We start from the raw sequence: 288,358 nt of genomic DNA, 5'->3' as shown, positions 1-288,358 counted from the left end.
CAGGTGTGCTTGGCTGAGTCTGTACCTAGGGTCTTAGGGAGCTGAAATCAAGGTGCTGGGCCCGGGCTGCACTCTTGTCCACAGGCTCTGGGGAAGAATCCACTTCCAAGCTCATTCTAGATGTTGGGAAAATTCAGTTCCTTGTGGTTGTGGGAATGAGGGTCCTGTTTTCTTGCTGGTTGTCAGCCAGGGGCCGCTCTGCTTCCAGGGGCAGCCTGAGTTCCCTCTCATGTGGCCCCTCCATCTTGAAAGCAGCAACAGCAAGTCATGTCCTTCTCACTCTTTGAATCATTCTAACTTCCTCTTTTGCCCCCTTCTTTTGCTTTTATTATGTGATTAGATTAGACCAACCCAGATAATCCAGGATAATCTCCTTATTTTAAAGTCAGTTGATTAGTAACTTTAATTTTATCTACAAGGTGTCTTTTGCCAGATAAGGTAATATATTCATGGATGTGATGTCTCATCATATTCACAGTCTTGAGGGAACTCTCTGGGGGCCATTTTTAGAATTCTGCCTACCATATCTAGAATGTTACACTTAGCTGCTTTTAAAATTAAGAATGCAATATATTGTGTTCAATAAACAAAAAAGCATGTATATGTTCTATGGTATGTTGTTGAAGAAAACAAAGAGGGGAAAGAGAAATTATGACTAAAAGTTAATTAGGAAACCAATATTTATTTAATTTCTCAGGGCACTCGCTTTCTTTTTTCCAAATTGAACACTGGTTTTGGTTCAGTTGAGTCCTAGTAGGAACAATATTTATAATCAGGAAGAAAACCAGTGAAAAACTATCTGACACAAAACCACTGACTACAGCAACTGAACTGACCATGTTAAGATAACTACACAACATTTGGGCTTTTATTGTTCTCTACCTCTGATAAAGTGTGACTACATGATATGGTCTGAATGTCTGTGTTCCCCCAAAATTCATATGTTGAAATCCTAATGCCCGATGTGATGCTGTTATGAGGTAGGGCCTTCTGGGAGGTGACTGGGTCTTAAGAGTGGAGCCAAAGGGATTAGTGCTTTTGTAAAACTGACCCCACAGAGCTCCCATGCCCCTTCCACCACATGAGGACCCAGCTAGAAGTTGGCAGCCTGCAGTCGGAAGAGAGCGTTCATCAGAAGCCAACCCTGCTGGCACCCTGATCTCAGACTTCCCAGCCTCCAGCACTGTGAGAAATAAATTTCTGTTGTTTATAAGCCACCCAGTCTGCAGTATTTTGTTATAGCAGCCCAAATAGACTAAGACACTACATGTGGTAAACATTTTCCCTTGAATTATTTAGCCATCCGTTTTTTGTTTTTTTTTTTATTGAGGTCATAATAGTTCATAACATTGAAAATTTATAACAATGAAATTTCAGTTGTACACTATTATTCATTAGTCACTGTATATACGTGCCCCTTTACCCCTTATGCCAATTCCCCAACCCCCTTCCCCTCTGGTAACCAGTAATCTGTTCTCTTTGTCTATGTGTTTGTTTATATTCCACGTATGAGTGAAATCATACAGTTTGTCTTTCTCTGTCTGGCTTATTTCACTTAGCATCATACCCTCAAGGTCCATCCATGTTGTTGCAAATGGGATGATTTTGTCTTTTTTATGAGTGAGTAGTATTCCATTGTGTATATATATATATATACCACATCTTCTTTATCCATTCGTCAGTTGATGGGCACCTGGGTTGCTTCTACGTCTTGGCTATTTTTAATAATGCTGCAATGAACATAGGGGTGCATAAGTCTCTTTGATTTGTTGATTTCAAGTTCTTTGAATAAATATCCAGTAGTGGGATAGCTGGGTCATATGGTATTTCTATTTTTAATTTTTTTTAACATTAGCACCAGAGATAACATCTGTTGCCAATCTTCTTTTTTTTTCTCTTCTTCCCCCCAAAGCCCCCCAGTACATAGTTGTATATTCTAGTTGTGAGTGCCTCTGGTTGTGCTATGTGGGACAGCACCTCAGCATGGCCTGATGAGCGGTGCCATGTCCACACCCAGGATCCGAACCCACAAAACCCTGGGCTGCCAAAGCAGAGCATGTGAACTTAACCACTCAACCACGGGGCCAGCCCCCTATTTTTAATTTTTTGAGGAATCTCTATACTGTTTTTTATAGTGGCTGTACAAGTTTGCATTCCCACCAGCAGTGTGTGAGGGTTCCCTTTTCGCCACAGCCTCTCCAACATTTGTTATTTTTTGTCTTGGTGATTATAGCCATTCTAATGGGTATAAGGTGATGTCTCAGTGTAGTTTTCATTGTGTTTCCTGATGATTAGTGATGTTGAACATCTTTTCATGTGCCTATTGTCCATCTGTATATCTTCTTTGGAAAAATGTCTGTTCATATGCTCTGCCTGTTTTTGGATTGGGTTGTTTGGTTTTTTGTTGTTGAGTTGTGTGAGTTCTTCATATATTTTGGAGATTAACTCCTTGTTGGATATGTGATTTGCAAATATTTCTTCCCAGTTGGTGGGTTGTCTTTTCGTTTTCTTCTTGGTTTCCTTTGCCTTGCAGAAGCTCTTTAGTCTGATGACGTCTCATTTGTTTATTTTTTCTTTTGGTTTCCTTGCCCAAGTAGACATGGTATTTGAAAATATCCTTCTAAGACCGATGTCAAAGAGTGTACTGCTGATATGTTCTTCTAGGAGTTTTATGGTTTCACAGCTTACCTTCAAGCCTTTAATATATTTTGAGTTAATTTTTGTGTATGGTGAAAGATAATGGTCTACTTTCACTCCTTTGCATGTGACTGTCCGGTTTTCCCAGCACCATTTATTGAAGAGATTTTCCTTTCTCCATTGTATGTTCTTAGCTCTTTTGTGGAAGATTAGCTGTCCGTAGAAGTGTGGTTTTATTTCTGGGCTTTCAATTCTGTCCAATTGATCTGTGCATCTGATTTTCTGCTGGTACCATGCTGTTTTGATTACTGTAGCTTTGTAGTATATTTTGAAGTCAGGGATTGTGATGCCTCCAACTTTGTTCTTTTTTCTCAGGATTGCTTTAGTTTAGCCATCCATTTTTTAAAAAAAATTCTTCTCTACTGTTTATTTACGTGAAGAGTGGTTACAATAAGACAAAGCAAGAACCAGATCCACTAGCAGCCATTCAAGAGGCCCTATATAGAGGATACTCCTGCACCGTGGCAGAATGAAAATTTTGGATAGCCAGGCTGCTTTTTGTATTAATTCCTATGTATCTATGTGCTCTTTTTTTGTAACAACTTTATTGAGGTATAATTTTCATACTATAAAATTCACCCATTTCAATGGTTTTTAGTATATTAACAGAGTTGTGTCACTATTACCATAATCTAATTTTAGAACATTTCCATTGTCCCCAAAAGACTCTTTATACCCATTACTAGTCACTCCCCATTCACTCCCTTCACTCCCTTCCCTCCCTTTCTCCCAGCCCAAAGCAACTACTAATTCATTTTTTCTCTATCTGGAGGCTCTGGCTACTTTTGTTCCAAAATGCTTATAGATGTGACTATACTTAAATAATAGTAAAACTGCTTTGGCATTTAAAGTAGAAAAACTCATCTAGCGGTTTTGAAGTGACAGTATAAAAAAGGCTAGGTTAATGCATGCATGTGATCCTCTTGAATGCTATACAAACACAACACTCCCAGATTCCGTACTTGAATCTGGGGTTCTTGAATTAGCCCTTCTTCATTTTATAGCTGGTAGAAATGAGACCTCAAGAGGTTAAATTGAATGGCTGAATGTTGGTCATCTAATTAGTGGTTGTCAAATATATTTTTATTAAATATTATGCTTAATTGACAGATACATGAGACATGGGGTTAGAGCTTTACACCTAACAGCTAAATATGCTACAATCAAGAATTCCCCATCCCAGCCCAGAGGAATACACCTGAAATACAACTTTCAAGCAATGGGTAATCAGGTAAATGTAATAGAATTGCACAGTAAGCTTCTTCATGAGATGTTACAGAAACTGTGTCCATTTTAGGCATATACAAGAATGTCTTTTGTGTATAGGAAAAAATGTGGTTAACCAGAGCTTATCTGGAGCCCTTAATACACAAGAAATTTCTTCCCTGTATTCCACCTTCATGAAAGACACAAAGGTCAAGAAAATACACTGACCTTAATTACTCATCTTTTAAATGAACTTCAAATTAAACACGGATTTAGCTTGGTGTACTATGTGTTTACATCTGTGGTGGCCTTAAGGCTCAATATGGTTCTCACTTGCCAAGAAGACAGCTATGTTTACCAGACAATGTACTAAAGCAAAAAGAAACACACTAATGTATTTTTGAAGATTTTCACAGCAGGAGTTGAAACCAAAAGAATTATCTGCCAATTCTCAGTTAGCAACAAATTAAATTAACCAGAGCAGCCTGTTCCATCCAAAGTTTGATTAATTGTGTTCTGCATAAAAGTATATGACCTACAAGAGGAAAATAGGCAATATGTAGTAATGGATAGAGACCACCTGTGCCTCAGAGCAGTATCAATCTGGTTTCTGCTTTAGGTTTTGGGGTGGTGCTGAAAAGTGTGTTTTTTGAAGATGGAGAAAGAAACTTAGGCTCAGTGGCAGTCTATATATGAACGAAACTGAAAGTTAAGCCTTGGGAGATCTTTGAGGTATTCCAGCTGGTTGTAGACTAATAACACCAGTTGGAAGTCAGCATAGTCGAAGCATTTAATCTCCACTCAATAGAAGTGAGCCAGACCCTCACCCCACTGTGGAAGCTTACCCACTTAATCTGTGGGTAATAGTATGCTTTCTTCCCCACCTCTTCAATTAAAGCCCTTTGATGCCACTATTTAGCCTGTAAGAACCAAGAGGTGGCCTGAGTGGTATACCATAGATCAGGCAAACTACTTCATGCTTCTAGGGTCACAGAGAAGAGCTCTATGCACTTTCTTCAAACTCAGTCTTCCTCCTGTTACTTGCAGTCTTCTCTGGCTGTCCCCTGTCTACTTTTGATAATCAAGTTTCATGAGTATTTCGTAAGATTGTTAACCCCGCGAAGTCATAGCTTTTCTCTCCTTCACAGACTAAGCTTTCGCTCAATGAGAGATTCTCTAAGCTGAAAGTGAGGAAAGGACCAGGATCAATTTATCAGCTCTGAAGACCAAAGAGTGCTTTCCTCTTAAAGATTTGCTGTTAACAGGGATATTGTAATGAAGTTTATTCAACTGCATATATATATTTCCATATTTGACTTTTTACTGCTTTTGTTAATATATTTTTCCTTATGTAAGCTTTAATGTGAGTAATCTGTCAAAACTAAGTGTTTACATAAAAGGAAACAAATGTTTAGCTTTGTTTGCATAAAAGAGCAGAGAGGTGGCACAAGAAGGAAGGTGACGGAGAGATTATAGGAAAACAGCTATGTTTTCAGAATTACATGCCTTTTCAAGATTAGAGAATTTGTTTCTTTGGTTGAATTTGTTCTTTGAGCTCTAGAAGCCACATATGAATCCTAAGTAGATTCTATTTCGTCAGTAGAGCAAGGCAAGACAAGTATCTTTTATGACTAAATATTCTGTGCCTCAAAAGTCAGTCAGTAAGACTGAATTCTATTCTTTAATTATTAAAATGGTAAATTTGTATCCAAGCTTTTACATTTTTTTAGGAATTTATGCTTTTACTTTTGACATGAATTTATAATAATTTTAATTTGTTTAATTTGTTTTGTCACTTTCTGTGAACATATTAAGTTAATAAAGTTTAAATACAAATGCGACTTTTTTCCTGTCCGTTGATACTTGGGGTCTGAAGTAATGATGATCTTGATACAGACACATTTTCAAAGTACAGTGATCTCAACAGTTGAGAGTGGATCTCAACTCTGTCCAGCTAAGCCTGTTGTTATAGTACACTGAAAATATTGGTTTATGATTATTTGGTGCTTCCATGTAAGGCTGGTGGTCTTTAGTCTAATTTAATAAATTCTGTCCTCACATTTAACGGTTGTTTGTGCAAGGAAAATTAAATACAGTGTAGAAATATAGGAAAAGTTGGATTCTGGTCTGGCTCATTTATACTATTGCTTTGTAATCCAAATTAACAGATGGTAAAGACTGTTACACTAATAACATTGTTTTGAAAAGTAAAACGACCATCAGTTTAATTTCAGGTCTGTATACTTTGTTGTAGCTTTGCTGCAAAGTCTTAATTTTGAATGTAAAGAATGACAATGTGCATGAAGCTTCATAATATAATTTGTATCAAGTGATTTGTAGAGAGAATGTTTCTTCTGATCACAAAAACAATACATGTTTATTGAAGAAATTTTAGAAAATACAAAATGCCAAAAAAAATCACACACATAACAGCTGTAATATCTACCTTTATATTTATTTTCTTGACACTAAGATTTTTTCCATAGTAAAGCTTTCCACAGTATTTATACAGTTTCCCATTGCTAGACATTTAGGGATATTGTAATTTGAATTTTTGTAAATTAAACTCATGATGAGCATCCACACACCTATATCTTTGCAGTATATCTCCAATTCATTCCAAATGATCATTTTTTAGAAGTGGACTTGCTAGATAAAAAAAGTACTTATTTAGAATGTTACACATATTGAAAAACTGCTGTACAGAATATGAAAAAGCTTGTTTTCTCATATCCTCATCAACAGAGAATATGGGATAAACTGTTTTCAATGTCTTGCTTGCTGATGGATAATAATGAGTAAAAAGAAATAACAAAAGTCAATGAACCTAGGAGTATTTTCCAAGCTCCAGATGGTCTCTTTTCTATATTAAACAGCAGCCATATAACTCACAACTCTACCTTGAATAACATCAAAAATGTACAGGAGCATAGACAGCCAGTTTCATCAATGCCAAGAGATAAACACTGTAGCCAATTTGTCAGTACATGAACAAAGAAACAGGCTGACTGAATTTTCAATTTGCTTCATTTGACAGCAATCATAGCACTAATTTTTGAACTAGCATCATCAACATCACCTGCAAACTCTCCAGCCTCACCCCAGACCTACTGAATCAGAAACTCTGGTTGTGGGCCCCAACCATGTGTGTCACACACAGTAAAGTCTGAGATTATATAGTGGACTACTCCTTAGTGGTAACTAACATTCCTACCCAAGACCAGGTAGGATTGTAGAGCCTACCCTGTCTCCTTCTCTTTATCTGTTTCAGTCTTTCTGGTTCGTACTTTTTTTTTTTTTAAAGATTTTATTTTTTCCTTTTTCTCCCCAAAGCCCCCCGGTACATAGTTGTGTATTCTTCGTTGTGGGTTCTTCTAGTTGTGGCATGTGGGACGCTGCCTCAGCGTGGTCTGATAAGCAGTGCCATGTCCGCGCCCAGGATTCGAACCAATGAAACACTGGGCCGCCTGCAGCGGAGCGCGCGAACTTAACCACTCGGCCACGGGGCCAGCCCCTGGTTCGTACTTTTTACACGTCGGACATCTTCCCTCTCTCCCCTCTACTGAACTTCCGCTCTGATACTCTATCCAGCATATAGTAGTGGATGTTGGGAGGACCCTCTGCTTGGCTGCATCTGCAGCACTCCATCAATGCAGCCACCCTCCTCTGATCTTAGGTCTCCTAGAGATAGGGTCTGGCATGTACCAACTGATTACACTCTATTATTGGTCAGGAGCGGGATCATGATACAACTAGAAGTGGCAGAGCTGGCATTTGAACCCAGATCTCTCAAGTTGCAGAGTCCATACTCTTAACCTCTGAAGCATTCATGTCTTTCCTTCAATGTTGTTGTCTCTTTCTGAGATGTTCTTTTGCTCCTTTGCTGTGGATTCTGCCCATCCTTCAAGCTGCAGCTCTGTTATGTTAAATGGAGGGAAACACTAAAAAGTTGTCTGTACATGATTTGGCCTCTTTGTGATTTGATCCCTGGCTATGCTCTCCTATCTTATTTCCTTCTAGTTTTCTTCTCCCATACACCTTTCCAGCCACAATAGCTTCCTTGTTATGCCTCTAACACAGTAGGCACGCTCTTGCCTCAGAACATTTGCTTCTGCCTAAGAACATTTGCACTTGCTTTTCCATCAGCCTAGAACACTTTTCCCCCTAGAAGACCCTTCCCAAGACATTTGCATGGCTTCCTCCCTCTTGTCATTCTGGTTTCTGCTCAAATGTCACTTCTTCCATCACCTCAGGGGGACCTTCCATGACCACCCTATCTAAAATAGCACTGCCGTCACTCTGTCCCTTTATCATGCTTTCTTTTTCTTCACAGCATTTATCATTATCTAACGTTTAATTGTATCTTCATTTGTTTATTGTCACCCCTACCCTTGAATGTAAACACAAGGGACAAGGAGGGACTTTCTTGATTTTTTTCTCACTTTTATCTCCAGTGCCTAGCAAAGTACCTGGTATATAGAAGGTGCTAATAAAAATATTTCTTAAATGAAAGAGTCATGAAAAAAAATGACATTTTGACTGAAAATCAGAGTATTTAAAAAAATGTATCAAATAAAGATTGGGAAAGATGCACCATCATGTTAGAATTTGGGAACTATAGGAAATTGGTGTTTTCCCATATCCACTTTTCCAGATTTTACAAATTTTCTCAAATAATAACAATTTACTTACATCAGAAAAAAAATAAATGCCTTCTTGGGTAAGATAATAAGTCATAAAAGTATTTAAATTTCTTTTTGGTTTGTACATCTGGTGCATTTAGTTGTGTGGTTTTTTCGTTTGTTTTTTGCTGTGGGTCTGGCGGAAAGATTTCCTTGCTCCAGCTGAGTGCTGCCCCTCAACCAGCAGGTGGCAGCATTCAATCTCTAAAATATAGCCTTTTACTAACCTGCAACCTCCTTAAAAGAGAGAGAAGGAAGGAAGGAAGGGAAGGAAGGAGGCAGAGGGGGTAAGAGGGAGGGAAGCAAGGAGAAGCAAAGGAGAGGGGAGGGAAGGGAGGGAAAGAGGGAAGGGAGAAAACGAGAAAGAAACCCTTATGGTTAAGCAAGTTGTGAAGTGTTTGGATACTTCCGAAAATAGACATTCGTTTGAAGCTGGAGAACATTTTATCCTTACAGCGCAGTCTCCCGGTTTAATTCAGACAGATGATCTTCAGGCTATTTAAACAACTAATCCTGAAAGTCCAGTAGTAAAGAGGAATGATGGCATAATTTTGCATTTCCCAGAGCCACACTTGGTAGTTGTACTCAAGGCCAGCCTTCTGTGGCAGCTGCCTTCAAAAAGTAACTTTAAGACCTAGGAACAATTAGTCTCCCATCCCCACAGCTCTAACTAATGCTCCCCAAGACCACTTTTCTTTGCCAGGCTTTAATGAGGTACATTAAACACTTGCTCCCTTTTAAAATTTGGTTATCCCTAGAGGAATCCGAACAGTCACCGAATTTTAATGTTATAAAGTCATAAAATCTAGGGTTTTTTCTTTCATAGGGAAAGAAATCTGAGACTAAGGGCTTAAACAGCTTTCCCATGACCATATATAGCTAGTTAGTGGCAGAGCTAAGTGAAGCAAGGCCCAGGTCCCCTACCTTCAGCCAAGTGTAAGCTTTATGTTTGTTTGTGTTTTGCTATATCATACTGCTTTTCTTTAAGAATATATACCTTGATGTCTAGGACTTGCTTTAAAATATTCCAGCAATAAACAAACAGATAAATAAGTAAAATACAATTATAATTTATAAATAAGTAATATACATTAAAATTCTATAATAAAGTTTTTTTTTAAAAAAAAGACTATACCTTATGATACGCTGGTTTGAATAAGTATACTAGACTCTCTTATTGAAGCATATCCTGATTAGAGAACTTCGGAAGGAACATAAGAAAAGGAAGAGTGGAATATGGAGAGTTGAGGATGAGGACAAACTTCTTCCAGTGACTTCCTCATCTCACCTTGGTTCTTGATTGAACCAACTATGTGATCTTAGGCAAGTCATTTCCCTTCTACAAGCTTCAGTTTCTTCATCTGGTAAGTGTGTTCTTTAGAAAAGATAGTCTTTTAGGTCCCTGGAAACAACATATCTCAGTTCTCTACAACACCCCAAAATGTTTAGATTCCTCTTTGAATTTTCTGAAAAAAATGCCAAAGGAAGCCTCAGATCAGAGCAAGCCCCATGGTCCTGACCAGATTATTTCTGACAGCTAAGCAGCCCCCACAACCCCACAGTTTCTCAGACGGCCCCAAGGCCACCAGTTCTGGAACAGGACTGAAGTTTTTGGCAAGCAGACATACTCACCATAGAGGTCTCCCCATGGCCTGGGGGTACCCAAGGAACATGGCTGCCTACCACTCCCATGGCTCCCCTAGGCTCCCCATTGAATGTAGGAGCACAGGCTGTGGTAGATCAAAGTTTAAATCCCATCTCTGCCAATTCCTAGCTGTGTGTGATCTTGGTTAGCTTATTTCTAGCCCTTAATTTTCCCATATATAAAATTGTTGTGAGAATTAAGTAAGATAATAATAAATGTGGGTAGGAAGGTAGACAGAGAGGTGATGGAATAATACATTTGAGATATTATTGAATTTTTGCCCTCCAGGCATTCACCCTCTTCCCATTCAAGTTGCTAGTCATTTCTGTACTCATTGCCTCAGTGGTGGTATGTGGCTATCGTAAGGCATAAACAGTGGGATCTTCCTCACTTTGGAGGGAGAAAGTCTTCAGGCAGTGGTATGTTGGAGCCAGCTCCAATTGGCTCTTTGTTTTTTCCCTGACGTGAACTTAATATAAAATTAACCATTTAAAAGTGAACAATTTAGTGACGTGCATCCAGTTCCAAAACATTTCCATCACTCCAAGATAAAACCTCATAGCCATTAAGCAGTTACTCCCGATTCACCTTTCCCCTAGTCACTGGCAACCACCAATCTGCTTTCTGTTTTTATGGCTTTACCTATTCTTGATATTTCATATAAATAGAATAATGTGACCTTTTGTGTTTGGCTTCTTTCACTTACCGTAATGTTTTCAAGATTCATCCATCTTGTAGTGTATATCAGTACTTCATTCTTTTTTATGGCTGAATAATATTCCATTGCATGGCTCAACCACATACCACATTTTATCTATTCATCAGTTGATGGACATTTGAGTGGTTTCCACTTTTTGGTTATTATGAATAATGCTACCATGAACACTCTTGTATAATTTTTTTTGTGTGAACATGTTCTCAATTCTCTTGGGTATGTACCTAGGAGTAGAATTGCTGGGTTATATGGTAACTCTATGTTACCAAAGTCAGGAAGAGTGCCTATAATCTGCTCACAAGAGCCAGTTGGAAATAAGCACATGAAACGATATTCGACATCATTAGCCATCAGAGAAATGCAAACACAAACCACAGTGAGATACCTCTTCACATCCACTGAGATGGGTATAATCAAAAAGACACACAATAGGAAGTGTTGATGAAGATGTGGAGAAATGGGAACCCTCATACGTTGCTGGTGGGATTGTAAAATGGCACAGATACTTTAGAAAACAATCTGGCAGTTCCTCAAATGGTTAAACATAGAGCCCTTGCATTTGTGAATGCTTCCTGGGCATGGCGGGTGTGGTCAGGGTCTGAACAGAATAACTAGTGAGGCTCCTCCCTCTCCCAGGGGTGGGATAGTCACTCATTAAACACACATCCATTCCAATAGACAGATGGATCTATGGATACAATATTCATCCCTCTGGTGTCACTTCACATCCTATCCCCAACCCTACCTCCGTGTCTCACCTCCCCAAATGGTAGGCATTCTACTGCAATAGGAATTCTTCTCCCCCAAACAACTGGTGCAGAAAAGTCCACCTGTGGTTTCTCCTTTTTCTGATAATTGAAGTATTTGGAAGAGTAAGCAGAGGCTTACCATGTAACTCATATATGCAGTTCACATTGTGTATTTTCCTGCCTCCGGATCTTATTCCCACCATTCTACCTCTGCAAATGCCTCCCTCATTCCTTTCATTCTGTCTCAATGCTCCCTATCCCATGAGATCCAGGTCAAATCTCATCCCCTCTATATCTATAAAGTCTTCCCTCAATCAAAGTCAGGATAGAAGTGCCCAGCGACTCAGTAGCGTAACTCCTGGATAGCATGGTACTCTTAACTAAACAACATAAAATGCTGCTCTATTTTAACTTAATATAGTTAAATACATCATTTTAAGGGAGATAAATTTAAGATAGAGCAAATGTGAATTAAATTTTGTGTGTAATGCATTGGTAAAAGACTTTCATTGTTTAATTTTACTTGGAACACTAATGCTTTGTAGTTGTATTGTGTGACTTCCCTTGTGTGGCCAAATAAGTGGGATGAGAAATTGGCAGATTTGGGTTCTGGTCATAGCTTTAGTTGCTAGCTAGGTATATAATTTTTGAGCTAACTTAACCCTCCCTATGAATCAACTGGAAAATGGGGATGATATACCTATTGATACCTATACCTTCTATCTTCTTTTCTCTGCACCCTTTTCTCTCCAGTATCACTTCCCTAGTTCAGGCTCTCATCATCCTTAGCCTAGGCCCTTGCTACTCAAAATAAGGTCTGAGGCCAAACAGCAGCTTGCTAGAAATGCAGAATCTCGGGCTCCACTCCAGATCTATCAAAACAGAATATGCATTTTAACAAGATCTTTAAGTGACTTATAGGTACCTTAAAATTTGAGAAGCACTGGCCCATTACAGCCTCTTAGCTGGTTTCTCTGTCTCAGCTGTGGCCCCTTCCAATCCGCCTTCTACATTTTGGCTAGCAAGATCTTTTCAATAGGCCAAGCTGGTTATATAACTTCCCTATTTAAAATCCCCCAGGGGCTCCCTATTATGGAATAGCAATAGGGGAAAAGCATGGATACTAAATTCAAATATATTAGGTTTAAGTCTTGCCTGAACCACCTACTAGTTTTGTGATTTTTGACAAGTGATTCAAACTTCTCTTGGTTTCAGTTTCTTCATTCATGAAATGGTAAAAAAAAAAAAGTCTAACCTCATAGGGGCAGGGTGAAGATTAAATGAGTCCCTATATGCTGAAATAGTTGAGAAGAAAATATGATGTCTGGGATTTAGTTCCAAATAGTTCATGGCAGTGGGGAGGATACGGACTGGGGTATGGATGCAACAAGATTGGTGTGGCAGATTGTGTTTTCCAAATATGGCTGCAACAATATGTCCCATCTCACATGCTCTTCTACAATGTGACCTTGCCACCTCCCCACTTTAAGATGAGAGCCTGAACAAACACTTCTTGAATCTTGAAAACATTATGTTAAGTGAAAGAAGTCAGACACAAAAGGTGACAAAAAATTGCACAGGAATCTTTATAGTAGCATTATTCATAATAAGCAAAAAGTGGAAAAAACTACTCAAATATTCATCAACTGATGAAGGTGGTATGTGATACATCCACGCAATGGAATATTATTCAGCCATAAAAAGGAGTGAAGGGGGCTGGCCCTGTGGCCAAGTGGTTAAGTTCACACCCTCCACTGCGGCAGCCCAGGGTTTTGCTGGTTCGGATCCTGGGCGTGGACATGGCACAGCTCATCAGACCACGTTAAGGTGGCATCCCACATGCCACAACTAGAGGCACTCACAACTAGAATATACAACCATGTGCTGGGGGGATTTGGGGGAGATAAAGCAGAAAAAAAAAGGAGTGAAGGCCTGATATATGCTACAAGATGGGTGAATCTTGAAAACATTATGGTAGGTGAAAGAAACCAGACACAAAAGGTCACATGATTCCATTTATATGAAATATCCAGAATAGGTAAAAGCATAGAAACAGAAAGCAGATTGGTTGTTAGAGGCAACATTTTAGAGATTAAATCTAATTCTGCTTCCCTTGAATCTTAGCAAGCCTTATAACTCATAACCAATGTGGCAGAAGTGACGCTGTGTGACTTCTAAGGTGAGGTCAGAAAAGGTCATGAAGCTTCCACCTAGTTTTTTTGGGACATTTGCTCATGGAGAAAACAGGAAGAAGTCTGACTACCCTGAGACTGCTGTGCCAGAGAGGCTACGTTTAGGTACTCCAGTCCACATTCTAGCCCATCTGAGCCTTCCAGGCATTCCTATCAAGCTACCAAACATAGGAGTTAAAGCAGTCTTGGACCCTCCAGGCTAGCACACCCATCAGCAGAGTACTACTGAGTGGCCTAAGTCAGTGCTATAAGGAGCAGAATCGCCCTGCCCAAATTCCTGGCCCCGGAAATCATGGGATATAATAAAATCATTGTTATTTTATACCACTAAGTTTGGATGGTAGTTTTTTTATGCAGCAATAGATAACCAGAACAATTGTCATGAGTTGATAATTGTTGAAGTTGGGTAATGGGTACATGGAAGTTCATTATATCATTCTCTCTACTTTTATATATGTGTGAAATTTTCCATAATAAAGAGGCTTTTTTTAAAGGAAATGTATGTAAAGTACTCAGCTCAAAGTTAGTAGTCAATAAATAGTAGCTATTATTATTGTAAATGGAAGTAGTGAATGGGTGGTAGCTGTTGTTATTGCGAATGGAATAAAGTTCAAATTGGGTAGTACAGCATTCAAGGTCCTCTTGCTAACCTGGCTTCTGTGTTGCTTCTTCAAGCTCATCTCTCACCAACTCACACCCTCCACTTCACTCTTACATGCTCTAGAAATTACCAAAATACCTGCAGTTCCTAGAATGCGGCACGCTGTTTTATGCCTCCAAGCTACTGTCTATGTTGCTTTCTCTTTGGGGGAGTATTTACCCATCTTTGTTCCCTTATCATCTTTTGACATTCCAGTTCAAGCGTAACCCCATCAGTGAAGCTTTTTCTGACACATAGAAATAGAATTTGTTCCTCCTGTTGTTAGGCCCCTACTCTCAACAGACTTTTTCCAAGGCAGCAGCACTAACTTATTATGTTTATGTGTATACTAGTCTGTTTCCCTTTACCAGACTGTGAACTCTTTCTCACTGTGCTATTTGTGGGGATTCAGTGGGGAATATGACAAAGTTCCAACCCTCTTGAAGCTTACAGTGCAAGTAATAAACAAATACATCTATAATTAAATTGTGATAAGTCCTATGATGGATACAAGCAGGATATGATGAGAGTGGAAGGGGGTGGAAGCGAAGTCCTCTCTGAAAAGATGTCATTTGTTGAGACTGGAAGGATGAGGAGGAGTTAATCTTATTCATATGCTTAAGCCAAGGCCCAGCACAAGGCCTGGCACATAGTAGGAGGCATTAAATACTTACTAAATGAATGTTCTGCTTAGCTCACAAGTTTCTTGTGAGGATCACATGCAATAACATCTGCAAAAGTTCTTCGGAGTGTATAAAGTGCAACAAAATGCAACTTTATTACAGACAATATCCTGAGAGGATAGGAAGCAGAATTCACTCTTTTATTGGAAGGAGCCTCAGAAAACTTCTACAGACAGGCAAGTTCTGCCCTAGCCAAGTGTATCCAGGCATACAGTCTTCTCCCCAAACATAATTTTCCCATTCTGTTTGGATCATCAACATGGCCTTTAATAAGATACAGGAGGGAGTAGACACATGGCTTGTGTGGGTGTAGTTTTGGATGAAGTCCTATGGCAGGAAGGCAGCCAGCTCTAGTGCATTGACTTGAAGATCAAACTGGATGACTTTCAAGGGTGGAAGGGGGATGCTAAAGAGAGTGGGAAGTGGAGAAGGTGATTAAGAATAATAGTATTAACTCCATGTTTGCCCCTCGATAAGATCTGATTCTGTATTTATGTGTTTGAGTTCCTTTCCTTTCCTTACCTCCCTGAGTTACGGTTGTCCAAATGTTTCCTGTTCCCAGTAAGACCAGAAGAGAATTAACTTATATTTAGTATCTGCTACATGAAAGACACTATGGAATGTCCTTTTAAAACATAAAGAACATAGGCTCTGGAGTCAGATTGTTTAGACTTGAACCCACCCGCCACCCTCCATCACTTTTATACTACTGTATTACCTTGATCAGGATGCATTCTCTCTCTGCATCTAGTTTTCTCATCAGTGATGGGGATAATAGTTCCTATCTCACAGAGTTGTAGATAGGACTCAATAACATATGTCAAGTGCTTATCCCAGATACTATAGGTGCTATATTAGATACTCAATAAATGAGTGTTGTTATGGCAGCTATTACTCCTTGATTAATCCCTGGATTGAGCCAAGGTCAGTGTCGGAAGCCACCTCCATGCACAGGTTTCTGTGTCTTTCCTTACAGGCTAGCTGCTTAGGGCCATAGGAATGATAATATATGAATAGAATGTCGTGGTCACTCCCAGTGTTTGCCAACAGTGCTGCAGTCACGGAATTGAGGTACATAATTTAGCGAGGTGATATTGTACTGGCTTCTTTAGACCTTTGCTGGTTAACTAATTAATTAGTGAATTAAATCCTCAACAAACATTTATTATTGAGTACTTACTATGTGCTAAGTCCTCGGAATCTAAGAATAAATAAGATAGTCTAGGACCTAGTTCAACTGTTGTCTCCTAAGGATTAAAGTGAGGCTCTTCTTTGGATATTATAGATGACCATAGCTTTAACCTCAAGGATCTCAATCTTGGGGGACCAGAGAGAGATGTAAACAGGAAGAACACTGTGGTAAATATAGCTGGCAACTGTTGGTTGTAAGCCTTTCTATTCTAGCGCATAGAGAATGTTGTGATCCAAGGTAGTTTTGACACTGGCCTTGGTTCCGTCCAGGAAATACAAATAGAAACTGTTAAAATTAGTTGCTTCTAGAGAATGGCACTGGGGATTGCGAAGGGAGACTTGCTTTTCATTACAAATTCTTCCACATGCCCTGATTTGTTATTGCATGCATATATTACTTTGAACTTACTTTGATAAAGTTCACAGAAAAATTAATAAAATATGAAACTGACTTCAAAAAAATGAGAACCTAACACTTTCTATTTCCATTTTGACCAGCCATTTGATATGACTAAGGTTTGGGATGAGGTAAGCCTTGGGAAAGAGGACACAGAGTGGGAAAAGACATTGGGCAAGCTTCTTGACAATATTTTATTTAAGCTGAAAAGGTTTTTGTTCGTTTGTTTATTCTTACAGCCAAAATATTTTCACGTCAAAATATCTGAATCAAAACAACCTACTTAAAGTGTATTTATCCTAATTCAGATACTTTCTGTCCAACACAGTATCCTTGCCTATCTCCTGATTGAAACGACCACTACAGAAGAAAAATATGTTGCCATATTATACGTGTGCTATGTGCTTCCTAGTCTCAGCTCTCCCTTCTATGAGTTGGACAGCACTAGGCAAGTCCCTTTCCTTCTCTGGATCTCAGGCCCCTCTGAACATGAGGGTGTGAATTATATAAGTGATTTTCAAACAGAGTTTCTGTGAGAACCTAGGGTTCCGAGCAATTGAGAACACCCACTTTTGCTTCAACCAGAGCAGATAAATCCTGCTTCCATCTCTTATTTTTATTGCTCTTTCCACTAAGATTTCTATTGAAATAAGTGCTTTATTTATAAATTTTTTTTAAAGATTTTATTTTTCCTTTTTCTCTCCAAAGCCCCCTGGTACATAGTTGTGTATTTTTAGTTGTGGGGTCCTTCCAGTTGTGGCATGTGGGACGCCGCCTCAGCATGGCTTGATGAGCAGTGCCATGGCTGCGCCCAGGATCCGAACCGGTGAAACCCTGGGCCACTGCATCAGAGCACGCGAACTTAACCACTTGGCCACGGGGCCGGCCCCTACAAAATATTTTTCTAGCCACTGAAGTAGATATCTAATACTTATTTCCATGCTACAAGTCTATGGTTTTAAAGGAATTCTGTAAGTAGTCAAATATTGAATGCAGTAATGTATTTCTAAAGGAAAATAGCTTAAAAATAACTTTACCATCATCATCTCATTTGATACTCAAAATAACCCTATGAGAGTTAAAGAATGAGAGATCAAGGGAAGGGGAAGCTCTTGCCTGAGCATCTGCAAACAGGGAATGGAAGAACCATGACTGGAATCCCAGTCTTCTGATGTTGATGGCTTATCTAGTCTCCACTTCACTATATTACAACACTTCTCAAAATTTGGTTCTAGTGCAAAACAATGAAGAGAAAAGTCCTTCAAAAGCAATGTTGGGGAGCCAGCCGGGTGGCATAGTGGTTAAATTTGCCCACTCCACTTCGGCGGCCTGGAGTTGGCCAGTTTGGATCCTGAGTGTGGACCTACACACAGCTCATAAGGTCACGCTGCAGCAGCGTCCCACACACAAAATAGAGAAACATTGGTATGGATATTAGCTCAGGGCCACTATTCCTCACCCAAAAAAAAAAAAAAAAACACCCCAACATTATGTTAGGCACTATAGACGCTGAAGTCACAAAGTTCTTTGGCATCCTGGGAAGTTCAACAAGCTCAGTTCCTGAAGGCCACACTTTTAAGTATCCATCCAGAGTTCTTCCTCTCTTCGTACAAGAGAGAACTTGTCAAGGAAAATGATGCAACTGATCATCTAATGACAGCACTCTCCATATGAGAATGACTAGAGTGTACACAAATGCCTTGTTGAATCCTTAAAGAAATACCTTAACTTAAAACTTTACATAGATGGTTACGACTGGGAGGAAACTTAGAGATCACCGAGACCAACAATATAAAATTAGGAACTCAGAACATTTTACCTATGGACATAGAGCTGGCTCAGTGGCAATTTAGGACAAAGACCTTGGAAGGCAGCATGGTATTAATGAAATGAATAGACCTCTGAGTCAGGTAGAGCTAGGCTTCAATTTGAGCTCTTGCTCTTCCACTGGTGCAGTCTGGGGGCAATTTACTTAATCTCTCTGAGCCTCGGTTTCCTCATCTGTAAAATTGGGATAGTACCTCATAAGGGGCATTCAAAAAGGGGTAAATGAGATAGTTCACATAAAGCTCCACTGCTTGCTGTAGATTCACTTAATTTCTCTGAGACTTTCTTTTCTTTTCTTTTCTTTGAGGAAGATTAGCCCTGAGCTAACTGCTGCCAGTCCTCCTCTTTTTGCTGAGGAAGACTGGCCCTGAGCTAACATCCATGCCCATCTTCCCCTACTTTACGTGTGGGTCGCCTACCATAGCATGGCTTGCCAAACAGTGCCATGTCTGGACCCGGGATCTGAACTGGCAAACTCCGGGCTGCCAAAGCGGAACATGAGCACTTAACCACTGTGCCACCGGGCTGGCCCCTCTCTGAGACTTTCTTTGAAATGTAGACCAAAATAACTACCTATTTTGTAGGCTTGGTAAGATTTTTAATGATATTTCAAGTATTTAACAACTGGTAGAGCACAGGCCCTGACCGATCAGAGCAACACCTGCTGCAAACAGTTGGTTTGACTGCATTGATGTGTACATAGTTGCTACACAGCCAAATATCAGCCTTCATGTGGAAATTAAATTAAATAACATGGAATATAATGGATATGTAATGAATTATATTGAAGTCTCTTGCCCTTCCAGCTCCTACTTTTAGTCCTCTTTCCATCATATCTGGCCACTTAAGGAGAAGAATCAAGCTCCTCTCTCATGTGAATTACATAAACTATGTTTGTCTTCCTGATTTAATCATTTTTGGGCTCCTTATTTTATAATGCTGTTTTAAAGTCTTGACATTTCAGAGTAATAAGTTTTATACTCCAATGATTCACATTTCCATGATACTGAGGTGGCCATACTAACTATCTTAAGGAACTTTGGAAGAGTAACTTAGACATCTTGAGAAATATCAGTAGAGTACAAGTGAGTTCACTTGAATGGTCTTTGAGGAAAAGGTCCCTCTGTGATGTGCACAGGTTGATGTCTCTTGGGAAAGAGCCCAGTTCAGGCCCAGAGTGTGCATTGGCTTAAAAAGAGATAAACAGAGTTGGAAATAGTAAGAAAAGATGCTTACAGATCTCTGGATTCACAACTTAGTAACTAATAGTGCCTAATACTATCGTCAAGAAGCACCTTAGGGGGGCCGGCCTGGTGGCATAGTGGTTAAGTTTGTGCACTCCCCTTCAGCAGCCCAGAGTTCACAGATTTGGATCCCAGGAGAGGACCTAGCACCGCTCATCAAGCCATGCTGTGGCAGCATCCCACGTGAAGTGGAGGAAGATTGGCGCAGATGTTAGCTCAGCAGTAATCTTTCCCAAGCAAAAAGAGGAAGATTTGCAACACATGTTAGCTCATGGCCAATCTTACTCACAAAAAAAGGAAAAAAAGAAGCACTTTAGGAAGGAAGGGGGTGGTGAGAAGGAGTGATGAATAATATGTGGTTGGGGTAGAAATGGTTTAGAAAAGGAATTACTAAGTCAACTAATTGACCAGTCCCCACAAAGTCAAAGAAAGACCCGTTGCATACCCAGCACTGAGATGGGCTGGAGTTCCAACTCCGCTTATAAAGCTGTTGCTCTCTCACAAGACCCTACTAGTCATTTCACGTTTGCCTGCTTCTTAAGTTGAGACAGGCATAAGTTCAAAAAGGGACTCCTCTTTGCTTGATTACTATATGTCTGTTTACATTAAGTATCTCCAGAACTTTCCAGGGAGAGGATTTTCTGCCTTCAGATAACTGGGCACAGCTCTGGCAAGAAATATTTAGTGGTAGACATTCTTCCATTAGAGAGATGACAAGACCTCTTAGAGCTACCTTAGTTTCTTTATTCTGACTTTATATCATTAACTTATACTGTGATATAAAATCTCGCCAGTAAGTTGTTTCTCTGAATGGATCTCCCTACCAAGGAGATACCCTACGCAGAAAACAGGCAGTTCAGGCTTGGATTTTGGTGCAGTTCACATTTGGAATGGTGTAAGCCAGTTATTGGGGCCCAGTCATTCTTGAGTAAGTTGACTCTCAAGGTTTTGGACCCACAGAGCTGAGAAGGAAGACACTTTATCTTTGAGAACCAATCTCCTCTTCTCTTATTCCATGTGGACAAGTGTGACTGTCCACAATGCCTCTGTCCAGATACGCCTCACTCTTTAAACCACTGCCAACAGGACCTGCTTATGCTGTTTCTACCACAGTCCGGCAAGCTTTACTTCGCACCCCAGATTGGTTTTTGAAAGTGACTCTTGTAGAAATCTCTCTGCCAGAATAGTCTGTTCTGTAATCTGTTGTGCCCAACAAAAAACTATTAAGAATTACAATCCAGTGGGCTGCTGCTTATAGTGACTATTCAAGTATTGTTCACTGGTTTTTACTGTTAAAATGCTGGGAACCCACTTTATAGTATTTTACTGTTCTTACATAGTAATAGAAAATGGCTCCTGCATATATTTTTGCTTCCTTCTTGAAAATTAAAAAAAGTGTTTGTTAAAGACCGTGTCTGTAGGAAGCAAGGCAAGCCTTACCAAAGGGGTTAATGTCTGTATCTTTATTTTCTCAGACGTGGTGATGATGCTAAAGATGAACGGGATGGGGGCAAGAGAATTAAAGGTCTGAGGAGGGCAAAGTTAATCAGACATCAGGAATTCTCTTGAAGCTGCTCTGAAACCACAGTAGAAATCAAGAAAGAGAAAGGAGAGAATTAATTTGGACTTTGCAGAACCACAGCCACATGCAAGGGTGTTCCTTGCCAGGACTTACATGTGCAATTCTTTAGATTCAGGCAAAAAGTCAGGTTACGATACTGCAGAGACAAGTTCTCAGTGACACATTAAATCGTTCTTTGAGAATCTATCGATTTAGATCTAGTTTCTTTTCATGCCCCAAGATGGAGCTAAAGCAATGCTGTCCTCCCCAAAATCAATGTATTTGTTGCTTGAAAAACAGGGGAGAATATGGGACCTTCTGCATGTTCACAAAGCAAGTGCAAGAGAAAGGAGGCATCACGTTTTCTTCTTCTAAAGCATGATGTTTCCCAGCTGAGGAACATGCTGGAGCATGAGAGAAGTATAGAATCACTGCAACTGTTTGGACTGGCTTCTTTTCTCAGCAAGGTCACACTATCTTTTCTGGAAAGGCAAGCCCACTTTCCATGCCAGGCCACAGGTGAAGTTTTGAGGGCCAGGGATTTCTTTTCCTCCCTTGCTATCCCTCCCACCCTGGTTTTCATCATTCAAGAGGAATACAGATGGATTGAGAGATACTGAGTAGGCCAAAAGTCTGACAAATAACCAAGCATTTTCATAAAACGAAGGAACTTTGTAATTGTCAATTTGCCCCGTTTTTGCTTCCAGCTGGTTCTCTTTCCAGCTGACTGGCCCAAGTGACTACTCAGACCATTGAAGCATCTAAGGGTTGAGGAGAGAAGAGTTCCATTCTCCATCTCCTACTCACTTGGGCAACTCTGCTTCCTCCTGAGCAATGAGCTAATGAAGACATCATCACTATTTTTTTTTAATGGAGAAAGATAATAGCTTTTCAATTTGCTTCTTGTATATAAGGACCTCTTAGCAGAGAATGAATCTTTAAAATATTATTCAGTATTTAAATAGAGCCAAGACTAGAAAAAAAACCAGATACGGGGTTTCTAGAGTCACAGAGTCTTAGGCATATTGTATGATTATTTGTCATTTATTGGGAACTTACTATGGGCCAGCCACTGCATTAAGCATTTTACATAGTTTATTAATCCTCACAACAACTCTACGAAGCTACAATTATTATCCCCACTTTACAGATGGGGAAACTGAGTCTTATGGAGGTTAGGTAACTTACCCAAGTCCAAACAGCTAGTAAGTGGTGGAACTAGGATTCAAACTCAAGATTGTCTTACTAAAAATGTGTTCGCAATCACTGCTACATACAGTGTATGTTGCCTGGAATACCTTCAGGGCCTTAATAACATTAATAGTTAACACTATTATTGAGGGCTTGTATGCTAGACTCTATTCTAAACACATATATCTACATGTATCAACTCATTGATCCTCTAAATCTCACAACCCCATAAAGAAGGTACTATTATTTTACAGAGAAGACAAGTGAGGCACGGAGAACTAGATTTCCTACATTCATAGAACTAAGTGCTATAGGTGAACTACACATTCAGACAGTCTGACGCCGAAGACCATTCTCTGAAGCACTAAGCTATACTGAAGGTAATATGTTCATTTCTGCTTGAGACAGCCCAGTCCACTTTGAGGCTCAGCTTTCTTTGTTAGAAAGTTGGGCCTGCAGCTCTAAGGAACTGTTCAGAAGCAAACAGCAGAGTTCAAGAGTCCAGCCTACAGCCGAGGCTCTTGCTCAATTCCTTCCCAAAATGCGTTTCCATTACCCTTTAACCTGCATCTTTGAACAAACTGATATATGGGGAGTTCAGCAATGGCAGATCTCAGCTGTGCCTTTAATGTCTGATGAGTCTGCTAGCACACTCTGTTTTTCATTTGATCTAAAGGAGATCTAATGAGAGATCATTTCCTGATAACACATTGTCTGCTTTCAACATCACTAGGAAAGCACTTTGCTACAAACAATCCCTATTTTGGTATAATTGCCTTTGAAAAGGGGGTACAAGAGGCAGCATGAACTCCTCAGAGTTTGGGTCTGATTTCCTGAGGTGTTCCATTTCAGAAGAGGCCCCTGACAACAGGCAGAGAATAAAAACAAGTGTGGTCTGGGGCAGACAGTGTTTTTCAAACAGTTGGCCAAATCTCTCCTGGCAGCCGGGAAGCAGCTGAATCATCAAACGCTAGGCCTCTAACGAGATGGAGGCTGGGTTGTATTGAAGTGCATTCCAGACTGACTGTGAAACCCAGAGCTGCTGCTGCTTTACCAACGCTGGCTCCCTTCCAGGGGGCCGGCCTGGCTGAACTGTTTGTCAAAGCCTGATTTCATCTCGTCCCTCTCTCTTTTTCCCTCCTCTTTGTGATTTCCCACACAGCGTTTACCTGCCTTCCGTTGGAATATTTGAATGACTTTTGGGGTCACCTCAGGTACAGCCTCTGCTCTGCAAGCTAAAGTTAATGAAATCCATTTCCTGGTCGGAAAGTCAAAATAGCAGAGAAGAAAGTCACTGAGATGGAGCACTCAGGGAATGGACAAGAATGGGCAGACATTCTTTTCCGAGAGGCAGGAATGACCTAGGCATTCAGAAATTGAAAGCCAGATGTTTGGAAAAAAATCTAGACCCAATTTGAATCTTATAAGTGTTGAAATTTTTTATGAAATCCTTTGACTAAAACTTCAGAGAGTGGAGGGTAAGGAAGGGGGCCTAAGTAGGATAATGCACCCTGAAAATAAAAGATCCCCCCATTCATATCAGAAACAAAAGAAATGTCTGGAGTCATTAAGCAAGAAAAAGGAACAATACTTTCTGTGTCTTGTAAGATGACTACCTGTGGCATGTACCATTCCTAAGTCTAATTATGAATGAGAACAAAAATATCTGTTTTGTTTCTCCAACTCTGCTAATATGTAGATAACTATTGTTTAATTACATTTGCCCCTAATAAGTAAGCAGGAAGACGCATTGTCTTACTGATTGACAGTGCCATTTTGGGCGCTGATCAGAACCTGGAGCTGACCTCAACCTGCTCAGGTAGGTTTTTCACCTACAGGAATGTTGCGGAAGAGAGGAGCCTTCTTCACTGTTAACAGTAAACGGCGAGCGCATGAAGGATTGGGGGAGGTTGTGACTTGGAAAGAACCTTGAAGTTCCACAATACTGTAACCCATTGTCTGGAGTCTGATGGGAAAAAGAAAGAAACTGGATTCTCCTCCCTTCAGTCCTTGCCAACAGCATTCCTTCTCCAGTCTGTTCTCCCTGACCCCACCCATAACAATAATAACACGTGTTATTTTTATAAAACTCTAAAGAACTTTCACACACATTTATATTTGATCTATACAACTTTGAGAGGATGGGAAGAAGAGATTTGTCCCGTTTTACAGATGAGAACACTGAGGCCCAAAGAAATTAATTGATTTGCCCAAAGTCACACAGGAAATCAGTTGTAAAGGCAGGTCCACTAGGTCATCAGTTCCTGAGGCCATTACCCTTTTTAAACAGCAAACCATGCTGGTTTGGAGTGCTGGTTCTCAAATTGTCAGGCCATCAGAATCACCTGGGAAGCATTTCACAAATGCAGATTTATAGATTCTGCCCTTAGAAATAAAGTAGGTCTGGGACAGGTGTCTGGAGTGTGCATTTTTAGCAAGGTCCCCAAATGCTTCTGATACAAGTGGTCTTTGGGCCATACCTCAAATGAAGTAGCATTTTAGGTGGCAGCACCACAGAGCAAAGAGACATTTGACCACCAAACACAATACTTTTTCTCTCCTCTTAAAAATCACTCAGTGTAATTTAATAAAAATCTGGTCAGTGTTAGTAGATAGCAAAGCACACATTCAAAACATTGGTGCAATGCTGTTACTCCTCTTTTAACTTTTCCATCTCAAGACCGCTCCACACATCACAAAGGATGATGATGATGATGGGAAAAATATCAGGGCATTGAGGCTCCTCTAAGAGTATTAGGAAGGCCTATGGTAACACAGGCCTCAGCCAACTGCACAGTATGGCATGGTGGCAGGTTAGAGAAATTATACCCAAGAGCTGTCTTCTTAGAATTTGCTCATGGGTAATATTTTGGGATTTTGGCAGGGTTTCAAAGTTGGTAGATTTATAGGAAGCACATTAGGTGTCTGGAAACCCTAGTGTGCAGGGGTGTGTATGTGTGTGTGTGAAAGAGAGAGAGAGAAAGAGAGGGAGAGAGAGAGAAGGAGGAATGAAGAGAGAGAGAGGTTGGAGGAGAGAGAAAGAGAGAAGTTGATAGAGACAGAGAGCAGCTATGTGAATGTATATTGGGAGGGAGTAGGGATTGAGGATAGAAAGCAAGAGAAGAGAATTTTGAGAAGCTGTGGTGGGAGACAGGGAGGGTCTAGCGCTGTGTCCAGAATGTCCAGAACCTCCTAGAAGCTTCTGGATCACATCATGTCTCACAGGGAAAGCAGAGTTTCCTCCCAGCCTGAGTTAGCCCACCTATCAGCAGCTTTGCTCCCTGCTGTCTGTACTGTCACTCATGCTCACAGGCACTTCTGCTTCAATGCCCCCAAGTCATTTCATGGTATATTCATCTGTACATTTGCTGCTCATGTGACTGATAGCCAGCCAGCGAGGCGTCAGAATACCAGCAAGTAGCCTAGGTTGAAGTGCAAAGGAAACACTGACAAATATAAAATACTTATATTCATAAGTGTCTGGTACCAATTACAGCCAGTTAGCACTTAAAAAATTCAAGAGGCTATGAGCAGTGCTATCAATATGGAGGTCCAAAGGCTTGTGTCTTTGATTATGTGCATATGTGCCTCTAAAGAACACACTTGCAATAGAAATCTTTCAGTAACTGGCAATTTTCATGAAAATGATGTAAGAAGGATAAGCCCATTCCTGGCTTTCTCTGTCAATAGGTTCAGTTACATAGTGCAAACTGTTCACAGATCAGACCATTTATTCCCTGATGAGTGTCTGTTTGGCCTGGACCCAAGGCCTGCTAGGCTGGAGGACGATGGCGGCTGCGGGAGCAGGTTTGGCTACTGTACTTTTAGTGCACATGCAGCTCCCACATTTTGCCCTTGGAATTGGATAGTCCCTTGCAGAATACATTGAACTTGGAGGGTTTTTTCCCATGTATTTTGCAGTCTCCACAAACACCCAAGGCTTTTCTTAAAATCACAGTTCTGTTGAACTTTGAATAGCTTTTATACAGACAAAGTTCAGTTTAATCACTTAAACAGAAGGACAGCATGACATACGTTTTCATTCTGATTATTTCGTACCTAACTGGGAGACAACCACCAAATAAAAGGCTTTCAGGATTTTTTCTACTAGACTATAAATCTCTTTAATTCTTCGACTGATGTACAGTTTGAATGAACTAAAGCCAGGGTTTATAGAAGGTCAGGAAAGAAGGCTAGAATTAATGGAAATTAATGGTTTTGCCTTTTGGAGACAAACTGGATAGTACAGGCCTATTTATCCAGAGCCAGGTTCTTAAAAACACCCAGTGAAACAGAGAGTGAAGTCATATCCTTTCACAATTCATTGTAAGAACAATTAAGTAATTGGATTTGGTGATATACACTATTGTTAAAATAATCTTCAGCAAGTTACATGTACCAGTATGGTTTGGAAAAGTAAATTATCTATGCCTTGTGTCCAGGACGTACAGTTCAGAAACCCTGATTGTATACCTCAGGCCAGTTATGAAGCTATGCACTGGCCCTGGTTTACAGATCTTCAAAAACGGTTGGTGAGGCTTGAGCTCCGGAAAGCCTTCCCTGAACTCCCCAAGTTGGGTAAAACGCCTGCTGATATGTTTCTAAGTACTTAACTGTTTAGATGTCTGTCATTCACAGTACGCTGTAAGGCCCTTGAGGGCGGAGACCATATTCTATGCGTATTGAAAACACCACTGCCAACATGCTGTATGATACAGAGTAGGTGCTAAAATAAATATTTGTTAAACTGTTGATAGAAGTCAGGCAGTGGGACAAATGAAGATTGGGCAGAGGGGTGGCCTAAAATGAACATTAAAAATATGGTCAACTCTCTACTCTGCTTTCCATGATTTGTATAAAACTCTATACTCCTCAATCTGAGCCCATCGGTATGACAAGGTCAGGTTTATATAACATGATTTAAAAGCCTGTCTTGCTGAAACTCTCTCTCCTAAACTTCATTATTTTATTCTGTCATTTTGCCTGAAATCCCAGAATAATAAGATACCTTCTGTAAAGTTGGAGAAGCCTGGAGGACCTTCCAGGTGACCAGTATTTCATATCTTAATATGAAATTATCGGATCAGGTTGCTCTACTTTTTGAGATTAGCACTGAGGAAAAAAGAGTTTTGACTAAAGAGGTGGGAGGATGAGAGATGGTGTCAAGTTAAGAGAGACGGGAGTGTTCCGGAGCATGGGGCAATGAGAGGAAATGCACTCTGGGTGTCTCATTGCAGACCCAGGTCCTGCGTGAGGCAGGGGCTGGAAGTGAAGCACGGGCGCAGGAAAGGATTTGCTGAGTGACAGAATCAAATTTAGAATCAAGTCATAGACTGTGAGAAATGGAAGGATTATTACATGTCCTTAATGCCAACAGGATGTGGAGATACAGAAAGGTTAAATGACTTTCCCAGGGTCACATGACTATTTCTTGGTTGAGCTAGAAATAAAACCAACAGACCTTTAATTTTTTTTTTTTTTGAGGAAGATTAGCCCTCAGCTAACATCTACTGCCAATCTTCCTCTTTTTGCTGAGGAAGACTGGCCCTGAGCTAACATCCGTGCCCATCTTCCTCTACTTTATATGTGGGATGCCTACCACAGCATGGCTTGCCAAGCGGTGCCATGTCCACACCCGGCATCCAAACCGGTGAACCCCGGGCCGCCGAAGCAGAACATGCGCACTCAACCGCTGCGCCACCGGGCCGGCCCCAGAACTTTAATCTTTTTACCACACCAACAATTAAATTCAGTTCAAGTACTTGTTAAGCACCTACTACATACTCAGCACTGTGCTGCACATTGCTGGGAGTTCAAGTTCCATTTACAATCTTTTACAGTCATGAAGTCTTCCATTTTCCTTTCTTTGTAATAAGGGCTTCTTATTGTGAATATCAAAATACATGAGCAATACTGCCCAATTTCTGCTGGGATATTGGAATTTAAAGATAATAAATGAAAGCCTCTGCCTTATAGCAGATTCAAACCAATCAGGGTAACATATATAATACAGTCAGTTATAAAGAGCTAATTTCTGTCTTTGGCATCAGCTTTAACATCTCCCTCTCTAGATCCATTGAGTCATCAAGTCATGTAGATTCTGGCTTCATAATCTCTCCCAGGTCTTCTCCTTTACTTATATAGCCCTTCATTCTCACCTTAGTCCGCCTTCTCATCACCTCACCTATGGATTATTACAAGAGTCTCTAAATTGGTATTTCTATACCTATTTTCTCCTGTCCTTCCATCAGTGCACACCTATGTCAAAGTAATATTCTTAAAAGATCACTGTATGTACATATATCACAAATCTGTTCAAAAGTATTTAATGCTCCCCACTGACCAAGATTAAAGGCCAATGTTTTTTTTTTTCTGAGGAAGATTTGCCCTGAGCTAACATCTGTTGCCAATCTTCTTCTTTTTTTTGTATGTGAGCTGCTGCAACAGCATGGCCACTGATAGACAAGTGGTGAAAGTCCACACCGAGGAACTGAACCCGGGCTGCTGAAGTGGAGCGTACCAAACTTAACCACTAGGCCACTGAGGCCGGCACTAAAGGCCAGTTCTCATGCTGACTTCACAGTCACCCCCTCTGTCCTCCTTTGTAGTCATCTATTTATGGACGTCTTGTTCCTGACACTAGATTATAAATTAATAATGGCAAGGACTTTAGTTTCTTGTCTTTCAATTCACATATCCTAGCATAAATTAGGCACTCAGTAAATGTTTCTTACTAATGATGATCACTTTCTATAACATAATATTAAAATATTTTCACTTAGGGGCCGGCCCGGTGGCGCAGCAGTTAAGTTCGCACGTTCCGCTTCTCGGCGGCCCAGGGTTCGCTGGTTCGGATCCCGGGTGCGGACATGGCACTGCTTGGCAGCCATGCTGTGGTAGGCGTCCCACGTATAAACTAGAGGAAGATGGGCACGGATGTTAGCTCAGAGCCAGGCTTCCTCAGCAAAAAGAGGAGGACTGGCAGTAGTTAGCTGAGGGCTAATCTTCCTCCAAAAAAAAAAAAAAAAATATTTTCACTTAATGTCCCATAATCAAGTTTGCAGAAGACATTTCTACATTTGCTAAAGGCTTATGTTATTAGTTATTTGATTTAATCTTTGTAACCATTAATTTTCATAACAATATTTCATATTATCCGTAATTTTACACACATTCACATAGAGTTAAGTCAAGATTTGGCAGAGACTGACCTATTCCTTACCATGTATCCCAAACACCTACACTGTTATGATTTGACTTGCCTCTCAGTGTTTAAGCTTAAATCTGTCTTATCGCTACTAAATATACAACCCATTCTGGCCAAGAATACTAAGAGGGAACAAATAACTCTCCCTTCTCTTTGTGCTTTGTGTTTGTTCTTTGTACTGGTTCCCACAGTGGGTATATTCCCAATGGATTCATAGGGAGTCAACAGGAGTTTTAGCTGAAGGCAAATGATGGATTACGCTCACTCAGAGAAATTCCATACTCATTTTTAACAAGCTGAGAAACAAGACTCCATGGAAAAACCATTGGCGTAGCAATCAGAATAACAGGGTTCTAGACTTGGTTTTGCCGGGAACTAGCAGTATGATCTTAGCGTCATATAAATACTCATAGTGAATCTGTTTCCACATCTGTCAAACAAAAGGGTGGTGGATTTGATTTATTCGTTTTACAAATCTCTGATGGTTGCTGAATACATGGTAGGCATGGTGCAAGACACTTTAAGGAATAGAAAGATGAACCAGACATGAGTTTCTGTCCTTGAGAAAATTATAAGTCTAGAAGGCAGAAGGTATGTACCCAAAAGACTGAAATACAAGGTAGACAGGCGTAAGAACCATGAAATAGGCACAGATAAAGTATGTAGGGATCTCACAGATCGCTCCAACTTAAACATTCTGTGATTTATAATTAATCTTTCATGGACAAAGGTCTTCTCTTCCCAAAATAGAGATATTGTAATTACTTACCAATGTGTTTTCTTCACTAGCATTGCCTCTTACATCAATGGGAAAGTTAGGAAGGTCCAATTGAATGATTTTGGCCTTAATCACAAGGAAATAGAAAAAGGACATTTTGCAGAAAAAATTAATACTCTTTAACAAGTCAACAAAAGAAAACAACAGGAGCTTTTAAAATTAGTTACATTTTTTAAAGTAACTTATCTTATTTTATTTTTTTTTAAGATTGGCCCTGAGCTAACATCTATTGCCAATCTTCTTCTTTTTTTTATCCCCAAAGCCCCAGTACATAGTTCTATATCCTCGATATAAGTCCTTTTAGTTCTTCTATGTGGGATGCTGCCACAGCACGGCCTGATGAGCAGTGTGTAGGTCCGTGCCTGAGATCCGAACCTGCGAACTCTGGGCCACTGAAGCAGAGTGGGCCAACTTAACCACTCGCCACAGGCTGGCCCCTAAAGTAGCTATTTTATAAAAGAACATTGAAAACAAAACTCAATCATACATTACTGAGTCTCTGCTGTACTTCTAGTCCTCCCCAAGAGGTTGCAGGAGTTAAAAATGAAGCTCAACATATCGTGCCTCTCCTCAATCTGATTGGCATGTAGATAGGGAGAAAAGAGCCAGCCTTGGTGGCCTAGTGATAGTAAGATTTGGCACTCTCACCACCACGGCCCAGGTTCATTTCAGGGTCAGGGAACCACACCACTCACCTGTCAGTTGTCATACGGTGGTGGCTGCATATTGTAGTGATGCTGAAAGCTATGCCACTGGTATTTCAGACCAGTAGGGTCACCCACGGTGGACAGGTTTCAGTGGAGCTTCCAAACTAAGGCAGACTGGGAAGAAGGACCTGGCCACACACTTCCAAAAAAATTGGCCATGAAAAACCTGTGAATAGCAGCAGAGCATTGTCTGATATAGCGCCAAAGGTGAGAGGATGGCACAAAAAGACCAGGCAGGGTTCCGCTCTGCTGTACACAGGGTCGCTAGGAGTTGGAATCTACTTGACGGCACTAACAACAAAGGGAGATAAGAGTAAGTGCACAGTGGATTTTTGAAAACAATTTGGTATAAAATTGCATAGTGCAAATTATGGTATCTTAGGAGGTAAGAGAAAAGAAACATTGCAATGATTATGGAAAGATCTGCCTTTAGAATTGATCAAACCTGGTTTTAAAACCTTCTCTGCCACTTATTGGTTTTGTGACCTTGGGCCTATTGCTTAACTTCCTTTAACTCAGCGTCCTCAACTGTGCATTGAGGATAATTGTAGAACCTGCTATGTAGGTTTGTTGTGAAGATTAAATGAGCTAAAGCATGTAAAGTGCCAAACACAGTGTCTGGCCCATAGAGATGCTTAATGGCTATTTGTTGATTTTGATAATCATAAGTGGGCAGGAATACCTGAAGAAGAAGTTGAGATCCAAGATGGGCATGTAAAGATGGCAGAGAAGAGGGAGTATGAAAATATATACGTGAAATCTGGTTGTAATTTTGACCTGTAAGGAAAAAAATCAAAAGAGAAGAACACACATTATCTTATACACTTCCACAATATTATGAGCAATAAACTAATGTCAGCAGCCACCAGCTAATAGCTAGTGATAATTAACAATCTAGTACTTGTCTGGTTGGCACATCTCTTCTCAACTGAGTCATTAAACTGTCTCATCAGTGAATCTTTAAATATCATAGCCCTATTGAAATTCAGTTCACGGATCATGAGAGTAAACAAGCACAATTTATTATTTGCTAAGTTCAACAAATTTTCTTTCGATCCACTAGCAGCCCAAATGAGAACAACTTTGAGAAATATTTCTAAGCAGCATAACTCTTTTTTTCAATTGAGGTAACATTGATTTATTGAGGTAACATTATATAAGTTTCAAGTATACAACACTTATAATTCAACTTCTGTATATACTACAGTGTGTGCAAAAGTCTAGTTTTCATCTGTCACCATATGATTGACCCCCTTTACCCATGTCACCCTCCCCCCACCCCCTTCCCCTCTGGTAACCATCAATCTGTCCTCTGTATCCATGTGTTTTTTGTTTTATTTGTTTGTGTGTGTTTTTTTAATACTCCACATATAAGTGAAGTAAGTCAGATGGAGGAAGTCAAATACTGGATGATCTCACTCAGAATTCTTTCGTCTATCAACTTTTCTAAAACTGTTGCAAGTGGATGAAGTATTTGACCAGTCTTGCACCTTTATTCTTTTTATACAGTTAATATTATGATGACTGGCAGACCAAAAATATTTGGTGCTTTGGGATGAAATGTGATATTAGAAACAGAATATACAAGTCATTAAAAATAAAATTTGGAAGAGAGAAGCTTATCCACTGAATTCAGTTTTCAGAGAAGAAAACCAAGCACATTATTGAGAATAAGTTGTTTTCAGAGTTTAATATGAACTATAGACATACTATTTTCTCTGAAGCATGAACAAACAACAGTCTCATGGCCTTTGACACACTAGAGTTGTTGTGGAAACATCACATCCCACTTTGATTCCTGTATTCTGGGTTAGGAAAATTAGTTTGGGAAAAAACCAAACTCCTTCTATTTAACTTTCCAATGAAATTAGACTTGCTTTGTGTGTCCCCATTACTTGACTTTGAGTGGAGGTAACCACGCTGTCTTCCTAAGGCCCTACACGATTAGAAAAACTCACAGCAGCATTTGGCCTCTAGGTTGTCTTAGGCTGACCCAAGCAATCACCCCTGGGATCCCAGTAAGGCATATTTCCAGAGGTTAGAAGAAAGCCATTTTCTGAGAAACTGATGGTATTTTGTAAAGGAGGGGGAGAGAAACTCACAAAAGCACTTGCGAAGACTGAACACTTTAGAATCAAGTTCTTTTCCGAGAGTTCATCTTTCTGTACACAGCCAGTGCTTCTAAGAAACAAATCTCACCTCTCCTACCCTCCATAACTGAAAGACTTCTCTCTGTCATTAGGAGAGATTATCCCCAGAGGCGTGTGCTTGTTGTTAGAAGATGAGACATAAGTCTAGTTATTGAAATCAATTATTTAGAATCTCTGAAGTTGGGCTGGCCCGGTGGTGTAGTGGTGAAGTTCGTGCACTACACTTTGGCAGCCTGGGATTCGCAGGCCCGGATCCCGGGCGCAGACCTAGCACCACTCATCAAGCCACGCTATGGTTGCATCCCACATAAAGTGGAAGAAGATTGGCACAGATATTAGCTCAGCGACAATCTTCCTCAAGCAAAAAGAGGAAGATTAGCTCAGGGCCAATCTTCCTCACAAAAAATAAATAAAATAAAATCTCTGAAGTTGATCAGGAATCAGGCAGCACTTTTAGAGTTTAGCAATGCAACCATCCTTTAAATAGACTTGAGGCCTGAGCCTCAACAAAGAAGTATGTTGTGATCCTGTGGGGGGCTGAGCCATTATTTCCTCCAAAAGACTTTTAAAGAAATTTTAAAAATAGTCAAGTATGTCTTAAAATAAAAATAGTGAGACACATTTTGAATAAACAGGTAATAAGATACGGGCAAACAAAAGTTGTAATAAAATTGTAATGTCCTTCCAGTGTCTAATAGATTTTTTCATAATTAAAGATTTTAAGATCCTGTCTTCCCATCTGGAGATGGTTTTAACATGAAAATATGGTAGATGAAATGGATAATTCAGGCTGCAAGTCTATGAATTTTATATTCCTTTCCAACTGCATGTTGTTTCCCTCCCAAGATACCGTCTCAGAGGTTTGCCAATTACAACAGTGTGACTATTTTGAAAGAATGTTCATTTGAGTTCCCAGCAAAAATAATTTCAAGGAGATGTTGCCATTCAAAACATTCACAAATGAACTCCATACTTCATTACCTCAATCGCAGGCACAAATATAAAGGCAATATGACTTTTTCATTCAAAATATGTTTTTGACTGAAACACACAGAAAATCATGCTCTCTGTTAGAAAAAGATGCCCAAAGAAGGGTAAAGGTAGACCATCTCTGCTGCTAATGTGACCTGGTAGTTATGTTTTGTTACTGACAATGACGTATATGTTTTTTTCCCCGTGGAGCCTATTTTACTACGTCCGACCATTTTATGACGGTTTAGGTTTGTAGGCTGTCTAATATCTGTGCCCATGGCAAACCACTGGAGATAAAATGTTCAGAGGAAAGAGAGTGTGGTTTATTGGATGCTAAACTAAACCGAAAGTCAGCAGACCTCAGTTCTATTTCTGGCTTCTCTTTGGATGAATCCTACCTTCCTTGACCTTGAGCAAGTCATTCACTATCACTCTACCCCAGGTGGTAAAATTAGGCCTCATCATAAGAAAACTTCAATACCACATTTTTCCGTAGCATAGTGTATAAAGTAGGGAACAAATGTAAAACGCATTAATTGAAGAATTGCTTATTCAAAATGCTTCAAAGCCCCGCTGCCTAATGGTGCCATCAAAAGTATAGCTAAAAACAAACTCCAGAATAGCAGTGGGGATACATGGCTCTTAGGTCCTCAGCTGAGATCCGAGGGGCAGTTATGGAGAGAAAAGGAGAAACCCAGGACAAAGATCTGCAGTTATTCTCCCTCTTTCTCTTCCTTTCTTCTATTTCTTCCTTCCTTGGTTTTATGGGAAAAGAAGTGAGAATTGCTGAATGTTGCTTGCCCTGGGCACATCCACAGTGATGATATTACACATTGACCAGAGGAAAGTTCTACCTGAACAAGGCAAGGGAACAATCATCGAGGCTTTCATAGGTGAAAGGAATGGTCCACCATCTGCACCTCTGATAATGTAATCGAAGTTTCAGAAGGGGAGACCAGCATGGCTGTCAGCAGATCTGAGATTTTTAAGTGACTAGACTAGAAACCAAGCTGCTCTTTTGGGGCCACCTTTTTCCAAGTCTGGGAACACGACCTTAAAAAGTCACGTCCCAGGAGTATTTATCCAAAGAGCTTGAAGTCAGCAATCCCAAAAGTCCTATGCACCCCAATGTTCATTGCAGCACTGTTTACAATAGCCAAGACGTGGAAGCAACCCAAGTGTCCAGCAACAGACGAATGGATAAAGAAGATGTGGTACATATATACAACGGAATACTACTCAGCTGCAAAACGGAACAAAATCATTCCATTTGCAATAACATGGATGGACCTTGAGAGAATTATGTTAAGTGAAATAAGCCAGCGAGAGAAGGATAATCTGTGTATGACTCCACTCATATGAGGAATTTAAAATTATGGACTAAGGACAGTTTAGTGGATACCAGGGGAAAGGTGGGGTGGGGGGTGGGCACAAAGGGTGAAGTGGTGCACCTACAACATGACTGACAAACATTAATGTACAACTGAAATTTCACAAGATTGTAACCTATCAATAACTCAATAAAAAATAAAAAAGTCACGTCCCAGGAATGCATCTTCAGCTATAGGAAGGAAGATAGGAGTAAAGCAGAATTCCTCTTACTCAAGGTTGCTCTCCAAAAAAAAAAAAAAATCCGGGCATGCATTTATTTTATCTAATGAAGGACGGTTAGACCAGGTGATTATTATTTCTGGTCTATTTTGTGGCATGAACTGAATTGCGTATAATAATAAAATAGAGAGTTCTGGAGCTGGAAAGAGCATTAGAAATAACCCAGTTATTTTACAGGCAAGTAAACTGAGGCACAGAAAAAGAAAGTGAATTGTCCAAGAACAACACTTAGTAAATATTGAGATTAGAAATCAAATCTTCTGAATCTCATTTCAGCAATAAATATTTCATTGCTTAGATTCGACCTTGTACGACCTGACAAGTTCCTAGAAGTAGCACCACTTGAATTTTCCTTCTTTCTATAAGAGGTCCAGCTACTAAATATAAAACCAGTTACTGAGACTCTAATTGACTTTAGTTGGATGTTCCTTAGTTTTCACTTTGTCTTTAATTTTTCCACCAGTATGGCATAAGTTATTAATTATTATGATTGTTATTATTAGTCCCAACAGAACGAAAGGAGGAGAAAAATATTAAGAGACTGAAATGTGTTGCCCTACAAGCCAGAGGATCTTCTACAGAAAAGTTTTAATAGGGAAGAAAATTAACGATGGTTTACTTTCCTGCCTAAAGGTAGCAGGCAAGATTAATTTTTCTAACGCAATCTTCTACAGGTCTATAGCATTGCCAGGGCCACTATTGGCACATACAGTGCCTCTGGCAAATTACAAAATGGCACTTCCTGTAGGCAGACGAATTGAAGGGAAAAAAAAGAGTCTCCTCTGAGCGGATCAATTACCAAATGGCACAGTTTCCAGAAGCGCCCGTGCCAGTGGGATTTCCCTACCTCCTGCCCATCCACCCAATGCCTTTGTGCAGTGTGCAGGCTGCACAACCTTAAGCAGAGACCCTAGGCATTGTTCTCTTTATTCCAAATGCTGTCACTTCTGTCTGCATCTTTTCCATAGCAATAAGTTAAAATTCAGCTGTGGAAAACACATACAGTCTAGAGTTTCCTTGGCTCGACTTCAATATCAGCAAAGACAGGAGCCCCAATCTCTGTAGTATCCTAGCAATGAGCCTGGACTTTTATGTTACCAAACACAATGACCCATTCTGGCACATTTGCAGACTGCCCTGCCCACCTCTTCTCTCCCGCCAAATCCTACTCTTTCAAGTAGTTTTTGCTGACTCATTCCAAACCTCATTGATATTTCTTCCTTACATCCCCCAAGACTTGCTGTCTCTTGAGGATTTGGCATTGATTAATATGGCATTTGGTGAGAGGACCCAGTAATGCTTAATCACCAGGCCTCACAGAGATGACAGTGGCATTCCTGCAAGAGTGGTTTCAGCACAAGGTGGAAGTCAATCTGGAGACTTTCTATCAGCTCTGTATGTGGAGTAAGGTAAAATTATAAGCAAGTAAGAAAACAAGGGCCTGGCTGCCCAATGCACCCAGTACCAGCATGTGCTGCCCAGAATTCCTACTTTCATGGCCTGTAGTACAGATGCCCACCCAGCCAGTGCTTCTAAAAACAGGGGATCAATCCCTCCACATGGCAATTGTGAACAATAATTCAAAGTATGTCTCCTAAGTAATGGAGGTGGGGCTTTTGTCATCTTCATTACTTTCAACATGAGAAATTTTTCTAGCCTGGTTAAAAATGTGAAAAAAAATCAGGAAAGCTACTAAATTAACTGTCAGAGTAATGAAGAAATTTATTTTAATAATGTAAACGATCCCATGGAACAGTTGCCAACAGATGCTCCCTTTCTTGAAATTGGTGCATGCTTGAGTTAAAGAGACATGAGCAATTTCAAGTCTACTTTTTCATCTTCAAACAGAAAAGAAAGCTGAAAAGGGAGTGGGAGAAATAATAGGAACTGATGTGATTCCCGCCGATGTCTTATCAAATATGTATGTGTAAGTGTTTATTCTTTTCTACTGGTTTGTAGTTGTGGTACTAATGACTGTTACCTTTTGAGGTTGCTTTGAGTTGTAAAGCTTGCCTTTCTGCGAGAAAACAAAACAACAGAAAAAGGCAGAGGGGGGCAAAAGGCCATTTCACTTCTCTTTCTATCCCAAAACCCATTCTAAATCTTATCACTCCAAATGAGGAAAGGTCAAACATGCCAATGAAATAATAGAAGAAAAACGCATACTCATCAGCTCCAATGCCTAGATAGGTGTGTGTGTGGGATGTGAGGTCGGTGTACAATTCCTAGATGAGAATGCCCTGTGGCTCCTCTTACCTAGCCACGTGAAACTGAACAGAGCACTGTAAGACAGATAGGCAGATGGCCCAGGTTGCTCAGAACAGCCCCTGTGCTCTTATGGAAGGGAAAGCACCCACTTCACCAGTTACTCTATTCACTAGCAGAGTGAGTGACCAGAGGTCAACATTATTTAGGAGGCATTTCATTATATTCAATGTAATACATATATTAAAACCTAGGATGGTCTCTAATTGTTTTATAAATGTTTATCTTGAATCCCCAGAAAGATTAGAAACTCAGTGAGAGCCAGGCCAATATGTATGCTGCTTCTATTTCCCAAAGGACGTAAGTGAGACACATGGTAAGTGCTCAGTCAATATTTCTATGACCAATTGTAAAAATAAATCCTTATTTTTGAAACTCAATATAACCTGGTTTTACAGATGTGAGGATAATGGTATGGCGTATTATATTCAAGAGAGGTAGAAAAGAGTTAAGAACTGGCAAAAGAGTTTAAACCATCAAGAGTAGCTCCACTGGATGAAAAAAGCATACCCTCAAACCTTCTAATTATAGACTAGGCTCTGTGAGTTAATGACATTTCTTTATAAGACATGCTATTTTTTTTCTGTCTGGAAGCAACACACATTCAGGAATTGAGACAAACATCAATAGAACAAAAGCCATAGCTCAGCTGTTTGGAGGAAATCAATTCAAACAACTCATAATTTGCTGGGTGACACATCATGAAACATTAAGCTAAGTGGCGGCACCTGGCTTCAGAAGCGTGCTCTCTAGGACAGCTACCAATTTATTCGTGCTGAAAAGGAAAGTCTCCCCCTCCCCACCCCTTTCATGTAAAGCTTATAAACCAAAATGATGATGATATCAAAGGGCTCTAAAAAAAAGAGCTTTCCAACAGACAGTTATCTCTTTGTCAGGTTATTTCGTGCAACTTTCTCAAACAAAGCAAACAATGAGCTGTACTAAGGAAATGATTTGAGAGCTACAAGGTGTGACCAGAACTTATGAGGTTCAGTATGGAAGGGAGGCATGCAGTGTGGCAGGACATCTGTATAATGGAGTCTGGTTCATAACCTGGTGAGGTTGCCAGTGAAGATGTTTTCATTAGTAACTGGGGTTAGAGAAAGGAAGCACAAGTACCTCTGTACCTTAAAAACAGCAGGCAGAGAGATGGGCACCAGTTCATCATGATCGGCTGCTTACTGTCTCAGAGAAGCCAGTGAAAGTGGAGTTCACAGAAGGAAAAAGGAGGAGAAAGCTGACCTTGAGTAGGCTGAGAAAGATGGTTACTAGGAGTACACTGTGAGTGATGAAGCAAGGTGTTAAGTCATGAAGAAGCTTTGGGGAGAATTCACCACAACATCGTTGGCCATAAGTACATGTTGAATGAAGACTTGCTATATGGCCAGTATGAGCTAGTTGAGATAGGAGATATAGAAGAAATGTAGCCACTTTCCTTAAAAAATATGTCATATAATGGAGACAAGATTAATAGTGACCACTGAGTATTTACTATGTACCCCATAGTGCTTTACGTAAGTTATCTTACAACATAATCCTCACAAGATCCTAATGAAGTGGGTACTGTTATTCCCTCTATTGTCAAAGAGAATGAAGACGAAGAGACAGAGGTCAAAAGAGTTATGTATCTTGTTCAAAATCATTCATCCAGTAAGCGACAAAGCCAAGATGTGAACTGTGGTCTTACTCTAGAGTCTATGTATTTAGTCACTAAAGTAGAGCCAACTGTAAAATGGGGATAAAAATGGTGTCAACCACAGAGTTGCTAGGAGAATAAATGAGTTAACATACGGAAACAACAAGGAGAATGTCTGGCATGGAGCCAACATTCAGAAATGGCCAGCTATCATCATCTTTAATGTCAGCGGTGTTTTCCTACATCTTAATGCATGAATCCTTTTTACAACATCCTTGACAGGTAGTTCCCAGCTGCTGATTATACATCTCCTCAGGGGCAGGAAGCTCAGTACTTGAGCCAGCAGCTTCATTGTGCAACAGCTTTGTTGTTTAGAGGGATTTCCTTTGATCAGCTGAAATAAATCTTCCTATAACTTTGCACACTGGCTCTACTTCTGCTATTGACAATAACACAGAATAAGCTGACATCCTCTTCCACTTGACAAGACAGATTAAACATGGCAAGAAATAGAGAGTCACAAAATTTTTGAGCTGGAGAACAACATAAGGAAGATATGTGTGATGAGAATAAGGAGAGCTGGGTTGGAGAGCAGCGAGAATGGAGACAGGCAGGCCAGTCAGGAGAATGTGGCAGTGATCCAGGTCATACGGACCAGGACAAGAGCAACGGCAGTGAGAATGGAGAAGCAGCACAGATAAAGGAAACCTTTCATGGTGAAATTTGACAGGGCTTGGGGACTGGCCAGATATGGGGGTGGGGAGATAAATAAAAGAAATATTATTGATGACCCTAAGTTTGCCAATCTAGCTGTTGAGAGGAGCCAAGGTTTTTGGGTTTGTTTGTTTGTTTGGAGGTCGGATACATTTGGAGGGTAGGGAGATGAAGAGTTTGAATTGACAAATAACCCCCCAAAAATCCAGCAAGTAGAGATAGGTGATTGGCAAGAGATATCTGGATAAGAGATACTAATTTTAAAGTCATTAGCCAGAAGGGTTGAATAGGTTAAATAAACTGTTGATTCAGGGCTTCAAATGGTAAGGTGAGAATCTGAATGTGGTCCAGTAGGTAGGGCTGCCCCTGTGTGAAACTTTGAAGGACCTGGGATTCTGAAGCCTCTGGCTACCTTCCCACTCTTGGCTGCCCCTTTCTTTTCTTTTGATGGTGCCTGCTCCCCTACCGCTTAGGTCTCTGATACCCTTATTTCCCTCCACTTGCCCTCCTATTAATATTGTGATGAAGTCAAAACTAATTTTAGTGGGTCAAGGTGATCCTGTGTAAGAATATAAATTAGAAGTCGAGAAGCCTGGATTCTCATCTCAACTCTCCCGCTCCTCCTTCTGAATTTCAGAAGGGCCCTAAGGGTCCCTACAGCTCAAAACACCAATGTGTGTCCAACACGTCTGTACTAAACACTGCCCAGTTCATTGGCTCAGTGCCATAAACCTGTTTCCAGATTCCCCATTCACCCTAAGGTGCAAAAGACAGAGCACAGCCTAGTGCACCCTATTATAAAGAAAGGAATAGACAATATGTTGAATGGAGAACCCAGAAACAGTAGTCTTTGGGCTTGGAATGCAGTCTGATATAGATACCCAAGCACATGCCTACTAGTCCAACCACTCATTCACCCCCTCCTGAACTCAGCTGGATGTTCACTGCTGGAGCTGGGGGAGAAAGCAGTTGCACTGAATAGACTTCTCTTATGGAAAACCTGGAGTTATCTGTTTGTTGTTTATAGCTCATGTGCAAATGTATGCATAAGTATAAACAGGGCTGGAGGGCTATATATGGAAGCAGAGAGCCTCCTTAACCTTCTCCCACCATTTGGCAAGCAAGCAAGAAAGATGTGGCTGGTGTGAGTCCATTGCAGAGCTGGGGAGTTCTTTAGTGTGGTAGCGCCAGTGCCCGGCTCCCCTAGATCTGGCACATTTTAGAAGCTGCTGACGTGTTGATGCCTGCTAAAACATGATGTGGGAAGAAGAATGAATGTGGGCAAGCTCGGCTAGCCGCTAAGAGGGAAATGATCTCATTTCTCCTGCTGGGCAACCCCCAGTTGATGGTAAATGGAATAAGACAGGGTAGCATTTAAATTCCATCATTATAGTTTTTTTCGTGAAAGCCACAAGTTTACAGATGATGACTTCTATTGTCTCTTGAGCTCTTTATCATAGCTGTAGCCAGAAAAGGAGAAAGATTCAGAAACACTGCCTTGGCCAGAATTTCATTCTCCTGCTTCTCTTTGGGGATATTTCCATTATTTTTTCAAATGTACAGGGGTGGCCTTTGGCACTTGTTATGGTCTTACGTGCTGGCTGGTTGGAAGTCATGAATATTGGAGCCTTTAATCCATAATCTCTCCCAGTGCAATTTGTCTATGAGATTCCTTTCCTGTCCTGCCAGAGGGTAGTAGAGCTATAATTCATGATCCTGTGATCTTCAACATGGCTTCTGGCATAGTGAGTAAGTTCTTTGTTCTTTTAGGACAGAACTGTCACTCATCACTAAACAGCCCTTCATTTTTTTCCTGAACACTGACTCATAGAATCATAGATTCTCAGGGATGGAAGGAAGCCGAGAGGTCGTCTAATCCAACCCCTTACTAGTTGACTCCAGGCAGTGCCTAGGCATGGCGAATTACTTCATGCCCCAAATAAGTAATATTTAGTGAAAGAAAAGGGGTGATTTGTGTGGGTCAGAGATGAAATACCTCCAAAAGGACTCTAAAGAGATGTGTCTTTTAAAAGGTATGATGTAGGAAAAGGGCATATTTAATAACATCTTTGTTTCTGTGAGAATTTGTCAGGTACAAACCCAAATCAAAACTGAGAACCTAATTATATGATAATAGTGATAATAATGATAATAATAATTAAGTAAGAGCAGTTAAAATCAACTAAGATTTTTCTGAACCCTTGCTATGTGTCTGGCATGGAGCTAAGTTATTCATGTGAATTATATATCATCAAATCACTCCTATGGGTCTGATATTATCTTCCATTTTACAGATGAGGAAACTGGAGCTTTACAAAGGTTGGAGTAGTTTGCCCAAGGTCATATACCTGTCAAGTGGCAGAAGTCATACTGGAACCCAGGACCAAGTCTTTACGATCAGGCCCTACTAGTGTATTATCCTCAAAAGAAGACAGTTACTGTAGAAAATAGTTATCTCCCAGATTTGTCCTCAGCTTCAGGGCTAGTGAGGGGATATGCTTGATAATCTTTTCCCTGGACCCCCTGAGATCCTTCTCAGTTTATAAGCCCTCATTTGAACCGAAGCAGAAATATTTCTTGCTCCTATCCCTTCACACAAAGGATGTTTTGGTTTCATCCAAGAGCAAGAGAAATGCTTCTCTGAGCTTTGGTTATCCTACCAGTGCACTGGAAGCAGGTGATAGATTTAAAGCGAAAATAATAGCCTATGGTCTTGGACAGCTGGTTTGGGAGGAATTTAAACCCTACTCTGATCCAAAGAATAAGGATTTTTCATACAAACTCTCTGCCCAGCTAGTCAAAATCCATAAACTCACCAAACAGAGTGAAGTTTTTGTCTTAAAATGTCTCAAGGATAAGTTTTCCTATTAAGTGCATCTTCCTTTGAATACTGCATTTAAAAAAGCTGAGTTGCTGTGCTGTGAGTAAACAGCAAAAGGGGGTGAGGAAGCCACAGAAATAAACAATGAGAAGAACATGTAACAAAGGACCCATGCTTTTGTCTCACATTCATACTTTACCAAACGCTCTCCCATACTTTATTTGGTCGTCACAACAACCCTGTGAAGTAGGTAAGACATATTTTATTTCCTAATTTGGTAAGAAAGAAAACTGAGACACAGAGTTTAAGAGGATCACTCAAAGTTATGTGATGAAATGACAAAAAAGACAGAATTAGGACCAGGGAATCTTTTTATCTTGTTCTATCCACACTGAATAGCTCTCTACTGATGGATATCATGTTTACAGTTTTTTAATCTATGAAATATCTCTAACAATTTTATTACCCTCCTTTGGTCTTAAAGATCTTGGTGTTAACAGTGTTCTTGTTCTTTAATCTTCATGGGAAATTAGTGTATGTCAAAGCGTTAGTATATTATGCCTGTGCTGGAATTTCCTGAATCTAATATTTGAGAATTCATTATATGGTCATTGTCCTCCCTAAAAATTAGCACAGCAATAATCTTTAATGAGTTTGTAAATGTGATTGGTTGTACATTTGGAAAGAAGATGGGAAAATAATACTAATCGAATATTGACTACATGCTGGATACTTTATGTGTATTATCTCATTTAATGCTCTTAATACCAAAAAAGGAAAATATCACTATTGTCTTACTTTACGTCTAAGAAATTGACTTGTAGAGATGTCAAATAACATGACCAAGTTCCCAGAGATAACACATGGTGAAGCTAGGACTCAAACTGGTATAGTCTGACTCCAAATCTTCGTTTTTAACAATTGTGCACACTGCTTCCAACTAGCTGAAGCTAAATAAATACTAACAGCTTATCTTGAGTGTTTATTATCTACCAACCACTGTGCTAATGACTTTGCCTTCCTTATCCCACTAATTGTTAAAACCAAATAGGAGGGGCCACCAGTGGCACAGCTGTTGTGTTTGCACGTTCCGCTTCAGGGGGGTGGGGGTCTGCCAGTTCGGATCCCGGGTGCGGACATGGCACCACTTGTCAAGCCGTGCTGTGGCAGGTGTCCCATATATAAAAAAGTGGAGGAGGATAGGCGCGGATGTTGGCTTGGGCTGGTCAACCTCAGCAAAAGGAGGAGGATTGGCAGCGGATGTTAGCTCAGAGCTAATCTTCCTCAAAAAAAAAAAAAACCTATAAAGGAGGTACAAATATTATCTCCATTTTAAAGATGAGGAAACCAAGACTAATAATGTTAAGTAATTTAAGTCACACAGCTAATAAGGAAAGGAACCAGAGTAATTACTATACATCTCTGATTTTCTCTGTGCCTTTTAGACAACACACCCCAAAAGTATGAAAAAGAAGAATCACCTTGCAGCAATAATTTGAGTTGCCACGTATATGCACGAAGTCACACAGCAAAAACTCAAGGCCCATGAGAAACATTACTCTTTTGTTCTCAAGGTTACTGACCAGTTATGGGGTGTGGGGGCATTTTTGATATGTTAAGAAGCCCTTAGTGAAGACAGAAGCCATTAAACAAATCAGTAAGGTTAAGAACAGAAGTGTCAACTGGGGCACAGTTTATTAATTTCTTGGCTGTGATGACATTAGCCAGTTCATGAACGTGAGCCCAGACATATATAATCTTTTATCTTGTACTTGTTTGGGAAATTTTATAGATGAAAAACATTAAAATAATGATGCAATGAATTGCTGTGTAATGACACATGAACTATGTTGTCAAAATATATAAAAGATTAAGTATAAACAGACTGACAGGGATCAGTTGGAATCCCAACTCTGCTGCTACCTAGCTGTGTGATCCTGGTCAAGATACTCGACTTCTTTGAGCTTTAGTCCACTTGTCTTTAAAATGGGCTAATCGTACCTACCTCACAGAGTTGTTGTGGTCCTCTAATGAGCTTAAATATGCAAAGCACCTAGTCCTGTGTTTGGCCAAACAGTAACTCTCTCTCTATATATATATATCAGTGCCCTTTGCCTTTCCCTTGAGAATCATTATTTAATATTAATCTCCATACAGCAAGGACCTTTTAAGATTTGAAAAATAAATATTTTCACATATATTTATTAGTAGTAGTAGTTTCATATTCTTTTACCCTTTCTACTTTGTTAGGCAGTTGTGGCTACCCCAGATCCTGTGCTTCTTAATAGTGTATGTAGAAACTGACTCACACAAGATGGTTTTCTTTGTGGCTGACTTAAGAAGATTTGCACAGGGGGCCAGCCCCATGGCCGAGTGGTTAAGTTCACGTGCTCTGCCTTTGGTGGCCCAGGGTTTCACCGGTTCGGATCCTGGGCGCGGACATGGCACCACTCATCAGGCCGCATTGAGGCAGCGTCCCACATGCCACAACTAGGAGGACCCACAACTAAAAATATACAACTATGTACTGGGGGGATTGGGGAATAAAAAGCAGGGGGAAAAAAAAGAAGATTGGCAACAGTTGTTAGCTCAGGTGCCAATCTTTAAAAAAAAAAAAGAAGAAGAAGATTTGCACAACATTATTGCTACATTTTAATTTGTTCACCTTTTTTTGTTTTCATATCGCTTGGCAGAATTGTCTAAATGGCACTTCGAAAACCAGAAATACATGGGAAAGTAAGTAAGTTATCCAAGCACACACACTCTGATAACGCTGCAGAGTTAAAGGAGCAACTGTATGGGCCTCCATGCAGCTGTCTGGTTTGCTAATGCTTGTTCCTAAAATAAAAATTAAAAAAAGAACCACACACATACTAATTGTCTTTTTCTTTCCAACAATCCAGCTACTCAGCCCTTCTTCTTGAAGACCATTTTCGTAAACAGTGTTGACCAAGAAGCGTCTGCAGATGGGAGGATGGAGAAAGCTTGTATTGTTTACTGAATATCAGAAGACATTTCCTTCAAGGGACCTAAGGCATGTGTGAGTGCTATCATAAGAGCCACATTTCAAAGGGGTGAAGTCATCGCATACGCCGCCTTAGAAGAATATGCTGGTGCCAAAGACTATCCTCAACAGCATTTCCAGATCTGCTTTTTCAAAAATCCAGAGTTTTTTTTTAAATCACATAAATCAAAAGCGAACAAGGCAAAGTTTCAGCAGTTCACTTCCATGCCTTGTTACCTTCATTGTGGAACTCAGTTTCCTAGCTAGGTTGCCTTTGGGGGCTAAAAGAAGGGAAAACAGAGATGCGAGAGACAGACAGGACCAAGAATCCAATAAAGAGATGAGCTGCATGAAGGTATAATAATCAGTAATCCTAAGCAAGAGAAAGCAGAAGGGAAGGAAAGTTACTCAAAATCAGAGAAAGCAGGGGCTGGCCTGGTGGTATGGTGATTAAGTTCACACGCTCTGCTTTGGTGGCCCGAGTTCACGGGTTTGGATCCTGGGTGCGGACCTACACACCGCTCATCAAGCAATGCTATGGCGGCATCCCACATACAAAATGGAGGAAGACTGGCACAGACATTAGCTCAGTGACAATCTCCCTCAAGCAAAAAGAGGAAAGTTGGCAACAGATGTTAGCTCAGGGCCAATCTTCCTCACTAAAGAAAAAAAATTGGAGAAAGCAGAGAGGGAGAAAAAGTTACCTAAAACTAGTATACAGCAAAAATAATTGTAACTTCCATTTTATTGATGAATGTCCTTTAGTCTGGAATTACATATATAAAGTCAAACAAAAAGCCAAAGTTAATTTCCTGGGAGACTCCAATTTCAACTTAGATTGGCTTTAACAATAAAAACAAATTCTGCAAATTCAGAAAGCAGCACACAAAAAATTAAAGAATGCAAAATCCTCTCCTAGACGAGCATGTAGCATTGCAAAGAGGGAAAATGAAAATCTTTTCATGCAATTGCCCTTTACTCCAAAATTCTACTAATCCTGACCTTTCATATTTTGTAAAACATCAAATGCAGGTTAAATGAAAACAAAATCACTGGGCATTGGATTTTAGAGAAAGGAAAGGCTAACCAGGAATGCTTTTTAGTGGCATGAATTGTTCAGGTGACTATGGTGCCTAGTAATTGTTCAGACAAGAAAGTTGGGATAAGCTCTCTCTGCTACCATGAGGCTGTGTGCACATTTTGTTCTCTGGGAAAAAGAATCTGTACATAGTGAAAAAAGGAGAGGTACTTACATTGGACTTAGTGCGAATAGAGGCTGATAGAGGTCTGTTCCTTTCTGAGAATAAGACCAATTCCCAGTGTGGAAAGTACACACATAGGGCATCATGCCGAGTCTCTCTCCTGGCCTGCACCTTTTGTCTCCAAACCTAAGAGACCACACACCATTTTTCTTTCATAGCCCCCTGTTTGACACTCTTAGGCATTTTAGATTTATCCTGGCAAAGCCCATATTTAATATTTTAGATTAAAATCAGAGAATGTTATGGGGCCGGCCCCGTGGCCGAGTGGTTAAGTTCAAGCGCTCTGCTTCGGTGGCCCAGGGTTTCACTGGTTCGGATCCTGGGTGCAAACATGGCACCGCTCATCAAGCCATGTTGAGGTGGCGTCCCACATGCCACAACTAGAAGGACCCACAACTAAAGTATACAACTATGTATTGGGGGAATTGGGGGAGAAAAGGGAAAAATAAAATCTTTAAAAAATAAGTAAATAAAATCAGAGAATGTTAGACCTGAAAGTTACGTCTACATAGTTCAATCAGTCAGCTATTTGGCTGAAACCACTTATGCCTCCAGTCCCCCAAAGCCCCATCCTTTAGATAGGCAACATTGACACAAGTAAAACAGTGTAATTGGCAAATCAAATTTCCTTCCTCTTTTCAGAAAAAAAAATCTATTATGTAAAGTGAGATTGGACTCTACACAGTATTTGTGCCTTAGCTATCATCTAGCCAATTCATTTTAGTAATCATTCATGAAAATATATCTTAATTTGTCCCCCCTCTATTTCTTATGATCCTCTCTATTTCCCATACATATATACCTGAGAAAGAGAAAGGGAAAATCAGAAAGAAAAGAAAAATAGATGTTAGGAGAGGCTGAAGATGGCAATCTATGAAATATCAAAAGAAAAACCAAACCGTGAGAAAGAAAACAAAAGTCCTACCTCCCAGAGATAATCACTATTAACGTCTCAGTCTATATCCTTCCAAACGCTTTTCCTCTGGCTATATTGCATAGTGCAGCAGGGTCAAACCCAAGGTCCAAGTAACTTTGCTCTTGCCAGGGGCCTCATCTACAGTTTCCCTGACTCAACATCCCTTAGGAACCCTGAGAAACAGACTTCAAATGAAAGAGCTGGACTGGAGATAACAGTTTGGGAGTCACCAGCTCAAGGTGCTAGCAGAGGCAGTAGGAAGCAAGACTAGCTACCCTTTATCAACAGCTTGCTGTGTCCGGTGCTGTGCTAAAGTTACATTACATACATTGCCTCTAATCCTCGCAAGAACCTTTTGAATCTGTATTATCTCCATTTTAAAAGGGGGAAACTGAAATTCAGGAAAAAAACAGATGATGTGTTAGTTTTCTAACGCTGCCTTTAAAAATTACCACAAACTTGGTGGCCTAAAAGGTCACAAACGTATTAGCTCACAGTTTTGTAGGTTGGAAGTCCGGGCACAGCATAGTTCACCTGGTTCTCTGCTTAAGAGTCTCACAAGGCCGAAGTTAAGGTGTTGGCTGGGCTGCGTTCCTGTCTTAGAGGCCACGGGGCTGAATCTGCTTCCGAGCTCATTCAGGATGTGGGCAAAATTTCGTTCCTTCTGATGGTCTGAGGTCCCATTGGCTTGGCTGTTCTCAACTTCTAAAGGCCGCCCTTCCTCCATTTTCAAAGGCAGCAATGGCGGGTGGAGCCCTTCTCATAGTTTGGATCTGTCTGACCTCCCCTCTGCCTTAACCCTTCTCTGCTTTCCTCCTTCTTTAAACCAGTTAACTGAGGTATGATTGACATACAGAATGCTGTACATATTTAATGCATACAACTTGATGAGTTCGGGTATAAGTATTCACCCATGAAACCATCACCACCACCAAGGCCATAGACACATCCATCACCTCTCAAAGTTTCCTCCAGATAGTCCTATTTTAAGCTCAGCTGATTAGCAACTTTAGTTACATCTGCACAGTCCCTACACAGCTGTACCGAGATTAGCATTTGTTAAATAACCAGGGAATGGGAATCTTGGGGAAACATCTTTAGAATTTTTCCTCCCATTGCTGATTTTTCCCAACGTCACACAACTAATCAAGCAGTGGACCTGGGATTAGAATGCAGGCTCTCTGGATTCAAAAGAGTTTGCTATGCATAACTCCTAATTCTTATTATTAAATTAATTAATAAAAAGGAAGCTGGATGACATTTCAAGATAGACTATGTAGAGAAAGTGCAAAGGGCCAGGGCCCGGGCCAAAGAGGTTGGTACACCTGGCAGAAGGCTTTGCAGAAGTAAGTTCAAAAAATATTTGTTGAGTAAGTTATTTTCCTCAGCCATACATCACATATTGGAGCCGCTCCTCTCGGCCATCACCCCTAAGTGTTTTGTTGAAACCAGGATAGTTTTGGAATAAAAAAAGGCTGGTCAGAGAAACAGAGAGTGGAATGGTGGTTGCCAGGGGTTAGGGGGGTGTGGGAAAATTGGGAGATGTTGGTCAAAGGGTACAAGCTTCCAGTTAGAAGATGAATAAGTTTTGGGGATCCAATGTACAGCATGGTGACTATAGTTAACAGTACTGTATTATATGCTTCAAAGTTGCTAATAGAGTAGATCTTAAATGTTTTCACCACAAAAAAGAAATAGTAATCAGGTGACGTGATGGACATGTTAGCTAATGCTATGGTGGCAATCACTTTGTGATATATACATGTACCAAATCAACATGTTGTAAATCTTAAACTTACACAGTGTATGTATCAATTATATTTCAATAAACCTGGAAAAAAAAGAAAATAATCCTGAATATTCTTGGCCATTTACACTTCCCAATAAAATTGAGTCAATTTACCAATTAAAAAAGACAGGGTAATTTTAAATCATAATATTCTACGAGCCATCAGCATGAAAGCTAGCTTTAAAAATAAAATCATTCTATTTTTTAAATTAAAAGAATTTTTTTTATTTATGATGTTATTTTTCCTTTTTCTCCCTAAAGCCCCCAGGTACATAGTTGTATATTTCAGTTGTGGATCCTTCTAGTTGTGGCATGTGGGGCGCTGCCTCAGCATGACCTGATAAGCAGTGCCATGTCTGTGCCCAGGATCCGAATTGGCAAAACCCTGGGCCACGGAAGCACAGCACGCGAACTTAACCACTCGGCCACGGGGCCGGGCCCCAAATCATTCTAAATTATTGATCTTATACATGCATATAAGTCAGTCAGGCATGTTTCTGTCCTTGCAGTCTCCCAAGCAACAACAAATGATTCTGTCAGCACCTGGGACAAGCAGGGTGTCACTGTTGCATCTCCCTCCACTCTCGGGCTGTGGGAGCTATCTATGGTGGTGAGGAGCCTGCTCTGCCTCCATCTGGCTTTGGGGAAAAGCTTGTCACTTTTGATCAGATTAAGATTTCATCAAGTGCCTAGGTGTTTGTGAGATATGCTTTGGGTTAGCCTTTTGACCTCTGACTTGGGATGTATTGGAATCTGACTCAAGCCTGTAGATGGTGAACAAAGGGCAAGGTGAAGGCCAGCAGATACCATGGGAAAAAGAGAGTCAAGAGCTGGAGGTGGGAGATTCGCATGGGCTCAGAGAAAATGGAGGATTTTTCTTACTTTGGAATAAAGAAAAACAATCAAAACTCCTCTAATACATTCAATGTCATCCTTTGCCTCCTTTATGCCACCTGCTTCCCAAATCTCAACTCTACCTGCAACATGTTCATACACACATATGTACACAAAACAACGCAGGGCTAAACTCACTGAGAGGAAGAAAACAGAGAAGTTTAGAGCTAAAATGTTGTTGAAGACCCTTTGAGGGCCCCTGAGACAAGCCCTAAAAGCTGCCTAGTAGGCAGTGGAACCATGTCCAGTCCCTTTCATCCAGGAGAAATGACTGAGTGCCATAGGGTTTTTGTTTTCAGGTCAAAGTCTGTGCATGCCCATAACCTGGTGACTTTAATACGGCCATTTGCTCAGTTCCATAAATCCTTTATTTCCCTAAGAAATTCTATCAGTTATAAAGTCAAAATGCCTGGCCTTTATTAGATCCAGACCTTCATCTATATTTTCAAGGACCTGTCTACACTTTTGGGTTTAGTTTGCTAAGACCTGGTCTGACTTCAAATAGGAATAAAAGGGATATAAATATGGGAACCAGTTCATTTGTTTATATTCTGCTTCTGTTTATAGGGGCATAACATATAGGGATGGGGATAACTACATAGCACAATTTTTTAAAGCGATTGATTCTCTAAGACGTGTGAATCCAATTATAGCTCTTTTCTCATCTCTGGGAAACTTATATTACAGGACAATGGACCCAGTGTTCATAGGATGCCTGGCACAGTGTCCCCACATCTATCATGGTGTCTCAAAAGTAGGTGCTCAATTATTGTTTGCATCAAGCTGCTGTTAGCTAATTTCATCAGTCCAAAAGACAGATGATTAGAAAATGTCTTCATTTCTCTGAGGGGTTTAGAAAAGAATCAAGATTCATTCCCATAAATGGGTATATCTGCTAATCAGGGTTCTGGAGTGAAAAAAAGTGTTGGAGCTTAGGCTGGATTAAGAAATCCCTGGAGCTTGTTTTACTTCCCTTGATTATCTAGTGTTAGTCTTATGCTGTCCCCGCCTCCCACCTTTAGTGCATGAGGAACAACAGCATTAATGCACTCCTCTCTACCAAGCTGGATGTGTGGGGCAATAGACAAAAAATCATGAAAATTGAAACTCAGTAATTGATTCATAATAGGTGACCCTGGCCTCCTTGGAAGGGTTTTCTTTGGGAGAAGGCTTGTAAATGTGTCATAGATAGGAAAGGTGCCACCAGAATCTTCTCAGAAAGACTTGAGTCCTCCTTCCTCAAGGTCTGTCACAAGCAAGGGTGACTGGAAGGTGACAACTGAAAAACTGTAATCCTTTCAACTGCATTGAACTTTCCCTGGCATGACACAGGGTCATATAAATATAAATATAAAATTTAAATGGGAATAAAAAACTAGGAATGAAAAAAGGGGGGGGAAATGGGAATAATTTGTCAGTTTTCAGAGAGGAGTGGGCTCTGGCCCTTTCTATGAGTTGGAGAGAAAATGGCCCCACAGTAGAGAAGGATATTCGTCTAGCTCTGCTTATTTGATGAAAATAAAACTACAGAACTCAAAACACCCCCTCTCTTTGTTCCAACTCTATACCCACCAAGCAATCTTCCCGTCTATAATTTGGTTCTCTGAGTGACACGCCGATCCACAGGGAAAGCCCTGCGCAAATAACAAATCCTCATTATCCCACTAGATCCAGCTGTAAATTAATAAATGACGCTCTGGTTTATGTCAGTCCTTTGCAAGTGTAGTTAGTGTAAAGCAGTCCCCCAGGACTTGTCTGCTTTGGGTGCACTAAATAAACCGAGTTTCTGGATCTGCACAGCTGAGGATCTGAGCTTGAACACATGAGGAATTTGCGATCAGCCTGCCTACTGAGCTTTGATAGTTTTGGCATATTAAGCATACTGGTTGCTATTCTCTAGCTCTCACATGGCTTGCAGGTCAGATTTACTTCTGCTAGAAATATGCAAAAAACCCCAATAAAGTGGAAGGAAAGTAACGTAAGCAGGAAGAGAAAGGACTTTAATGTCATTAAGACCTGAATTTGGACAAGATACCCACGTTCCTACTCTCAATTTTCTCATTTGAAAATAGGGTTAATAATACCTACTTCTGGAAGGTTTCTTGTGTAATACCTACTTCTGGAAGATTTCTTGTGAGATTATATGTATATAAAGTGTCTGGCAAATGGAGGGTGTTCAATAAGATATAAGTTGTGTCACTACCATCCCAGGCTGAATTTGTATTTTAAACGTACTTTAGACTTAACCCAAAGTCATAAATGTCTTGGGGAGTCATTTCAGACCCCCGCCGGGAAGTAAGGCAGCAAAAGAATGTGGGGAAGTCGGGCCCTGTCAGGATCTTTGGAAATTACACTCCAGCAGCCCCCAAAGCTAGATTTTCTAGATGTCTACTGGATTCAATCCAGGTCAGTGATTCCAAAACCCACTCTACTACCTGCAATATTGGCTTGACCATTTATCTCAGGTGACCTACTCAATGTTTGTAAGGTACATCTGTTAAACTGAAATAATGAGTCCCACTCTCACCGAAACACAACATTGTGAATTCCTCATTTTGACCCTGAGAATGATGAAGTCCTAAACAGAGACCGGTCCTTGGGTAGTCCTGGAATATCTAATTTTGTAATTCCTCATGGACTAAATAACAAATAAATATAAAATTTTTCTATTTTTATCCAATTCATAATAAATATTATTGGTAAGAAGCTGCACAAAATAAAGCTGAAAAAGGTGATAACGGTATTTTATTAGAATTATTATAGATGAAAAACTAAGAATATCTTCTCAGCAGGAAAACTGCAAAAATTGACCTGATAAATTAGAATTGGTACAACTTATCAAGACAAAGGCAACAAAATGGAAAATGGGTAAAAACACACTAAGAAAAATATGTCATTAACTGCAAATAGAATAGGGAATGAAATCTTGCAAAATATAAATCTATAAAATATGAATTGGACTATGTAGAAATAATGGCCATAAAAGTAAAACTATACATAAATAAATTTCATTATAACCTTTATGAATATATTAATTGATCCTGATAAAAATAATTTAAGCAAATTAAAAGTGAAAATGGAAAAATTTTGCATATTTTACATTCAGTGCAATGAAAAATTGATAAAAGAAATAAATGGGCTTAGTGGTGTTCTCTCCAGAAAATACTATAACAAAGAAAATTCGTCAATGTTGTTATAATTAAGAATCATTACCGGGGCCGGCCCAGTGGCACAGCGGTTAAGTGTGCACGTTCCGCTTCAGTGGCCCAGGGTTCACCGGTTCAGATCCCGGGTGCGGACATGGCACTGCTCGGCAAGCCATGCTGTGGTAGGTGTCCCACATATAAAGTAGAGGAAGATGGGCACGGATGTGAGCTCAGGGCCAGTCTTCCTCAGCACAAAAAAGAGGAGGATTAGTGGCAGATGTTAGTTCAGGGCTAATCTTCCTCAAAAAAAAAGAATCATTATAGCAAAATGTTTTAAAAAGTGTGGGCTCTGGAGCCAGACTACCTGGGTTCGAATTCCAGCTCCATCACTTACTTAACTATAATCTTCAGTCAGTAGCGTAACCTCTCTGTACCCCAATGACCTTATCTATGGGATAAAAATAGTATTCATCTCATTAGGGTCTTGTGAGGGGTAAAGAAGATAGTACATATAAAACACCTGAATCAGTGCCAAGCACATAGTAAATGCTGTATAAGCATTAGCTACATGTAAATCTTTCCTTTCTCATTGATCAATTCCAGGGCCCTGTGTTGATTAATATTGGGTCATAATCATTGCATGTCAAGGTGCCACAGAGTCATGCTTTGCCTGCAGTTGAAAGAACTAATGTGTTGCCATCAATGACCAAAAGTCCCAGGCTTGATAAGCAAGTTTCAGGTTGCTTCAATTGCCAGAACTACATTGTTTTGCAATGATTATAGAAAAATAAGTTGGTAGTTTTTCAAAAGAGTTTCCCGCATTGCTTAAATGTAGACTATTTTGTTTTGTTCTCTATTTTGGCGGAGGTGTGTGGATAGTGTTTGTAGATAGGAATTGGTCTTCATAAAAAAATGTATGTGATTTAGACACGTGAATTCAGGCTAAAAAGCTGCCCTTTGATTCAAAGATGCTGAGTCTGGACAAATTCGTATTAGGTATTTCTGTATTCTGCTCATCTTTATCCCTCTGTTCTAGATAAAAAGTATGTGTTTCCCTCAATAATGCATTCTGGTGTTTAACACTAATTACATAGCGATGTTAAGGCCTGGGTGTGGTGGAAGGGAGAAAATCCAGGAAAAAAGTGGGCTGGAGAACATCTTCTCTTCACCACCAATTTTTTTTTTATAATCCCATAATGAAAAATTTCAGATTTTTCCATTTTTCCCATCCCAGAACTTTTTTTTTGCCTTTCATATGCCTGTCACCCTCACTTTCTCCCTTTCCCTCTTTCCTGCCCAGTTTTCAGGCTCAGTTATTTTCCATCTCCTCCCTCCTTCACGAATCAAGATGCTCTCTTCTCTGAATTCACATTGCATTCCTGATCATGACCATGGAACTTTAGACCTCATTATTTGTATTGGTCTATGTGTCATGCGTTCTTTTCATCCAGTGTTCTCAACCACAGCTGCCCACTGCAATTATCTGGGGAACTTTAAATGCTGATACCTGGGCCCCACCCCAGAAATTCTTATTTAGTTGGTCTTAGCTGCAGGCTGGAGATGGAGATTTTTGAAAGCTCCCTGGGAGATCCTAATGTGCAGCCAGGTTTGAGACCCACAATTTTAGCCCCTCGTGAAGCTCCTTTGCCACAGAGAATGTTTTCCATTAGTAGCCCTCAAACTCATTCAGATGCTGGTATACCTGCAAGTTATGGTGCTCTTTGAAGAACGCTATAAAATATGGATGGTTTTGATTGACTCATATAAATGAAGAACAATTTTAGTGACAAAGAAACTACTGTGCTTTGAGTATAAAATATAAAAGCACAGCCCTGAGCACATGTAACCAAAACAAGCTTTTCACCTAAACATGATTGGCTGGTTCCCAGCTTCCCCCCAATATTCTTTGGCTTCTTGTTCTGTCATCTGTTAGTGTTCACTAACAGCCTAGCAGTAACAGGACTCAAAATTTTAAACAAAAGTTATGAGCCAAAAAAAAAAGTGGTTGAATTCCATCTTTTTGCTTTCTTTTTCTTGCAAAGCGAGAAAAACCTACTGTTACTAGATTTTTAGTCCTGGAATACTTCCATTCAGGTTGCAGAACACCCAACGCAATAATAATTGCTGACATTTATTAAACTCTTATTACATAGCAGATGCTCTGCTTTACGTGTTATTTATAACTTACATACTTTATATATTTTTAAAGCATATAAATTACGATTTTGTAATAATAGCTTTTGTTGAAAAGGGATGAATGCTATACAAAAGGTATTTTATCTAGAAATAACTTGTCTGAAGCAGGCCCCTTAGATCTCTTTAAGAAATGAATTTGCATTTTATTAATAAAAATGGCATGTACATGAATTTGTAAATGGTAGTAGTTATACATGTAAGTTATTATTTATTTAAATACAATTTTGAAGCCCTAGAAATAACTCCACAGTTGGTTAGCAATCTGAGGCCTACAGGTTGTAAACTAAATGTTGAACTGCAAATTTGGAGTCTGCAGTAGGCTGGATATCAGCCCCTAAAATATCCAGGTTCTAATGATTGTAACCTGTGGTTACCTTATATGGCATAAGAGACTGTGCAGGTGTGGCTAAATTAAGGCTCTTGAGATGGGGAGATTAGCCTGGATTATCCAGATGGACCCTATATACAATCACTTGTATTCTTACAAAAGATAAACAAAAGGAGATTTGACACAGCAAAAAAAAAAAGGGCAATGTGACAACCTTAGCAGAGGAGGCGGGGAGAAGAGAAGGGAAGTGGGAGAGAAGGATGGAGAGAGAGAGAGAGAGAGAGAAAGTTGAAGATGCTATGCTACAGTCATTCTAGGTGGAGGAAGAGAACACAAGCCAAGGAATGCAGCTCTAGAAGCTGGAAAAGGCAAGAAAACAGATTCTCCTCCTAGAGTTTCCAGGGAGCATGGCCCTGCCAATGCCTTAATTTCAGCCCAGTGAAACTGATTTTGGATTTCTGGTTTCCAAAACTGTAAAATAATAAATGCACATTGTTTTAAGCCACCAAGTTTGTGATAATTTGTTACAGCTGCCATGGGAAACTAATACAGGGTTGTTCCCCACTTAGATATTGTCAGCTAAAATGAAGGCCATGATTTTAGGTGTAGGCCATTACTACACTTAAACAAAAATAGAGGGGGGCTGGCCTGGTGGTGTAATGGTTGAGTTCACGAGCTCCGCTTTGGTGTCCTGGGTTTGTGGATTCAGATCCTGAGTGTGGACCTACATACCGCTTGTCAAGCCGTGCTGTGGCAGCATCCCACATACACAAAATAGAGGAAGATTGGCACAGATGTTAGCTCAGGGACAATCTTCCTCAAGCAAAAAGAGCAAGATTGGCAACAGATATTAGCTCAGAGCCAATCTTCCTCGCCAGAAAAAAAGAAAGAAAGAAAAAAATAGAGGGATACTTCAAAACCAAGGAAATATTAACTGAACCTATTGCTTTGTTTTCAAATTGATGTGATACGCAATGGAAAACTGGGCTTATTGCTAATATATAAACCACTTTAATTGAACAGTCTTTGAAGAAATTTGGCTCTATTTTTGGATAGTGTCCACTCAACCTGAGATTTGCCAAAACAATCCCATCTGTGTGGTTTACATCAGGAAGTGTATTTTTTTTAAAGGATGTTTTGGGAAACGATGACTAAAATCCTTACATGGTAGTTAAATTTTGACTTGAAATTCTTTATAAAAATTAGAAAGCAATAAATGATATATGGATTATCAGTTGTGTTAAATTAACTAAACAAGGAGGCCATTAGACTGAGGTGGTTCTAATACCTTAGCAGCCAACGTAAGCAAATCAAAACCTAAGCCTGTAAATGACTCGAGGTTAAGAAATCAAAACCTAAGGACAACCAATCACAAAAGCCACCTAGGCTTTTCCAACTAAGGCAAAGCTTAAGCTGTAGCCAGTCAAATCACTTCCTTGCTTTGCTTCCGCCTTTTCTCTATAGAAGCCTTTCCTCTGGCTCCTGTCTGGGGAGCACTCCTAACCACTTGCGGTTTGGCACTGCCCAATTCAAATCAATTTTTGCTCAAATAAACTCCTAAAATTTTTTATAAGCTTCACTTTATCTTTTAACAGTCCTTTGTTTATAAATATGTTTCTGGATCAGATAAGTTATCAACAATTTAATGACGTAGCATGTCATCAGATTAACTATTCCATTAAGAATTTGGAATTTTTCCCATTAAAGATACTATACAGACAGCTAAAAGAGTGCATTCACCTCCTGGTAATGACAGGATGGCATGCTTATCACATATTCAGCTTAGCTTAAATTTTCTGGAAGATAATCTCACTTTAGACGTCAACATGGATGTTGGTGGGTCATTAGTAATTTTTTAAAAGGGGGAGTCCAAATTAAGAATACAAAAATAAAACATCTTTTAATGAAACAGGTGTTCCCTTGGAAAGGGCTGTGGGGGTTGGGCTGGGGAGTGAAACTTTATTCCTCAAACCGCTTGGGTAATTCGAAAATGACTGACCCCATTAAGGGTCAGTTTAATGGCCACTATGGAAGGCTAATAAAAATAAACAACTATCTCCACAAGTACCAAGCCATAAATTCTCTATTGGTAAGTCTATGTTTTGCAAAAGAAGAAAAAAACATCTGTGGATTTTTGTTTTGGAAGTTTTTTGTTTTTGTTTTTTCAACAACAACAATATGCACCCTGGAGACTAATTATCTGCCTTTCATTTCCTGGTCACAAATTACTTCTAAGCTTCATCTTTGTTTTAATATCCGCTTTGTTGCATTTATTTCTGTCTTTTAGCCATGAATATAAATATTAAGGCTATGTTAGCATCATATGAGCAGTAAGGATGTAAAGCGATTTGCTACACATGCAGCCAATGTTTAAGTCATTTCAAGCCACTACAGCTTATAAAAGCAAATTATTTGCCCTTTCCAGGTTCACAAAATATTACTTTCACCAAAGTGATCTTAGAGTAGCATAGTTACTGAATTAGATACTGCTGAATTAGTAAGTTTATACTCCCCCAAAGAGTATTTAGTAACTCAGCACATCTACAATTTCCAAATTACTGCTCTCATAAACAAAGACAGAGATAACTGGAGGCTAGAACCTAATGGGTCTCTAGACAGTTGTTATTCCAGTTCAGCACTCGGTGATATCTTTATAGGGATTTCTTTATATCATGTAACTTGATATAGGAATGAAAAGGTGACAGTGGCAGAAGGTAGTAGCAAGGTCTCTGGCTTGTGTGACAGGAAGCTTGGACTCTGTGTCTCTAGTGAGGACCCCTGAACCACAGCTCTAGTCTCAGAAAATCTGGATCATCAGTGTTGATAACCAGGAATCCTATTCAAATTAGTACCCATGAGGCCTTTGTGAATAAAACAGAAGATGACTTTTTGACTGACAGTAGGTTCCTGTGACACAGAGATTAAGACCCTTAAACAAAGGAATAGGACAATAGTTGCTCCTACCTCAGGGAAAGTGGAGAGTGGTACCGAGAATGACCAAGGAGCCCCAAAGTAGAATAGGGTTGAGGAGCCTTGCCACAGACGTTGGGTCTTGTTTGCAGGGATAAATGTTTTCCAGTGAAACCCAGGTGGCTATCACTCAAATGCCTATGGAGGGGTTGGGAAGCTTTTTCTGTAAATGGCCAGATAGTAAATATTTAAGGTTTGGGGCACCACGAGGTAAAACCAAGGATATCATGTAGGTGTTTAGATAACAAGAGAGAGAACAAATTTCCACACATTCAGTGTTCAATAATGACTGGGGGTGGATCTTTGTATTTAGAAAAATTCCACTCTTGGCCCTGACCTCAAAAAATCTCAATAAAATTTTAACACTGCTAAGCCACTGAACTTCAGTTTCTATTTTTGAAAAAAAAACTCAGAGAACTGTCAATGGCTGAGTCCAGGAGAGTGTATGAAGTTTACCACAGACACTACTGCTGCCACAGCACGGGATAGACTCAAATATTTTCTGCAAAGTACCTGCTGATGAAGAATGCAATGAATAACCATAGGCTATAAACACCTTACATTTTCACAAGTTTGGTAAATTTGTTCAACTAAGTCTTTTTCTGTTCCACACATATTTTTACCATTAGTTGTAACACATCTTAGCACATTTTACTTCAAGTTGTACTGAATTAGTGTTTTCTCAATTTCTTTGAAAATACTCTCTCCTGTAGCTGTTCCACACAGACTATTCATAAGGGCTAAACCTTCAGTCACTTGAAACTTAGCATTGCTTCCTCAAGTAAACAAGCAGTATTGATAACATCTGTCAACTCATCAAGAGCCAAGGAAAACCACTCAAAATCATTTGCTTGCTTTTTAATTGCCTATTGGTGTTGCTCCCACTGTCCTCAACACTTGGAGCAACTGTTCTCACCCAAAGGCTAATTGTTTTAAACAAGTTTGTTTTCTCTGGATGTATTTCTTTAGCTGCTGCAATCAAACATGATTTAATTAACCCACCATCAGTAAATGGCTTTCTTTGCTTGGCTAGGAAATAAGCCACTTGGACACTTAGTTTGGTGGCAGCCTCATTTTCATTTTCTAAATTTTTGTGAGGAAATTCTGCTCTGATGAGATATTCCATTTTAAATGTTCCAATTTTTCTGACGATTGCTTTCCTGTGAGTTGGGAACATCGTGATGAGTGCTTAGCCTGGTAATGTTGACATATGGCGTATTCTTTTAGCACAGCTATAGTGTCAATGCATAATAAACACAATACTTTGCTATCTGCTGTGGACTGTATTGTGTTGCCCTGCAATGCATATGTTGGAGCTTTAACCCCTAACGTGATTGTATTTAGAGATAGGGCTTTGTGGAGGCAATTAAGGTTAAAGGAAGTTATAAAGGTGAGGTGCTAATTATATAGGATTGGCAGCCTTATAAGAGGAAGAGAGAGCTTGACTCCTCTCTCCCCACAGGCACACGCAGAGGAGAGGCCACATGAGGACACAGCGAGAAGGCGGCCATCCGCAACCCGGAGAGAGAGCTCACACCAGACACTGACCCTGCTGGCACCTTGATCTTGGACTTTCCAGCCTCGAGAACTGTGAGAAATTAATTTCTGTCGTTTAATCCACACAGTCTGTGGTGTCTTGTTATGGCAGCTTGAGCTAATATAACATCTAATTAGACAACTAAATAATCCATACTGCAGTGTACCTGAAAAGCACAACAGTCAAAGTCTACTTTCCTTTTCTTGTTCTGACATGATGGGTATGCACTGGTAATTTTTTTTAAAAAGGTGCAGTATGGAGATATGCATGACACTTCAAATGCTGTGTAGAGTCATAAATGCGCCACTGTGATTTATAGTGCACTAATCAGCAATGTGAAGAGATGAGAGAACCACATTCGGCCTCTGTTGCAACTACTCAACTCCGCTGTTATAGATCTAAAGAAGCCACGGATGATATATAAATGAATGAGTGGCTGTGTTCTAATAAAACTTTATTTCTGGACATTGAAATTTGATATTCATATAATTTTCAAATGTCAGGAACTACTTTTCTTCTTTTGATTTCTTTCAACCATTCAAAAATATTAAAAACCTTACTAGAAGAAAACATTGAGGGAACACTTCATGACCTTGAAGTTGACAATGATTCCTTGGATATGACACCCAAAGTGCAGGCAGCAAAAGAAAAAATAGACAAATGTGACTACACCAAACTAAAAAGTCTCTGTGCATCAAAGGACACACTCAATGGAGTGAAAAGGCAACCTCTGGAATGGGAGAAAATGTTTGTAAATTACATATCTGATAAGGGGTTAGTATCCAGAATATGTAAAGAACTCTGACAACTCAATAACAAAAAAACAACCCAATTAAAAACGGGCAAAATTCTTAAGTAGACATTTCTCCAAAGATGATATACAAATGGCCAACAAGCATATGAAAAGATGCACATCATCACTAGCCATTGAATAAATGCAAATCAAAACCACAATGAGCTATCATCTCACACCCATTAGGATGGCTAGTATCCAAAAAACAGAAAATAACAAATGTTGACGAGAATGTGGAGAAATTGGAACCCTTCTACACTGTTGATCAGGTTGTAAAATGGTACAACCACTGTGGAAAACAGTATGGTGGTTCCTCAAAAAATTAAAAATAGAACTACCATATGATCCAGCAATCTCACTTCTGGCTATATACACAAAAGAATTGAAAGCAGAGTCTCAAAGAGATAGTTGCACACCCATGTCCCTAGCAGCATTATTCATAATAGCCAAGTGGTGGAAGCAACTCAAATGTCCATGGATGGTTGAATGGATAAATAAAGTGTGGTATACACCTTCAATGGAATATTATTCAGCCTTAAAAAGGAAGGAGATCCTGTCACATGCTACAACATGGATGAACCTTGAGGACAGTATGCCAAGTGAAATAAACCAGTCACAAAAAGGCAGTTTATGATTCCACTTATATGATGTATGCAAAGTAGTCAAATTCATGCAAACAGAAAGTAAAATGGTGGTTACCAGGAGCTGGGGGAAGCCGAAATGGAAAGTTGTTGTTTATTGAGTATAGAGTTCAGTTTTTCAAGATGAAAACATTCTGGAGATCTGTTACACAATGATATACTTAACACTATTGAACTGTACACTTAAAAATGGTTAGGATGGTAAATTTTATGCCATATGTTTTTTACCACAAAAAAATAAAAAAAGAAAACATTCTTTGATTGTGTGCTACACAAAAACAGACAGCAAACCAGACTTGGCCTGCAACTTGTAGATTGCCAACACTTCCTCTTTGGCCTAGCCTCAGGAAAGTTCTCCCAGGTTCCATGACTGAGGGAGCTATAAGAATTATAGAATTATAGAATTAATAGAAAAATTGACGGTGGGTACAGTGGTGGAAAGGCGAGCAGCATTGGAAAGGGAAATATTAAGAAGAGACCAGATAGTGGGTGGGAGAGTGGTGTGGGCAACTATAGCGAAAGAGAAGGTGTGAATGGTGAGGAATCTGAGAGCTTGTTTGAGGAAGAAAGGGAGTGTGGACGGTGGCAATCCATTGCTCACCTTATCTTCAGGATGGCTGGTTTAGGTGAGTAGGAGGTAATCCATTCATTCACTGTGTAAACTTAGGCAAGTCGATTCCCCTTATCTGTAAAAGAGGAGGGTTGGACAAGATCTGTAGTGCCCCTCCCAGCTCTAAAAACTGTGAAACTCACCAAGCTGATAAAGTGCCAATGACTTTATCCCTTCATTTGAACAGCTTTAAAGACAGGAGACCATCTATGGCTCCTATTAGGTTGATATTTATTTGTTTAGTAAGTAGGGGTAAAAAACTAATTACAGTCTACGGAGTCCTGACCAAGTCCATTTCCACAGCTGGGTCTTCTCTTGATACTCTTGATACCTCAAGCTCTTCTTCCCCTGGGAACCTTAGGAAATAGTGCAGACAGGGAAGGGAATTGGGAGCTGTTGTTAACTCCTGTCTCTTAGTCCCGTAGCAGCTATCTCCTCCTCTTAAAAATCTCTGAAGTTTCTTCCAGTCCTTTAACAAGAATGGTTGGGGAATGGGTCTTGTTTATGAAAAGAATGTAAATCTCAGTGTTCATTTTGAAAAATACTCATCATTTGTGACAGCCTTGTCAAAAACAACACCAGCAAAATTCTTTCAGCTTTTTAAAAAATTCCTCTCCTCCTTAATCAGCGACTACTCAGGGAAAAGCAGGCGTTGGAAGGGAGTCATAAAAAGAGCTTCCTCCTTCCAGTTGTTCACCAGGCACTGTTTTCCAAAAAGGAAGAGGCTTCCTCAGCTTTGGCCTCTAGGGTGTTTGGGGGGAGGGCCTTATTAGTCGGGCTACTCCAGTAGCCGTCTCATTTGCTTTCCAGTTTGCCGCTGTCCCGTGATATGTTTATTTGAGTATCAGCCCCAGAACTGACTGGCCTTTGTTTCTGGCCCAAGGAAGCTCTAGTCAGAACGGGAAAGTTCAGCCACACCGTTCAAGTTAAACACATTACAGTGAGGAAACATGAACTTCAAGACTCTGGGACCAGGTTAGATTTGTCAAAGTAAATGCCTTTCCCCGTGTGGTGCTTTTGTTGACTTCCAGGACTGGTTGTTGTGTTAACCTCATGTTTGCTTAGCAGTTTTCCTGGGGTGATTTAATTACCATGATGTCTTCTCCAAGAAAAAGGAAATTGAAAACCCATAGACTCCCTTTGTGCATTCATTGCCATGTTACACTTAGGACTTTAATAAACAATAACAATAAATTATTAATGATATGCTAACAAATAATACCTTGCAGGTCTGAGGTGTGATTGGTTATACACTTGCACATGCGTGTTCTTCTTTAACATAACAAGCCCTGTGAGGCAGACAGAGTAAGAGTTTTATCCCCATTTTACCAATGATGAAACCGAGGCTCAAAGAAGTTCAGCGACTTGCCCAAGTCAGTGGTTAAGCCAAGACTTAACAGCTTTTTGCAGAGCATCACACTGCTAAGCTTTTTTCGGAAAAGCAGAGATGTTGCTTACGACAGGGCTTAGATTCAGCTTGTAGGCAAACATAGTTGTTAAAAGCATGAAGACTTATGCACTGGTTGGTAAAGAGCTGCTGCCTTGAGCCCTTCCAATGGTTTCCCAGGTTGCACCAGCATGGGGGAGACCCTCTGGGATGTGGCTGTCCTGATGCCTGCCAGCTCCCTTGTGCAGGCTCCCATCCATATGCATCCAGATGACCAGAGTTGAGATAGCACCGGCTGGAGAGGAAACACCACGCCTAGCAACAGTACCGGCACCTTAGAGTGCAAATGAGTGGTTCTCAGCTGAGCCCTCCCTGCCAGCACAGCTGCCCACTGCTGGCTGGCATGCCCCTCGAGTGCCTTCAGTTAGCCACTGATGAGGACTTCAGCCTCTCCAACATATCACACCACTTCTTAAATATTTTTAACATCATTCGGACTTATAATCAACACAAACCAACAGCAAAACTGGGAAGTAGATCCCTATCACTTGTCTTTTCCCCACAGGGGGTGCTCTGCTCCCTCAATAGGTGTCTTGTTCCTCCACCCCTCCCCCACAGTTGGCTTCACTTCCCTTCACTTCAGGGTGATATCTGGGCTAGAGCTCCTCAGGTGTTTCCTCCCTTCCTTCTACCATACCCACCTATCTAAGCTGTCAGAGCCTGACTTTTTTTTTTTTTTTGGTGGGGAAGAGTGTCCCTGAGCTAACACCTGTTGCCGATCTTCCTCTTTTTGCTTGAGGAAGAGTGTCCCTGAGCTAACATTGGTGCCAATCTTCCTCTGTTTTATGTGGGACGCTGCCACAGCATGGCTTGATGAGTAGTGTAGGTCCACACCTGGGATCCGAACCTGCAAACCCAGACCACCGAAGCAGAGAACACAGACTTAACCACTATACCCCTTGGCCGGTCCCCCGAGAGCCTAACTTTTGAAAGTGTTAGGGACTGGTGAGGGTTACTTATGATGCATAAGGACACTAGGTCTTAGGGACATCTTTACTGATAGAACTGCAGACCTTGTAAGGAGTGGGATGGGAGATATTTTTTGAGAGCTGGCTTTTCTGCCCTCAAGCCATATTATTTAATAAATATCTACCAAAAAAAAGTGGTTTTTTGATTGTTCAGTATTTCCAGTGAATATTGAAACTTTTGTAAGATCCATTTTTAATGTTTGATTACCTTCAATTCTACAAGGAAAATAGGAAGTCATATTTAAAGACAAGAAATATATTTGGGAGGAGGGCATTCCCTCCAAATTACTCTTAAGATGGACATAAGATGCTATATTATGTGGTTAACAGCATAGGCATTCAATTTCTTATTACAAATGGCAAGGAAAAAAGAGAGGAGAAATCTATAGATTAAAAGAGACTTAAGAGCCATATTAACCAAATGCCATTATATGATACAGACCTTGTTGGATCATGATTCAAATAACCTGTTGTGGAAAAAAAAGAAAAAAAATTATAGGACAATTGGGGAAATATGAACACGGACTGGACATTTGATGATACTAAGAAATGATTCAGGGCCCGGCCCCGTGGCCGAGTGGTTAAGTTCAAGCACTCTGCTTCGGCAGGCCAGGGTTTCGCCAGTTCGAATCCTGGGCCCAGACATGGCACTGCTCGTCAAGCCATGCTGAGGCGGCATCCCACATGCCACAACTAGAAGGACCCACAACTAAAAATGCACAACTATGTACCAGGGGGCTTTGGGGAGAAAAAGAAAAAATAAATTTTTTTTAAAAAAAGAAATGATTCATTGTTACAGGTGTTGTTATGTTTTACAAAAAGAGTCCATTTCTTTTGAAGCTACATATTGAAATATTTACAAATGAAAAGATGAAATTCTGTGTGTGTGTGTTGAATGGGGACTGGGTGAGGTATGGATGAAACAAGATTGGCCATGAGGTGGTGATTGTTGAGGCTGAGTGATGGACACGCGGGGATTCATTATACTACCTTATCTACTTTTGTTTATGTCTGAACATTTTTAATAATAGCAAAGGCTAAAAACATAGAGCATGAGGTTGAAGTGATGCCCTAAGAGAAGTCACCTCTCTGAGCCTAAATGTCCTCATCTGTAAAGCGGTGCTAATGTGAAGATTGAATGAAATAATATAAAGAACTTAGCACAGAGTATGGTACATAGTAAACAGACAATAAGTAGTAGATCTTATTATAGTCCAATTATTTTTGTCCAACTTTCTGAACCTATAATTGCAAATACTAGGAGATTTTATGCCCTAAGAAGTTCTTACTGCTAAAGTAGAATACTTGTGCAATACATAGATGTCTACTGCTGTTTTCCAGATGGGGAGCATGTCTGGGAAAGACAGGCTGTGCAAGCATCACAAATGGAAACAATGGCAAAGAATCAGACAATTAGTCCTAAGGAATAAGAAAGCCTCGCTGTGCAGCTCTGAGCCTTTAAAAGCATCCTTGAGAACACACAGCATCTGATATTTTGTTCTGTTTCCCCCCTTTCCTCTGCCACACACTGCCCAATAGTGAATGTTGATTGACTAATCAATTAATTCTCCTCAGGGTTCTTCAGAACACAGAAGGAGAAAGCCTGGTTGCTGCTGAAGCAGGAATAGGGGTCCATTCCTGACACAGTCCTTATGCCTCACATAGGACTGAAGAACTATGTAATAGAACTTGCTTTAATTCTTTTAACAAATATTTACCAAATGCTTACTGTGTGCTAGGACTCTGTTAGACACTTGACACACATTATCTCAACATCTGGCCCAACTCCATTTTAGACTGAGGTTTGGAGAGATTCTGTGGCTTGCCCAGGGTTACACAGCTAGGAAGTAGCAAAGCTGTTATTCTGAATGCAGAGCCATCAGACTCAGAAACCATGTTCCCTTAATTAGCTTGATTGTAATAAGTATTTCACTATGTATATGTATACCAAAACATCATGTTGTATACCATATATATATATACATACAGCTTTTATTAAAAAATAATAATAAAGAAACCATGTCCTTTACTTCTAAGTCTTTACTGTAACTTCATACCCATTATCAGAATGAGAGGTGAGAACAAGGGGATTCTAGATAATACATTTTTTCTCGCTGGGCCTCATTAATATCTCAAAGACTTCTTCCCAGTATGGTTTATTTTTGTTGCCAAAGCTTTGATGTGCAAATAGAAAGGCCGCCTTGGACATGCAGTGTTACATTGGTTTCCATATTGTTTTCATGAACTTTAAAGATACACAGAACCAAAGCCTTGTATTGCTGTCAGGTCATCAATGCTTCCTAAAGCCACGTGGTCTTTGTAGAGGAGAGAGTTGTAGAACAAAGAGGCCCTTCGTGTTCCGGCTCAATACCGAGTCCATGTTGCACAGGCAAGTCCAGGGTAAGGCAGGAACGCGGCATCTGTTGAGCTCAGCTGTAAGGGAGAGGTGGGCTGCCAGACAAGATCCTTGCCAGCTCTGAGTGATTACAGGCTTCCTGGGCCCAGCCAATTTACCTGCTTCTCAATAAGATCTTTATTTGTCCTTCTATTCTTGTCAAAAGCTGTTGTCATTTCCTTTTCTGTCTGGAGACACTGGGAGCTGCCTCCAGGCAGTATGACAATGCGGGCCCCTTGTGCAACCCCCAACTCACCAAGATGAAAAATATCTTAAAACTCCCCTTATTTGGCTGTTTCTTCCTTATTGGGCAGAAAGCATCATATTTCTCACATTTCTAGAGCTTCAACTATTCACATTTTTTATTGGATCAGCAAGCAGCTGGGGTTTTGGGGTAAATGAAAAGTGCTGATCCAGCAGCTCTGGTATCATTATGAAATGGTTGCGTTGGGAGACATATGGATTCATAGGATCAGAACCTCTTAGATCTGTAAAGCCCTCAGAAACTGAAGAACTGGGGGCCAGACTGGAATGACTACAACTTGACTGTTAAAGGTTCATTTGTTCATTCATTCCTCCCTTTATTCTTTTATTTAAGAAACACTTAAGTGCCTACTAGATATCAGTGCCTTGGCCCCGCCCTCAGGAAGCGCTCCTCTTGAGAGGGGGCGGATGGACAAGTTAACAGTCAGTCGTAATACAGTGTGACCAGCTCAGCGAAGGAGAGAAATAGTGGTGGTTCAGATAGTGGTTTAGAAAGTACACTTTAAAATCAGACAGTCCTGGTTTAAACCCCAGCTTTGGCAATTATTTCTTGTGTGGCCTTGGGTAAGTTGTGAAACCTCCTAAGTTAACTCCGGAGCACAGGGATATGGAATGGACACAGGTACATAGCACTAGAGGAGCACAGATTGCTAGCAGAACATCTATATCTGACTATTGGGGTTCCAGAAAGCCAGGAAGTTGTGATAAGCTAACAAGGTAGAGTTTTATCCTTAGAAATATCCTATCGTGAGGGCAGGCAACAGGCAGGTGAACAGCTGGGGTAAGGGACATTTGCCCATTGCATTAAGGAGCTAGCCATGGAGGCTCCGGTTCAGGGTCAGATTCCTAATCCATAAAAGGACTTGGAGAGCAAAGCAGACCCCAGTCCCAGAGGAAATACATGGCCGAGTTTACAGAGGAAGGGTATAAAGTAGGACTTAGAGATAGGGATTGGGGAAAAAACAGTATGTAGCGATACTACCTATATTCTAGGTAGTAACTAAAATACGGGGAAGATAGGAAGCAGGACAGTAGCCCTGCTGACTATGATGGCATTGGCAGGCACGGCAGCCATAAGAGTGTGCCTCTCAGATCTCTGACTGCGGCTACACTCTGACGTCATCACTGCATTTGCATCAACTCACATTTCCTACGAGCAGTGTCTGGTCAGTGAATGAGCACAGCAGGGAGCCTAGACTGGCCTGTTTGTGGGAGACACTGGACTCCTTTGACTGCTGACGTTGTCTCCAGGACTCCCTGATGGCCCTGCCAAACTTCCTCAGAACTGCACACAGGCTAAGACGCCTCCTTCTGACATTCCTTCCTTCTTTCCTTCCTTTCTTCCTTCCTTCCTTTCTTCCTTCTTCCCTTCCTTCCTTCCTTCCCTCTCTCCTTCCCTCAGGGTCAGCCTTACATTGCATTGCAGTGCATACTGGTGGCTCTTCCAGACTCTCCTGGCTCTCTCTCCATTTTCTATCACCAGGGTTACCTCTAACAAATTTCTTATGTTTTTAATTCTATACTTTTTTCTGCTTCTTGAAGGACCTAGACTAACACAGGGGGTCATCTACATGTGTGCTTTAAGGGACCTCAACTTAAAGGATAGAGAACTGCAGTGACAAAGATTTCTTTGAACATTTAGTCCAATGGTTTTCACGTTTCATTCCACGAAGAACATAGATTCATTGGGTAGGCCTCAGGGGCCAGGCACAGTGCTAGGCTCTAGGACCATAGCAATGAACAAGATGAACAAGATGCCCTTAGGAAATTTATTGGGAAAAGCAGAGATTAAGCAAGTAATGGAGAAAATATTTTTGTTGCTCTTTTTTTTAATTTAAAAGCTAATGATACAATCCAAACCCCTTACCATGATTTATAAGTTTTCATGATCTGGCTCCTACCCATCTCTCCATCCACTTTTATCACCATATCCATATTGCACTCTGCACCAGTTGGCATGAAATGCTTGCAATTCCCAGAAATCTTCATCTTCTTACCTCTGGGCCTTTGCCCAAGCTACCCTTCACCCACTAGCTTTAGACCATATCTATCTACCAGGCTCGGTTCAGTCTTCCCTGAGCAACTGAGGAAGATGTCTCTCCTCTGTGTCCTCATAGCACCCTCTGCCCTTATCATTGATTTCATTACAGGCAAGTAAGTGGAAAACTATAGAAAAGCAAAAATGATGCTGGGCACAAGAAATATATGTTCCTTCTTTCCAAGTCAATTGGCTCATATTTAAGAAATGATATCTCCATTCGTTGTGCTCAAGCCAAACTTGACTTCTGTTTTGTTGTAGTGACTGCTAACTGCCTACCCAATATCTGTTCTCCCCTGCCTCTTCACCGTAATAATGTGCCCAACTAAAAATATCTATGCTTCGTAGTCTCTTGCAAATAAAGGTGGACAATGAAATACAAGCAGAAATCAGGGGGTGGGGCTTCTGGGAAGCCTATTTGCCTTTGACCCTCCCTTCTACCCACTGCCTGGTATTTGAATGTGGTGCTTAAAGTTCCAGCAGACGTCTTGGGGCTATGAGAGAAAGGTCAAGAGAATTACAAACAGCCCTGACATTCTTGAGCTCCTAACCCAACACCAGCAACCGCCTACCTTTGGACTTCTCATTACATGAGACAAATAAACCCTAATGTGTTTCAGCCACTGTGATCAAAATTTTTTTTAATTACAGTTAATGCAATTCTGAACTGATCCACTTCAACAAGTTCTGTTCCCTTCTCATTCGCTGTGCTCATGCCTGGCATGACTCTCTTCCTCCCCACCATCCTTTCCCCTAAATCTCTGCCTACAAAATCTTATCCATCATTGAAGACCCAATTCAAAGAACATCCACATTATGGGATTTTATTTATCCCCTCCCAATCTAGATGTACTATTTCTCTCTTTAGACTCATCCCTATTGCACTTTATCTGGTCCTCTTTTGTGGAATATATGTAAATATAATATTCTACCTGTTGATAAGTATTGATACTCTTATTTGTGTTGTATGTTTCTTGGTATTTTCTGAAATAAATAGCAAAGACACTCGCATATAGTAAACATTCAGTAAATCCTTGTTTAATTAAATATAAATGTGCAATAAGTACATTAACTTCTCTTTACACACACATACAGACACACACACAGACACTTAACCATTGACTATAGTATTTTTTGGAATGAAGTTGGGCAGAACACAAGCAACCAAATAGATAAAATGATATCTTTTTAAATAGATTTGGAAAATGAAATTATTCACATGACAATGGAGGATTGCCTTCTGTTTAATTTTATATTGAGCACTCTTTCATTTCAACTCTTATTTATAGAATGTCTCCACCATGAAGTCACAGTGCTGTGAACAGTGTTGTAGTAAGACGAATAAGGGTTTGAGCTGGAAATATCATAATCAGAGATGAAATATGGAGACTATAAAGAACCCATGTGAAAAAAAAGGACCCAGGTAAATGCGATGAGATCCTGAACTAAGCTGAGTTCAGGGAGAACAGAAAGGAGAAACAAGCCTGTGCTATTTGGGCCAGACTCTGAGAACAGGTAGGTAAATGTTATTTAAAGTTCTGCCATTCATGCTCATACCAGATATTGGAATTTCCTTGAATATTACATGGCCAAAATGATATAAATAGGGAGAAGGAGCTGACAATCTGTGTTTAAAGGGGATAGTCTGATGAAAGAGAAATGTTTATTCGGAATTCTAAAAAAAAACCGACCATGAGATAAACAGCTGAGGAGAGCTCATTAGGAAGAAAGATCATCACACAGGAAGAAACTCCTTCCCTCTGCTCACCCAGCCCTTTGCTCAAGTCTATTACAGCTAGAGTCATGCTGGATCGTAACCTTTTGTTTACCTTTCTCCCCTAATTTTGAGTACAAGGATCACGTTACTCATCTTTCCGTCCACCTAGCACTATGCCTGACATACAGTAGACACTCAGTAAAGGATTCCTGATTGTCACCTTACTCTACTTGTCTGCAACATTTAGAATTATTCACCATGGGTTTCTTGAAACACACTCCTGTTTGCTTTCTTGATGCTGGATTCTCTTTGTTCTTCTGTCTCCTCCCTAATAAGTCATTTTCAATTTTCTTTGCTGATTCCTCTTCCCTCCAACTGTCCTTTCAGTTCTTCAAGGTACTGTTCTTTTTTCCCCTCTCTTTTCATCTTTTTTTAAATCTCAAAAAATTATTAGCACTTTATCTTTTTGAATATACCACTCCTCTAACATTCTTTCTACTTTTGCCTACTCGCACAGCTTTAAGATGTACTTCAGACCTTCTTATGCCATCCTCAATGTCTCAACCTCCTTCTGACTTTTTTCATATCTTTGTCGCTTTATGCTTCTCACTGGGTAATATGATTTGATCTGTTTTCCAATTCACAAATTCTCTTTGGCTCTCTGCGTAATCCATCAAGGGTGGTTTTATTTTATACTTAAACTACCATATTTTTCATTTCTCAGAGTTCCATTTGATTCTTTTTTTCAAATCTTCCACTCAGTTTTCATAGTTTATTTCTTAAACATCTTTAAATTCCTTTTTTTCTTTCTTTTAGCATATCAAACACACTGATTTTATAGGCAATATCTGATCATTTTTATATCTTCAGCCATTGTGAGTCTGTTTCTGCAGACTCCCAGTCATAATGGCTTGTTTTTTTGTAGGTTTGGTGATTGTTTTTTCATTGTGAGCTCATGCTCCTTGGAATTTTATCTGTGGGAATTCTTTGAGGCCACTTTTAAATTCTTCCAGAGAAAATTTTCATTTACTACTGCACTGTGCCTAGAGGCACTATCCACCAAGGACCAGTATAAACCAACATTTCTGTTTGGTGGTTTTGAAGACACAGACATAGTATTCTGCTCCCAAAAATGCTTGAGTGTGGGCTTGTGGTTAGGAATGCTCAGGGGAAATAACTTTCTTCCAAACCCTCCTGCCTAATCCTTAGGTAGGTAAGTATCTTTATGTAGAGGGGGGCATTTTCTAGCTCACTCACTGAGGTAGTCACTCACAGAGGATTTTAGCTTTATGACAGGGTCTCCAGGCAGCCCAACTACCTTGCTTGGGTCTCAGGCTCTATCTCCTGTCTTCAGTCCTAACACACAGTTTTCTAATACCGACTCTAGGCCACCAAGGATAAGGAGATACTCCCAAGACAAACTCTGGCTTCATTATCTCTAGGAAATCAGGCTTTATTGTTTCCTCTGATTGTTCCTTTTACTTAACTTTAGTTCAGCCTCACTTGAAAAACAGCATGTAAAATATTTTATCCAGAGTTTTAGGCACTCTTTTTTGGGAGGGATTTCTCCACGCGCTTATCCTATTGCTGGAAACAGAAATTGTTCTCTTATTTAGTAATATTCTCCCTGGGTAGTCTCACCGTGTCTTTAGACTATATTTCTCTCTCAGTGACTCTCATATCTATATTCTTGCCCTTTCCCTGAGCTTCAGATATGACTAAGAACCACCTGCTGTATAGTCCCATAAGAATCAACTAATTCATGGTCTCCTCTCCCTCCAAATTTACTCTGTCCTGTGCCCTGTCTTAGTCAGGGGCACAATAAGCCGCCTAGTCAATCAGGCTAGAAATGTTGGTATCCTCTTCGAATCATCCCTCTCCCTCATACTCAGTCAGTTATCAATTCCCGTGATTACCAGCTGTGTTTTGGGTTGGCTGCTGCTACCCCATTCTCCCTGAAAATGCCCTGGTCCAGGCTCTTATCCACCCCTCACCTAGACAATGTCTCTAGTCACATGACTGGTCTTTGGCCTCTAATCCATGTGATACCCCTTCCATTATTGAAGCTACCGCCAAAACTCTCTTTCCAAATCACAGATCTGATTATATCACTTGCCTGTGCACAATCCAATACTGACTTTCCATTGCCTATTATGGAAAGAATAAAATCCTAATCTTGACTTGGTGTTCAAGGTACATGACAATGGGATGCCAATCTTTACAGTCTTTTAGTTGTGACACTTTATTCTGTGATGTATGGAAAGCTCCAGTTACACACTGTACTTGTCATTCTATTATTTAACTCCTTTACCTGAAATACCTTTTCCTCATCTCCACCTACACAAATCCTACTTTTCATTTAAGGCCCAGTTCAATTTTTGCTCCCTCCATAAAGTCTTCCCAGAAATTAATTGCTCCTGAAATCTGTACTTTCATAGCAGTTTGCTTATGTCTTTTGTAACACTTATTATATTGTGCCTTTTATTAGAGGTCATTGTATATGTTTCTGCCCCTTACCAGATGCTAAGTCCTTGAAGGCACTAGAGCGTAGTGGTTACTCACACTGGCTTTGGAGTCAGATAGACCAGACCTTGATCCTATCATTAGCTGTGTGACTTTGGGCTTTACTCTTTGAATCTCAGTTTACTCATCTATAAAAAGGAGTATACAGTAGTCTTTTAAAGTTTAATTATCTAATTCATGTATAGCCATTAGCACGGTGTCTCGCACAGAGTAACTATTCAATAAATATTAACTATTATTATTATTAAAGGCCAATGCTATAGGCTGTTCATCTTTTTATTTCTCCAACACTTCTTCTAGCCTCTCCTTTTCCCTCCTCCCTCCTTCCTGTTCCCAGGCTTAGCCCAGTACCTTGCACAGACTGAATATTCAATAAATTCTTTGAGTGAATGCTGAAAACATCACACAATTTTTATATAAAACATTTAATTCAGTCTGGGTAGAAACAGTTGACATTTGTATGAGACACCAACAGACGAATGCTTATGGGCTGTCCCAGCGAGATATATCAATGGAACATCCTGTCTGAGCACCAAAGAGCAGCCCCTTTCAGTATTGTCCGAACAAGCTGGCTTTACGAGGAGTGGTGAAAGAGAAAGGGGAGGTTTCATATCCTAGGGAAGTGTTTGGAACTTAATGAGAAGTGTAGGCTGAGAAAATGACCCTGTTCTTTGAAAACCGAATGCAGCTACTGAATGTGAAGCTTACACACAGCCTAGGCCAAGCATGAGCAACAGGGGCCAGAGTTTTGCAAAATCTTTTTCCTGGCCTGTGGCAAATTTTGAATCAAACCCACTCAGCATTTTACTCTCTATAGACACAGCACATTTTTTCTCTAAATCCTCACTCTCAGCACGCTTACTGACCGACATTCCTGATAAAACCAATGAAACCAAATGAAGTATTTGGGGCTAGATATGAAGTCGTCTTCCCCCTTTCTCTTCTTCCAGCACCAAAAATGTTTATGCTATTACTTTACATTCCTTAAAACTATCAATATTCCAAAATGATCACTGTTTACTTGGATTTCATATTTTTTCTGTTCTATTTTAAAGATAAACGCACCATATTTTATGGCATACCTGTTCTAATATTATCAGTAAGATTCTCACAAAGATGAAATGTTTTAAAGTCCAATTTTTGTTTTTTAACTCTTTCTGAATTATGTCTTACATAGCAGCAAATCCATCAAAATGCTCAAATGATGCTATATGTGTTTCCAGTTTTATTTGTTTTATGAATTTGAGAAAGATTTAGACTTTTGCTGCTTTAAGCTATTTCAGGAATGTCGAGCTTTATCATTCAGAGATGATAAAAATGGAATTTTTCTTTAGTTTAACAGCACAGACAACTCAATGGTATTTCTGAGATCTGATTATTGCCCCTTGGGTAAAGAGGCATGGAACAGCTCAATTACATGACACGCTTCAGGTGACCCCCACCCCCAACACACACAAGAAATTCAATTTAAAGACTTTGTTGTTGAAACCAAAGGTTATACACGGCTGCCCAACTGATCTTTATTTGTATATGTAACCCTTGATTCCTAACCTGTCTCTTCCACTGGAACAATCAGTAGTCCAGGATACAGTCAATGTTATTCAGTTCCATCCACTAAATAGTTTTTCTTTCATAGTATCTCCTCGCTCCTCCTTAATAACTATCTTGCTCTCAGCTAGCTGTCAAGTAATCACTGGCAAGGTCTTGGCTGATAAGGCTTAAAGTAGGGGTTTCCAGCAGGTTTTTTTGTGTGAGCATGTGTGTGTGTGAGAGAGAGAGAGAGAGAGAGAGAGAGAGAAGAGAGAGAGAGGGAAAGGGGAAGGAGAGACCCAGGAAGGGAAGTGAGAATCTAGAAAGTGGAAACTAGTGAGGCATGGCTGAGGTGACCATCCCTAAAGACCTAGAAAATGAAGCCAGGATGTTGTTTTCCGGCTAGGAATTCCTAGCCTAAGGTGTTACCTTAGTTAACAAGAACTTCTTTAACACCAACCAGTTTTCAAAACTTGAAGGAATGTGTTTCTCAGGGCAGGATTCCACGCACCTTGACAACTGTTGGGGAAGTTAGTTGGGGGATGGCTTTATAAGGCAGCGTGACCATCTCAGTGGAGTCATCTGCAAGGTGCCAAGCACAATCCGTGGCTCCAATCACTACTCGGACCTTATTGAACCTGAGAGGCAGAGTGGGAAACTGTTTCTGGAAGTATCTTATGATCCAGACAAGTCAATATGGGCTCAATTTGCTTCAAGGGATGAATTTTTTGGAGCCCTCCTTTTTCTATTCCAGTTCTGACTCTAAGGTTATTGAAGCGGTAGAACATGAGGCGAATACAAACCCAGTTTTATACTCTCAGAGAGGCCACCTAGGAGAAATTGGCCATACAAACCCCTCTGCAAAAACAGCTGGATCTTTTAGATCATGTTTATGGCCTGACCTCACTTCTAAGTCTCATCTTTTAATCAACCTTGTGACATCCGTGAGGCTTTTGGTTGCTCCCCTCTTGTCTTCTCATGCAATACCAATCTTCCTCTTGACTCTCTCAACTCCAAGTTCCTAATTCTCTTGGGGCCTTGGTCTGACCCAACCCACTATAAAAGCACCTTTACTTTAGCTATTAAGCCTGCCCATAGTAACACTTTGTAATTTACAATGCTCTTCCTTATATAGTCTTTCATCTTATGAGACACAAATATAAGGGTAGCCGAGCCTTTCCAAACAGTTGAATCAGGGCCTCTTGAAGACAGAAAGTCCTTCAAAAACTTAATAGTTACTGTTTTCTGCTCCTGCCTGCTTTTTCTATTATGTCTGCAGAGGAAGATTGTTGGTCTTCAATGGTGGCATTTTGGATAATGTAACATGTGGTGGAGAGGGAGAGGCGGCAGAGACCCTCTTAGGATCCTTCAACCATACAACATAGGCAGCTAATAGCTCCATCTCCTCAGAAGTCCAGCCACATTCACAATGAAGAAAAGGGAAGCATCACGCTACAGCAGTGGTTCTCAGCCTTGCCTGTATATTGTAATCATTGGAGGTACTTTAAAAACACTGATGCCCGGTCCTACCCAAAGAGATTCTGGTTGAATTGATCTCATGTGTAGCCTGGGGAGCTAGATTTTTTTTTCTGGTGAGGAAGATTGGCCCTGAGCTAATATCTGTTGCCAGTCTTCCTCTTTTTGCTTGAGGAAGATTGTTGCTGAGCTAACATCTGTGCCAATCTTCTTCTATTTTGTATGTGGGACACTGCCACCGCATGGCTTGACGAGTGGTGTGTAGGTCCGCGCCCGGGATCCAAACCCCAAAACCCCAGGGCACCACAGTGGAGCACACGAACTTAACCACTACACCACCTGGAGCCAGATATTTTTTATTGAGTTCATAATAGTTTACAACATTGTGAAATTTCAGTTGTATGTTACTACTTGTCTGTCACCATATAGGTTGGAGCCAGATTTTTTTAATCCCCTCCCTAAGTGATTTTAATAGGCAGTCAGAATTGACAACTGTGTTACAATGTGATGTTCTTTGCTTGCTGACAAATAGCACCCTATGAGGGATCCCACCAGCAACCTATTGATATAATATCAGGGTTTTATTGAATTTCCCTCTTTCAAAAATCATCTTTGAGGGGCCGGCCCATTGGCATTGTGGTTAAGTTTTTGTGCTCTGCTTCAGCAGCCCAGTGTTCACAGGTTCAGATCCCTGGTGCAGACCTAGCACTGCTCGTCAAGCCATGCTGTGGTGGCACCCAACATAAAACAGAGGAAGATTGGCACAGATGTTAGCTCAGTGACAATCTTCCTCAAGCAAAAACAGGAAGATTGGCAACAGGTGTTAGCTCAGGGCCAATCTTCCTCACCAAAAAGAAAAAATCTTTGATAAAATAGGTGAGCCCAAAATGTTGAGTAATATTCACCAAGCTGAATCCTGATACTAAACCTTCTTCTGATTGAACTTTAATAGTATTAGTAATATTAGCTTTTATTCTCTAGCATTAATTACTAAACCTTGGATATATCTAGGGTGGCCAACATCACTATTGCCTGAGACTGAAGGGATTCCCAGGGTATGGGATTTCAGCTTTAAAACCAGGAAGTACTGGGAAAATTGGGATAAGTAGGTCACCCTAGATACACACGAAAAGAGGACATGAACCATACAATTATTTGCACATTGATATTCTAAGAAACACAAATTGGGAGGCTGCTCAACATGGAGGCCAAACTGTTTGCAAAAATCTGCCCCTTTCTAGCGAGAATTGAACTTACTCTGTTTTATTTAGTTGTCACAGTCCTACAAAAAGAAGTTCACTGTTACAATGGCTCAAAAGTAGCACAAACAAAACAAAAACAAACAAACCAAAAAGACAATCAAACTCCACCGTCACTAAGGACTTCTTAACCTGGACTTGTGTACCTTGGTTGGAGTTTGGCTCCTGCCTAGTGATTGTCAAGAGGCACTTGGGTAGTTTGCACGATGGATGGTATCAGCACAGAATTCCAATTGCAATCCAGAGCCCAGAAGGAATCCATTTGATCAAGTGGATGTTGAATAGAATTTGAGAATGGATCTCCAACTGGCTATCATATGAAAGCTCTTTTCAATAAGAAGATACCCACAAGTGGCAAAACATGTCATGTTGGTTGTACAAGTCTGATGCGCCTGATTCAAGTCTGTTTTCTCTAGGACAAAGCTGTCCTCTTATTCTCAGGTGGAAAAGGTTACACTTGAGGGATGGGCCCTTAGTAAAATTAGAAGGAATGCAGATTTTAGTGAACTAATAAATGCATTTCTAGAAAAAATTACTTGTAAGGGATATAAAGGTTTTGGAGTAGTCTGTGTATCTTGAATACAAAGTGGTAAGGTATATAATGGTTAAAAAATTGACTTTGGAATCAGACAGGTGGGTTTACAATCTAGTTATGCTCCTTAGCATCTTGTGATGTAATCTTGGGCAAGTTACTTCATCTCCTCACTTCTCCATTTTATTATCTACATATTGAGAGAATTCTACCTCCCTTGTTGGATTGTCGTGAGGATTACATGACATAATAGATATAAAGCAGGGTTTCTCAACCTCAGTTCTATTGACATTTTGGGTGGCATAATGCTTTGTCGTGGGAGCGTGTCCTGTGCATTGTAGGATACGTGGCGGCATCGCGGGCCTCTGTCCACAGCTACCCCTCCAAGGTGTGACAACCAAAAATGTCTCCAGACTTTGCCAAAAGTTCCTAGGGGAGAGGAGGAAGAACACATGCCCCTGGTTGAAAATCACTGGATATAAAGTGATGAGTGTCAGACCTGGAATACGGTAGGCACTCCTTAAGTGGTAGCTATTATAATTGTTAATACCACCTCACAGTTAGAGGTCTTATTATTGATGCTGAACCTTAAAGATGTGTCAGTATATTTAATTCCATTTAAGAATAGCCTCTCAGGCTTATTCTCTTAGGCTGTATAAACCAGTCTTATTTTGCTAAGAAAAATATCATAAAATATCACTTTCCTGCCTCGCATCTCCTGCACCCACTAGTCCTGCAAATCTAAAATCTTTTAGACTTACTAATGTGTTATTCAACCATTTAAATATTCACACACTACTTAAAAATTGCTAAATTATAAGTGAATATTTCTCAGGAATGGTGTAATTTGCAACTTTTAGGCATTTAAGGCAGAATCTTTTCTTCCATCTAATTTATTTCTTCTCTCCTGACATGCATGCTTTGCAGAAACCTCAACTCCTACTCACTGATAAAATTATGGCAATCCAGTATGAGCTTCCTCTGCTACCAACACCTCATCTCCTTTCTCAACTCTTTCTCCTCTCATTCTTTTTCTCATTAAAGGAAGAAAGGTCTCTCCTCTATTAGTCTTCGCTCCTCTGTCACCCTGTTTCCAGAAAGACCTTGCTCTAGCGTTTAACCATTCCTTAGCGACGTTTTCACTTTATTCCTGCTATCAGCTCCTTTTTCCTCTATTGTCAATTAAGATAGGTTTCCTCTATCTAGAAAAGCCCATTACTACTGACTTCTGCCAAAAGAAACAGAGAAGTATGTGGGGAGCTGAGCAAAGATGCAAGACTGCAATTTCAGAAGTCAGTGTTCTGTCCTCAGACATCTCTTCCCACTCAACACCAACCTGCCCTACCCTCACCCAGGGAGATCTCATTTTCTCTCATGGATTCAATTACTAACTGCTTGTTGTCTCCAAAATCTCCATCTCTGAATTAAATCCCTTTTCTGAACTTGAGATACATTTAGCCACCTGCATCTCTGGCTCCCTCATTACTTTATACCATGTACGCAATCAGCCAGCAAATATACAATTTCCTTCGAAATGCGTCTCATGTATTGATTCCTTTCTCTCTTTTCCCCCTTCCATTATTCTGCCCTCATCTCTTGACCCTTAGATTGCCATAGTTGACCTCCTTGACCAAAATATCACCCACTTTCAGATCTGTTTTGTATACTGCTGCCAGACTAATCACTTGTACACACTCCTTTCATAGTCTAGGGCTTTCATATAGTAGATTCAATAAATATGAGAACACCGATCCACTCTCTCCTCAAGAACTTACAGTGGACACGAATCATCTGCTAAGTCCAAATTTCTCTTTCTGACTTTTTTACTTCCCTCTGGCCCTAACCACCTTTTTCAGCTTTAACACAACTCTATACTGTTCTTCTATGCATCTTACTTTCCTGACTTGCTGAATTTCTTGCCTTTCCCAAAACACATCCTACTTCATTCCATTGCCCCTGTGGGTTCCTCTACCTTGAGCAAACACACTCCCCTATCAGTGCTAAAGGCCTAATATTTTTAATATCAAATGAAAATGTCACTTTTTCTCTTACCCTGGCAGAATTAACGCTCATTCTGTGTCCCCTTTGTTCTTTGTTTGTACTTAAAACATACATTATTTTCTTACTGGTATAATTGTAATGTGCATGTCTGAACTGTAAACTCCATGAGATCAGGGACTCTTACTTGTTCATCCTTACAACCTCTGAAGCATCAAACCAGTGCCCGGAATGCACATAATAGGCACTTGGTAGTTATTCTTGGAATTGACTTGGCCAAGTTCCTTACCCACTCTATTCCCTATATCCCCACTCTTGGTCTCTACTTTAATGGTCAGTAAGGCAGCTCTCTTTGAATAAAATCCAGCTGCACACACCCAGCTCTGGTGAGACACTCCCAGTTTCGGCAGGAGCAGCTTCTGGATGTCTGCCTAATTTCTAAGACTCACAATAATCAAGCCATCCAACTTATATAGCCTTGCTTCTCATTTGTTTCTAAACATGTGTCCTCCATTTCACATTACATTAAATCTCTCAGCTCAGTCTTTGTTCACACTATTGCCCTTTCTAGAGGTAATGGTCCCTTACTGTGATCAAATCCTCCCCAAACTTCAGACCCAGCTTAAGTCTTACTTTATCCATGATGTCATCTTTAACTGTTTGAGCCCACGTTTATCTCTCTGTGTCTGAATTCCTTTGGCAGAGATAGTATAATATATCGTGGTATTCTTGAATTCCTTCACACATATGTCTTGCTTTCCTCAGAAAGAATATCAGCTCTTTTGGGCAAGGATCATGTCTTAATCTCCTTTGGTATCATACTGTTGATTATTAGATTGACAAATCAACAGAGCTATTTTCTTCCTTATTACTAATTTCTCATAAATTGAAAAAACTTAGATTCCCAACAGCCTACTTTTGACTATAAAAGAACTATATAACCAAGTTTGTGAGAAAACCTAAAGGTTGGTAAATATTACTCAAACTGATAGATTTTTTAAATCAATTTTTTTTGACAACTAAATCAGAGTTTGTTTGTGGTTAATCTAGCTGGCTGTCTTGCGAAAGGTTAAGGCAGCTGGGAGAAAGAGTGAATTAAAAGTGGTTGATATTTGTGACTACTTATGAAACATGGTGAGCAAAGCCTCAATAAATCAAAAAATTCATTATCATGTTTTTTTTCAATTATATGAGAATTAATAAAGTCTAAGTTCTTGGTGATTAGATCAGTCTAGGACTAAGATCTATGTGGATGATATTTGCACTTTCATTGTAGATTTAGTCCATTCATGCATTTAAGAGGCTTTTTAAAAGGTTGAAGAGCCAGCCCTGATGGCCTAACAGTTAAGTTCAGCACACTCTGCTTCAGTAGCTCGGGTTTGGTTCCTGGGTGTGGAACCACACAACGTCTGTCAGTAGCCATGCTGTGGCAGCAGCTCACATAGAAGAACCAGAAGAACTTACGACTATACACAACTATGTACTGGGGCTTTGTTGGGGGCGGGGAAGGAGGAAGATTGGCAACAGATGTTAGCTTAGGGTGAATCTTCCCTTGCAAAATAAATAAAGAAATCAAATTAAAAAATAAAAAGTTGACTAACTAGGCCTGGTTTGACCCAGAGGGGTGTGCATAAGTTCCACGTATGACACGAGAAAGAGCTGAAGGACAGAGTTGAACAAAAGGCACAGTGTAGCTTAGGCTGTGTGTAAATTGTATGCTGTATGTTCAGGATGTGCAGGGAGAAAAAAATAGCATTTCTCCTCTTCTTTTATTTCTTTACTTTTAGGTTCATTTCTTATTCTAAGGACTGAGTTTTCTCTTAATTTCCTCTTATTTTATATCAAAATATTTTGATATTTTTCTAATACAATGAAATGGTTAAGTTTGAATTTTCCTGCTATTGCTTTAAAACCGCTCTAAGAAACTATGCTGTTGACCCTGTCAGAAGGCAGATGAGATCAGATGGTTTATGGAGGTCTTGTTTGCTTCTTAACAGGAACTCATTTCTATATTTTTTATATTCATGAGGATTAAAAGTTGTATTCTTTCTTTGGTCTCTATTTTGTCTTTTCCAGCTGTCACAGAATGTGAACTATTCTATCATCAAAGTTCCTCTGAAAGCCTTTAACCCTCACCAGTCACTGGCCAATGCTTTACTGGGTCACTCCTGTCATCATTTTTTTATGGCCCACCAATAGCTAGGTACAAGAGTAGTTGACTAGAAATGTTCCCTCAATTTAATAAAGTTTTCTAGTTTGAAAAATAAAACACTTAGAAACAATGTCCATACAGAAACTTGGACATGAATGTTCATAGCAGCATTATTCATAACGGTCAAAAAATGGAAACAATTCAGGGGTTGTCCAGGTGGCATAGTGGTTGGGTTCACATGCTCTGCTTCAGTGGCCTGGGATTCACAGGTTTGGATCCCAGGCATGGACCTACAAACTGCTCATCAAGCCATGCTGTGGCAGCATCCCACATACAAAATAGAAGAAGATTGGCACAGATGTTAGCTCAGGGACAATCTTCCTCACCAAAAAAAAAAAAAAAAGGAAACAATCCACATGTCCATCAACTGATAAATGGATAAATAAAATATGGTATATCCACACAATAGAATATTGTTTGGCACTGAAAAGAATGAAGTGCTGATAGATGCTACAACATGGATAAACCTTGAAAACTTTATGCTAAGTGAAAGAAGCCAGACACAAAGGACACATATTATATGATCCCATTTATGTGAAATGTCAAGAATAGGGAAGTCTATAGACACAGAAAGTAGATTAATGTTTGCCAGCACCTAGGGGAAGGGGTGAAAAGAGTGACTACGAACAGGTATGATGGGTATTCTTTGGGGGTGATGAAAATTTTCTAAATCAAATTGCAATGATGGTTATATAACTCTGTGAATACACTAAAATACTTTGAATTGTACATTTTAAATGGGTGAATTTTTATCGTATATGAATTATGTCTCCATTTTCAAGAACCTTGGAAATGGCCTTTTGAGGACAGAGCTAGATCCCAATTTCAAATACTGGTTTTGCATGAGAATCTCCAGCGGTAGGGACCTGGAATCTGCATTATAACAAATTCCTGGTGATTATTATGCACAACTAAAGTCTGAGGATCTCTGAATTAAAAGATACAAACCTTGCACTGTCTCCATGAGCTACAACTGCAAATGTCTCCACTCAGGAAGAGGTTGTAGTTACTGTCAAGTGAGTAATACTCAATCTCTTTGTTTCTTGTGTTGTTGTTGTAGTTTGGGTATTTAAGCTTTTGGTGGGTCTTTCTTTGTGTATCCACTTTCAATGTTCAGATCAAGTTTCTTTTAGTCCTCTGGGAGAAATGGTGAAAACACAGGAATCACTAATACTCTGTTCCCTACTAATTAAATTCAAAGTTGTTATCACTTTCACTTCTGAAGGCATTAGTAGAAAAATATTTCAAATTTTCCTTCCTTCTACAGTTAAGGGGAGTCTCAACAAGATTCAGCATCATACAGTAAGTTAGAACTGCAAATGAAGTTAGAACTTCTAATTCTCTGTCTTGAATGGCTTTTGCTCAACTGTCATCAAAGTTTTAAATTGTACACCAGTCTGTGGTATTGATTTCCTAAAAGAAATGGAAAGATAATCATATACCACATCCGAGCTCCGTAAAGCACAATCTCTTCTTCCTAAATCACCTTAAGAATTAAAGCTCACCCTCATATTATTCCTACCCAAAAGGAAGAACAAAAACAAATCCTGTATAATCTCCAAAGCAGTGGAGCCATGAGGACTATTAAGATTTAGGGGGTGAATGAATGCTTTAAATATCATTATGGAAAAATCCTTTCTAGTGAGCAATTCCAGCTCATCTTGGTGATCTTATTATCAGAAGTAACTGAACAAATTGGATTGACATTTGACAGGCGACTGACAATGGGAACCAATTTAGGGAAGTGTTGAGTAAATGTAGCACAAATTTATAATATCCTGTATGTGTTAGCTATCTAATAATTCACATGGTAAAAATGTTAGGTCACTTCTTTATCATAATTGCTTTTCAAATAAAAAATGATACCTGCAGAGCATAGTTTAGGATGTTTTACTTATATATGAGAAAACCATATATTTTCTTATTTCCTGAAAATCTAAACTCAACATATGAAATTTAAATGAACAAAAGATAGGGCTTAATGAAGTGTAATTACCTGAAATCTGATTTGTACATGTGAATGATTAGAAGCAGTTAATGTTCATATAGTCAACAAAATTTAATAAATTCAATAAATATTCACTGATCACCTCCAGTGATGCCAGGAAGTAGGCTAGGTAGGCATTATTTAGTAGATGAAAAAACATGGCTCCTGATCTTGAGGAGCTCAAGAGAGGAAATAAGCAGCTTTACTTATTCATAAACTGTATCTGTGATAATAGACCATGGCTTCTAGGTACTGAAAAAAATACCTGGAAATGAAATATTAGGTTAGGTATTTGAGCTTCACAAAATGCAAAGCTAAAAATCTTATCTTTCATAAAAGTCACAATGATGTATAGGCCATGAAAATGGCCTGAAATTCCAAATGCTTTGTGGTAAATAGTGTTGATTCTTGGATAAAACTATTTCCTATCATTTTAATAGTTGGACATACAGCTTGGAACATACAGACCTGTTACTCTTAGAGAGTTCTGCACATCTCTTGCATTGTCATTGGTTTAAATTTATAATCTTAGCACTTTGTTATTGCAGTGCTTGACATTTAATTACCGAAGCCTGAAAAGAGAAAAAATAATGAAAATACCAGCAAAAGTTAAAAGTCCTCAATAACGTTCATATTTCAGTAATTCAAGAAGTGTCTGCTGAAAAACAGGATTGGTTGAGAGATTTTTCATAGCCTTGAGTCTATTATTGGTGCATTGGAAATAATTTTTGTGGATCATTCTGCTCTTTGTTTTGTGAATGGAATTTTGGATATGGCAGATAGTACTGACCATCCTTCCCAGGAAGTCTGGCAGGCTGCAGACTGACGTTTTTTTCACCAGCACTTTTTTCTTCCCTTCCTGCATCACAGAAATTCTTAGATCCTTATACTGAATTTAAGTGAATTTGTTTTTTGAGGAAGATTAGCCCTGAACTAACATCTGCCGCCAATCCTCCTCTTTTTGCTGAGGAAGACTGGCCCTGAGCTAACATCCATGCCCATTTTCCTCTACTTTTTACGTGGGACGCCTGCCACAGCATGGCTTGCCAAGCGGTGCCATGTCTGCACCCGGGATCCGAACCGATGAACCCCGGGCCTCCAAAGCGGAACGTGTGCACTTAACTGCTGTGCTACTGGGCCGGCCCCTGAATTTAAGTGAATTTATAATTGCTCTCATGTACATTGTGAAAAACAGTCTACTGGCAGCTCCTTTTCAACTCTCCATTGCTAGTAGTAAAGGAGGAAAATCACAAGTAAGTTTTCCTGAATCTGCTCTAAAGCTCAATTTCAGAAGCCTATCATGGGATCAGGCCCTGAGCTGGGGAAAACATACATTTGAGAGTACCACAAGTGCAATTTGAAATTAGTCTTAATTAAGGTGGCTAATGGAAGTAATTTCCTTTAGAAAAAAAACTACATGGGGAAAGAAAAGTTAAACAAATAAAATATGTCACATGACATTTGTCATTTTGAAGCATAAAGTAAATCTTACAGTATAAGTCTTAAGTTTCTTCCAAAATATTTTAGAATAAAGACAACCTGACCAGTTTTTGAAAACCACAATTCTATTTCCAGCTACTCATCTACTTTTTTAAAAAGTAGACTTTATTTTTAGAGGATTTCTAGGTTCAGAGCAAAACTGAGCAGAAAGTACAGAGAGTTCCCATACAGCCCCTGCCTACATGCCCACATAGCCTCCCCTCCTCTCAACATCCTGCACCATTTGCTTGTTACAGTTAACGGAACTGCATTGACACATCTTTATCACCCAAGTCCATAGTTTACATTAGGATTCACTGTTAGCGTTGCACATTCTATGGGTTTTGACAAATGTATAATGACATGTATTCACCATTAGAATATCATACAGAACAGTTTCACTACCCTAAAAGTCCTCTGTGTTCTACCTATTCATCTCTTTTTATCTACTTTTAAGAAGCCAAATGGTTGCGTATTTCTTATTTGCCTAATCCAGGGTTTCTCAACCTTGGACTCAACATTTTGAATCAGATAATTCCTTTTTTTTTTAAGGGGATATCTTGTGCATTATAGGATGCTTAGCAGCATCCCTGGCCTCTACCCAATAGATGCCAGAAGCACTGCCACTATCAGTTGTGACAGCCCAAAATGACTCCAGACGTTGCCAAATGTCCCCTCGGAGCAGGTGGCAAAATCACTCCCTGTTAATAGCTGGATCTAAGGCATACTCTACTTTCAAGACAATGTCTGTATTATTCTATTACAACTCATACAGTTAGTCATTAAATGCCAGTCAACAAATACTTATTCTGCCTACTATGTGCTTGGCTATAGCCAGCTATGAGCTATTAAAATTCTCATATATTAGAAGTGTTAGGGCAGAACATGAGCTGCTACAATGCATGTAAAAAATATATATCTATGTATGATAGCTACATTGAACATTGAGGCATGATTAATCCAATCAGTTCAGCTATCTTCATGATCTTGTGACCGTTCACAGCAGCATGAACCCTGAGGGAAAGTGCATCCATTGATCTTTAAGATTGCTTAACTGATTGGACCTGCTATGCTGTGGTCTGGTTCAGCAGTCACACACAAGACAGGAACTCTGCCTCTGCAGGGTAATAGTTGTGAATAATTAGCCAGGGGAGGTCGATTCTATACAAATCTCCACTCCCACTCCACCTCCACTGCCACTTTCTCGTGATAGCAGGGGGGTTTTGCCTGATTTCCATGGGCAACTGCCATAAATGCCTCAGTTCTCCTTTAATTTAACCTCTGTAGATAGAGGCAGGGCTGATGATAAACTGGAATCCCTTCTGATTTGGTCAGTACCTGTGCTGTTCTGGTGGGTAAATTGGAACATAACTGGGCAAGTACAATCTGAGATTTTATTTGGAGATTTTCCTGGTAAAGATTTAAGCATTTAGAGCAGTCGTTTAGTTCACGAGACAACCGACAGAAATGGAGAAGGGAATTGGAGCCATAGGCTATGGGACATCTTAGCAACACTAATCCTATTTGCATATGGCCTCAAATTATGGGTTTCCTCCTTCTCTTTCTCCTCCTTTCTTTTGGATAGCCTTATTACAGTCATTGTGATTTCTCTTCACTTTTGTTTATTTGGCTTTTTCATGATGGACCAAAAATAAATACATTTAGAACTGACTTATTGAAGACAGTTTACTACATTTTTTTTAAAAAGATTTTTTATTTTTCCTTTATCTCCCCAAAGCCCCCGGTACGTAGTGGCATATGTTTTTTTTAGTTGTGGGTTCTTCTGGTTGTGGCATGTGGGATGCTGCCTCAGCATGGCTTGATGAGTGGTGCTATGCCTGAGCCCAGGATCCGAACCAGTGATACCCCGGGCCGCCAAAGCGGAGCGTGGGAACCTAACCACTGGGCCACGGGGCCAGCCTCTACTACATTTTTAATTTAGTTTTTATTTCCAAGGCATGTCTTGGAGGATATGGGGCTACTTATTCCTTAGTTCTTAGACTGGATTAATATGCATATTCCCCTTTGTGGACCTCCTAATTGGTCTTCTCATCTATAAGTAACTTGTAAGATTCCTTCCAGCTCTAACTGTCTATGATCCATTGGCTACTATAATTAATATAGACTAGACCATGACGCATGCTGGGACCTCAGCAGAAGGAAGAAGAGAAAAAGGTTCGACAGAATCTTGGAAAGGGCCAAAGTGAAATTTCATAGACTAACTCGGTAGTAGACTATACCTTTGAGACTGTGTTTAGCACATCAAACCAGAGTCCAAAGAATGAGACAAACTTGGGCTTTATTCAAGAGATGATCAGGTCCTGGAGTTGGGGTAAGGGAAAGCAGCAGGACTAACCATTTGATGGCAAGACCTGGGATCGGTTGGTCTATTGGGAATAGAGAAGGAGCCAGCTAAAAGAGGAAGCCATGCAGAGCAGGATCCAGCTGCAATGGGAGCAGAAGGGATTTCTTAGATAATCAGGACCGGAGCCAATCAAGCTGGAACTCAGGGGAAGATCTAGCTTGAAGGCGAGAATTATAGCCTTACTCAGAAAACCAAGGCAAAAAGCCCATCACAGTGCTTAGCCTAACTCTGTTGCATCAGGGAAGAGGAGGCAGTTTAATGAGTGCACACCAGACATAGAGGACCTTGGGCAGCAATGTCTAGTCTATCACTCCTACTGGCAGGATGGAATGCCTAACATCCTGTTTGTCTTGGTCAGGATTTGGCTCATTAGATGTAGGAGGTAGAACATTCCTAGCCTCTGTCAGAGCAAGACTAGGAAAGGCAAGGATTAACAGAAGGCCACTTCATATACTTTGTTTCATTCAACTCCTCTATTTGCCAAGGCTTCTATAATCAGAAAAACATCCTATTCATTGATTGCTAACTTGTCTCTGCTATGACTTTTACTTCTACCAGAATCGAGTGAAACTTCTTAAAGAATTAAACATGATCAGCTCCTAATTATTGTGGTATGAGATTTCTGCATATCAGTGGACTTTAAACACTAAACCAGTGTTGGCAAACTTTTTCTGTAAAGGTCCCGGTAGTAAATATTTGAGGCTTTGCAGGCCATATGGTATCTGTCATGAGGACTCAACTCTGTCACTATAGCATGAAAGCAGTCACAGACAATATGTAAACAAATGGGTGTGGCTCTGTTCCAATAAATCTTTATTTATAGACCTTGGAATTTGAAGTTCATAAATTTTCATGTGTCTTTAAAACGTTATTCTTCCTCTGATTTTTTTCAACAACTTGAAAATGTAAAAATCATTCTTAGCTCATGGGCCATACAAAAACAGGCAACAGGCCATCGTCTGCAACTTCTGTACTAAAACAAATGACTTATTTAGTGAGCAATGATTTACTAATTCTGCCTAGTAAGCTTCCAACACCACAACCAGAGCCACATAATTCTACTGATAGGATTAACCTTGCTCCAAGCCCTGGTAAAAATCAGGCCACAGACAGGGAGAACACAAAACTCTACCTAGTATCCATTCGTAAAGTCTGTTTGTTTGATGGTCTTGTTCTATTTTTACATTTTGTTCTGGTAATAGGGCTCTGATATGGTTGTTATTGATAAAGCCACTTGAGTTGCACTCCAGTTCCTATGAATAGACTTTCTTGTATGTCTGAGCTTTTGCTTGGCACCCAGTTCCTACAGGCTTGCCATGACTCCCAACACAAAGTGCTCCTGGAGATAGGAGTGTTGTATATTAACCTTAGTGCCCATGGCTGGGTTCCTGTGATCTTCCTGATGTCGACTCTCTACCTGCCTGAATCATCCTTTTGTGGTTGGTCCAGTTCTAGGCCTTGCTGACCTGGCTAGTCTCACCAAGCCTGACTGAGGCAGTTAGTATCATACGAACAGAGAGGCGTGTGGGAAAAGAAGATGGAAAATAATAAACATCTAAAGGATATCTTTAAATAGCTTTGATTATAACCCCAAACCAAGCTGGGTGCAATCTCTTTGTCTTGTTCTGTCCTTTAGCAAGCACAAGTGTTGAAAACTGAATTTCTTTCTGCCACAATGGCTGTTCCACACTGAAGTAAAAAATATACACAGGTAAAACTCTTAGTAACTGCATCAAGGCACAATAAAAAGTATTTAGTCTTGGCATTTACAATCCCAACTTTCAAGTTTCTGAGTTCATTTTTCATGGTTTTGCCTCATTTTTGACTAATCCAAACTGTTCCAGAATTTTATGGACTATGCAAAGTGACTCAGTCACATAGTTTTAGTATTTGTTTTATAATTCTCTTTCACGTGTACTGAATTCTATGCTATGATAGATAGTTACCCTCATTTGACAATGTATGAACTACCTCTTGCGGATGAACCTATACATTATAATGTAGATGATGCTGCATTGCAACTTTTCTTCAATATATCATACATCCTTTGCAAAGGCAATTGGGAAAAAACTGTGTTGATAGCTCCTCATTTTGAGTTCATGTATTTTCTGGGGTGAAATCTGGAAATATGTATTTCTGACCTAAAGTTTTGTACTTGACCTTTCATCAAGAGGAAAATAGCTCATCTGCTCTGTGCCAAGACTTTCAAATGTGGTTAATTATGAAAAATATGCATTGCCTGCAATTCAGTGACACTTGAGAATGGAGATAGCATGACATAAGAATTTAGAGTGTTCATTATTAAAATAAAGACCTAACTTGGATATAATTCTAAAAATCAAATATCTAGCATAGCCCATACTTTTGATTTCCAAGTAGGAGTATGGATTTAGAGTCACCTGTTATTCTCGGCAACCAGGACATGCCTACATGTTACCATCAAATTGGCTCTTTTGGATTACTTTGATTATGTTTATTCGGCTATCTTATTTGGCACAGACTAACAGACTGACACTTTGGGAACCACTCCAGATTTTTTATTGTACAAATATTACATCAGAGCAAAATGTATAAACTCCTAAGTGAAAATATTTATCACGTAGGAAAATGGGTCTCATTATTTTATATTCTCATGAACCACACAATTGTTAATGACAGGGCAAAGGAAAGATACCTTGAGCCACAAAAGAAATATGGGAAAATGCAGAAGAGACCAAGGATAGTGCTAATCTAGCTAGCTTCACCTTCAAACTTTGACACTGCTTTCATTGGTTTTAAATCATATACATAGTTCTTTGAGGTTAATAAGATTTTTTTTTTTTGGTGAGGATGATTAGCCCTGAGCTAACATCTGTGCCAATCTTCCTCCACTTTATATATGGGTCGCTACCACAGCACGGCTGATGAGTGGTGTAGGTCCATGCTGGAGATCTGAACCTGTGAACCTGGACCACTGAAGCAGACCGCACCAAACTTAACCACTACGCCACGGGACCGGCCCCTTGATGGTTCTTTGTTCACTGCTTGGAGCTTGGAACTACAATGAAGAAATAGGAAGTCTTTCCTTTCTTCAGTTCTTCAGTTTGGATAAGAACTTTTTACTCTAACATTCAAACTTAAGACAACAAGGTTTTTACTTAACCTCATTTCTTAGATTTATCTTACATCGGTACCTTCTTTCTCCCATCATGAACATTCCAGTGATATAGAAGAGGCATGGAGGGTCCTGACAGTATTTATTAAGATGGGAGAAACTGAAGCCTCTTTAAATGGCAATGAGAATGAGCCAGAAGATCACAGGAAATTGAAGATAAAGGAGGAAAGGAGATAATAATGTAAGATTCCTAATAACGTGGGAATAGGAACACTTCATCCATAATATCACTAGGCAACAAGTAGGATACGGGTGCAGGAATCATGCAAAGTCTTTGTCATTTGGATGGCTCCCTTCCCTGGATCCTGTGGGAATGTAGGTTTTTCCTTATTTTGATCCTGTCATGGTCATTTTGGCTTAGGAGGGAGCATCATATGTTGGTTGTCTGCTATGCATGACAGTGGCAGACTTAGAAATAGAATTGGCTTGGATTCCTAGGCCAATGACCTTTCCACACACCATATTGTGGTTGCTGAAAACAGAGTTGTTTTTAAAAATTACTCTCATTATTTTTTGATTGCTGATTAAGAATTTTCTCTGCGCTTCAGTACATTCTGTCTGTTTGATTTGGAGCTGGTTCTGCATATGAAATTAATCTGAAGGACAGGATCTTCCCTACTTAGGTGTCTAGAGGAGCCCTCCTGCTCCCACTGCCCCCTCATGTCCCTTTTGGCACCACTAACTCAGGAAAATATAGAGGAAACTCGGGAAAATGTTAATATAACCAGCTTCACCTCCCAACTTTCACACTGCTTTCATTGGGACCAGTGGCTTAAAATCATTTCTATGGTGCCTTGTTCACTGCTTGGAACTATGACTGAAGAACAGGCAATCTTTTCCTTTATTATACATATTTACATTTATAAATTTCCCATGAGCAAACTCAATAATAAGCCCACAGGGAGTATTTATAAATTTCTTATTAAGCCAATACTCTGCAGTACTCATTGTTATCCTTTGACTATTTCATTTACCATTTTTCTAGGATGTGAGTTATTCATTCAGTTGCTCAACTCTTTTCATCCCTCAAGTTGTGATTTTGTTTTGTCCTTGATCCTCATAACTTCACTCTGTTTTAATATAACCCCATAAACTCTTTAAGGTTATTAACTTGCTCTTTATTTTTTTCTCTCATAATATTGGCTGCAAAGTTCCTGTGTGACATTTTCTGAGCCTTTGTTGCTACACAGACTGAGGAAGTTGGAAGCTGGCCTCCACTTATTGCCTTTTTTTTCTTAAACTTGAAGCACTAAAACTCAGAAGTATCAAATAATTCTGCATTGATCATGTCCAACCTTTCTCTGGTGACAACCTACCTTCTGACTGTAATTCCTGAGGGTCATGCCAAAGGTCCCCACTGGCGGGCCTAATTGTGAAGGAAGCCATGTAGTGAACGGGGAACTGGTACCAAAACTTTCTTGACCGTTCTTACGATTTCTTAGTGAAAAACTCCCCAAACTCCAGATGGTTCTTTTATTTTCTCATGTCTTTATTTCCATGAACCAATGTCTTTTAGCATCATCTTCCTCCACAAGCAATAGTCAAGGACTCTGGCTCTCCTTCTACCTTTTCATCTTGCACAGAGACACTTCTCACTTGAGCCACCAGGTTTATAGCTTTATGCCTTGTTTCGCCAATGTTGGCTCCTGGCTCTTAAGCCTTCTCTTTATGTATTTTGAATGCTGCCTTTCTTCTGTTGCTCTTGCCAATATGATATCACCCATCAGCTGTGACTGGTGTGATTGGCCATGGCTGGACATGACTAAAAGAGGCCACAGTGAGGACCAAAATGGAAAACTCCTAGATCCTGTAGTATAGGCACAGAAAAGCAGAGATTGCCCCAGTGGTGGCACAGCAAGAACTTCAAGGCTCCAGTAGAGAAATTGGGCCTGGGTAATATGACTTTCTGAATAGAACGATTCTTGCCTTCTGTAGCAACTGTTGTCTCTGTGTGCCAAATACAGGGGCAGGGAGGGTGTAAAATATAGCAAGCCCAAAGCTCACACCTCCTCAAATCTGGTGGGTCTTTCCCTCTGTGTGGGGTGCCTGGTCTACAGAACTTAGGGCTCACTTCTGAGAGATGCAAGGGAGGCCAGGGGTAGCCAAGTCAACTCTGGTGTCTTTATCTCATTTGTATCCTTTGAGTGCTGATTTACTTTGAGAGTAACCAAAGTAAAAGTGACCTTAAATGTGGACCAGACACCCTGATTTCACCTCGTGTAACTGGAAATCAATTGTTCCTTTTTGTATTTCCACTGAGCTGCAGCCCCGATCAGCAGGCTCCAGGAACACATAGAGATGAAGGTGCTCTGTGGGAGGCTTTGCCTCACTCCTCCCTTCACATTCATTTCTCTTCCTCACTCCCTTTATTCGAACTTCTCCTTCCATTGATCCTGGGCATGTGACTGCGCTGACGCTGAATAAAATCAAATATTCTTTCAAGAAATACTTTTGGAGCATCTACAATATACCAGGCACTGTTTTGAGCACTGAGGATATAGAGCTGAACAATTAAGGTAAAAACCCTGCCCTCTTGGAGCTGACATTTGACAGTATGTTACATGGTAAAAAGTGATATGGAGAAAATAATGGAAGCAAGAAAGTGGAGTAAGGAGTACTGGGGGCTAATTTAAATAGGGTGATTAGGGAAAACATCAGTGAAAAAGTGACATTTTACCTGAAAGAACTGAGGGCACAAGTCACACACTATCTCTCAGAGAGAAGATAGTTCCCAGTGGAGAGAATAGCAGGTGAATACACCCTGAGGTGGGAGCAGGCTTGGAAACAATACAAATTTCCATCAACAGATGACTGGATAAACAAAATGTGGTATATTCATATAATGGAATATTATTCAGCTGTGAAAAGGAATGAAGTACTGATACCTGCTACAACATGGATGAACCTCCAAAGTATGCTAATAAAAGCAGCCAGGCACAAAATGCCACATATTGCATGGTTCCATTTATATGAAATGTCTAGAATAGGCGAATCCATAGAGACAGATAGCAGACTAGTGGCTGCCTGGGGCTGGGGGTGGGAAAGCAGATTAACTATAAATGGGCATGAATGATTTTATTGGGACAGTGAAAATGTTCTAAAACTGGAAATATGGTGATAGTTACACAATTCTATAAATATACTAAAAACTCATCAAACTATACATTTAAAATAGATGAATTCTATGGTATATAAATTATACCTGAATGAAGCTGTTAAAAAAAAAAAGCCTGGCTGAGTGGTATTCTAGAACTTTACTAGATTGGGATAACTCAGGATATGATGCAAGTGAATATGATCCAGGAACAAAACTGGAACATTCTGAGAGGTGAGAGAGAGAGAGAAAGAAGGAAGGGTAACAGGCCAGACATCAGTGTTCCTCCCCCCCACCCCCTCAACCATCATAAAGGTGGAACCTGAAGGGGTGAGTGAAGGTTTGACAAACATTTTCCAATCAAGTTTAGGGGTAAAATTGAAAACAAGGTGGAATTATGCCGAATTCAATCTTTGGAACGAACCCTGAGACACTACCTTTCTGAGTGACCTCTCACTAACAAGGGGTGATCATAACAGAACAGAAATGGATACAAGGCACAGCTAGGCAGAGAAAGAGAATTATGTCTCACTCAGCGCCTACCTGGCATAGACTGATCCAAAAGTTTCCACGTGTTCCTAGTGGAGGACATGGAAAATAGCTGAATGTTGAGAGTCAGCAGGCCTGCCATGGAGCCACTGCCATGAGAAGCAAAGTGACCCTATGGCAGAGGTTTCAGGAGGGCAACCTCATCCAGGGGCTGGATGGAGAATGTGGCTGAGATTCAGAAGATCTGAAAGGCAAACAGTGGGAGGAATGGGGCCGAGTCAGCAGGGTGGTAAAGAACCCTGGGCCTAGATGAGCTAAGAGCATAGACTCTATATTCGCAAGCCCTGAATTTCATCATTAGATGCCAGTACCCAATGTTGAGGGGGAGAATGCTGAGGACATTACTGTAGAGGTCGATGAAGAATCACACAAGGATGCCCATGTCAACTGGCTGCTCCTTCTCTGTTGCCATCTTGGGGAGGAATGATGTAGAGGTGGGGAGTTGAAACTCTGAAACACTGAGAATTATCCAAAAGGACTAAGTTAATCCAGAAGATACTATGTTTTTCATTGAAATATATTTGATATATAACATTGTGTAAATTTAAGGTGTACAACAAGTTGATTTGATAAATTTATATATTGTAATATGATCACCATTGTAGTGATAGTTAACACCTCTATCACATCACATAATTATCATTTCCTTTTTTTGGTAGGAATAATTAAGACCTAGTCTTTTAGCAAGTTTGATGATTATAATACAATATTGTTGTTTATATTCACTATACTGTGCATTAAACTTCCAGGACTTATTTTTAATAAGAAAAGACTGAGTTTCCTTCACGCTTTAGTATAGTAATAAAAAAAATTTACTTAGTTCCCAGTTGAACACAGTGGATCGAGGCCTGTCCCTGGTTGTTCATTTACAGCGGCGTGAAGGGCTGTAGCAGAGCCTGGGGAACCAGGCTGAGCTCTGCAGAGTTCTATATGAGCTACCACTATGTCCAACATTGAAGATTTGATCAAGATTTTCATAATGAATCTAAAAGCAGGAAGATCTGAGGCTGGATTATATAGTTCTTCAAAAACTAAAACTTTGTCTCTATTAACCACTATTATAGATTTAAAAAACAAGTAGAAATGCCAAATGCCCAAATCAACTTCATACATGGAGATCTGGTTCCCACTAAGCCAGGGGTCCCCAATCTTGGGTCCATGGATGGACTGTAAATAGCATATGAGTGCCTTGAATGTTGAGTGTGAAATTCAAAGGATATATGGGTGTGTTTCTGGATAGAGGTTTTATAACTTTCATGAGTTTCCCAAATGGGGAGAGAAAAGGTTAACCACTTATGGAGAGGGCAGTTGAATCTTGAGGAATGGGCGAGCCACCCAGAGAAAGCGGGGACAGAGGAAAGTCCCAAGCAGAACAATAGGAAATCAACCAACTGTAAGATAAGTTGGATATTTTAGCAAAATGATTCTCAGATCAGTGTCACATGAAATGCAGATGGTGTGACCTAATTTCATGATGAGGAGGTCTTTATTGCAGACTACTGACCCGGGGCTTCTGAGCGCACTTTATGAGATGCATAAACTCTGTGAAATGGGATGTGAAATGTCCTGTATATTTATTTATACACTAGCATATTTCTGGGGAGAGGAGCTATAATCTATAACTTCCACAGAATCTTAGAGAGGGTCCTTTACCCCCAATAGGTTATAAATCATTCATTTAAACTTCTGGCAATGACAGTGATTCAAGTTCCTTCCTATGTTGACTCCCACTTTCTCATCTTCATATAACCTGTTCTCTCTTTCTCTGACAAAACAGTGCAGAATGATGCAGTCCAGTCTGAATATGAGAGAGGAGAAAGCTCAGAGGTGATCCTGAGCAGATTAATAACCCTTCTGAAGTGAGGTCTAGCAGGTCTACTCAGCACTTGAGTCCTGAACAGCCAAGCAGGAGAAAGAAGACTTGGCCTGAAAAGGCGTGGACAGGAAGGCTTGGGCTGACAACATAATTAGTATCAAATTTACATACAAAATGAAGTATTTACTCTTTGATTGTATAAGACAATATAAATGAGGTAGGCCATCGCCTGAAGGAGCACTTCATGGGCTATTTATCATTATAAAGCAGGCAGAAGGAATTGAATCAGAATTCTAAGCAATGACCTCATTACATTATAATTCAGTGAACAAGATTTAGACAGCACCTGTCTTCATTAGCAATATAAACATTTCTTTAAAACAACATTTTGGAATTAAAAACAAAATAAGATTAAGTTTCTTCACTTGCTGAACTTCTAGGGATTGATTTTTACCTAGTCGTGTGTGTGAGACAGCCTCCATCGTTCCCAAGAACCATTCATGAGGCCTGAGTTACTGTGTGACAATTCTCTCCTTGCCAGGACTTCTGTCTTCCTTAAAAGAAGCTGTCCTTAGCACTAGTGGGAAGTCTCCAGGAACAGACTGACTCTCCGACAGGACTGCCTCAGAATAATCTGGTCTTTAAATGGTGCATATTTAGCACTTTGCTAAATATTTTTCACTTATTTGATTCTCACAAAACATTTATGATGTAACTATTACCTCCATTTTATCAGATGATGAAATAGTCTTAGAGATGATAAACAAGTAGCCCATGTGAACCCTTGTATGCTGTTGGTCGGAATGTAAATTGGTGCAGCCATTATGGAAAACAGTATGGAGATTCCTCAAAAATTAAAAATAGAATTTCCACATGATCCAGCAATCCCACTTCTGGGTATATATCTAAAGGAAATAAAATCAAAATCTCGAAGAGATAATCTGCACCTCTATATTCACTGCAGCATTACTCACAATAGCCAAGACATGGAAGCAACTTAACTGTCCATCAATGGATGAATGGATAAAGAAAATGTGGCATATGTGTACAATAGAATATTATTCAGCCTTTAGAAAGAAGGAAATCCAGTCATTTGCAATGCCTGAACCTGGAGGAAATTATGCTAAGTGAAATAAGCTACACACAGAAAGAAAAATATTGCATGATCTCACTTATATATGGAATCTAAAGGGAAAAAAAGCCACACTCATAGTAACAGAAAGTCGAATGGTGGTTACCAGAGGCTGGAGAGAAGGAGTCATGAGAATTAATGTTTAATAGGTACAGAGTTTCAGTTTTGCAAGATGAAAAGAGTTCTAGAGACGGATGGTGGTGATGGTTGCATAACAATACGAATGTACTTAGTACGACTGCACTATACACTTAAAATGGTTAAGATAGTAAATTTTATGTTATGTGTATTTTATCACAATAAGAAAGTTGGAAAGAAAACCTGAAAAAAGAAGTAGCCTATACTTATACATCTGTTTAAGAGGTGAAATCAATAACCGAAGTCAGGTATGTCTGATACAATAGCCATGTTCTTTCCACAAAACCACATAACTATTACCATCAAATAATGTGACTGAATTTATTTATAAACATAACAACCTTTCAAAGGAGTCATTTTGGCCAACTCGATTGTACTCTTATTTCAAAATTTTATGGGACTTGTCTTCAAGAATGTCTTCACAGTCGATAGATCATTGTTTTGATAGATATCAATGGTGATAAATTTTAGTTCTTTTAGAGAGGATTGCGTTTTGGAAACTGGCAAAAGTCATTTATTGATTTAAATGTGATTAAGCTGGGTAATAAAATTTGAATAGAAATAAGTTGCATTTTTTAACATAACAAGTTATTTTCTTGCCTGATTCATACACTGACTCAGTCCCTAAAGATTTCATGAATTAATGAGTAGACCGGTAAACAAATCTCCCAAGAGAAATCACACTTTGACTTTGAAGGTCAACACCCATTAGAAAGTATAGCTTCAAAAATATGTTTTGTTCAGATTTTTGAGTTACTTAGTCACACTATATCCCTTAGCAAGAGTCCACAAAGATCAGCTGGATTAACTCAAAAGTAACACAGGTGGTCCTCTCAATAGTAAGTTTCAATTTTATGTCTCATAATTCAGTCTCAGTCTGGCATCCTCCCTAGAGATAAAACTTTTTTAGAACAGACTAACCATCAACCTGAAAGATTCATGACAGCAATGTGCACAGTGAATACATAAGAAAAAATACAATTTAGGAGGAGTTCCTCGTTTTATCTGAAGAAGATAAGAACCTCTGATTCTTTGCCCATTTTTATAATCTAATCTCTTTTTGTAAGAGAAAAACTTTTGGATGCATCTGTTGGGCAATAAATTTCTTTTTTCATTTTTTAACCAAATGCTTGACCTGTAGTCATGTTACTTCTTGCTAATTTTAGAATCATATGATTTTTAGAGAAGAGAGGAATCTGTAGTTAGGCTACAAAAGACTCAGTACAAATGATTTTTTATAAATACTATGTACAGAATGAGATAGAGAATAGCCTAACTGCTACAAAACAAATATTTATAGTATTCGAGTATAGGTATATTGAAAGAATCCAACTGAAACACACATTTGATTACAGCTGAGTGTTTGGTTTTATTGACAGCAGGCCTTTCTTTCTCAGTGTGCAGGTTGTACTGATTATCCACCTCTAACCACTTAACTCCAAGTCAACATTTCCCAGGCATCCTCCTTCCCAAATACTAGACTCATATCCAGTTGTCTTTTGGAAATTTCCACCTGGATGTCCAGAGTCAAGACTGTTGTATATGGCTGTGCAGACCGAGTACTATACAACTTCCGAAGTGAGGGGAGTCATTTACATAGACTACCGCATAAATATTGCCTCTTAGAGTTGTACAATGCAGCTACCATGTCCACAGAGAAAACTCATCCAAAATTAAACTTACCAAGCCCTTCCACCAAACTGAGCTTATCTTGCTGAGTTCCCATTTCCCTCGAACTAATAGCATTGCCTTTTCTCTGTCACTGAGCTTTGAAGTCTGGAAGTCTTTTGACAACTCGTCTTATGCTCTGCATTCAATCAGTGGCTGAGCCAAATAGATTCTTGCCTTCAAGGTTTCTATCAGATCCATCTTCTGTGTTCTTTTCCCACTGAAGAAAAAAAATCTGACCAGTCCCTCATTGTTTAGAACAACAGAATTGCATACTTGACAGCAATAATGGATTTGACAGATCCAGGCCAAATCGCTCATTGTACAGATGAGGTCATTGAAGTCAAGAAAAGTTAAATGATTTGCTGGAGGTTGCACATATAACTAGTTTAGTGACAGAAATGAGATTAGGATAGGAATCTACTAGTTCTCATGCCCCCAATTCTTTCACTATAAAATGATTATCCCTTTTTTTCACCTGGCCCCATCATCTATCTTCTGTCTCTCCCCACCTCAATCCATCCTACACTCTTTGGTCATATTAATCTATATGAAATATTGCTTTCCTCATAAATCTTTTATTGCTCCATATTGTTTGGTAAAAAAAAAGCACAAATTCCTTATTCAATGGCACACTATGGATGTAAGCTACCTTTCTAGTATACTTTAAAAGCAGAAAATATATCGATGTAAATCTCCATATTCATAGATTAAAGGAGAAAATTTACATGTTTATTTGAAGCATTTCAGAAAAATATTTACTAAGTTTCAATATTTATGTGTAAAAAACGAAACTCAATTAGACTCAGTCATTTTTCCCAGAGAAATGAAAACTTACATTCACACAATAACCTGTGCACTAATATTCATAGCAGCTTTCCTTTTAGTAGGTAAAAACTGGAAACAATCCAGATGTCCTTCAACAGGTGAACGGTTAAACAAACTGTGGTACATCCATGCCATGAGATGACACAGAAATAAAAACAGATGAACTATTGATACATGCAGCAACCTGGAGGAATCTCCAGGAAATTATGCTGAGAGGAAAAAGTCAGTCCAAAAGGTTATATACTGTATGATTCCATTTGAATAATATTGTCAAAATAAAATTAGAAGTGGAGAACATATGAGTGATTGCTAGGGGTAGGGATAGTGGTGGAGGGGGTGGATGTGGCTATAAAGGGGTACCATGAGGGGGCTCTGGGAATAGTTCTGTATCTTGCCTGTGGTGGGGGTCATGCACATCTACACATGTGATAAAGTTGCAGAGGCCTATACACACACATGTACACACACATACACAAATGAATGTATGGAAAACTGGTGAAATCTGAATAATCTCTATGGATTATACCATTATCAATTTCCAAGTTTGATATTGTACTATATTTATACAGGATGATACCACTGGGGGAAACTGAGTAAAGGGTACACAGGACCTCCCTGTACATTTTTTGCAACTGCTTATCAAAGTATAATTATTCCAAAATACAAAGCTTAAAAAATATTAAAACATACAGAAAGATTTTAACCAAAAAAAAATCCCGACTTCTTGACATCCTTTGGTTTTAATCATAAAAGGTTGGTTCCTGCCTAGTGTGAGGAAAACTTAACTGAGAAGGTGATTTAATGCCATCCTACAGATTAATGTATAGGTAGGTAGAGCTTCTTCAAAGATGAGATCAGAGGTTGAAAGGGGAGCTCAGTGTGCAATAGATATAAAGCTGGTCAAGTATATCAAGAGTCATAGTCATGCCTGAGAGGATGCTGACTCAAGATTGAAGATACTCAGAATTAGTATAAGGAAGCAAATAAGGGCCTACAGAGGTAACTGCAAATAATTAAGGCTTAATACAAAAGGTAGTTAAAACGCATCAATATTGACATTTCATTAAAATTCTGCCTTTGAAGTCAGCCTGACCAATGTTTGAGTACCAGCTTTCCATCATTTTTTGGATGATGTATTAAAACTTAACCTCTCTGAGGCTCTTTCCTCATGGGTAAAACTGAGATGATAATAATATTTGCTTTGTAGGGGTTGCTGTGAGGATAAAAAGGAACAATGCAAGATCTCGTCAAGATGGCAGCATAGGCAGACTCTGAACACACCTCCTGCAATGAATACAACCAGGTAACAACTATTCTTGGAAAAACTATCCCCAAGAGAGAACTGAAAAGTGGATAAAAAGAACCTCCACAACAATGGACAGTCGTGACTGAGGCAGAAGAGGCAGAAATTCCTTCTGGAGAGAAAAAAGCCACCTTCGTGAGCAATGGAGCTTCACAGCTGGCAGGGTGGGAGCCACCTTAAGGTATGCAGCCCTCCCTGGAGGAGCGGGGACCTCAGTGGGAGGCACATAATCACTAAAGCATACTTCAGACTCGGCACAACTTAGATGAGACTCATAATATCTGGCTTTGCTGGCTATTAAGTGTAATGGGGAATACCCCCAGAAAAGCTTTTGGATATAAGTGGAAAAATCTAGCTCTTAAAGGGCCCACACACAAATTCACCCCTCTCAGAGAGCAACCTAAAATCACCAGAAAGAAAGGTTCACGTTCCTTTGGTGAAAAGAGACTCTTTTAGGTTCTGGGTGCATCTCAGTAGGAGGTGAGACCTCTCCAGGGACAAAGACATTGGCAGCAACCATTGTTGTGACATAGTACAGGCATGCTGACACAGATGCTGGCAGACACCATTGAAGGTCTTCCCCTGGCCTGTTAGCCCAGGGGTCTGCCAAACCCACTAGAGCACCAATTTGATCCAGCTCAGCCAGGGCAGGCAGCCCACCCTAGGGACTGGCCCAACCCAACAGCAAGCCCTCAGGCTACTCGTCAACCTGGAGAGACTGGGTGCCTCAATCCTATGCAGACAGGTGAGTGTTTCCACCTCTGTGGGGCAGGGCCTGTGTGAGGAGCGGGTGGAATATGGGGGACATTGGTGGAGAGTGTGGGGGCCTCTGCAGTGGGGTGACTGGGTAGGCTCCAGGGGCTTGGGACGAGGGCGTGGGCCAGGACTGTGTTGACCGTGTGTGTGGACCTGTGGAGGGTGAGGCTTATCAGCGGAAGAAGTCCTGTGCTTCACCAACAGCCACAAAGGGGGTTGGCACTGCCTGCCAAAGCCAGAAACAATTGGGTGATCCCATGTCTGGGGACAGCCCTACTCAGCTGCAATCCTGGGAGAGCTGAAAACAGCCTTGCAGGCCTGAGGCATACAGCAATTGTAAGACCCTGAGCCTAGCAATCAGCCACGTTGGGTGCCTACTCACTTAACAGGAAAACTGCAACAGGAGTGTGCTATTAGACCTTGCAGCCAACTGTGCTGGGTCTTCTTGAACCCAAGTGACAAACAGCCAGCTGGAGGAGGAAAGTCTAGATTCCCTGGGTACCATTAGCAAGAGCAACCCTGCCACAACAGAAAGACACACATAGCCCACACAGGGGTCACTCCTGGAACATTTGGACTGGTGAAGAGAGGGAAGCACACTGCTGGGCCTAAAAAGGCACCTCTTACATAAGGCCACTTCTCCAAGATCAGGAGACATAGCTGACTCACTTAATACATAGATATAAGCACAGAGAAAGAAGCAAAATGAGGAAGCAAAGGAATATGTTCCAAGCAAGAACATAGGACAAAACTCCAGAAAAAGAACTACATGAAACAGAAATAAGCAATCAACCTGACAAAGAGTTCAAACAAAAACTCATAAAGATGCTCACTGAGACTGGGAGAAGACTGCATGAACATAGTGAGCTCATCAACAAAGAACTGGAAAATATAAAAAAGAACCAATCAGAAATGAAGAATACAATACTGGAAATGAAAAGTTCACTAGAGGATAGAGTAGATGACACAGTAGAAGAGTAGATGATACAGAAGAATGGATCAGCGAGCTAGATGACAGACTAGAAGAAATCACCCAAGCTGGACAGATAAAAGAAAAAAGAATTAAAAAGAATGAGAACAGTCTCAGGGAACTCTGGGATGATATCAAGTTCACTAACATTCGTATTATAGGTGTCACAGAAGGAGAAGAGAGAGACAAAAGGGCAGAGAATCTATTTGAAGAAATAATAGCTGAAAACTTTCCTAATTTAAGGAAGGAAACAGACATCCAAGTACAGGAAGCACAGAGAGTACCAAACAAGATAAACCCAAAGAGGCCCACACCAAGACACATTATAATTAAAATGTCCAAAATTAAAGATAAAGAGAGAATCATAAAAGCTGCAAGAGAAAGGCAACAAGTGACATAAAAAGGAAAAGCCATAAGGCTATCAGCTGACTTCTAAGCTGAAACCCTACAGGCTAGAAGAGAGTGGCATGATATATTTAAAGTGCTGAAAGGAAAAAACCTACAATCAAGAATCCTCTACCCAGCAAGGTTATCATTCAGAATGGAAGGAGAGAGAAAGAGTTCCCCAGACAAGCAAAAACTAAAGGAGTTTATCACCAAGAAACCAGTTCTACAAGAAAAGCTAAGGGAACTTATTTAAGTGGGAAAGAGAAGACCACAAATAGGAATAAGAAAATTATAAAAAGAAAATGAGGCAATAAAAATTACTGGTAAAAGCAAAAATACAGTAAAGGTAGCAGATCAACCACCTATGAAGATAATATGAAGGTTAAAAGACAAAAGTACTAAAGTTACTTATTTCAATGATAAGAGTTACAAAATAAGAGGTTAGATATGATTTCAAAAACATAAAATGGAGGAGGGGAGTAAAAGAGTAGAGCTTTTAGAAAGAGGTCAAACTAAAGAGACTATCAACTCAATATAGATTGCTATATACATAGAAAATTATATATGAACCTCATGGTAATCACAAAAAAGAAACCTATAATAAATACACAAATAAGTAAGACAAAGGAAATCAAACATTTTACTACATAAAGCCATCAAACCACAAGGAAAGAGAGCAAGAGAAAAAGAGAGGAACAGAGAACTACTAAAACACCCAGAAAAAAAGTAACAAAATGGCAATGAATACATATATATCAATAGCTACTTTAAATGTCAATGGACTAAATGTTCCAATCAAAAGACAGAGGGTGGCCAATTGTATAAAAAAAGAAGACCTGTATATAAGCTGCATACAAGAGACACACTTCAGAACTAAAGACACTCACAAACTGAAAGTGAAGGGATGGAAAAGGATACTCCATGCAAATGGAAAAGAAAAGGAAGCTGGGGTAGCAATTTTTATATCAGACAAAATAGACTTTAAAAAAAACTGTAACAAGAGACAAAGAAGGGCACTACATAATGATAAAGGGAACAATCCAACAAGAGGATATAACACTTGTAAATATCTATGCACCCACCATAGGAGCAACTAAATACATAAACCAATTGTTAACAGACATAAAAGGAGAAAGTGACAGTAACACAATAATAGTAGGGGACTTTAGCACTCCACTTACACCAATGGATAGAGCATCCAAACAGAAGATCAATAAGGAAACATTGCCGTTAAACAACACATTAGACCAAATGGACTTAGTGGATATATATAGAACATTCCATCCAAAAACTACAGAATACACATTCTTTTCAAATGATCATGGAACATTCTCCAGGATTGATCAGATATTAGGCCACAAAACAAGTCTCAATAAATCTAAGAAGATCGAAATAATACCAAGCATCTTTACTGACCACAAATATATCAAAGTAGAAATCAGCTATAGGAAGAAAATCGGAAAAGCCACAAATATGAGGAGATTAAAAAAAATGTTACTGAACAATGATTGAGTCAATAAAGAAACCAAAGGAGAAATAAAAAAATACCTGGAGACAAATGAAAATGAAAATATGACATGTCAAAATCTATGGGATACAGCAAAAGTGGTTCTAAGGGGAAGTTTATAGCAATTCAGGCCTACCTCAACAAACAAGAAAAATCTCAAATAAACAATCTAACTATGCAGCTAAAGGAACTGGAAAAAGAAGAACAAACAAGGCCCAAAATCAGCAGAAGGAAGGAAATAAAAAAAATCAGAGCAGAAATAAATGAAATAGAGACTAAAAAAACAATAGGAAAAATCAATGAAACCAAGAGCTGGCTCTCTGAACAGATAGACAAAATTGGCAAACTTTTGGCTAGACTCACCAAGAAAAAAAGAGAGAAGTCTCAAATAAATAAAATCAGAAATGAAAGAGAAAATATTACAATGGACACCTCAGAAATACAAAAGAATATAAGAGAATACTATGAAAAGACATATGCCAACAAATTGGATAATCTAGAAGAAATGGATAAATTCTTAGAATCATATGACCTTCCAAAACTGGACCAAGAAGATGTAGAAAATTTGAATAGACCCATCACCAGTAAGGAGATCGAAACAGTAATCAAAAACCTCACAAAAAATATAACTCCAGGACCAGACGGCTTCCCTGGTGAATTCTACCAAAGATTCAAATAAGACTTAATACCTATCCTTCTCAAACCCTTCCAAAAAATTGAAGAGGAGGAAAAGCTTCCTAACTCATTCTACAAAGCCAACATTATCCTGATATCAGAACCAGACAAGGACAACACAAAAAAAGAAAATGACAGGTCAATATCACTGATGAACATTCATGCCAAAATCCTCAACAAAATCTACTTGGGTAAGGGAAACAAAAGAAAAAGTTAAATGTGACTACATCAGACTGAAAAGCTTCTACAAAGCAAAGGAAGCCATAAACAAAATGGAAAGACAACCCACCAACAGGGAGAAAATACTTGCAAATCATTTATCAGACAAGGGGTTGATATCCAAAGTATATAAAGAACTCACACAACTCAACAAAAAAGAAACCCAACAACCCAATGAAAAGTGGGAAGCAGCTATGAACAGACATTTTCCAAGGGAAGCTATACAGATGGCCAACAGGCACATGAAAAGATGCTCAACATCACTAATTATTAGGGAAATGCAAATCAAAATTACAAAGACATATCACCTTAAACCAGTCAGAATGGCTGTAATTACCAAGATCAAAAACAAGAAATGTTGGAGAGGATGTGGAGAAAAGGGAACACTCATACACTGCTGGTGGGAATGCAAACTGGTGCAGCTACTATGGAAAATAGTATGGAGATTCATCAAAAAACTAAAAATAGAAATACCATATGACCCAGCTATCCCACTACTGGGTATCTACCCAAACAACTTGAAATCAACCATCCAAAGTAACATATGCACCCCTATCTTCATTGCAGCACTATTCACAATACCCAAGACTTGGAAATAATCCAAGTGCCCATCGACCTATGATTGGATAAAGAAGATGTGGTATATACATCCAATGGAATACTACTCAGCCATAAAAAGGCCGAAATCATCGCATTTGCAACAACATGGATGGACCTGGAGGGTATTATGCTAAGTGAATTAAGCGAGATTGAGAAAAACAAACACCATATGATTTCACTTGTATGTGGAATATAAACAAACAGCCAGACAAAGAAAATAGTTCATTGGTTAGCAGGGGAAGGGGTTGGGGGATGGGCAGAAGGGGTGAAGGGGAGCACTTATGTGGTGACAGACAAGAAATACTGTACAACTGAAATTTCACAATGATGTAAACTATTATGAATTTCAATTTAAAATATATATATAAATAATAAATCAATAAATTCCTCAACAAAATACTAGCAAATCGAATACAACAATACATTAAACAGATCATACACCATGATCAAGTGGGATTTATTCCAAAGATGCAGGGATGGTTCAACATCCACAAATCAATCAACGTGATACACCACATTAACAAAATGAAGAAAATCATGTGATCATCTCAATAGATGCAGAGAAAGCATTTGACAAGATACAGCATACGTTTAAGATAAAAACTCTAGATAAAATGGGTATAGAAAGAAAATACCTCAACATAATAAAGGCCACATATGACAAACCCATAGCAAATATCATTCTCAATGGAGAAAAACTGAAAGCTATCCCTCTAAGAACAGGAACCAGACAAGGATGCCCACTGTCACCACTCTTATTTAACATAGTATTGGAAGTCCTAGCCAGAGCAATCAGGCAAGAAAAAGAAATAAAAGGGATCCACATTGGAAATGAAGAAGTGAAACTGTCACTATTTGTAGATGACATATATATATAGAAAAGAATCCACTAAAAAACTTTTAGAAATAATAAATGAATACTATCAAGTTTCAGGATACGAAATCAACATATAAAATCAGTTGCATTTCTATACACTAACAATGAAGTAGCAGAAAGGGAAATTAAGAATACAATCCCATTTACAATCGCAACAAAAAAAATAAAATACCTAGGAATAAACTTAAGCAAAGAGGTGAAAGATCTGTACACTAAAAACTGTAAAACATTGTTGAAAGAAATTGAAAACTGAAAGAAATGGAAAGATATTCCATGCTCTTAGATTGGAAGAATTAACAAAGTTAAAATGTCCATACTTCCTAAAGCAATCTATAGGTTCAATGCAATCCCTATCAAGGTTGCAACAACACTTTTCACAGAAATAGAACAAAAATTCTGAAATTTATATGGAACAACAAAAAACACTGAATAGCCAAAGGAATCCTGAGAAAAAAGAACAAAGCTGGAAAAGAAAGAACAAAGAAAGAAAAAAGAACAAATCACACTCCCCAATTTCAAAATATAATACAAAGCCGTAGTAATCAAAACAGGGACTGGAGCAAAAACAGACACACAGATCAACGGAACAGAATCTAGAGCCCAGAAATAAACCCACACATTTATGGACAGCTAATCTTCGACAAGGGAGCCAAGAGCATACAATGGAGAAAGGAGAGTCTCTTCAATAAATGCTGCTGGGAAAACTGGACAGCCACATGCAAAAGAATGAAAGTAGACCATTATCTTACACCATGCACAATAATCAACACAAAATGAATTAAGGACGTGAAATAAAATCTGAAACCATGAGACTTCTACAAAAAAACAGGCAGTACACTCTTTCACGTTAGTCTTAGCAGCAGTTTTTCAAATACCATGTCTGACCAGGCAAGAGAAACAATAGAAATAATAAACAATAGAAAAAATAAACAAATGGGACTATATCAAATTAAAAACCTTCTGCACAGCAAAGGAAACCATCAACAAAACGAAAAGACAACCTAACAATTGGGAGAAGATATTTGCAAATGATATATCAGATAAGGGTTAATATCCAAAATATACAAAGAACACATACGTCTCAATACCAAAAAAACTAACAACCCAATTAAAAAATGGGCAAAAGATCTGAACAGAGATTTCTCTGTAGAAGATATACAGATGGCCAACAGGCACATGAAAAGATGTTCAACATTATTAACTATCAGGGAAATGCAAATCAAAACTACAATGAGATCTCACCTCACTTCCGTCAGAATGGCTATAATTAACAAGACTGGAAACAATAAGTGTTGGAGAGGATGTGGAGAGAAGGGAACCCTCGTACACTGCTGGTAGGAGTGCAAACTAGTGCAGCCACTATGGAAAACAGTATGGAGTTTCCTCAGAAAATTAAGAATAGATCTACCATATGATCCAGCTATTCCACTGTTGGGTATTTAGCCAAAGAACTTGAAAATATAAATGCATAAAGATACATGTACCCCTATGTTCATCACAGCATTATTCACAATAGCCAAGACATGGAAGCAACCTAGGTGCGCATCAAGGTACGAATGGATAAAGAAATGTGGTACATATACACAATGGAATACTACTCAGCCATAAGAAATTATGAAATCTGGCCATTTGTGACAACATGGATGGACCTTGAAGGTATTATGTTAAGTGAAATAAGTCAGAGGGAGAAAGTCAAATACCATATGATCTCACTCATAAGTAGAAAACAATGACAAACAAACACATAGCAACAGAGATTGGACTAGTGGTTACCAGAGGGGAAGGGGGGAGGGGGGAGGGTGAAAGGGGTGATTAGGGAGATGTGTGTGGTGATGGGTTGTAATCAGTCTTTGGGTGGTGAACATGATGTCATCTACACAGAATTTGAAATATATTGCGATGTACACCTGAAATTTATATAATGTTATAAACCAACGTTACTGCAATAAAATAGATAATTTTTTTTAAAAAGGAACAATGCATATAAAATGCATAGGATAGTTCCTGGAGTATAAGTGCACAATAAAGGATAGGTATTAACCTTTTGTCTTCCCTAAAAAGAAAAGAAGAAAGGAAAGAAGGAAGAAAGAAAAACATTTTTAGCAAACTAGAAATAGAAGGAAAATTCCTTAACGTGTTACAGATTATATTTTTTAAAAACCCTATACCAAATATTATAGCTAATGGAGAAACTTTAGATTCATTCTCTTTAAGATCAGAAACAAGATCATAATTCCCATCTATCATTGTCACCATTAAAAATGTTTATTGTCAGCCAATGCTAACAAAAAATTTACTGGCCAATGGTATAAATAAAAATAAATTAATTAAAAATGTAAGGATTGGAAAGAAGAGATAAAACTGTCAGTATTTTCAGAGAATTTGATAATCTACTTAAAAAACAACAGCAACATATTCAACAGACAAACTAAAGTATTATACTTAATAAGAGAACTTAGCAAGGTTGCCAGATAAAATATCAACCTAAAAAAATTATTTCCATGTCTCTGCACCAGTAATAACCAACTAGAAAAGACAATCATATGAGCCACTAGTCAGAATAGAAAAAAATTTGTAAATAATATCAAGATGAAAGTAACTAATGACTTTATGGAGAAAATCTCCAATAAAAGACATAGTAGAATACAATATTATTTAAATAAATGGAGAAATAGTCCATCCTCTTGGATGGGACAACTTATTATAAAGATGCCAGTTCTCCCCAATTTTATCTAACACAATACCAATCAAAATTCCAGTTGGATTGTTTGAGAAATGAGAAATTTGATCTAACATTTATACTGACCAATAAATGTCTATGAATACCTATGTCTGTCTTATAAAGGAAATGATGAAGGTTGTCTCAAGAATAACAGAACAATGAAATAGAATTGCAAAACAAATCAATGGAAGAAAAAGAGAGGTTATTTCATACCTGATGTTGGGGAAACCAGTTCACTATCTGGAGAAAAGCATAGTTGAGACCCTATGTAACTCCACATACAAGACACACTAGTTAGATTAAAGATCTAATCATGAACAGTAAGACAACAATGTTAATAAAAGGAAATATATACAGCGGCATACTATTCAGCCATAAAAAGGACAAAATCGTGCCATTTGCGACAACATGGATGGCCCTGCTAAGCGAAATAAGTCAAACAGAGAAAAGCAAATACTGCATGATTGCACTCATATGTGGAAGATAAACACGTAGATAAAGAGAACAGATTGGTGGTTACAAGAGGAGAAGAGCATTAGGAGGGCAAAGGGTAAAGGGGCACAGATGTACGATGACGGATGGAATCAAGACTTTTGGTGGTGAACACGATGCAGTGTATACAGAAGTTGAAATATAATGATGTACACCTGAAATTCACACAATGTTATAAACCAACGTGACCTCAATAAAATAGTTTTTTAAAAAAGGAAAAAAAGAAAAGAAAAGAAATTATAGGAGAGTATCTTTGTGACCTCAAGATAGGAAAGGGCTTCTCAAAATAATCTTGAAAAGCACAAACCATAGAGAAAAACATTGATTAAATTGATATCAAAATTAAGGAGTTCTGTTCAACTAAGGACATCACTGGCAAAATTATTAGATAATGAAATTATGGAAGATGAAAGATTTTTGAAATCTCAAAAACAAACAAGAAATTAGTATCTAGAATACGCAAGGGCTTTCTGCAAATAAAAAAGATAGCAAACTCAATAAAAAATGAATGAGAAATATGAACAGGCAATTCATGGAATAAACTCAAAACGTTAGCAAGAATATGACAAGATGTTAAAAATCACCAATAATGAGAGATACACAAGTTAAAACAGCAGAGATATAATTTTACACTTATTAGACTAGCAAAGTTTTAGAAAGCTATAGAATACCAAATGTAGGCATGTGGTGATAGGAGAACAAAAGATCTGTTGGTGGGACTGTCGACCATTGCAGTCATAGAGAGCAACCGACCTCTACTTAGCCAAACTACAGATATAACCCAGCAGTTTCACTAAGGAGAATATATACCAAAGATTCTCACAACGGCCAATAAGATGACATGGACAAAACCTTCACTGTTTATGGAGACAGAAAGATGAAGGTAACCAAAGGGTTCTTCATTAGAAAAGTGGATAGGTAAAATGTGGTGTATATAAACCATGGAGTTCTAATGTAGCAGTTAGAAGCAATAGATTAGATTCGCTTGTGGCAACTTGAATAGATCGTAGAAATGCTGCTGAGTAGAAAAGTAGACACCAGAATGAAATATAATGTATAATAGAATATTATTTTCCTAATTAAAATGCATGCACATAAAATACTCCTGGGGCGGGCCTGATGGCACAGCAGTTAAGTGCACACGTTCTGCTTCGGCGGCCCAGGGTTCACCAGTTCGGATCCCGGGTGCGGAGAGGCACTGCTTGGCAAGCCAGGCTGTGGCAGGCGTCCCACATATAAAGTGGAGGAAGATGGGCACAGATGTTAGCTCAGGGCCTGTCTTCCTCAGCAAAGAGAGGAGGACTGGCAGCAGATGTTAACTCAGGGCTAATCTTCCTCAAAAAAAAAATAGTCTGCATATTTGACAATAACACAAACAAATGAAAAAGTACACATTAAACACATAAATATAAATTTAAACTGTCACTTATCAGGTGAAGAGAAAAAGGGAATAGGTTGTGAGATAAAATAATTAATTAGTAACCAAAACTAAACAAAAAGAAATGGTAAACCTGATTATACTGATAATCATTAAAAAATTAAATATGACAACAAGTCTCCTCCCGTATCACACTCAAAACAGACATCGGGCCCTTAGAGATTTACCTGCAAGTTTTACTAAAACTGTTAGGAAGAGAGAATTACTATTTATATAAACTGTTTTAGAAACCAGAGAAGAAACTCCCCAACCCATGCTCTGAGGCCTATATATTACTTTGATACCAAATCCAGACAATTACAGTAGAAGAAATAATAGATCAAATTCTCAAATAAGCATGAATTAAAAATATCCTAAATAAAACACAAGAATATCAAAATGAGCAGTGTATAAAAACCTGATATAATACAACATACTAGCATTTTCCCCAAGAATGAAACAATGATCCAGAATTGGAAAATCTAATTAGGTAAATTACTGTATTAACAGATTAAAGGAAAGCCACATATGATTATCATTTATAGAAACCTAAAAACCACGCAATTAAACTCAACATAATAAAAACTGCTGGGAAATCAGGAATATAAATAAATATCCTCAATTTGAATTTTAAAAATCTACCAAAAAAAAGACAAAATCATCCCACTCACAACAACATGGATGGACCTTGAAGGTATTATGTTAAGTGAAATAAGCCAGACAGAGAAAAACGAACTCTGTATGACTCCACTCATAGGTGGAAGTTAAACACAGAGACAAAGAGAACTGATGGGTGGTTACCAGGGGAAAGGAGGGGTGGGGGGAGGGCACAAAGGGTGAAGTGGTGCACCTACAACATGACTAACAATAAAGTACAACTGAAATTTCACAAGGTTGTAAACTATCATAATCTCAATAAAAGGTTAAAAAAAATCTACCAAAAGCCTACAGCAATCATACTTAACCGTAAAACTTATGGCAGAGATGGCAAGCTGTTCATCAAAATCTATTTCCTCTTCTTTTAGGGCACATAACTAGACATTTTCCAGCTAATCATATAGTTAGTTGCAGCCATGTGACTGAATAATGGCCAATAGAATATGAAGAGAAGTTCTGTATGCCGTCTCTAAGCCTCCTGCAGTGTGCAATTCTCCGTGTTCTTCCTTCCAGCTGGGAATAGTGACCCTCAGAGAGACTGTGCAAGCTACATGTAAAGAGACAGTAACACTGTCATCATCCTGGTTCCCTGACTAACTGCATGGAATAGAACCCTCACACCTCCACAAACATAGAAATCTCATGGAATTATATGTGAGTGATAAATCTCTACTATTTTGAGCTATTACATACATGTTCTGGTATATATACTACACCAGCCTAGCGTATGCTAATTAGTGTAAAACTTCAATAGTATTTCCTCCAAAAAAGAGGAAAACACAGAAGCCCATCTTTGTCCACAGGCAACCCACTTTAAATACAGTGACAAAGATAAGTTAAGATAAAATAATAGAAAAAGATATACCAAGCCAGCATTAAACAAAAGATATCTGGCCTGGCTATATTAATATCAGACAAAGTAGACTTCAGAATAGAGAATATTACTAGGTATAAAGAAGGGTAATAATAAATGGTTCGATTCACCAAGAAGACATAATAATTCTATACGTATATGTACCTCACAAGAGGGATACAAAATGAGTGGAGTAAAAATTGATAGAACCAAAAAAGAGCAATGTATAAATCCACAAATATAGTTGGAGACAACAACTCCTGTCTCAGTAACAGAAGTAGCAGACAGATAAACCAGCAAGGATATTGAAGAACTGAATACTACGACCAGTCAACTGAAAATAATTTAAATGTATAGAACATGCCACCCAACAACAGCAGAATACACATTCTTTCCAAGTGCACATGAAATACGAAACAGTCACCAAAATAGGCCATGTTTTGAGCCATTAATCAAACCACAACAAATTTAAAAGAATAGAAATCATGGTAAGTATGCTCTCTGACAAAATGGAATTAAGCTCAGAACTCAATAAAATATCTGGAAAATTCTCAAATATTTGCAAATTAAACAACACACTTTTTCATAACCTATGAGTCAAAGGAAATTGGAAACATTTCAAACTACATGAAAATGAAAACACAACAAATCAAAAAATGTGGGATGTGGGTAAGGCAGTGAATAGAGGAAGATTTGAAGCAGTAAATGCTTATATTTGAAAAGATTGCAGATCGATAATCTAAGCTTCTGCCATAAGAAACCATGAAAAGAAAAGAAAAGCAATCTGAAATCAGACAAAAGAAAGGAAATAATATAGAGAACAAAACAACGAAAATGAAACAGGAAAACAATAGAGAAATTGAATGAAATCAAAATTTGGATGTTTGTAAAGATAAAAAAAATGGTAAATCTCTTCTCATACTGGCCAAGAAAAAATGAGAGAAGACACAAATTGTCAATACCAGGCATGAAAAGGGGGACATCTACAGAACATATAGTCATTAAAGAGATAATTAAGAAATATTATGAACAACACAGTGCTCAAAAATTCAATGACTTGAATAAAATGAACCAATTCCATGAGAGACACAAATGATCAGAAGTCAAGAAGAAATGGATAACCTGAATATTCCTATATATATTAAGAGAACTTTATGTAGTTAAAAAAATTTCGAATAAGGAAAACTCTAGGTGCAGATGGTGTCAATGATGAATTCTAACAAATATTTAAAGGAAAATAACACCAATTCTATCAAATCTCTTACAGAAAATAGAATCGAAGGGAGCACTTCATAACTCATTTTATGAGGCCAGATTTCCCTAATACCAAACCAAACACATTGCGAGAAAAGAAAATTACAGACCCAAATCCCTGATGAACATGAACACCTAAATCCTCAACAAACTGTTATCAAATTGAATCTAGCCCTCTGTTAAGTGGATAATACATCATAATCAAGAGAGTTTGCCTCAGGAATGAAAGGTTGGTTCAACATTTGGGAAATAATCAATATAATTTTCCAGATCAACAGACTATATAAGAAAAGCCATATGATCATCTCAATAGATGGAGGAAATCCATTTGACAAAATCCAATGAACATTTATAATAAAAATAATCATAAAACTCTTGGCAAACTGCAAAGTGAATTTCATTAAACTGATAAAGGAAATTTACCCCAAAACCCTACAGCTTTCATGTTCCTTAATGGCGAGAAACTGAATGCTTTTCTCCTAAGATTGGGAACAAATCAAGGATGTCTGCTCTTACCAACGTGATTCAACATCAGACTGGTAGTCCTAGCCAGTACAATGAGGCAAGGAAAAAGCACAAGGATTAGAAAGGAATAAATAAAACTGTCTCTATTCACCGAAACCACAATTGTCTTACATAAAAAAACAAGGAATCTTCAAAAAAGCTCCTAGAAGTAATAAGGGAATTTAGTATATTTGCAATATATAAGGTTAATATACAAATTTTTAAAAATTTTCTATATATCAGCAATGAACAATTGGGTTCAAAATTTTTTTAAATAGTACCATTTACAATAACACTAAGAAAATTAAATACTGAGGGGCTGGCCCTGTGGTCCAGTAGTTAAGTTCAGTACACGCCACTTCAGCGGCCTGGGTTCGGTTCCCAAGCACAGACCTAAACCACTCATCAGCGGCCATGCTGTGGCAGCAACCCACACAGAAAACAGAGGAAGATTGGCACAGATGTTAGCTCAGGGCCAATCTTTCCCAGAAAAAAAAAAAAAGAAAGAAAATTAAATACTGAGATATAAACCTAACAAAATATGTGCAGGATCTATATGCTGATATCTATAAAACATTGGTGAAAGAAATCAAAGAATTCCTAAATAAATGGAGAGCTATACCATATTCATGGATTGGAATACTCAATATTATGAAAATGTCAGTTTGAGCCAAACTGATCTAGATTCAGCACAATACTAATCAAATTCCCAGGAACCTTTTTTTGTTGGTATCCATAAGCTGATTCTAAATATTATATTGAAAGGCAAAGGAGCTGAATACCCAAAACAATTTTGTAAAAGAATAAAGTTGGAGGACTATTACTTCTTTATTTCAAGACTTACTGTAAAGCTACAGTAATTGAGAAAGTTTGCATTGGCATAAGGATAGTCACTTAGATCAATGAATAAGAATAGAGAGTACAGAAATAAACCCACAAATATTTGGTCAATTGATTTTTTAAATATCTTAATTGAGGTATAATTGACATACAATAAACTGTATATATTTGAAGTGTGCAATTTGATAAGATTTTACATATATATTATGAAAGCAACAGAACAATCAAGATAATGACCATACCCATCACTGCAAAAAGTTTTCTTTTACCCTTTTGTCCTTTAATTTCCCCCCACTCTCCACTCCTGCCCCCAGCCAACCACTGCTCTTCTTTCTGTCCCTATAGATTGTTTCCAGTTTCTAGAATTTTATATAAATGGAATCATACAGTATATATTCTTAAGTGGTCTTCTTTCTTTTACTCACCTAAATATTTTGAGATTCATTCATGATGATGTGTATATCTTTTGTTCATTCTTTGATATTGCTGAGAATTCCATTGCATGGTTGTACCATAACTCACCTCTTAATGGACATTTGACATGTTTCTTGTTCTTGTTTGGGCCACTACAAGTAAATTTGACACAAACTGTGTATAAGCATTTATAGAAACATATATTTTCATTTCCCTTGGGTAAATATATTGGAGTAAAATGGCTGGGTAATGTGGGTGGTATTTGTTTAACTATTTACAACGTAGGAGAATTCCAGTTGCTCAACACCCTCTCCAACACTTGGTATGGTCAGTCTTTTTAATTTTAGACATTCTAATATACGTGCGGTCAATTGATTTGTGACGAAGGTGCAAAACCAATTCAATTGTGAAGGGATAGTCTGGAACAATTGGATATCAATATGCAAAAACAATTTTGATCTGTATCTCTCACCCTGTATAAAAATAAACTCAGACGGGAATGCTGATCTAAATATGAACCCTAAGAGTTTAAAATTTCTTCTTTTAGAAATTTTAAGATTTCTAAAATTTCTAGAAGATTGGAGAAAATCTTTTTGACCTTGGGTTAGGCAAAGTTTTCTTAGGTATGACACCAAAAGCACCATCCATAAAAGAAAATATTGACAAATTGGACGTCATCAAAATTAAAAACTTTTTCTCTTTGAATGACTGTTAAGATAATGAGAAAAAAAGACTGGGAGAAAATGCTTGCAAATCACATTTCTGATAAAGGACTTGGATTAACAATATTATTTTATCAACAATTAGGAAACAAATGACCTAATTTTTTAAAATGGACAAGATTTGAACAGACACTTCCCTCTATATACTAATGGCTAACCTCAAAAAATCCCTCTGATAATACCAACTGCCGGTGAGGATGTTGAGCAGCTGGAACTCAAAATTGCACAGCCACTCTGGAAACCAGTTTGGCAGATTCCTATAAAGTTAAACATATACCCACCATATGACCCTGCAACCCCACTGCTAGGTATTTCCCCACAAGAAATGAAGACATAATGCCTCACAAAAACCTATATGCAAATTTTCATAGCAGCTTTATTCATTATTGCCAAAATTTAGAAACAATCCTTCAACTGGTAAATGGGTAAACACACTGCGTACATCCATACAATGGAATGCCACTCAGCAACAAAAAAGAGCAAACTATTGAAATGCATAACATGGACGAATCTAAAATACATTATGCTAAGTGAAAGAAGCCAAACATCAAAAACCTACATAGTGTATAGTTCCATTTATATGACATTCGGGATAAGACAAAACTATGAGTGTGGAAAACAACTGTCCAGGGACGGAGGATACAAAGAGGGGCTGACTACAAAGTGGCATCATGTCCTATATCTTGTTTTGGTGGTGATTATGCAACTCCATGCATTTGTCAAAACTCGTAAATCTGTACATCAAAAACAATGAATTTTACTGGGTATAAGTTTTAAAATTAAATAATTTCTAGAAGGGAAAATGGGCAATTCACAAAAGAAGAAATCCAATGGCCAATAAACCTATGAAAAGATCTTCAATCTTACTAATATCAGGACACGCAAATAAAAAAGCCCTGTGAAATAACCTTTCCCGCTTGCAAGGTTGGTAAAAACTAAGAAGTCTGGTGATGATTTTGAGAAGAGAGAATTCTTATAAACACCAAGTGGGTATGTAAATTGATACATTTTAGAAAGCAACTTGGTAATATTTTGTAGAGTTGAAGATAGATATAAACTATGACCTAGCAATTCTACTTTGTGGTTTGTGTCCTAGAGAAAAATCTAGCACATGTGCACAAGAAGACACGCAAAGGAAGGCTAAGTGCAGCATTATTTGTTATATCGAACATTGGAAGCAATTTATATGTCAGTCAGGGGGAGAAGGGATAAATAAATCTGACATATTGATACAATGGAATGTTCTACAGCATTTAAAATGCAGGAACAAAGATCACGTGTGTCACATAAATATTAATAACAAAATGTTGAGTGAACAAAAGGAGCTGCAAAATAACACATACGGTAGGCTATTTACATAAAGTTTGAAGACAAAACAATATTACATATTATATATTGATAAATATGTACTTATCAGTAGTTTAAAAACTTGTAAGGAGGGAGCAAGCCCCGTGGCCAAGTGGTTAAGTTCGTGTACTCCGCTGCGGCAGCCCAGGGTTTCGGAGATTCGGATCCCGGGCACGGACATGGCACCACGCGTGAGGCCATGTTGAGGCAGCGTCCCACATGCCACAACTAGAAGGACCAACAACTAAAATATGCAACTATGTGCTGGAGGGATTTGGGAAGAAAAGGCAGAAGGAAAAAAAGAAGAAGAAGATTGGCAACAGTTATTAGCTCAGGTACCAATCTTTACAAAAAAAAACTTGTGAGGAATGATAACCACTATATTAGGATGGTCGTTACTTCTGAGGAGGGTTGGAGAGGAATGAGATCTGGGAGGGCAAGAAAGAGGTCTTCAATTGTATATATAATGTTTTATTCCTTCAAAATAAAAATATGAAGCAAATTTGGGAAATGCCGAGAATTGATTTGTTTTCTTATTCTCTGTCTCACCAAAATGAATAAATAGAAAATTATTCACATAAAGATGTTCAGCACCATCTCAACTCATCTCTCATAGCAGCAGTGGTTTATGTGCCACTCTCGGGGAAACAACATGATAGTGGCTTAGAATATGGACCACAGAACTTGGGTTCCAATCTTGCCCCCACTATGTACTAGCTGTGTCGCCTTAAGAAAGGTATTTAATCTCTTTAAGTTGGAGTTTCCTCTTTGGTCGATTGGGTTAGAATCCACCTCATAAGGTAGTTGTGAGAATTAATTAATGACCTAGGGATAGTCATGAAGGATAGTGACTTCACAAAAGTACATTTTCTGGCTAAAAGGAAGTACTAAAAAGTGGGCGTTGTTATTTAATCATTTATTACCTATGGGGGGATGTCAAGGAAGACATACCAGAAGAAGTGGCACTTGATTTAAATCTCAAAGGACTTTGAAGAATTAACCAATTGTGCAAGGGAATCAAGAGGTGTTTTATACAAAAGGGACAGAACGGCATATGGCGGAAGCATAAATGTATGTCACTGAACTTGGGGAGCATCCATGAACAAAGCCAAACATTTAATTTTTGTAGTCCTAGTCTCTGATAATGTTTTACCTCCAACCTTGGGTGTATCCTTCTAAAGTGCAGCATATGTCGAAACACACTTTGGAGATGATGATGAATGACTTTGAGATGAGTGGAAAGAATGATGATGACCTGTGGGAAGCAATCATTTATCTGGACTGAACAGACTGTGTAGTCAAATGCTAAAAACAGAACTGGAGGGAAACATGGTGAACACATCTAAAGATGATCCCCCTTTTCCCTACTTTTATTTCTCTTTTTTCCATAGTATCTCCATTTTCCAGACACACTTTCCAAATGCACTCTGGAAAACTAGTTTGTTAAAAAAGCGTTACTTAAATTATAAACCTTTAGACAAGATTGCTACAACTGACAAAACTAACTTTTTGTTGAGGTTCAATGGCTGAGCAATGGACTGGATCACTACCTGGTTGGTTGAATTACGTTAATAATCAGACTGGGAACTTGTAGGTCTGGCTATTATGTTGTCTTAAGGATCAAAACAACTTGGAATGATTCATATCACTGCTTTAAAACTTAGACTTTACAACAGTCAAAAACTAAAATTGAATAGAAAATGGTTAATGTGGTGGTGCCATATAGCCATAACCTAACTGTAACATTTTTTTTCTTACAAATAAAGCAAAATGGACCTGAGTGGGGAAAGTAATAAAATAGCAAAAGAGCCTGTGGAATAAATCAAAATTCTGTGGCCACACTGCCATAACATCATACCGAAGTTGTCCTGCTAATCATATCATATTAGCAACTGTACATCAGATGGGTAAGACCAGGTTAGCTTGAGCCAATTCTCTTTTCGAGACCTATGCCTTCAGGGAGAAAGAAGGAGAACCAAGACTCTAGTAGCAATCACATGTTCAGTACTATGAAGGGAACTGATACTGAAGCCAAGGCATTTTTCCCCTTTGTCCAAACCTCTGAAAATGATAATTGTTCAAAGATGTCAGACATCGATGTGGAGCAACAACGGAGATGGTTATTCAAAATCCAGTACAGTAGAGAGCTTACGAAACAGTTGTGCAGCTAGGTTTAGCAAGTTAGGCACACAAGCATCCCAAATGACATAGGGTGCAATTTCATGGCTTGGCTTGCCCTGTTTCCTGAATGCTGCTATAAACTGGTCTCCTAACTATGTTTGTTTGACAACCCATGAAAACATTCATAGAGCTGTTCTTTCAGGGAACATAAAACGGAGATTGCTGGTTTTCAACGGATAAAAAGTTTCATGAAATACATTTTTTTAAAAAAGGTTGAGAAGCAAATTTTACTAAAATAAATTAGTATTTTTTGAGCTTTTTTAAAACTATATAGATTAACTTTTATTTCATTCAAGGCTTAAAACATGCCTCCCTCCTGAAATAAATAAGCAGTTACCCATTTTAAATGAAAAAGACTAGCACAGAGTTCTCTTGAGTGGCTGAGGTCAGGCAGCCAGGGTCTGAGGTCCAAGACTACCAGGCAGCCTGTGTCCAGAGCCAGCCTCAGCCCACAGAGAGGCCCCTGCCATACACGGTCATGCTGGTGGGAAAGGTTCCTCTCCTGCGGGGCTGCACACACAAGATTTCTGCTGTTGTACCAGCCAGGTCCAGGGAGCCAGAGCACTTACCTCAAAACCTGAATGCTGTGGAGGGATGCACCACGCCTGGAAGCTCCAAGAAGCTCCTGCTCAGACAGTGGGGAGGGGACGTGCACCACAGAGCGGCGCCTGGATCCTTGGCTAGGAGTGGCTGCTGTGGGTCTGTCAGCTGAAGTGATGGAAATCTCCACTCTCTTGCAGATGCAGGAGCCTCAGGTTGTCCTCAGTCGCTCCTCCCCCCTCCCCCAAGGTCCAGCTTTCTGTAGATGACAAAGGATAACCAGGTGGCACCGAAGTACAGGATCGGAACCGCAGGCTTGGGTCTTTCCTGAGAGTCCCCTAGCAGTACAAGACCTTCTTGATCGTGTTCTCATCACTGCTGCAAAACGCAACAACCTTGTGTTGGTTGGTGGCTGTCAGGTTACTAGCCACACAGCCTTGCACCTCTGCCTGCCTACATTCCAGATGGTGAAGGTCACCCAGTGTGGAGGGACCCTTTCTTCTAGAGAGTGGATGCGGTGGGTCTAGATGGTGGCCCCGAGGGCGGAGTGTGTGGCCTCTGTTTGTGGTAGCAGTAGAGAAGCTCCGCTCTGACAACCTGCCGACCTTTCTGAGTTGGTCTTAGAACAGCAGGTCCTCCAGCAGGCTCAGCAAGAGGGAAAGAGAAGCAGCAACCATTGCTGGCGTTTCTACTCCATGTTGTAAATTTTTCATTCCTATTATTGAATCTAAAGTCAAGCCGTTTCAGTATTAACTGGAGCTGCAGAACCCCCTAGATGATCTCCAAAAGAAAAGGTACAGATGCAATGTTATAACAATTTACACACCATTGCCCATATCTTTAATGACTGCCCAAACACTTTGCTTATATATTCATTAATTTCTATATCTGATTCTGAGGTAGCCAGAGAAGAAGAAAGAAACTGAAACAAGTAATAGGGTCTCTCACTTTCACATTGTTGGCTAGCATCAGAGGGAAAAGAGAGAAGTCAAGGAAGCCTCCTCTGGATTTCTCCGGCAGATTAGAAGAAGCAGATGAAGAAATCCTTGAGGCCTAGACATTGAGAATCAGAATGTGGGAAAGAATTTGAGAAGGAAAATTCTTCATACTTTTAATTAAACAAACCATATAAATCAGAAGTGCAAATAAAGCTGCCAAAAGGAGAATGTGCAGTCTTGGGAGCAGAGGCTGCTTGTTTTACTTTGTGGCCTTACAAAAGGCAGAAAAAAAAAAAAAGCTGGTTTGGCAGAAATGCTGAAAGTTCAGTGTTTTTAGTTAAAACATTTTTTTCCAGAACCACCCCTAACAGTAGCTTTTATGCATAAAATATTGTCTTGCATTCTTCAGTATCTTAGGCATATTTAAGCCAGAGGAGTAGGAAAAAATTCATTTTGGAACTATAGTCCCATTCTCCTTGTCATGAGCCTTTTCCATGCCATGTACATTAAGACTACAGTTGTTTCTGAGGGGTAATCATGGGCCTGCTGATTGCAGAAAGAGAACAGGGACCATGTGTGTTGTGCTCCAAAATGTCATCTATCACTATCTCCCAGGAAAGAAAGAGCCTGTGAAAGGCTGTACACAGCTCGCAGAACCACGATAGGAGCTTTTTTTGGCAATCAAGAGCTAGGGCAAATGTTCCTGTGATATCCAAGACCACCAAGCAAAAAGATCTGACTGTTGCTTCCTGAAGACTTGTCCTACGGTTTTAAAGCTTGGAGTTGCGTTTTTTAATGCAATCCATCTTCTGGTCTGTTACCACCCCTCCTACTCTGCTAGAGTCTCTGAGCCCTTTCCTCACTGATATCCACGCGCTCTATCAACTCAATTATTCAACGGCACATTGCTGACGCTGTGGAGGGCAACGTCTCATACTTCACTACACCTTGCAGATGCTCCACTCTATCCAAAAGGAGCAAAAGTTCCTGTGTGAAAACCAGAATTATGGAGCCTTAAAGTCCATACCCTTTATTGGACTAATTTGAATTTTTGTTTATTTTTACTATCTTTAGATTGAATAATTAACATTATATTCTTGTTGTAAAAAGTGCTCAAATAATAACAAATGTATCAATTTAAAAAATAATTCACCCTTCCCTCAATACTGCTCCCCCAAGAACACTGCTCATAGTTTGGGGCATAGTCTTGCAGACCCCTTCAATGCTTATGGATGTCTATGTCTTGTCCAAATTTGTCTGTATTTTAAAAGAATAAGTGGGATCACAGTGTTCTGAAACTTGCTTTTTTTCACTTCATGTAACTTGAACATTTTCTACATCAGTACATTTAGATATATTTCATTTTTTTAAGCTTTTATAATGTCACACTGTATGAATACACCACAATCTATTTAACAGGTTCTCTATTGATAGGTTATTTTTCCAATGTTTGCTGTTATAACCACAGCAAAAATGAAATACTTGTAAATTTTTGTTCAAAAATTGCTGTTTATCTGGTTAAATGTTCACTATAGAAAACTTGGAGAATAAAGAAAATTATAAATAAGAAGATTAAGAACACCTGGAATCCTACCACTAAAATATAAACACTGCTAATATTTTGGTATATTGTGCTCCAATCTTTTGTCTGGGCAAGAGAATAAGGGGGTGACTGCTTGTGTTATACCTTTTTTTTTTTTTTTTACTACATTAGGATAGCACCCGATGTAACAAATCTGGTTAGTAGTCTAATATGCATTCTCCCCATCTTCCTTACTAAAGAAGTCCAATTCTGTCCAGCATAGCAATGGTCCCAGCTAAAAACCAATGTTTGCCAGGGTTCCTTCAAGTTAGGGGTAACCATGTGACATAGTTGTGGGTGAGTAAGATGTAAGGGAAAGTTTACTGGAGGTTTCAGGCAACATTTGCTTGCTTGAAATAGGCAGTGCCAGCTTCTCCTTGTTAGTTTCTTTTTCTTTTTCTGGCCTGGAGCACGCATGTGAGGCTCGATATGGAGCAGCCACCTTGTGACCATGAGGGACAAGCATGAGAACAAAAGCCACAGGCTTGGGATGGTAGAATGGAAAGAAAATGGAGCTTGGGACATTGACGACATTGTGAAGACACAGCACAAGCTTTGGACTTTCTATCTTCACATTTTTTTGTTATATGAAAAAAATAAAACTCTATTTGAATAACCTACTATAGTCAGGGTTGTACTATATATGACTAAACATAATCTCTGATATTCTGTATGTGCAGATTTCTTTATCACACTTAATTCATTTATTGATTTATCATCTATCAAGCATGACTTTTAATAGCTGCATAATATGTCTTTGTATTTGTATCATTATTTATTTAACCATTCAATTATTGAGCTTTTAGGTTACTTCTAATTTAAACATATAATGGAACTTATATGGATAAATATTAATTTTGGTTATATGTTTGTTTTCTTAAGGTATATTTCTAGAATTGGGATTATGATGCCAAAGAGAAAAACAATTTTCAACATTTTAATAAATATTGTTTTCCTGGAACATTTTTTTCAAGTTAACTCTCCAAAGAGCAGCAATATATTAGAATAGCATTTTAAAACATATCCACTAACAAAATTTTTTTAGCTGTTGACAGTAGGGGAATAATGGTATTTTACTGTTGCTTTAAGTTTTAGTTTTCAATTACTAGTTATAGTATTTTATGCCTCCTCCCTCATTTTAATCTCTTAACACATTATAATCACATATTATTAAACATGAAGTCTCCGAGTCATGTTACATCTTTCAGACACACTGCTATTAAAATTTATTACAGTCTTTAATGAATCAACGGTTTCCCTGGATGTTTAACAAGTGAGTAAGTGATTACCCCAGTTCCTAGGTGATCACAGGCTTTGTTTCGATGTCCTTTAATCTTCACATACACATTTCTCTTCTCTGAATATGTCACTGGGATATTTCTCCAAAGTAACAATAATTTCATAATAACAACTAATATATAATACCTACTATGAGCCAACCACTATCCTAAGTGCATTACATATACGTTAATTCATCCCAGCTTTATAACAACCCCATGAAGTAGGTACTATTATTATCCTCATCTTACAGATGATGAGACTGAGACAAAGAGAGGAAAAGTAACAAGGCCCAGGTTTCACAGTTTGTAAGGGCAGAACTAGCGTAGGAACTCAGCAGTCAGAGCCCATGCGGACAACGACTATATGATGCTGGCCTATCAATCAGTGCTCCTATTTTATTAGAGTTATCAAATGGCTGTGGAGTTTTTTGCAATATATTTGAAAGTTATCACAACTCTGCACTTAATAAAATCCACAAAGGAGGCTTTTCATCACGTTCTTCCATTCACAAACTTGTTGTATGAATCTGGACAACCGTTAACCTCGCTGAGTCTCAGTTTCTGAACTACATTCTTTCCAGTACAACATATCTGGCCATTTTGGTGGTCTTGTGTCTGAAAATTATTTACTTTGTTGTGGTCCAATCTACTGCTCTGTAATCAGTATCAACGATAACTAGAAAACCCCAAATCAAGCTGAAAATGATAGATTCTGTAGCTCCTTGTTGACATGACCCTTAGATGCAATGCAGACCTCAATCAAACAGCTAGCTCAGGAGGACTGGTTGCTCCCTAGAGCTGCAGAACTGTCAGGAGGGAGCAATGGGAAGAGGGAACTTAAGGAGAACCGAGAGAGAGAGGACAGTCCAGTTGCTGAGGGTGGCAAGCAAAGGAGGCTTCCATGAAACTGTCCTATGATGAGAAAGAGAAGTTGAAATTCTCACAAGAGCATCTCCTTCTTCAACACCTTGGCCCCACTTGTAACTGTGGGGCTTTTAAAGACTTGGCTTTTATAGGGGTATGCTGATTTCTACGAAAGTCACTGTATCAAAGTTCTTTCTGGATTCCAAAGTTCATTAATACTACGAAAACTTCACAGAAAGGCAATTTACTGCCTCTAACGAATAAGGTGATTGGATAACATTTTGAGGTTTTAACTAATTTTTTTGTCAGTATATTCTCCCCTTTTTTTTACCCTCCATCCAAGCAGGTAGCTGGCTCTGTTCCCTTGGGGAAAAGAGGTAGGGTACCTCAGCAAATATAGAAGTAGCCTGCAAGTTCAGTGATTCAAAAAGTCTAAGCTCATAGAGGAAGAAATTCCACAGGGATGGAGGACTTTTAAAATACAGAGAGGGAAAAGGCTTTTCCTCACACTAGAAAAGGAGTCTTCCAGGTTGGGAGAGAAGAGTGGAGCCAAAATGTAAGAGACTCTTGAAGAGAATCAAGGACCTTTTACTTCATTTCATGGCAGTTCTAGCAGGGAAGCATCAAGACCATAGAAAGCAATGGCAGGTCTGTGTGCAGAGTTGGCAAAGATTCTTCAGCCCCAAGAGCAGTGGGAAAATAGCCAAGGAACTCTGACTTAAAGGGACTATGTGGACCAGGAGATTGGACATCTCAGCAGTAATCTATATCAACTGATTAATAACTATACGCCTATGCTCTCATCACTGCTACTCACTCCAATTCCCCCCAACACCTTGGCACCACATAAGATGTTGATAGGATGATGCCAACAACCTTGGGGAGAAGACCCTAAGAAGGATTGAGGTTAGTTTTTTTCCCACCAGTCCCCCATCATTGAACCCTTGGGGCTCAATGTCTGAAATATAGATGTCATAAAAAATAGTTATATTTTTGCGTAACAGTGATTGAGGTCTGAGAGTCATACATGCTATAACAACTTTAAGGGTCAATTCTCTCAACCCACTTTTTTTTTTATCATGCAATGATTCACTATGATGTTTTCTTCTCTGGCCAAGAAAAAAAAATCACATTCTGACAGAAGGGAATTTATCTCATACTTATGAAAAGGCTTAAATATCTGTATCTTAAGATTTTGGCATTAACTTTTACCCCTAACTCACATCCACATTCAAGGCTACACAAAGTTATACCCAAACAAAGACAATTGCAGAATGTTCAACTTATTATCAGCTGGCTCCACCACAATTTGAAGTTATGATGCCAGGAAGTCTAGTTATTTCCAAACTGAAAAGAATATCACTGAGCCACACCTTTCAAAAAATGTTATTAACATACGATTCTTTGCTAAACAAGGAAGATGGGAAATGTAGTTGCATTCACAAAGAATGTATGGAGGCTGCCAAGAAAGCAAATAATTTTTGGAAGTCACCCTTATTTGGAAATATTCTAGTCATAGAACCATGGTTGTTTAAACAAAAGCATCCACCATATCTCCTTTTGAAAACATGTACTTCCAAAATATATGAAAAGAATCGAACACTATGATCCTCAGTTCTTCTATGATTTACTTGAAAACAGCTTAAGTTTAAAAAAAAAAAAAGACAAAGCCCGCCAAGAACTACAAGTAGCTTCCTGTAGGAGTTGTGATGTAGTGGAAAAAGCATAGCCTCTGGAGTTGGACAGACCTGTGTTTGAAGCTTGGCTGCACTCCTAACTAGTTGGGTGACCTTGGGCAAGTAACTTTATCTTCCCTGTGATTCATCTGTAAAAATAATTAAATTATATTAAATAAGAAAACATATGTGAAAGTGCTCATTGAAGGATATTCCCCCTCTAGGCCTCAATGGAAAAGCAGAATAGTTATACATGGTTATTATGATATAAAGTAATAAACAAATACATGTCAGTACATGCACAAAACTATTTAGATGAGTTCTAAAAGGCTTTGAACAGAGCAAAACAATGTAAAGTGATGTTTGGCCAAGTGCAAAATGATAAACTGAAGTGAGATACACTGAAATAAATTGGACTTATTTTACTTTAAATTGCTCCTATAAAAAAGTCCTTTCTAAGATGACTGGCTGCCTTATGAAATTTGCTATAAGCGAGGCATCTAGAAATTCCAATGTCATAAAAATAGCAGGCCTTGCTATTTCTAAGGGAATTATGAGAATGAGATCAATGAAAAATAAATATCAGCAGTTTCTACCCTTTTAGCCAGAATAAAACATTAGCTCGAGTCTAAAGGCAGCAGATGAGGTGACTCTTAGAAGAATGAAGACACTAGGGTCGACGGTAAAATTATAAAGTAGACACCCTACCTCAAGGCATTCTCTTAGTTGTCTGATAATTTCCTGATGTCCTTTGGCTGTGTTGAAATAATCCTGCCAAGAAATTTATGCTCTACTCAAGTAAGTGTTATAATCTAGGGGTCAGCAAACTATGGCACATGGGCCAAATTCTGGCTGCTATGTTTTTGTAAATAAAGTTTTATTGGAACACAGCCATGCCCATTCAGCTACGTGCTGTTATGGCTGCCTTCGCACTACAACAGCAGAGTTGAGTAGTTGTGACAGAGACCACATGGACCACAAAGACTAAAGTATTTACTATCTGTACCTTTACAGAAAAAGTGTGCCAATATCTGCTCTAACCCCTAACCACTCCTTTGCTACCTAAAGTCAAAGGCAATATATTTAACCTATCCCTGGGATAGTCTCATTTAAAAGAATGACCATGTTAACCCCATCTGTAGATTGCCTGGGAGAAAATTTTTGAGCAGAGAGACAGAGTTTTCTTTGTGCACCTTGCCCATGCTTATTCTCTTTCCAAAATAATACAAGTCAGCAATGTGGCACCCTACACTGGAAAGTTTGCCAAATTTTGAACTTGGGTGCCTGTAGACTTTGCATTATAACAAAGGCATGTGGAAGCTAATCTGCAGCTAGCTGCCTTTACTTCATAATTTTACTTACACAAACCTTAGCATAGCCAAAGTCAGCTTTGGGGGAGGTCTACCAAATTCTTAGGCGATTTGCTCTGAAATAATATGGCTGAAACACATTAGCTGTTCAACATTCTTTGTAAGGTTTTGAAAACTTTGAGAATCATAGCAATGATATTTCTTGGAATACTGAGCAATGAGCTGCAGCTCTGTTGAGTTTCACAAACCTTCCTCCCAAATCAGAATTGACAATCAGTCTGATTCAACCCATAACTCATCCTCTCAAATAATGTCGTTTGAAAGATAAGGACTCCAAATGAAGTAAAATAGTGGCTGAAATAACTGAAAAAACAGATAGAAGAGACAGGAACCGGGGCAAAATCTCCATTCTAAGTATGCAAAGCTTCAAGATGGAGCCATGCTACAACAAGTAATTCAAAAGCTATAACTTACTTGTGTCAAAGGGTCTTTGATATAAGAAGCTGGAGGAGAGAAAGTCAAGAAGATTAATCTGGCTTTCTTTATTCTTCATGGACATCTTCCAAGGTAAAGTTCAAACTAATGTTAGTCTTGGTTATTTAGTTTTATTATGCCTACAACAATAATAAAGCACTCTCCCTATTTTCCCCAATAAGTTGCAGGTTTTCAATATATTTTTAAATAAAAGTGGTAGGGGGAAGCTTCTTTTAAAAAAATGGGATCTAAATAAATGCCAGCAAAGTTTCTAGTCTGGGAACTGAGGAAAGGGAAACTTTAAATGGCAAATTAGTGCATCTTTAGCAACAAAGCAACACATAATGACATAGTTTCATACATTTCACAGATAACTCTTACTCAATTCTAAATCTGGTTCTGTCATTTGGTTGGTAAAGAACTTCACTTCTCAGTTTTTCTCTGAGAGAGAGAAAAAAAATAGAATGAAAGCCATTCCTAAAATAACGTGGTGACTTGAGGACTCCAAGTTTCCAATTGTGTTATAGGCACATCCAGGTATATGCCTATCCTTTTGGAGGAAAAGGAAAGAAAGACTTTACCACAGGCCCTGGGAGTTATTTGCAAATATGCTTTGAAACGGGGTGTCAGCAAGTAATTATTTTGGAAGGCCCAAGTAATGAAATGCCACCAGGTTAACAGCAACATTGTGATGCATCTATCCTACCCACAGGCTTAGGGACAGGGAGAACTAGAGTTGCAGAATGGGCGCGTGTTCTTAAAGCTGAGTAGGCTGCTTCCAGCCAGCCACTGATGAGAGGCCTTGGGCCGTGTCCACCAGAAAGGCAGACGTGAACCCTGAAACACTGAAGGCAGAGAACTGGACTACTGCTGAGTTCTCCTGGGGCCTGCACTTACGGTAAATTTCACTTTGCCCAAAATAAAGACTTTTTAGAAGGTCATGTCAACTCGTCATCAGGAATTGGGGGGCAATTTTAACCTATACACAGACAGGAGCAAGCAGAGGACTTTCACATCGTAAACCAGATCATGTCAACTCCCTATTCAACCTTTTCAAAGGGTTCCAATCACTTTTTTTTTAAGGATTGTCACCTGAGCTAACATCTGTTGCCAATCTTCTTTTTTCTTTCTTCTTCTTCTCCCCAAAGCCCCCCAGTACATAGTTGTAGATTCTAGTTGTGAGTGCCTCTGGTTGTGCTATGTGGGATGCCACCTCAGCACGGCCTGATGAGCGGTACCATGTCCGAACCCAGGATCCGAACTGGCAAAACCCTGGGCCGCCGAAGCGGGGTGCGTGAACTTAACCACTTGGCCATGGGGCCGGCCCCCCAATAACTTTTAAAATCAAATCTGAAATCCTAATCATGAGCCAATATGGCCCTGCATGTTTTTTATTCTGTCCACCTCTCTGACCTCATGTCTCACTGCTTTGAACACGCTGCTTCAGCCACACTCTTCTCCCTGCCATTTCTAAAACATGCCAAACTCATTCTCATTTCAGAGCCTTCAGATTTGCTCCTCCCATGGCCTGGAATGCTGTTCTCTGGGACCTTCACATAGTTTACTCCTCACTACATTAATGGCTCCACTCCGACATCACTCCCTGAGCGTGGCTGCCCCTCACTGCCTGATATAACCCACCCCCCCATTCACTCTACATCCCCTTATCCTGCTTTAATTTTCCTTCTAGTAATTATCACCATGTGATGATATAGTACCTGTTTATTGATTAATTGATTACCTATTCCTCACGAGATTGCAAGCTCTATGAAGGCAGGGACTTGGTCTTGTTCATTCTTTATCCCTGAGGTTTAGAACAGGGCCTGGCATAGACTGGGTACTCAGCTGATATTGGCTGAATGAAGAAATGAATTAAAACAGATATTCAAATGAAATTAGCTTTTGTAGAAAGTTTGCTTCCAGATTTGCTAGACTTAAAATATCTCAAACAAATGAAAATTACAACTTTAAATTAAATTAAATTGTCTTTAAATTAAATTTGTAATAACTTATGGAAAAGTTAATTGCCTAAGTGACCTTTGCCATTCCACAATTTAACTCACTCACATTTCAACTTCATCCTACATTCGGCCTTTTAAGCTTGGTTCCTCTCTAATTCCAAGACATAGGTTTGGGATAATGCCTATTATTGATGGCAGAGTATCCAAACACTCTTATTTTTGCAAGGCTGGAGAGGATTTACATATCTTTTGTTCAGAAGAATCCCAGCAATAGCTGACAGAATGACTCTTTTGGAAACCTAGACCCACAGAGATTGCTGGTTTACTTAAACAGACTCAAGCCCCAACTTACTATCCTCACTTAGTACTATACAATTGCATAATCCTGCAGCTGAAGTGGCTGTGCCACTTAATCAGTAGGACACCCTGATTTTGTTTATGGAGTAGCTGTGATGCACTGAACTAACCCAAGCCACTCTGGAGCACCTTGGAGATAAAAGTCGGCAGGTTCTGGATGCTATCTGGGAACATGGAACAAAGATTTTATCTGTATCAATGAAGCTCAACAGCTCAGCCAAGTATTGACAGTGACACCATTATTAGCTCCACTGTGTACCTAACTGAACAAACGTTCCCTTCATTATCTTACACTTCTCCCTTCTGGCATCCCATATTCTACTATGGTCACATTGGCCTACTTCCCTTTCTGATCATGCCCTGTGCTTTTCTGCCTTAATACTTTTCCTCCCACTGTTCTCTATCTTGTACTATAGTTTTTTTCACATATCTAACATACCTCTTCTAGTAAACGATGAGTCCATTCATTCGCTCAAGTACAACCTCATATCAAAGTGGAAAAGAAAATAAGTAAACTAATCCAAAGATCTGATCAGAAGATTTCATTGCTACAACTTGTAGTAGAAATACGGTAGTAGGGATTTTTGATGCCAGATGGAGCTGCTGAGAGTCTTGGACTCACAGTCAACTTCCACGAGGTTCTAGCTCCAGTATTAGAGATCAAGGTGACTTAGTTCTATCCAAATCTGGGCTAGCCAAAAACATAGTTCAACAAACAATTTTAGCACTTGTATACAAAGTCAAACAAGGCACATTTCCTGCCACAAGGGATGAAAAAGAATACATGAACCAATAAATATAGCAAATGGGATACACGATAAAATATAATATGCTTACAGTTAGGAACATACCGTCTTATTCCTCTCTGACTCCACCTCAGTGCCTAACAATGTCTTGTACATAATGGATACTTAATAAATATTTATGAAATTGAATGGAATTTAATTTTCTAAAGTAGAAGGCACAGATTCAAATTCTGTCTTGGGATAAATATTCTTTGTTCAATACAGGCTTGCTATAGGGTATGTGGAACATAGAAGGCTGGTGAACATTAATTTCAAGGGCGAGGTCAAAAAGATGTTGAAAAATAAGATCAATTTAGCCGTATGTGCCAACTGCTACACTAAAATGGAAATGGAAAAGTAAGGTGATATGTACTTGAGATACAAAGTTTCAAATAAGATATACCTGACGTTAAGATATAATTGCATCACCAAAACTATGTTTTTTCACCTCCAACATGTTCAGAAACCTTACAAAAAATTTCTCAGATTAAAGGCAAATATGAAATCTTTCACAGTTCAGAACCAGTTATTTTTGAAAATTATGGAAATTATTTCTTTTTTGGTTGATCACGTAATGGGCTCATTACCATAAGTTACCATGTGACACAAGAAGAAAGAAGGAGGCTCACAGTTAAATGCTTGACTTGTAACTCTTTTTTTTAATGTAAGATGAAGGATGGTAGAGATATATCTTGAGTTTTTTCCAACTTCCGTACTTATTTTAAACCTGTAAATTTCTAAGGTACAGAGCTGGATTAAGCCTTTCAGCAGCACTAAGCCCTGAAGAGATTATAGTGCCTCTACTTTCTATATGATTTAAAATTAAAAAGATATATCCTAATTCATAGAACTGTACACCAAAAAAGTCAGTTTTACTGTACAATAACTTTAACAACAAAATAACAATGTACTATCAACTAAGTATACAGCACTCTAAGACATAGTCTATTTCCCATAATGAGTATCTAGATGTTCTATATAAAATAATAAAGACCAAACTCTCCCACCCCAAAAAAAGTTAGTGCCCCAGGTTTGCAGGCATGGGCTCAGACTGTCTATGGGGTAACCCCGCACCATCTGAGGAGATAGCCACATCGTCTCCTCTAGTTTTAGAATCCTAACGACAATACTTCTTTAGTGCAATTCAGGGCTGAGGAACATCCAAAAATAAGTTTGCCTTGAGTAGAAGTGTGAAGGATATAGCTCTTATACTGGCTACCAGTATAGGCCTTCTGAGATCCAGAGAAGCCAGGTGCTGACAGAGTGATCTGAGGAGTACCTGGGGCAACTGATCCTACTGACTTGTATTTCTCACCATGGACTCAATCCTCACGGCTCTTGTTAAGAAGAAATGAACACCTTACCTGGATTGAGGCATTCTCTTATGTCAGAGACATAACATCTGTAGGAACTGGTTTATTTAAGTAAAATATATTGTTTTGCCACCAAGCCGAAAGCTGGACATGAGACTGGTCAACTGTGATGGAGCAGGGACGAGGATGAGAGGAGGGGAAAGCTGGAACATGGTTTACATTCAATTGTTTGAGTGTGTTTTTTAAGGTTGTGCTTAGGTGTAGCTGAGTTTTATAACATCAAACTATTTTTAGGGGATAGTCTGGATCAGAAAAAAAAAATGCTCAAGCGTGTGTCAGATTGCTGACAGAGGACCAAGTGCATGGATGGCAAATTACAGATGGAAAAGAGCAGGAAAGCAAAAGCAGAGCTTGAAAGGCACTCTATTTAGGAAAGAACTGGTCAGCAGGGAGGCGGAGGAAGTGAAGGAAGGAGTAGTTTATGCTGCGGGGACTGATGAATTTTTCTGTTGTGGAAGCTGAGTGAATGAGACAGATTCTTCCTTAAGCTTTCAAATAGGGAAAGACTGAACAGTTCAGGAAACAGAGCCAAGTGCCACAAGATACATGAAGCAGTCAAAATTTTTTTCTAGGGTAGTCAAACTTATAATGTGGAAGAGGGGAAGAGATACAGGGGTTTTGACTTTTGATTGAATTGTTAGAAGTCTAACTCAATAGCTAAAAGGTGGAAACAGCCCAAATATTCATCAATAGGTGAATGAATAAGCAAATCATGGTATATCCATACAAGTGAATATGATTCAGCCATAAAAAAGGATTGAAGTACTGATACATGCTACAACATGGATGAACTTAGAGAACATCATGTTTAGTGAAAGAAGCCAGACACAAAAGGTCATATATTGTATAATTCCATTTATATGAAACGTCTAGAATAGGCAAATCCATAGAGACAGAAGGTAGATCGGCATTTGCCAAGGGCTGCGGGAGGGGAATTTGGGAGCAACTGCTTAACGGGGATGGGGTTTTCTTTTGGGGTGATAAAAAGGTTTTGGAACTAGATAATGATAATGGGTATAAAATATTGTGAAACACTGAATTGTTCACTTTAAAATGGTTAATTTTCTGTGAATTTCATCTCAATAAAAACATTTCTTTAAGTTTTACTCATATCACAGGGGGCTCTAACTCTAACTCTCAATATTCAAGGTCACTTAGTTCTTTTTAAGTTTGAGTTACACTGAAATCAGAAAATAATCATATTTAAGGAGTAATAAGAACAGTAGCTAATTAGTTTTACATCTTTCTATTTCTGTATGCCTTGATCTACTTGTATGCTTTAATGAAGAATATATTTTATTTACTAAAGAATATGTATAGCCAGTAGTGATACATAAAATATTTAACAACTTGTACAGCATGCACACTGACCAATCAGATACAATGCCAGGTGTCAACAGCCAGTGGACAAATGTTTTACTCATTTTAACTCTAATAACCAAATGTGATGGTTAATTTTATGTGTCAGCTTGATGGGGGTCACAGCGTGCCAAGATATCTGGTGAAATATTGTTTCTGGGTATGTCTATGAGAGTGTTTCCAGATGAGATTAGCATTCGAATTGGTAGGCTGAGTAAAGCAGATTGCCCTTCCCAACATGAGTGGGCACCATCCAATTTGTTGAATGCCTGAATAGAACAAAAGAGAGAAAACGAAAATCTGCCCCTTCTCTGCCTGACTGCATGAGCTGAGATATGGGCTTTCAGTCCTTGGACTAGGCATTACCATTGGCTCCCCTGGTTCTCAAGCCTTCAGACTTGGGCTGAACCTCCCCTTTGGTTTTCCTGAGTCTCTGGCTTGCAGATGGCAGATTGTGGGATTTCTCAGCCTCCATAATCACATGAGCCAACTCCTCATAATAAATTTCTTTCTGGGGCTGGCCGGGTGGCGTAATGGTTAACTTTACATGCTTTGCTTCAGTGGCCCAGGGTTCACCAGTTCGGATCCTGGGCGTGGACCTACACGCCGATCAATCAAGCCATACTGTGGCCATACAGTGGCAGCATCCTACATAGCAGAACTAGAAGGACTGTAACTAGGATATACAACTATGTGCTGGGACTTTGGGGAGGAAACAAAAAAAAAAGAGGAAGATTGGCAACATTTGTTAGCTCAGGGCCAATCATCCTCCCCAAAAAGTATAGCTTTAAAATGTAAATAAATAAATACATCTCTTTCCTTATATCTGTGTATATCCTATTGGTTCTGCTTCTCTGGAGAGCCCTGACTAATATACCAAACTAATGGGAAACTTAGCTGAGCAAACAAGGCCCCACCATCTCCCCTATGAGAATGCATCCGATTTACACACCTAGTACCTGGGAGAAAATAAATAACTTCATAAGCACTGGTATTGAAAGCCATGTCGTACATGTTTGTAAAGTGTTGTGGACTGAATATTTGTGTCCCCTCAAAATTTGTATGATGAAGCCCCAACCCCCACTGTAAAGGTATTTGGAGTTGGGGTCTTTGGGAGGTAATTAGGGTTAGATGAGGTCACAAGGGTGGGGCCCTGGTCTGATAGGATTAATGCCCTTCTAAGAAGAGCCACCAGAGAGCTTGCTCTCCCCTTCCCCACCCAACTCTAACACAAAGAAGAGGCCATGTGAGCACACAGCTGAGACTGTGATCCCCTAAGACCAAGAGAATAGGCCTCAGAATGAAACCTACCTTGCCAGTACCTTGATGTTGAACTTCCCAGCCTCCAGAACTGTGAGAAATAAATTTCTGTGGTTTAAGCCACTCAGTATATGGAATTTTGTTATGGTAACCCTAACTGACTATGACATAAACGTTCCAATTTTTAAGCTTCTCTCACCCATATATAGTCTTTATATTCCTCATGTTTGAGGAGGTCAAAGAAGGATTTATATCCCCATCCTGATGGCATTCTGTGTATGGGCCCTTTTTCTACATTACTTTCTTGGTTATTTTGAACATCGAGTACCTAATGTGGTCAAAGGACAACCAATCTTCAGCATTTATCCAAGGAATGATGAGAAGATAAAGCAAAAGTGATCTTCTCCTTCCATGTTTTTGCAATTCTAAGTGAACATGTGCGTGTTTATTACTGACAAGTTGTAAATAACATAGGGCTTTAGTTTTTCATTCCTGAAGTTAGTTAGGAACATTGAGGTCTTTATTTTCTCAGTAAATTGCTTTGAAGAAGCTTGCTTTGACCTTTCTAACTTACTAGTGAATAGCTTATTGCTTAACTTAAATGCTTAAACAGGGAAAATCATTCGGCTGTATGTCATGCCCCACTTTCTGTTGTGAAATTCAGTCAACAAATACCAAGGAAGGGCATCCACAGACCTTTGTCTGCAATCCAAACATGTGGACACACCACATAAGGCTGAAGTGATAGATCTGGATGCCTTCTCATCATCTTTTCTTCTATTCTTGCACTTGTCTCAGAGAAAATACATCTATGCTATGATTCCTATGGTTCAGACTTGTATTAAGATGATCTGATTTGTAGCAGTCTGACCAGGGAAATACTGATTCCATTTAATCGGCATACCTTAAAGTAATTTACCCTAAAATAAGATTGAAAGTCTTTACGCTCAATTTGTCTCCTACATCTTTAACACCCATTTCTTCTATGAGGAGGAAAGCAAAATTTTGGCCAAAGTCTGTGGAGGGGAGACTTGTTACATTTAAAACAATGTTACTTTTGTATATATTTTTGAAATTAGCTTTCACCTAAGGTGCCTTAAATTGACTATTTGTTTTTCTAGTAATGATTTAGATATTATTTGTCTTTTATTTTAAAATGTTATTCACGTGGCATAATGTAGTAGCAAATACAATCAAATGTTTGCCTTTTTGACCATTTCAATAAACTTTAACAATCTGGAAAAACAAGCTGGAGGTACTGGGTGGTGAGCTGACTTGGGAGAAGAGAGTGAGAGGTTCTCCATGCTGTGTGGTAGGTACCCAACCCCAGAGCAGCAGCCAATGATATGTCAGCATCTGTGGAGAGGGCCACAGAAAATGAGATAAAATGAAACGATCCTTCTAGATGAAATGAATGTGGACAAAGAATAATGTATACAAATAGAAGTAAAATATTGGTGGGTTTCGATGCGCAATGAAATACATGAATTCAGAGGAACATTCTCACTTGTATTTGGATATCCCATCAACCTTTCAAATTGTTGTGTGGCTTTTAGTTAGCATACTTATCGTTACGAATACCACTGCAAACATACTGTTCTATTTTGTAATTATAAATGTTTATAAAAATAGAAAAAATAAATATGGATTCAAATAATAACTTTTTTTTTTTAAAGATTTTATTTTTTCCTTTTTCTCCCCAAAGCCCCCCGGTACATAGTTGTGTATTCTTCGTTGTGGGTTCTTCTAGTTGTGGCATGTGGGACGCTGCCTCAGCGTGGTCTGACGAGCAGTGCCATGTCCGCGCCCAGGATTCGAACCAACGAAACACTGGGCCGCCTGCAGCGGAGCGCGCGAACTTAACCACTCGGCCACGGGGCCAGCCCCAAATAATAACTTTTTTAAAAGGATACATTTATATAAGTATCTCGATCAGCTAGGAGATGGTTTGATAAGATGGAAGGGGTACTGGCTTGAAATCAGGGAGACAAGTTGTGGGGCTCAGGTAAGTGATTAACTTCTCAATTCCTCTGTTTCTTCATCTGTAAAATGGGAATAATAATGGTATCTACCTTTTAGACCTCGAAAGTATAATATAAATGAATGTATGTAAAGTGTGTGTTACACACTAAGCACTGAAGAAATATTAATTCTTTTCAAATGCCTTATGTATAAGTAAACTCAACTTTATTCTATCAGAAGCATCTCTGAAGAACGTCAGTAATATCGTTGAATTCTTTTTCTCATACTTGCTGTTATCTTTTATGCTTCACTCTCCACTGCCCTCTTTATTATTCTTGTTCATCCTCTCAGTTCTTTTTAATGTATTATTTCTTTACTAGTCTGATTTACCAATGGCATTCTTATCCTCAAGGGCTGCTGCTTCCTTTCTATTCCACCTTTCTCTTCATCCACTTTCCTACTATCTCTAGTCTTTCGTCTGTTTTTACTCAAACTTTGATTCTTACAGGAGTTACAGACTCTGAGGCATGTTTAGTGTTTGACAGATTCTTATTCAGCAGCTAAAGTCCTTCAGAGAAAAGGTAATATATAAATGAGGTGAGACTAGCACATTACTCTAGTGATGTGACTGGATTTTTTAAAACACACATGCCAGAACTTGTATTTTCAACTAAGTGTTGGTATAGTCAAAGTAGTCACTGTGGGAATTCATCCATTTGTCTGCAGTGATATAACTTTTATTAATCACGGGAGTCTCAGGCAGTAAGTGTATTGAGTTCTAGCAAATCTGTTGTATACTCCAAGTCAGGGGCAGCTTTCCAATCTTCACACTCCATCAACCACCTCATGGTCCCACTTTCCAAATTATCCACTAAGCGGCCAATCATGATAATCACCCCCTCACATTCAAGCTCAACTAGCTTCCTCCTTGCTTCATCTTACACACTTGGAAAACACCCAGCTCTAGTTAAATCTAACTTTTTGCCTATTGCACACCTGCACCCCGTTGCTGAATGTAAATAGGAAAAAACCCACATACACAACCACCCACTTCAAATAGACCCTTAATGCTGTTTGAGAAGCATGCTACGTTTTCCTAGTCCATTCATTCTTCCACTCCCATAAATTACTACTACACATTTCTACACTCCTCAGACTTTCAACATTTCCTCCTCCCATTGTCATTCTCACCTGGGAGAAAATGGAAAATAGAAAAGAACTCCCACAATCCCCACCACCACATCGACCCAACTACATGCTGTGGAACTGTGCCTGTTTGCCCATGTTCCTGTCTAATGCCAACCCTTTTACATGTCTGCTAGATCCCATCCCCTCTGACGTACTCAAGGACGTCACCCCAGCAATTCACCCTCTCGCTCCTGCATTTTTTACTTTCTACTGAATCATGCTATCAGCATTTTAAAAATACTGTTATTTCTCCCATCTGAAAAAAATTCTTTATTCCATGTCTCCCTCTAGCAACCCTCCTCCCATTTTTATTCTCTGCTTTATGGTAAAGCTCCTAAAAAAGTAAAAACTGTCCATACTCCCATTCTCTGTTGAGCCTACCACAGTCAGGCTTTTGCCACTATCATTCCACAAAAACTATTATTTTCAAGATCACCAGTGGCCTCCACATTGATAAATCCAATGTTCTCACTTCCAACCTTATTTGCTTTCTTAGTAGTGATTGTTAGAGTAGTTGATCACTCCTTCCCGCTTGGCTTCCAGGACCCCACACTCTTCTATTTCATTGGCTTCTCATTAGCTCCTTTGCAAGTTCCTTTCATTTAGCCAACTTCTAGAGTGCCCTAGGGCTCAATCCTAGATCTTATCTCTTCTTTATCTATTGAACCCAGAGGCCCTCTTTGGTAATCTCATCCATTCTTTAAATATTATCTGTATGCTGATGACTTTCAATTATATATAAACAGACTTCTCCCCTGAACTCCAGACTCACTGTATCCAACTGTTTACTCACCATCTCTATTTGGATGTCTAATAGGCTTCATACCCTTAACAGACCCCAAATCAAATTCCTGATGTTGCCCCTCAAACCTGTTCTCACATGCTTTCCTTATCTTAGTAAAGAGCAACTCCATCCTTCCTGTTGTCCAACCTAAAAATTTGTCCTCCTTATTCCTCTCTTTTCCCCATTATCCACATCTTATCCATTTACAAGTCCTGTCAACAATACTTTCAAAACATATCCAGAATGCAACCACTTCTCACCACCTCTACTGCCACTGTCCTGGTCCAAACTGTTATCATTGTTTGTCTGGATTGCTACAATAGTCTCCTAATTGGTCTCCCCGCTTCCACTTTTGCTCAGCTCCCCACAGAGTCTACTCAACCAAGCAGCTAGAGAGATCTTGTTGAACATGTCATATCACACAACTCATTTGCTCAAAAACCAAATTTCTCAGAGTAAAATCCAAAGTTGTTACAATGACCTATAAAGCACCACCAGATCTGATTCTCTGCTTTCTCTCTGAATTCGTCTTCAGCCACTCCTCCCCGTGGTCACCTCAGGTCAGCCACACTGGCCTCTTATTTCTGCAACCCTCCAGTCATTTTCCTGCCTCAGAGTCTCTCCATTTGCTGTTCTCTCTACTTCTAATGCTCCTCCCACAGACATCACATGACCTACTCCCTCACTTCTCTCAAGTCTTTCAATGTGACTTTCTCTGACTATCCTATCTAAAGAGGATAGTCACCCTTTAGTCACACTTTTTCTGAATTATTTTTTATTTATCATCATTTAACATATATTTACTTATTTGTGTTGTTTAATGTCTGCCCCTCCAACTATAACGTAAGTTTACAAAGTAGAAATTTTGCCTGATTTGTTCATTGTATCTGCGACCTAGAACAGAGCCCAGCACATAGTAGATGCTCAATACATTTTGTTGGCTAAATGATTTCTAGCTTAAAGACCCTCAGTAGACAACCCCTCATGTTCTGAAATGTGGCATACTTATCTGAGATTCTAGGAACAGTGATGCTGATTTTAAAACAACAAACAAAAAAACTTGGAAGTAAGGTAAAGGAAATAACAGAAAGAGATTTCAAGGAGAATGAGAGTGCAAGGATGAGAAGTTGAGGAACAAGGGGAAGAGTAAGCAGTGAGAGGTGAACAGCATGAGCCCTTTGATAGGGATGCTATCAGTCATCAGACCCCTAAGCCCATGGTGTATTTTGTTAATGTCCACCTGCACCGGAATGAATGTGGTCCACTTCGACAGTTGGATGAGACCAGGAATGCACTGATTAAGTTGGAAGATGTCTGGGAACATGTCACAGCATCCCCCTGGATATGAGGATTTCCTACTCTTAGTTGCATAGAGATGCAGAAAAGGACTCTCCTACCAGCAGCTTAGTAGTTGTGAGTCCTTGGTTGGTGGAGCCATTGAGTTACAGAGGACAGAGGGGGTCTCTCATGATTCCACTGTACAGTGAGTTGAGAAATCACACTATTTTGGATTTTTCTTTGAATTCAGAGCCTCGGAAGCCCATTTGCAGTAAGAATCATAATTAGGTAGGAACCCATACGAATATCTCCAAGTGCAGGTTCAGTGGTAGAGGAGGTGGTACTTGATTGGTAGATGTGTGAATACAGGCTAAGCAATAATCTCTCTCTTCTGCCAAATGAGTGGTGAGTACAGCCAGCTTGTTCTGTGTGACTCAATTTTGGTTCCGCACTACTAGATTCCTAGTGCCGAACACCTCATCTATTGTCTGTGGGTGAGTGGTAGCAATCCTCAAGAATCTTGGATTCCAGGCAAAAGGTCCAATATCCCTGTAGCAGATAGGAGGCGAGAGGCCCTGTTCTCAGCTGATGAGACTAATAAACTCATCCAAGCTAGGTGCTGTGGATACAGCAATGAATAAGATACAAGCTCTGCACTCAAAGAGCTCAAACTCTAGTGGGGATGGGGGTGCGGAGATACGGTCACATAAATAGACCATAACAATATAATGTGTTAAGGTCAATGATGAAATACAAGATGCTATAAAAGAACATCAGTGAGGGAAACCTAGACTGAGTGGGGTCAAGTAAATCTTTCAGGAGGTGATGCTGAACTGAGGCCCAAAGAATAAGTAGGAAAAAAGTATAGAAGGAAAAGGGGCACTTTAGGCAGAGAAGACTACGAGCAGAGGAATGGAGGTAGATAATGGCTTGGTGGGTTCCAAGGAACCGCAAAGCATTCACGGCTGCTGGATAATGAAGTCTGAGTCAGGGAGTGATGAGGCATGAGGCTGGAGAAGTAAGGCGGGGCCAGATTATGGAGGCCCTGTGTTCCAACTTAAAGACTTTCTCCTGCAGATCATGGTGGGGGTGGAGGGTGGGGTGCAAGGGTTTTGAGCATGGAAGTAACATAGTCAGTATTTCAAAAAATTTCCTCTCACTGCAAAACGTAGGCTGCATTGAACAGGGTGAGACTGGAGAGAAAAAACAGCAGGGAAGTAGTTATTGTAACTCAGGAGAGATGATGGTTATTTAAACTAGGATCATGACAGTGAGGATGGAGAGAAGAATTGAAACAACATTTCAAAGTTAAAATAAGTAGATCCTTGATGACTGGATGTTAGGATGAGAAAAAAGGAAGAGTCTAGGATAATTTCTAGCTTTGGCATCTGTGTGGAATAGAGTATCATACTTTGAAACAGGAAATACAGGAAGAGGAGCCAGTTATCAGAGAAGGTGTTGAGAATTACTGGACTGGAATTCGGTCAGTGGGGGGACTTCTATTAAGAAACTGAGGGTAGCTGAATTCAGGGGGTCGATGGAGGCTGAAAATTGAATGTCAAGCTAAATTGCAAAAGGCAAAGAGGTGCCAAAACCAAGTAGTGAAAGATGGAGTACAGTTCTAGGAATCAGAGACGAGAGATGTGAACCCAGCAGATGGCACATAAATGAGCTGGCTGAGTTTAAAGAACAAGGAACGGAATGATCAGAGCTATGTGTTTTGAAATCTCTTTGTACGTATGCTTTCAGCTGTATGGAGCAGAAACTCCTACTCCAAATGGTGGAAACTGTAAAGGCAGCCTTTTAACTCACACAACAAGAAGTCCCAAGGTCAGGTGGCTCCAGGGTTTTGTTTTGTATTGTTTTCAGTGTCTCAAAGAATTCAAGGACAAGCCTCATTCCATCTTTCTGCTCTGCCTTTCTCAAGGTGTCAGTTTTACCCTCAGGCTTATTTTTTTCACAAGATGATTACTAGTTCCAGCCATAACATCTAGGCATAACCACAACCAGCAGAAGAAGAGACCATATCTTCCTGTGTTTTTATTTTAAAAAGTGAGGAAACTATTCCAAAAGGTTCCCATCAAAACATCCCCTCACACCTCATTGATGAAAATCAAGTTATATGTCCATATTTCAAACACTGGCAAGGGAAAGAGATTACTATGATTGACGTGGACTAATCAGGATTCATTTCCTCAGTTATGTGCTCGCTCTCACTAAAGTGCAGATAATGGAACAAAGTTGGGCTTCTGTTAACAAGGGAGGAGAGGTAGTAGGTGTTGAGTAGGTATCCAACAGTGTCCACCACATTCCTCAACAGTCAAAAACCTTTCTTCTTTGACAGCAGAGGTCATTTTTAAAAATGGGCAAGTGATTCTGAAGCCAACACTCATGAATGAGCCAGATCGGTGATAAAACGAGCCAAAACCCGGGCCAGCCCAGTGGCACAGCAGTTAGGTTCGCACATTCCTCTTGGGCGGTGGGGTTCGCCAGTTCGGATCCTGGGTGTGGGCCTATGCAACGCTTGTCAAGCCATGCTATGGCAGGCATCCCACATATAAAGTACAGGAAGATGGGCACGGATGTTATCTCAGGGCTAATCTTCCTAAAAAAAACTAGGCAAAACCTTTCTAGATCAGCATCTTGTAAGTGCAGGCTAAAGCCTTGCAACTTAAAGTGTGGTCCATGGATGAGTATAATCGGATGCCTGCCACAGAATGGCTTGACAGCAGTACATAGGTCTGTACCCCGGATCTGAAACGGTGAACTGGGCCGCCAAAGTGGGATGCGTGAACTTAACTGCTGTGGCACCAGGCCAGCCCCAGAATTTGCCTGTTTAAAGTGATACAGATTTAAAAAATGGTTCATATGCATTTAAGGTTGCTCTAAGCAACATTAGTCCTATCATGCTACTTTTAAAACGTGCCACATAGCTAATAAAGAACTTTTATACAGATGTATTAAAAAATTCTCAAAATTCAACAATTAAAAAAAAGCCCAATAAAAAGTGGGCAAGAGATTTTAACAGACTTCACCAAAGAAGATATATAGATGGCAAGTAAGCCCATGGAAATATGCTCAACCTCATTAGTCATTAGAGAAATGCACAACAATATATCAATAAACCTATTTTGTTGTTGTTTAACACAGTCGAGTCCATTCCAACTCCTACTGACCCTGTGTACAGCAGAGAGGAACCCTGCCTGGTCTTTCTGCACCATCCTCTCACCTTCCAGCCCTATATCAGACAGTGCTCCACTGCTATCCAGAGGGTTTTCATGGCCAATCTTTTTGGAAGTGGGTGCCAGGTCCTTCTTCCTAGTCTGTCTTAGTCTGGAAGCTCCACTGAAACCTGTCTGCAATGGGTGACCATGCTGGTATTAGAAATACCAGTAGCATAGCTTTCAGCATCCCAGTGAAATGCAGCCACCACAGCATGACAACCAACAGACGAGTGGTGTGGTTCCCTGACCAGGAAACGAACCTGGGCTGTAGTAATGAGAACACCGAATTTTAACCACTAGACCACCAGAGCTGGCACACACCTATTAGAAACGCTAAAATGAAAATAAAAGAACCATGCCAAGAGTTAGTGAGAATAGAGCAACTGGAATTCTCATGCATGGCTGGTAAGAATGCAAAATGCTACAATCACTTTACACAACAGTTTGTCAGTTTCCTAAAAAGTTAAAGGTCTTAAAAAGCTAAAGGTATACCTACCATGTGATTGAGCCATTCCCCTACTAGTTATCCCCTCCAAAAAATGAAAGGCTATGTCCTTACAAAGACTTGTATGTTAACGTTAATAGTTAATTTTAGTTTTAATAGGAAATAACCCAAAGATCCATCAACTAGTGAATGGATAAACCGACTATGGTATATACCTACAATGGGCTTTTACTCGGAAATAAAAGGGAAGGAGCTACTGATACATACGATGGAAAAATCTCAAGATAATTATTGTGAGTGAAGGAAGCCAGAAAAAAAAGATTACATACTATATGATTCCACTCATGTAAATCACTAGAAAGTACAAACTAATGGCAGAAATCAGATGAGTGGTTACCAGCGAATGAAAGCAGTAGATGGGGATGACAAGAGGATAGGATTGAGAAGGGAAAGGAGGAAATTTGGGGCAGTGATGGATACGTTAATTACCTTGGTGATGGATATGGTTTCCTGGATGTGCACACATGTCAAAAGTATTAAATTGAACACTTTAAACACGTGCAGTTACAAAATAAGTATATAAATATGTTGATTATATTTCAATAAAATGGTTTTGAAAAAGCATCCTATGGTCAGAGAGTTTAGAAATAACATACGTTTCCAACCTTGAAGGTTGGAAATACACATTCACAGATTGAGAGCTCAGAGAAAGCTGGCAGTAAAGAAATATGCTTAACCAAACTTTTCACAGTTATATGACAATAAAATCCTTTCATCATGTAATAGCTATTAATATCCCATAGACACATTGGGAAATGCTCTATGACAGTGGATCTCAAATTGTGGTTCACACAACAGCAGCAACAGCCTCACCTGGAGACTTGTTAGAAATTCAAATTGCCAGGCTCCACTTCAGACCTATTAAATCAGAAACTCTGAGAGCGGGGCCCACCCACAATCTCTGTTTTAACAAGTGCTCCAGGTGATTCTAAAGCACACTAAAGTTTGAGAAACACTATTCTAGAATAATGCGACTGATCTCTTGTGTTTCTAATAAACTGACTATGTAAACAATGGTAGTATTATATTTAGAACAAATAAATAAATCTTAACAAGACAATGCATTGAGTGTGGAAAACACCATTTTGGGATATGTAAATGCTCACATGTTTGTTTAAAAAGAAGAGCAGTCTCAACTTTAGTTTCGAACCTCATATATCAAAGTAGCCCAGGAACAGGCACCACAAAAATGCAGTGCTAAAACCATCATGGAAGTGCAAAGACAACCCACAAGGTGGGAGAAAATATTTGCAAACCATATATCTGATAAGAAACTTGTATCCAGAATATGTAAAGAACTATTACAAGTCAATAACAAAAGGACCAATCACCCAATTTTTAAAAGGACAAAGGATTTGAATCAAAATTTCTCCAAAGAAGATAGGTAAATGGCCAATAAGCATGTGGTAAGATGCTCAACACTGTTAGTCATTAGGGAAATGCAAATCAAGTCCACAATGAGGGTTCAGCCTGGTGGCACAGCGGTTAAGTTTGCACGTTCTGCTTCTGCGGCCCGGGGTTTGCTGGTTCAGATCCTGGGTGTGGACATAGGCACCGCTTGTCAAGCCATGCTGTGGTAGGCGTCCCATATATAAAATGGAGGAGGATGGGCATGGATGTTAGCTCAGGGCCAATCTTCCTCAGCAAAAAGAGGAGGATTGGCGGCAGATGTTAGCTTAGGGCTAATCTTGCTCAAAAAAAAAAAAAAACCCCACAATGACACTGATAGAGAAGCTCAGTAAGTATTGGTTGAAGGGAAATATAAAAAATGAATTCACACAAAAAAGAGCTATTAAACCATGAAAAGACATGAGGAAACAAACACATATTGCTAAGAGTAAGAAGCCAGTCTGAAAAAGCTACACACTCTATGATTCTAATTGTATGACATTCTTGAAAATGTCAAAACCATAGCGACGGTAAAAAGATCAGTGGTTTCCAGGTGTTCAGGGGGAGGGAGAGGTAAATAGGTAAAGAAGAAGGGGGTTTTAGGGTAAACTATTCTGTATGATACTGTAATGGTGGATACGTGATATTATGCATTTGTCAAAACTCATAGAACTATACAACACAAAGAGTGAATCTTCATATAAACAATGGACATTAATTAATAATGATTATCAATATCAGATCATTAATTGTAACAAATGTACCACACTAATGTGAGATTTTAGTAACAGGTGAAATTGTATATGTGTGTGGGGGGGGTGTATATCTCTGTGCTATTGGCTCAATATTTCTATTTCACACCCACTAGGATGGCTGTAATTAAAAAGACATAATAACAGGTGTTGGTGTGGATGTGAAAAAATGGGATCCCTCATATATTGATGGTAGGAATGGAAAATGGAGCAGCCGCTTTGGAAAACAGTTTGACAGTTCCTTATAATGTTCAACATGGATACAATATGACCCAGCAATTCCATTCCTATGGATATTTCCAAGAGAACTGGAAATACACCCACTAAAAAATTTGTTCACAAATTCTCATGGTATGATTATTCAAATAGCCAATGGTGGAAACAACCCAAATGTCTATCAACTACTGATTTATGGATAAACAAAATTGGTATATCTAGTCAATGGAATATTATTTGGCCATGAAAAGGAAAGACGTACTGATGCATGCTGCAACAGGGATTGACCTTGAAAATATGGTAAATGAAAGAAGTCCCTCACAAAGACTGCATATTGTATGATTCTATTTCTATGAAAAGTCCAGAACAGGTAAATCCATAGAGACAGAAGGTACCTTAGTGGTTGTGAGGGGCTGAGGGGAAGGGGATAATATGGAGTGATGGCTAACAGGACAGGGTTGGTTTTTGGGGTGATGAACATGCTCTAAAATTAGATGGTGGTGATGGTTGTACAGGCCAGTCAATTGTCATACTGTGGCGGCTGCATGTTACTGTGATGCTGAAAGCTCTGCCACCAGTATTTCAAACACCAGCAGGGTCACCCATGGTCACCATGTTGGACAGGTTTCAGTGGAGCTTCCAGACCAAGACAGACTAGGAAGAAGGACCTGGCTACCCACTTCCCAAAAAATTGAAGAAACAGTGGAGCACTGTCTGATATAGTGCCAGAAGGGGAGAGGATGGTGCAAAAAGACCAGGCAGGGTTCTGCTCTGCTATCCACAGGGTCACTAGGAGTCAGAATTGACTCCATAGCACTAACAACGGCGATGGTTGTGCAACTCTGTGAATATGCTAGAAACCATTGAATTAAACACTTTAAAATAGTAAATTTTATTGTATGTAAATAATATCTTAAAGATAATATAGAAAACGCAGTGCTGGCCACCTTTGCTGTCAGTTCAAGTCATTTCTCAGCACTTCATTATACAATGTCTAGGTAACATTTCAGTGATAGTTATCTGTCTTGAATTTTAAAAAGTGAAACCATATGAAATGCCTGTATTCCTTAATGCTCCGTTGAAATCTGAAATTTGATTATCCCATTTCCTCAAGTCAATTTTCCCCACTTTAGTTCCCTGTATGTGTGTATATATATATATATATATATATATATACACACACACAGTTTTGATGAAAAATAAATAAAAAGCATATATAAATAACTATATATGGGGCTGGCCCCGTGGCCGAGTGGTTAAGTTCGTGCGCTCCACTGCAGGCGGCCCAGTGCTTCATCAGTTCAAATCCTGGGCGCAGACATGGCACTGCTCATCAAACCATGCTGAGGCAGCGTCCCACATGCCACAACTAGAAGGACCCACAACAAAAGAATATACAACTATGTACCGGGGGACTTTGGGGAGAAAAAGGAAAAAAAATAAATAAAATCTTTAAAAAAAAATAAATAACTATATAGAAACTAGCATGCATTTTTTTGTAAATTATTTTTGTAATCTGGATCTTAATTGGAAAATTTGGGAGATATGGGGAACAATTTTAAGTGATCAAAGGATTATTTATTAAATGATTGATACAGTAACAACTTACCAAATGGCATTCTGTTTGGTCAAAAGCATGAATGCACCTGCAAATTGCCCAACATTAGCTGTGTTCCTGCAAAGCAACAATGAGAAGTCATCCAAAGTTTGACCATTGTGACAGGCAGTTAAATGAACTATTTCCATTGAAATATTCCCGTCTTGAAACACCCTCTCCCTTTCCCACTGCTGACTATGACATTCCCCTGGGGTTCAGTCCCTACTCTCTGGGATGGATGTGAATTTTGGGGGGCCAAAGGGAAGACTGTAGTGTACTGAATAACAGTCTCCCCAAAAGATATGTCCTTGTCCTAATCCCCAGAACCTATGAATACTACCCTATATAGCAAAAATGGATATTAATATTATGTGATAGAAGACGTGATTAAGTGAAGGATCTCGAGAGGAGGAGTTTATCCCGGGCTATCTGGATGGTCCCTAAAAGCAATCACACGTATCTTGGTAAGACAGAGGCAGAGGGAGTTTTGAGACAGAAGAGGAGGCAAAGTGATCATGGAGGCAGAGATTGGAGTAATGTGGTCACAAGCCAAGAAACTTCTGGAGCCACCAGAGGCTGGAGGAGGCAAGGAATGGATCCTCCCTTAAAAACCTTAGAGGGAGCCACCCTGTTAACACCTTGATTTTGGACTTCTGCCATCCAGAACTGTGAGATAATAAATTCTTGTTGTTTCAAGCCACCCAGTTTGTGGTAATTTGTTACAATAGCCACAGGAAACTAACACACTCCCTTTCTGATTTCTGTGAACTCATTCTTTTGCTCAATAAGTCATAGCCTGTGGGCCCTAAATCTCCAGGAGCCAGCAAAAAATATTGCAGGGAGTCCTCAGATCCTTATATGAAACAAGCCTGGTGTTAGATCCTATACATTTATATTGCATTTACATCTAGTATTATTTTTTCAAACATGTCCATTTATGGTGTCAAATAGGACGTTAACTCATAAAGTATTACTAAAGTCATAGAAGCTTTCTGTCATTATATAGTCTCTAATAAAGGATATTAAACATAATACTACTATGCAAGTTTAAAAATACATTTTTAATTTAATTTTTATTGTGGTAAAATAAACATAACATAAAATTTACCATTTAAGCCATTTTAGAATGTACAATTCAGTAGAATTAAGTACATTCACAATGTAGTGGAACCATCACCATTATCTAGTTCCAGAACTTTTCATCACCCCAAAAGGAAACCCCTTACCCATTAAGCAGTCATTCTACAATACCCCCTCCCTCCAGTCCCTAACAATGACCAACCTGTGTTCTGTCTCCATGGATTTGCTTATTCTGGATATTTCATTTAAATGAAATTGTACAATATATGTCCTTCTGTGTCTGGCTTCTTTCACTTAGCATAATGTTTTCAAGGTTCATCCATGTTGCTGCATGCATCAGTACTTCGTTCCTCTTCATGGATGGATAATAGTCCATTGTGTGGATATACCATATTTTGTTTATCCATTCATCCACTGATGGATGTTTGGGTTGTGTCCACATTTTGTTGATTGTGAATAGTGCTGCTATGAACACGGGTGTACACGATTTTGTTTGAACACCTACTCTCAATTCTTTTGGTTCTTTATCTAAGAATAGAATTGCTGGGTTATGTAGTAATTCTATGTTTGAGTTACTGAAAAACTGCCAAACTGTTTTCCACAGTGGCTGCACCATTTTACATTCCCACCAGCAGTGTACTAGAGTCCCAATTTCTCCACATCCTTGTCAATACTTATTATTTGCTGGGGTTTTTTTCAATAGTAGCCATATTAATGGGTGTGAAGTGGTATCTCATTGTGTTTTCATTTGCATTTTCCTAATGATTAGTGATATTGAGCATCTTTTCATGTGCTTACTGGATATTTGCATATCTTCTTTGGAGAAACGTCTATTCAAGTCCTATGCCCATATTTTAATTGGGTTGTTTTGCTTTTTCTTGTTGAATTATAGGAGATCTTTATATATTCTGGGTACCAGACTCTAATTAGATATGTGATTTGCAAATATTTTCTCCATTCTTTAGGTTGTTTTTTGATGCAGAAAAGTTTTTCATTTGATGAAGTCCATTTTACTTATTTTTTTCTTTTGTTGACTGTGCTTCTGGTGTCATATCTAAGAAACCATTGCCAAATCCAAGGTCATGAAGTTTTACTTCTGTATTTGCTCCTAAAAGTTGTATAGTTTTAGCTCTTATACCTAGGTCTTTGATCCATTTAGAGTTAATTTTAGTATCTAGTGTGAGGTAGGGCTAACAACACCAATCTTTTGCATGTGGATATTCAGTTGTCCCATTTTTTGTGTTTGATATTAGAAAATGATCCCTAAAGAAATAACGTGTTCAGTGATATTCACTATACTATTCTTCATTGTAGCAAAAAACTAGAAACATCATATAGGTTCAACAATAGATTAGTAAAATAAATTGTTATATACCCATATAATATAATATTATGTAGAAATAAAAATAGTATTGTGGGTAAATATTTACTGTAATGGAAAGTTGTTCATAAAATATCATTAAGTGAAAATAAAAACTGATTAAAATGTAGTAACTACATATATATGACTGTATATGCAAAGAAAAAGATCTTATGGGAGGTGCTCCAAGGAGCTAATTGTGGCTCTCTCTGGTGGTGGCGGTGTGTGCATTTTTAATTTTCTTCTCTTTGTTTATATTTATTTTTAAAATGTTTATAGAATGAACAATTATTGCTTTTTAAATCTTTCAAAAAGTTACTGTCTTAATAAGATGGGAGAGTAGTCTTCATTTTCTGAAAGGTCAGAAATGACTGTTCTAGTCCGTCTAAGCCTCCGGTACCAACCTGTTCTATCCTGTTAGCTGACTTCCCTGTTCTTGGCATCTTGCCTATCTGATCTCTAATTTCTCTCTGATACTTCTCGTTAAAGCAGGCTATGCTTTCAAGTCAAGTCATTCTACCACACAGCCCTTGTCTATTGAATTTATTCATTAAAGGAGGTGTGGGTGCCGGACAGGACTGTCGCAGTGATCATCTCCCAGCCTAGGTTAGCCCTCATTTCTATTCTAAGTCTGTGGTTAACTCAGTTGCAAGATTAGTCTTTATTCTGAGCACACCTTCAAAAACTGTGTAATTGTGACTAGTGACTAGCGGAGGCATTGCAGAAACTGGCATATGTTGAAAGGCAAGAACAGAAATGAGGAATAATTGGCTCACTACAAACTTTGTTGCTGGTTAAGACAGATGTATGGGACCCAACATATGCAGTAGTAGCAGTTGCTCTCTAACCTGGCAAACTTCTGTTCCTGTTATTTTTATGAGTGCTGATTATGAAACTTTATTGCTGGATCTGCTAGCCCTTAAACAGTTTTGCTCCAATCTTTGGATACAGCATGCTGATCTGCAACCAACATTTAGATATTTTTCTCATTCTTTGTATTTAATGGATTCCAGGAGGCCTGATCTCTTGCCAATGTTTCCTCTGTGATTCCATCCAATGACTATCAGGCAGACAGAGTCTATTTCTCAGAATCAATTCCTCTCTCTTTCTCTCTCTCTTGCTCCTTCTCTCTCTCCACCCAACTCTCTCAAAAACCTTTATTAATAGCATGGGCTTAGAAATTAAACAGTGTGTAATTTTTCTTTATTAAAAGAGATTTGTTTTTCTGAATTGATATCTTTACTATTTAAATTCATAGTTGGGGTGAAATTTAGTCAAAGTAATCAGCAGTTTGTATCTCTTCGGCCTCTTTTTCGTTTTTTTCCCTTCTGGATTGCCAGAGTTCTTCTTCCTGTTTTTCGCATCTGTCAGAATCTTAGTCACAACATTCCTAGTTCCTTTTTAGCTTAAGCTCTTTCCAGCCAGTATCCAGTTAAATCATTTGAAGTAACCAAGATCATCTTTGATATCCGATCTTAATTGAACTCAAACTTTGTGTACGGCTTATACTCTTCATTCAAAGGACTTCATATTCCCAGAAATCCACTTTAAGAAGTTGTAGCTCAAGAACCATTTTTCAGTGTTTTCTGCTCTTTGATCTTTCTCCTGTGCCTGCTTGACAAACATAGACATAATATCTATGTCCCTGTGGACATTTTCCCCTGAAATTGTATTTCTTTTTCCTTTAGAAAAGACTAATTCTTTTTTGTTGAGTTCCAGTGTGTTTGGCATGTGTGGATGCTAATAAATCATAAATAGGAAGCCTGATTCTCCTGTCTAAGAAAGGAAGATAGTTTGTCATATACCTGTGGGAAAATACCCAGGGCATTTCTCCATAAGCTTTATTAGATTCAAGAAAAGAATCCTTTTTCTCCATCTGCCCCAGTCTTGTAAATTTAGTAGAGCCAGCTTGCCAGTGTATTTACACCATATACTTCAGGTAGAAGCGTGAGGGCATGACGGGACCCTGACCAGAGAGAATCTTACATGTGGCACTCTTTCAGTCTTCATCTTAGAAGATTATACCCTCCATCTTGAAACAGTGTTCCCTTGATTTCTGTGACATCACCTTCTTCCAATTTTTGTGCTTTTATCTGGTCACTCCTCTGGCATCTCTGTTGGTTCTTCCAATTTTGACCAAACTTTTAAATGTTGGAGTTCCTCAGAGTATGGCCTTTTCTCCTTAGATGATTTCATTCATTCCCGGGGTTTTAGTTAATACCATCCTAGATTTTCATACTGAGCTTAAAACCTGCCTACCATAGGTATCTGATAGGCACCAAAAAGTCAAACGGACAAAAAGAGTATTCAAGATTTATACCACTTTCCCCAAACTTCTGTTCCTCCTTCAGTGCTTTGCCATTCAGTTAAAGGCACCACTGTCCACTCAGTTACTCAAGTCAGAAAACCAGGAGTCAAGTTCCACATCATAGTCTCTCCTCTGTCATCAATTAATTGCTGAATCCTATTGATTCTACCTCTGCCATCTCCTCCAAGTCTGTCCTCTTCTCTCCATCTCCATTGCCAGGACTCTAGTGAAAGGCAACAGGTATCACTGCCTCTACCTCTAACCTTGCCCAGCCCTCCTATCTATTTTGCAAACTGTACACCTAGTGACCTTTTACACACATAAATCAGATTGTGTCACTCTTTTTTTTTTTTTTTTTTTGAGGAAGATTAGCCCTGAGCTAATATCTGCCACCAATCCTCCTCTTTCTGCTGAGGAAGACTGGCCCTGAGCTAACATCTGTGCCCATCTTCCTTTACTTTACATGTGGGACGCCTGCCACAACATGACTTGACAAGCGGTGCCATGTCCGCACCTGGGATCTGAACTGGAGAACCCTGGGCCGCAGAAGTGGAACGTGCGAACTTGACCACTGCACCACTGGGCTGGCCCCCAGATTGTGTCACTTTTGAACATGAAAACCATTCAGTGATTTTCTATGACTCTTAGGGTAAAACCTAACCTCTCACCCTTGTTCACTATCCTTGAACTATCCTGGCATCCTTTTATGTCCTCCAACATGCCAAGTTCTTTACCATCTCAGATTCTCTGCATATGCTGCTGTATTTGGTGTATCCTTCAACACTCTCTCCCTCCACTCCCAATTTAACTTTCAAACGAATGAATGAAAGAATAAATGCCACTAGAGCTGACACTATGTAAACTATGGATGGTAGCAGTTAGGAAATTCTTTGGTTCACTCAACAGCAAACACACCAAACAGAAAAATATAGAAATCCTATAGAAAGTTCTTCTTCCTGTTAGGTCTGCCTACCTTAGCATGAGTTAATATAACCAAATTTCATTGTTCTTGTTAGTACAGCAATAATCTTTTCTACACAGAGAAATGAATACTTAAAAAAAGATGTTTTTGCGGTGTTCACATGGTTACAGCTAAAATGTTGCATGAAAAATGGAAATTTTATTCTGTCATCATAGAGACATAAATCCAGATTTTTGACTGCATGTTTCCATTTTTATCTAAATATTTGTGGTTGTCTGTACACATTATCTGCTTTATTAAGCTACCCACTTATTTTCAGGAATCTTTCAAATATGGTATTTATGTTATCAAACTAGATTCCTGTGGCTGTAAGTCATCTGTGAGGCCAAAGATGAAAGAATTATTTTAACGATAACATCTGGATGATAAGATTTCTCAAAATTAGATTCAGTGGCAAGATAGGACATCAGAAAAGGTTAACAGTGAGATTACATTTGAGTTGGATGATTAGTGGCTCAATAATTTTTTTTCCTATATTATTTACATTTTATACATGTATTTTAAAACGCAAATTGCCTTTGCTTTGTGTTTAACTATATATATTTCTTTGTCCAGTGATACAGAAAGGATATTGCCAATAGGAAATGTTAGAACAATGCCCCATCTTGGTCTAATTTTATCCCTAGATTGCTCAGAGTTTAAAATAAATAAGAGGCAAATTGTCCTAGGCATGTAACCGGATACTGTGCAAGGCCTGTCTCCTACTGTAACAGGTGTGCTTTCAATGCCCTTTTATTGCTCTTTTTATCCCCCTCTTGTTCTGTTGTCTCCTAGAGTCAACAGCTGTGACTACTGTTTGGTCTCCATAGCAGCCAGATTCCTTTCTCCTTTAGTCTTTCGGCAATCTCATTTTCCTCATGTCTTCATTTTACAGCTATTGATTATACTGCAGTCTATACTGTAGTGGTTATTAGACTTTGAAGCTCTATTTAATCTAGTTTTAACACAAGTAACTCCATTAGTTTGTGTAGATTATACTGATGCTAACTCTTTCTGTGCATGGCCTAGAAACACCCTGGCTCCCTGTGTCATGCTCTAAAGTCCTGTGGCGTCTTAGTTGGGAATGACCCAGGTCCCCAGAATAAAGTAGATAGCCTAAGTCTGCCCTAGGTCAGGCATACATTCTCCTCCCAAACATTCATCTCTCACTCGTTCAAAAATTATTTATTGAACAACTACTTTGTGCAAGGCATTGTACTAAGGAAATGGTGATACAGAGATGATTAAGATACAGCCCCTTAAGACTTGAGAATCTTATGGTAGAGATAGACACAAACACAGATGATTACTATGAAATATGGTAAATAAGGATGGAGGAAAACTGTAGGATCACAAAAGAAAGATACTTTAGTGTCAGGAAAGCTTCCCAGAGGAAGTGATATCTAAGCGGGGATCTAAAGGATCTGCAGGAATTGACCTCGCTAAATACTAGAAGATAGCTCTGTCAGGTAGAGGGGGCAGCATTTACAAAGGCACAAAACCTTGAGATAACATGGCTTGTTGGGTGAATTATCAGTAATTCCTCATGGCTGCAACATAGGACTCAAGGGTAGGGTGAGAGGAATAGTAAAAGAAGCCTGAGGAGGAAAACAGGGACAAGTTAGCTAGACTAAGTATCAAGGTTTTATCATTTAAGGCAATGGGGACCCAGAAATGTTGTAATTAGGGGTATGATACAATCAGAATAGCGTCTTAGATGGGACACCCTGGTGGCACTATGGAAAAGTAGATATGAAATGGTCAACACTGGACATTGTTGCAATAATCCACATGAGAGCTGATGATAAACTGAGCTAAAGCATTGGTAGAGGGAAAGGAGAAAAGAAGACAATTTAAGTGATATTTAGAAAGTTGAACTGCCAGTACATGTAATAATATACTTACGATACAACATAAGAAGTGCTATAATAACGGTAAATCTAAAAGAGAAAGCAAACATTTTTTGTCTAGAAGAGTTGGATGAGACTCTAATGAGAAGATGAGCTTTGGTTATCCCAGGCAGAAGAAACAACATGGGCAAGGGCACCAATGAGTGAAAGTAATTGTGTATTCAGTGAATGGCTTGGGTGGGGGGTGTGTGTGTGTTTTCAGCAACAGAGCACTTTTTCCCAACTAAATCTTTCCCTAAACTGTAGTGTTTGAAATAGGGGCTGGCCTGGTGGCATAGCGGTTAAGTTTACGCTCTCCACTTCGGCGGCCCAGGCTTCGCCGGTTCAGATCCTGGCCGTGGACTTAGGCACCACTTGGCAAGCCATGCTGTGGCAGGCGTCCTGTGTATAAAGTAGAGGAAGATGGGCACAGATGTTAGCTCAGGGCCAGCCTTCCTGAGCAAAAGGGGGAGGATTGGCAGCAGATGTTAGCTCAGGGCTAATCTTCTGCAACAAAAAAACAAAAAAAGATTAAAAAAATAGAAGTGATGAAACAATTCCTCAGACAGCTCAAGTATTTTGGCAAAATAGGTCATTGTCTGCAGAACTCTGGAGCACCCTGCCCTGTGAGTCCCTACGGAGGCCAGTTGAAACTTGCTGGGGTAGAACTTTATCTACTGAAGTCCAAATCACTGAGCTAGGCTAGAAGTGGATCGGCAGACTACTTAACGAGAAGGTACATGAACCGCCTCTTCTAGGTCCATTGTTCCCTGAATCTAAGCTGTGTGCCCTATAACTACCTAAAGCACTTCAAAGAGATTTATTTAACCCCTGCAGTTAAGGAGAATCTGGGAAACCAGATAAATGGGTAAGTTTATTTGTGCTTCTCATCCTCCCTTTTCTGTACTGAGTTCCTTTGTCCAAAGGGCCAATTGCATTTCTGCAACCTCCTGACACCTCTGTACAGTCTTCTACACTTTAGTGTGAGTATAGGTAAATGAAGGCCTTGTCCCAAGGACGGGAACAATGTACGCATGTTGAGTTCTAGATTGAGCATGTAGGCTTCGGGGTCCCATATCACAATCACTCAAAGCTGACTCTTCGAAATCATATTCTAGTGTCTGGAGGGGTGAGTAGGGATAACGCCTTCCTCCCTGCTCCAGTGCCCTGCTTTTCACACTCTTCTGCTCTTCGAGGTCAGTGTTGTTCAAGCTGGGTGTACACACTCCTAGGATACATGAAGGCTTTAAAGAGATACGTAGGCAGGTTTTGTTTGTGTCTGTTTTTAACCAATTTCCAGATTTTTAACTTCCATGTGTACTCTTTCCTAAATGTGATCTGCATGAGAACATACCTGATGGTTCTACTTTCCCACCTTCCCTTCTCCCACTGAACAAAAGAAAGGCATGTCTCTAACCCATCTCAAGGCTTACTTGGTGCCTGGCCCCAAGGTATTAAAAACCTCCTGGACACCTTGGAGACCACTAGAAACACTGGTGTTGATATTGAGAAAGTGCATTACTCTAAAGATGAGATAACAAATTCTTTTGTAAAGGCAAGCATTTTTGTTTGTTTGTTTGTTTTGTGAGGAAGATTTGCCCTGAGCTAACATCCATGCCAATCTTCCTCCACTTTGTATGTGGGGCACCTCCACAGCATGGCTGATGAGTGGAGTAGGTCCGCACCTAGGATCCGAGCCTTTGAACCTGGGCTGCCGAGGCAGAGCATGCAGAACTTTAACCAGTCAGCCATGGGGCCAGCCCCGGCAAGTAGTTTTTAATGTCTTGCTTTCAACAAAATCGGAGGAGGGCCTAACCAAGTTGTCATTTGACAGATCATCACATATAACTTTGATGATAGATCATTAGGTAATTTTTTGAGATACTATTCATGAGTTGCTCAATTGAATGATATTATTTTAACTAAACTCCCTTCATTCCCATCCATTTATTTATGTAAACAAGATGTCTCAACATTTAAGTCTATCAAAAATGCTGAACTTGGGCCGACCCTGTGGCCAAGTGGTTAAGTTTGTGTACTCCGCTTCAGCGGCCCAGGGTTTCACCAGTTCAGATCCTGGGCGTGGACACGGCACCACCTCATCAGGCCATGCCGAGGCAGCGTCCCACATAGCACAACCAGAAGGACCCACACTAAAAGATACAACTATGTACTGGGGGGATTTGGGGAGAAGAAGAAGAAAAAAAAGAGACTGGCAACAGTTAGCTCAGGTGCCAATCTTTAAAAAAAAATGCTGAAGTTGGTCTCATTCTAGTAATAAGTAACATTCATCCACAGATAAATGAACTACTTTAAAAAAAATTCCCTTCCATCACATTAATAGGTTCCCAATAATACTCTATTTTATGTTTATTAATTATAAAGTTCTGTAATCTATTTGTGTTATTCTAATCAATTATGTACTAATGATTATAATGAAAACAGTCCCAAAGGCTCAGAGCCTCACAGGAAATAAGCAATTTTCACACTGCAAGTTTATACATGTTTTTATGGCAGAGATTAAGATGTGATGGTCAAAGACTTTCAAGAATAAAAATATCTTACATTAGGATACAATTCTGTGGAGTGAGTACAATGAAAATAAGAGTGCAAAAGAAAAGGTATGATATAAAATGTCTGACCATTCAAAAGGAGTTTGTTCACGTACATTTTAAATGGATAATGGCCGATATCAAACTGCTATGGTATTTGGTTCCACTTAATACATTTAAAAGAGGGCCATGACAGCTTTGTTTTAAATATCAATATTTGCAATATGCCAGAAATTACATCATTTGTGATATTTAAACTTTCATAAATCCCTCCATAAAAAGTTGTTAAGTGTCAACTTTAAGATACGTTACGGGGCATACAGTTTTTCCAAAATTCTTTTACAGGCCATGCAAGTAAAAACATTTGAAGACTAGTCATAGGTGGAGAACTAAGTAGGGGGTGTTTAAACCCACCTGCAAGTTAGGGCTCCTTCTTCACAAGGGTTGCCAAAGATGAAGCAAATTGGAGCCACTGTGTCACTAATTTATTCCCTTTGCAAGACAGAGACAGGGGCTCTTCCCAGGCCAGACACCAAACCAACTTTCCCACTCACTTTGCCAATGTCTCCAACTTGAACCCCCTCCTCCCCACTTGCACTTTCCCTCTCATTTAGCCCTCTTTTTAGCTAACCCTGCCTCCCTCTCCTAACTCAGACTTCCAGCAGGGCTTCTTTGCTCTCATTGCCTGAACACAAAAATACTCCTGTCATTAAATAGAGGGTAAATTCGAAAGAGCTGTAAGTCGATTTGTTCAGAAGTCAAAAGAGAGAGGTTTAACGTTGCAGTCCCTAGGAATATTTCCAAGCAGCTGCTGTGAGTGTCAGCTGCTAAGGCTCACAGCTGCCCCTCTTCTCAGGAGACTTGCCCTGGGCTGATAGGAGCTCCCTGCCACAAAGGTTACACTCCAGTCTGGAAGCGGACCCAGGCCAGAGACTGACTGATAAGCACTTCAAAAGGCCGGTCCCTTTCCTCAACGGGAGCAACACTGCCTTGCAGTTTATGCTCAAGAACCTTATGTCATAGATCAACCAGTGTGGGGCTGTCCTTCCTAGCTGTGAAACCAAGCTTACTGTCTCCTCCTTGTTGATATGTTCTATCAGGCATCTTTTCCCCAAACAGATCAGTTTTGAATACAGTGAAAATCCGTTCAGGTAAACACCTCCTCCCAACGCCAGACCCCTATGATCTCAGTAGTAGCTGGCCTCTTAGAGAACTCAAGGGACGGTGTTAGCCCTTCACACCTGATCGCACTATCATGCATAGATTCAACGGCCTTGAACCCAAAGAACCTAGAACATAGGGAAAAAGCCATTGCTTGTGATGTATTCATTCATCTATTCATTCATTCAGAAATATGTATTGAGTTCTTAGTATGTGTCAGAGACTGTTCTAGGCTCTTAGGATAGATACACCAGTGAACAAAATAAAAACATCCTTGCCCTCATGGAGCTTACATTCTAGCAAGGGGAAGCAGACAATAAACATAGTTAGCAGGTAAATCATGCATTGGAAGGAAATAAGTGCTATAGAAAAAGAGAAGATAGAGCAGGGTACAAGAGACCAGGAACACCAAGGGTGGGAGTGGGAGGAAGGGGCTGCAGTATTAAATAAAATAGGGTCATCAGATTAAATTAATGCAGAATAACGAAATTCTCATTCACAACATTTTTACCAGGCTTAGCTTTTGAGTTTTTGAACAAAGTTCTAAACTAGACTTCTCCTGAATTAATATAACACTAGTAGACATATGACACTGATGCTAGGCCCTCAATCCTACAGTCAAAAATTTTATATTTCCTTGATTGATCTGCATCTCCTCTTCCCGACGACTGTGGATTGCAAATGCACAGAACTTTTTGTATGGTCATCATTTGCTGTTTATCATTCATGATTGTTTCTATCACAGAAGGAGTCATCCTATCAAATACTGGTCATTTCTCACCAATTTCAAATTTTTTATTATCTACTTTTATTTTAATCATGAATATACCGATCTTGTGACACTTGTAACACTTTCTATACATTTGTACTTATGATGATATAGGATTAAAGTTGCCAGAATTAGTGAAAACATTTAAATTTAAATGTGAATTTCATATAAACAACAATTTTTTTGTATAAGTATGTCCCATGCAATATTTGGGACATATTTATATTTTGTATTTATATTATACTTCACGTAAATATATATCGAGAGAGAGAGAGAGTAGTTATATTGTATTTAGACTAAAAATGAATTGTTGTTTATATAAAATTCAAATTTAACTGGGTATTCTATATTTTATCTGGCAATCATATGCAGGATTCAATGAAATTCATCAACGTTGATTCAATGTCCATTACGAGCTGTTATTCTATACAGAGCAGTGGTTCTCAAACTGATCCTGAGACTAGCAGCACAGGAACTTGTTATGAATGCAAATTCTGGGGTTAACCTCAGGCAAAGCAAATGAATCAGAAACTCTGGGCATGGGGCCCAGCATTTTCTGTTTCAACAAGCCTACCAGGTGATTCTGATGTATACTGAAGTTTGAAAACGACTGAGAGACAGCTCTGTTACTGTTCCACCCAGATCGCACCCGTGCAGCCATCATGCAACTGCTAAAGAGTTGGCTGCTAAAGTCTCACAGTTGTCCCCCTTTCTCTGGGGAATTGCCCTCAGCTGTCAGAGCCGCCACTCCTGGGCAGTTGTATGCTAGGTTGGGGGTGGCCCATAACTTCTGAACCACTGATAGAGGTATAAAAGGCTTACTTCTTGACAAAAATAGGACAACTCTGCAGTGTAGCTTATGCTCCAGAGCCTTAACCCCATGGATCAGACCAAGGCTAGACTTTATCTGAGCCACATCTTTTCCCGGGTCTTTTCCCTTCCTTATTCTGCGTCTCTCGCTCACTCACAGATGTTTCCTAAAGAGCATTCCCTCAACACGTAATTTGCAATCACATCTCTGCTTCTGCAGAATCTGACATAAGAGGGATGGGGCTAATAATGTTCATAAAGTACTATAAAAATTAAGCCTAAACACAGCAAATTCAGCAAGCCAATGAAATAACAAGACTAAAATGATCACATGTAACCACTGTCTGAAGTGGTTTACTGTCTGAAGACAAGTAAAAACTGGTGCAATATTTTAAGCAACAGGTTTTAAGAGCCAGGATTTAGATAGTGAAAAGGAAGGAGTAGGATGGATCTAACACAGAAAAAACAATATTGGCAATATTAAAATATTAGCAGCTACCATTTATTGTATTCTATATGCCTTTGTTTAAATCAAGTAACAATACAACTCAGTCACAATCTGAATATGGAGCCCCTTGAGAGCTGGCACCATATTCCCAGCACTTTGCATGGTACCTGGCTCACTGTAGATGCCCGATAAACGTCTGTTAATGAAAGGAAGGTGTGTGTCCAAGGTGACTCCAAGATTTCTAGGTTGGAAGCATAGACAAACACCATTAAGAAAAATGGAAAGCTAGGAAGATGATGAACTTATTTTTAAATAAAGGATTTGAGGTGACCCAAATTTGAGAAACTCAAATGAAGATGTCTATAGACACACATAGGTGTGGCAAAAAAAGGTGAAAGGTCAGGGCCAAATATATATATTAGAGAGTGGTGCTCTATGAGCACAATGTCATTCATATATGCTCAGTCTTCATAATTTGGCATGGAGCCTAGGCATCTGATCACAGTTTTAAAAATCTGAAAAGAAAATTGCTAAACACAAATGTCTAGCTACTCTTTTTTCTGAATGATCTTTTAGAAATTTTGTTTGAAGGAAACTTTTTGGTAAAGGACTTTCAGTTTAACAAAAGATGCTTCTGTGTAGCAAGTGACTGTGGAAGAAAGTTATTCACACCAGGCAGCAACTTTGAGAAGACTGGAACCATCAAGAGAAGATGCCATTGGTATTTATCTTTCTGTCTGACCTATTTCACTTAGCACGATTTCACCCATATGTGGAAGATAAACAAACAAACACCCGGATAAGGAGAAGAGATTGGTGGTTACCAGATGGGAAGAGCAAAAGGGGTAAAGGGGCACATGTGTATGATGATCGATGAAAACTAGACTATTGGTGGTGAACATAAAGTCGTCCGTACAGAAGTTGAAATATAATGATGTACACCTGAAATTTACACAATGTTATAAACCACTGTGACAATAATAAAAAAAAAGATAAGATGCCATTGGTATTTAACTTTTGCCTTGGGAGAACTTTGTGTTTCAATAGTCTGTGGGGTTTCACATAGTTTTTTTGACAACTTAGATTCCCCAAAAGAGATTTAAACTGATACTTTATGAAACAGCCACACCTGAATCTTTGTATTGAAAAATAAGATTTTCAGTTCACTGCTTGAGATTTTTTTAAATGCTGTTTTTAAGGCTAAGTTAAAAAACACACGTTCCCTGTTAACAGTCCTTTCTCTCTTCTCAGAGTTTTAGTGCACATGTAATGGTCGGATACCTCAGAGGCTTGTTTCTTTGCTATTATGCACCAATTACATTATACACTGAAGATGTGATGACTCATGCCTCCCAAGAACGATCTTTATTGTCTATGTAGCTCCATTTTATTCTAAGAAAAGCAATTTTGTGTATGTAGAAGAAAATGTAGGCAATAGGACTGCTGGCTCATTGAGAGAGAAAATAGAAATGTGCAGACAGTGTAGGATATAAGACGATTCTGAGTCAAGTGGAAACCATAAGAGAAGAGAAAGGACTGAGACAAGAAGGACAGACTAGAGAAAAAAGTAGGATGTAGAAACGGCAATCAACTCAAGAGCAGCAAGAGTCCAGGCTAAGGTTTTATTCAGGGGATTTGGCTGGCTTGTAAGGGCAACTGCTATGTTATAATTGGTCTAGAATCTCAGGCTTATGCCTGAAGGCCAGTCACAAAGACTTATTTTTCTGTAGTTACCAGGAGCTTAAAAGTTGTCCTGGTTGGCTTGAGGTTGAAACTAAAAAGACGAACTTAGGCTTGGCTCCAGACTTATCTAGGCAACCATCATTTGTTTTCCTGGGTATGGTTTGGAACCTGAGATGTTTTTTGGAGTGTGGCTGTCCATGCATTGCTCATGGTGGGGTGTAAAGGTCAATTCTGAGGAGTGGTATTGACTTCCAGGAGAAAATCTGTATCCTCTGAGAAACAGATGATGAGAAACTGATGACAAAATGGGAAATATTCTGTTACTTGAGTAGTCCTGGCATTTTTGGCCAAAGAAAGTGTGTTAAAAGAAAAGTCTCACTCTTCTAGTGAACATCTCCAACACTCTGCTCTTTAAAACTGTGAAGATCTCAAGTTTTCTGAAGAGAATTGAAAAAGAATGATAAAAATAAATTTCCTCTTCAACGAACAGTTTCTTGAAGTAATCGAAAGCCTACCCTTAAGAACAGCAATTCTCTTTCCTTTCTTGCATTAGCTGCTAATAGAAGACAATACATCATTTGGTATCAACTGATGCTTTTAAACGAATCTCAAAGAGATGAGAAAGTACAACTAATTACTATAAGTAAGCCCAAGGGGACGAAAAGACTGTGTTACTATGGTGTGCAAAGGAATATTAACAGAATCCTCAGCCGAACATATGTATTCATTAGTTATTTTTTATGCTCGAATCCATATTCTAGAGGCTGTATTTAATACTGCCCACTTGTCGCATAGTCACGTTTTCTGTTAGCAAAATTGTTCATAAGGGAAGGTAGTAGATGCAGTAGTTAAGATCACAAGCTTTGAAGTCCAGGGTGTGAATCTGATTTCCGTCACTTCCTGGTTATGTGACCCTGGGGAAGTCTCTGGCCTCCATCTGCACATAGCACACATTGCATGGGGACATAGTGAGAGGTGAATAAGGTCATGCATGTAAAGGGACTGGCAGAGCACTTGGTACACGCTAAGTGCCCCCCAAATGGCAAGTGCTGTGATACTGTTATTATTTCATTCTTCTCACTATTAAGTGATAGAATCAAATGAAAAAATATCATTTGTTAAAGTCCTGCAAAAAGCACCATGACTTCCAAGTACTCTGACACTTGAGCAAGTTTGAGAACGACTTCCCTAGTACAGCATGGCCTGTGCCCGAATCCGAGATATTACACCCTCAAAGAAAATTAGACTACAGGTGAACTTTTGGATTAAAAAAGACACAAAGAAGAGCCTTCAGGGAGGAAAACCACACGGGGAAAGATACTGCTGGGGTAAAAATCCACATCCAAAGGTCAGAGGAGTATGAAGTGCAGGATCTTCAGGGAGAGTAAATATTACTGCATTGCCGCTGGGTTTCCATGATCACACTAGCGTTACTGGAAAGGGAAAAAGCACCAGTGTTTTTCTGGCTGCATTCCCATGCACTCTCTAGGAACTTCACTCCCCATTCTGTACCCACACATTCCCATATGTCCTCTCCCTAGTCCTTCCCGCCTGCAAAAACAAAAACAAAAACAAAAAACTCTGAAAAACCAAGAAGATAGCTCACAAGTTCTCTGGTATCTAGTACTCATGGCTACCATGTCTCCCATTTCTCTTCTTTTTTTGTAGAGGTTGCCCTGGGTATATATACTGTCATGGCCAATGCCCATCAAACGCAAGACTCCTACTGGTGCTGCCAAGGGTATGACTGGTGGCGAGCGGTAGCCGTGCCCAGGCTGTCAGTGCCCAGTAAGGAAGGTGCTATCCTAAAATGCTGCAGAAGCCAGTGGTGCAGTCTCCCAGGGTGCTGCCAGAGCAGTTGGCAGTGAGGTTGCCGATGTATTACAATAAAGTTCTTTTCATTCTCACTTCTTCTTTCATTAGAGATCCTCTGCTGTAAGATTCAGGCATGGATTCAGGGGACTGAGCCAGATGATATCTGTGACTGATACTGTGCTGGGCTCATAGTCTAGCCAAGCCCCTTACACTGGCGCAACTGCCCTTGAATCAAGTTATGTGACACCCTTTTAACTTTGGATGACTTATTTCCCAGGAGGCTTATTGATGCTTATGCCTTATCAAACCTCTTGATGTGCCCAGCCAGTCGTGCCTAACTTTTAGAGTAAATACCACTTAAGTTGACAATGGGGTTCTTTATTATGATGGGATGGTCAGAAGAAAGGGACACAGTCAGGGAGGTGCAATTCATTGAGCAGTTCAGTTTCTCAGGCATTACTGAATACCCACTGCTCGCTTCACAACAACCCTGCAAGACTGCCATTGTTATACTCATTATACTGGTATTATACTCCATTTTGCTAATGCTCGATCAGTTCAAGTAACAGGATCAAGGTTCCATAGACAGTAAATGACAGTTAGAATTTGAAACCAGGTCGTCTTACTCCAATTGTCCCTGTCTGCAGTAATACTCTGTGCTTTTTATCACTAGGAGTAATTACATTTGGCCCTAGGAGATTAGGGATAAATGTATAAGAGGTTACAAGCACACACATTAGATCCTATAGCATCATATCTTTTTCTTCTATTTTTAAGATTGGCCCTGAGCTAATCTGTTGCCAATCTGCCTCATTTTTTTTCTCCCCAAAGCCCCAGTACACAGCGATATATCCTAGTTGTAGGTCATTCTAGTCCTTCTATGTGGGATGCCACCACAGCATGGCTTGATGAGTAGTGTGTATGTCCACACCCAGGATCTGAACCAGCTAACCCCAGGCCGCCGAAGTGGAGCACATGAACTGAACCACTCAGCCGTGGGGCCGGCCCCCTATAGGATTATATCTTTACAATAGATTGTGGCCATTCTCTGAACTGGGGGTTAGCAAACTATGGCCTGAAGGCCCACAATCTGGTTTTGTAAATAAAGTTTTATTGGAACATAGCCATGCTCATTCACTTAGATATGGTCTACAACTCCAGAGGTGAGGAGTTGTCACAGAGACCATATACCTGCAAGCCTAACATATTTATTTTCTAGCCCTTTAAGAAAAAGTTTGGCAATCCCTGCTAACCCATCAAAATGTCCCATTGGGTTTACGAGACGCCTTCATTAGCAAATGATATTCCGCAACCCCCTCTTTTAGAACCATGAGGAGTCTGAAGAAGATCTAATCACGTGTTTGGGGAGAAATCCTCAACCAGAAGTACCTGCAGAGCCCTAGCTCATGCTGAAGAATAGCACCTCGGTGCAGGGGTTCTTAAACAGGGCCTGGCATGTATCTGGATTAAGTTTATTTTTTTTTAGGGAGAATATCCATAGCTTTTACCATAACAAAAACTCCTTCGGAATCACTAATTTAATCATGGCCAGACTGACATAGGTATAAGTCCCACCTCAGGCACTGACCAGCTGTGTGATTTTGGCCAATTAGTTAAACTCTTGAAGCTTCTCCCTTCTTACTCGTAAAATGGTGGATATGGACCATCTCCTAGGATCAGGCCATCCCCTGAATGTGTGAAGCTACTTGTAACTTTAGATCACCGAAGGGTTCCTAGCCTCTGTTCTCTCCCTGTTCCCTTAAACCAAATGTGACCACTACTCATATTCTTAGACTGCCATTTGTGCCTGGACTATCTCATCAGCGGGTGAAACAAACTGTGTTTATACAATGAAACACTGCCCCCAAATAAAAAGGAACTATTTATCCATGCAACACTGTGGATAGATCTCAAGGGCCTTATGCTGAATTAAGAAAGTCAGACTCAACACTACATTCTGTATAATCCTGTATATATGACATTCTGGAAAAAACAAAACTATAGGGGCAGAAATCAGATCAGAGGTTGCTAGAAGCTGGAATGGAGTGGAGGGATTGATACAAAAGGTATGGGAAGCAGAATTTTTAACCCTATGACCTTCGACCTTGGTTTTATGTCCATGAATATGTTCTGTTGCATGGCAAAAGGGACTTTGCAGATGTAATTAGTTATTAATCGGCTAACCTTAAAATAATAAGATAAACCTGGACTATCTAGGTAGGCCTAATGCAATCACATGAGCTCTCAAAAGCAGAAGAGGAAGGCAGAGAGATTTGAAGCACAAGAAGGATTCACGTTGCTGCTGCTGGCTTGAAGACGGAGGGGGCCAAGTGTCAAAGAAACGGGACCTCAGTCCTAAAGCCACGTGGAACTGAATTATGTCAACCACCTAAATAAGCTTGAAAGCAGATGTTTATTCAGACCTCTGCAAAGGAAGTCAACCTGGACAACAGGTTGATTCCAACTTTGAGAGACCCTGAGCAAAGGGCCCAGCCACACCGTCTTGGACTGCTGATATACAGAGTGTGAGATAATAAATGAGTGTTGTTTTAAACCACTAACTTTGCGGTCATTTGTTTTGGCAGCAATAGAAAACTAATACAAAAGGGCATGAATGAACTTTTTGGGTAGTGGAAATACTGTATATCTTTTTTTTAGACAATCTTTTATTTTTTACAGCTTTATTGAGACATCACTGACATATAACATTGTGTAAACTTAACTGGTATAACGTGATGATTTGATATACCTATATATTGCAAAATGATTATCACAATAAGGTTAGTTAACACCTCCATTACCTCCCATAGTTACCTTTTTTGTGTGTGTGGTGAGAACTTTTAAGAGTTACTCTCTTAGCAACTTTCAAATATTCTATATTTTGATTGTGGTAGTGGTTACACAAACTGAATAAATTTGTCAAAATTCATAGAACTGTACACTTAAAAAGGCTCAAGTTTAATGTATGTAAATTATACCTCAATAGACCTATAAAATAAAATAAAACCTCATTAACTTATACTTTACATGGGTAAATGAGTAAATTTTATTATATGTAAACTATACCCCAAACACAATAGATTTAAAAAGAAACAACAAAACTCCAGTTCAAGGGCCATCTATTAGAGAACTTTTCCCCCTCTAGAGACCATCAGCCATGCTTGCTTTCCTGCTACCACTGTCCTTTATTATTTACTTCTCTTTTCCTCCTAACACTATATTGTCATTTTGAATTATACCTGCATCACTCGTAGACTTCCTGAGTGCTGGGACGGCGTCTTCAACTCTGGATCCTGAGAGCCCAAAATACAGTAGGTTAGGCATTCTATCATTTTTATTTGATTGATATTATTGTACATAAATATACCTAAAAGTTTTTAAATATCTCTTTCAAAACTGTTCTGGCTGGATCTCTTCCTTGGGGTAATGAATTCCATATATTTATTACTGAGTAAAGCATTTTAATTTTTTAAAAAATCAAACCACTTCCTCAAATTTCAAGGAGTACTCTTCAATTTCTGGTATTCTTGAATATAGTGAAATAGTCCATGTGTATCATATTTCTTACAATTTTTAGATTTTGATAACACATCCCTTTTAGACACAGTTTTTCTAGACAATACTTCAGTTAAAAATGCCCTTTCAACAATATATATGTCCATCATAGGTAGGGCTGCCAGATAAAATACACAATGGCCCATTAAATTCAAATTTCAGATAAACAACAAAGAATTTTTAGTATAAGTATGTTCCATGCAATATTTAACTGGCGTCCTTTATTTGGGGAGGGGGCGGTTCACTCTGGCAGCCCTCATCGCAGAGTACACCTGTCTGTTGAAGCAAGAATATATGATTAATGTTACTGTAAATTTGTGTTTTAAATATACTGTGTTTTTACTGACTGACAATCAGCTATATTATGGGCCCGGGAGGCAAGATGTTTAGACTACTTTGAGGGCAGGGATGAGGAGAAAAAGGAAACTTGTCAATAACTTGCATCTGCTAAGAAAATCACTTCCTGCAATTGGGAGGTCTGCAAAAGTTGCCAGAAAATTTTACATTAATGAAAGTAAGAGATTGCCACTTAGAAAACTTATTCAGGCAGGTAGGACTTTGGGAAGAAATATTTGATAAGGAAGTTCCAGAAGGATTCCATGGGAAGGTAAAAGTTTGAGAGCTGGGCAGGTGGCTGCAGACAGAGCAGTTTTAATCCCTTCAGTCAAAAAATAATTATTAAGGGGCTGTCCCCTTGGCCGAGTGGTTAAGTTCCCGCGCTCCGCTGCAGGCGGCCCAGTGTTTCACTGGTTCGAATCCTGGGCGCGGACATGGCACTGCTCGTCAAACCAGGCTGAGGCGGCGTCCCACATGCCACAACTAGAAGGACCCACAATGAAGAATATACAACTATGTACCGGGGGGCTTTGGGGAGAAAAAGGAAAAAAATTAAACCTTTAAAAAATAATTATTAAGCACCTATTATGTGTCACGCACTGTTCAAGGTACAGACAAAAGTCCCTATCCTCATGGAATTTACATTTCAGTTGGGGAAAGGTGATACGCACGATATACAAATAAATAAGGGAAACATATAGCATGTCACAGTGATTAGTGCAATGGAGAAAAATAAAGCAACGAAGAAAGATACAAATTGCGGACGAGAGAAGATTAAAATAGAGTACAACTGTCCCTCGGTATCCCCGGGGGATTGATTCCAGGATCCCCTGAGGATACCAAAATCCGGGGATGCTCAAGTCCTTTAGTCTGCCCTCCATATCCCCCGGTTCTGCATCCACGGATTCAACCAACCGTGGATCGTGTACTGTGTTTACGACCAGCAGTTGGCGCATTCGTGGATGCAGAAGTCGCGGACATAGGGGCTGACAGTATTCAGGCAATGCCTCATTGAGAAAGTGACATTTGAGACCTTAAATAGTTGAGGAAAAAAGTCATGTTTCTATCTGGTATAAAAGTATTCCAGCAAAGAGAACATCTAGCCAAAGCCTAGCTTTGTGTAGGAAAAGCAAGGAGGTCAATGTGGCTGATGTTCAGTGGAACTAGTAGCAGAGGAAGTAATGGGGAGGGAGATGTAGAGCCTTCCTGTGGAGCCTTATAGGATAATGCAAGGACTTTGTGTTTTACTGTGATGGTTAGCCACTGGAGATTTTTTAAGCAAAAGAATGACTTTTTAAAAGGGTCACTCTGGCTGCCATGTAGAGGATAGAATGTAAGGGGATAAGAACAAAAACAACATGACCAGTTTTAAGACTAAATGAGGAAGAGATTGAAGCTCCCTTCTTTGAATTATGGCTAAAAGTGGTGAAATAAATTTTTATTAAACAGTAAAATGACACCAAGGTGCTATTCTTTTCCTTTAATTAAGCAAGAAATAGTTTTGTGCAGCGGAGTCCTCATGCAACACTCGAGCTCAGCTAGATGCTTTGTTAGAGACTTGAAGAAGTAGGATTCTTGCATTGCATTAAAGGGTATTGCAAGCTAATAGGCTATAAGTTATATACCTTGTCTGGGCCCACATTTTACATCAACCCCTGCCTATCCAAAGTCTCCTACCTCTTCAAGACTGGCTGGAAGCCTCCAGTCCTTAGATAGCAAATTCCTGTGACACCTAGAGCCATTCTTCCAACCCAGGCAAATCATCCCTGCTTACGGTGCTTACAGTGAGCCTGAAAACAGCCTCAGAATCCTCCTCAACACCATATTTTTTTAGACAGCCATTATTGATTCATTAGACTTGGCTTCAAAACTTAAATCTGTTGAGCATCACTGGTTTCACAGCTGCTTTGTTATTCAGTGAACCAGTGCACCTGCATGAGAGAATGCGATGGGGCTGATATCCAACTCATGCTCTGCTCTTTTTTTTTTTTTTTTTACTGAGGAAGATTAGCCCTGAGCCAAGATCTGTGCCAATCTTCCTCTACTTTATATGTGGGTCCCCACTACAGCATGGCTGATGAGCAGTGTAAATCCGTGCCTGGGACCCAAACCCATGATCCCTGGCCACTGCAGTGGAATGCGCCGAACCCAGTCACCGTGCTGTGGGCTGGCCCCGCAATGCTCTGCTGTTAGTGCTCTGGGTCTGTGTTCTGAGAATGCCTTTTTCTAAATCGCACAAAGGCACTGTATGGCCTAGCAGCAGCTCTGTCTGTTCAAGGGGAATAAGCAGGGGGTCACTTGGTATATTTGATTCAAATAATAAGGGAGAGAATATTTAAACCAGAGAGAGAGAGAGATGAGTGGAAGCGTTCATCTTTGAAGAATGGCTAAGATGTGAGTTTTTTCTTATTTTAAGTAGGCAATGATTTGTATGATGACGAGGTTATTGTGAAAGTGGTTTAATTAAGCTGGTTGTTGTAAGTAGAGAGCTGTAGAAGCAGGATTGTAAAGAATGGGGTCGACCTTGCCTAATGGAGATGCTTACTTAAGTGGCTATTTGCCTCTGCCTCTTGGCAACTAAAATAAAGCCAACCTTGGCTTCTGAGCATGTGCAACATTGGATGCCTTTCCGTTAGAGAAATTTAAATATAAACAAACCGAAAGTAGTTTTCTATTTACTGATGCAGTTTCATTGTTTACTTATGTTCTGTATTAAAGAAACACATATAGGACATTCTGGATTTATATAATAGGTAAGTCAAGTGCTAAATGATTCATAGCGCACAGTTCCCCAAGAGATTCTGATGTACATGACTTGGTTGAGACACATGGAGCCTAAAAAGTAAGTCAATTGGCCTGAAGGGGGAATCAAACCAGAACCGTTAAGAAGCAGCTTTCAAGCCCCTTAGCGGTATATAAAGGCATCCTTACATCCCCCATCCTGTCATGTCGTGTCATGTAATGAGGAGGCATTGGATTAGGATAGTTCAGCTGAATGAACATAGAGAAAATGGAAAAGCAAAACTTCAGCCCCAAGGCTGAAGCCATTTGGAGGAGAAACTGTTTAGCACGCGTGCTCTGGCAAGATGCCAGTGACAAAGACTGCCAGCCACATAGCTCTCTGATGAGGCTTACTCTTGGCCAGTTTCTTGACTAAGAGTTGTCATTTTATATGTAGCCTGGCCCCACCCTACTGCCTCACCTTCTATAAGCCCTTCATCGGTTGAGTTGCTTTGCTCTGCATCTTCTCCAATTCTATTATTCCTGTCTTGTACATAGACCAGAACTTCCAGAAATGAGCCCAGGTGTGGACGTCTCAAGGATTTACAGAAAAGTAGAATGACTGCTTACCAGGTTTTTTTTCCTAATTTTCTTAATGATATTCAACATTTTCCTGATTATCTTGGCCAAAGCAACCTTTGGGCAGCTGTCTTCAGGGGACAGTCCACACGGACTTATGCCTCCCTTTCCCAGGATGCAACAGCTCAGAACTCATCATTCTAAAACATGCTTGCAGAGATGGAGTAGTGAGGAGGTCGGAGAGGTGGAAATATAGACATGATCTGAAAAACCAATTTGAATAGAGATATGTTGTTGGGACTGTTCATTTGGGTGGCTCTTTGGAGAAAACACTTCATATCTGCATAATGCTTTAAGGTATATTTGTACTTAACCCTCACAATAACTCTGATGAGAAAGGCAAGTGGACTTTTCCAGTGCCATACAGTAATTATGCAATGACACTGGAATTAGAACCAAAGTCTGGCTCCTTATTTCATGTTAGACTGCTTTATTAATTATTTGTTAGGATCCCCTAGACAATCTTGCCATCACAAAACAAATCGTCTATTTTAGAAAAGTTTTTATTTGAAAGAAAAATATCTAAAAGTTTGTATGGCAAATTTATAAAGAATTTTATGAGACTTAAGGTAACCAATGGGGTAGGCCTGAGAGAATGCCCATCCCCCTCAACCTGAAGAAAATGGAGGGCTCTCTTTGAGCACCCATATTGTAAACTTAATCATGTTTCAGGCTCTAAAACCTTAGTGGTCGAAGATACGACAAAGGACCCAAGGAGAACGTTATTTAAGTAAGATCATCAACTGTCCAAAGCAGCTGCAGAGGGCGGGCTTCTGCAATTCCACTTCATTCTTGGTGAGCGTTATTTTCATTTCATGCTGGGAACTGTTCTTTCGCCATCTCTCAGATTACTTTGTGAGCCATTTGCTTCCCAAGTATTTTTTTCTCCTTTAATGGAGAAAATGGTTAAGGCTCATTATCAAATTGGAATGCAGAAACACCGGCCCAAAGTTTAAATTTGCCAGTACAGAAACTGTGAAAAAGAAAAAAATATATATATAAAATGAAGTTCGTTACCCACCGAAAAATTCTGAAGAGACCTTGATATATTCAAGGCTGCCAACTTTAGTGAAATATTCAAATTCACTAAAAACACGCAAACGAAGCAAGACATTTCATATTTCTTGAAATTTCAACTGTCCAAAAGGTTTTGACCTTTCAGAATATAAATAGAAGAACAAATCTCCCTATCTATAGATGCTTATGCATATGAAATCACTTAGCAGTCCTTTAGCAAACTAAATATAAACCAAACTTTACTACTGGGTGTGAGTAAGTGAATGGAACAAACTAACTGATCTGAGCGAGTGGGAAGAGGCTGATTCTAAAGAAGGAAAGGAAGGACGATTGGGTAGCACATCACCAACTCTAAGGTTCATAGTCTATACACAGCAGTGCATACTGCACCACTGTGCTTTTGAAAAAATATAAAGGTACTCAAAGAAAAAGTAAAAAAATAACAATTTAGACTATACCAGCTGAATGTGCTAAAGAAAACATTGTAGGGAAATAAAAATAACATTGTTGGTAAGACAGGCAAACTGACAGCTGGGCTGTCTACTTGGTTGACTATAAAGCTGTACGCGTCCTCAAAACAGAGCCCAAATATCTAGCCTAAGAATAAAACAGCAGGTACTTTTTCAAAAATGCTACTTTCAGGGACTTTACAATGAGCAGTTGGTAGTCTGCCCTGTGAATGCCTTGAAAGTCGAAATCAAAAGACCATAAAACGTAGTTCTTTGCTTACTCTTAATAATCTGATTTGGGAAAGTACAAAATTCTGGGGTTTTATTTGATTATTACCTTGATATTACTAACAGATCGCGGATAGATCTATAATGCCAATTGATAATTAAGGCAATTATCTGAAATGATTCGGACAAAAAGCTCACTCTCACCTGCATTTGCTCTGCTCTTCAATGCTCAAGTTGCAGCAGTGAGGCGTGTCTTAAATTTGTCATGATAATACATTTGATGTTAAACTCCCTCTGTCTTAGATGATAAGTATTAGAAGTGAGACAGGAGTGAGTATCTATTAACCACCTGATTTCCTAAGTGAGGGACTCAGGCCCAGAGGGGTGAAATGACTTGCCTAATATCACAAAAATAAATGCTGGCACAGTTGGAGTACAACTAGGTCTCCAGTTTTCCAGTGTAGTTTACTTGTGATTTTAAGAGACTGTCCCAAGTCTGAACTGATTACTGCCAAAAGGATATAATGATTTCTGTTTTATAGAACTTTCTGATTCTAAAGTGATAACAAGAGTAACTGAGTGCCTGGTAGATGCCCCCTCTCTGTGCTAGCTACCTTATATTATTTAGGAGAATTGACATCATGGCAATATCGAGTCTTCCAACCAATGAATATGGTGTATCTTTCCATTTATTGTTTTAGACAATATTTGACTTCTTTTGCCAGCTAGGTAAAGGCAGTTCTTTCTGATAAGGCTGTTGTCTTCGCCTCAAATTATTCCAGCTTTTCGGAACAGTTGCCAGGTCATTCTGCTCTGGTTTTTTTGTTTTTTGTTTTTTGTTTTTGGTGAGGAAGATTCTCCCTGAGCTAACATCTGTTGCCAATCTTTTTTTTTTTTTCTTGAAGACAATTAGCCTTGAGCTAACATCTCTGCCAATCTTCCTCTATTTTTTGTATGTGGGATGCCTCTAAAGCAGGACTGATTAGTGGAGTAGATCTGTGCCTGGGATCCGAACCCACGAACCTGGGCTGCCAAAGTAGAGCACACAGAACCCCAACCACTCAGCCATGGGGCTGGCCCCTGCTTTCATTTGTTAAGACGAAATGATAACCAGTAAAATTCCGTAAAAGTACAATGTTTATTCAGAGAAAGTCTGTCATTTGGCTCCAAATTAACATAGAAATGACAGCAAGAAAGTTATACGACATTCAGTATGAAAGCTTTTCAGGAAAAAATATTATGAATTGATATTTAATTTTTAACAGCTTGAGTAGGATATAATTTGACATTCAATAAAATGAGTACATTTAAACTGTACAATTTGATACATTTTGACATATGCATATACACATGAAATCAATGAAATCATCACCACAATCAACATGGAAAACAAATCTACCACCTCCAAAAAATTTCCTCACGCCCCTTCATAATCCCTTCCCCATGCTCAATCCCCCCTCCCACATTCCCAGGCAACCACTGATCTGCTTTTGGTCACTATAGATTAGTTTGCATATTCTAATATTTTGTATATATGTGGACTCATACAGTCTGAACTCTTTTTTTGGGCTAGTTTATTTCACTTAGCATAATTACTTTGAGATTCACCCGAGTTTTTGCATGAATCAAAAGTTCATTTCTTTTTAGTGCTGAGTAGTATTTTGTTGTATAGACATATCACAATTTGTTTATTCTTTCATCTGTGGATGCATATTTGGGATGTTTCCTGTTGGAAGCTATATTACAAATAAAGATGCTATGAATGTTTGTATACAGGTATTTCTATGGACATATGCTTTGATTTTTCTTGAATAATTACTTAGGAGTTGAATGGGTGTGTCATATGGTATGTGTATGTTTAACATTTTGAGAAGCTGCCAAACTGGGTTTCCAAAGCAATTGTACCATTTTACATTCCCACAAGCAGTATATGAGTATTCCAGTTACCCCACATCCTTGCCAACACTTGGTATGGTCACTTTCATCTTAGCCATTCTAACAGATGTGTAGTGGTATCTTACTATGTTTCTTACTATGGTTTCATTTATCTTACTATGGTTTCAATTTTCATTTCTTCAATGACTAATGAAGAGCATCTTTCCATGTGTCTATTTGTCACTCATATATTTTCTTTGGTTAAGTGTCTATTCAACTCTTTCCCATATTTAAATTGGGTTGTTTGATTTCTTATTATCCAGTTTTGAGAGTTCTTTAGATATTCTGCATGCAAGTCTTTATCATCTATATGCAAAATTTTCACCCAGTCCATGGCTTGTCTTTACATTCTTTTAATAGTTTCTTTCAAAGAGCAGAATTTTAAAATTTTAATGAATTTCATTTTACCAATTTTTTGCTTTTATGGATTATAATTTTGGTGTCATATTTAAGAAATCTTTGCCTAATTCAAGGATGCAAAAATTTTCTCCTACATTTTCTTCTAGAAGTTTTATATATTTAGGTTTTACATTTAGGTATATGATCCACTTTGAGTTAATTTTCATATATGATAAGAGGTATGGACCCACATTCATGTTTTTGCATATAGATATGTAATTGTTCCAGCACAATTTTTGGAAAAGACTATCTTTTCTCCATTGAATTGCATTTGATCCATTGTTGAAAATCAGCTGTCCATAAATATGTGGGCTTATTTCTGAACTCTCTATTCTGTGCCATTGATCTACAAGTATAGAAAGATACACTAGTGTAAAAACAGTACCATAAGGTTTTGATTACTGCAGATTTATAATGAGTTTTAAAAATGATACTCTTAGTCCTCCAAATTAGTCTAGATCCTTTGTATTTCAATATGCATTTGAATATATATGGATCTATATATCAACTTGGAGAAAACTGACAAAATGACCAAATTGTGTCTTCTAATATATGAACATCATGTATCTATTTATTTATAATTTATTTAATTTCTGTCAGTAATGTTTTGTAATTTACAATATACAGATCTTGAACATCTTTGTTAGATTTGCACCTATGTATTTCACGTTTTTTAATGTATTGCTAATAGTATTGCTTTATTTAAATACAATTTTTAATTGTTAGTTGCTAGTATATAGAAGGAACATTGATGTTTCTATTTTTATCTTGTATCCTACAACCTTGGTAAACTTGCTTATTATATCTAGAAACTTTTTTGTAGATTTAAGATCTTCTATATAGATGATCACGCTGTGTGTGAATAAAGACAGTGTTACTTCTTTCCTTCCAATCTGAATGCCTTTTATTTCTTGCCTTATTACACTTGCTGGAACATCAGTACAACGATGAATCGAAGTGGAAAGAGCAGACCTCCTCATCTTGTTCCTGATCTTAAGAGCAAAGCATTCGGTTTTTTACCACTAACTGTGATGTTATCTACCGAGTTTTCGTAGACACCTTTTCTCAAATTGAGGAAGTTTCTTTGTATTTCTAGTATTCTGAGAGTTTTACAAGGAACGAACCTTTTTAGTTGTCGAGTTGTAAGAGTTCTTTAAAACTTCTGAATATTGAACACATCAAAAATGTGATTTGCAAACATTTCCTCCCCTTCTGTGGCTCACCTTTTCACTCTCTTGGTAGTGTCCTTTGATGCACAAAAGATTTTGGTTTTGAAGAACTCCAATTTATATACTTTTTCTTTTGTTCCTTATGACTTTGGTGTTGTATTTAAGAAACCATTGCCAAGGGGGCCGGCCCATTGGCACAGCGGTTAAGTTCACACGTTCCACTTCGGCGGCCCGGAGTTCGCTGGTTTGGATCCCAGGTGCGGACACAGCACCACGTGTCAAACCTTGCTGTGGTAGGCAACCCACATATAAAGTAGAGGAAGATGGGCGCAGATATTAGCTCAGGGCCTGGCTTCCTCAGCAAAAAGAGGAGGATTGGCAGCAGATGTTAGCTCAGGCTAATCTTCCTCAAAAAAAAAGAAAAAGAAAGAAACTATTGGCACATCAAAGGTCATGAAGATTTGGCTTGTTTCTTTTCTTCTAAAAGTTTTATAGTTTTGTCTTTTACATTTAAGTCTTTGATCCATTTTGAGGTAACCTTTTAATATAATGTGAGGTAACGGTCCAATTTCACTCTTTTGCATGTGGCTGTCTATTTGCCCCAGCAGCTTTGTTCAAAAGACTTTTCTTTCCCCATTGAATGTTCTTGGCACTCTTGTGAAAAATCAATTGACCATAAATGTGAGGGTTTCCTTCTGGACTCTATTCTATTCTATTGATCTATATGTCTATCCTTATGTCAGTACCACACTCTTTTGATTAATGTAGCTTTGTAGTATGTTTTAAAATCTGGAAGTGTGAGTCCTCCAACATTGTTTTTTTCCAGACTGTTTTGGCTATTTGGGACCCCTTGCAAATCCATACAAACCTGAGGATTGGTTCTTACATTTTTGCAATAAAGGCAATTGAGATTTTTATAGAAATTGCATGGAATCTGTACATCACTTCGGGGAGAACTGCCATCTTAACAATATTAAGTCTTCTAAACCATGAATATAGGATGTCTTTCCATTTATTTAGGGCTTCTTTAATTTCTTTCAGAAATGTTTTGTAGTTTTCTGTGTACAAATCTTTCACCTCCTTGGTTAAATTTATTCTTAAGAATTTTATTCATTCTGATGCCATTGTAAATGGAATTGTTTTCTTAATTTCCTTTTTGGATTGTTCATTGCTACTGTATAGAAATACAATTAATTTTGGCATGTTGCTCTTGTATCCTGTAATTTTGTTGAATTCATTTATTAACTTTAATTTCTTTTTTTTTTTGGAGGAAGATTAGCCCTGAGCTAACTGCTGCAAATCCTCCTCTTTTGCTGAGGAAGACTGGCCCTGAGCTAACATCCGTGCCCATCTTCCTTTACTTTATATGTGGGACGCCTACCACAGCACAGCTTGCCATGCGGTGCCATGTCCACACCTGGGATCCGAACCGGGGAACCCCGGGCTGCCAAAGCAGAAAGTGCACATTTAACCGCTGCACCACGGGCCCTAACTTCTTTTGTGGATTCTTCAGGATTTTCTATACATACAATCAGCTCATCTGCAAATACAGATAGCTTTACTGCTACCTTTCCAATTTGAATGCCTTTAATTTCTTTTTGTTGCCCAATTGCTCTGAGTAGAACTTCCACTATGTTAAAATATGCAGTTTTCATTTTTGAGGATGTACGTGAAGTTAAACCAACCTAAGGAAGTTTTCATGCAAAGCCTTGTCAAGATTTTTTTTGAAAAGAATACTCTACAATCAGTATATTAATATATATATATGTGCATCTCTGCATGCATGTGTATGTGTGCTTGAAAAATTCTCAGAGTTCATGTGTTAAGGATTGCAGACTGGATTAATTTGCTTGGCAAATTTTTTTAAATGACAGTAAAAATGTATACTTAATGCTAACCTATAATAGTTTAGCATACATTTTATATTATTAGAATCTTAGTGTGGTTTACTGTACATATTTATTTAAATGCCAATACTATTGTCAAATATATGCATTTTATGGTATGGAAAATTTTTAAATCACTGTAAAAATAATTTTTTATCTACATGTAGGCAATTATTTCAATTTAGTTTCTATAATTAAAGCTTCCTTGGGCAAAAGACATATTGTATAATGTATATAGCATAAAGTTACAAACAGAAAAATTTTTTTTTTTGGTGAAGAAGACTGTCCCTGAGCTAATATCTGTTGCCAATCTTCCTCTATTTTGTATGTGGGATGCTGGCACAGTATGGCTTGATGAGTGGTGTGTAGGTCTGTGCCCGGGATCCAAACCTGTGAACCCCGGACCACTGAAGCGGAGTGTGCGAACTTAACCACTATGCCACTGGGTCAGCCCCCCAGAAAAATATTTTTTCAATCAACATTGATGATTGATCTTAAGTTGTGGTTTTGCTTATGTCAGCATTTTGGGGGCGTGATATCTTTTCGAGACTGTGTAGTGTCTGGGGGCTGAACAAAAGATTTAATAATCATCATAAACAGAAACACACAAATATATTTCCATTCAAATATTCCTGAGAGGGCAGACATTACATGTGAAAGTGCCTAGAGTTCTTATTCATTTCTAGAGGCAGCTCAGGACTTACTGCTGTGTGTCCTTCTGAAAATCACTTAACCTCTCTGGACCTCAATATTTCTCATCAGTGAAATAAAGTAATATTGCCTACATAACTCAATAACTCATGGGATTTAAAGTAAGTACAGTACACAAAAATACTGTGTGCGTTTTAACAAAGCATATAAACAAAGGATGGGAGTGTGTAAATAATTTTTAAATTAAAAAGTTAAAGAATTTATACAAAATGCTTGAAAAGCAATAATTTTTAAAAGTGAATATGATTTCAAGGTTATTTCATCATCAAAGATATCTGTCATAATAGAGTTAAAATCTTGATAAGCTGTCTCAGGGTTTCATAAAAAGGTTTTCTTGGGCCAGCCCCAGTGGCCTAGTGGTTAAGTATGGTGCACTCCACTTCGCTGGCCTGGGTTCAGTCTGCAGGCATGGACCTACACTACTCATCTATCAGTGGCCATGCTGTGGCAGTGGCTCACATACAAAAGGAGGAAGATTGGCAGTGGATGTTAGCTCAGGGTGAATCTTCCTCAGCGAAGAGAAAAAGGTTTTCTTATGATATAATAAAGCAATACTACTGAAAATCTGTAATATTTCTTACAGTTTTTGTTTGCATAATTTGATGTCCCTCCCAAAACTGTTACATGTTTAGGGAATAGTCTATGTTATTCACATCCATTTGTACTATTTGTCATACTTACAATCTGCCTTCGGGGTCGCCTGATGGGGAGGGAACTAATCTCCTTTTCAGATGAGGAGTAATTAAGTAATCCTGGAAGCCAACATCAAAGTATTCAAATGTGAAGAAGATACATTTTTCCTTGCAAAATTGGTAAGAACTAAACACAGCATCATCAACTTTTAAGACAGTTTTGAACCCTGTCATAGAAGTGAGAACTGAATGCTCATTGAAATGGCCAGAACAGGTAAAGCATCTGAGTTATATTTGATGAGGTGAGATTCTTTAGTTAAAGGAAAATTCCACGTGAGGTCTACGTTTTGGCTCACAACATAGCCACTTTGGGTGCTCTCCAATTCTCATTTACAATGTTATTACTTTTTTGACTCAGTTCCTAGACTCCTCCCTCCCCCACCCAGCCCCCACCCCCGCCTCATTCGGGTTGAGCCTGCACACCACGAACAGCAGAGAGCTGAGGCACTTATCTGAATGAGTCGACCCAGACCAACAAGCGAAGAGCAATTGGGATGGCACAAAGAGGGGACCAAAAAGAGGCTTTGTGTTCACTTTTTTTTTGCAGAGCGGTGCAGGGCTTTAAAATAATTCATTTATGTAATGAATAGTCTTCTTCACAGAAGATCTTTCCATTCATTCAAAGAAATCTTGTATGCTGAGGAGACGTGCAGAAATGGAGAAGGATGAAAAACCAGGGCCTAAAAGCAAGCCGGCCTCCTAAAATGTAACCAGCCCACTGGAATATTACGTAACCAAGCAATGCTCTCTAAGTTTAGGGTCGCAAGCTATTGCATGGGTCAGACTTACACTAAAAAATTATTGGTTGTTTACCTCAAATTCAAATTTAACTGGGCATCTTGTAATTTTGTTTGCTGAATCTGGCCACCCTGTGAATCCGTGGCATTTAAAATTCAGAGTCAGGTTTTATAATTTAACCATCTTTAAAAAACAAAGAGTTTTGACACTACTCTGTGGAGAAAAAAAAATGACGTTTTTCCCTGACAGTAAACAAGTTTAACTTTTTAAAAAAGTTTAGTATGGTAATAATTTCATCTACGGAATTTAGATTCTAAGTTCCCACGCAGTATCAATATCAATGTAAGGGTAAGCTCTAGGTTTATAAGTTTTCTGGCTGTCCACGAATTCTCTGCCTTCTTAATTGGGGCCCTATATCTGTTAATACCACACTTTCTGTTTCAGTGAGCTTGGGGGAAGGGAGAAAATTCAGGAACACCCTTTTGCTGTTAGTCCTAGCTCAGGAAGCACAATGTGGACTCTGTGTCTGCTTCGAGCTTGCTGAGCAACAGAGGGTTAAAATCTTTTTCAATATTGCCACTCAAATTGCTGTTTACCATCCAAAGTACAGGGTACAAAGTGAGGAGAAAGGCCACAAGGGTCATTATGCTTTGGTGGCAAAAGACCTATCATTATTTTCATTCTATTCAATGCCAACAAACCATTTATTAAAGGACAAAATTGGAAATTCTCCACTTTGCCCTTTTTGAGAACTGTTTTATTTTATTTCCACAACCTGAGGAAAAGAAAGAAGGCTTTACAGATGCAGCACTGCAATTGTCAGGGGCTTTTGGCGCCCATAGGCTGCCCTTATCCACTGACACTATGCTCACTGTTGAGACAATTGAATTTCATTCTCTTCCTTATATTGAGTTGAAATACCTTAAAATCTTGTTGCTGAAACTGCCTTCATGAGACCGACATAGCATTTGGTCAGTCACTGAGGGAAACTAATCCCATGAGGTTTTCAGCCTGGAGGAATCTCTCCCTTCTCTGAAGTTGCATTCTATTTCCTTTGTGCCCCTCCCCTGGCACTTATCCCTTTATGCTGTGTAGTATAGTTGTTTGCGGCTTATCTCCCCTATTCAAGGATAAACTCTGAGCTCTCAGCAGGGTCCATGTTTACTCCTCCTAATCTCCTCATTCAGAACTTTACATTGCACATCACAAATTCTTGATAAATGTTTGTTGAATGGATTTGTGAACTGTTTTTATTTTGTACTAACCATAGCAGATCAGAGGCACACCCAGATGTGTGGGGGCTTCCAAGCAAATACCTTAGAAAGGAGTTTTTTCCCTTTTGTTAACTCAAAATAAAAGACTTTGCAGTTCTGTCATTCAGGACTACTTGGATGCAGAGAGAAAGAAGAGAAAGGTTTTGGCATTTTCCCCACTGACAAAGGAAGTAAAGCTCAGCAATTAGAATAAGTTCTTGGGCCCCTGCGGGTAAATAGAGAGCTTTAGCTGAAGTGAGTATTGACTGTAAATGCAGTGTATTCTCCAGTCTTAAAACAGGTCTCTTATCATACTCTCAAAGCCAAGCGGTAACAACTCCAGCCTGATTGGATGTCATCCATAATGAGTTGGATTTTAGGTCAGGGTGTGTTTGCATATCTATAGGAAGACTTGAATGTGGCCAGAAGAGGATGACAAACACTGAAGGGCTAGAAAAGTTATTCTGGAATAAGGGGAGGGGAGATTTAAAAAAAAATCTTTGATACAACAACAAGTTAAATGATGAAAAATAAAAGTTTTAAAAGGGGCCATGAAAAAAGTATGGCGCTAGTTTAGAGAGGGTCCTCTAAGTAGAAGACCAGAGGAGTATATTCATTATTCAGGAGGCTAAGGACAGAACTTTTCATCTAGAGAGACGTGGTCCTAGATTCCAGAACAAAGGAGCCTAGCTTCCTTGGAAATAAAGGTGGGAGGGGGGAGGAAACGTGAAAGAGAAAGAGAGCAAAGAGATGGATCAAGCAAAAAGGGCTAAAACTAGAGAGGAAGAATTGTGGATCCCATAGGACCAGGGCTAAAGTAATGAGTTTAGGCACTATATTAGAAAATCAGATAGGAATTATTGAAATTTGATTAACCAATTAAAAAAGGATATTGGGCACTTACTATGTGCCAGTCATTCTACTAGGTTCTTTTACTATTATATCTGATTTAATCTTCAAATAACCATGCAAGTAGAAATTTTTATCTCCATTTTCCAGACTTAAAAAATGGTGGCTCATATACATCATATTCAAGATCACAAAGATAGTGAAAAATTGAGAGAGAATTCCAACTCAGGAATAATTCAAATGTATCGTGACAGACTGAGGCCCAAGCTCTTTCCACTATACTTAAGGAATAGAGCTTGCATCAGGCTGCATGTATATGCATGTATGTATATCTATATTTAGTGTTATATATATATATATTTAGTGTATATTTATATTTAGTGCTATATAGTCTATTTGTTACCCCTGAGATTTAACAACACAGGAATATATTAATTTTGCAATACCTAAAGGCAACTGAAATTCTATAGAGGAGAGAAGTTCAAAAGGAAAATTAGATTGTTCAAAAGGCATATTTCCCATTTCCTGACATGGTGACAACACAAGTACATACTTGGACTCCTTCCACCTCCCCTCAACCCCCATAGCTCTCAATCCTCTAATTCTAAGAACCAGTTTAACCGAATCACCTCTTATAGGTGTGTCCTTACCTCACACCCTAACCCAATCCTGATTCTAAATGGAGGCAGGTGTGGTGTGAAGCCCCATCAAGGAATTTAGCGGCTATTATTCACACCACTCAGTAAGACTGAGACCACTGAAAGAGCCTTACAGCTTTGTTCCTTCTCTGATGTGGGTCTGCCAATAACTTGTGCTTCTTCTCCTGCAGTCCTTCAGTTGATGTCCTGCCTTCTCCCTCCCCTCATCACCACTCCCCACATCAAGTCTTTCCAGGGACTGGATTTGTTTTTTGGGGGTTTTTGGTGAGGAAGATTGGCCCTGAGCTAACATCTGTTGCTAATCTTCCTTTTTTTGCTTCAGGAAGATTCGTCCTGAGCTAACATCTGTGCCACTCTTCCTCTATTTTGTACGTAGGATGTCGCCACAGCATGGCTTGATGAGTAGTGTGTAGGTCCGCGCCCAGGATCCGAACCCTGGGCTGCCAAAGCAGAACGTGTGAACTTAACCACTATGCCACCTGGCCGGCCTCAGGACTGGATTTTTTGACCCTGAACTCTAACACTTGTCGACACTGAGTCACTGGTACCTGGTGCCATATCTTCGAGATGTTGACCACCACCAGCACTTCCTTTGATTCTATTATTGACGAAAAAACCTGTGAACTTTACAAAGCACTGTTACATTTGTTATTTCACCTGGTCCTTACAATCCTTTATACTTAGGTACATGTATTTCTTACCCACATTTTAAGGATAAGAAGCCCGAAGAGTTGTGACTCGCCCCAGGACACAAGGATATTAAGTGCCAGAGCTCCTTTTTCTCATTTTCTGACCAGTGCTCTTTCACCTACGCCCTGTTGCATTCTGACTCTCCTTTCTGCCTATTGACCGACATACTGGTTCCAGATCTATCTTTGACCGCAAATTCCCACATACTTACTGTTTGTTCTTTGCCTCTAATGGGTCCACTTCTTAAACTAATGTTCCTCCCTAGCCCAGAGATTCTCAAACTTTAGAGTGCACCAGAATTGCCTGGGATGCTTGTCAAAATGTGGCTTCTGAGAGCTTAACCCCAAGGGATGTGATTTAGTATGTTTGGAGGGAGGATGCAGGAATCTCCATTTTAATAAATAATCGAAGTGATTATGATGCAGGGAGTCCAAAGACCACCATTTAAGAAATTCTGTTTTAGCTATTTGGAAATAAGGCTACAATCAGATAATCCTCATAGTATAAACTGCTGGGGAATTCTTCAATCTGAGTGTGTGTTGCCTTGAGTTACAAAGCTCTTACACAATGTGAAATGAATAATGTGAAACATTCAATCAACACAGTTGTTCACTGCAATAAAATGTCAACATTTCAAGTCTTTTTTCAAAAGACTTCTTAAAAATTACTCTCTCCACACACGGTCCTGTTTAAAAGGAATTACAGCTGCTCCTACTTTTGTAACTGGCACTTCCAAATATGTCTATAAAATATTTAAAATGAACAAAGTGCAGCTATAGTTATATTTGCAGTTGTGTAGAACAAATCCCTTGCCTTTAAAATTATAAGTATGACTAATTAAAGCTACCAAAGAACTCTATGGAATTAGAATGGAATTTTTAAGCATACAAGCCATGGAAGAAATTGCAAATGGAAAAATCAATAGATTTGAACCACACGCAAATGGAAAAAAAATGAAGCTGAAAAGCCATTACTAAACAAGAAAACCTAAAAGACAAGCCACAAACTGGGAAAAATATTTGCAATGAACACTAAAAAGGGATGATAGATTTGAAATATTAAAAAGCTCACCCATAAATCAAAAAGGAAAATGGGTAAAGAACAAGAACAGAGATAAATACACATGAGACAAGTTCAAGAACCTAATGGCCATATTTTTTTAATGTTCAATATTTAAAAATAGCAGTGGAATCTACCATTTTTGCCAATCAAATTAAGAACTTTTAAATGATTATTTGGGAGAGAGTTCAGTGAAATGGACAGGCACACTCCAAACACCGCTGGTGGCTGGGTAAATTGGTATAAATTTTCTTTACAACAATCTTAAAATTCTTACCATGAATGTTTTTTGGTGAAAAAAAAAATCACACACTTAGACCCAGTGAGTATCCTTGTATCTCGTCTAAAGAAACAATCAAAAATTCAGATAAAGATCAAGTACAGAATTATTTTTAAAATGGAAAAATTGGAATCAAACAATGTTCAACAATAAAAGAATGTTATTTTTAATAAACAACCTGTGGTATATTTATATTCATATGACAAAATATTATATAGCAATTTAAAATGGTGTTTTCAAATACTTAATGGTACTTGAACATGTTTCAAATGCAAGGATGCTTTGAAAATCCAAGATATAGCAATTTATGCATAATGAGATCCTGATTTCCTTTTAAAATGTTTTATATGCACAAAAAAAGCCATAAATAAATCAAACTGCTAACAGCTGTTATCTCTAGGTGTTGAGATTTTTATTCTCCTCTAAGTACTTTTCTGTACTATCAATTCTCTACAATGACCATATGTTACTTTTATAATCAGAAAATGCAACAAATGGTATTTCAAAAGTCCCTCTGAAAGAATAACATAAAGAAGGAAAAGTTGTCAACTTAATTAATTTATAGTTTGCAAGTGACAGAGAACACTCACCACTTGTTTCTGTAGCAGGCACTGGAATCCATTTAGGGAATGCCAGTGACCTTATATTCTCAAGACAACTGCTTATCTGTCTCCTTAATTGAAAGAGGGGGATATGGAGTAAAGACAACAGTCTCTGGGAACAGATGTCTGAAGGCAGATAAAACAAGCATCAGAATAAAGCAAAAGGAAATTTTACTAACAATCCTCAGTCTAACTACATTCTAATTTAGAACTCTTAGACCAAAATGTTTCTTCTTGTACAATCCGGTACAACAACTGCTCAACATGACATCATTAATATTTATGAGTTTTTTTAACAGAAAAAGATTTCCTTCAAGAATTTTAAATTGTAATCATAAGAGAAATGTCTTATTCCTTCCTTGACCGTTGGATGGTTGGGTAGGGGGTCGATTTTGGTAAGTAAAAGACTGAAAAGATGACACGTGGGATATTTGACCCACCCCAACAAAGACCAACTTTACATGAGAAAATACCAAAGAATCTTAGGCATCCATATTAACTTTGTATTGATCACGCTTGATAGACTGATGGGACAGAGATAATTCTAGCACACTACTTGTTAGCAGCCACCGAGAACCCAATTCCTTCATATTAAAATCAGCATGGAAAATGGTCCCTTCTTGGTTGCTGGGCAAATGAAAACAAAGCGAGGGTTGCTTCAGGTAATCTGGAAGGGAGGTAGGGCCAAGATTTTTCTCCCAGCTTCATAGGAGGTCATTACTTGAGCATTCCCAAATTCAAAGCAGGGAATTAGACATGGTGAATTTAATCCTCCATATTTAAAAGGACAGGTTCAAAACTGAGGGATTTCAAGCCAGCCCTGATGGCCAAGTGGTGAAAGTTTGGTCCTCTCAGCACTTCAGCAGCCAGGGTTCATTTCCCAGTTGCAGAACCACATTGCCTGTCTGTCAGTTGCCATGCTGTGGTGGCATCTCACATAGAAGAACTAAAAGGACTTACAACTAGGATATACAACCACGCACTGGGGGGATTTGGGGAAGGAAAAAGAAAGGAAGATTGGCAATAGATGTTAGCTCAGGATGAATAATTCCTGCAAAAAAAACACACAGGGATTTCAAAGGTTGATGCACCATATCTAACATACCACACCTCTCCCAGGGCTAGACATGCCAACTAACACACTGAGTAGTCACCATATACAATGAAATTTGAAAGATAGGCATTATGCATTCAAGTATCGCCCCCAACCCCCTCAAACAAGCTGTCCTGAGGCCTGATATACATCATTTGCCAGGACATTATGTTACAGCTAGATTGAGACACAGATTGGGAGGGATAGTAAGGAGTCAGCTAATAACATATTAGCACAGATGAACTTATCTAATCCAAACCTATCCTTTGGTATTTAGCAAAAGAAGGCAGAGACTAAGAGCACACATGGAAAGGCAGATATTTTTAAGGATCCTGTGAAATGCAGGAGAGTTACTCAAATAAAGGAAAAGAATGGGTGAAAGAGCTCTAAAGAAAGATTTTGCCTACATTAACTTAACAGACATTTATTGAACCAGGCACTGTGTCGGCACTACAAACGCAAGGAAAGGGGCCTTCCCTTAGATGTCGTGGTCTAGTGGGGAAGATAGCTATGCGAATTAAAAAGCATAGGCAAATCCTACATTCTAGTAAAAGATGTGGCAGACAACTCAGTCTCTTCTTCATCTTTTATCAAATATTTGCTCCACTACATACCTGGGACTTAGTTAGAAAACAGGGATACAAAGCCCAATAAGGTGGAATCATTGCCCTTCAGGAGCTTCATATATCTAGTTGGGGAAATAGACAAATCAACAATGGCAACACAATGCTCTGAGAGCTAGGTATAAGACGTTATGAGAATGCAGAGGTAGACTCCTTAGCGCTGCCTAGAGGGGCTGGAGAAGTCATCTCCAAAGACACGTCATTTGACGTGGGACTTGAAGGATGGTTAGAGATTTGCTAGGTTAAAAAAGAACATGAAAGCAGACCTCACAGAGGGACAGAGGATAAATGATAAGAGGTACTATTTACCAATACTATTATATATGTGCTATTTGACCCTTCAGCAATAACAGTTAATTGAGCACATACTATACACCTAGCACAAGGCTGAAGTGCTAATTCTCTGAATTTTCACATGAGGTTACCAAGGCATGCAGAGATGAAGTGACTTTCTCAAAGCCACACAGAGAGTAAGAAACAGATTCAAATCCAATTCTGACTCGTTCCTAAACACACGTGTTTTCCATTCCACCCCTAAAACTGGATTGTATAGGTATACAGGCATATCTGGGAAATGAAATATCTGGTTTGGCTAGAATATCAGCGAATATGGGGACAAGGTGGGAAGTGGCAGCAGAAAATCTGTGGAATGTTTCACTAATTTGCATGTTAAGGTTTACATATCTGATCATTTGCATTTGATTTTAGAAAAGGAGAAATAATTCCTCTTTTGTGCATCCCCGAGAAGATCCTGGAACAGATAAATTAATAACTTTTTAAAGTTTTTAGAAACTTATGACCCCACAACATTGAGGAGGAAAAGAAACCAAGAAGGAACTAAAATAGATTCTCAATGCAACCATTTTTTACTTGCAATTACTTTAAAATGTCATGAATATTTATCACCCAGCTTTCCAGACAACATGCCAGAAGGTAACCAATGATAAGAGAACAGCTGTCTGAAGCAATATGGAGAAGGGTACCAAAGAAAAACAACAACCTTCATGTTGCATCATAACTATACTGTGTTTATCTAATTTCATGTTTTCATATTCCAAAAAACATTGCCAAAATCAGCATGTACCTTGGAAACTCACTTCTTATAAAATTGAATGATCTATAAATGTGTTAAATAGTGTTACAAAAGAAAGTGTTTTGCAATAAAGATTGAGTTGTTGAGCAGTGCAAACCAATAGCCATTCCACAGGATTTCTATTAAACTTTCAGGGAAGTAATTGAAATGACCTATCTTAGTGATCACGGAAAAAAATTGTACCCTGTACTGAGATTTAAGATGTTGGCTTTCAGTTTGTAGATGTTAATGTTTAAGCAAATATTTAGCTTCCACAAAGCAACAAAGCATTATAATTAATGTAATGGCTTTTAATAGGAAAAACTGAAAACACGGAAATTTGCTTTGAGCATGGCACTTTCATTTTACATAATTTTAAATAACTGAAAAACCTACTAATGGTTATGCATTTCTTGAATTTATATCATGCTTTATCCTTTCATACACGTCATACACATTTTATAAATTATCTATCAATTTCCCTTTTAGAAACTGAATTTATACTGCTAATTATTTATAAAACACTATGAGACATTTGGAAAAACTACGCTACTACCAATAAGCATTCAATTAGCCCAATTTTCTGACCTGCACTTTGGAGGTTGAGTTGTTCCAAACCTTCAGAGGATTTTCTTTCCTCCACAAAAAAATTGAGTTGATATAAATATTAATGGAAGTATTGATTCATCTTTTAAAAATTCATATTTAATTCAAAATGGAAAAGAAGGCATAGGAAAGACCTTAATGTTCTGAATCGTTTCTAGTAAAAAGAATGATACATATTACTATTTTAAATATTCCAAGACAAATTTTAAAGAAGGAAGAATCCTGGACAACTGGTTCTCGTCTTGCACATCTGTTGTGTGTATCTGGGGAGATTTAACACATAATCATATGTTGCTAGGAGGCAGGAGAGGCGATATTCATATTTGGGTTTAAAGGAAGTACTGCCAATCCTTTGCAATCTGTTACCTATGTCTCTCACCTTGGTGGGTCTTCAGCTCTGCTAAAGTTGTAACTTACACTGATCCAGAATGATTATGCCATTTTAATGAGCAGTACCTGCTTCAATCAAGGTTAAAAAAAGAAGCTGGAAAAGATAAATAAGGCTAGAATCTATTTCTCAGATTTGATGAAGAGAAAGGGCTTCATTCTCCTCCACCAGAAGAGAAGGAATTTGGTATACTCAACAATAAGGTAAGGGAGAAAGGAGAATTAAGGAAGCAAACTAGAAGTCTCTCCATTGTGTGGTGGAATGACCTGACAAGTGACCTCTTTGCAGACACTGAACTGTTCCTAATCATGTGAATCATTCACTCCGGCTTCCCAAGGAATAAAGTAGTGTCTTTCATGCCTCTTAGAATCAGAGTAATTAATAGAGAGCCGACTCAAAGAGCAGTTGGAATAAGGGATCCTTGCATTGTGTGATCTGTGGGGGGCACTGTCTCAAAACCAGCAAATCCTCTCTGCTGGGTTGCTATACAGGTTTCCTTGCCTTACCTTGCCTCCTTGTCAAACCTTCATTTTGATTAGGTCCTTGAAGCTTGGATTTTGCATTTCCTTTGGTTGACAGAGTTCCTAATCTTGGTCAGTGCTGGCGCTACTTTGTGGTCTATAGGTGCAGGGCTTTTGGAGACCCACTTACACCCTACCTGCTATTTGACCTCAGCCAGTACCCTACTGTTGACCTCCCTTCTCCAGGAAACTGACAGCTGGAAGAGCCTCCACTTTAGTTCCAGGCAGAAGTTACGGCAGTGTCACTGGAATGCATCATTATCTAGCATATTTGCAAATCCACACTTAAAATTGAATTACATAGACAGAAAATTATAATTCTCAAAATGCCACCTGTTAAAGTAACCTTATAAAAGGACTTTGAAAGAACCAAAAGATTAGGGTAAGTCATTTCACTCCTGTGGGCCTCAGTTTTACTAATCTGTAAAGTGAGGGAGATAGTCTATAATGTTCCTTCTAATACAAAAATTCTATGATTCCAATTATCAAATTATTTTACTTGTTAAATTTGTTGCTTCAAGAGACTCTGTGTTAAATGAAATCAAATAAAATACCAGCCATATGTTATGGGTGTTTTTGTTATCAACACATTTATTTTAGAATATATTTAACTTGCTTAAAACCACACTCCCACAATGATTCATGTGACCCCTAATTCAGAGCTCATCACATAGGACAACTTGGGCTGTAATGGTGTATTTTCTGGAAAATCTGATAAATTACACCTCTGTCTATATCCTGCCTAGAGGATAAACTGAAAATCCATTGTTTTGTATCTGTAACAAACAAAACTGGTTTGATAAATTTTTCACTGAAATTATCCTATATTTTAATATCCCATAGAATATAGATTGAAAATAAAACACCCTTCTCTTCCAGTCTTCACAGTACTAAAACATCTACATTATTAATCCTGGACATTACCTTAAAATATTACTAAAGAGGAAGACAGAATTATATTCTTCCTGCTGCGATCAGCGTAAATTGCTATTACATGGATCCACTGACTTAGTCTTCAAAGTTGACAGTGCCATTTGGTGGAATGAAAACACCATGTGTAGAATTATGAAAATACATATATGCTACTATACACAGCTAACACTGGATTAGGCATGAGTGTGATAAACCTGCCTGTTTATCTATGAGATTTACCACTAATGGGCTAACCAATTTTCCATGGAAGTGAGAACGGTGACATACTCAGCTGTGCTCCCGCGCTTTACTCCTTGGGATAAAGTATAGTGAACATTTCCTGTAAGATCCCGTGGTTCAGTGCCAGGCTGTAGAGTCAGACATGAGATGGAATACTCCCCTACCCTGTTTCCTGCGGCCCCCAGCTCCTGCATTACGAGCCAAATATCTTGGGCAAAAGTTACTTATTCCATGGGCCTTAGTTTTCTCACATAAAAATACTGCTTCCATTCATGAAATAGTTATTAGCATTAAATGAAATAATATATGTAAAGTTCCTAGTACAAGTCCTGCCACATAGAAGGAGTTGAATAAGAGGTCGTTGTAGTTGTTGTCACTTTTTCCCCTTGGTGAAACTTTGCCATTGTGATTACATTCAAGTTTGAAAGACGAAAAAGAAATTAGAGTAGAATATAGCCATTCATCAATTGCTTGCTATTAAAGATTGCGAAGACCTAAGATTGTGATAAGGGCAGGGTACTAATTTCTGTCTTAATCTGTTTCATATCTTCAGTCATGAACCAACTCTTAAATACTGCTTTAAGAACACAACTCCATCCAGATGCCAAGTCCATATTGGAGCAAGCACAGGAACCTAGACTGGGGTCAGCTGGCTAACTACAGCTGGCAGGCCCAATCTGTTGCCACTGTCCTCATAAATAAAGTTTTATTGGCACACCATCATGCCCATTAGTTTACTTATTGTCTGTCTATGGCTGCTTCTGTATTACAACAGCAGAGCTGAGTAGTTGCAGCAGAGACTATATGGCGTATATGCCAAAAATATTTACTATCTGGCCCTTTATAAACAATGTTTGCTGACTCCTGCTTAAAATATTCCTTAGGAGTCTGATCTCATTTCACATGATGTCCTATCCAGAGGACTCCCAAATATTCAAAAATTTTTAAAAAGCTTAGTTAAGCTTAGTTATGGACCTACGCCATTCCATGCACTAAATGGGATACAACTTACATAATGCTGCCCAATGTGTGAAAGGGAATGCCTCTCTGAACGGACAGCTTTACATTCCGTTTACCCCCTTGTTCAGGTGACCCTATGGTATTGATAAAGAAACAAACCAGTGAAAGCATTCTTGGTTCTGAATTATCAAAGAGATGTTTGTTGATTCAAAATGAAACTTCTTGTCCTCAATCCTTTTGTGACACTTTCTAAGGAAGCTTGTTGTTATTTAGACCCATGATTATTATTATCCAATTATTTCTAACTGCAATTAGTTATTAAAACCTGGGCATGATTTAAATCTTTAAATCAATATAGTAACATGATTACTTAAACTTTTTAAAATGTATCAAAGAAGAAATATCATCTTTTGCTACCTGAGTTCTGTTTCTGGCTTATTTGATTTGCTTAAAATGTTTCTTGGGGGCCAGCCCAGTGCACAGTGGTTAAGTTCAGCACGCTCTGCTTCAGTAGCCTGGGGTCACAGGTTCAGATCTCAGGTGTGGACCTACACCACTCATCAAGCCATGCTGTGGCAGCAACCCATATACAAAATAGAGGAGGACTGGCACAGGTGTTAGCTCAGGGCCACTCTTCCTCAACCAGAAAGAGGAAGATTGGCAACAGATATGAGTTCGGGGCCAATCTTCTTCACCCCCAAAAAATTTAAAAATAAATAAATAAAATGTTTTTGATAATCTTTAAATCTGTTTTCAGCAAATTGAACTGCTTTGTCCTTTCAATGATAGTGACAAACAAGGAATCATGCTGGCTAAGAGGTAGATTACTTTATCTTCCAAGGCCCTTTCAATTTCTGAGTTTAGTTTGTCTCTTGCAATACAGATCCTTCATATATTTGTTTTCTGCCATCCCATGTATATCCTCATTAGTATGGTTTTCCTGTGCTTAAGCAGGCTAATTGTGTCAATCTCTTTTTTCTAATACCAGCTTTGTTGAGATATAACTCACAATACTGTAGAATTAAAGCAACCTCGACAAAATTAGAGTCAAGAAGGCCCCATAGGGAGAGCTCTCACACCCTAGCATATATAGTTAATTACTCCAAACAGGAAGACACTGTAGGCTTGCACATCCAATAGGAAGGCATTTACTACTTTACTACACAACAGAAGGGAGGAAGATTTCTCTCCTTGCCCAGCAACAGTCCAGCCAATGAGAAGTGCTGTAGCTCAGCCAATGAGAAGCCATTGCTACCCTGAACTCTTACTTTCCTCCAATCAACTTTTGTTTTAGAACAGCCCCTCCCAAATCCCCCCTTTTCCCTTATAAAAGCAAATCCCTTCTTTTGTCTCTCTGGATTTGCCTGTGGTTGGCCATAGCATGCACTTAGTGAGTTGCAGTTCTTTTGGTTGTTCCAGAATAAACTCATTTTGTGGCTAAGACAACTGGCTTTTAAGTTGACAATACCATACAATTTGCCCGCTTAAATGATACAATTCAATGGTTTTTAGTGTATTTACAGAGTTATGCAACCATCACCACAGTCTATTTTAGAACATTTTCAAGACCCTAAAAAGGAACCTGTTAGCAGTAACTCCCCATTTTCCTCCAAATCCACACACCTCCCCAGCCCTAGGAAACAACTAATCTACTTTGCGTCTCTACGGATTTTCCATTTTTGTACATTTCATATAAATGTAATCCTACAATATGCGGTCTTTTGTAACTGGGTTCTTTCACTTAGCATAATGTTTTCAAAGTTCATCCATATTGTGACTCTGTCATTTTTAAAATCACATTTTACATATTTAGTAGACACAGACTCAAATATTTATAGCATTTTAAAATCCAATTATATTCTCTCTTTCTCTCTGTCATACACACACACACACACACACACACTCCTAAATTCCCCAGAAGCTGGCCTAACATACTTAGGAATCAAGCAATCAAACATAACAGGCTAGACAGACTATTTTTTAGGAGCCTGATTAGTGGTGTAGAAAATTATGGATAATCCTTATGAATTTTGACATATGCTCTACAATTTATTCTGAAGGGTCTCCAGTATATCTTTTTTTTCCTGAAGTAATATTGGTTCATCTAGTATATTTTTAACAGACTCTTCTCATAGGAAACCTCCAATATTTGAAATTACATTCTAATGAAGGTTTAGGTTGAATATTTCATCCAAAAGAATGCTTTTATAACTCAGACACACAAAATGGTGAAGTCAAGATATGCATGTGAGCTAGTGCACTCACCTACCTTGCCCTGTAATTTATAGGCATGTTCAATCATCAAATACAGTAAAGTTGCAGAATACAAAATCAACATACGAAAATAAGTTGCATTTCTATACACTAATGATGAACTAGCAGAAAGAGAAGTCAAAAATACAATCCCATTTACGATCCCAACAAAAAGAATAAAACAAAATAAACTTAACCAAGGAGGTGAAAGACCTATACCTGAAAACTATAAGACATTGTTGAAAGAAATCAAAAAAGACAGAAAGAAATGGAAAGATATTCTGTGCTCATGGACTGGAAGAATAAAATAGTTAAAATGTCTATACGAAAGCAATCTACAGATTCAATGCAATTGCAATCAGAATCCCAATGACATTCTTCACGGAAATAGAACAAAGAATCCTAAAATTTATATGGAACAACAAACGACCCCCAAAAGCCAAAACAATCCTGAGAAAAAAGAACAAGGTTGGAGGTAGCACAGTCTCAGAATTCAAATTATACTACACAGCTATAGTAAATCTAAACAGCGTGGTACTGTACAAAAACAGACACACAGATCAATGGAACAGAATTGAAAGCCCAGAAATAAAACCACACGTCTATGGAGAGTGAATCTTTGACAAGGGAGCCAAGAACATACGATGGAGAAAGGAAAGTCTCTTCAATAAATGGTGTTGGGAAAACTGGATAGCCACATGCAGAAGAATGAAAGTAGACCATTATCTTATACCATACACAAAAATTAACTCAAAATAGATTAAAGACTTGAATATAAGACCTGAAACCATAAAACTCGTAGAAGAAAATATAGGCAGTACATCTTTGACATTGGTCTTAGCAGTATCTTTTTGAATACCATGTCTACTCAGGCAAGGGAAACAAAAGAAAAAATAAACAAATGGGACTAAATCAGATTAAAAAGCTTCTTCAAAGCAAAGGAAGCCATGAACAAAACAAAAAGACAACCCACCAATGGAGAGAAAATTAGTGCAAACCATATATCCAACAAGGGGTTAATTTCCAAAATATATAAAGAATTCATACAGCTCAACAACGACAAAAATAAACAACCCAATCAAAAACTTGGCGGAGAATATCAATAGGTACTTTTCCAAAGAAGATATACAGACGGCCAACAGACACATGAAAAGATGTTCAACATTACTAATTATTAGGGAAATGAAAATCAATGTACAATGAGATATCACCTCACACATTTCAGAATGGCTTAATTAACAAGACAAGAAATGTGTTAAGACAAGAATTGTTAGGATGTGGAGAAAAGGGAACTCTGATACACTGCTGGTAGGAATGCAAACTGGTGCAGCCACTATGGAAGACAGTATGGAGATTCCTCAAAAAACTAAAAATAGAAATACCATATGATCCAGCTATTCCACTACTGGGTATTTATCTAAAGAACATGAAATCAACAATTCAAAAAGATTTGTGCATCTGTATGTTCACTGCAGCATTATTGACAATAGCCAAGATATGGAAGCAACCCAAGTGTCCATCAACAGATGAATGGATAAAGATGTACACACACACACACACACACACACACACACACACACACACAATGGAATACTACTCAGCCCTGAAAAAGACACAATCGTCCCATTTATGACAATGTGGATAGACCTTGAGGGTATTATGCTAAGTGAAATAAGTCAGACAGAGAAAGACAAATACCTTAAAATTTCACTTATATGTGGAAGATAAACAAACACATAGATAAGGAGAACAGATTCGTGGTTGCCAGAGGAAAAGGCGGTAGGGGGAGGGCAGAAGGGGTAAAGGGGCACTTGTGTATGGTGATGGACAAAAACTAGACTACTGGTGGTGAACACGACGGCAGTCTATACAGAAACTGAAATATAATAATGTACACCTGAAATTTACACAATGTTATAAGCCAATATGACCTCAGTAAAATAAAATTTAAACATGTGCTGTGTGCCAATTAGTTATGCAAACCTCAAGGGGAGGAATTAATATGCCTATATCTAAAGTAACTCAGAATTGCTGTAACCAAAAGCAAGACCTTCTGTAACCAGCAGTTTAATCATTATAAAACAAGATTCAGAAGTCTTTTCAATCTCTAAATTAAATATAACAAATACTTTATCTTTTAAATGAATTAAATAGATGGAATCTCAAGCAACTTTCTTTCCAATTGATGTTATCACTGGACCTTTACGATAGGCAAATTCGAAGCTTTTGTTTTGTTGATCATGGAGCAGATGCCCAGAAAAGGAAGCGCAATCCCAGAAACTCATCCTAAACTGTCCCTCTGCTTCCTTTCCAGGAATGGAGTGCCTTTCATTTCCACTTAGCTTTATCAAGTTTTACACATCTTTTAAAGCATAGCTCAAGTCCCATCACACAAAAGATGCCTGCCCTGACTGCTTCAGCCCAGTCTTCTCATTCTTTTCAGAATTCCTACAGCATCCGTTATACATTCTATTTTGAATTGCTTTCTCATTTTTTCATGTATGGTAGTTTTGCTATTGAATTATCAGATTATTAATCGCATGTGCATTGAGACCATACCTTTTCCATGTCGCTTACAATAATTCAATGCTGAGAACATAATAGGCACTTAAAAGAACGTTGTCAACTAATTGTGTATTTAACGGACAGCAAACCCAGGGAAACATTTTAATTTTGAGCATTTCCAGTGACGATAGTGACCTTCATTGGATCTATATAGTAAAAGGTTAATGTTGATCAAATATGTCCTAATTCTCGTAAAGACATTTCATTGGATTATTTTGTCTTTTATGTTTTTTAACAAGTGGAAGTGGGAATCTGAAAATACCCTTGGACATGTCACAATAATTCCTTTATGGAAACATGTTTGTAAGATAATTAGCATGCTTGAGCAGACATTCATATGGTAATAACCTCTGAGGCTTGAAAAATATTTAAAAGTGCTTATTCAAGGAATTATCATTCATGTGTTATACATGTGTACATTTTGAGTTGAAAACATAAAAACACCTCTCACTTAGTAAACAATGGAAATAACTTCAAATTTTTATATTCTAGATAAAAAAAATTTTAAGAATTTTCCAGGTCTACCAGGATTTCTTCCGTGTCTGATATTTTAAGGATAAAAGAAAGCTTTAAAATCACACTTAATTTTTTTAAAAGGTTTCATGTCACTATTTGCTGTGGATATTAAGATGTATTTTTAACAAGCTGTAACATGTTGAATAAAAAGAATTGAGGATCAATCCAAGAACCTAAAACATAACATAGAATAGAATATAAACTATAAGATGAAAGGAAAATAGATTGGTTCCTGGAAATTAACTGATAAATTAGGAAGCAATTAATTAAAATAGATTAGTACACAGTTATACATTTAGACACTGAGAAAATTAGGTGAATTAGAAGAAATTATTTAGTATTGAATCAATCGAGATTATTTCTTACTTCTATTATGTAGTGAAATCACCTTTCAATAGACTATAAAAAGGAAGTTTTAAAAACTGGATAAAAAGGATAATTTACCCTACGAAAATTTCAGGAGAAAACTCAGACTATGTGCACATAATAAATTGTGAACTGGACTGGTGAGAGTGTTGGGCAGAGCTACAGGAAAAAGAGCAAAGAAAGGGATGCGCTTGTAAAAAGCAGGAAAGAAAGGTAGGATGGACAGAGAGAAAACCTACCGGGGCAATTGGAGCCTCTTATGACATCAAAGGAGCACAGAAAGAAGAAATGACTTTCGAAATTTTGTGATATTGATTTTAAGTTATTCATTACAAAGATGCGTGAGATTGAAAATCACAGATGGAAGGAAAGGGCAAAAACTTTTAGGCTAATGATTCATAGGATCTGTGAGAGATCTATATGTATACATATAGCTTTTTGTTTTTGCTTTTACTTTTACAAGAATAGAACCATAAAATAACCATTAGTTCAACAAACATTTACTGAACTCCTTTGTGCCAGGTGCTATGCAACGTGCTGTTAAAAAGATGCATTAGTGCCTGTAACCTGACTGGAAGCAACTGGAAGGGACCTTGAAGATCATCTGTGCAAGCCTTTTTTATATAGATAGGAAAGCTACCAATTTGGGTGACTTTGTGAATAATCTTCTATGAGTTAAATTGATGCTGTGAAAGATCAGAAAGAAATGCAGTTTGAACAGAGCTCTGAGTCTGAAGCTCCTTTCTTAGAGAAAATGCTAACCTTTGAAAAGGCCTTTTAGATTTGGGGCAACACAAAGGTAGCTTAGTTACATCAAAATGCCTATCTTCATCGTGTTCGTTAAAATGGAGTTCTACCTGGATCATATTGTTGAGCTTGTTAGACAGGAATCTCAACTAGGATCCAAATAGGGGCATCCATGTTTAAGGCATGACTTATCTGCTGGAAATTACCGAGGCAGTGAGAGGTGGTGCCACCACCTGGGCACCCTGGCAGCTTTGAAACTATGGACCACTGCACTTCCATTAAAGTGACATTTCTGGGCAAGAAGCTCTTGCTGAATTCTGGCATCTTCAGTGTTAGTGGTGAACAGACGTTTATTAAAGTAAAACTTCTATGTGAGCTTTTTTGACTAAGAAACAGGAAAGCATAAATAGCATATGCATAGAATTCTTCATATTTGGACTTATTCTAAATTCTAAAACTTGAAAAATAAACCAGAATAGAATACTAAGTCAAGTAATTGAGACAAATATATCCATACTTGAAAACTTAGCTTGCAGAGTTCCTTCATGCTCCTTGCTAACTCTGTAATTTAAGTTTAAAAGCAGGTGGAAGCTTTCAATGGTGACTTAGATACCATAAAAGGTAGAAAATTGAAGTACCATAGTTAGTGTATCTAGAAATTTTGTGTAAAGAATTCCAGAAATCATACCCAACCTTGGGCCAATTATTGAAAGCCAAAAATCTCATTTTGGGGCCTATTGTAAATGTGTGTGGCAATGCACTGCACTGTCAACCCAACATCAACATTTTGAAATCAGTATTTTTGTGCTGACCCAAACCTGACCCAGGACAAACTCTCTCATAACAGAAATTTAATGTTTCTGAAGGCATGATTGCCCTCTCATTTCTTTTTCACCTTCCTGTGCCTTTCATAAGTTCTTCCAGTTGGTTAATCATTAATTAATATTTAACAAGCCTTTTTTTCCAGTGCCAAGTCCTTCTCTGCTTGTCTAGCCTTTAGGCAGTATATGAACTCCCCATTCCTTCCCATTTAAGAAGACCTGGCACTCACTACACGTTAATTTCTCTAAGGAAATTCGTAATAGCAGATGAAGTGAGGGTTCCTTTACAACAGCATTCAATCTTTCAGGCCACTCTTAATTTTAGCATTTTTCCTAGCGAATGTAAAACGGGATGTAATTGAACCAATTTTAAATTTTTAAAAAGTTTCCAGGCACACATTTCCTGAACAAAATGGCTATGGCTGGAACAGGAAAGAACTTAGACTTTCTCCTCTACAGCTGTCCCACAAGCCAATCTCTTGACCTGACCCTAGAGAATCCCTCAAAATCAGGCCCTCACAGCTGACTTTGGACCTGAAGTGAGCCAAAGGATTGGAATGCAGATAAGGAGGGGAACCCTTCGCAGGTATTAATGAAAGAGGTCAGCTATGACGTGGAGGCAATCTCATGGGCAAAGAAAAGGTACTCTGGGAAGCAGGAGCACGTCTACATGTTTTCTCTGGTGAAAGGAGACTGATGGGAATTGACATCCATTTCCAGTCAAACGAGTGGAACCACGTTACTTCCACCAGCCCTTCGCACCTCCACCTCTCATCCCTTTCCGCATGGAGAAACATACCAGACAGGTGATTTTGGTCAACAATTTACTTGGCACGAAGCCAAAGACATGAGAGCCCCGTCCTGTCCATATTCTGCTCCCTAGACCTCGTAAGGAAAGGGAGGATTGCTGAGGTTTTCCCTCTGCGTTGCTCCGCACCTGGGCTGATTAGTAGCAGGCGAAACTACTAGCGACGTCCCTTCCCCTGCCGAGATTCTCTTCACGATTCCAGGGAGAAACTGCACGCTACATAGACTTAAACAGCGGCTTGATAACGTTCAAACTCCCGTTCCCGACATTCCCATCTTTTCAACTATTCCACAAGATTTTTTTTGAATATATGCTCCGAGCCAGGCACTGTGGACTTCTAATCTGTTCTTAGCCAGAGAGAAGGAGAAGCAGGCGCGGGGGACCAGTCTCCGCTCCCAGCTGCAGAGTTACAGTCCCCATCCCTCCCGGGCGCCCATCCCAGTGATTATTCTCCGAGCTCCCCACCCAGTTGATGTGACAGGCTCGTGGCCCAATCCCCTTCCTGGTTCCCAGGCCGGCCGCTAGCACCACCCGAGCCAATGGCGGCGGCCGAGGGGCGGAGGGGGCTGGCAGGAGGGGAGGGAGCGCTGGCTTTAGAACCACAGCCGCAAAGATTCCGAGAGGCAGAAGTTGTCTGAGTGCGTCGATCCGAGGCTGTCGAGCCAGATCCAGTACTCTGCGACTTTATGTAAGTGCTCTGTAGGCACGAGAGGGCACAAGGGGAGCGGGGTTCCCTGGGCGTGGGCAGGAGTGGGTCCAGGGGAGAGCATCTCCGGGAACCGCAGCAGGAACGCGCCTCGCACGGGAGGCGGGGGGCAGAGAGGGACGCTGGAGAAATTTCCGTTCTAGCCTTTGGGCGCCAAAGCGATCATTTGCATCAAGGATGGATGAGAGTGACAGAGTGTTCCCCACGACCACCGCTGGCCGCAAACAGGTTTTCTGTCTTAACTATAGAGATGGTGCTTTCTCACCAGTTGTTCTTAACTTGTTGCCAGCCTTGGGCTGGCGTCCTTGACGCCAACCCATGCCCTTCTCCCCTTCCGTGGCTGCGGCCCCAAAGTGGAAACTGAGCGCCTAACTTCCCTCTGTCGTCCTTCTCCAGCTACTGCCACCCCCACCCTACCCCCCTCCTGCCCCGGACACAGGAAATCCCGGAGCCGGCAGCCTGCGACGCCTCCAGCTCTCGCTCGCCCGCCTCGGGTGACCTCGCGGGCTCCCCGGGGCCCCGGGGCTCTGGGGGTGTGCTGTGCCCCAGGGAAGGAACGAGGCTCCGGTTGCCTGCCTTCCGCCAGCTTCCCTTGCGATTAGCGAGAGCGTCGCGATCGCACCGCGTCTCCCTATGAGTAAGCACTTTTTCCTTTCAGTAGCAGAACATCTCCCGGGCCGTTTGGGCAGTACCTTTCCGTTCTCTCTCTCCAGACTGCGCGCCGCCCGTCTGCTCCTTTCTCAGCTCCTCTGGCTCTGCAGCCCCGAGCGCGCTGTCCGGGCAGCGGCAGCCGGGACCTCTCGGGGCTCTCTGGGAGGCAGAGCCAAAGGGGCGGTGGGAGGGGGGATAATATCCACCCTCCCCCGACACAGCTGCACTTGCCGGTGTTTACTTTTCTCCACTCGCAGTACTTAAGCGCTCTAATGAGAGGCCGGGGGACGCCGACCACCCCCGCCCTGGCTTCTTGCCAGTCCCGAAGTTGCCGCCGCCGCCGCTGCTACTGCTCTTGCGTGCTGGCGGCTCCGACGGCTTGGCTCCAGGGCAGGAGATGATCCCAGCCTGGGAGGTGCAGTGGGGTTAATGCTGTCTGACACTTGCCTTACGCGATGCTTCTTGCTCCTCACTTCATCTGCACAACATCCCTGGAGGTGCAGAAGGTTGAGTTTAGAACTAACTGGGTTGGAGAGCTTCGCCATTTAAGAGCAGATAGCTAGGGGCCCGGCTTGTTATGAGGAGTGGGGGTTGGGGAGGAGAGCTTGGCTGGGCACACAGTAGGTAGAAAACGTAGGTGAAATTAAAAACTGCTGAGAGAGAAGCACTTACTCTACTGGATGTCGCAATGTATTTGGGAGCCTAAACTTGATCCTGGAGATGCAATTTACAGTGAATTCCAACGAAGTGGCCGAAGTCCCACACATGCCAATTGGCATCACGTGTCCCAAGTCTCTGATGCCCCTAGGGTAATGGTCACATGGCTTATTTTGACTTTAAAACTGGAATGTAATGGCTGAAGCCCATTTTCCAAAAACTACTGGGACAAAAAAGGGGAGGGGGTGTGAACTACCCTCTCCTCGAGGGAATTCGACTTGGATTTGGATGAGAGGAACAGAGAGAGAATTTGTTGTTCAGATTTTATCCAAAATAAAAACAGAAGCTGTTTTTAAAATAAGGTCTTGAAATATGTTTGTGCTGGGACATCTCTCTCCCTTGTGGCCCTTCAATCTAGTTATGGCTTTTCTAAATTTTAAAAATATCTTACTAATTATTTTCTAGGAAAATCTCCCTTTTATTCATGCCCTATTTCATCCCTAAATGATAGATATGAAACCATATCCCATAAGGTAGTGTTAAAAAAATAAGGCTTTGTCCATATTCCTGGATCTACCCTCTATATTCTAATTGAACTGGTCTCTATGTTAGGCATCTGCTGGAAGGTGGTGGGTAATCTGACTAAAATTAATCATCAGTTATTGTGATTTGGAATTAATTGGATCAGAAATCAGGCACAAAGACAGTGGACACTAAATTTGATAAATCCAGCTGTTTGGGTTTTTGCCTGTCAATAGTTGGGTAGATGATAAGACGACACTGAAATAACTCCCGTATTGACCAACACCCGCCCATGCGGCCCAAGTTAAGGTTACTGTTGGAAAAACGTGGCAATTTCGCTGTTCGGATTATATATTGCAGAGTATAGAAATGAACAGAGAAATCTCGAGGTCAGGAGTGTAAAAGCTGTCCTTATTTATAAAAAGTGGATCCAGTTGATACGTAATTCAGCCTTGAAAACAACTAGGGCAGCTAAAAATGAAACTGGGAACATTTCAGAGGTTTTGGCTTTGTATGCCTTAGCCAAAAACCGTTTGACTACTGCAGCAACCTCCGAATGACGGGAGCGCTCCATTTTCGCGCTGTGCATGGGTTTCTGAGCCTAAAAGCTAGAACTACTTTAAAGCACACAGTTCTGACCCCAAGGCTAGCCTTGCAGCACAGATTAGTTAGAACTGGATTTCATCTGCACCTGAGTTATTGGAGTTAACTACACTGGTAGATAGACCCCCCTAGTGGAAGTGAGGTGATAATATAATTTTAGACAACTAATAAATATTTAACCTCAAAAAAAGGAGAGTACAACTATCCAACTAGGTTGAAGTGGTAGGGAGATGAGCTCTTTTTAAAATATTATTGATGTCGAAATAGGATCATCACTAGGCACTTGGCCCACAGCTTTTCGTTGTCTTAGGATGTCCACTCATTTAAAACCACTGACTTCATTTTTTAGAGGTATGATCTAATGAACTCAGGTTTTATTAAAATTAGGGAGTTGTGAGTCTAATTCTTAATTTCGACTATTAGATCTAGCAAGTTTGCAACCTCTTTACATCAAGTGGGGCCCCAAACAATTGTGCTCTACCTTGACTTAACACAGACGGTCAGCACGGAAGTGCAAGGTCTCTGGTCTGCTGCTGTCATCTAGATTCCATTGTTAAAAATGTCTAGGTTTATGCATTTGGGGTAGGATTAATTATAACGAGTAATATTTTTATTGAGATTAAGTCTCTTCTACAGATGGTTACACTCACATTAGACTTGACCATGACTGTTGTGGCAGAATGTCAGTGTCCAAGGCGCCATCAGAAACCAAATGAAATTTTGCTCCCAAGCAAACACTGTGACTGTTAGTGAAAAGAAGGGGGTAGCCTGGCCATGGTACTTGAGCACTAAAGTGATTCTTTTTGGTGAGACTGAAAGTGAAAAAGAAGAAAATCCACTTGCCACTATTCCATGTTTGTTTTAGGCATTATTTCCACTTGCCTTTCCAAGGAATTTACTGACATAATATTTTTAGCACATATGATAAATTCATGCATTTGCTACTGTGCTTGATGTAGCATAATCTAGTTGGAATGTGTATGCCAAACTGTTTTTTGCTGTTTAGTACAGATTCCATTTAGTACAGATTTATTTAGTATAAAGTAGCTGTTATGAAATTGAAAATGAACATCTATCAGGACATGACAACTTACGTATCTGTTTTTAGAATCACTTTGTACTTGCTCATATGACAGTATTTCGTTTGGTAAAAAGTAATCCAGAGGGGGGAAAATTTGATCTGTGAAAATAATAAAACTCAGTTTACAAGAAAACAGCTACATCATGTTTTGAGTCTGTATAATTATTCTAGAGAGTGATATACCGTATAACGTATGTTCAATGTGTTGGAGGTTTCAAAAGCTTTTTGGATACATTACCAGCGGTCACAACTAGCTGTTTTTAGTTATGAGAGAGCTTTGGTTAAAGTATGGCTTAGAAATATAAACAACTGCCCAGTCATGCAATGTCAGTCTCAGGAGAAGTTCTGATAATACTTGGGCCAACTTGTAGCGATGGAGGTGAGGCAGTTTCCAAAAAATTCAGTTATGTTTAATAATACTGAATTTGCCTTATTCTTAACACTTGAAAGACAAATATTAGTGAGTACGAACTGCTTTAGGGATGAAAAAGCATTGTTGAATGAAAATTAAAATTCTAGGGGGGAAGTATGTTGGACTTGGCTCCAAAAGAACTGGATTCTAGACACGGCTCTGCCACTGACTCATAGCATGACCTTGAGAAAGTCACTTAACATTATTATATATTTTTTTCTGCTTTATCTCCCCAACCCCGGCCCCGTACATAGTTGTATATCTTAGTTGCAGGTCCTTCTAGTTGTGGGATGTGGGACGCTGCCTCAACGTGGCCTGACGAGCAGTGCCCTGTCCGCGCCCAGGATCCGAACCCTGGGCCGCCACAGCGGAGCGCGCGAACTTAACCACTCGGCCACGGAGCCGGCCCCATAACATTATTATATTGATAACTAACATTGAGTACGTACATGTCCAGACACCATGCGTTTTCTCATTTATAAAATGAGGGCATGACTCAAGGTTTTTGGTTTTCTGGGAATTTTTTTTCAAATACTTATAGTCTGGCTTATTTCAGTTATATTTGTCAGTTGAGTTATCAAATTTCAATACACCTATATTGAACCAAGCTAAATACCTTGTTGGCAAATTGGTGACTCCTCAGGAAGATAATCACCAGTGGCTTATAACATGACTAATGTTAGTTCTTTAAAATATAGAGGTACCTTTTTTTTTTTGAGGAAGATTAGCCCTGAGCTAACTACTGCCAGTCCTCCTCTTTTTGCTGAGGAAGCCTGGCCCTGAGCTAACGTCCGTGCCCATCTTCCTCTACTTTATATGTGGGATGCTTCCCACAGCATGGCTTGCCAAGGGGTGTCATGTCCACACCCGGGATCCAAACTGGCGAACCCCGGGTGCTGAATCGCAACGTGCGCACTTAACCGCTGTGCCACTGGCCGGCCCCAGAGGTACCATTTATATCATTCCTTAACAAGGATTTTTTGTACATTCAACCCATTGATTTTATATTATGAGAAAGCTTGATTTTTCCTAACGGTCTAGAAATTTTTTGGATGGTAAGGAGGTCGTGTTGTTAATTGGAAAAGGCATTGAGCCAGGGTCTTTTAGTCCTCTACAGTTTGGACAGATGGGCCATCTTAAGTAAATCATGGAAGCTCTCTGTGTTCATATCTGAATTTTACTTTATTTGTAAGCCATCTGTTTCCAATCTATGTATTTCACAGGCAAGCTGAAAGGCTAAGTGAGCAATGTGAGCCTTGGCTCTTCAGCAGACAGGTGCTGTATAAATCCAAAGTACTGGAGTAGTATATCATAGGAACACTGAAGCTTTAACAAGAGTTAACAGAAAAGGTAGAATTCTCATCACTTAAGTCTTGCCGCATTTTTATTTGTCTGTAAATGTTCCCCAGCCATCCAATTTTACAAGCAAAGGAGAAATAAAGCCAGACATCATATAATGAAAAATAAGAGAAACGGTTGATAACAAGAGAATAAAAATCTGTATGCAATACTTAGTATTTTTTCCCTCGAACATTGTGCCAAATAGCCTGTTAAAACCGTTAATGTGGTGGTGGTATTTTTTTTTTTTTACCCTTCTCAGGTAACTGCTGAGCAGTATTTTGGTGTTCGTTGGTAACCGTTACAGAATCCGTTGGCTTATCATATTTCATTCTTAGTTTTGTGATTGCCCATAATAGGAGGTTTTGTGCAAAACTGCCAACAAAAAATAGTGTTTCTCCTTACAGTTGTTCTCTAAAAGAGGACAACATGCAAGTATGGAAAAGCACATAATGGAGGAGATAATCTGCACATTTAAGTGGCATGCCATCATTAACACAGAAAAGGTGAGAAGTTAGTGTAGATCTTCATTGGAAAAGCAAACATGTTGAGCTAGATGATCTCTGAGAGGTCATTTTCAACCTCTACCCTCAAAACTATTAACCTGGAATAAATTTTCAATGTTTGTTATCATGCCAATTACATGATGGTTCTTTAACTCTGCCATTCTTTGAATTATCATGAGTTTTTGTTTTGTTGGTTAAAATTATGTTTAACATTTGTTAAAATGTTATAAATATGTATAAATATAATGTTTTTATATTTATATATAAAGTATATATATAAAGTTTTTACCTTCTATAAAATGAAGTTTTGGAAAGGGAGAATAGCTTTGATATTGGTATCACTGCATTCTGCATTCTATGCTCTAACTACAGAGTGTTCACTCAGATTGACATTCTGCTATTGACACTGAATAATACACTCTTTCATAGACAAATGTAATTTTTAAGCTTTTTTCTGTATTTCTTAATTTGATTGTATATACCCATTTTTGCCATTTCTTACTGTTCTTTTTGATATTTTCGGGCTTGTATTTCAAGTCAGGGAGAATAACCATCATAGACTGCAAAATATTTTCTCAGAGGTGAAAATGCTATTAGGAAATGGTTCCTGGGGCATATCCTTTGGCTGTAGTAGTCCATATGTATGTATGATTTAGTTAGTGTACTGGAGAAGTGTCTTAAGTAGTGCATACTTATGATGATTTTAATCACTTTACTTTGGATTTAAAAAAATACGTCATTGTAAAAATAAAATAGAAAAAGTAAAAGGGTTTTTAAAGAAGAAAATAAAAATTACTCATAATTGTACCACCTGTTCGTATTTTTTTAATCTATTTCCTATGTAGAGAGAAAGATATTTTTAAAATTGGGATCATATTGCATATACAGTTTATATATCCCCTCTTTTCACTTTTACATTATGAAGATGTTTTTACATAATCAAATATTTTTGAAAATCTTTAAAATCATTACATGATATCCTACATAATGGATATTTCATAATTTATTTCACTATTTCCAGGTTGTTGGAATTTTATGTTGTTTTAAAAACCATTTTGCGGTTATTTCTTTGAGATAAATATTTAGAAGAGAAATTCCAAAGATTTTGTTTTTAAAGATGAATTCCCTTGACAACCTCTGAAATATAAACATTGGCTTAAGCAAAAAGAGCCTTGATTTCAAACAGTGGCACTCAAAAAAAAAAGCTGTTCTTTATATCGTGTATTGTATGTGACTCTAAACTGGAGCTGGTTTAGGTAAAGTATATGTCTTGGAAATATTTTGGTGTCCTCTGATCTAGTTAACAGGTGCAAAGCAGGACGAAGTAGAATCCTGTGCGGTATACAATCATAGGAAGTTCTATTTTTTAAAACGGAACTGTTAATGGGGGAAGGGAGACAGGTTTGTTTTGAAGTCGCCTTTAGATTTCAGGTTGCTATAAAACTCAGTTCAAGTTACAGGGCTTATTTGTGACCATAATCCTTCAGTATCCTAAAGAAACTTTTAATCCTGGAGTTGGTTAAATGACTGTGTTTGTTGACAGACTTTTTTATCTCAGGCTTTTCGTCTCTTAAATGACTTTGACATCACTCAATAAACTCAAAGCTTTATATTTCATTCAGGTTGCCTAAATAACTAAACAGAGTCCAATAGTGGTAAAAATTCTGATGCTGCCACTTAATTTGTGCCTAGTTTCAGTGTATGGTGATTCCCCAAATTACAAACACGTGACTTAAATATTTTGCGTATTTGAATGGCTCGTTGTACACTGCATATCCCTCTCCAGACTTATCCCGTGCTGCTTCACAGACCTTTCCCTGATGTTTTTCTCCTTCCCTCGGTTCACCAGTCTCAGTAAGGGAGTGTTGGTCTAGGCATTCCATGATGACCCAGAAGCCATATGGGAGGTTTGTCTGACCTGACAACTTGTTGTCATCACCTTCGCTTTTTTTCCTTCTCAAAAGGATCACGGGCATGCTGTGTTTCATAATCAGAATAAATTTTAGCATAAAATAATGGGGTCCAGTGGCTTTGCTGTTTTATATCTCTGTGACATTGGGAAAGTTTCTCAACTCCTCTAAACCTCAATTTCGCCATCTATAAAATGGGGATAATACCAGTTGTTTTCAGTGTTGGCCTTAGAATTAAATGAGAACATTTGTAAGGAAATTAGTGTATAGGAGGTGCTCGATAAATGTTCCCTTTTACTGGTCAGTTAATGTTGGCTTAGATAATCTTTGTCAGGTATCTATTTTTACCTCTTCCATTTTCCTCGAATTCAAACCCTTTTTCCTTAAGAATCACCATTCAAGATAGATAAGATAGTTTATTTTTTCTATTTTATTTAATGGCATTGTAAAAATTTTGCTTCTATTGCTTTTCATTGTGAATTTGAAGAATTTTTCTAAAGTTCCAGGTTGAAAAAGCTTCTTGGCTTAGGTATGAAACCTATTTACCATTTAATTTATCCTTTTGCGACGATATGCAATCCAACAGACTAAAGAACTCGTCCTCAAAGAAAAAAAGAAAAATTGAAAAAAAAGAAAAATTGGAAGCATGACTCTTTTAACACATTACAAACACCGTTATAAACTCATTGTCACCAATAAATATAGCTTAGATCAGGATGAAAGGTAGTAGGAAATGTTAATGCCTGATTTTAGGAGGAGGAAAAGAATGCTTCAAATTCTTCAGTGTTTCTGCAATAGTAGAAATGTGAATGATAGAAAATTTACTTTTGAAAAAATAGGAGAAAAGAGAAAATAAATTAGTGAAAACTTAAAATGCTGTGGAAGGCAGAGGGTTATAAATTAACTCAATGTCTTTCCAAGATGACATGTAGCCTTTAGAAATGGGTGAATCCAAAACATATTAATCTTGAATTTATGATGTCCATTATTTCCTCTAGTGGAAGCTTTCAAAAGCAAAGGCCAGGAAATGATGAAGGACATTGACACATTCAACAAATATTTTGAGCAGTTTGTGGGTCTCCAGTTTAAAGCTACAGTTGAATCATTTTTTCAAGTGGTTATGAAGAATTAAAATTTTGTATTTTGTCTTATGACAACTAAAAAAACCACATATAGCCAAACTATTGTTGAATGTAGGGAACAAAAAAGTAATATTGATAGATTTACGTGTTTAAAAATATAAGCCAACCCATACATTTGGTGTCTCATCCTAAAGCAAGGTGTTCCAGCATTAGTTGGCCCTCTGAAAAAAAAGCAAACTAGAATATATATATAAGTGCTAGCAAAAGGGGGAAAACTTTCCTAGCCAGAGATTTGTGTAAAGACAAAGAGAAGGTTGATATATCAAGTACCTTGAAATATGTATTATGTAAAAGAAGGCGTATAGGTAATTTATCATAGATGTAAAACTCTGGAAAACTTTAAAATGTGCCCAAAGTTCTCAAGTATATATTGAGATAGTACAAACTACAGATGGAGTAGTAGTTAGCCAAGGATAGTAACATGGACCATGCCTTCATTAGTCTATGTGGAATCGTTTCAGCATTCATTCAACTAAAAGTTTAATGAAGATGTTAGGTGCCAGAGCTATAAGATGGATAAGATTTCTCAGTCTAGTAGAAGAGAGAAACACAAAAGTAATATTGGATTTCATGAAACTAAAAATATTCCTACATGTAAAAAATGAATTTAAATATGGCCTTTTTTCTCAACATAAAATAATTTCCAAATTTAAACCTTGTGTGAACAAAGATATTCATTTATAATCCAATATAATCAAATCTAAACTAAGAACAAATCAAGTTTAAACATTGTTATTTCTTTGCAATAATTATTGCATCCTAAAAAAAGTGCCCACTATGAGTTAATTTTACTTAAATAGAACATTGCTCAGCCTATAAATGAAGGTCAGCAGACACCAGTGTCTTGGAATAAAATAGCCCTTTGGCAAGAAAATGAGCCACACCCCATTTAGTTTTTACAAAAATAAAATTCTTTCCAGCTTTACTAAATTGTAGATGTGGTGCACAGCATGTACTTCTGCAGGAGTTGGTCCTGCAGCTGTGGAAATAGCCATGTGTGCAGAAGCCCTAAAAAACATCGATTCAACATTACTCGTATATGCGGCTCTCATACTTCCTGTATTATGGTATTCTGTTAAGTTTTGTCTGACTCAAGGATAATAGCAAGTAAAGACAGGTATAGCTGATACCTTAATTTCTTGAACGTCTTGATTGTCACAGACTTTAAAATGAGCAGAAAAACCCGGGATTCCAAATCTGATCGTTGTTTCATTTTGGTGGGTGAGGATCAAATGGATGGACTATGTCTGGATGGACTGTGTTTACTGTTCAAGGACAGTACTTAATTCCTGCCGTGTACCATGGAAAGAATTGTACTTCTAGGGAGAAAAGAAAAGAGGCCCTGAGGGGAAGCCCCATTCTCCTCGCTCTTTCACAGTACACCTGGTGCACAGCAGGTCTCCTTATGTGCATTTGAAAGAGTGCAAAATAAATGGCCATGAATGGTCCTTGCTGATAAAGATTAAGTTGTGAAAACCTAATCAGCAAATTAGTAATTTATAAATCACATTGAATAAAATATGTAATGATATCAACCTAGAAGAAAACTAAGCAAATGGCTTCCTTTGTTTTCTTTCTCTTTTAGTTCTTTTAAATGAATGTAATCCATGAGTGAATGTAATGGATGGCGCTTTCATTATGAGAACTGCCTAACTTTAGAATCAGAGAGGAAATTGGGACATAGTAATATTTTTTCACTTTTTAAAGCAGTTTTATTGAGATATAATTCGCATTCTATAGCACTCATGTAAAGTGTACAGTTCAATGGATGTTAGTATCTTCACAGTATGTAAAACCATCACCACAGTCAATTTTCTAACATTTCCATCTCAAATAGAAACCCCAAATTCTTAAAGCTGTCATTTGCCCCAGCCCCCCACCTCCCCAACACTAATTAACCACTAATCTACTATCTGTCTCTGTAGATTTCCCGATTCTGGAGTTTCATATGAATGGAACATATAATTATGTGGTCTTTTGTGACTGGCTTCTTTAAGTTAGCTTATTGTTTTCAAGATTCACTCACATTGTAGCATGTATCAATACTTCGTTCCTTTTTTATGGCTGAATAATAGTCCACTGTATGAATGTATCATAATTTGTTTATCTGTTCATCCATTGATAGACATTTGGGTTATTTCCACTTTTTGGCTATTATGAATAATGGGACATGTTAATACTAAATGTCTGACCACAGGTCAGCTAATGAGTTAGAGGTGGTACTGACAAGATAGCAGTTTATCACTACTCTGCTATTAATGTAAATCCTTGCTTTGATTGACTCTGCAATTTTGATTTCTGCATCTAAGTGTAGCTATTTTTTCTTGTTTCCTGATGCTGAGTAGCTTATCATCAACTTGTTCCCAATACCTTTTTCCTTAGTAATATTTTTACTTGAATAATGGAAAACGTGTAAAAGTTGTATAATCACCTTTTCTAAAACTTATTGTATAGCAGATATATACAAAATGCCTTGTTTATACACATTTTTGAACATCTATAAGGAGCAGAGGTAAGTAGTATTAAATAGTGCAGAATTAAATGATAAATGCCTTGAAACACAATGGTTTCAGTCAACCTAAAGCATTATTGAGTACTCTAATGTATTTATTTTTTAAATTTACTTTTCAAATATGGAATATATCCATAGAACAAAACTCAAAAGCTATAAAGAGTCATGAAGAAAAGAAAAGAAGCCTCCTGCCCCTGAGCCCAGTCTCCCATTTCCCTTCCCAGGTGGTGACCGTTAGTAGAAGTTTCTTGAGGATCCATCCAGAAATAGTCTTGAATACACTTAACGCTTGACATTCTCAGAAGAGCTTGGTATTTTACATTTAGGAAGTGTGGCACTAAGTTTGAGGGAGTCTTTTATCTTTTGGCTTTTTAGGGGTGAATATGAGAATGAGGAATTATCAAAGGATGATAAAAAGAATCACCTTCAGTTTCAGATCAAAGGTTGACCTGAACCTTGACTTCAGATTCACCTGTGTGGCATCAGGTCAAAATAGCTAATGACACCTAGTACTCAACTCTGCCATGATCATCTGGATTCAACCCACAGAGAAATTCCCGGACCCGGTCTCCTTAGTCTTATGGGCAGTTAGTACCTGGCAGACCCCTTAGGAAAGGATAGTCTTCCCTGAGAGAGGAAGGCTGTAGTTCAGTCACGAAAAGATAAAATTTCCAGGAGACCCATTTAGAAGTTCCTATATATAATTAGTTCATTTAACAGGCCTTTATTAATTATCAACAGTGTGCCAGGCACTGGTATCACTAAGATAAATAAAACAATGTGCCGTCATTTGAAGAGCTCAGAGTCTAATCCAACCACTGATTTTTACAAATGAGGCGACAGAGGTCTAATTGATTTTGACTTGCCCCAGCATACAGTGGTTGAGGACAGTGATGGAGGATGGGGTCTCCTGAAACCTAATCCATTGCTCTTCTTACCAGAGATTTAATCACCACTAGGAATGCCTCTTCTTCCCTGAATCAGCTTAGACTAACTGGTGTTTTCTTTCAGATGTTAACGAAGTGGCAGGTGCCATGTCATGAAAGCTGATAGGAACTCTGAGAAATTCACTTCACCTATAACTTGCACAGCTTGGTTTGACTCTTCCATAGCTAGTGGAAATTCATTAACAATAGCTTTAAAATGGTAAATTATTTTTCTAGGTCATATATTTAATCCAGGGTACTCCTATGCTGACAAAGCTGCAGTTCTGATCACTGATTTTAAGAGTTTCTTTGCGGCAGGATTGGAGGGTATGGAGAAAATTAAGGCAGGATTGAGGGTATAGGGAGTGGGAAGAAGGGCACTGCCATTTCAAATCATGTGGTCACAGGCGGCTTCACTGAAAGGAAAATAATTTGAGGCAAGACAGGAGATCAAGGAGTGAGCCGCGTGAACATCTGGGGAAAAGTGTCACTTAAGCAAGTAAATATTTCTAGGAAACACCTAAATTGCAATGCCTTGATGGGTTTTAGCCCTGAAATTCTCCTTTATATCAGCTTTTTATTTTGGTATTGAACAAAAAATAATATCTTCTACCCAGATCAAATACTCTAGTGGAGTCATGAATTGACTGTATATGCTAAGACAATAGCAATAGTTATATCAATAATGTTTTGGAAAGATTAGTGAGAATAATGTTTAAAACAGGGTATGGAATTACGGCAAGCAGATTTTCTTCCCTTTTCCCTATCAATTTAGTTATACTATATTCTGTGTTTAATTCTGAATTAGATTTTTAAGTTAAACTTTTTACTTTGTGATAATTGTAGACATGTACTTATAAGAAATAACATGGAGAGATCTTGTGTACCCTTTACCCAGTTTCCCCCAATGGTAACCTCTTGCAGAACCGTAGTACAATGTCAAAGCCAAGGTGTTGACTTTGATACAGTCAAGATGCAGAACAGTTCCATCACCACTAGAATCCCTTTTGTTACCTTTAAATAACACACGTCTTTCCTCCCCCAAACCCCTCTCTACCCCTGGAAACCACTAATCTGTTCTCTGTTTCTGTAATTTTCTTATTTCAAAAATATTATATAAATGGAATCATAGTGTATGTATCTTTTTGGGATTGGCTTTTTTCACTCAGTATAATTCTCTGGAGATTCATCCAAGTTGTGTAGATTGGTACCTCCTTTCTCTTGCTGAGTAGTATTCCGTGGTGTAGATGTCCCACAGTTGGTTTAACCATTCACTCATTGAAGGACTTCTGGGACATTTCCAGTTTTAGCTATTACAAATAAAGCTGCTATACCCACTTGTGTGCAGGTATTTGTGTAGATGTAAGTTTTCATTTCTCTGGGATTAATGCCCACAGAGTGCAATTGATGCATCATGTGAGTATTGCATGTTTCGTTTTATAAGAAACTTTCAAAACGTTTTCGCAGAGTGACTATATCATTTAATTTCCCACTAGCAATAATATGAGTGGTCCAGTTTCTCCACATCTGTGTCACCATTTGGTATGGTCACTTTTTTGTTTTAGCCATTGTGATTGGTGTGTAGTGATATCTCATTGTGGCTTCATTTTGTATTTCCCAATGGTTAATGATGTTGAACATCTTTTCATGTGTTTATTTCCCATCTGTATAGCCTCTGCAGTGAAATGTCTCTTCATGTCTTTTGCATATTTTCTCATTGGATTTTTTTAATATTTGAGTTTTGAGAGGACTTTATATATTCTAGATAATAATCCTTTGTTAGATAGGTAGTATACAACTATTTTCCTAGTCTGTAGTTTGTCTTTCTATCCTCTAAACAAGATCTTTCACAGAACAAAAAATATTTATTTTGATGAGGCCAAATTTATTAATATTTCTTTTTATAGATTGTCTTTTTGGTGTCATGTCTAAGACCCCTTCACCAAACATAGTTCCTGAAGGATTTTTCAAAAATTTTTTCCCAGGTTTTGTGGTGTTGGGCCTGGCCCTGTGGCTGAGTGGTTAAAGTTCCACACACTCCACTTCGGCAGCTTGGGTTCGCATCCCAGGCACAGACCTACTCCACTCACTAGCCACGCTGTAGACATGTCCCACATACAAAATACAGGAAGATTGGCACAGATGTTAGCTCAGGGCTGGTCTTCCTCAAGCAAAAAAAGAAAGAGGAGGATTGGCAATGGATGTTAGCTCAGGGCAAATCTTCCTCAGCAAAAAAAAAAAAAAGAAAGAAAAATGTTTTATGGTGCTGTGTTTTACATTTAAGTCTGTGACCTGTTTTGAGTTAATTTTTGTGTAAAGATCTGAGGTTTAGGTTGAAGTTTTTGTTTCTTTGTTTGTTTTTTGGTTGTCCAGTTGCTCCAGCACCGTTCCTCCACTGATGTGCTTTTGTACGCTCATCAAAAATTGATTAATCATATTTGTGTAGATCTATTTTTGGGTTCTCTGGTCTGTTCCATTGCTCTATCTCTCTCGCTCTGCCAATACCACACTATCTTGATTGCTGTAGCTATATGGTAAGACATAACACCAGGCAGAATGATTCCACCCATTTTATTTTTGTGTGTTTTACCTGTTCTAGTGTTCTAAGACCCATTTCTTTCCACATACATTTTTAGAATAAGCTGGTCTATGACTACAAAAATCTGTATTAGGATGTTAATATGAATTGCATTAATGAATTGAGTTTTGAGATTGCATATTCAATGCTAATTAAGCTAAAAATGGTAGTTCCATTAAGGCAGAAAATTTAATATCTTCTATACTCATGCTACGTCTTATTTTCTAAAGTCGTACCTATTTTAGTGATTTTTAAATCATTGAATGAATATTATTTGGTCATTTCTGTTTAGAAATAATTTGGATGTCTTTTTATAATTGCTGAAATTGAAGCTTTTTTCCCCCCAAGGAATGATACATTCTTAATTTGGGTATATAACTTTCAAGTTCTAAATCATTGATTGTTTTTGAATTTAAAAATTTTTTGAAGAGTTACATCCAGAATGTTAAAGATCCCCTCCCGTTGGATTTCTGTTTACAAGAACCTAAACCTATTGGTCTACCTTAAGGAAAGCATGGTTTACTTCTTTTGTTTCAAACAAACACTTTTCCCAAAATAGCAAAATAGAGTATGCCACTACAGCATTGGGATTTAGGGTATTGTAGTTTGGAATGCGTTTGTTATTCATGAGTAGTAAATCTAAAGATTTTAAATGAAAACTTTTGTGCATTCTCATACTTTGATCTTTGAGTCTGCAAAATAGAATCTTAAAAATTACAAAGAATCTGGTAAACCTCTTAATTTAAAAAGGAAACTTGGAAACTTACTATTAGGTATGAAAAAAAAGAAGGGGACTGTTAAACTGATTAGAGCTGAAGAACTCAAGAGAAAAACGTCACCTTGTTGCTTTTAGGTGAAGTAAAAGTGAAAGAGATCATGCTTTCATTTCTGTCTTGCTTTCTCAAGATAAAGCTTTTGCACCCTTGTTTCTGTTTAATGATTCAGGGTGGAGGCACAAAAAAACCTTCTGGCTCTCTTTCCCATCCTGTTTATATCCTAAATTGGCTTTTATTGTTTTAGTAAAATATTATCACTGGTAGCCTAGAACATTATGAATACGGTATTAAATTGTTAGACTTAGAAAAAAGGAATTTGAAAATCACAGTCCAATTATACTACCTTAAATACAGTTAGCAGCTTTACCAATGAAAACTTACCTGAGTTAAAGCATAGGGCTCATAATTTTAGTATCATCATTAAAGAGAAATTTACTACCACTAATATCAGCAATTTGGTTCTTCTCCACGTACCCCTAACTTTGTTTAGGTGATGGTCACAGCTGCAGCATATCTTTTGCTGTAATTGAAAAAAGTGTAATTTAAGGAAGAATGCAATATAATGGCACTCATCAGAAACAGATATTCCAGTTTCTTTCTTCACATGTAAATTATCTGCATTTTTTATATTTATGTGGTCTAATGAGAGCCTTTTAAAAGCTCCTTCTCTAAAGCAGTGAATTCTCAGAGCCAGTGAGCCTAAGACAGTCGACAACATCAAAAGAACCCTGCTAATGGCGTTAGCCAGTTTCTGAGGTAATATATATAGCACCGGGGGAGAAATAAACTGGGAGAGGGAAGAAATTACTCTTGTGTGGATGACTTTTTGCTAACTATGATTTTTAGCAAGTGAAAGCCACAAAAGTCATTTGATTTGTGGCAGAATTAATTATAATGAGACCTTTTTAGCTGTACCAGGTAACAGACTGCCAAATAAAACACTGAGCAAGCAACACTGGTCAGTTACAATTCACTCTTTAGAAATCTGAGCCAGCCTAGCGTTATATTTATGAATTCAACTCCGTTTTCAAAGAAATAGAATTGAGGCATCTCAGCAAAATTAAATTAATAAAATTTATGGAGCATCTCCCATACATTTGAATGGTAAGGGCATATAACACTTTATGAGACCATGGTATTTTTGCAGCCAATCTTAAGGATAAATCGACATTGTGTTCAGGATTCTGCATTGGGCCAAACTTAACAATGACCATTATGTGTAGAAAATAGCAACCATTGTTGTTGAATTAAACTCTCTCTGGAGATTAAAAAAATATTTTTTAATTAAGCTAATAAAACCTTAATGTCAACATAGCCAAAGAAATAAACATAACCAGAGAAGAATGGGTAGCAGCAGATAACACAGTGCATTTGTTGGACTATTACTGGTAAAGGAATCCTAAACTGTGTAGAACTGGTGACTCTTTACTTGTCTAAAAAAGCAATTCCAGAAGTTACACATATGCAAATTTGGATTTTTCAGCTAGACCTTTAAGCAGGCTGTCCATGACAGACTCCCAATGAAATGGAATTAATTTGTGTTGTGTTTTGAAAGTGTATATATGTGCTTGCTCAAGAATTACATGGAAGAGTTAGACTGACGTAGAGTGCTTGGTGATTCTTGAAGTGAATGTTGGCAATCTTAAGGACGTTTTATTAGAGAATGAGGCAACAGTTTTTCTCGGGGAGCATGTCTCCACAGTAATAGCGGAAGTCAGAAAATATTTCACATGCAAATATTTCTGAACCTCTTCATCAATGCATTTAACACTTTGAAGTGATGGCAACATCTGGTAACAAGTAGAAACCAGCGTCTTATAAACTATGGCTTCGTGTTACCACTTCATCTGAATTAGTCATTTAAAGGGGTTTTATGTCTTCCTAAAAACTGACAAGGTTAATCTTGGGCTAGGGCAGGCCGGCAGGAAATGCTAAGGCGGCTCTTTCTTTTGAAGGTTTCATTATTCCTTGTGAGGTCAAAAAGTAGTCGTTTTAAAGTTTAGAAAGCTAGAGAAGTGATATCTTGACAGCTAAGTGAGATTTTTCTTTCTTTTTTTGTGTGGCAAGTATCAGGGAAAACTCAATAAAATTCAGAGTTGTTTATATTTTCCACTCCACTTCTTTTGTCTGAAATGCCTTTATTTTCTAAAAGTGGAGAATTAAAAACATCATTTCAATTACCAATATGATCATGGATTCGATGTAACTAGAAAGATATAACCTGCCGTTTGTTTGGCCAGATTAGTTCTCAGCAATCATCCTATTTTGTAGAGTTACCCAATGTAGATGCCTTTTATGTTTGTTTATTTGAGTTGCGTTAAAAGTGCTAAAAGTTGGTTCTTGATTATGTAATAAACCACTACAGCAAATGACAGTGAGTTTAATTCCTTTAGGATGCAATGTCGTTATCACAGATTAATTTAAGAGACAACTTAGTGAGTGTCTACTGTGTGCCAGGCGCTGTTCTGGATGCTTGAGACAGATTAGTGAATGAAGCAGACAAATCACTGCCCTCATAGAGCTTAATGAATATTAAATATTAAAACACTAGAGCTATCACTCAGTTTTTAAAGACCTTCATTGAATGAGTTTTGAGAACTCATGCACATTTTATTTGAAGTTTGAATAGGGAGAAATTGACATTTTATTTGGAAGATATGGCAATAAACTAGAAGCTGATAAATATTTGATTTTTTGATTCTCACTTTTATTTTTCATTTATCAGTGTTATAATTGAACCCCTTGAATAACCAGGGAATGTTAATAGCTTAACTTGTGGATTTATTCTTTGGGACGGGCTTAATTTGTGTGGAGGAGGGTGGTGAAAGGACCTAGTAGCCCTGGAAATTAATGTTCAAGTGTGGCATTTGTAAACGTTGTCTTCTGTCATTTGAAGCATTATAGAATACTTACTACATGTAATGTTCACCATGGAAAATGAATGTATTACTCAGTTATTTTTGCCTATGTGAGTAGTACAAGAGCTGACTCAAAGGAGATGACATGATGGTTCCTGTCCTGAAGTGAAATAAGATGATGGGTTGTGGTGGAAAAATGATGTGGTCATGCCCATATTTGCACACATCTCTTGTTCGTTTCCTTTTATAGAGGAAAACCAAAGAGAGTCTCATTTCTTATTTTTTTATTTCCTTTTTAAATTTTCTTTTCATGCGAATTTTTCTTTCTTTTTTCTTAAAATTGCATTATAATGATTTGCAATTCAGTTGGCCCAGGTTGTGCTTTGTAATAGCATAAGTGCCACTTAAAGTGGTCATAGTGGAGGCATTATACCCATGTTAGGGAATTAATTACATAGATGGACACAGACACTCTGAGCCCTTTGGGTGTGAAAGGCATGTTTCATAAATCTTTATTTTCCAGATGCCATCTAATACAGTGCCTTCTACAGAGTGGGTGGCCATTCAGTATTTGTCTAGTGAATGAATACGAGCCAGGAGTTTTATTTTTGCTTTCCAAAATTCCAAATTCTTATAAGCACATGGAATTTTTTAAAACTTATTTTTACGGAAATTTACAAACATACAAAGCAAAATAGCATAATGAACCCCCAGCTTCAACAATTATCAATATTTGATATTCTTGTTTCATCTTTTCTCTCCCTTCTTTTTTATTTGTTCTTTGGGATTTGCTTTAAAATAACCCATATATTATTTTACCCATAAATACTATAGTGCACTTAGTTTTTAATATTTTAAAATAGTTATAATGTCTGCATTTCATGCAGAGTTTAACTTTTAAACCCTTTCTGTTCCAGTTTATCTCAGAGAAGGAAATTTTTACTGTTTATCAGAAGAAAAATCTGATTTGCTATACATGAGCTGGCTATTTTTAAGTAGTTTCATAATAAATATATTGTCTTTCTTAATCTTCTAAAGAAATTTATTAAAAGTTTCTAAGCTACACTATCATGAGAAATTTATGTGTTATGGACCTGAACCTGATTCTGAAAAATGTGCTTTGGAGTAGATAAGCTGTAGATTGGTCCCCTCAGAATTGATATTAATAAATTAATTTTTCTTTTCACAAGGCAACAGCCACAGAACTCACATTAAAACCTATATATGCAATTCTGGAATGTGTTCTCAGTTTTGAAATTTCTTGTTAAAACTTTCAGACCTTATTTTTTTGTCTCTTTAAAATCAGATGAATCCATCACAAATATTACTAAATAAAGCACCAGTTCTCAAAAAAAAATGTGGCATATGGTCCCTTGGGGACCAAAATTACTTGCATAATAACACTGAGATGTTGTTTGCTTTTCACTGTGTTGACATTTGCACTGGTGGTGCAAAAGCAATGGTGGGTAACACTGCTGGTGCCTTAGCAAGAAGCAAGGCAGTGGCACCACACTGTATTACGAGTCATCGTATTCAACACCATTGGAAATAGATGGTATTGAACGGTTTCCTCACCATTGGAAGAAGACCTACAGCATGCATTTCATTTAGAAATGTCCTTGATGAAGCAGGAAAAATTAATTTTATTAAGTCTCAACTCTCAGGTATACATCTTTTTAATATTCCATATGATGAGATGGGGAGCACACATAAAGCATTTCTCCTGCTTATGGATGCACAGTAGTTGTCTTGAGGAAAAGCACTTGTGCAGTTGTTTGAGTTGCCAGCTAAACTACCTACATTTTTAAAAATAGAAAACCGTGGGGCCAGCCCAGTGGTGCAGTGGTTAAGTTCACACGTTCTGCTTCCTCGGCCCAGGATTCACTGGTGCGGGCCCCGGGTGTGGACATGGCACCACTTGGCACACCATGCTGTGGTAGGCGTCCCACATACAAAGTAGAGGAAGATGGGCACGGATGTTAGCTCAGGGCCAGTCTTCCTCAGCAAAAAGAGGAGGATTGGCAGCAGTTAGCTCAGGGCCAAGCTTCCTCAAAAAATAAATAAATAAATAAATAAATAAAATAGAAAACTGTTATTACTTGAAAGATCGAATGACATATTAGCTGATTATTCAGATCTGAGTATTTGGCAGATATTTTATCAAAAATGAACTAAATGCGGGGCTGGCCCCGTGGCCGAGTGGTTAAGTTCGCACGCTCCGCTGCAGGCGGCCCAGTGTTTCGTCGGTTCGAATCCTGGGCGCGGACATGGCACTGCTCGTCAGACCACGCTGAGGCAGCGTCCCACATGCTACAACTAGAGGAACCCACAACGAAGAATACACAACTATGTACCGGGGGGCTTTGGGGAGAAAAAGGAAAAAATAAAATCTTTAAAAAAAAAAAAAAAAAAAATGAACTAAATGTGCCTGTCACTGCAAGGAAAGTAACTGAGAGTATTTGTTACCAATGATAAAATCAGAGCTTTCAAGGAAAAATTCAAATTTTTGAAAACTTGTATCGGCTACCAAGTGTCAATACTTAGACTTTTCTAATGAGATTGGTGGTGTTTTTAATGAAAGTGACTTGTTAGATATTGTAAAATAAAGTGTGACAACATTTGGAAGATTTGCATTAGTCAAACAATATTGTTCCAAATGACCAGTGCATGATGTTACAGCATCAAGCATGGATAAAAAATTAAGCATTTAAAGTGTAAGGTAGACCAATGTATTTTAATGTAACAGAGTATGAAAAATTCATTTATATGGTATCAGATTCCATGCCACAACTAACGTTTTAAGAAACTACCACTTCTCAAGTTTTAGTATAGTATTATAAAGAGGAATATTCCTAAGTATCTGAAAAAGTTCTTAAAGTCCTTCTTTTAACAATGTATCTGTGAGAGACCATATTTTTTTCACATACTTGAGCCAAAATGACATATTACGACAGATTGAATGCAGAAGCAGATATGAAAATCCAGCAATCGTTGTATTAATGAAAATCTAGCTGTCGTTGTATTAAGTTAAACAATAAAGCAATTAAAAAATGTGAACAGTATACTCTTCTCACTAATTTTTTGAAAATATAGTGATTTTTCATTTAAAAACGTTATTTAAGTTAACATGTAATGGGTTTATTGTTGTCTTTAAATAGATAAATACCTTAAAAATTTCCCAGTTGTAATTTCTAACATGATAAATGCATTGATGGATCTAACCCGCAGATCAAGAAGCAATTTTGGGTCTTCAGGTCCTGAGGCCAAAAATTTAGGAACTGATGAATTACTTGGGTTTTTTCTTGTTGTTTCCTCTTCTTTCCTTTTTCCTCTCCTGTCTCTTTTTCTTTCCTCTTTCCTTTCCTATCCATCTTTTTTTGAATGAGACACCCTCAGGATAGAAAGGTGTAGAGCATATGAGTTATTCCTTTGTATGATTTTATTAGCTATGAACAGAACATAGATGTCTCTTTTTCCCAGTTTCATTGAGATGTAATTGACATACAGCATTAGGCTAGTTTCAGGTGTACAGCATGATGATTTGATATGTGTGTATATTGTGACACGATCACCACAATAAGTCTGGGTAACATCCACCACCTCACATGGTTACAGTCTTTTTTCTTGTGATGAGAACTTGTAAGATCTACTCCCTTAGCAACTTTCAAATATACAATTTAGTATTGTTAGCTATGGTCACCATAGATGTCTTTTAAATCAGTTTCTTGCCCTGTGTGTAGTTCAGTTGATAATTTTTGGAGGACTTAAAACTACCTTCTATTTATTTCAACCTTTTGTTATAGTGTGTTAGGACAAAGTATATCATTTAATGTATAATAAGACAGAGCTAATAAATATTTACTATTGTGAAGACATCCCTTGGAATATTGAAATTAAAATATTCTTGTGGCTTATTTTCTTCTCAAATATGAAAAAAATGATTACATGAACCAGGTATATTTTATTGTTAAAACTTGACACATCCATGCAACAAGAAGTTTGTGTACCTAATACTACTCCTAATATAAATTTCCTAAACTTTCCAATATAGTCAAAAATTACAGTAGCAATTTCCTGCATGTTAATTTGGCTCCTGTTTTATGTTAGATCCTTTCACTTCAATGCTTCACTTGCTGTGGGTATTATTTGTTTGCTTTATAAGTCATGAAGATGGGTAAAATCCTGTTTCATTAAAGGACAATAGATCAGTGTTATTGAGGTGTGTCATTAAGCACTGTGGGAGAGGCTTCAAGTGTATATGTCACACATAGAATATACCTAGTACTGGGTGTGGTGGAGAGCATGACGTCTGAATGAAAGTTCGAAGAGACTAAAAATACTATGCCTAGGCCTAGCGTTCTAACTGCATGTTACACTGATCCATCGATGAAACTCTTATGTGACTTTGGGCGTGCCTCTTTCCTTCCTTTCCGCCTGAGGTATGTGTGTGTGTCCACAGGTGCATCTGTGTGAACTTTTAACTTTGTGGCTTTGTTCGTAACATCTGAGAGAGAGAGAACTTGAGAGCTTTACGTGTGCAGATAAAACATAGTTTGGTTTCCATTGGCTTTCCTCAGCATTCATCCTGGTGAATTTGGAATGCAATGTAAAAGTTGTTTTCATTCTGTGACCTGCTTCTAAAAATATGAAACCTATTACACAACATTTGCCACCATTTTCTATTCCCAAACCAATTTTCATTACCCGTGGTAAAAACAGAGATTCTGTTCACACAGACAGACACACACATGCACATATACAAACACACTCCTCCTCTCCCCCCGACCCAGCCCCACACATCCACATAGACCTCAGATGATGAGTGAGACATTTAGAAGGTTACAAAACGGGCCCCAGACTAAAACTGGTTGAACTACTGATGTGATAGAACAGTCTTTTAGGAAAAGTCTTAGTGTTTACTAAATAGAAGATGTGCATTTTTGAAGGGAGTATCCATTTCTTGAACTTTTCGCCACAATGTTTTCCAGTTTAAATAAATTCTATTCTGTTATGGTGAACAGACCTTAAAATCAGCAACATGGTCTTGACAGATTTCACTCTGATCAAAGATTAGCTTTAGAGTTCAGAAAGCTGGAAAGCATGTACATTTCAGATGACCAGGAACTGGAAAGTTAAGGAAGCCATTTTTAGTTAGCATTATCATTAAAGAAGTTAATAGCACTTGGGACAGACCCATCTAAGCGGTCTGCAGTGACAAGTATGGCTGAAGAAAAGGTAGGGCTGGGAAAACGCAGTATTTCTGCTCTAACAATGATCCTGTCTTCTTACCTGAGGCAATTTTCTGTGCCCCAATTTTCTCTGTCTGTAAAATGCATGATAATACATACATGTGTATCCAGTTCGCTCAGAGTGCGTGAGCGTTGCTTCCTATCTCATGTATTCCCTGACAGTCACAGGCAGATGATGCTATGCTTATTTTACAAATGGCGAAATTGGGACCTGGGAAAGTTGAAGAGGCTTCACATAGTGAGTCAGCGATGAAAACAGATGGAAAAACACATCCTCTGGCTCCTGCTGCTATATTCCTTCTGTTCTGAATTGTGTTGTCTTTTGATATTTCATGAAGTTTTTGTTGTTGATGAAATAAAGTGCTTCCATTAAGGAGACAAAATGTAATCCAGTGTCTGCTAAGGTGGTTAGTGATGAGGACAGGAGAACACTCTGCCTCATATCATGGACTGTCCCAAATCTTTTTACAAATGAGGGCAGTGTGAGTTGCCTCCTTACTTTGAGATTTCACTATGTTATCATAAAGTGCTTCATTTTGTTTGTTTTATATTATTTATAAAGGACTGGAGTGTCTATTATCTCACTTTCGTTCTTATTAGGTAGACAGAGCAGATCGTATTAGGTGTGTTATATCCCAGACAGATTATAATAATTTCCGCCACTTACTGAACACCTCGCTGGGGACAGATGCTCTTATGTACTTATATCGGCTCATTTAATCATCATAGCAACCCTGTGAAGTGTGTGGAATTAGCTTCACTTTTATAAATATGAACCTAGGGCTCAGAGAAGCTAAGGAATTTCTTCAAGGTCACACAGACTTCAATTCCAGTCTGGCAGACTCCTAAGACCCTGACGCTCCCATTGTGCTCCATTTCCTTTCAGATGATTGGCTTGCCGTGTGTCGGTCTTAGAAATCGCCTCCTGAGACTAGCACAGTACTCCTGTTGATTTTCTGTTCTCTCCCATAAAGGGCGCGCACAACTAACCAGTTGCTTAATTTAGCAATTAGCTGATTAGAGTTGCTACACCAGTTAAAAAGCAAATTTTAATAAGAAGAATAGCAGTTCTCACATATCTAATGCTTACCATGTGCCAGGCTATGATCTAAATTTTCACTACACGTTAAATCATTTAAGCATCACAACAATTTATGAAGTAGTTATTATTATCTCTGGATGAGAAAACAGAGGCACAGGAACTTAAGCAACTTGCCCAGGGACACATGCAGCTAAAAGATTGTGGCGACAGGGTTTGAACCCAATCTGGCTCCAGAGCTCTTAACTACTCTGCAGTACTGCCTCTTGATGGAAAATTCAGTTCAGCAAGTATTGGCTTACTTCCTATACACTGTGCCAGTAGAAAATATAGTTCCTACACTTAATAGCTTACCTGTTCAACCAAAAACAGGATGTAGATACAATAAATGCTACAATACCTCGCATATGGAGTGTAAATGTTGTATGAAGGCATGAATAAGTATGGATCGAAATGAAGAATAGAGAACATAAGTGGTCCGAGACAGTTAATTAGCCTTTCTGAGTAATGTAGTCTACTATGAACAAGTGATTTGGGCGCTGGGGAGAAGCTGGTTCCATGTGTTCTAAAATAAGCAGGTTACTTGGCTAACGTTCAAATTCTAAATAGGTATGTGGGTTGTAGCTATTTGACCTGAACCAACTTTAAACTCCCTTGTGTTCTTGCATGATTTCAGTGGAGCTAGAATGAAAAAATTAACTTGCCTCTAATATTGTGAAATTAGAATTTATTAATACTTGGCGTTAATACTGTGAGGCTGACAGGAAGGGGATTCGTAAGTATTGTATCATTCTTTTGTCAGGGTGTTCTCTTTTTCTAGCAGGAAGTGTTATGACTTGCTCTCTCAAGTTGCGATTGTAAGAAGAATGTTGGGTTTCCAGATTGGCGTTCTGGGCGTGGGAGATTCCTTCTATTAGTGCTTCGAGAAAGAAACAGGTTTGCTCTCGTCTCACAGAAGGGTAACTATTTTAATATTATTTTATTAGGCTCAAACTTTTAGATTACTGAATATTTAAGCAGAAATTTACTTTGAAAATCTTGAAATTCTTATTATGTGTTTGGGTAGTTAAACATTTGGAGACACTTCCTAAATCTTATTTATTCATATAGAATCCAGTTTGTCTTAAGAGAAATGTTTGAAGTTTAGATGCTAATCTGTTCTCTATATATTCTGTCTTTTCTTTATTTGGGGACTATTTTAGGGACTTTGTACTTTTTTAAAATTGGTTTTGAAATTGTAATCATATGGCCGTACCTATCAAGTTAGAAATGGTTTAAATGATAGAAACTATTACTTTATGTCTTGGGTAAGGGGGAGGTGGGATTTTGAATGCCTTTGATCCCTGTTAAATTGTTTTTCAAAATTCTGTGAGATAGAAGTTGAGGTAGCTGTCATGAGAGAACATGTCATGATTAGATTGGTATTCTACTCTTACAGAATGACTTGTGACACAGTTGTCTAGAGTTTGTTTATACTTTACAAGATACATGCAAATCATTGGTGAAGAAAGTTTGGTAGAGTTGATATAACGTGATCATGATAGTGATTTACACTGCTCACAAACTCACCAGGGTTTGCCATCACTTGGCGATCATATAAGTTTTATTTTTCCTTGTTCCAATATAGCTAGTTATGTAAATCCTGACTCTGACATGAAGGTAACCTCTCAGCTTGGTTGTACTTAGTACACTCATATGAAGTAAAACAAGTGAAGTATAAAACAAAAGAATCTAGTTTTCTCAATTAACAGGTACTATATCTGAGCACATATAAGCAGGGTATATAACACTGCCGAGGCACTTTCAGAGACTAACAGGTAAGCTTTGCGCTGAGCTCCAAGTCTAAGCTGCAATTGTCTCTCTGGTGATTTTGAGTTGTACGTCGTAATATCTTGTTTTGAGTTGAAGCACGTTAACTAGTCTGATCTTGCCTTGTGATGTATGTATATACACCTGAAGATTGCCCTTGGCTTCGATGTTAATTTTCATAGGAAAGGAGAATGTGTGTGAAGGTTTATTAATTCATTCTTTAATTTTATTAGCAGCAGATTTATTTTTTCAAGAGTTATTCAGACATTTTTGGAAAGTGTCAAAGTTTACTTAGGAAGTATGGAAAAGATTAGACTTTTTAAAAGGAGAACACCCTGTTTCAATCTAAGGAGTTGTAAACCTTAGCTTTGTGAAGATGGGGGAAGGAGAGGTGTCATTTTGTTGTCTTTGGGTTTGCTGTAGTATTCTTCATTGCGGGAAAAGGGGCTTTTAGAACATGAGTAAGACGTACATTAAATATCTACAAAACGCTTGTCTGACAAGAATTTAAAGAATGTCTTCAATCTGACTGAATTGAATTGAATGTTTCTATTATTGGAAAAGTTATTAACTTATTTTTAAATAGCCATTGCTTTAAGATCTTATCTTTTTTTATCAAGACCAAAAGAGGAAAGGAAACTTTTACTTAAAATGGAGATATTTGATAGTCTTCCAGGAAATGACACAGGATTGGGCACCCTTTGGGGTTTAGGTGACTCATAGATATTGGTACTTAAAAAAAAAGATCAATTAGAATCTAGCTAGTGCTAGATTCTAGAATAGAATAGAGATATTTCCAGAAAATGAACTCATTTCTTAATAGCTATGTAGGGTGAAATCACGGGTTTGCTTTAAAATAATTCAGGAGACAGAGAGAACAGGGAGGGAGGGGAAAGGAGAGGGAGGACAAGAAGGGAGAAGAGACGAAGCACTTATGGGAAAATCCTAGCAAATGTAGAGTCTGGATGATGGGTTTATGTGCATTTGTTGTACTATTTCCTCTTACTTTTGTATATATTGAAAAGTTTCATTATAAAAATTTAGAGCTTTAGTTTGGGGCCATTTACATTTATTTCTAAACATTACTTTTATCTATAAATTGCAGATTTGTCAAAACATGATTTGTGCATAATGTGTATTATTATACAGGTGAAATGTGCTGCTTGATTGCCAAAATCGTTGCGAGGAAAAGCTGTTTCTGAAAAAAAACCTTTCTGTTTGACTTTCAGTTAAATTCAAAGGACTGGTTGCAAACATCTTGAAGAGTTTTTTCGTATCTTGAAGTATTAAACAAGAGTAGATAGTTAAAGCACGCTAACAGGCCAATTGCATGTGAGGAATGTGGGAACATTAATATGTCTTGACTGTTTTGTTCCCAGCTTTCTCTACAGAGCATGCATTTTTAAAACCGCATGAGACGGCTGTTTAGCCTGCATTGTGTTTAAGTCTGTTCACTTTCCCTACTTACCTCCATCAGAGTTTATTTATTCAGCAAACATTTGGTGGGTGTTCACTGTGAGCCGAGATACAAGGTCAAGTAAGATCCCAACCCTGCTTTCAAGGAGCTCACAGACTAGTAGAGGAGATAGAGGAGAGGTTGGTCATCAGGCACTGAAAGGGAGTTTGGGGTTAGCAGCTAGGACTCTATAGTGCATCTCCTTTAAAACAATACAAACGAAATTGAAGATGGCGTAATTAGTCGTTGTTGTTAGAGAAGTAGGAAGAGGGCTAAGAGAGCTTAGTTTAACTGTGCAGTCCCCCACGCGTGACTTTGCAAACAACAGCAGTCTCTGCTCCCCTGCTCTTTTCAAACCTTCCTGCCACTCTCCTGCGTCTGTAGGCATTGTTGGAGCAGCATACATGCGGGAGATAGCAATCCCTTTTTCATATTAAACAGTAACTAATGTTTGTCTTCTTAAAGTTTTTGGGTATATCCAAGGCAAAATTGCAATTATAGGTAGGCAGCTACTTGGAGTTGGGTAAAAGGTAGAGTTAGCCTTCAGTCACTGATAGAGCCTTCCAAAGTTCGTTTCTCCGTCGATTTGGAATTTGAAACATATTTTTCAGTAGGTAAGATTTTTCAGGTCACTTCACAAATGTCCCTGAAATGGTATACTATGTTACCTGAAATGAAATGGTTTTGTGTTCAGATTATTTTAATCTAAATGGATTGTAGAAGCATAGTTGCTAAATATATCCAGATTTCCGTTCCCTCAGCCAGTTGCTTTATTCTCTAGTCCCGAATACTGTATAACCTAACAGCATATGTAACACTGCCTCATGGGAAAATACTGTCGGTTTCATTCCGGGTTATCTAGTGATGTCCTCTTTAGTTTTACCAATTTGCGGCTGAAACATCAAGTAGAATTATCAGGAGATGTAGGCCTGAAAAGTATGCTGTACATGTCAACTATTGCTTTCATAGAAGTTTGCTCTCTGCATTGACTATAACAAGCAATTTTTAATAATGCTGAGGTGCGAGAATCACGAACAGTAAAATCCTTGACCCCTTTACCTTCTGCTTTAACCTTTCCTAAACTTTTAGGACTAGGCACCTGTGACAGGTGTGAGGACATTTAGGGTGTGACTCACTTGTTTTGACTTTCAGAGCAAGAAATCATTAAATCGAGAAAGATGCATATAACCTCTTAAGCTATTAAAATTACTCCTTTACTGAGATTCTGTTAAAATTTTCTCAAAGGAAGCAAACAAAACTCCAGGCTGCTTGCTCCTTGAGAAAAATCAGTTGTAATCGCTAAAATACTATGGGTACCATAGTGATGACTTATGCATGAAAAAAATCCTAAAATAAAAAGTAAGTCACATAGATACTTGAGTGTTTGGTTATGTTTATATTAACTTATTAGCACTGATACAACTGGAGTGGCTGTTCACAGTACTTCACATTTAAGAGGCAGAAATTAAGCAATATTAAATACAGTGAAGCAGAAGCATGTCATTCAGGAATGAATTTGCCACAAGAGAAGGTGAGGGGCCCGCCCAGCAGCACGGCAGTTAAGTGCACACATTCCACTTCAGTGACCCGGGGTTCACCGGTTCGGATCCCGGTGCGGACATGGCACCGCTTGGCAAGCCATGCTGTGGTAGGCATCCCACATAGAAAGTAGAGGAAGATGGGCACGGATGTGAGCTCAGGGCCAGTCTCCCTCGGTGAAAAGAGGAGGATTGGCAGCAGTTAGCTCAGGACTAATCTTCCTCAGGAAAAAAAAAAAAGAAGTGAGCATTTGTGTCCCTATTTTTAAAAAATATGACCTGTTTTATTGTCAGTACCCATTTAACACCAATGTTGTGAAGAAAGACCTTTTAGAACTCTAAAATATATAGTCTTTACTAAACCTCTTGCCTGTATTCAGTATGTTTTACACAATTACAGTTTTGGTGATTTCAGTTCAAGGATTAAATGAATCCCTTATCCATTAAGTAACGAAAACAAGTTAGTATTAGCTAGAGGGGTCACTATCTACATTTTCTGGCAACAGTTCATTCTCAATATCATGGTCACATGTGTTAGGAGCTTGTAAATTACTTTCCATAGGGTGTAATAGGCATGGGCCTTCTTTCCACAAAGTGATGTATAGCCTCTTTGCTTTTGTTTTTATGGTAAGAGTAGTTATTACCTCTCTCACACACGCTTTTTTACTTTTACATTTGCTGCACAGCTCTGTCTTGGGCAAAGTCACTTAACTACCCTAGACTCTTGTTTCTTCCCTAGCACAGTTTCAGTAATCATTGGGTATTGTGCATGCTGGGAATTATCACTACCCTTGAAACATTGCAGTCAGTTGGAACGTTTTTTGAGCCATGCCTCTGTACCCAGCATCCAGCAATGGATTATTATTGTGGGAGTATATGAGACGAAGATGAAGTTTAGACTTTGTTTTTGAGAAACAAACTATCTTGAAATAAGATTTGCAGAGCAAGTAGTTAAACAAGAACTTGTGTGCTGTTGATAGGAATGGTTCCCTTTTATTGGAGATTATTCTCTTTGACCAAATGTGCCCAGTGACCATCTGTGTGGAGGAGGCAGTTGAACTGAAGCAAGTAGGATGTCCCAGCCAGGCTGTCCTCACATGCACTTATATAACTATAGGAGAAAGTCTATAATTAAATTGCTAAATTTTGTGGCAAAATTCTAAATCCTGTGGGAGTTGAAGAGAAAGATCAACAGGGAGTGGAGTCATTGGGAAACATGGTTTGGGAGAGGATGAGGCTTCTGCTGAACCTTGAAGGTAGAGTAGAATTTGGATGGGGGAGAAGAAAAATAAAGAGGAGGTCATTATAAATGTGAGAGGTAGATACAGAGAGCCCTTAGTGGGACAGAAGGAAAGAGGAAGGGGGGGCAGGATAAAACAAAAGGTACTGATGTAGGAATTAGCAGGACATGTTCAGGAGGATGGCTGTGATCGAAAAGGTAATTTTGAGCGTTGTTGAAAGGTAAAACTGGTTAGATGTGACTAGTAGGACCACTCTAGAGAACGTGGAATATCAAGCAGAGATTAGGTCATCTGTTTAGACATAAGCAATTATAGTTTCTTAAAAGGGGACTCACATGGTCAAAATGATTGTGGGCGATATTTGATTCAAAAGATATTTATTGAGAATGCACTGTGTCCATGCATCGTACTAAGCTCTGTGGTCAATACGGAGATAAGTAAGCTGTATTTCTACTCTCATAAGTGTATGGTCTTGTTGGGGAAAGAAGTTCATTCAATAAGCCATTCTCAAAGAGGCACAGTATATAGCAAAATGGTTGAGAATACTGCCTTTGGTGTCGGGCGGACCTAAGATTGAGACCTGGCTCTACTCTCTAGCTGTGTGACTTTGAGCAAATTACTCAACTTTTCTAAACCTGTTTGCTCCTCTGTAAAATGGGAATAACAATATTACCTGGTTCATAGAGATTTTCTGAGAAGTAAATTACATAATGTATATATTTAGCACAGTCCATGTAAATAACAAGTGCTCCATAAATGTTAGCTGGTATAATATAAACTTACAATGATATGTTATTATCTTAATTATTATTATTATTACTACCTACTCTGTAGGCACTGTGAATAGTGGCTGGGAATATGAAGATGAGTGGGATATGGTCCCTTCCATCAAAGACCTTTATATAATAGTATTAAATGCTATCCTTGTGGTGACTATATTTTCTCATTCAAAAATTGGTACTTATAGTGTGACGGTAAAGCAAGATATCTAAAATTGGAGCTGTCTGAAAGAATCCAGCACTGGCTGTAATAAAGAAAACACACAGTTCTGTGAGAGTACTGGGAAGAGAGAGCTTTTATCTCAAGTGGGGACAATCTGAAGAGACTTCCTCAAAGATGCTTTTGAAGAGTAGATAGGAGAAGGGTGAAGAGCATTCCACTGGAGAGAACCACAGAGGAGAAAGAATGGAGGTAGGAAAATATATGGCGTGCTTGGGGATTAGGGTATCTTTATAAAGTGTGATTCAAGGGTGCAGTGTATGTAGTGGGAAGTAACATTGGCAAGATAGGCAGGTATCAGTACAGAAAAGTGTAGGGCCTTGAATGTTGTGCTTAAAAACTGGGTCTTTCTTTTGTATGGAATATATCATAGATCTGCTCTTAAGGAAGTTAGCAGTGTAAAGATTACATTGAAGGGAGACAAGACTGTAGATAGATCAGCTTAAAAGGCTTTTGAAATAGGCCAGACGGGAGGTGATGAAGGGTATGATAGAAGAATCCAGAGTGCTTAGTGATTTACTTCATCCTCCCTTTGTTTCTTGTGGTCAAACTGCAGTCTCAAATCTGTAAGCCCTGGAGACTGAGGAAAGGGGAAATTGAAGAGGAGACCTGATTTGGCAGGAGAGAGAATTGAAAAGGGGAGAAATAATGTGGCAATAAGTTCAGTTGTAGACACTTAGACTTTCCTGACTGGAGTCCTCCTCATTAACCTTCCTTCTGCCTTGGCCAGAGGGTCAAGACCAGATTTTGAGTGTAGCCCTTCAAAATTGGACCCCGACCTTCTGCTCCAGTTGTGTCTTGTCACAAACCCTAGGCACAGTGCTCCAACCACACTACCTTTCCCCAGCTCCAGAATATCATTTTCTCTTTATGTCTCTGTGCCTAGAATGCCTTTACAGTGATGTCAGTCAGAGGAATTCTACTTATGTTCTGAGATAAAGTTCAAAAATCATCTTCTCTGGAAAACCTTTCTTGAGGCCCACCACTCAGTAAATATGACTGTAATAGCATGAGAGCACTCATATTATGTCTTTGTTTTTCAATCTGTTTCCCCCAGTAGACAGTAAGCTCTTCGAGAGAAGAGGACTTTGGGTGCTAGTTCTCTATGTCTGCAGCACCCAACACAGTGCCAGGTACATCCTAAGCCTTCAATTAAGGCTTGACTGTAAATGAGTAAGTTGGTGAATATGGTAGACATTCAAGTAGAAATCTTCTAAAGTCATGGGACTGGAGTTTGAGTAATCACGGCAAGAGTAGGTGAGCTTTAGCTCAGAGTAGCGCACACCCATCTGGCCTGGAGACTAATGCTGTTGACGTACCTAACTAGGGAGGAGGCAGGGTGGCAGTTTCTGTTGGTCCAGGTAGGTTCCTGAAGAGTGGGTGTTCCAAAGCACGGCTTGTTTTGGACCAAGGAAGGTGACAAATACACTCTTTTGTTGACCACTGTTGAATTGTTCACACATAGAAGTGACTATGGCTTTTTTTAAATTTATAGTGAAATAATGTGTTCTTTCATGTTTTGTCCACCCTTTGTTGCTCTCTTCTGCATGACACGAGCTTCAGTACGTGTTGCCAAATCTCTGATTTAAGTAATCAGCCTTTCCCAGTTCTACTTACCGGGCATGCTAGCGGCTGGGAGAAAGTCTTTGGTGAATATCCTCTGCTTTTACGTTTTAGTTGCCTTTCGATTTCAGGAAAAAAATATGAAGTTCATACTATAATTATCCATGGATGAGTTTCCCAACGTGTGTGCCCTGCCTCCTGACCCACATGGTACTGAATGACACAGATTAGTAAATAGATTAGTCAGCTGCATTCCTAAGGTGAATTGCTTTAGGGGATGAAAACAGGCACCCCTCCTCATCTGCATCAAATTCCTTTCAGAATTTGAGTAATAGTTTCAGGTAGTTAATTGTAGCTACACCTTTCTCAGCAAAGATTTGTGTTCAGGGTTTAAGTATAGTTAAGTGAGCCAGTGGAGTGGTTTCATAATTGCCGTATTGTTAGTCAAACTCTGTAATTAGGGATGACTTCATAGGCATACGATTCCTCTATGGGTGACGCCCTGAATTCAGACCCAGTTGTACACCATATCCTTTTATGAAAAAACAAACAAACAAGGTTTTGTTTGCTTTTGTTTTATTCCCTTATTTGAAAATCTGTTTTCCTGTGCCTCGGATGTTTAGGGAGTGAGAGAGTTTGCTTTCTTCCTGCTGCTTTCCCTTTACAGAGGACGCGGCACAGGAGCTCCGGAGGAAGCAGAATTTGGGACGGAGCAAAGTGCTTTGCAGATGAGAGAATTCAGAAAAATGCAGAGATCTTGGGAGTTTTTATTTTTCATTAGCATTTCATTTGCTAAGTTTAAATGGAGGGAAAATATATATATATATTTTTTAACATCAGCGCTCCCTCTCTCTCTCTCTCTCCCCTCCCCCGCCCCTGTAAATAAAATTCACTTTTGTGGGAAGACAGACAGGGGAAAAGGACATATTTCAAAAGTCAGACTTTCTTATTGCCTGTCAATCACGTACTCTGAAATTAAGTTAAAAAAAGAAATTAAACTTTTATTCAGCAAATAATATTTACGTTTTACCTCTTCACCTTTTATTTTTCATCGCTCATGAAAAAAATGTGCACATTAGGAAGAATGTGACCATATTGAAAAGCTGTCAGCTGTTTTTAAAAGTGGTCCTGAAACATTTGAAGTAAAATTTGTATTTCTTTCTTTTACATCTTCTGGCTGCTCTTCAAGTTGTGTTTAGAAACTGGCCTTATGAAGGAGCCAAACTGAGTCATGGGTAAAAAGTGGCTGACGGGTTTTCTTTAGGCCTATCCTTCTTAAATTACTTCGACTAAAAGCTTATAATTTTTATATAGGAAGGACATCTATTATACTCTGTATTCAATGATTATAGGGCAAAGGGGATAACTTTTCATGTATCCCATTTAAAAATTTCTCAGTAGAACCTATGCCTTATATTTATATAGCCTCGCACAATTACTTAGGCATTCTTTTACTCGCCATTTTCTTTCATTAAGGATTTCAGGGTGTTGTATAATACTGTATACGTAATTTACCGTCTGCCCTCACATAAGCCATCTGTAATGTTCATGAGGACCCTGGGGAAGCAGGTACATAGTGTTATCACTATTTTCAAATGAAGAAACTGAGGCTCAGAGAGATTAAATAAACTTGCTCGTGGACACACTGCCAGGAAATAGCAGAGCCTGGACATTAATTGCTGTCTTGTGACTCCACACCCCCACCCCGCAGCCTCCCCATTACAGCACACTACGTCCTTGGGTGAGGCACGGCCGCTTGCTCCAGGTGCTCCGGATCGGGTGAAGTGTCTACAGGGCAGCAATGATGGCAAATCCTCTGTTTTGCTTCATAAGCCCCAGTCTGAATGTTTTAGTTGCTTTGAGAGAAAAAGACCCTACAGTACAATGACTGCCCCCTGAAGAGGAATAGAGCTTCCACAACGTTAGTGTGTAAAATTTTAATTTTTAAAAATCTGGACGTCTTGGGGCTGGCCCCGTGGCCGAGTGGTTAAGTTCGCGCGCTCCGCTGCAGGCGGCCCAGTGTTTCGTTGGTTCGAATCCTGGGCGCGGACATGGCACTGCTCATCAGACCACGCTGAGGCAGCGTCCCACATGCCACAACTAGAAGGACCCACAACAAAGAATATACAGCTATGTACCGGGGGGCTTTGGGGAGAAAAAGGGAAAAAATAAAATCTTAAAAAAAAAAAAAATCTGGACGTCTTTCCTAAGTTACTTAAATGTGATGTTTTCTCCCAAGATAGTGCTTAATTGTTTGATTTCCTTAAAGATACCGTCAAGTGCCTATGAGTAGTCTTGAGGACAAACCTTTTTTCATTTATAATGGGGAAACATCTGCATTAAATAGCTAATTTAAAAATCTTGATTTTTATCGACTAAAGCGTATACTGTGAGCCTTTCAAATTTGACTTTGTGATTCTCAGTTTGGGCTCAGGTGCTTCAGGGTAACGTTTATTTATTTACTTTCAAATAATTATTTAGGTAAATAAAATTGAGTTTATTTAACTGAGGGACTCCTAAATTAAACTATTCTGTTGTCCTGGACCAAAGCTGCCTGGAAATGTCGTTTTGGGGGAATATGCCCGCTCCAGCTCTTCTGTGTATTCTGATTCAGGCGTGCGTCTTAATGTCTCCTGTAGATGAAAAATCTGAGTTACAGGTGTAAAAGAAGTCATTTTAGGGTTTTATTAAGACAAGTTAGGGATAAGAAATTAGAAAAGTTGAAAGTATATCTTGTTTTTTTAAATGCTGTGTTATATTAATTTTATTTAAGTAAACCGGTGCCTTGAAATCATTTCTATGAGGTCTAAGTATTCCCTGATTTTGTAGGAAGAGCAAAAGTACTGCTTTCCTGGCCTACCTGGGGAGGAGTCAATAATCCTGAAACTCCAGAGCCTTTCCCCCTTCTACACTTTTTACTGCAGCCGCTAATTTACTTTGTGTCGAATTATAATTATTTACATGTTGACTTCCCCAGATTGTAAATTCCTTGAGGGCAGGAACTAGGCACATAACAGATGCCTAAAATATCGGTCAAATTGTGTGAGGATAGCAGTGTATGCGTGTTGAGGAGGGGTATGAAGAAGATGGAGAGAGATTTCTACCCCGCTCAGCCCTGCTGCCTGCACAAGGGAGACGCGGGAGAGAAGGATTTAGTCAGATCCACCGGTCAGCAGGGTTGGAGGCCGGGGGTGGGGGGGTATGTCCAGAGCCATCTCTGTCTAATTTTCTCTTGTATAGAAATGGTACAGTAGTATGAGAATAAAATCAATTGCCTTTTTTTTAAACTCACATACTTTAGATTATTACTCAGCAACTGCCCAAACTGGAAAGGACCTTTAGAGATAAAGGAGAGGCCACATGTTTTGGATTTTCTGAGATGGTCTCACTTTCAGACTTTCTGTGCCATTGTTCTACGTGCTATAATTCATGGACATGGGGAATAATTTCGTATTGAAAGCATGATTACTTAAAATATGCGTAAAGAAAATTGGAGTAAATCCCATATAGTATTTTTGTAATCAGAAATGTTGAACACTATATTGGTAAAATATAGAATACTTTTTAAAATTACTGCCATTAGGTTGCAGTTTAACTTACGAAAATTCAGTTTTTACTCTTAATATTTAAAATACCTGACTTCATACCTAACTGAAGATCTTTCTTTACCTTATAGATCCTGAAACTCCTCTGAAAGGTGTTTTTACTCAACTTAGCTACTGAGAAGTTGTCTGTCTTTAGTGTCATCTTAAAATCATAGGTAAGAAAAGTTTGTGAACAGGCAAATTTTGTTTTATGGTTTTTGTATTTTGTTGAGGAAGATTGGCCCTGAGCTAACATCTGTTGCCAGTCTTCCTCTTTTCGCTTGAGGAAGATTGTCACTGAGCTAACATCTGTGCCGGTCTTCCTCTGTTTTATGTGAGATGCCGCCTCAGCATGGCTTGATGAACAGTGCTAGCTAGGTCCATGTGGGATCCGAACCTCTGAAGCCGGGCTGCCAAATCGGAGCATGTGAACTTAACCACTATGCCACTGGGCCGGCCATGTTTCATGTTTTTTAAAAGTCTGTTTTTATTTAATTTTTTAAAATACCAGTCATTGTGAATGTGTATTGCATTATGGTGGAAACTTAGCTAATAGTATCATATGGTCATTTTAAAACTTCTCAGAGATTTGAGAAACCGGAGTTTGAATTCCAGTTCTGTGGTCCCTCTGAACCTAAGTTATCTAGGAAGACAAAAGGAGGTAAGACTATTTACCTCATCAGCCTGTTGTGAGGGTTCAGGAAATTAATATGAATATGAATTTATCTAATGTAGTGCTTGGCACATAGTTGTTGAATGGGTGAGTTTATTAAAGTACTCTTTTAGTGAGTGCCTTACTGTGTGCCTGGGCCTGTGATAGGTTCTAGAGATGACAGCTATGACTGTGAAAAGACAGGTGTGGCCCAGCTCTCTCTTGAGAGCCTCTCTGTACTGAGTATTAGTCTGAATGGCAAAATGATGAGTTGGTGAGTAGTTTTTTAGCTTTTAATAAAAATGTCTAAAAGGGATAAATGTAAGATCTCAAATTTGTGTTTTGTATAGTTTGTGAAATTTAACACATAGAATACTTTTTTGAAAAGGCAACACATTTAGGGCAGTGAAACTGTTCTGTCTGGTACTTTGATGGTGGAGGTATGTCATTATATATTTGTCAAAACCCATGCTATGTACAACACCAAGAGTGAACCTAATGTGAACTCTGGCCTTTGGGTGATAATGATGGGTCAATGTAGGTTCATCACCTGTAACAATTGTACCACTCTGGTGGGAGGTATTAATAATGGGGGAGCCTATGTGTGTGTGAGTGCAGGGGGGTGTATGGGAACTGAATTCTCTGTACGTCCTGCTCAGTTTTGCTGTGAACCTAAAACAATTCTAAAAGGTAAAGTCCTTAAAAAAAGATCAAAAGAGAGAAGAAAACAAAGCCAAAAAAGGCAACACACAATCGTTTTCATTTCCTTCTGTCCCAAAATTGTTAATAGGTTCGTTCATATTTGGGGATCATCCATTGTGATACAGACCACTTTTCTTTATTGCAAGGCTCAGTAAAATTTCTCTGTGAAGGTCCAAATCATAAATATTGTGCGCCAAGAGGCAAAAACATCAAGAATGTTGTATTGTTTAATATCAAGGATAAAATATATTATTTCCACAAATTTTTACTGACAAAATTCAAAATATAATAATAATTGAGTACTTTGTTTTGGAAATATAGATCTACTGATGAGAAGAATGGAATTCTTTTTATTCTGGCATAACATTTCACTTAATTGGGGTTCAAAGTTAATGTGCCTTATCATCAAAATTGACCGCAAATGTTTATCTGTAAAAACCAACAAAAACAAGCGGTGGTCCAGATTGTGGCCCATAGGCCATAGTGTGCCAACCCCTCTCTGTTGATTAAATAGGTAAAATAGGACCAAATCTCAAAGGGTGTAAACTCAAATAATATAATTAGTTCTGTGCATGAGGCTGTGTTCATTAGCACACACTGTGTGTATTTCTATATCAAAGCCAAATAGAATTTGTTTTCGTTGCCTCCTTCTTTAATGGGAGTGACTGATAGGTGTTAGGATGCTATTTGAAAATCAGTGTTTTCACAGTGAGTGATTTTAATGTGGCCTAATGGAAAAAATGGTAACAATGTGAGGTAATGGATGTTCACTTACCTTATTGTGGTAACCATTTCACAATATATATGAATATCAAATTATCGCGGTGTTCACCTTGCTTTCACAATATTATATGTCAATTATATCTCAATAAGGCAGAAAAAATGGAAATAGCCAGTAAGATGGATAGATGGATGGATTGATGGATGGATAGATAGATAGATAGATAGATAGATAGATAGATAGATAGATAAAGGCTTAATGGAAAAGTTCTATTTTACATGAATCTTTGGTCACATAATTTTGACTTTTAGTTTTGAAACATATCACCAAGAATTTCTATTATGTGTCTCTTTCGTGTCATTGTTGCGTACCTTGGCCCTTCCTTACACTCTTTGAACGTAATATAAGATGTTGGCCTCAGAAGGAAGATTCAGAAATATTTTTTTCTGAATAGTTTTTGGTAAAAGATGACTTCTCATCTTTCTTTTATTATGGCTGTAGCTACAAATGTGGGAACCTATTCAGAGGTTTTAGTAGTTTACATTTCTGTTTAAATTATCCCTGAGATGAGAATTTCGCAGGAGTGACTATAATATATTCATCCCCCAAATTTTTGAAAGTCTTAAACCTTTTTGGTTTCTCTTTAGATCTTCTTTAAATGGATGAGATGGCTACCACTCAGATTTCCAAAGATGAGCTTGATGAGCTCAAAGAGGCCTTTGCAAAAGTTGGTAAGTAATTTTTGTAGTGTAACTATAGTAAAGCAATCTTTAGCCCTAATCAAAATTATTACTCTAAAACCTTAAATGAATGGTTAATCATGAACCTTAGGGCAAGATAGTTAAATTGGTGGGATAAAGTTTTAGAAGTTATGCTTTAAACTGTATTAGTTCTGATTATATCTACTATCTATTATGGTCAGAGGTTTTTAGTCCAGGGTCGCAGTCCTTAACTGGGGGCTGCTGTGGCTCCTAAAATTTTTAGACAAACTGTGTCGTTATAGTATTTAATGTATCGTATTTTCTGAGGAGAGGATTTGGAGCTTTTACCACACTCTCAAAGGGATGTGTGACCCCTGAAAATGTTAAAACCCTTGGCTTTATTGCCTTTTTCATGGATTCTGTGCCTTTGGATAAAGGCGACTGTTCTACCTTCTCACGTTAAACTAAAGCATCTGGCTAAGATGGAGAGGCAAAGCATGCCATTTGGTTTATCCTTTTAACATCGTATAACATGTCTTAGAATTTAGTAGCTTTGGAAGCAGTTTATAGTATTTACGTTCCAAATTTCAGTGCTCAGGTCAAGTCAGTAGAAGATAATGAGAAAACAGGGTAAGAACTGATTATTGATGTATGTATAAGTCAACATGTGCTTAGAGAGGTAGACTGTGTCACTATTTGGTATCTCCTTGTTTAAAGCATATAAAGTTAGATCATAATAATTTGTTATTTAAATCAGAATCTACTCTTTGACCTATGTGGAAAATCAACATTTTCTCTGAAGGCATTTAGTAGTAACAGCATGTATTGGGACAGCCAGAGTGACTATTCATAATCCCATCAGAATTCTAACTAGAAAAAAATCGAATAGTCCTAAATCTAACACAATTTTGTGTGTCTGTATGAAAAAAGGCAGTCGATTAATTTACCATAGATACCACTTACTGTAAGAAGGGTACTACCCAGTCTGATATTAGATTGACTATGAAAAAATAGCAGGTGAATTCTTGGTTGCAAGATTTTTAAAATATCATTATTTTATAGAAATCGCCTTATCATGGTGTTTAGGATTGCATTTCTTTTGAACCTTCTGTTTTATTTACATTCATCTTTCAGTGTTGGGGGCAGCCTGATTTGTTTCCTTATGAATACAATTTTGGGGTAGGGACCATAACTTATTGTTGCTATTGTTTAATCTTCAAGACCTCACCTCCTCAAATAAATGTTTATTGTTGAATACAGGCCTTGTTCTCACGTGCAGCATCTTGGAAATATTTGTATGCGATATTTTTTAGAAATTAAAGCTAATTCAAATATTGTTTACCTGATGGAACTGGAATACTTTCATCAGTAAAAGAGCTGAGTTGCTCCTTGAAAGCTTAATGATATAAAGAGGGTTGACCAATTATCTTCATGGAGGAAATGGGGTTAAATTGCACTAAGTGAGGGCTCATTTAGAGTTTGGACTGCAAGAAAGGGTCATTGTAGAACCGCTGTCTTATTTTAAGTCATACGTCTTGGGGGGTTTAGGGTAGGCAGTTTCCCAAAGGTAGAAGGTTGGACTATATGTCTCATTGAAGTCCCTACCAGGCATATATTCCTAAGATATGCAGACTCTTATTACTCTACATGCTGTAAACAGGAATTCTGGAGTCCAAATGCCTGTTCCGCATATTATTCTTTTGTATTCCCCCTTCAGTATCTAGCTCAGTGATGACACATGTTAAGTTCTCAATAAATATTTAACTGATTGAATCCCGAGGAATTATATACAGTCTGTTCATCTACTGGGACTTTGTCATTATCAGCTGTAGACTCAAAGGGCCTTTGTTATGAAGATTTTCATCATAGTGGAATTTATTACTACAGGTTTTGGCCATTTACATTGTAGCGCATAAAATTTATATGTATTTTCAGCATAAGGCTTGTGCGTAGTTTGTCTTTTAGAAAAGTGTTTAAAGACCCAGCTGAATCTTTTGATTTTCCTTTAAAATCTTTGTAGTTTTTAGTTGTTGTTGGTTATGGAGCCCTCCGGCAACTGTCAAAGGTGTTATGGAAATCCTTTTTCTTTCATTCAAGGAAACTAGATTTTAAAAACAAGCTCTGTAACTTATTTTCCTGTCAGGGACAATTTTTTCTTATTTTGGTGGGTAGGGTAGGGAGGACTACTTTGTCTCAGTTCAATTGTGACAAAATATGGAAATCATTATATGATTTTTCCATCTATTAACAATAATAGCCTTGATTATCTCTTTAGAAATTCAGCAAAATCATAGTGTGTGGAGAAAATCTCTGTAATTATCACTAATCATAGGTTTTGTGCAATCAATTAATAGTGCTTTGAAACTCTCTTTACTAGCAATAAATTGAGTATTAGGATTTGAAGTTCTCCTTTCACACACTTTCTGCACCTGCTTAGTGTTAAGCTCCAAGCAGTATATTTTCATTAAATTATTTTAACTTTCTCAACATTTGTTTCCAGTATTTCCCACTGGGATAGCAGAAGCCTTTGCTCTCATTTTTTCCTACTTCATAATGTTTCTGTTTTAATTTAAATGCTGCAATGCTGCATAAGTTCTTTCTAAAGACAAATGAATAAAACTTTTCAGAACACTTAGGAAGTAAATATTTTACCAACTAGAAAATGTCTTCTACGTTTCGAGACTTTCATCTTGTTATGGAAGCTGGGGGTCATTTGGATGATTACCTGGCATAAAGATAAATTCGTGTAATATAAATCTTTTCAGTTTGACTTTAGTCTTCTAAATGCTTATATCTGACTTTTTTCTCTCCTAAGCAATTGCTACTAAGCTTTTTATTTTTAATGTGAATTCAGCACTTTTGAAATGAAAGAATAATGGGGTTTCATAAATGACTAGGAATAGTGTGGGTATATTCCTTTGAGGCCGCCCATCAAACTAAGCCAAAAATTTTTAGTTATGGTGTTATAGTTGTACCAGATTTTCTCATCTGAGGAAATTGAGTTGTTTCAAATTACTTCATATTCTCTAGTATATAAAAACCACGTCAGGATGATGCCACAAAAAGGATGGTGGTTTAATTTACTTGTAGTGTTCAATGAAACTGTACCAGGGCATATTGGTTTAATTAAGACTTGAAAAATAAAATCTATAGCTCAACCGAAAAAATAAACAAACTAACCAGTGCTCTTTCACCGTGCCATCTGGTTAATTATCGATGGAATATTACAAATGAAGGTCTCGGGATAGCCTGAAAAACATGTTTTAATGGCGTGGAGGATAGGAGTATAAGTGTGTGCGTGTGCACTCGTGAGCGTGTGTGTCGGTGTGTATGTATTTTTAAAGCTAGAGAGTGGCAACAAGCGGAAAATGATGGCCAAATTGCTGGAAATTATGAGTTGGAAAAGGATTGATAGACGACATTTTTGATTGCCTGGTCTCAGCCCTCTTAACCTGTCCAGCCTTCGCTGTACTTGACCTCCACCTTTGGGGATCCGGTATTTGGATGAGCTCTTAGGTAACGACCTCTATTCTACCCTTAGCTGGGTCTCATTAAACTGCCTCTTATATTTGCTGGAACGAGCTACCTCAAAAGGTAAAAGCTGTGAAAGGCAAAACCTGTGTTTAGCTAAGCATCTGGAGATGTTTAGCAGCTGCCTTTTCTAAGGTTTTAATGCCTAATGAAAGCTTGACTTTACTGCTTAGATCTTAGGGTGGAATATAATCTAAATTCTTCTGCACAAGTCTTTTGGCTGAGTCTTTTAAATCAATATTTCGTGTGCTTTCATAGGCATTCAAGATTATGCGTGTGTGTGTGTAAATCCATTACTGTTAGATGTATAGATTCCTTTTGTCATTATTTTTAGTGCAAAAAATTTGTGGAATACATTGGTTAAACTGAGTGGAACTTTTAAACCCCGCTTTTCTGAAAGGACGTGCATCCGCACTTGGTTGGTTTTCTTCTTTGGTCCAAATGAGCCCTGTCTGTAGTGGGTTAGTAAAGAGGTTGCATATGTGTTGCAGATGAGGGCACACACATGCGACCTCTTTATAAAGAAAGACGCTAGATTTAAACAGATTCAAGGATGGTTAAAGCAACACACGCACACACACAACCTGGAGGTCAAAGGAAATCCCAGTCGTTTTTACTGTCAGATTTATAACACAAAGTAGCACCCCAAAAGATGCGTTTGAAGTGATCGATTGCACCGCATACCACCTGGACATGGGCAGTGTAAAACAGCAGCTAAAATCAAAACCACTTGAATTCTGGCTCAGCTTTCTCCAGACAAGTACTTAAAATAGCTTAAATAACAGGATGCAAGGGGAGGGAAAACATTTCCTTTTAAGGATATGCATTCTTGGTGTGATTCAAACTTCTGCAGGGACATGGCTGTATAATAAGTTTATTTACTTTAAGATCACTTGGGGGGAGGGTGTTGGGAGAGTTAACTAGCATTTAAAATAATACTTAGTAGAACAGCATAAGGAGGTTTCTTTTAAAACAGAATGCAACTGTGAACCTACATGTGTCATCAGGGAGAGAGAGACACAGAGACAGACTGAATCTGTTGTTACAAACAGTTGGTCTCTTTCTGATGAATTCAGTAGCCAATATGAAAGACAGGCCTCTCCGGGGCGGCATTGGGAGCCTCTTAGTGATTTTTTCAAGTATAGTGATTTTTCTTTAAAAATAAGGACACAGTCGCTTGATTGAAATTTAGCTCTTTACTTTCTACGGGAACTTTCTTCAGTGCGTAGGTGGAGTTTCTTCTCTCCTACCGCCTGCTACTCTCTGCCCATACTGACCATGTTTTCTGAAGCAAAATGTTGAGACGTGCTTGTGGAAACATTGAGAGTGCTCTAGATAATACAGGCTGTATGATAATATCTACTTTATCAGGTGGTTGAAAATGTGGTGCTGGAACAGAAGAGTCTGTGCAATGCAGAATCTGTTCCACCCCGTGCCAATGTGTAGTCAATGAAAAAGTGGCACATGAGCCAGAAAGGGGTTCCAGAATATTGGCAGCTTTAATGAGAAAATAAAAAACCATCATCATGCCAGGAAGTTGTGATTTTAGTTTCCAGTTGTTAAAACTGTTTTCAATCTAGGTCTGTGTTTTTTTAGGTCAGTTTATTATGAAATTCTCATGTTTACGTCAAAACTCAGAATAGGAAAAGTTCACCGTCAAACATGTTGAGCTCCCAGCTAATAACGTTGCTCATGAGATAGAATCTTTCTAAAATGCCATTGTGCAATGTTGTTTTTTGGCCTTCCAAAGCACAGCACATTAGATCTCTGATATTGTTTAAGGATGTGTGTGTGTGTGTGTGTGTGTGTGTGTGTGTGTGTGTGTGTTGGCTGGGGACTGGAAATAAAATTAGCATAAAACTCTTTAAAAATAATTGCACCCTATTTTGTCTTTCAAGTACTTTACCAGCTGGGAGATTTTGTAAAATTAATTGCAAACCGCCTTTTTAGGCTCCCTCTGCCTTCCTATTGAAATTGAAATTGTTTTCTTCAAGAGATATGATTTAGGAGCTCTAAGAAAGGCTTGCTATAATTTACTAGTACTAACACTAGAATGCCTTTGATCGCATGAGGTTGTACAAGCTAGATCTGCTGATAAAATGTGGAAAAATTACAGAATAGGTAAAACTCTTAAAATATGTAAAACTGGATGACGTGGGCAATGATTCTTTTCCCATCTCAAGAAAGATATAGGATACATATTCCAATTGACTCAACGTTTTAGCAAGGATTTTGAAGCTACAGTTTCAAGTAAGAACCAGGGATTCTGTCTGATAAATTTCTGTATCTTTAGTATCTGGCTCAGTACCTGCCACAGAGTAGGTACTCACTTTGCTCCAGAGGTTGACTCATGCTAAACAAATGCACACAGTATTTCTTAATAAAGCCAAAGCAGGTTTCCAGATTTAGAATGAGAGAGAGGTCCTGACCTGACAGCCATCGCTGGTTGTCTACTTGGGTCCTCCTTGGTGGGTGTGTCCACTTAGAAAACCAAATTACAGATCTGAAGGCTACTGGGTGGGGACAGGATTAGAACAAAGGGAATGAGATTGAATGTTATTTAAGGGATATTTCTGTCGTTATGGTTTCCTGATGAATTGCTATTCAGTCTTTTAGTGCTATTTCTGTATTTTTTGTCACTGTTGTTTGTTTAATTTTGTTTTTAAAATTCTCAGTAGATGAAGCATTCTTTTCCTGGTTAATACTTGAGAATCACTGGTTCTACAAAAATAATTTTTCCCATTGCTTTGTTATATGCAAGGTACTGTGCTACATATTGGGCTGGGAGATAACAAAATTTAGAAGAATCTTTATCCAGAAATTTGCAAACTAATAAGATTGTCGTGTAATGACAAGTTCTTATTCCTCCAACCCCCTTTAAAATGTTCCTATCAGTTACTAAAAGCATCTGTTATTACTACTCTTACTTCAAAATGGAGTTTCCACATGTGGTTATTTTATGTTGGTTATATTTTAGGGTGGCTACTTCCTAGCATCTTTTAATCACATCAGTGAACTTCTAATTAATGCTCAAGAGAGCTTATTTCAGAGAGGGTTCACGCAAGTAGTAGTTCTGCCCATTGCCAGCACCTCTGTTCCGCCTAACGTGAATAAACTGCCAGATAGACTAGACTCTCAGGGCCTTGGTCAGTTTCATGCAGCTCTGAATTCATTATAGTTCTCCAATATTTATTTTTAAACATCTCTACCTTCCACTTCTAGTATATCACTGAGAATACAAAAAGAACGATTAAATATCTTTTACTAGGTATGCTAGGTCTAAACTGGAGTAAATAAGCAGATTAAATTATGCTCAGATAACGTCATTTCAGAAGTCAGGGAAAAATAGAATACATTTAAAAATCTCTTTCTATCAGAAATTGCTGAAGTGGACAACGTTTTGATAGTTGCAAGGAATAAGCTACCTCTTTCAATAAAGGTATAAAACTGAAGGGCTATTGTATTTAGATAATCAGGTGTAGTAGTCATCAGAATGTTATTACTCTATATTTGTTTTTAATATGTCTTATGATATCTCCAGTTTTTTTTAAAGAAAAAAAAGTGTGTCTGTGTGTGGTTTGTGAGATCCTGTGTACTTGAATTTCCAATCAAAGTGTGTTAGAGCCAAAAAGGGACCTTGGAGATCATTAGATCCAAAGCACTCCTTTTACAGATGAAAAAACTAAGACCTGGGGAGGTGAATTGTGCAAATTAGTAGCTAAGATGAAAAGAGATCCTGTTACGTTACTCCCATTTGTTGTGTCCCTTCACCTATGCTGTGTATCTTTCACTATGCCACGCTTACTCCTTAGTACAGAGCTTTATTTTAACCTGAATTTAAAGAAAATGAGAGAAACAGATTGGTATAGGCATGGGAGAAGGTATATTTAAATCCAAGAATTTTATTTATCAAAAGTTGCTAAAATCCTGCCACAGCATCATGTGGATTACTTTGTTCTTTTTAGCAACTGCAGATGTTGTTGCTGGATTATTTTCTAATAAAGAGTTTGACGTATGACCTTTTATAAATTCGAAGCAAAGAAAGTGAAGATGTACCCTAGGGGAATTAAATGCTTTACCCTGAAGGAAATATTAGTGATTTTTAGAAGTGTTGGGTAGTTTGAGGATGATGTTTTAAGAGTATAGATATTTTAATTGATGGATTCAAATATAATAATCTATGTTTGAGAAAATTTGTTTGACTCTAGAAGTATACTTCGTTAAAACTAGACATAGAATTTCATCAGCTTTCAGAGTATTGGGGAAATGGTTTCATGTAGAAGACTTCATTTAATGTTTTAATAATTGGCAAAAATTGGCTAATATGAATCACGCTTAGATTGCACTCAAAATAAAAGCCAGAGTATGTTCCTTGGCCTATAAGAGCTTTTATGATCAGCTCCCTGACCTCATCTCTCATTTTCTCCTGTGCTCACTCTGCTCAAGTCATACTGTATCTTTGCTGTTCCCAAAACACACCAGACACTCTTCCACATCGCAGACTTTGCATTTGCTCTTTCCTCTACCTGAATCTCTTCCCCTAGATACCCACATGATTTGCTCCCTTACCTCCTGTAAGTCTTCATTCAAATATGTCCTCATCAAAGTAGCCACCCTTGACCATTCTGTCGAAATAGCACCCCCACTAGCATCCCCTCCCCAACCTGTCACTATAACCTGGGGTTACTCAGCTTCAGCACTATTGACAATTTGAGCTGCATAATTCGGTGTTGCAGTCAGGGCGAGAGGGGGTCATATGCATTGTAGGATATTTAGCAGCATCCTTGGTGTCTACACACTGGATTCCAGGAGCATCCTCTCCCCACCCCACACCCCCAGTTGTAGCAATCAAAAATGTCATGTTAAACATTTGCATTACTCAAGACTGCGTTTATTTTTATGAACTCTATGGTTTTCTTGGATTAATGTTTATTTCCATTAACTAGAAGAAAAAGTTGGGGCTGAAGATGGTAGCTTAATTTCAGGTTTGCTTTGTAATATAAACAGCAGTAATTCATAAACTATTCTGTAGGACTAATGGAAGAGTAAGGGGTATAAAACCCTTAAATAGCCACAATAAAAATTGTTTTATACCATGGCAGTGTTTTATTGGTGTATAATCTATTAATTTTTTTTAAAGTCCTGTCAGCTTCATGATTTAATAATAATTTTATTAAACAACTATGTTTTCTTAATAATAGGGATGCTATTTTTAAGTAAAGCTACTCATACACTGTTTAAAATACAGGAAACGTGTTGTAAAACCATGCTCTTTCAGTTAAAATTTGCATTTGCATTTCAAACGACCTTAGGTACCAAACAATAAGAAAGGAAAACGTTGTTATTTAGGCGAGCTAATGAACTGAGCCTCAAGTGAAGAAAAATACTCTAAAAGGTTAACTTATTTCTCCTAAAACTTCTTTTTCTTTTTTGCTTGCTCTACCTTTTTACAAAGATCTCAACAGCAATGGATTCATTTGTGACTACGAACTTCATGAGCTTTTCAAGGAAGCTAATATGCCATTACCGGGATATAAAGTGAGAGAAATTATTCAAAAACTCATGCTGGATGGTGACAGGAATAAAGATGGGAAGATAAGCTTTGACGAATTTGTTTATGTAAGTATGTGAAAATCCACCCTTATTACAAGGAACGATTATTCGTTTGTCTAGTGGGATCTTATAGTCATAAGCCCTATCATATTAAGTTCCTAAATATATCATATTCGTACTGTTATAACTAATACTATTTCTCTCATCTTACCCACTAAATTTTTTTAGATTATCTTAAGAAAAGAATTGAGAAAAAGAATCAAAAATAGCACACATTGCTCACTGTGTAAGCTGAGCAGTCCCCTTTGGGGGCATCATTAAAAGGAGAGTTTTCAAGGTGCTACATGACATCCTGAAGGGCTCCTTCTGTCTCCCTCGGTGAACGGTGTGCTCCCAAATTTTAATGACACACCCTGACTCACAGTCTTGGAAGCTTCCTGAGTTGAACTTTCTGATTAAAAAGATGTATGCTACTCTTACGGTAGTAGTATTTAACTGTACCATTTTCTCTAGGATGATAATTTTGATAATTAAAAGTTAGAAGCATATCTTTTTAGTCCATTGGAAGAGGCATTTAAAATTGTTTTCTTCTCTAGTATCAAATACTCTTGAAGGTTAGGGGCTGATTTAATCTTCGAACCCCGAGCACCTCGTTTATTGTTCTGTACTCAGTGCTTGGAGCGTGTGTGTGTGTGTGGCGCTCATTACTGAAGCTGACTGCTTTTAGCTACTGCTGTGCAAGGTCTAGAGTTTCTAGACATACGCCATTTTCAGTCAGTATTCATTGACAAAATATTTGAGGTACGTGTTAAAGAATAGATGTGGCCTCTTCCCTCAGTTAAGAACACCCTTAAGATTTTATTGTTTTTATTTATTATTAATTTAAGGCTGAGTTTGACTAGATCTAATTAGGCATTCCTGAAAGTATATTACAAACAGATAATTAGTGCCTAATATTTGTCACAAAGTCCCTAGCACTCCTGTCCTCCTTCTCCATGGTTTATTTTTGCCCAAGACACCTGAAATGATAACATATACTCCCGTAGGTAAACACGGCTCACTATAGCAAGTGAAATTCTGATATGTTCTCTCCAATTAGAATTAACTCCTTTAGAACACCGTAAGAGTTCAAGAAGCAACTTGACTAAGTAATGATGTCTACTTAGCTGATAGCATTTTGTGGGGGGAGTTACTGTTGTAAAAATGCAAACGTGTGTCATAATTATCATGATATAGTTCTTGTCATCATCTTTCGAAATACTGATTTCCTCCCCACCGTTTTTGTCTCCAGTTATTTCCAAAGCCTTTTGTTTTGAATTCTGTGTTCAATAGTAAGTTGCAATTGACTTGCAATATGAGCACTTGCATGTCCTCTGATGTATAACTTACTCCCCTTGTAACTGCATGTTTGCGAATTTAAAGCAGCTTAGAGCAGCAGTTAACTATGATGGGTTCATTTTGATATAATTTACTGCTCAGAATTTTTTAATCTAGTGAAAAGAATAGACTTAAATCATTAAGATTTGCAGTGTGCCAGTATTGTTAAGGATAAAATTCTGAAAGTGTCATTAAGAAAAATGATCTTAGGGAAATATTTAATTTTGCGTATTTTGAAACGTTGCAGTTTCTGCACAGCCGTTTGTGGCTTTTGAGTGAAGAGTTGTGATTATCTTAGTATATTCTTAAAAAGTAGAGAACATGCATGATTTAGCATCATCAGGGATTTTTTAAAAAATAAAATATTAACAAGAACATTTTAGGTTAAAATGTACATTTTAGAATTAGAAGGAATCAATAGGTTCCTACTCCTTCATTTTTCAAATTAAAAAAAAAAAGCCTGGGTTCCTGAAAAAGGAAGAAATGACTTGCCCAACATTACACAGGAGACTAGTTGCTTCTTCTAGTTACCTCCTTTCTATTCAAGAAACTGGAAATATGAAGGACAGTAAAATAACCTGCCTGAAGTTTCAGAATGATACCACCATGACTGTACCGAGAGAAAGAAGGGCGTTTAAACAAATGTCTGTCCATTCCCCTCTGCTTTGTCATCAGTGAAACATCTTACAAATTGTTGTACAAAATATGGGTAGATCTTAGTTACCTGAGAAGGAGGAAGCACATTATTCCTGTCAGATATTAACATAAGGAAATGAAAATAAACATGTTCTTGCATGTTAGGTTTTGGTTTTTTATTTAAATTGCTGCTTAAGAACTGTTAATTGCAAACCAGCCTACAAACAAAACCAGTTTACGTTAATTTTGGAGAAGAATATATATATATATAGGGTAGAAAAGAGTCCCTAAATTATATGTAAACTTCAAACATTAAAATTAAATTTAATACCTTGATTTTGTTTCTTCTAAGTATTTCAAAACTAAATTACTAGATTTTTATACTTACAAGATAATAGGGGTTTTTTTCTGCATCTGTGAAAAGACTGTATGTCAGTTTCTTTCAGCAGAGATGTCTGCAATAAACTCTTATTTTCACAGTGAGAAACTTGCCCTTGCATAATGGTAATAAGTTGTTGACCTGTTTTAAGACTTTTACTAATAGTGTCGACCTCATAGGATTAAATAACTTCATACAAGTAAAATGCTTAGACCAGTGCCAGCTATGTAGCAAACGCTATGTAGTGTATAGGTGTTAGTTGTTGGAGTAGCTATTTCTATTTTTTTAAAAAGTAGTGTTCTTTTCCTATTATTACTAAGGTTAGGCCTACAACAGATTCCAAAAAAAGGAAAAATTCAAACCTGCTACTTTGGAAGCAAACCTCAAACACTGGAAGCCAGTCAATATTTTTTTGCAATTTTTTCTGAAATCTTTCCTTCTTCTCTCAAGTCATATGCCTCTGGGTTGCTTTGGTTTGGCCACTACTCCTGTGCTGAGCTAGAAAGGTGATGAAACTTTTAAAAGGAATAAGAAACATATGTACTCCATAAAAGAGACTGGAAAAGATGTATAGGACAGTGTATACCAGGAGTTGACGCGTGATAAAGCAAGTCCTTCCTCATGGAGGGAAAACAGCATGAACCAGTGAGCTCGTTAGTACCGCAACAGGCCGCTTTGAAAAGATTCATTGAGAAGACTCCAGCACAGTAGTTGGCCTTGTGTATCTCTGATTTCAGAGATTCTTGTTAAACCAAGGCTTATACTCAAATAGCTTTATCATCCACTCAAGCAATTTCTTTACTAAAGTAGGAAATAAAATGCAAATTCTTGTCTAGTGAATCAGTTTAATAGATACATAGATCTTCAATTAGCTCTTATCTTTTAACTTTTTTTAATTTAAGGAGCAGAAGAAAATACTATGAAACGGAAAATTTGAGCTTGACTGGAATAATTTATTTAAAAGTATTTAGAAAATGAAAGTCATGTAACTTCTGTGAGACAGTTGAAAATTAATTTAATTGCAACTTTGTATGTCATTCCCAAGTATCAGGAGTTTAACGAGAGCCGTGTAAGTAATTGCGTTAGGATATCATATAGCAGATGTTCTTTTTTTTATTATTATAATTTGTATTATTCCTCTTTCCCATGATGTATACAAGTTGGATTTATTTTTCAGTTGAAACTGGGATCATGGAAACAACTTAATTTTTAGAGGCAAAAGTAGTCGTAATAAGAAAAATAAGTTTCCATGTGTCATTTGGAGGCAGAAACTCCAGTAACATTTTGGACATTTTTTGTCATTCCAGTGATTGATGGTATGTCAGTCTTGAGGAAATTCACACATTTAGATTGTAATTTACTAGACAATGTTTTACCAAATGAAGAATGAGGTAGAATAGTGAATACTATTTTTTCGCTGAGCAGATATGCAGTTATCACAGGGGGAGCTCTGGGAGCAAAATGCATCACAGTTAAGATCACCACGTTCCCGGATAAATATTTTGTTGTGTAATCTTGGCTTGAAAGTTAAGGTAAATTAAGTGAAATTAAACTTGGACTAAAAAAATCAGAGTGTAAGTAAAAGTAACTTTAATAATTTGAAGGTTAACCAGAGTGCATGAGTCAGCTCCATACTATTGCTACTTAACAAGAGTCAGTATAATGGCCTAAAAGGAGGAAGAGTGATTTCCTTGGTTGTATGCAGTATTTACAGTAGTCAGTATGTATGTGTGTCGACATCCATATACACACCTAGACACACACACATCCATTCTGAAATTCTACCTCTGAACTCACAGGTATAGCATGAAACCACAGCTATGGAAACTGAGTAAGCTTGATTTTTGTAAAACTTACTGTTTACTATTTTCCTAAATAAAATTAGGTTTATGAGTCCAAGGAAAGTCAATATTTAAGAAACATAACAAGAAAAGATGACTTTGTGATGGGACCGCTGACAACACCTACAGCAACCCTTTTAGCAGTTAGAAAAAGTCACTGTCTCTGGGTGGATTAATTATTTAAAAAATGCCATCCTGGAAAGACTAAGTATAAAAAGGCACTCCTGCTTTCTGCCTGACACAGTCTTGTACAAGACATAAGGCTTGGGTAGTGGAGCATGGGCTGAATTTCAGCTTCTACTCGTGCCTGCTCTCACGGATTCACCCTGAACCGCTAGATATTGTGACCCTGTTCTCTGAACTTACACATAGGCTGTACCTCCTGAAATGTGTGTGTGTATGTACTTGTCAATAATGCCAAAGGCCTTTGACCTATTTTCTATTTGTTCAGCAACTTTTGCGTTAGGGTCATAAATTTCTTTCGCTAAGTCCACTTATGAGTTCTAAACATCTTTTAAAGAAATATTTATGAAGATGGTACATCTTGCTCTTGTTTGACTGGCAGTGGCTAATTTAGCCCTGCACATTGGTAGATCAGGAACAAATTTGGAGTTAGGTAAGTTCCAGTATTTAAGGAATATACAGACAGTCCTTTAGAATGTCCATTCATTCAACCAAGTGGTTAGAGTGTAGCGTGTGAACTTTGCTTTGTTACACCCTGCTCTTGTACAATTAGAAAGTACAAGTTAATTTCGTTAGCTATGTTCCTTATTGTGAAGAGAAGCCGGACTTCGTAAATGCTCAAACAAGACAATCACTGGACAGCCTCGTTTCTGTCCAGATGACAATAGTCATCTGTTGCTGCCAACTTAACACATTTTTGCACATTATTCTATACATTTTGACTGAGCACACTCTTACAGAGCTACCCCACTGTACCAAAAACTAGTTATTTTGATTGAGTCATAGGTTTTCATCTTTCTTCGCACTAAGAATTGTGATTAAAGAAAGGGATGCTTCAGCTTTTTCTCTCCAGGAAAAGCACCAAGCCTTACAGTTGTACCTATGCCTTTGACCCACGCTAGCTTTTGGCTTAAAGCGAGTTCAATGCATGTGGCACTTAATGTTTTTGACAAGCGTGTGCAATTGAATTTCTGATGCTTCCTTTTCAAGAGCAGTATTGTAGTATTTGTTTAGCATTTTGAAAACTCAAGCCCAGCTTTCCATATCTCTTAACACTCATCACCTATGGAGGAAAATGTAGGTGATCAGAGTATAAAGAAGATAAATATGCTTATTGTGCTTGATTTAAAATTAATGGTGAATCAACAACATATTTTAATTAATAGATTTTCCAAGAGGTAAAAAGCAGTGATATTGCCAAAACCTTTCGCAAAGCGATCAACAGGAAAGAAGGGATTTGTGCTCTGGGAGGAACGTCAGAGCTGTCCAGTGAAGGAACCCAGCATTCTTACTCAGGTAATCGTTTTACGTGCATTAGGTTAACACAATGACCTAAGTAGAGTGCATGCTCCAGTGCCAACGTGGGGCTCTAGAAAAACATTGCCTCCTTATCAAGAATACAGTAGAGGTCTTTTGTGACCTGTATTTGGACTTGGGACTAATACTTGCCATAAAGGCATTATAAGTCTTTATTGTATGGCTTTGTTAGCTTGCAAAAAACATGATACAGTATGTGCAATGATAGGCTTTATTACAGTAGAGTTCTATGGTAACATAAATATAATTCTTAAAGAATTTTGTAACTCCTCTAAGGCTCAGTTAACCCTGCTCTATTCTTTTTGTTAACTTTGTAATTCCTAATAGCCACTGTGTTGCATTCAAGTGTCTGGGTTTCCAAAGAGAATAACCATATGTTTGTGACATATTAATAGTCAGCACAACTGTACAACTATTTTAGCCTTTGGAGTCAAATATTTAACCTAGAGGATGAACTGATTTCTTGTTATTCAACGTAATTTTAGAGGAAGAAAAATATGCTTTTGTTAACTGGATAAACAAAGCCTTGGAAAATGATCCTGATTGCAGACATGTTATACCAATGAACCCAAATACTGATGACCTGTTCAAAGCTGTTGGTGATGGAATTGTGCTTTGGTAAGATATTGGCTTATTGTTATGTCCAGATTGCTGAAAATAGTCTTCCACGTAATTGACATATTTGTTTCTGGGTGCTTGACAGCTTCACTTCGGGAAATAATTAGAAATGAAAATTGTCTAGGTTCTGCTCATTTCATTTCATCTCTAGGTCTGTCTGTGAAGCCACTATCAAAATATGAATCTAGGGGCCGGCCCCATGGCATAGTGGTTAAGTTCGGGCATTCTGCTTCAGAGGCCCAGGGTTCACAGGTTCAGATCCTGGGTGCGCACCTAGCACTGCTGGTTAAGCCACACTGTGGTGGCATCCCACATATAAAATAGAGGAAGATTGGCACAGATGTTAGCTCAGCAACAAGCTTCCTCAAGCAAAAAGAGGAAGATTGGTAACAGATGTTAGCTCAGGGCCAATCTTCCTCACACACACAAAAAAAGAATCTAAAAGTCAGTCATTTAGACTGAGGACCTCTTTGTAGGGAAGCTCTCTGCTTTCAATTTCATCTCATCACTAAGCAGGCAGAGCATTATAACTTTGTTGAACTTAAGTGTGTCAGTATCTCTTTATTCTAAAGTACCATAGCTTCCAAAAGAAAAAAAGAAACTACTCTTCAGTTCTCACTCTCCAATTGCTTATTTCTGAAAAATGCATTTGTCACTGCTGCTTCCCTAGAGCCAACAGCATCTTGGCAGAAATGATAGAAGATTATCAACACTTTGTCCGTTTTTGCACCTTTTTATTAAGGCAATGTAGCTCAGTGGTTAAGAGCATGCTCCATAGTCAGTCTGCCTGGGTTCATATTCAGGGTCTGCCACTCAGTAGCTGTGTAACTGTAATCAAGCTATTCAGCCCCTTTGCCTGTCAGTTTCCATCTATTATGATCCCCATATTATTGTACTTACCTCCCAGGGCTATTGCGAGCACAAGTGGCTACATTTAGAGTGCTTAGAACAGTGAAATAGATAGATTTCAGATGACAGTGTACAATATATAAAATCTGGTTTTTTACAATAAGGTCATTTTGGTTGTTTGAAAAGCTGATGTTAAAAATGCAAGATATCTCCTATTTTGTCCATTTATAAGCACTAAAGAAATAATTCCCCATGTGTTTTGATAGAAAGAGATTATCATATAGTACTATTTATTTAATATTTATATTTTGCAAAGAAAGAAGCATGGTTTTCCCTATGCAGAATAAGTTTGAAGGAGCATTATAAACATCTAAAATGTTAGAGTCTAACTCCAAATTTCACCAAATAAGATTCTTCCTTAATAAGTCACAGATTCTAGTCTAGTTAGTGTAACCTTTCTTTCTCTCACCACTGTATTACCAGCACCAAATACAGCCCCTAGCTCATCATTTAGGCACTCAGATATTTGGTGAATGAAGAATCTCCTGCTCAACTAATTTTACCTCTTTGTGGATAGATGGTAATTTTAAGTTCTGAATTATATAATCTAGAAAAGACACAATTTTATTGTGGGATTTTATCTTTTTAACACTTATTCAATAAAGTTTTTTTCAATATCCCAGTTACTCATTCTTATAAAATAATGTGGAAAATACCAAAAAATTAAAATGAGCAAATATTCCCCAATCCCCAACTCAGGAATACCCTACTACTGTAAATATTTTGGCCTTTTTTTAAAATTTGCATTTTTCATATGTATAGTTTTTTGTGATCAACATGATAAAAGTCATATTGCGTTTATTTTTTCAGATTACATGAGAGACATGTTTATAATAAGACTTAAAATATTTGTGAATATTTACAGACTTTTTAAAAGTAAACCAATTCATTCTTTAATTTGTGTTTCAGTAAAATGATCAACCTTTCAGTTCCTGATACAATTGATGAAAGAGCAATCAACAAGAAGAAACTTACACCCTTCATCATTCAAGTATGCGTTGTTCTCCCTTCCCTCTTCCATGAAACTACTGGTTGAGGACCTATTATATAGACCATAGGCTCTGCACTTCGTATCTTCTCATTTATTTCTTATAACAACTCTGAGTTTAGGATTATTATTCAGATTTTACAAAGAAGAGAGCTGGGACTCAAGTTTTCGAGCTTGCTCGAGGTTAATGTTAGAACTGAAGTTCAAATCCAGGTCTAACCCTCTGGATTCTTTCCCTTACATATTGTGTACAAACATGCAGAAATAAGCAAAAATCTTTAAGCTCTTAATTAGTTATCATACTTAAGGAAAGGAGCGTTTTTCTTTTCCATCAAGTGAGTATTACACTATTAGCAAAATTCCCTCAGGCAAGAGCACCTCTTGGGATGTGGAGATTGAGAACTTCTGGAACTCTTTCAGGAGTATGCAACAGACTCATCGAGGCATTTTCAGAAATACGACACAACTCACATGGATATACTTATTCCAGTCACTCGGCCTTTTCCTTTAGTGTCAGTGTATTTCAAAAGGGATCAAATGAAAATACCAAGTTAACTTCCCATGGAATTCTGGAAAAGACAAAAGCAATAAGGCTGAGATTTGTTTGAGCTATGCTTTTAACACCAAAATCTGGTGTTTGTTTTCTCTGGATCATACAAAATTAATACGAGGTATTAATTTCCTCATTGAGTGTTGTTTTCAGTGAGGGGAGAAGTAGACTCCTACAAAATGGAAAGGTCAAGAAGCAAGTGTTTAAATTGGCTGTCTTGCAGGAAAACTTGAACTTGGCACTGAACTCTGCTTCTGCCATTGGATGTCACGTTGTGAACATTGGTGCAGAGGATTTGCGGGCTGGGAAACCTCACCTGGTTTTGGGACTGCTCTGGCAGATCATTAAGATCGGTTTGTTTGCTGACATTGAATTAAGCAGGAATGAAGGTAATGGAACACAGTCACTATTTTGGAAGTTGTTTATTGGTTATTTTTTCTAGTCATGGAGACTGTCATGCTTTCACTTAATTGAGGTGATTAGATGGTAACTAGAATTAACCAAAGGTAATGCTATATAGTGTTATTCAGGAAAACAGCCTAATTATAACTTTCTTCTCTAGTAGTAATTAACATTTGTCTGGCACTTTAGAATTCATTTTACAATAAAGACAGAAAAGCACAGTGAGTTTGGGGAACTTCCCCAAGGTCTCCAAACGTGATATTTATTCTTTTCTGCTCTGCCCACACAGCCCCACCCCATCACCACCCTCAGCTCTACCACTGTGCACCAGCTCCTATTATTTTTAATACTTTTCATATTCTCTCATGGATTTAGACCTCTTCAAAAATATTCTAACCTGCCCTTGATGGCCTCCTATTTCCTGAACCAGCAGAAGCATCATCCTTCTTACAGCATAGGTTTTTGTGTCACATCGCATATGGATTCATAGAATATATGAGCATACGCATGTGCAATACAATTGACATGGGGTCTTAGGAAGGGCTACGTTATCCTCTCCAGATAAAGTTTAAAATATTAAGCACTACTCCAAATATTTATATTTTGTTTCATAAATCACCGTTGTAATCTTCATTTGCTTTGGGGGAAGAATATATATTTGGGGTTCTCAGTATTTTCAAGGTCCCAGAGTGTCTTGTCAACAGTCTTATTTTTCACTTTTATCCATGATAATACTTTTGCACTTTCAAGACTTTATTGCACTTACACTTTTAATCTACTCAAAAGTGCCTATACACACACACACACACACACACACATATACACATATATATATATTGGTGAGGAAGACTGTTCCTGAGCTAATATCTGTGCCAGTTTTCCTCTCTTTTGTATGTGGGACACTGTCACAGCATGGCTTGATGAGCAGTGTGTAGGTCCATGCCCAGGATCCAAACCCCCAAACCCTGGACCACCAAAGCAGAGCACACAAAGTTAACCACTATGCCACTGGGCCAGCCCCTGTTTATCTTTTTTATTAGACTATGAGTACCTGAAAATCAAGAACTACTTGATTTTTGCACTAGTTTTCTAGTCATACAATTTTTTTGCACCTCGATACTTAACAGAATGTCAAAAGACTGAATGAACTTGTAATTGACCATTATCATACAATATGTTGGTTGTGGGTTTTTTTTTCTTACAGCCTTGGCTGCTTTACTTCGAGATGGTGAGACTTTGGAGGAGCTTATGAAATTGTCTCCAGAAGAGCTTCTGCTTCGATGGGCAAACTTTCATTTGGAAAACTCGGGGTGGCAAAAAATCAACAACTTTAGTGCTGACATCAAGGTAACTGTGCAAAGAACCGTTAACACTTTGGGGGCATATAATGACTTGGGAGATTTCATCCCACCATAACAGAGGGAAATCCTACCAGTAATCGCCAAGTCTTGTTGCCTCTTGGCTCTGATGATAGATTTCAGTAGAGAGGTGGAGACCAGTAAACAGCCCTAGTACAAGGACTAGCTTTCATTTAGTGGAAAAGGGTAAATATATTATGGTCTTAACATTTTATGTTTGCTTACTGTTGAACATGGAGTATGAAAGGATGAGCCATGACTATTCTATTCCTAACTGCCTTTCTTAGTCCTAGGTGTACCTGTTAGTAAAGACCTAGAAGAGAGAGAACGGGCCTCAAAATTCCCCTTTCCCTTTCTTGTTTGACTCCTTTCCTGTGGTGTGCTGCCTCCTTCAGATGTTGAGTTCTTGAGGATAGTGATAGCTCTTACGGATGTATATGCCTCCTTCCTCAGCCCCTGGCCCAGTGCCCTCCTCTTAAAGCCCGCCTCTAACACGACACCTGGCGCATAAAAGACCCGCAAAGATTTCTTGTGTTGAATGGAATTTTGGCCCTCACTGCTCTCCATGAGCAGTAGGGAAAAACTAGCAAGGGCGGAAGACATTGGTGACAGTTATTTACCGCATGTTGCCTTTGGCCCCTCAGGGAGAGAGGGCCGAAATTACCCTAGCAGATATGGTGGGGCTCTCATTAACTGACTCGACTCTCTCCAATCCGGATGTTAGAACACAGGGCACAAACGCGGGGATCTTCACCAGCTGTCCCTGACCCAAGAGGGCTATGACAATTGTGATCATATCAATTTGTTTAGTGGTGAGAGGAAGTAATGGGATAGTTGCGCTCCTGATTTCATCAGTGAAAATTAAGGATAGCCCCCAAATTATAAGACCAACTGGCCCCATCCCTTCTTTTAACTTACACATGACTAGCCAGGCATATTGGCCTTATGCATTAGATGAGTTCCTGAAAACTATTCGTAAATGGATATTGTGTCTAAGCCATATTTGAAATGTACAAAAGGAAATCTTATTTAAAAATGAAGCCTGCTTTGAATATTTTTAAGAAGCAAAGTATTGCTTGGTAATGTGAAAAGGAACTTCCAATTTATCTGTGTTCAAGTTCTAATTTTCACCTGTAAAGCCCTTTTCCCGGTAGTAAATACAGACTGCTGGGTCTGCTCTTCACCTGTTTTTCTGTTAGATTGTGAGTTGTTTATGCGCCTTTAGTGGGTAACTGTTTACGTGAAAGCACTTTCACAACTGTAATGCACTGTTCCTGAGGGGTAAATCCCATGCCCACTAAGGGTAGGATCTGGGTTTGCTTTTCACGAATTGGTCTGAAATGGCTTTCACTCACCTGATTTTCCCCCTTAGAATCATTTATGGCAAGTGTATCAAACTCAACTTGGGTAGCTCGTGTAAGATGCAACTTTCTGGGCAGCTCCTGGAGATTCCTATTTGGTAGGTCTGGAGTCGGATCCACTCATCTGCATATTGAACAACTTCCCTGGGGGTTAGGATGCACATATTCTGTGGAGTTTACTATGAGAATCATTCCTTTATAGACTGTCCGGACTGTCAAGGCTCAGTAATAGAAAACTATAATAGCTGGGAAGGTGGCCTTTGGATATAGCAGGATGAAGGAATCTTGACTCCAGTTCCTGTCCTCTCGTATTCCACAGAGGCAGAATTTTACTTGACATGTGCATCGAAGACCCATATTAAGCATTTGCACTGGTACAATGGTTTTCAAGTTGTGTTCTGTGGAGTGTCCTGCCAGCCCACCCCTGATATGAGCAATGCCACTTTGTTCTAGGTATTGAGATTCCAAGTGTTCAAGTGATGAAAGAATACAATAGCTTAAAACAAAAAGAGAAGCGTATTTGGATAAATGTGTTCAGATCATAAAGGGTTAAATGTTATTTCACCAACTCAAGTGTTACTCGTTTAAACATTTTTGTCATTTAAATTTACAATTAAATAATCTTTAAGCCAGCTAATCTCTTCTCCACAGGTTATGGTATATATTGTGCTTTGTAATGATGTAACCTGTTTATTTTCTCTTTCCCTATGCTTCCTGGACTTCTGCTCTCCTACTTTTTTTTCTTGCTTGTGTTATGTACCAAGCTTTTTGACTTCAGTAATTCAGTGAAGGTACAGAACTAGTTATGTGTTTGCTAGCGTTATTATGTTGATGACTTCAATAAAATTGTAAAGTCATGACAAAGTTTGGTCCATCTATATTCAAGACAGACATAAAGCCAGAGAGATGGACTTTTCTGGGGAAAAGATCTATTATATTAGAAGACAAGAGATTTGTGCCATCTATTCTCACAAAATCCAATGCAAATATCCTTCCAAACATGGGACAATAGGATACATTCATTCTTTGTAAATGTGATCTCACTGATATTTTCAATTCATTTGTAGGATTCCAAAGCCTATTTCCATCTTCTCAATCAAATTGCACCGAAAGGACAAAAGGAAGGTGAACCACGGATAGATATTAACATGTCGGGTTTCAATGTAAGTATAGGTGTTTCTTTTGAATTCTACAGCCTTACAAAATTATTGTCAATTTCTTATAAAAACAAGAATCTTTATAATTGCATGTAGTGGTGTTGGCAATTTTAAATATTATTATAAAACTTACTGCCGTAGGTGTAATTCAGAGGCAGAAAGACTAGCTTTGATTTAGTTGATAGTTCATTGGTGAGTTCCATAATTATGGTGGCATTGGTTTATATGGATGGCATAAAATATTCAAAGCAATTGTGGGGAAATAAGCACAAGAGACTAACCTTTTCCAAGTATTCGGATTGTAATCACAGTGATAGATTTAATAATTGCATATTCATATCTGTGTCTGGAATATTCCTGTGTTAAGAGTAGTGTGAATATGTTTACAAATTCCTGACCCCTGAAATCCACTTTGGGGAATCGCTGTCATGGACCATGTTCCCTGGTTACGTCACTCATTTGTTCAGTCACTTTGGACAAGTTCCTCCCAAGATTGGATCTCACTTTGCTCATTCATAAAGTAAGGAGTTGGCCTAGATTATTTAGTCTCAAGTTTCTAGGATCCTGTGGTTCCTTGTACCCATTAGATATGGAATGCATTCTACTAATTTTAAAAATCCACATTCCCAGCCTATCATGCAGTAGGATTGAGTGGATAACACTGGCTAAACTGTTTACACTGCCCTTACCAGAACTGAGTTTGTAACTGACTGGTGTGCTTATATTTTTGTCTGTATGTTAAATATGAAACTCACCTGCTCAGGTTACCCTTGATACAGATGAGGTTAACAATGAAGGGTAACAATAAACACACATTGTTCTGGAGTCCTGTACAATCAAGGCACCTCACCGGAGATTAAAAAACTAGTTAAAGATAGCATCACACATTAAAGACAGAGTTAAGACTGTCAAATTATACATTCAGAGCAGCATTGGTTTATAACATTTCTCAAATTTCCTTTATCTCTTTTCTTTTCCCCCCAATTATAAAACCTTTTTCACATGACACTGTTTTCCAGAAGTTCTACTTTTGCCCTGGGGCATACTGGGGTGGAGACGTCAGTAGTAACTGCCAAGAGCGCTGCTTTGGCCATTTCCAGGAGTAGGTTGCTGCAAACGGAAAATCCACAAGCAGTTGCTCCTCCTGCAGCTCCAGGTTTTTACTTTTAGCATTAGGAGGTGGGAATGGCGGGCTCCTGAGAAACTATTTTTTACATCGGTCTGAAATCATTGGATCTATAACAAATTCTTCACCAAACCCTATGTCAATCGAGAGATCAGCGTGAATCTTTCCAGGAAAAAAAGAATGGGGAAGAAGGTAGCAAGTTAGGAGTCATAGGAATTAGTTGAAAGTAAGTATTCTTTACAGAAATGGACACCTTTACTTCGTGGATGGAAAAGTTAAGTAAAATAAAACAAAAAAATAGTTGAAGAGAAAAACTACAATTTGAAATATGCAATTTAAACCTGTAATTAAATTATTGGAACCTGCTATACTTAGTATTATTTTTAAATTTTTTTCTCATAATTCCCTCATATTTTTCAGCCTTACAACTTTTTTGGGGCCTAATTTAAGAATGTGAAGAGTTTTACCTTTTTTCTTGATGCGTTTTGGCGTGAGAGATATAATGCCTTGAGTTAAATGTGTTCTGTCCTTAGTTATATGATCTGGCGCCATCTAGGGTATTTTCAAGGTACTGCATATCCAGCACAACCAACTTAAAAAATTTTTTTTGCATTCAAAACAATTTTATAATAAGTATCCTATGTTGGGTAAGAGAAAGTGGAATTGTAGATCCAGCCTATCATTGTAGAGCAACATTTCTATATATTTAGTATGGCTTTTTAAAAAATGTCTTCTTATTTTACTTCAACAGGAAACAGATGATTTGAAGAGAGCTGAAAGTATGCTTCAACAAGCAGACAAATTAGGTTGCAGACAGTTTGTTACCCCTGCTGATGTTGTCAGTGGAAACCCCAAACTGAATTTAGCCTTCGTGGCTAACCTGTTTAATAAATACCCGGCACTAACTAAGCCAGAGAACCAGGATATTGACTGGACTCTGTTAGAAGGTAACGAAAGATTCCTCAAATTCTAATGTGTGGGACTACAGGGTAGAAATACATAAGCAGTGAAGATTTCCTTGATTTAGTGAGTTTCCTCATCCACTTTCCCTGAGCAGGTATCTGCTAAAAGTACCCCCAAGGGCTGAGGAAAAAGTGGCAGCTGATAGAAAGGGATGCTACAGGAGAACTTTTCAAGTAAAGTAGTCTGGGGTCACTTAATTTAAGGCCACTTAGTAAACCAATGTTTTATCTTAATATTTTAGAATTAGATCACTTTTTAAACTTCACACCAGAAAAATGCAGATATGCATAAAATTTGACCTATAAATATACTGTACTTATGTTTCATTTGTCCACAGTCAGACTAACTGGAACTAGCCCCAGTTCCTTTCCTACTTACCTACTCAAAAAATAAAATAGTGTATAGTAACTATTTGTTTAAGTGTGGGAAAGGCGGAGACTACCTTTTCCAGATTATATATGCATGAAGTATGGTATTTAAAAATTAACAAATGTAAATAATAGTTTGTTGAATATCCACTGGCATTACTATAAAGTCCTTAAATTTTATGCTTCTGAAGTTTCAAGTAATTTGTTGCTGTAATATAGGCATGCAAAAGGACTATTCGTGTGTAGCTTAGCATTTAAAGATGAAAAGAGGGCCAGCCCCAGTGGCCTAGTGGTTAAGTACAGCGTGCTCCACCTCAGCAGCCTGGGTTCGGTTCCCAGGCACAGACCTACACCACTCTGTTAGTGGCCATGCTGTGCTGGCCGCCCACATACTAAAGAATAAAGGAAGATTGGCACGGATGTTAGCTCAGGGTGAATCTTCCTCAGCAAAAAAAAAAAAAGGATAGACAGAAGACATAAATTAATATTGGTATAGAGGTTCATGTGACCATAGCAGATTTTTAAAATATAAACTAAACTGATAACAGCAGTTACTTTTGAGGTATGGGAATTTTGGGAGATAATTGGAGAAGGATTAGAGAGGGAAGGAGACTGTAAGAGGTTCATAAGCCTCTAAATTGCTTAAATGGTTATAAGGTTGCGTTCTTGAAAATAAATTCAAGAAATTAAAAAGATAAGCATGTATCTAGAGAGAATGTATTTAGAATACTTGGAGATTCATATGGTGGAAACGTCGAGATCCGTACAGAGGAAATAAAATAATCTTACGTATGGGTTGATATTATGTGCACATATGCAAGGTGTTTAATGAATATACAAATTTTGTGATTATTCTTAATAGGAGAAACTCGTGAAGAAAGAACCTTCCGTAACTGGATGAACTCTCTGGGTGTTAACCCCCATGTGAACCATCTCTATGCGTAAGCCTTCCTCCTGCTATTGTAAACAGTAGGAACATCAGGAATGGATGCTGCACAATTAATTACAGCTCTAAACATTTTCTAAATGTTAGTTTGTAGTGATCATTTATGTTGGAAAATGTTGAGTGGTGACTTCCATTATCATTTTCCGAATACATAAAAGCCCAGATTCTTTCTTTACATGATCATTAACATTAAGTAAAAGAATATATAAATGTCTTTCTAACATGCTAGGGAACAGATACTTTATATTTTGAAACAGAGACCAGGGAACACCTTAAGTAGATCATCCATGATGCCTCGAGGCCTTTGTGCTCGCTGTTCTCTCAACCTGGAATGTTACTCTCTTACTATATTCCAGCAACTCATTCCGACCCTGACCCACCACCTACCACTCCCTGACTTCTAACCCTAGTTCATTTTTTCTTCATAGCCCTTATATACACCCCAAAATCATTTTATCCGTTTAGCCATATACATGTTTATTGTCTTTTCTCTCTGCACTCTAATGTAAGGCCAAGGATTTTTGTCCTGTGTGCCCAGCTTCTAGAACAGTACCTTGCAAACAATAAACTCTAAATAAATATTTGTGGGTGAATGGGTGAAGTTAGCTCTATTTTCTGTGCAGATTGGTAGAAAATATGAGTCTTGGGTATTGTCTATGGTTTTATATGTCTGGTTTAGTAGAGTAGTGTTAGATTTTTATGGAAACAAAGGCCCAGCTGTCTGAAAACACTGATCAAATAATTTTTAAATCATTAGTGACCTGCAAGATGCCCTGGTAATCTTACAGCTCTATGAACGAATTAAAGTTCCTGTTGACTGGAGTAAGGTTAATAAACCTCCATACCCAAAGCTTGGAGCCAACATGAAAAAGGTAGATAATTAAGTTGCTGCATATATTTGTTACAGACTATTTTTATTCTCAATTTGTTTCTTTTGTTTGAAAACTCTTATTTATGGAATAAGGTTTTTTATTATTATGTCTTGCTTTCATAGAGGATTGATAAAATATATACTCCTACCAAGTAAGATATGTTAGGCTTGTATAATCATATTTGCACACAACTACCATTATATACACTGCTTTTATACTTAAACGCTCTTGGCCTGATCTTTAAACATTCAAATGCTGATGATCTCCATGCCATTAATAAGATACCTATGTTAACTTTATTTCTTTATTTTTTAATTTTTTATTTAAGTCACACTGGTCTATAACATTATATAAATTTCAGGTGTACATCATTATATTTCACCTTCCATATACACTACATCATGTTCTCCACCAAAAGTCTAGTTGGCATCTGTCACCATACACATGTGCCCCTTTACCCCTTTCACTCTCCCCCCAACCTCTTCCCCTCTGGTAACCATTAGTCTGTTCTCCATGTCTATGTGTTTGTTTGTTTATCTTCCATATATGAGTGAAGTCATAGAGTAATTGTCTTACTCTGTCAGACTTATTTCACTTAGCGTAATACCCTCGAGGTCCATCTATGTTGTCACAAATGGCAAGGTTTCATCCTTTTTATGACTGAGTAGTACTCCATTGTATATATACCACGTCTTCTTTGTCTGTTCATCCATTGATGGGCACTTAGGTTGTTTCCAAGTCTTAGCTATTGTGAATAATGCTGCAATGAACATAAGGGTGCATATATCTTTTCAAATTAGTGTTTTTGTGTTCTTTGGATTAATACCCAGCAGTGGAATAGCTGGATCATATGGTGTTTCTATTTTTAAATTTTTGAGAAACCTCCCCACTGTTTTTCTCTGTAGTGGCGGCACCAATTTGCATTCCCACCAGCAGTTCAGAAGGGTTCCCTTGTCTCCACATCCTCTCCAATAATTGTTATTTCTTGTCTTTTTAATAATAGCCATTCTGACGAGTGTGAGGTGAAATCTCATTGTGGTTTTTATTTGCATTTCCCTGATGATTAGTGATGTTGAGCATCTTTTCTTGTCCCTGTTGGCCATTTGTATATCTTCTTTGGAAAAATTACCTTTGCCCATTTTTCGATCGCATTGTTTGTTTTTTTGTTGTTGAGTATGAGTTCTTTATATATTTTGGATATTAACCACTTATCAAATATATGATTTGCAAATATTTTGTCCCAGTTGGTACGTTGTCTTCACTTTGTTGATGGTTTCCTTTGCCGTGCAGAAGCTTTTGAGTTTGGTGTAGTCCCATTTGTTTATTTTTTCTTTTGTTTCCATTGCCTGAGGAGATGCGATATTCAAAAAGATACTGCTAAGACCAATGTCAGAGAGCATACTGCCTATGCTTTCTTCAGGAGTCTTATAGTTTCAAGTCTTACATTCAAGTCTTTAATCCGTTTTGAGTTAATTTTTGTGTATGGTATAAAATAATGGTCTACTTTCTTTCTTTTGAGTGTGGCTGTCCAGTTTTCCCAAAACCATTTATTGAAGAGAATTTCCTTTCTCTATTGTGTGTTTTTGGTTCCCTTGTCAAAAATTAGCTGTCCATAGATGTGTAGGTTTATTTCTGGGCTCTCAATTCTGTTCCATTGATCTGTGTGTCTGTCTACCAATACCATGCCGTTTTGCTTACAGGGAGTATATTTTGAAATCAGGGAGTGTGATACCTCTAGCTTTGTTCTTTTTTCTAGGATTGCTTTGGCTATTCAGGATCTTTTGTCGTTCCATATAAATTCTAAGATTCTTTGTTCTATTTCTGTAAAGAATGTGATTGGGATTCTGATTGGGATTGCATTGAATCTATAGATTGCTTTAGATAATATGGACATTTTAACTATGTTTATTCTTCCAATCCATGAGCATGGAATATCTTTCCGTTTCCTTATGTCTTTGATTTCTTTCAATAATGTCTCATAGCTTTCAGTGTATAGGTCTTTCAACTCCTTGGTTAAGTTTACTCCTAGTATTTTATTCTTTTTGTTGCGATTGTAAATGGGATTGTGTTCTTGATTTCTCTTTCTGCTATTTTGTTGTTAGTATACAGAAATGCAACTGATTTTTGTATGTTGATTTTGTACCCTGCAATGTTGCTGTATTTGTTAATTATTTCTAATGGTTTTTTTGATGGACTCTTTAGGGTTTTCTATATATAGACTTGTGTAATTCCCAAATAGTGACAGTTTTACTTCTTCCTTTCCAATTTGGATCCCTTTTATTTCTTTTTCTTGCCTAATTGCTCTAGTTAGGACTTCCAATATTATGTTGGATAAGAGTAGTAATAGTGGATATCCTTGTCTTGTTCCTGTTCTTAGAGGAATAGCTTTCAGTTTTTCACCATTGAGTATGATGTTGGCTATGGGCTTTTCATATATGGCCTTTATTATGTTGAGGTACTTTCCTTCTATACCCATTTTATTGAGAGTTTTTATCATAAATGGCTGTTGGATTGTCTCAAATGCTTTCTCAGCATCTATTGAGATGATCATGTGGTTTTTATTCCTCATTTTGTTAATGTGGTGTATCACATTGGTCGATTTGTGGATGTAGACCCATCCCTGCATCCCTGGAATAAACCCCACTTGATCATGGTGTATGATCCTTTTAATGTATTGCTGTATTCGATTTGTTAATATTTTGTTGAGGATTTTTGCGTCTGTGTTCATCAGTGATATTGGCCTATAATTTTCCTTTTTTGTGTTCTTGTCTGGTTTTGGTACCAGGGTGATGTTCCCCTGGAAGAGTGAGTTAGGAAGCTTCCCCTCCTCTTCGATTTTTTGGAAGAGTTTGAAAAGGATGGGTATTAAATTTCCTTCAACTGTTTGGTGGAATTTACCAGAGAAGCCATCTGGTCCTGGACTTTTGGGTTTTTTTTTGGGGGGGGGGGGTGCGGTGTTGATTGTGTCAGTCTCTTTACTTGTGATTGGTCTATTCAGATTCTCTGTTTGTTTGAAAACTCTTAACTCTGAACTTCTTGAGGATAGTAACTGTGTCTTATTTATTTTTGTATGCTAAGCACCTAGCGTCCAGTGCACGCACACACACATACACACAAACACGTACACAGATTAAATAAATGAAAATCTTTAACCATTTACTTTGTGTGTTTGCAGCTAGAAAACTGCAACTATGCTGTTGAGTTAGGGAAGCATCCTGCCAAATTCTCCCTGGTAGGCATTGGAGGGCAAGACCTGAATGATGGGAACCAAACCCTGACTTTAGCTTTAGTCTGGCAGCTGATGAGAAGGTACAGTACACCATTTTAGCTGTTTAAGCTTCACTATAATACAGTTCTGTGGTCTAGTCCTTATTAATTTGAAGCAAATGTGTCAATGACTACACCTTTGAAAATTTTGTATTTAGACTCTGAAGTAAGCTTAAGTAATGAAGATATGTAGGATATTCAGTGGGAGACGCCTCTGTGAAAGTTATGCAGCAGAGCTGTGCATATTTCTTTCTTTTTCATAGGAAGCCTGACACATAGACTTGAGCTTCATTTAGTGTCAGTGAATAAAAAAATAGTAAAATTTATGACCATCTCACATATCCATTTGAAAAAGATCTCTTAACTATAATGCTGAAAAGCATTCATTATGACTGGGTACCAGCCAAAGCAGAGCTTGAGTCATTACCACTGTTGGACTAGTACAAAATGTGCCTGCAGTAGACTGTTGGGCTTGCTCATTAAAGCACTGAAAATCTCACCCCCACCGCTGCAAATGGGAGATCAGGAGCAAGCCACCACTACTTGAAATATAGATATTTTTTGTATATAGTGTGAATCTCTTTCCATTAAATCTTTAGTCTTTCAACCCTAAGGAATAAGAGAAATGGAAGATAAAGCATCTTTCTAATGTTGCATTTTTTCTCATAAAGTAGGTTGGGACCTTTTCTTTGCTTCTTTTAGATATACCCTCAATGTCCTGGAAGATCTGGGAGATGGTCAGAAAGCTAATGACGACATCATTGTGAGCTGGGTGAATAGAACATTGAGTGAAGCTGGAAAATCAACTTCCATTCAGAGTTTTAAGGTAAGAATTTCATATTTGACTGATAAAAATTGTGTTTGCTAGAAAGTATCTGTAGTTTGAAAGGACAATCTTCGGTTTCTTTGTGAGTGAAAATTATTGTTAGGCTAATGGCAAGACTCTTTTTTAATTCACTGGGCTTTGTTTTTGGCAACTTTATATAATTAATCACATGTTAATTTGTACATGTTGAAATTCTCAGATTTATTGTCCTTTTGCACTAGGACAAGACGATCAGCTCCAGTTTGGCAGTTGTGGATTTGATTGATGCCATCCAGCCAGGCTGCATAAACTATGACCTCGTTAAGAGTGGCAATCTAACAGAAGATGACAAGCACAATAATGCCAAGTAAGGGACACTGCGTAAGATCCTGGCAAGAGCGTGGGCTTTGTAGCCAGGCAGATCTGCATTCTCATTAAGGTTCTGCCACTTAAAAATGGTGTCACCTGGGGGAAACCTCTTTGAGCCTCAGATGCCTCATCAGTAAAATAGGAGCAATAATACTTACCTTAGAGATTTTGAAATGAATGAAATATATAAGAGCCTGGTATTGTGCCTGACCTAGTAGGTGGTCATTCAGCTGTTGCTTTAGTGGATTACAGAAATAATGTGGTGTACGTTCTAATGCAACTCAGCTACAAAGTTAAAACAAGGCAAAAATCAGCCAGGGATATTCTTGCCTCAGATCAGAGTATTTTTCTGTCTCTCTCTCTCTTTTTTAAAATGTATTACCCACTGATGTCTCTGTTACTGTGCATAGATCACCATTACTACATATGTGAAGTTTACTATCTTGGTGCCTAAATGGGCAGGATGCTTAACCCTCAGCTGAGACTATGCCTTGGAAGTTTCTTGCATTTCAACAATATTGAGAAGGTCTTTTCCACCTGTCTCTTCCCTTCTTCACTGAAGACCTAGACTGTGACCAGGTTTCATGGGCAACCCATGAAAGTTTTACTAGTATACACTGAAAATTAGTCCACAGCAAGGCTTCATAGACTAACTAACAAGCACTACCGTCAAGCTTTGGAGTTAGGCACACTATTTCTTCCCTCCTTTAAAAATATTTGTAGCATATATAAGAAAGACTTAATATCCATAATATATGGAGAACTCTCGAAACTTCCTTTTCCAGAAACTTGATCACCTTTAAAGATTCCTGTCACAAAAACACCTAGAAATGCCTCGTGTATTAATTGAGGTGTGCTCCTGCAAATTTCCCCAGCTGAACACGTCAGTTCTTTCTTCCCTTCTCTTGTCTACCCTTTCCATTCCTCGTTCTGGCCGCTCTGTCCATGTACCATGTAGACTCTCTCCTCTCCCTTGAATATTTGGAAGTACTCGCTGCATCTACCAAAGCAACGTGGATTTTGCATCTGGCATAATTTTCCACCCCATATCTCTAAGATCACATAAGAGTGTCTGTTATTACATATCAACACTGATTGTACAGCCAATCTGGGTAATTATATATATTTTTTTCATTTTCATATCAATTCGTCAGTGCTCCAAAATTCATTCTTATTTCTTATTGAAGAAAAGGAGTGAATAAGTATTGTCAGTCCCAAATAGTAGAGCTTGAAAACCTGGTGTCACTTAAGAGTGACTTCAACAACAAATAAAACAACAAAAAGTGAAGTCATTCTGATTTGAACTTTCGATACAGAAGTTTTGCATCCCAGGCAAATGATTATATAAGAGGAAATAGATATCTCATATTTTGTCCTTGACTGACAAGAGTTTCATCTTAATTTTTGTTTCCTCAAAAAATAGGTACGCAGTGTCAATGGCCAGAAGAATTGGAGCCAGGGTGTACGCCCTCCCTGAAGACCTTGTGGAAGTGAAGCCCAAGATGGTTATGACCGTGTTTGCATGCCTGATGGGCAGGGGAATGAAGAGAGTGTAAAATAACCAATACGGATAAAAACAACCTTGCTCCCAGGTGCATGATTAGGTCAGCTATTTCCAGGTGAAGTGTTCGTGGCTTAAGGAACTGTTGGTCAATTTAAAGGACTTTTGGTTTTGATTAACAAGACTAGCTCATCATGAGAGCCCTCGGGGGAAAGAGTTTTAATAAAAACAACTCCTCTTTCCCATAGTCAAAGTTGGATCTGTCAGGCACACCTGAAATGTGCTTATAGCCAAATCATTTACTCTCTCCTCCTAGGTTGCTGCCCTTGACATTCCCAGTTGCTGTATGTTATTTCTCTCTATGTATCTTTCTCCCTCTTAGAATGTCCAACTCCTGGGACTTGCTTAGATGATTGGATATGAATATTATTACAATAATTTTGCTTTCCACCCAGTGTGCTAGTTCCTATTTGAGAACTGTGGTCAGAGGGTATTTGGATATGAGTATCCTTTGCTTATCTTTATAGTACTGAAAATTTGCAGAAGTAACTGGCTGTGCAGAATGTAATAGAAGCTTTTCATATTCTTTTATTCTTAAAATCAGTATCTTTTTACAGTATTCTTTCTACATGATCCTTTTTTGTACATTTAAGAATATTTTGATTACATTAAATAAGACTGCTGATTTTGCTACTTTTTTAAGGGGTCTTCAAGTAAGTAGAAAACACATTATAGGTAGAGGAAAAATGTACCTTGAATTTGCATCTTCCCTCTCACACCCAAGCTGTAAACAATTGACATATTTTGTCTTAAAACACTTTGTTCAATATATGCTTATTTGTTTTAAAACCTGTATCATCAAACTCTCTCTTTAGATTTAAAATGCTGTTGACTATGACATTTTGAGGAGAGAGTGTGCTCAGAACTTAGGACACAGTAGGCCAAGTTTGCTAAGTGTACAATAAATTTTCTAATTTTACACCTAAGACAAGGAGATGTGGGCACTAAAAAATAAAAATATATATGTAGGACTTAATGTACTCTTGCTTTGTCAAGCTGTTTGCTATAGTTTTCAGGATTATAATGTTACTCTAACTCTGAAAAGTGATGTAATCTGGTAGCAGTGTATTAGTTCAAATAAAGGCATTTACATAATAATTAGTGTCTTCATGCTTCTGTCCCTTAGTAGCATACCAATGTTTGCCAGTTTTTTTTTTCTCCAATATTCTAACTCTTTTTCTGGTGTACTGTGTAAAATGATGTTTGTTAAATTTAAGCTTTTGGAAGTAAATTACAGGGACTGAATTAAGGATAGTACCAATGGAGTAAAATGGTTTTCTCCAACTTACCAAAATGTCCTTATCCAGTTCCCTTTTTCTTTTTTTCCCATCTCACTCAGTCTTTTCAATATCCTATAATATACATAAGACCAAAACAACAGGGATCTGAGCAGCCAGGGAGGAGAGAGGGTTTATGGCAGGTTTTCTCAACCTCATCACTATTGATTCACATTTTGGGCTAGGTAATTCTTTGTTGGAGGGGACAGAGGGCTGTCCTGTGCATTGCAGAAGATTTAGCTGTATCCCTGGCCTCTCCCCACGAGATGTCAGTAGCACACACCCAGTGTGTAGACCAAATGTGTCTGCAGACAAGGCCAAATGTCCTCTGGAGGGCAAAATCATCCCTAGTTGACAACTGGTGGTTCATGGTACCATTTTAAGGCTTTGTGTGAATAAGTTCTATGAAATGCAGTCCTTTGAGGAACTGCATGGTGATATTATAAAATATTTTGTATTTATAGTCTAAGAATAAGAAAGACTTTTCTCAGGGGCCGGCCCCATGGCCGAGTGGTTAAGTTCACGCGCTCCGCTGCAGGTGGCCCAGGGTTTCGTCGGTTCGAATCCTGGGTGTGGACATGGCACTGCTCATCGAGCCACGCTGAGGCAGTGTCCCACATGCCGCAACTAGAAGGACCCACAACTAAGAATATACAACTACGTACCGGGGGGCTTTGGGGAGAAAAATAAAAAAATAAAATCTTAAAAAAAAACAGAACGACTTTTCTTGTATGATACAAACCCCAAAGACATAAAATAAAAGAATGATAAATTCGACAATTCTGCTTTTGCAAAAAAGTATATAAATACATACAGTAAACAAAGTCAAAATATAGATGGCCAAGAAAAAAGTTTAGTCCCAGGGGCTGGCCCCGTGGCTGAGTGGTTAAGTTCGCGTGCTCCACTGCAGGCGGCCCAGTGTTTCGTTGGTTCGAATCCTGGACGCGGACATGGCACTGCTCATCAAGCCATGCTGAGGCAGCGTCCCACATGCCACAACTAGAAGAACCCACAACGAAGAATATACAACTATGTACTGGGGGCCTTTGGGGAGAAAAAGGAAAAAATAAAATCTTAAAAAAAAAAAAAAGTTTAGTCCCACATTTTAGTCCATTTGGGCTGCTATAACAAAATATCATACACTGGGTGGCTTATAAACAACGAAATTTGTTTCTTCCAGGTGTGCAGTCTGGGAAGTTCAAGATCAGGGCACTGGCAGATTTGCCGTCTACTAAGGGCCCACCTCCTGGTTCATGGAGGGCTGTCTTGCTGCAACCTCACATCGTAGAAAGGGCAAGGGAGCTCTCTGGGGTCTCTTTAATAAGGCCACAAATCCCATTCATGAGGGCTCTACCCTCATGACCTAATCACCTCCCAAAGGCCCCACCTCCAAATACCATCACATGGGAAATTAGGTTTCAACATACAAATTCTGGGGGAGACACAAACATTTGGTCTATAGTACCCATGTGATGGATTAATTTTCTCAACTTAAAAACAACTTTTATGGGACCAGCCTTGTATCCAAGTGGTTAACGCACTCTGCTTTGGCAGCCTGGTTCATGGGTTCAGATCCTGGGTATGGACCTACTACTCCACTCATCATCCATGCTGTGGAGGGATCCCACATACAAAAAAATGGAGGAAGATTGACACAGATGTTAGCTCACGGTGAATCTTCCTCACCAAAAAAAAACACAAAACAACTTTTATGGATAAATGAAAGACAAGTCTTCTGCAACCATATCCCAGGATAACTGATAAGGACAATCACATCTTATGACCTGTCTTCCTCTTTGTATTTTCTATGAATACCCACATTTGTCTTCTTCCAAGTACAAAGGTCCTTCTCTATAAGTAACTATGGCCCTAATGCATTGAAATGCCTTTGAAGCAATATAGAAAAGGTTTATTCCATCCTGCCTTTTCTTCAAAAAAGGAGCTGATTTCTTGGGTGGTTCACTGTACAAGGCCCATAGTCCGTAAGAATGTACCTTTGGATAGTTAAGTGCTCAAATAAAGCAGTGAGGCTTGAACACACCGTTTCTTCCTTCCTCTAAATAATGGGCAAAATCACTAATATATTAAGAGTTCTAGCAAATCTATAAAAGACAATGTTCCATTAGAAAAATGGGCAAAGGAGATGAATATCCAATTCAAAAAAATTTAATTAACCAATGATTTATAAAGAGAGAATGCTGAATCTCAGAAGTAATGAGGATTCTGCAATTCAACTCAACCAAGAACTGCCTTTTTCAGCAGACTTTATTTTTAGAGCCGTTTTAGGTTCACAGCAAAATTGAGTGAAAGGTACAGAGATTTCCCATATATTCCCTGCCCCCACACCTGCACAACCTCCCTCACTATCAATATCTTGCACCAGAGTGGCACACTTGTTACAACTGGTGAACTTACATTGACACATCATAATCACCCAAAGTCCATAGTTTACATTACCATTCACTCTTGGTGGTGTACATTCTATGGGTTTGGACAAATGTATAACGACATGTATCCACCATTACTGTCTCATACAGAGTAGCGTCACTGCCCTAAATATCCTCTGTGCTCCACCTGTTCATCCCACCGTATCCCCTAACCCCTAGAAACCACTGATCTTTTTACTGTCTCCATAGTTTTGCCCTTTCCAGACATTATATAGTGGAATCATACAGTATGTAGCCTTTTCAGATTGGCCTCTTTCACTTAGTAAGGTGCATTTAAGAGAACTGCCTTTCACTGATAAAAAAAAAGTGATTGATAAGTTATCTGATGCTGATGAAAGTATTAGTATACAGACACTTTCTAAGACCACAGATGGAAGAGTGAACGGTTTACTGACAATTTGTTAAAGGCAATTTGGTAATTATAGTCAAACTAAAAATTGGCATATCCTTCAGCTTTGCAGCCAGCGTGTATAGCAGTGTGCCATGATACACCTTGTATTGTAATAAATGATTGGTGAAGTAAGTTGTGGTCCTTCTATACAATGGAATATTTATGTAGTTGTTAAAAAGACAACTGTAGCTCTATGTATACAAAAAAGGAAAGACATCCTGTGTTATCCCATTTTTAAAAAATAAATGGTAGTATACACATAAATAAAAATCCAGAGGAAGCTACATAAATACATTTGTGAGGCGGAGTGGGATAACCAGGGTTTTTTACTTTTTATGTTATGTATTTCTATAATGTCAGGAAAATTTAAAAGGAAAGTTAAAATTAAAATATAATTTTAGGGGCTGGCCCCGTGGCCGAGTGGTTAAGTTCGCGCGCTCTGCTGCAGGCGGCCCAGTGTTTCGTTGGTTCGAATCCTGGGCGCGGACATGGCACTGCTCATCAAACCATGCTGAGGCAGCGTCCCACATGTCACAACTAGAAGGACCCACAACAAAGAATATACAACTATGTACCGGGGTGCTTTGGGGAGAAAAAAGGAAAAAAAATAAAATCTTTAAAATATAATTTTACCATAATCAGGCAAATAGAAAATCTTTTAACCCTCAGAGAAGTTAAAAGACTATTACAGTGAACATCTCTATATTCTTCACCAATTGTTAACATTGTGACATATTTGTTTTATATCAGCGTTGAACAATTTGAAAGTAAGTTGCAGACATCGTGACATTTCATTCTAAATACTTCAGCTTAAATCTCCTGAGAACAAGGACATTCTCCCACATAACTACAATAACATTGTCATACCTCCAAAATTTAACATGGACATCATATCTAATACACAATCTAAATTCAAATTATTCCAAAAGTATCGTTAAAGATTTTTTAAAATCCAACATATAATAAAAAATTACACATCGAATTTGATTTTCAAGTCCCCATTCTCTCCTTTAACATTTAAGATACTGGAACAATCTGTTGCTTTTTTCATCTTTGGTGCCATTGACATTTGTTAAGAGTTCAGACTAGTTTTGTTGCAGACTATCCCACAATCTGGATTCGTCTGATTGTAAAACGAAAAAAAATTCTTTGCAATTTAGGCAAAATAATATTTACAAAGCCTGGTATAAATGAGTTCATGATATGAGTTTGTAGGGTTTGCTGGGCAGGTACAGTTGAAAAGGTGACGTGGCTTTCTTGGGGAGGTGAGTTATTTCATATTTTTATTTCGATTACAGGTTAACAGGAGTGGCAGAAAAAATGAACAAAAGGTCCCATGCACCCTTCATTCAGTTTTACCCAGTAATTACATCTTATATAGTTATAGTAAAATATCAAAATCCAGGTGGACAAAATGGGTGACAGGGGTCAAAAAGTCACAAACCTTTTGTTTGTGACAAAACTGGAACAAACTTCCAGTTATAAATAAGTCCATGTTGACATAACATACAGCATGGTGACTATAGTTAATAATACCGTATCGCATATTTGAAAGTTGCTAAGAGAGTAAATCTTAAAAGTTCTCATCACAGGAAAAAATATTTTGTAATTATATATGGTGACAGATATCTAGACTTATTGTGGTGATTATTTCACAATATATACAAATGTTGAATCATTATGTTGTACGCCTGAAACTAACATAATGCTGTATGTCAATTATATCTCAATTAAAAATAAACAGGAGCTGGAAAAGAGTAAACAGTGAAAAAAAACCCTACCTAGTACATTGACATTGGTACAATCCACAGAGCTTATTCATATTTCAGTTTTAAGTGCACTCATTTGTATGTGTGTGTGTGTGTGTATATATATATAGTTCTGTGCAATTGTATCATGTGTAGGTTCATAGGACAACCACCATAATCAATGCTCCCTAGTGCTACTCCTTTATGGCCACAACTACCACCCTTCACCCTTAACCCCTTGGTCTGTTTGTGGGTTCCCTATTATGTTTCATTGATCTACGTGTCTATCCCTCTGCCAATACCACACTGTCTTTATTACTGTAGCTACATAATAAACCTTAACTCAGATTGAGTGATTTCTCCCACTTTATTTTTCTTTTTCAAAATTGTTTTAGCTATCCTAGGTCCTTTGCTTTTCCCTATACATTTTAGATAAGCTTTTCTATGTCTACAGAAAAATTTTTGCTGGAATTTTGATAGGAATTATGTGAAATGTATAGATCAATTTCGGGAGAATTGACATCGTAATATGTTAATTCTTCCAATCCACGAACATGGTATATCTCTCCATTTATGTAGGTCTTCCTTGATTTATTTAATCAACATTTTAATATTTTCAGTATCCAGAATCTGTACATTTTTTAAAAGTTTATACCTAAGTATGTTATTTTATTCGGAGTTTTTTTTTTGTATGTCCCTTGGGATTTTCTACATAGACAATCATGTCATCTGCAAATAGGGAAAGTTTTATTTCTTCCCTTCCAATCTAAAACTTTGCTAAGGGTGTAGCTCTCATGTTAAATGTTCTTCTCACAATAAAATAATTTCTTTTAAGATGAAAAAAGCCATAATTGCTTATTTAATTGGAAATGATCCTATGTCCCTTATATATCTTCCTGGGAACACTTCGTGAGAAGGTAAATTTAGAGGACAAACAAGATGGAGATGACAACCACTTACTGGGAAACAAATACTATTTGTGAAATATTTTTATATAAAACCATTAAACACCGGGTATAAGAACTTGCAGCGATTCATGAAGGATTTATCGGATTTTGTTCACTTTGTGAAAAGTCCCTAAGTGGAGAATTTAGGACTGTAGTCTTCCTCTTTCATCATTTTTTATTAACATACTTCCTGTGGATGGAGAAGTTTTCAAAGTTACATTTTCCATTCAGTCTTCTGTTAAAATTTTTTATTAAAAATTAATTAGTTAATCAATTAAACAATATTGAGTACCTGCTTTGTCCTAGGCTTTTGTCTAAGGCCTGAATAAGATCAATGAGACACATTCTTTTCCTTGAGCTCTGTAGTGTATCTGAAACATAAACACTTACCATAAAGTGTAACAATGGAAGTTTGTACCAGGTAGAGGCACAAAGTCAGAAAGGGTGAATTTTGACAGTGGTAGACAGAACGTGTATGGGTTAGGGGTGGTGGTGGTCAGCAAAATCCCCAGCGTGAACTGATGCTTCAGGTGGTAGTTTCTTACAAGTTTGACTGGAGATAAAAGCGCCCAGATAGGTTTTTAAAAGTCCTGCAGGGGATGTGAGGGTGATATGGCTGTGACATCTGTCACTCATTGATCACCAGGGTTCATTGGGCTGATCCGGCTGGCTAGGCGGGTTTCCCCTTCCTCCCCCACTGTTCCATGTGTGTCCCTCTTGAAGCGGTGCGCTAGGTCGAAGAAGACAACCTTCCCCAACAGAGGAGGACCGTTCTTGGGTCAAGGTTATACGAGTAGCTGCGCTGCCCTGCTAGAACCTCCAAACAAGCTCTCAAGGTCCATTTGTAGGAAAACATAGGGTAGTCAAGCTTCCAAGACTCCAGGCACATCCAAATGAGGCACTGCATGTGGCAGCCTGCCTTTCTTTGGAAAAAAAAACAAAGAAAAACAAATGGAAGAAAAAAATAAAAATTTTGCAGACTTCTTCTTGAGGTCCAAATTTGACCCATATTTACTCCCTGGTTCCAAAATCCTATTTCAAAACTGTGCTACACTCATTAGATTTCAGGGAAGCAGCTCCTTGTAAGGTTTGACAGCTTAGACTTAAAATATATGTAAGACAGATTTAAACAGCATCACCAATTTCTCCTCTCACGGTCCAATATCACTGAGGAGAAAGAGGAAAATAGCCCCTGACATACGGCAGCTGACATGGCACTCACAGCTAGGCCTTGTTGTTCTCCTGTGGTCATAAATAAATTCACAGAACGCCAACATCTGACAAGGCTCTGTGACGGTGATGAAGTGAGACACAAACAAGCCCACTGCATTATCATGCCTGAACACAGACAAAACGTGATCGTCCAAGTCTCAGAGTTGACCAAACATCCCCCTCTCCTGGCTAACATGAGACACTGCTGCTGGGTTTTGTTTTGTTTTGTTTTGTTTTGTTTTCCAAGACAGCTTTAGCCTTGGTATAATCTAGCATGGTTTTGCAGTGTTGATTGTAAACTTTTCTTGTCTTTAGACACTTATGACATACCTTGTCTCCTCTACAAACTATTCTTGATTTTTCCTTTCCCAAATCCAGGCTCCAAATTCACAATAATAAAGTTATGAAAATATCTTTTATGCCTAAACTATCTTTGGGTTTCCCGAAACAGCCATTAGGGAAAACAAAGATTTGCTCTTCAATCCTATAAAAGAGAAAAATAAGAATAAATTTTTCTAACTTCCAACTAAGTCAAAGGTTTTATGAGAGCTTTTGTCTGCCAAATGTAATAACAACAATAATTGGGGCCGACCCCGACGGCCGAGTGGTTAAGCTCGCGCGCTCCGCTTCGGCGGCCCAGGGTTTTGCTGGTTCGGATCCTGGGTGCGGACAGGGCACCACTCATCAAGCCATGCTGAGGCGGCGTCCCACAGGCCACAACTAGAAGGACACACAACTAAAGATATGCAACTGTGTACCAGGGGGCTTTGGGGAGAAAAAGGAAAAACAAAATCTTTAAATAATAACAATAATAATGATGATGATAATGATAAATTTGACAGATTAAAAGAGTCGAACTTCTTATGTTAGTTAAGCATAAACAAAATATAGTAGTTACATATCTTTTAATGATTTAATACATTTAAAGTTAAAACAAACATACTCACGTTTAAACACTGTTGGTGGGAATGCAAACTGGTGCCGCCACTATGGAAAACAGTATGGAGATTCCTCAAAAAATTAAAAATAGAACTACCGTATGACCCAGCTATCCCACTACTGGGTATCTATCCAAAGAGCTTGAAGTCAGCAATCCCAAAAGTCCTGTGCACCCCAATGTTTATTGCAGCATTATTTACAATAGCCAAGATGTGGAAGAAACCTAAGTGCCAATCAACAGATGAATGGATAAAGAAGATGTGGTATATATATATACAATGGAATACTACTCAGCTGTAAAACAACAAAATCATTCCATTTGCAATAACATGGATGGACCTTGAGGGAATTATGTTAAGTGAAATAAGCCAGATAGAGAAGGATAATCTCTGTATGACTCCACTCATATGAGGAATTTAAAAATGTGGACAAAGAGAACAGATTAGTCGCTACCAGGGGAAAGGGGAGGTGGGGGGTGGGCACAAAGGGAGAAGTGGTGCACCTGCAACATGACTGACAGACAATAATGTACAACTGAAATTTCACAAGATTGTAACCTATCATTAACTCAGTAAAAATTAAAAACAAACAAAGAAACAAACATACTCACATTTAAGCATAAAGACTGATGCGATAATTAGCTGCCAAAAATTTTTCCAGGATTCTGGATTCACAAACGATTTTCCCTTTTTATTCAAACTATTTGTGGATAGGCATTGGGGGTACTGACTCAGCTACTTAGGACTCTTGAGGGGCCTATTGCTTAGATCCAGTAACTAAGACATATCCACTTCGTGAGCTATAAGAGCAATAGCAAAACATGTAAAAACCTCAGTAAGTTTAGCTCTAAGGTCTTCACTGAGCATAATGCTTCTCCATGCTGTATAAACTCTTCTATGGAACAAAAGCGCTCACCACTTTTCAGCTAGTCACCTAACTGCCTAAGAAATATTATTGCTTTCTACTTCATACAACACTATCCACTCCTGCAATACTCCAAACCCAGTCACTCTTCTTTCTTTACCTGAAACAGAGAAGCCCCATGGTCGCTTATCTCTTTCAGGGATTATCTATGCTCTAGGCAGATTTTCTAGAGATTCTCTTAAATAACTATGATTTAGTTGTATTAGTTAATGGTTCAAACATAAAAAGTACAACCAAAAATTGCTAAACAGGATATACTATCACAGACTTAAATTTCCCTGCAAGATATAAGCTTCTCAGAGCCAGCCCTGTGGCCTAGTGGTTAAGTTTGGTGACTCTGCTTCTGTGGCCCTGCTTCGGTTCCTGGGTGCAGACCTACACCACTTGTTGGTGACTGTGCTATGGTGGCAACCCACGTACAAAGTAGAGGAAGATTGGTATAGATGATAGGTGTTAGCTCAAGGTGAATCCTCCTCAGCAAAAAAAAAAAAAGGAAGATTGACAACAGATATTAGCTCAGGGCGAATCTTCCTCAGCCAAAAAAAAAAAGCTTCTCATAGAAATAAAGTCAGTTCAGATGGCTAAATTAATTTCCCTTGCCCAGACTTACCAGCTGACAAAATATAAAAGAGGATAGTTTACACTGATAGTAAATATGTGATTTTAGGTCAGTCCATGACATCAACATGCTCTAAAAACAAAGAGATTTCCTGACCTCTCCTGGAACCCCTATGAAATAAATGGTGAATTAAAAGACCTTGAGATGCTTTGCCATTATTTAAGAAGATAACCATAATAAAAATAGATTTTAGCAAAATGCTTCATGATATCACCCTCAGTAGCAGAAATAGTTTGGCCACAACACTGAACCAACTATAGTGGGGGAATGGGAGAATGTTATGAGGTACTGCTGAGGATGTTTC

General features: G+C 38.6%; 1 protein-coding gene and 2 long non-coding RNA genes across 8 annotated transcripts; 1 reads left to right on the top strand and 2 right to left on the bottom strand.

The window, feature by feature from the left end:
• Positions 1-7,445: 7,445 nt before the first annotated feature.
• Positions 7,446-31,437, bottom strand: LOC124246031 (uncharacterized). Of its 2 annotated transcripts, none has more exons than XR_006890381.1 (3): positions 31,301-31,437; positions 30,597-30,671; positions 7,446-7,819 (listed from the first exon to the last, which is right to left on the bottom strand). It is a non-coding gene; the product is annotated as an uncharacterized LOC124246031 (long non-coding RNA). The 2 variants fall into 2 exon arrangements; XR_006890382.1 differs by lacking the exon at positions 7,446-7,819 and adding an exon at positions 15,490-15,615.
• Positions 31,438-139,141: 107,704 nt separating this feature from the next.
• Positions 139,142-206,487, bottom strand: LOC124245625 (uncharacterized). Its single transcript, XR_006890292.1, has 3 exons — positions 206,080-206,487; positions 151,500-151,565; positions 139,142-139,948 (listed from the first exon to the last, which is right to left on the bottom strand). It is a non-coding gene; the product is annotated as an uncharacterized LOC124245625 (long non-coding RNA).
• PLS3 (plastin 3) lies at positions 205,263-278,648 on the top strand. 5 transcript variants are annotated; one of them, XM_046673131.1, is made up of 17 exons: positions 205,263-205,369; positions 242,430-242,513; positions 245,060-245,143; positions 254,100-254,263; positions 259,780-259,909; positions 260,416-260,548; positions 262,367-262,448; positions 263,219-263,384; positions 264,602-264,744; positions 267,184-267,279; positions 269,151-269,346; positions 270,593-270,671; positions 271,434-271,548; positions 274,724-274,857; positions 275,518-275,641; positions 275,863-275,987; positions 277,413-278,648. In XM_046673131.1, the coding sequence occupies exons 3-17, from the start codon at positions 245,071-245,073 to the stop codon at positions 277,543-277,545; spliced, it is 1,893 nt and encodes a 630-aa protein (XP_046529087.1). In that variant the 5' UTR covers positions 205,263-205,369; positions 242,430-242,513; positions 245,060-245,070; the 3' UTR covers positions 277,546-278,648. The 5 variants fall into 5 exon arrangements, with proteins under 5 accessions (XP_046529087.1, XP_046529090.1, XP_046529088.1 ...); XM_046673132.1 differs by lacking the exon at positions 205,263-205,369 and adding an exon at positions 230,959-231,106; XM_046673133.1 differs by lacking the exon at positions 205,263-205,369 and adding an exon at positions 237,190-237,382.
• Positions 278,649-288,358: the final 9,710 nt, after the last annotated feature.

This window comes from Equus quagga, chromosome 10, assembly GCF_021613505.1.
Source record: "Equus quagga isolate Etosha38 chromosome 10, UCLA_HA_Equagga_1.0, whole genome shotgun sequence".
NCBI classification, from domain to species: Eukaryota; Metazoa; Chordata; class Mammalia; order Perissodactyla; family Equidae; genus Equus; species Equus quagga.
Note: the sequence above shows the minus strand (reverse complement) of the source record. Positions and strands in the feature narration are given on the sequence as shown.

What these genes read in the sequence shown, in the direction of transcription:
- PLS3 (XM_046673131.1), top strand. Translation starts at nt 245,071, where the DNA reads ATGGATGAGATGGCTACCACTCAGATTTCCAAAGATGAGCTTGATGAG. An exon ending in GGTGATGGAATTGTGCTTTG is followed by an intron (nt 260,549 to 262,366) that starts GTAAGATATTGG and finishes TTTGTGTTTCAG; the next exon opens with TAAAATGATCAACCTTTCAG. An exon ending in GTCTGGCAGCTGATGAGAAG is followed by an intron (nt 274,858 to 275,517) that starts GTACAGTACACC and finishes TGCTTCTTTTAG; the next exon opens with ATATACCCTCAATGTCCTGG.